At 39.2% G+C, this 262,999-nt stretch overlaps 31 protein-coding genes and 1 long non-coding RNA gene across 51 annotated transcripts; 11 read left to right on the top strand and 21 right to left on the bottom strand.

Annotated features, from left to right (window-relative positions):
• Window positions 1-1,475: 1,475 nt before the first annotated feature.
• On the bottom strand, window positions 1,476-6,433 carry boss (bride of sevenless). Its single transcript, XM_064698452.1, has 6 exons — window positions 6,323-6,433; window positions 5,252-5,429; window positions 4,000-4,503; window positions 3,487-3,936; window positions 1,982-3,432; window positions 1,476-1,926 (listed from the first exon to the last, which is right to left on the bottom strand). The coding sequence occupies exons 2-6, from the start codon at window positions 5,292-5,294 to the stop codon at window positions 1,669-1,671; spliced, it is 2,706 nt and encodes a 901-aa protein (XP_064554522.1). The 5' UTR covers window positions 5,295-5,429; window positions 6,323-6,433; the 3' UTR covers window positions 1,476-1,668.
• A 1,950-nt stretch (window positions 6,434-8,383) lies between these two features.
• Window positions 8,384-10,895, bottom strand: LOC135439671 (PAX-interacting protein 1). Its single transcript, XM_064698431.1, has 3 exons — window positions 9,732-10,895; window positions 9,553-9,676; window positions 8,384-9,499 (listed from the first exon to the last, which is right to left on the bottom strand). The coding sequence occupies exons 1-3, from the start codon at window positions 10,677-10,679 to the stop codon at window positions 8,676-8,678; spliced, it is 1,896 nt and encodes a 631-aa protein (XP_064554501.1). The 5' UTR covers window positions 10,680-10,895; the 3' UTR covers window positions 8,384-8,675.
• A 750-nt stretch (window positions 10,896-11,645) lies between these two features.
• LOC135439673 (uncharacterized) lies at window positions 11,646-12,815 on the bottom strand. The gene is made up of 5 exons (XR_010438152.1): window positions 12,727-12,815; window positions 12,548-12,671; window positions 12,166-12,494; window positions 11,733-11,854; window positions 11,646-11,666 (listed from the first exon to the last, which is right to left on the bottom strand). It is a non-coding gene; the product is annotated as an uncharacterized LOC135439673 (long non-coding RNA).
• A 4,330-nt stretch (window positions 12,816-17,145) lies between these two features.
• CCAP-R (Crustacean cardioactive peptide receptor) lies at window positions 17,146-60,357 on the top strand. Of its 2 annotated transcripts, none has more exons than XM_064698434.1 (7): window positions 17,146-17,300; window positions 36,011-36,457; window positions 58,771-58,906; window positions 58,976-59,173; window positions 59,265-59,525; window positions 59,588-59,873; window positions 59,929-60,357. In XM_064698434.1, exons 2-7 carry the CDS (start codon window positions 36,065-36,067, stop codon window positions 60,161-60,163), a joined length of 1,509 nt encoding a protein of 502 aa, XP_064554504.1. In that variant the 5' UTR covers window positions 17,146-17,300; window positions 36,011-36,064; the 3' UTR covers window positions 60,164-60,357. The 2 variants fall into 2 exon arrangements, with proteins under 2 accessions (XP_064554504.1, XP_064554505.1); XM_064698435.1 differs by having other exon boundaries at window positions 59,597-59,873.
• A 2,853-nt stretch (window positions 60,358-63,210) lies between these two features.
• Window positions 63,211-64,809, top strand: LOC135439661 (putative mediator of RNA polymerase II transcription subunit 26). Its single transcript, XM_064698420.1, has 2 exons — window positions 63,211-63,850; window positions 63,911-64,809. The coding sequence occupies exons 1-2, from the start codon at window positions 63,211-63,213 to the stop codon at window positions 64,624-64,626; spliced, it is 1,356 nt and encodes a 451-aa protein (XP_064554490.1). The 3' UTR covers window positions 64,627-64,809.
• Window positions 64,792-81,508, bottom strand: LOC135439659 (sodium-coupled monocarboxylate transporter 1-like). 5 transcript variants are annotated; one of them, XM_064698413.1, is made up of 11 exons: window positions 81,423-81,508; window positions 80,334-81,102; window positions 78,162-78,321; window positions 73,835-73,900; window positions 73,718-73,769; window positions 73,599-73,666; window positions 73,379-73,533; window positions 73,070-73,319; window positions 72,639-73,019; window positions 72,409-72,581; window positions 72,057-72,342 (listed from the first exon to the last, which is right to left on the bottom strand). In XM_064698413.1, the coding sequence occupies exons 2-11, from the start codon at window positions 80,852-80,854 to the stop codon at window positions 72,072-72,074; spliced, it is 2,097 nt and encodes a 698-aa protein (XP_064554483.1). In that variant the 5' UTR covers window positions 80,855-81,102; window positions 81,423-81,508; the 3' UTR covers window positions 72,057-72,071. The 5 variants fall into 5 exon arrangements, with proteins under 5 accessions (XP_064554485.1, XP_064554483.1, XP_064554484.1 ...); XM_064698414.1 differs by lacking the exons at window positions 72,057-72,342; window positions 72,409-72,581; window positions 72,639-73,019; ... (3 more) ...; window positions 73,718-73,769; window positions 73,835-73,900 and adding exons at window positions 74,123-74,412; window positions 74,475-74,662; window positions 74,728-75,111; ... (2 more) ...; window positions 76,237-76,288; window positions 76,349-76,414; XM_064698415.1 differs by lacking the exons at window positions 72,057-72,342; window positions 72,409-72,581; window positions 72,639-73,019; ... (3 more) ...; window positions 73,718-73,769; window positions 73,835-73,900 and adding exons at window positions 64,792-65,301; window positions 65,356-65,525; window positions 65,584-65,967; ... (1 more) ...; window positions 66,345-66,619; window positions 66,682-66,747.
• Window positions 66,776-68,883, bottom strand: LOC135439660 (sodium-coupled monocarboxylate transporter 2-like). The gene is made up of 8 exons (XM_064698419.1): window positions 68,819-68,883; window positions 68,704-68,755; window positions 68,557-68,624; window positions 68,331-68,485; window positions 68,023-68,272; window positions 67,583-67,963; window positions 67,346-67,515; window positions 66,776-67,278 (listed from the first exon to the last, which is right to left on the bottom strand). Exons 1-8 carry the CDS (start codon window positions 68,822-68,824, stop codon window positions 66,978-66,980), a joined length of 1,383 nt encoding a protein of 460 aa, XP_064554489.1. The 5' UTR covers window positions 68,825-68,883; the 3' UTR covers window positions 66,776-66,977.
• On the bottom strand, window positions 69,233-70,626 carry LOC135439662 (sodium-coupled monocarboxylate transporter 2-like). Its single transcript, XM_064698421.1, has 4 exons — window positions 70,377-70,626; window positions 69,926-70,306; window positions 69,690-69,859; window positions 69,233-69,595 (listed from the first exon to the last, which is right to left on the bottom strand). Exons 1-4 carry the CDS (start codon window positions 70,623-70,625, stop codon window positions 69,286-69,288), a joined length of 1,110 nt encoding a protein of 369 aa, XP_064554491.1. The 5' UTR covers window position 70,626; the 3' UTR covers window positions 69,233-69,285.
• Window positions 81,509-85,639: 4,131 nt separating the features above from the next.
• Window positions 85,640-87,274, bottom strand: LOC135439664 (lipase 3). The gene is made up of 3 exons (XM_064698423.1): window positions 87,086-87,274; window positions 86,304-87,026; window positions 85,640-86,246 (listed from the first exon to the last, which is right to left on the bottom strand). The coding sequence occupies exons 1-3, from the start codon at window positions 87,239-87,241 to the stop codon at window positions 85,851-85,853; spliced, it is 1,275 nt and encodes a 424-aa protein (XP_064554493.1). The 5' UTR covers window positions 87,242-87,274; the 3' UTR covers window positions 85,640-85,850.
• A 1,089-nt stretch (window positions 87,275-88,363) lies between these two features.
• LOC135439715 (lipase 3-like) lies at window positions 88,364-90,222 on the bottom strand. Its single transcript, XM_064698475.1, has 4 exons — window positions 90,070-90,222; window positions 89,639-89,898; window positions 88,857-89,579; window positions 88,364-88,802 (listed from the first exon to the last, which is right to left on the bottom strand). Exons 2-4 carry the CDS (start codon window positions 89,789-89,791, stop codon window positions 88,413-88,415), a joined length of 1,266 nt encoding a protein of 421 aa, XP_064554545.1. The 5' UTR covers window positions 89,792-89,898; window positions 90,070-90,222; the 3' UTR covers window positions 88,364-88,412.
• A 593-nt stretch (window positions 90,223-90,815) lies between these two features.
• Window positions 90,816-94,821, bottom strand: Sym (symplekin). The gene is made up of 5 exons (XM_064698488.1): window positions 94,622-94,821; window positions 94,362-94,555; window positions 92,127-94,261; window positions 91,158-92,074; window positions 90,816-91,096 (listed from the first exon to the last, which is right to left on the bottom strand). Exons 1-5 carry the CDS (start codon window positions 94,706-94,708, stop codon window positions 90,893-90,895), a joined length of 3,537 nt encoding a protein of 1,178 aa, XP_064554558.1. The 5' UTR covers window positions 94,709-94,821; the 3' UTR covers window positions 90,816-90,892.
• A 272-nt stretch (window positions 94,822-95,093) lies between these two features.
• Window positions 95,094-98,819, top strand: Madm (MLF1-adaptor molecule). Its single transcript, XM_064698490.1, has 2 exons — window positions 95,094-96,820; window positions 97,466-98,819. Exons 1-2 carry the CDS (start codon window positions 95,618-95,620, stop codon window positions 98,279-98,281), a joined length of 2,019 nt encoding a protein of 672 aa, XP_064554560.1. The 5' UTR covers window positions 95,094-95,617; the 3' UTR covers window positions 98,282-98,819.
• Window positions 98,820-99,097: 278 nt separating this feature from the next.
• On the bottom strand, window positions 99,098-100,520 carry Dcps (Decapping enzyme, scavenger). The gene is made up of 3 exons (XM_064698503.1): window positions 100,266-100,520; window positions 100,053-100,211; window positions 99,098-99,985 (listed from the first exon to the last, which is right to left on the bottom strand). The coding sequence occupies exons 1-3, from the start codon at window positions 100,456-100,458 to the stop codon at window positions 99,177-99,179; spliced, it is 1,161 nt and encodes a 386-aa protein (XP_064554573.1). The 5' UTR covers window positions 100,459-100,520; the 3' UTR covers window positions 99,098-99,176.
• A 237-nt stretch (window positions 100,521-100,757) lies between these two features.
• On the bottom strand, window positions 100,758-128,200 carry LOC135439719 (exocyst complex component 4). Of its 6 annotated transcripts, none has more exons than XM_064698484.1 (18): window positions 127,978-128,200; window positions 125,003-125,159; window positions 107,831-107,881; window positions 107,697-107,760; window positions 107,299-107,627; window positions 107,169-107,240; window positions 106,430-106,542; window positions 106,207-106,369; window positions 105,944-106,139; window positions 104,574-104,674; window positions 103,945-104,285; window positions 103,131-103,890; window positions 102,943-103,067; window positions 102,560-102,877; window positions 102,090-102,491; window positions 101,421-102,024; window positions 101,149-101,355; window positions 100,758-101,096 (listed from the first exon to the last, which is right to left on the bottom strand). In XM_064698484.1, the coding sequence occupies exons 2-18, from the start codon at window positions 125,066-125,068 to the stop codon at window positions 100,920-100,922; spliced, it is 4,089 nt and encodes a 1,362-aa protein (XP_064554554.1). In that variant the 5' UTR covers window positions 125,069-125,159; window positions 127,978-128,200; the 3' UTR covers window positions 100,758-100,919. The 6 variants fall into 6 exon arrangements, with proteins under 6 accessions (XP_064554554.1, XP_064554552.1, XP_064554553.1 ...); XM_064698482.1 differs by having other exon boundaries at window positions 124,976-125,159; XM_064698483.1 differs by lacking the exon at window positions 127,978-128,200 and adding an exon at window positions 125,647-125,828 and having other exon boundaries at window positions 124,976-125,159.
• On the top strand, window positions 126,418-127,737 carry jagn (jagunal). Its single transcript, XM_064698511.1, has 3 exons — window positions 126,418-126,619; window positions 126,998-127,370; window positions 127,438-127,737. Exons 1-3 carry the CDS (start codon window positions 126,531-126,533, stop codon window positions 127,567-127,569), a joined length of 594 nt encoding a protein of 197 aa, XP_064554581.1. The 5' UTR covers window positions 126,418-126,530; the 3' UTR covers window positions 127,570-127,737.
• A 940-nt stretch (window positions 128,201-129,140) lies between the features above and the next one.
• On the top strand, window positions 129,141-133,978 carry kat-60L1 (katanin p60-like 1). Of its 5 annotated transcripts, none has more exons than XM_064698493.1 (5): window positions 129,141-129,352; window positions 131,947-132,239; window positions 132,290-132,915; window positions 132,973-133,447; window positions 133,506-133,978. In XM_064698493.1, exons 1-5 carry the CDS (start codon window positions 129,237-129,239, stop codon window positions 133,829-133,831), a joined length of 1,836 nt encoding a protein of 611 aa, XP_064554563.1. In that variant the 5' UTR covers window positions 129,141-129,236; the 3' UTR covers window positions 133,832-133,978. The 5 variants fall into 5 exon arrangements, with proteins under 5 accessions (XP_064554563.1, XP_064554564.1, XP_064554561.1 ...); XM_064698494.1 differs by having other exon boundaries at window positions 129,148-129,352; window positions 132,302-132,915; XM_064698491.1 differs by lacking the exon at window positions 129,141-129,352 and adding an exon at window positions 130,068-130,449.
• Window positions 133,979-134,053: 75 nt separating this feature from the next.
• On the bottom strand, window positions 134,054-136,008 carry Hat1 (histone acetyltransferase 1). Its single transcript, XM_064698501.1, has 4 exons — window positions 135,800-136,008; window positions 135,459-135,612; window positions 134,895-135,396; window positions 134,054-134,840 (listed from the first exon to the last, which is right to left on the bottom strand). The coding sequence occupies exons 1-4, from the start codon at window positions 135,866-135,868 to the stop codon at window positions 134,195-134,197; spliced, it is 1,371 nt and encodes a 456-aa protein (XP_064554571.1). The 5' UTR covers window positions 135,869-136,008; the 3' UTR covers window positions 134,054-134,194.
• A 13-nt stretch (window positions 136,009-136,021) lies between these two features.
• Rpn5 (regulatory particle non-ATPase 5) lies at window positions 136,022-138,053 on the top strand. Its single transcript, XM_064698500.1, has 4 exons — window positions 136,022-136,182; window positions 136,286-137,325; window positions 137,386-137,542; window positions 137,601-138,053. Exons 2-4 carry the CDS (start codon window positions 136,292-136,294, stop codon window positions 137,901-137,903), a joined length of 1,494 nt encoding a protein of 497 aa, XP_064554570.1. The 5' UTR covers window positions 136,022-136,182; window positions 136,286-136,291; the 3' UTR covers window positions 137,904-138,053.
• A 170-nt stretch (window positions 138,054-138,223) lies between these two features.
• On the top strand, window positions 138,224-139,674 carry LOC135439728 (histone PARylation factor 1-like). The gene has a single exon (XM_064698502.1). It carries the CDS (start codon window positions 138,299-138,301, stop codon window positions 139,592-139,594), a length of 1,296 nt encoding a protein of 431 aa, XP_064554572.1. The 5' UTR covers window positions 138,224-138,298; the 3' UTR covers window positions 139,595-139,674.
• Window positions 139,616-140,759, bottom strand: PSMG1 (Proteasome assembly chaperone 1). 2 transcript variants are annotated; one of them, XM_064698508.1, is made up of 4 exons: window positions 140,635-140,759; window positions 140,435-140,559; window positions 139,946-140,373; window positions 139,616-139,870 (listed from the first exon to the last, which is right to left on the bottom strand). In XM_064698508.1, exons 2-4 carry the CDS (start codon window positions 140,533-140,535, stop codon window positions 139,692-139,694), a joined length of 708 nt encoding a protein of 235 aa, XP_064554578.1. In that variant the 5' UTR covers window positions 140,536-140,559; window positions 140,635-140,759; the 3' UTR covers window positions 139,616-139,691. The 2 variants fall into 2 exon arrangements, with proteins under 2 accessions (XP_064554578.1, XP_064554575.1); XM_064698505.1 differs by lacking the exon at window positions 140,635-140,759 and having other exon boundaries at window positions 140,435-140,611.
• A 148-nt stretch (window positions 140,760-140,907) lies between these two features.
• On the top strand, window positions 140,908-142,286 carry Arl6IP1 (ADP-ribosylation factor-like 6 interacting protein 1). Of its 2 annotated transcripts, XM_064698510.1 has the most exons (4): window positions 140,908-140,926; window positions 141,026-141,125; window positions 141,214-141,579; window positions 141,646-142,286. In XM_064698510.1, the coding sequence occupies exons 2-4, from the start codon at window positions 141,102-141,104 to the stop codon at window positions 141,847-141,849; spliced, it is 594 nt and encodes a 197-aa protein (XP_064554580.1). In that variant the 5' UTR covers window positions 140,908-140,926; window positions 141,026-141,101; the 3' UTR covers window positions 141,850-142,286. The 2 variants fall into 2 exon arrangements, with proteins under 2 accessions (XP_064554580.1, XP_064554579.1); XM_064698509.1 differs by lacking the exon at window positions 140,908-140,926 and having other exon boundaries at window positions 140,949-141,125.
• LOC135439725 (G-patch domain and KOW motifs-containing protein) lies at window positions 141,841-144,093 on the bottom strand. Of its 2 annotated transcripts, none has more exons than XM_064698497.1 (3): window positions 143,866-144,088; window positions 143,086-143,807; window positions 141,841-143,014 (listed from the first exon to the last, which is right to left on the bottom strand). In XM_064698497.1, the coding sequence occupies exons 1-3, from the start codon at window positions 144,000-144,002 to the stop codon at window positions 142,314-142,316; spliced, it is 1,560 nt and encodes a 519-aa protein (XP_064554567.1). In that variant the 5' UTR covers window positions 144,003-144,088; the 3' UTR covers window positions 141,841-142,313. The 2 variants fall into 2 exon arrangements, with proteins under 2 accessions (XP_064554567.1, XP_064554569.1); XM_064698499.1 differs by having other exon boundaries at window positions 142,851-143,030; window positions 143,866-144,093.
• Window positions 144,094-144,286: 193 nt separating this feature from the next.
• CCT3 (chaperonin containing TCP1 subunit 3) lies at window positions 144,287-146,503 on the top strand. The gene is made up of 4 exons (XM_064698496.1): window positions 144,287-144,442; window positions 144,501-144,562; window positions 144,695-145,194; window positions 145,256-146,503. Exons 1-4 carry the CDS (start codon window positions 144,409-144,411, stop codon window positions 146,292-146,294), a joined length of 1,635 nt encoding a protein of 544 aa, XP_064554566.1. The 5' UTR covers window positions 144,287-144,408; the 3' UTR covers window positions 146,295-146,503.
• Window positions 146,473-148,008, bottom strand: Mettl4 (Methyltransferase like 4). The gene has a single exon (XM_064698504.1). It carries the CDS (start codon window positions 147,958-147,960, stop codon window positions 146,902-146,904), a length of 1,059 nt encoding a protein of 352 aa, XP_064554574.1. The 5' UTR covers window positions 147,961-148,008; the 3' UTR covers window positions 146,473-146,901.
• Window positions 148,009-148,224: 216 nt separating this feature from the next.
• Window positions 148,225-149,181, bottom strand: LOC135439678 (uncharacterized). Its single transcript, XM_064698439.1, has one exon. The coding sequence runs from the start codon at window positions 149,179-149,181 to the stop codon at window positions 148,225-148,227; it is 957 nt and encodes a 318-aa protein (XP_064554509.1).
• A 353-nt stretch (window positions 149,182-149,534) lies between these two features.
• Window positions 149,535-150,025, bottom strand: LOC135439680 (uncharacterized). The gene is made up of 2 exons (XM_064698440.1): window positions 149,877-150,025; window positions 149,535-149,724 (listed from the first exon to the last, which is right to left on the bottom strand). The coding sequence occupies exons 1-2, from the start codon at window positions 150,023-150,025 to the stop codon at window positions 149,535-149,537; spliced, it is 339 nt and encodes a 112-aa protein (XP_064554510.1).
• A 3,528-nt stretch (window positions 150,026-153,553) lies between these two features.
• On the bottom strand, window positions 153,554-155,852 carry Tpc1 (Thiamine pyrophosphate carrier protein 1). The gene is made up of 4 exons (XM_064698430.1): window positions 155,507-155,852; window positions 155,212-155,444; window positions 154,319-155,005; window positions 153,554-154,254 (listed from the first exon to the last, which is right to left on the bottom strand). Exons 3-4 carry the CDS (start codon window positions 154,882-154,884, stop codon window positions 153,780-153,782), a joined length of 1,041 nt encoding a protein of 346 aa, XP_064554500.1. The 5' UTR covers window positions 154,885-155,005; window positions 155,212-155,444; window positions 155,507-155,852; the 3' UTR covers window positions 153,554-153,779.
• Window positions 155,853-155,988: 136 nt separating this feature from the next.
• On the bottom strand, window positions 155,989-158,481 carry LOC135439669 (arrestin domain-containing protein 1). Its single transcript, XM_064698429.1, has 4 exons — window positions 158,157-158,481; window positions 157,034-157,401; window positions 156,430-156,967; window positions 155,989-156,370 (listed from the first exon to the last, which is right to left on the bottom strand). Exons 1-4 carry the CDS (start codon window positions 158,266-158,268, stop codon window positions 155,994-155,996), a joined length of 1,395 nt encoding a protein of 464 aa, XP_064554499.1. The 5' UTR covers window positions 158,269-158,481; the 3' UTR covers window positions 155,989-155,993.
• A 295-nt stretch (window positions 158,482-158,776) lies between these two features.
• On the top strand, window positions 158,777-171,900 carry Leash (leash). The gene is made up of 4 exons (XM_064698408.1): window positions 158,777-159,178; window positions 167,969-168,500; window positions 169,679-170,517; window positions 170,577-171,900. Exons 1-4 carry the CDS (start codon window positions 159,064-159,066, stop codon window positions 170,633-170,635), a joined length of 1,545 nt encoding a protein of 514 aa, XP_064554478.1. The 5' UTR covers window positions 158,777-159,063; the 3' UTR covers window positions 170,636-171,900.
• On the bottom strand, window positions 160,489-166,392 carry Ak3 (Adenylate kinase 3). Of its 3 annotated transcripts, none has more exons than XM_064698409.1 (2): window positions 166,252-166,392; window positions 160,489-161,512 (listed from the first exon to the last, which is right to left on the bottom strand). In XM_064698409.1, exons 1-2 carry the CDS (start codon window positions 166,295-166,297, stop codon window positions 160,827-160,829), a joined length of 732 nt encoding a protein of 243 aa, XP_064554479.1. In that variant the 5' UTR covers window positions 166,298-166,392; the 3' UTR covers window positions 160,489-160,826. The 3 variants fall into 3 exon arrangements, with proteins under 3 accessions (XP_064554479.1, XP_064554481.1, XP_064554480.1); XM_064698411.1 differs by lacking the exon at window positions 166,252-166,392 and adding an exon at window positions 162,461-162,578; XM_064698410.1 differs by lacking the exon at window positions 166,252-166,392 and adding an exon at window positions 162,255-162,517.
• Window positions 163,518-167,595, bottom strand: LOC135439655 (tetratricopeptide repeat protein 14 homolog). The gene is made up of 7 exons (XM_064698406.1): window positions 167,486-167,595; window positions 166,807-167,345; window positions 166,528-166,739; window positions 166,252-166,470; window positions 165,509-166,029; window positions 165,146-165,449; window positions 163,518-164,776 (listed from the first exon to the last, which is right to left on the bottom strand). The coding sequence occupies exons 2-7, from the start codon at window positions 167,287-167,289 to the stop codon at window positions 163,696-163,698; spliced, it is 2,820 nt and encodes a 939-aa protein (XP_064554476.1). The 5' UTR covers window positions 167,290-167,345; window positions 167,486-167,595; the 3' UTR covers window positions 163,518-163,695.
• A 76,581-nt stretch (window positions 171,901-248,481) lies between the features above and the next one.
• LOC135439674 (uncharacterized) lies at window positions 248,482-250,161 on the top strand. The gene is made up of 4 exons (XM_064698436.1): window positions 248,482-248,583; window positions 248,653-249,318; window positions 249,369-249,711; window positions 249,767-250,161. Exons 1-4 carry the CDS (start codon window positions 248,490-248,492, stop codon window positions 250,098-250,100), a joined length of 1,437 nt encoding a protein of 478 aa, XP_064554506.1. The 5' UTR covers window positions 248,482-248,489; the 3' UTR covers window positions 250,101-250,161.
• The last annotated feature ends 12,838 nt before the right edge of the window (window positions 250,162-262,999 follow it).

Below are 262,999 nucleotides of genomic sequence, written 5' to 3' on the forward strand. Positions count from 1 at the left end.
ATCACTGGCAATTATAATAGGAACCCAGTCAGCTCTTGAGATTTGCAGAGCTTTAAATATATAATAAATAAGTTGTTAAACATTCAGATATCTTAAAACCAATTTAATAATCTAAGCATATTATTTATATTTTGTATCAAATTTAATTAAAAGCTTATGCTAAAAACCAATACAAGACATTTTGTTTATTATCTTATTTAAGGTGAAGCAAATCTGTGCAACTACAAGAAAAACGGCTCAAGGAGCAAAGCGCGAATGTCCTTGCACTGCCGTTAGCGAATATGTTTTCTTCTCTCTCTCTCTCTCTCTCTCTCTCTCTCTGTGTGTGTGTGGGTGTTGTTGGGCAAATGGAGTGCAAATTATGCCGGAAATATGCGAGAAACAAGGCGCAAACACACAGTCGCTTGTGTTATTGTTGTTGCTGCTTCTTCTGCCTTTGCTGCTGCTCGCCGTGGCGCCCCAAAAACTATGCAACGAAAATTTGCCGACCAAATACTACTCGCTGTTACCAGATAAAACTTGTCGGCATAACTTAACTGCCTCGTGCGCCCACCAACGAGCCCCTCTGCCGTCCGTTAAAAATCTCATTTTTAGCGCGTGGCGATGGCGGCTAAAATCGACGCCTTTTTGGACGGTCGCGTGTTCTTGAGGGACCTTGCAATGTTGCCTGTTTTTTTGTTGTTGTGGCGGACTCTGGTAGCCTCTTTGGCTAAACGAATAGCTCATATCTTGTTGCGCATTCTCTCATGTGGCACGGTCAATGTTCGGGTTGGACACTGGCGGCCTGACGTCAGCAGCCCACACAAAAATAAAAAAAAACTCCGCCTCGTTTCAAGGCCAAACAATGGGCGCCAGCGCTGGTGTCGCGTGACGCAAAAAGAATATTGAGTTTGTTGTTATTTTTTTTCTTGCTGGGCGTCTTTAACGAATTTCTTTAACAATCACGTGTGTGAAAAGCCAATTAGAGTTACCGGTAGAGAGCTTTTCAAGGCAAGCTTTCGGTTAGCAAATGCACAAACCAAACAAGTCAAAAGTTATCAAAGGGTCGGTTTAAAACTAATGGAAGGTGTCCCAATATGGAGTGCAAAATTGTACTTGTAGTGCTGTAAAGTGTTATATTGGCCTATTCAGTACGTCATTAGGTATGTAAAACAATTCAGTAGATGATGGAACTTGGATAACATAATAGTTTACCAAGCGTTAAAGCCCTATTCTATTTAAATCATTTGACTTGTAACACAACTCTCAAAATTGTTTATGGGGTGATAGAAATATGAATACTTTGCCAATTGAAACCAAAGCGTTCTAATTGTAATGCTTAATCAGAAATCCCACTAGGCTTTCCCAGTCTGCGTTGCTATCATTTACAAATACTTTGATTACAGCAATTTCCACATTGTGGTCATACTAGTAATTAAAAAGTTTCGCGAATAATCAACTGAAATAAATCTATGGGTCAAAATTACTCACTAGAATGTTGTTATTTTTCCATTTATTTATATTTAAGTCTTAAAAGGACTTTGATTATTGGTTCGTCAATCAATAAAATGTTATATTAACAAATAGACTACATCAATTTATTTAATGCACGTTCTTGGCGCTTTGACTAGAGTTGGAACGGAAGTTGCGGTGTGCTGTCAGAGATACAGATCCATCCGCAGATCTTTTTCAGAAACGCGTTATCTTGCTGTGGTCCGGGGAGGGTGGCAAGGAGCAGACTGATGAGCGCGAAGGACTTTGCTGTGGATGCGGCGGTGGACGTTGTGGATTGATGTTGGCATTGGCCTGGCGAAGATTGGCAAAGAATTGCTGGCGTCGTGGACCGCCACCGCGCAAAGGCAACGTGGGTATCTCGCTGGGCGATTGATGATTCATTTCTTCCTGCGAGCAGTGGCGCATAGCGGGATTCACGCACTCATAGACGCTCTGAAAGATGGAAAGATGAGAGAGGGCTGATGAATTTCAAAGAAAATAAACCTACCTGCTCGGAGGAATACTGATTGTTTTGGGCAAAGGCCAGCGAGGTGAGCGATGGCAGGGCCTGCGCAATATCCGAGCGTTCAATGCCGCGCACAATGAGAAACGTGCGTGGAATAAGTATGCCCACCAAAACTGCCCAGCCGCTGGCCTGCATTCCCAGCGGTATGGCCGCATCCCGCCACTCATCGCCAAACAGTGACAGGGCAATCCACACACTCCAGATGATCAGAATGAGCACTGCGCCAATCACAATTAAGATGCCCTCGCGATAATTTCGTTGTGAACGATAGATGAACGGTACCAGGCTGACCAATGAGCAGAGAAGCAGGAAATCGTAGGCCAGCAGGCCCCAGAGCCATCGGCCGTAGTAGATGTTCTCGCAGGAGACGCTCTCCGAGGCCATGTGCATGACGACCAGCAGCTGCACGGACATGCCCACTTGGACAAAGACGCTGAAAATGCAGATTATTGCCTGAATATAGCCATTGACGTGGGACAAGAAGCCGCCCTCAGATCCAATGGAAGCCAGCATAACAGCGCGACAGAGCAGCAGCGAGAATACAAAGCAATAGACGAGCGTCATGATGAACACACGCACGCCACAAAGGGTATTCAGAGTGTTGACATCCTCGAAGGTTACATGCGAGTTGCGCTGCTCGCCCACATACTCCATGGAGAAGGGCACAAAGGAGCAGAATACGAGTATAAGCGATAGCAGCAGCAATATGGAGGTGACTGGATTTCCCTCAAAGACATCGCCCAGCGAGATGCGCACCACAATAAACACAAGGATGGCCAACGTGGCGATCAGGCCGAGTATGGCTGCCGTCAGACCCGTTGCCACCCAGGTGTCTAGTTTGATGCGCCAGAACATTACGCTCTCGCCATCAAACAGGAAGGGATATCGGCGATTGTCACCCGCCGTGAACTGGCAGTTAAAGACTAGTCCGAATTTGGTCTTCAACTCGAGGCTGGTGTGATTGTCCCGATTGTAGTGGTAATAGGTGGTCACATTTGTCACAAAGTTCTGCGACGCAATCTCGCGCAGCTCCATGCGCGATTCGCCCGTTATGACATCGACAGTTTCCTGCTTCTTCTGGTACATCTGGAAGAGCATTGAGCTGGACAGCTTGCGCATGCGCAGCAGCGACAGCAGCTCTGCAGTGTCATGCGTACGACGATACTCCGGGGTGCGCCAGTCCTCAATGAAATTGAGAAAGTTGAAACAGCTCTCCAACATATACAGATCCTCGTCACGCTTGCAGTGCTTGGCTAGTGAGCCGCGCAGCCAGTTCATCAGATCCACAATGGGGCTGGCGAAGACTAGGATGCGCGAGGGCAACACGCTCTTGCCAATGAGCACCTCATCCAGCGTTGTGGGCATGGGATCCAAGTCAGCGGTGCGCAGTTCTATTCCATTTTCCATAAGTATAAACGACTTATTGGGCAGCTCTGTAAGCAAATGGATAATAAAACAATTCCAGCTGAGTTCCAACTGGAACTTACCCTCCAAAAATATATGTTCCGTGCGCTCCGTGGGCACAGCAAAGACTGTGCCGTTCTCCTTAAAGTGATTGGCCATCTTATTGCCAAATAGTATGTAAACATTATCGTCACTCTTGAAGTGCATCAAACACATGTGCTCCTGTCTGGCGGCATCCATGAATTCATTATATATATCCAAAGTTTCGGTCATAATTTCGACAGACGCAATCTTCTCGCCCCAGGGCATTTGATGCAGCAGGTGCGCCACTTTGGGAAAGAGATGAGCACGCGCCGAGGGTATAGGCCATACATTATACTCCAAGTCCCTGATAATCGACTCGAGACGCTTATATAGATCAAAGTCTATGAATATACCCATGGAATACTGTGTGCACTGCTGCAAATATTGCACCTCCTGTATGAGCAGATTCTCCGCCAGACTTGCATTGTCCACATTTATAGCACGAATGCCTGTTTGGGGGAATATTCAAATATATATCCCAATTTTCAATAGCTTTCGCTTTTATCGCTTACCAATTTCAAAGTCTGCAGATATAAGATTTGCCTGATTCACGCGATTGATGACAAACAGCGCCGAGACGGGATCGCTTGTTATTACACTCAGCATGACATCACCCTCAATGACCTGCACAAGCTCCTGCTGCTTGCGCACGACCTGCTCTCCATCCGCATTGGTAAAGCTTAACTGCAGTCCAGTAATGCATATCTCCGGCACCAAGCTGCCGGCAGCAGTCGTGCTGCTGCTGTCGTCGCTGCCGCCATTGCTGCTGCTGCTGGCGCTGCTGCTGGCGCTGCTGCTGGCACTGCTGGCTGTGCCCTCTGTTGTGGAGGATACCAGTAGTGCCAGCTGCTCACCAGTGGTGCTACCCTCTCTGGTCGTTGGTATTGCAGTGGTGGTGCTGCTGACTGGTTGTGGTTTCGTTATACGTACCGGTGCTGACTTTTTGGTGGGAGGGGCAGCACCAGTCGCATGGCAATGAGCTATGCAGCTTACTGTGATGAGCAGAACAAATAGCACTGCAAAGATTCGATTCGGTATTTCTTGTGTTTAATGGTAAGAATATTAATTAATGCATTATGCATTCAAAATGGAAACAAATGCAGGCCGATACTTTCTCAGACAGTTGGCAATATAAAAACGAGCCTGGGAAAATTATTGAATTCTTGCACATGTTTCATTTACCAGAGCGAGGCACTATAGACTCTCGCGGTCGCATTGCACGTGAATCTACCAATCAATAATAATAATAATAATAAAAAAATAATAATAATATGAATAATAAAAGTAATAATTATAATGATAATACTCTATTAATAAACAACATTATCGTTTATTGAACTATGTTGAAATAATGTAGTCGGCGCATTGAGCACGAATCTTGGGGCTCGAACTCCCGAAAAGAGGAAAATCCGAATAAATTATAGGTACTCTTTCAATCCCAAGATCATTTACATGTTTTGAGTTATGTAATGCATATTGCTCTTTAGAAACATTCACCTAAAAGTTACAATTTTACAGAAAAGCTGAACTCCTGCTAAGAAAAAATATGCAAAAAGAAATTAAACTGATAAGATTTGCAACACTATAAACATTTTATGGACCAGTAAAGGACATATGTATATGCCCACTTTTCGATAGATCGCCAAGTTTAAGTATAAATGGATATAATAGATAAATTTGGTATAGTTATTTATTTTACTGGACCTCAATTATGTGCTCTTTCTCGTTTTTTTCTCCTCCCCATGGACTTCATTAAAAACTTACCCAATTGTGTTGGCGATTTCCAAATGCGCTGCAAGCCACTCATGACCTTTTCACTTATTTTGCCTTTGTTTAATTAAATCCTTTTTTTATTTATTTAATTCTTGTTCTCGATTTTCTGCGCCATTCAACTTTTATGGACAATTAGCAGCATTTTATTGTCGCAATTAAAGCAAGTTCCCTACGGAAGAACAAAAATTGATAATTCTCGAAATTAGTGCCGGAAAAACGATCATCGCTGGTTCGAAATACTCGTGAATGTGCTGTGAGAATTGTTATGCATTGCTCTTATTGTGTACAATTTTAGCATTGCCATTTCGCTTTGCTTTCGGACTCTTTGGGAGAGTGTTGCACTTTAATCGCATTAAAAATGGTCACACTAACACAGAGGCGCAGACACACGCACACACATATACACAGGTGGGTAAGCTTTAGTTTGGCTTGGCACAGTTCCTTTCCTGCTTTTCACGCTTTCCATTCGTATCAGTGCAAAGTAATACGGTAGCAAATATTTTAGTTTTTCATATTTTTATTTCATTTGAAAAACGTCCAGCAGAAAATGTGCCAAGAGAGCAAAAGAAAAATCAATAGGTACCTCTCATAATAACAGGAAAACTAAAATAAAGCTAAGAAAATTTGAAAAAAAAAAATAGGTATTTTCTACGGAAATATTATGACCAGCTACTTGTTAATAGGGTCACGTTTTATTTTATATATATGTTTATTTATTTTTATATTTTTGATCGATTTTTGTTTCTTTTATTTATATGTTCGTTCACTAGAATTGACAAGTTTTAATAGCAGAATATATAGTACACTATTTGCGGGGCTATGATCCGCAGCTGTTCTGAGCTTTGGCTCGACTATCAAAACACCGAACGAGCCGAGAGCAAAAATTTAAATTGAATGCTTCAGTGATTTTAGGGTCAATTAAACGTTTGTCGTTTTATGTTTGTCCACGCAAACGTAGCACAGCACAATAACAATTCGATTTAAATATATGTATTTTAATTATATTTGTTTTCTTTGGTTTCTGTTGTTTGCGAGTTGACAATCAATTTGCGTTGCGCCTACCAACGGGTGCAGCTGCAGTGCAATTGCAACCTGTGTGTGGCACGGTAGAAAACTGTTAACAAACCGAGTCGCGTTGCAATTATGTTGTATTGGTTTTTCAGTTTGTATTTTTTTGTATTTTTCTGTTTTTCTTCTAGGTTCCCTGGGTTCTTCTGTCAGCCACCCCCGGAACAGCGATGTCGCGTAATGTTTTGCACCTGTTTTGGTTGTTTTGTTTTGGCCAACTTGGCTTAGGCCGAAGTGTTCCGTCCGTTGTTATGGTTATGCACTCAACGCTGCGGACTCACTCGTTTCGATAGTTGAGTGAAAATTTTCCATAATTACAAAAATCAACATTTTGTGACGTGTTTGAGTAGTGTAACCCCTTCTTGGACTTGCGGCAGCCGGCTGAAGTTGAAGTTCAAATATTGGTCATTACAATTAGGCGGCTGATTGAAGTTGGTTTTAAGTTACACACACACGCACACACATAGGGGGTGTTGGGGTTTGGCGGGGGCTGGATGTTATTGGTGGTGAGTCAAAAGGGCTGGAAATTCTATACATTGAAATTGTTTTTAGAAGCGCTCATTTAACGAGTTCCTAAAGTATTTGTAATAAAATATTTTTAGCACTATTTTTTAAGTATTTTTTCACGATTATGGGCTGACATTGTACATATTTATCTAGACAATTTTTCTGTAGGAAATTGCTTTTATTTTTGCTCTTAACATAAAAGCTGTTTTTAAAAAATAACTGACCTACGACTTGCCATTTTCAATAATTCGAACGTTTTATTTTCAATAAAATAATTTCACAAATATTTGTTTATTGTTACTTGTATATTTCTATATATTTTATATGTCGTTGTATAGTCTTTTGCATAGCTAAATCCCTGACAGTGTCCATGGCAAAGTGGGTAGCAAATCGGGCTAAAATCCCCAATGGGCATTGACATTGCAAGCAGCTGTTGGGTGCGGAAATGCTTAGATTGTTTTGCATAACACTTTTAATTAATGTCAACACGGTCAACAGCCAAAACTGCTGCAGTTGCAGCTCGTCGAGTCACTTGGACCCAAAGCCAATGTCATTACATAAGTTTAATTTAGCTGCTGTCGGTCCGACTTTCCTACTGTCCTACTGTCGTGCTGTCTGCTTGTCAAAATGTGACTTTGGGCGCTTTAATTACAGTTGGCCAAGCGCAATGCCAGTTGACAGTATTTCGTAGAATTTTGGCCATGCGAAATGTTCAATTTGTTTATGCAATTTTTAGTGGAGACTTGCGATATGTAACCAATTCAAACTTAGTAGGGGAGCAGCAAACGGCACTTCAGTTAGTCATTCACTTTACAGTTAGTCATTCATTCACGCGACCACGTCCACGTCCATATCCCAACTGTTTTGGTCGTAGCGCTCGCAGCTCTGGCACAGCCGTAAGCCCATAAAAATGCAAGAGCTCAGCAAATGGGGGTGAGAGGGTTGCTGGTTTGCATTTATGCATCCATGCACTCACTCCCTCACCCACTCACTCACTCACTCACTCATTCGGTCACTCACTCACTCATTCATTCATTGGGATTGTAATTATGCCTAGCTTTTGGTGTCAGCTCTCAGTGGCATGTTTTGTGCTTAACGTTGTAAGCGTTTCCATATTTTGCAGTCAATATAATATGCAGTTATTAGTGACACCGATGGGCATTACGTACCAGGTGGCCTGGTATTATATGGGTCAGCAGTAAGTAGCAACTAAGCAGACATCGGATGTGCTCTTTGAAGATGATTGTCAAAAGCAAAAACACACGTCAAATAAGTTTTTTATTTTGGGGCTTAAAATGCGATACCAATTTTATCTTTTTTAGTTAGTTTTTAGTTGAATTTAAAAATATGTCGAAGAACTCAACATAACTTATTAACATAAATTAGTAAATCATTATGGATTTCTGAGAACCATTCGATTTTCGATCAATTACTTAAACCCTTGCAATTTTTTTTTTAATTTTCTTTTCCTGCCATTCTGGCCTGATTAAAAGTCGGTATGCCTACTGCTATTCACTTTTAATTGTTGTTAAATAGAAAACGAGACGATAGAGCTTTATATATTATATTTTTAACAAATTTATTTTAATTGTTATGTTTATTTTCCTGAGGCAATAAAACAAAGTCACGCATTGAACAAATTTCATTCAATAAAAAATTCCCAAAGGTTTTTGGTGTACCTAGGCAACTTTGCTCCTTGGCATATGACATTTAAAATTTAGCGCGATCGAAATAAAACTAAAAAATAACGCAAGTTTTTCTCAGGAAAATTCAGTTGGAGTGTTGCCTTGGCTCGTGTTTGATAATTGTTCTCTGTTATCGAATGGAGCATTCATCTAGATTACTGACCATCGCCGGCGCCTTTGTTTGAGTGCTGAATTGGGAGCTTTACCCTGGACGATTGGAGCGGAGCACGTGCTGTGGTGCTGCCGCTGAACTTAACCTCGCTATCATCGCTGTAAGAGGACAGTTCGTCGGAGCTGTATTGGAAATTATCAATCTCAATCTCGTCCATGCTATCAACTGGCGTCTCCAGCTCCATGTCGCGAGCACCAGCTGGAGGAGCACCAATCGGTATGTGTGCTTTTGGCTTGCCATTGTTGTATGACGGATTGACAGCCAAGTTGGTGGAGCCAGAGCTTGTCTTTCCGTTTAACTCCATGCTAGAGAGTCCAGGTTGTGGATTATATTTCTGCTGCTCCTCCTTCATATCGCTTAACTGCATCTGTGTGCAAAAGCGTTGTATTTGCCCCAACACTTCGCGTACACCCAGTTCCGAGGACTTAACAACGACGCTATGCTCCGATGAAGATTGGTGTTCCTCCGTCGGCTGCTGGTGTGATGATTTCGAAGTGCTGCGGCATGCACAAGGATTCTGCACTTTGACACATTCGTTTGGTGCTTTCTTCTGGTTGCCATGGCCCATTTTTCTGGCTGTCAGCTGTTTGGCGGCCTTTAAATTAAAAGCAGCTGCCTGCTTGGCAACTCGTGTGGGCAACGCTGATGGCGTCGGATTTGGGTTAACTGATGGACCTGGGGCCACTTTCGGAGGCTGCCGCTTGCCGGTAGTTAATGCTTGCTGTTGATAAAACATCTTATCGTATTCAGATTTCATGCATAAATATCGAAAGTGGCGTGTGTTCTCCTCCCCATAGTGGGTCACCTCTGCAAAAGGCTAAGTGTGAGAAGGCGTTTTCAAGAAACATGCATTTACCTACTGTTGGTAACTTCACTTTGCAGCTTGCCCAAATTTTCATTGGTCATCCTCAGTTCATTCGAAAAGCGTTCCATTTTGCCAGCCAAGTCGCGAAAATTTCGTGTAACCACTTCGGAAATGGTTGTCTAGGAGAAAGATAACTGTAAGATTAGTTTATTCGCCTAGGACGCATATACTTACTCCAACGGCCTTCCTCACGGTCTGGCGTATCAGCTCAAAGAACTCCTCAGGATCCTCATCCTTATCATCGTCATCAGTCTCAACGGGCACCTGCATACCACCACGCTGTCGCGGATGGGCCGGGCCGCGTTGATGCTGCTGCTGCTGCTGATGTTGATGTTGATGCTGATGCTGAAGCTGTAGCTGATGTTGCTGCTGAAGCTGATGCTGCTGCTGCTGATGTTTCACATTCGGATGCATATGATGCATTTGATGATTATTGTTTATACTGTTGATGCTCGGATGAGCCAACTGCTGCTGCTGATGCAGCTGGTGCTGCAGCGGATGTGAATGCGGCTGGTTCTGGCTCACATGCAAATGCCCACGTGTTCGACGGGCACTCAAACTGTTCGTGTTCTGCAGCTGTTCCTTGTCCGAGAGCTCCGTTAGATTCGGCTCCAGTTCTGGATTCTGCCCGTAGACTGTGCGCTGAGTTATTTGCATGGGCATCGACTTGGCATATGGATGGGTATGTGGATGTGGACGTGTGTGGCAGTTGGCCTTGCTGTCCTGTGGCACAAAATGAACCTTCGCCTGCTGGCCGGGCAACGCTTGGCGGGCGCTAGGTTTGACTCGGCGGTTCGAAACTGAGCCATAGTTCAATACCTGTGCGGATGCCGGTTGCACCTGCATTTGGATCTGAGTCGCCTTCGAAGGATGCGTTCCGACACTGGGTGCAGGACGCATATTGGTAGAGTTCAATGGTACATTTGTAGTAATATAATAATCGTTGGCAGTTACATAACTGCGCTGGGTGCGAGTATCCCCTTGGCGGGACGAGTTAACACGCATTGTTGCTGTCTTGGTCATGCCCGGCTGAGGGACAGCCTGCATTCGGGCCGGTTGCATGGCCTCTAGTTTGGTGCCATATACCTCTTCAATGCCCTTACGTCGATTTGCGCGTACCATGTCTGTCAGTTTTCCTATAGGTCCTTTAAATGGAACTCAAACTTACCGCCAACAAAAAAACACAATTTCAAATGTAAAACAAGATTTTCTTGTGGTATTCTCATCAATAAACCTCTCTAAAGGCCTTTTTAATGCACAATGTTGTTGTTACTTGTAAACTAAAATATTGATAAATGTATAAATTTTTTATTGTCTTACATTTGTATATATCCAACTGACTGATAAGGTAAAATGACTTGATAATTGAAAACATTGTATTTTTATGCTATTTTCACCGCTAACTGAGATTTTAATATTGAGACTCCTTAAACAAATTACTTCATTCATGTCAAAATCCTTGTTAATTTTGTATGTTTTGTGTTCGAATCTATTTTCAAATAAAATTAATTTTTACTTGTTTATATTATTTGAATGTGCTTAAATAAAGTTCAGAGAGTGTTGTACAGTGGTCGCTCATATATAACGAGTTTTGGAATAAAAATGGTATTTAATCCTAATTTTGAGAAATTACTCTTTAAGAAATATTAAATTATATATTTTTCATTTTTCCTTTTTGAAGTTAATAATGTGGGCATTGAACAACTAGTATTTATGTATTTTATGGCACATAAGAACTCTTGAACCAATGTAACCGACTATTATAAAAGCCTGTAATTATTTTGTAATAATAAGCTAAAGGCTTCCTTATAACTTTTTCAATAATCTAGATGAAGTTAGTTCCACTTCTAAATATCAGATATTGCAATTATATGGAATATATCAATTTTTTAAAATCACTTAAGACAAATCAACAAGGATTCACAATGCTATCCATTTTTAGAGCTACGATTGAAAGGCCAATGACATGCGACCAGGTTCAATGTTTGTTGCCATTAATTTTGCCGGAAATATTTGTTTGATTTTACCAAATCAAAATGCTAATGAGCTCTTCTGCTTTGGTGCAGTGCGCTGATTGCGATGTTTAAGGCGGTTGCTTGCTTGGGTGGGCTGCATCGATTTGCGTAGATAAATGAGTGTGTACAAATATGTACAATATTTTATCAGATTATTTACCTTTGAACCTTTATGGGTGGATGTATCAGCAGTGTGACTTCTCAGATTTTGTACGCCTCTGGAATTTTTAATGCCAGTCTAAGTGCCACACTCCCGACGTGATGGCTTTAAGGCAGGCAAATCTGAAAAAAATAACACAAAATGCCTTAGGTTACAGACGCCTAAGACTTGAAGTCAGGCTGCAACATTAGATGGAGACGCCTTAATTGGGTCAGTTGGCTGCAGCCTTGAGTTGAAATCAAAACCATGCCACATGCGTCACCATTTTGATTCTTTACTCATTATGCAAATTGCGCATACGACGTGTTCGCTGCTGGGCAACAGAAGGGCACCGCACTATCACGCATACTTGTCTGTGGAGATAATGTAGTTGGCAAGCTGTTGCATGCGATAGGCAAGGACAAGACACACGCACTTGCACATTCAGACGTACAGTGACTACGATAAATATTTATTTATAATATATATAATTTTGATTATATAGTCAGTCATTATGACTTTAATGTGAATTGCCTATCATTAATATTCTGGCTGTCACCTGTTTAGCGGCCTTCAAATTAAAAGCAGCTGCCTGCTTGGCAACTCGTGTGGGCAACGCTGATGGCGTCGGATTTGGGTTAACTGATGGACCTGGGGCCACTTTCGGAGGCTGCCGCTTGCCGGCAGTTAATGCTTGCTGTTGATAAAACATCTTATCGTATTCAGATTTCATGCATAAATATCGAAAGTGGCGTGTGTTCTCCTCCCCATAGTGGGTCACCTCTGCAAAAGGCTAAGTGTGAGAAGGCGTTTTCAAGAAACATGCATTTACCTACTGTTGGTAACTTCACTTTGCAGCTTGCCCAAATTTTCATTGGTCATCCTCAGTTCATTCGAAAAGCGTTCCGTTTTGCCAGCCAAGTCGCGAAAATTTCGTGTAACCACTTCGGAAATGGTTGTCTAGGAGAAAGATAACTGTAAGATTAGTTTATTCGCCTAGGAGGCATATACTTACTCTAACGGCCTTCCTCACGGTCTGGCGTATCAGCTCAAAGAACTCCTCAGGATCCTCATCCTTATCATCGTCATCAGTCTAAACGGGCATGCTGCTGCTGCTGATGTTGATGTTGATGCTGAAGCTGTAGCTGATGTTGCTGCTGAAGCTGATGCTGCTGCTGCTGATGCTTCACATTCGGATGCATATGATGCATTTGATGATTATTGTTTATACTGTTGATGCTCGGATGAGCCAACTGCTGCTGCTGATGCAGCTGGTGCTGCAGCGGATGTGAATGCGGCTGGTTCTGGCTCACATGCAAATGCCCACGTGTTCGACGGGCACTCAAACTGTTCGTGTTCTGCAGCTGTTCCTTGTCCGAGAGCTCCGTTAGATTCGGCTCCAGTTCTGGATTCTGCCCGTAGACTGTGCGCTGAGTTATTTGCATGGGCATCGACTTGGCAAATGGATGGGTATGTGGATGTGGACGTGTGTGGCAGTTGGCCTTGCTGTCCTGTGGCACAAAATGTAATATATATAATTTTGATTATATAGTCAGTCATTATGACTTTAAGCCTTCTCTTCGTTAATGTGAATTGCCTGTCATTAATATTTCAATAGTTTTTATTTGTACCGCAAATTAATTTAATTTCTAACTCTCACTTGCTTTATCTTTTAATCTTTCTTTTTCTCTAACTTTGCCTACAATCCCTCTGCTCAGTTACTTTTTTTATTTACTCTGCCTGCCTTTCTCACTCCATTTCTCTATCTTACTCTCAGTGTAATAGATCGCCTTTCTATGCGATATTCATTAATTCAAAATTCAGAAATTTGCATGCCTTGATTAATTATGATATTTAAAAGAACTTGATTATAAATTGGTCATTTTCGACAACTCTTTTCTACTGGTTCACATACTTATTGTATATACTGTAACTTATGCACCCTCACACACAGAAACAAGTCATGCATTGCTAACGTCTGTCAACATTTTGATGACTTATGATTTTCTATAGCAGTCTGGGCTGCCGCTGAGGCTGGGAATTGGTTGAAAGTTGAATGGGTTTCATGCTGCAGTTGGCCACAATTCCCGATGTGTGGTTAGATGCGTGTCTTTGTTTGTGTGCTTGGTCCTGTTGCCTTGATAAGAATGCGTCCACACAATTGTTCATTTCTATTGCAACGTTTTGTACATCATCATCCTCGTCAGCCTGTCCATAATGCGCTCAGAGCGGTCTTTATTTGCATATTTGCATGTCAGATGCAGTTCTGTTGTGTTTAAGTATGTGTGCAGATATTGTCCTTGACAAGCGAATTGCTCTCACTTATTATAATCAGCTTGAGTCCTTCAAATGAATTGTTGATTTGCTTGGCTTGTGGGCAAATTAGCTGTTGATTCCAATAGCTTCAAAAATATCATTACTGGCATTTAAATAGATATTACACATAAGCAGTCTTAAATAATGGTATACTTAATTTTATGTGACCAAACGCGCATTATACATGCTTAAGGCGCAAAGACACTTCTGATACATATTTAGCATCCCAAGTTGATATCATAAATCTAACAAAATGCGTACAAAATTCCCAAGCAGTAAATTGTCGCGTGTTAGGTCTTAGCCAAAGAAAATAAACAAGTACATGGCTAAGTAGGTACATATATTCGCATTATTAGCAGGCCAATTAGCAGCTAGATACGCATGTAGGTATCTCACAGATGCATAAATTTGTCAGCTGTCGTCGAGATCAACATATTTATCTTCATAAAACACCTACGCGCCTTGACGTCTTAAATTATATTTTACAAAATGTTTCAATCATTTTCTATTTATTTTTATTGAAAAGAAAACTTGTTGCGGGGTCTTCTATTCATAACAGAATTATCACCGTGAACTAATATTATTTAATAAAGTATTAAAAAGAAACAAAAACAGTAAATAATTCAAAGAAATTAATACTTTTTTAAAATAATAAAAACTAAAAAAACAAAATAACATCTAGGGTATTGCAAACACGACCCTAGGCACATATACTTTACAATTCACATTATCTCATATTTATAAATATATATATATATAGATATTCCTTTTTCATGTGTGGCCAGCAAGTAAATAAATTCACGCGTTTATATTTGTTTAATTTAAGCGCTTTTTATTGTTGTTCGTCTGTTGTTTAAAACATTCCCACTTGACAGGCGAACATGACGAGTGTCGGCATTCATCGTAGTCGCTGAAATTGTTGTCTCATTTCTCTGTGCGCTGTGCTTTATGACTAAATGTGCGAAATAAATAAATACAACAATAATAAATTTGCCTGCAGATATTGGAAAAAAAATAAATAAATAAGGCGCTTCGTTTATTTATGCGATGCTGCCAAAGTTTTTGAATTGAGTTTAAATGCGATATTCATAAACGCAGCTGTTGCCATTTTGTATGCAATAACAAATTGATCTGTTTGGCTTTGATTGTTGACGATTATTTGTATTTTGATAGCTTTTGCTCATGCATTCATAATTTAAACCAAAAACAGTAAAAATAACAACAACTTAAACTCAACTACTGGTATATCACCCACTTAATGGGCTTATGTTTTGACGTTTGATATTTCTTGAAGATCTGTCGCCATTTATGCATGGCTCTTCTGTCGTGAGACACCAAAGTAGAATGAAATTAAATGCATTGGTATTTGGGTCAACATTTTTGCGTCACTCAAATCAATTATAGTCATAAACATCAAAAATATGTTTGGATAAAATAAAAAAACAAAACGCGGAAGTATGGACGAAATGAAATGTTTACTTTAGATTTTTATGTTCGTATGTTTTAAGAGCATCATAATACCTATTTCTGGATATTTAAAGAGGTGTTTTATAGTCAACAAATGAGCAAATAGTAAAAGAGAACTTAAACACTTTAGGCATATACTACATATATATAAATATGCTCAAATGTATTCATAATACAATATTTATTGTACTCATAATAGAATTTATATTGTCTTTCATCTAGCATATGTCGGCATATGATCTAAATATTTAATTTAAATTTTAGTTGTTGTTTTAATTGTGCTTAGCAACAATTTGATAAGAAAGCTTTTAATGTTGCACAGTAAGTTGCTATGCAAAAAGCTTAATGCTGAGCAACATTTTGTTGCACAGCAAATGTTGCTGACAACGCAGACAACTCAATTAAATGCCAGAATTATTACAAATATTAACTCAACACTTGAAGCACTTATCTTGGCAATGTACATCCCTATCATCAAGTGCAGTGGCAGCAACTGACGTGCAACATTCAAGTGCAGCAACAACATATTAACAAGCAACATGTGCGCAAACCAGTTGGGCAACATAAACAAAAAACAGCTGTTTATGTTTCTGCTTCAGTTTCTGGCGCCGGCAAAGCTTTCTGAAGTGAAATCAAGCAGCGACGACGCCGACGCTGCACAGTGGGTCCTTTGGGATATTCTTTGTTGAAAATATATACAATGATGAACAAATTATGCGCTCTAGCATTTGAAATCTTTTAAGTTTGTCAGCTTTTAAATAATGAAAAATGTATATTGAAATTTTAATTTTTTAACTTAGAAGCTGGATCGGAATAGGCACTTGTACAATAATCATTTAAAAAAAAAAGTTCGATATATTGACTACAACATATCTTAAAGTACTCAAACAATATTATCTTAAATAAATGGTTGTAAAGTATTTAAATATTGTTGATAGCAACAACGAACCCATTTGAACACATTTTGTTAACAACCCCACTGTGCGTTGACGGCGGCAGCAGCAGCAGCAGCAGCAACACCAGCAGCAAACAGGAAAATCCGCACGACGATGCCACACACAAATTCAGTTCAATGCGAAATTGTGAATGAGCCAGACGGCGAATTTCTTGCGACGAAATGAGGCAAAACTCTCGTAACGGAATATCGCGAAATACTATTCGTAATAAGTGCAAATGAAATGTGGTTGTGTTTTATGTTGCACAGTTGAGCTGCGCCACGACCTTCGGCAGTGAAAGACACAAGCCAAGTGCGACTGCCAAGCGGAAGGACAGTTGCCAAGAGCTAATTGACTGCAACAAGATCAAGATTTATGCACGCGTGCAACTTGGCTACCAACTACTGAAACGTGGCTAAAAACAGTGTCAATTGCAGATTGATTTGCGGTGTTTGAGTGTCGGGCTAAACGGTTTGCAACAAGCCTTTAACAATTAATTGGCCAAATCGCGTGTGCATCTCTGAGATACAAAACGTGCTGCCGCAGACATACGACGATAGTGAAGTGTGCGCGCAGCTGCAACGGCTGCAGCTTTTGCAACTGCCGCAACCGCCGCAACTGGCAGAAACCAAAACTCATCGTCTCCCAAGTGGCAACGGGTGAAATTTTTCGTGACAAATTTGCGAAATTTGGAAAATTTGCAAAACTGAAGTGCAAATCACAGCTTGTTCGCGCAAATTGCCGGCGCTTGTTTAACACTCTTAACAGCAAGCCGAAACTCAAGCCCAAATTCAATTGCAATTTCAATTGCAAACTAAACGCAAACTCAATCTGAATTGCAATTGCAATTCATGCCACGGCAAATAGTTGAGTGAGTATCGCGCGCATTGCCATTGCGCAATTTATAAGCGCCATGCCTTGGACTCAGATTTAGCTCTTAAGTATCTGTTCATTTTACATTTAGTTGACAGTGATTAATCTTAACATTTGCATTTGAAATGCAAATGCCGTGCGAAAAATCAAGCAATTAATTCAAATGATTGCCACATATTTGTGTATCTATTTCACTGGCTAATACAGTTTATTTAACTATTGTGTCTTAAATGTTGTCGAAAGTTCAAAGTTGTTTACCAAATTAATTTACAGCACACAGCTAACACTTTTGAACTCAGAATGCAATTTGAAATGCGTCTAAATCATTTTGAATTGTTCATTGAAATTTCCATATGCATTTCGAGCTTCTGAAAACTTTCATTTGTAATTTATGTGCGTGTTTTGGATCGAGGCGGCAAAAGTGGAAGCATATTGGTTTTTTGATCAAATACGCATGTTGGCATATATATAAAAATTGTTGGTGCAAAGGAGAATTTGTGAAATTTGCAATCAAGTATGTGGCGAAGCAAAAGAAAATACTTTGTTATATATGCTAATATACATTAATATTTTAGAAAATTGAGGCTGATTAAAAAACTTATCAAACAGCCAAATCAAACAAGGCTTTTGGTTTAAATCCGATGCAAGTGATGGATAAAGTGTTGTCTTAGTTTGGGGGGTAACTATATCCTATACTTACAAAACCGAGACCTTAAGACTATTTACATATAATAGCGTAATTTCCATGGTTTAAATATTTAGTTAGCTGGCTCGAGCTCTGGGCTTTGATGTATATTCTAAAAAAACCAATACTGTTTTAAAATAGCTCAGGTTGCCAAATAACAATATAGGTTTGTTTTATTATAATATAAGCGGGTATTGCCCGGCCTTGCCCGTGGAACGTTGCGTGCTAAAATTTTTAGATATTACCTTTCCACTATTAACTTCTATTTAAAAATATGTTCTAAGTACATCGAATAAAGAACCAAGTGTTGGAATTAATAGTTTCCACACATGTAAGACTTGCGGTGAGAATCTTGAAGTTGAAGAATAAACTTTCATTAATTAAGCCTTTGGCCCGCATTTGCAACCCAAGAGCGTATCAAATAAATTCTCACAAACATCTTTGAAAATGATTTTGAAGCCGATTGGATGGTAAGCAAAAAACTTTCATACAACCATTTTCCGCCAATTTACCAATGTTGCGGGTGGCATTTCCCAAATCTCTGAAACACATAAGTTCTTATGTAGAGCTTTGAAAATAAGTTTCATGCAAATCGGAAAAAACTTAAAACTTCACCAAAAAAATCTTTGAAATGCCTTTTCAATCGAGGAAGCTCTGAGTCTGCGAAAAATGTGAAACACGTCTCAAATGATTTTTTATGTGGATCGTTGGAAATGAATTTGAGGGCGAAACGTCACCCACCAAATCTTTGACCCCCATTTCCACCAAGGAGGGATGGATATTCAAAAAGTGCAAAACACCCCTCAAATGAATTTGAACAAAGATCTTTGAAATTGAGTTCGCGATTTTTCCACACATGCGGGTGGAGTTTCCCGAAACCTCGTCTTAACGTGCACCTTCATCACATAAGGTAACTACAGTGTGAATTTCAGCTTCCTAGCTCTTACGTTTTGGGCTGTGCATTGATCACCAATTAGTCAGTCAATAAGGCAGTGAGTCAGTCAGTCAGGACAAACAGTTTTATATATAGAGATACATCGAACACTGCACTGGATGGTGCTGGCCTCAGAAATATTTGTAAATATTAATTTTATATGATTTATTTAACATGATAGGAAAATTTTAACAAAGGACTAATATTATTTGTAGAAGTCATTTATTTTTTTTTTTACTGTAAAGAGAGAAAAACATTTTATAGGAATATATATTTATGTATCAAATAAAATAAAATAACAAGAGCTTGCTAAATAATTAAAGCACATACAATTTTCTTACTTTGATTTAAACATATTCAAACTAAAATATTCAATAGAGAAAACCGGCAAATGTCCTTTACTTAAAGCATGCAAATGATAAAGTTTCCCCAACTTGGTCAATATTTTCAGTTCATTTGGTCAGACAGAAGCAAATAGTTTATAATCTGTGACCAGAACTGTGTAAAACTGTGGCTTTGAAACAGTAACAAACTCTCAGCTAAAAATAGACTGAAGTTTTATAATTTGTTGGCAATTAATTAAAAATAATGGATGAGGGCAATGCTGCTAAATATCCAAAAAGTTCAATGAGAGTGATGAGGGATCTATAAATTTCTAGTTCTTGCTCCACATAAAGCCAGCTCAAGGCAAAGACAAATTAAGGAAACTGCACACTTTCCAGCCAAATGCAGAAAAAGCCAGCAAATAGAAAAACTTTTTAACCCAAAAAATCCAAGTGCGGGCGCCGAAGTTCAAATGTCAGTTATGGATAGACTAAAACTTTAAGCCCTACCCCTGTCACTGTCACTGCCCCCAATATCATGTGTCTATGTGGGTCAGTTTGCTGTCTAGATTGTGATTGATCTGCGTTTAATGCCGTTTTGTTGCTGAACGGAAGCGTAAAAATGGTTCGCTTTGAGCGATGACACGCACAAATCTCTGCCCAGAGGTTTTTGAGAGTTGGAGGTCTTGAAAGCTAGCCAGGAGCTCTGAGTATTGGCGGGGTTGTTATGCGATACACATGCTCGACATATTTATGAAGTTGTTAGCTGGACAGCGATACCCACATGCAATACGAACCCGGCAGCATATGCGAAGTTGTTCTTTCAATTTTTAACAGGCGCCTCTTGTACGCAGAACAACACACACACACACTCACACACACACACACACACACACACACACACACACACACACACACACACACACACACACACACACACACATACACACACATACACACGCACTCACATACTCACACGCACACGCAGGCCAAGCTAATCATGTGGTTTTTTATGCAACACAAGGGTCTAAAGCGGCAGCTTGTTGTGTGTGCGTGTGTTAAAGTGTGTAAGCGTGGTCGTGTGTGGTAATGTTGATAGGCCGAGCACTGATTTACGGCAGCTGTAAAATGCGCATAAATGTGGCATCAAGCATGAAAAACGGGCATTCCCAAAAACGTTTTCTCCTTAATTACACTATGCAGCATTTACTTAGGGTCACTTTTGGAATCTAATGGAGCATATCTTAACAGATTATAAAGATGCGTAAAAAAGAAAAACTGTTCAATAAGCTTTGGCATAAAAATATAACGTTCGGTTAACATTTTCCGAATGCCTCAAGGAATCAGATTAGTTTGCTTTTTATTTACCATTTTCCGGAATAAGCCACACTATAAAAAGACATAACATAAGCTTGATAAGCAGCCACTCAAGTTGAAAAATTAAAGCCGAGCAGTGAGCATTGAGCAGAGTCAATTCTCAGCAGCTATGGCAGTTGCTTAGATGAATGCAGCAGAAATACCAGCCAGGATAACGTATGAATGAGCATACCCATACTTATAATCATAACCACACGCATATACACAGTAATATACGCATAAAGAAATATAAATGCGTATGTGTAAAATTGCAAATGGCATTTGTATCTAAGTATTTTCCATTTGCTTTGGCATTTTTCATTTTTGTGATTTTCAATTTCCAATGCTTGGCCCTGGCATATTTCATGCATATTTGCTCGGCATGCTGATTATGTTATTGTGACATAGCCTTCGCTAACAGATTTAGCAGCTACTTACGAGACCCTTCCACCCATTCTTCTCTTGGCGGAACTTGGTTTGCTATTCGTGCGACAAATTCGTTTTCAATAAATTGAAGCACAATAAAAACTGTTTTAAAGCCTCAACTGATTTGTATTCTTACTTTTTTGCCATTTTCTGTTTCTGTTAGGCAATTACTTGACAAATTTTACATGTCATTGACTTCACAGCTGACTGACAATAACAGAAAATAGTCTATTATGCAACCCACATCACGCACACACATAAGAATGTATACAGTATATACAAACATCTACTATTAAATCGGGCCAATTCTGTCCGCCAGTCTGTCTATCAGCTCGTATTGCTCGCAACTTCCGCCAAATTTTATCACAGACCATAGAAATGCGCTCAACTTGAATCTGTCAGTGATTTGTGACACCTAATTGAATTTTTCGTACAATCTATTTGCTGCCTTAGTGCCGTCGAGGCGCTCTTTTAAATTAAGTGTAGTCAATTTATTTATTCAAGTTAAATCGTTGAAAAAAGAATGAATTAAGCGAACTTGGCCCTATATATCTCTATCAAAAAATACTTTATTTTATTTACTTAATTCAATTTTAAATATTTAAAAAATTAGTTTTTCGTTTACACCGAATTTTGCTTTTGTATTTTATTCGGACAATTTTGTTTTATTAATTTTATCAGCCACTTTGGCAGCAACGCCACAATATTCAAGGCAGCTGGCCAAAAAAAATTAAAACAATTTCAATTAAGGTTTTGTAATGTATATGCATATAGAAGCTTTTCAATCTATGCTAATTGCTCTGTGTCAGCAAGCACGAAAATACAAATTTGCAGAGGCAAAAAATAAATGCAACACGTCAAATAGTTGTTAGTGTGCTGGAGCATCCATTTGGCAAAAGTGTGAAACAAAAGATGGGAGGATTATATTTCAATATTCTAACAAAAAATTGGTATGAGAAGAAAAGCAAAAAAGAAATTGTTTTTAAATTAATATCAAAGCAGTTGAAATATGTTCTAAACATTGATGATATTTGAGATACATTTAAGCAAGTATTATTTTGTTCGTACGTTTAGTTAATATATTATTGAAACTTAAAACAAATTGTAATCAAATTATCTTGCACAATTATTTATATTAGGATTCTTCCAGATCTCTAAGATATTCACATAGTTATATGAACGTGCTCTTAATTATATTAATAAGACCAACTTAAAGACTTAATCATCCTTGAATAGTGCTAAAACAAAACGCGTCATTGATAAATTCCATAAAACAATATCTTCGAAAAATTTTTTTGGGGTTTTGGTTACAAAGATTTCACAAGAGATTTTTTATATAAAATTTTGTTGTTATCAAATGAAAAGCGTAAAACAGACTATTCATAATACTCAGAAAATCAACACACTTCGTTCATTCCATTCATTGGTTTGATTTATTAAATTCTCTCAATGGTGTTTTTCAGAAAACCAAAAAAACATTCCTGTGTCATCGAGAATTGGAATTAGGCTGGAGTCTAGTTGGAACAGCATTCTGTGTCGAACGCGTGTAAATTTAAATAAAAATTGTTAACAGTCTTAAATTTGGCTTATGCAGTAGCCTTACAAGGATTCCTATGCTTTACTTTTCAAGCTTGGAAAATTTATTTATAGTGGGAAAAGTCTCGTTAAACAGTAAAAAACTGACAAAATACTAAAGAAAGGCAATAGAAGTGCATAAAAAAAAGTGTAAGAAAATCACAAGTCGAAGAGAAGACAACATTTCATTGTAGACCACCGCAAATGTGCGTGTGGATGTTGCTGTTGGAGCAGCTCTGCGGCAGCTGTCAATGATTTGTTTCAACAATTTTGCCTGTCGTGTCGTTAAACGCACATAAATATTGTGATTACCAATAATGTGCCGACTGTCTGGCCGTCCAATTGTCTGGCTGTCTAACTGTCTGCTCGGGGTTTTTTTTTGGCCTTTTTTTGTGCTGTGTACGGCACTTTTTTAATGATGCCACCGCAACATTAATGGGCGGTTGTCCCAGTGGGCGTTCGCCTGAGACGAAAGTCTTTACTTTGCTGTGGTTTGCACTTTCAGACTAACGGCGAGAACATGTCTTCAAGAGATATTTTTGTACGAATTATTTAATTTTGCTCATTACATTTAATTAATGCGCTTTTAACGCGTTCGGCTTAATTATCGACTGTATTTGAGGCCAATAATCGCCGACTGACAGCTCAATGAGTATTTAAATTTTATTGGCCATGCAATTATGCAAGTTCGTAAATCGGCCGGCGCTTGACATTTCAATAATTTAATTTTTTATTATTATTGTTTCGCCATTGTTAATGGTAATATCATGTCATTTAATACGCTGAATGCATCCCAGACCCCCATGCCACCCCAGTCCGCAGACCGTGTGGGAAATGCACAAGTAATATAAATTATTTAAAAATATCACAGTTTCATGAAAAGCCACAGACGTTCAGTTGCCACTCACACTTGGCGCACACGTTAATCATACGTCGTGTGTGCCCACCCACTGGGAAAAAAACACTTGGTTTGCATATTTAACTCGTTTATTTTCGCTTTGCACAACGTCGCGTATTCGTAATTTCACATGGTAAGCACTTACTTAAGCGCAAGTCTGAGCTATGCATGTGTGAGATAAATACATTAAAAGAAGCAAGCATTTTTATGGGAATTCGCTTACATTTTCAAAAACTGTGCCTAACGTATTACCCATTACAAATTTGGCAAGCAGTCAGGTTATAGTCATAGTTGATAGCCTTTTTAAAAGACTTCTTAAAATATAACCTACATCAAGTACATAGTTTATGAGTGAATTACATTTTTAAAACTCTTATGGACAGGGATAGAAGAGTGCCAAATGCAAGATTCTGTTCCTAGAATTTTTCTTGAGCAAATTTTTAACAGGAAATAGTTATACCCCTTTTTACTTGGAAGCCCGCAGCTACCGTAGGATAAAAGTCATTTGCTGAGGCTATAAAGTCTTTAGCAAAGTATTGCTGCCCGCATGACCAAAGCCACAAATTCAAGTTTAAATGTCTCATAAATCTTGGCTTTCCAGCCAGTTTAACAGATAGCCATTGCTATAAGCCACAACATATTTCACAATTTTATCGCTGCTGTGATTAAAACACTTTTGCTTTGCCTAATTGGGCCGTGTGTGGGACAGGCCGTTCAGATAAGCGTGATGTATGTTAGCTGGCTGGTTGACTGCGTAGCCTGTGTTGCCCGTGTCAACTGAGTTTGGGTTCCATTGCTTACCAGGCTGGCGTTGTCAATAATAAACAGTGGCAGCAGAAACACCAACATTGCTATCAAAACATGGGTTGGCCAGCTGCTTCTTCAAAAATAAAACGCAAGCCACCGAACCGATGACAAAATTGCTGCCATGGAGCTCCAATGCGGACGAAAATAAGAACAATGCATCGCGACTGCAGCACAGTTTTGATAATTTTCCTGATATATGCATAAATGACGTCAGCTGCAGTGCAAAAAGAAAAGCCCCAAACGGCAACCGCTAATGGAACGACAGCTCATTAACATGTTGCACGCGTTGCAAGTGTGGCAGTCAGGCATTCAGGCAATCAACCAGTCAACAAGTCAGTCAAACCTGCTATGTAGATGGCCGCTCCCTCAGCGGCAATGCATTAAGCGAACAATTTATTTCAAAATTTATTTTTACTTGCAGCTAAAATTAAATGCATTTCATTCGCAAAATGCTTATGTTAAATACCTTTTCACTGTGCTCGTCGAATTAACTACAAATTATTGCACTTGTTTGAAATAAATATAATTATAAATAATGACAAGGCGCTCGTAACCAATATGTAGATTTCTTCATATTTTTTCATAATACCTATTTAATAAAATTTTTTTATCGATTAGTGACAACTTATCTATATAAGCTTTAAAAATAAACCCAATCTTCATATACATTTACTTTTCTATACATATTCAATATTCTCAAAAGTACCATTTGATTTTTTTATAAAGCGTCTTCCTATTAACTTTTCTCAATTTGATTTACTTTCCCATATCGCTTGCCAACTATTATGAAACCGTATGAAAAACATGAAGCTTAAGAAATATTAGAAAGAAGTATTAGAAAATGCACATTGTCAGAAGTATTGCCGTTAAGCCTTTTGTTTTTCTGATTGCCACTCGATTGCGGATCGGATAGCATCTGTTGTCTTTGGTTTACTCAATAAACTCACCTTACCATTCGTATCACTTGACTGACAGTCCGATTCGAATACAATGTTGCCGATTTATCAGCTGTTCTTCTCGCACACAAACTAAAACGAATGAATGAACTCTTTGCACAACTTATTTAAATGCAAAAATGTTAAGCAATGCGTCCTTGTTCAGTGCATCCTGGGTCTTGGTGGGTGGGTTTGTTGCGGGAGGTCGTTCTCTTTGTGAGTTTTCAAGTAACTCTTCAGATTCAGATTCAGGCAATTCCCAGAGCGTCGTCTAACATGATCTAAAGGACAATTTGATTGCATAATTCCTGGATATTGTGACTTGGCTTATTAATATTCAGAGAAAACGTTCGGATCGGTTATGAATTGGTAGCACTCGACAGGAAATTAAATTGCTTGGCTATGTCTTTTGAATGTACCTTGCTCTTCTATGGCATTTTATATGACTTCCAAGATGCATCAACAAAATCTAAGAAAAATAATTTTCTTTTTCTGTCTTGCACTTTTTGTGCTTGCAGTTATACTCTACGTATCAAACACAGTTTAAATTGAAATTAACTTTGCGATTTTATAATTGTCTGACTATGTACTTCCGTTTGTAGAAACGAAATATTGATTATTGACAATCTTTTATGTTGTCATAGATAGTACAAATTTATCATCCAGACGAATTGTACCTGCAAAAGATACTTGAATGCGTACGCAAAGACTTAAGTGCACGTGCGACACTCAATTCTATTTACATCTTTTTGATTTTGTCTATGAATAAAGTGGGGCAATCAAGGATTAGACAAGCACATCGCACATGCTCATGCTCGTATACATCGACAAACCCACAATGACACATGTGAAGGTATGCAAACAGATGCGAGAAAATGCGCTAAGCCCATATGAAAGGAGTAAAATCCTCTGAACTCCTGTCGTCGCGTACGTGTGGGGCATAGGCAACAGCACGAGTGGAAGACGAGTCAAAGACAATTCAAAGGAGCACCGCAGGAGGCAAAAGACAGTGCAATTAAGGGGCATTAGCATTAGGTGTAATGTGCTGCCGCATTAAATGACAAGATTTTTGGTTTTTGTTTTTATCACTTTTTTTTCTAACGATAATGGTTGAATGGCATTTGCAGCATTCACGTCGTTTATTGATTCGATTGCTTGGCAAAAACGAGACAAATTATTTTATACCTGAATGATTTGTGACATGTCTGGAACTTGGTTGAGTTAAAAACACGCTGTTTGCCTGAATAACTCACTGAATGACTGACAGACTGTGATTGACAACAATGTTAAGTCACACGAAAAAGGTAACGACTAGACAATACCCTGCGTTTTACTTTGTGTAAGGCAATGTAGGCAAAAGTAACACAGCTGAAAAGTATGCTATATTAACTAGTTGCAGTTAGGTGAGTCTTTTGTAGAATAATGAAGGGATAAAGTTATATAAATAATAATTGTAATGCTTAAGGTTACAAAACATTGATGTAAATTGCAGTAAATGGATGTATTTGCTTGTTTAAAAACAACTCTAAAATCTATTCTGGACAAGGGCCGAACTCAAACTCTCTTCTTCGTCTTTTTCGGTACGCTGCTCTTCTTTGGATCTAATACGTTTTTATTTTCATATATACATAATTCATAATATTTGTAGTATAGGGTATTAATGTACGCTACTTTGTGTAAGCGTTGACGCCCTCTAATTTACATTTTGGTCGTTGTCCGCACCACAGATCCGCCCTCGCACGCCCTCCTCTAATTACAGGCCTGCCAAAAAAGAAGCCAACTCACAATTGATCTGCCGTGCATCGTGTGGCAAATATATATATATATATATATATATATTTTTGATTTACCCATTGTCGATTTTTTTGGCTGCTGCTGTAGGTGTTGAGATCCATTTATCTCTTGTTTGTAGTCCCTCTATAGACATATCTGGCTCTTTCTTGGACTGTTGACTCTGTCTGCCAGTTGGTTTGTTTGGTCTTCTGTTGGCTTTGTGGCATCGCCCACGTTTCGTTCATTTCCTTTCGTGAGTTTTCAATTTCGAAGTTTTTTTTTTCCTATTCTTTGACTTGCCGGCCTGCAATCGCAACTTTTGTTTGCGTTTACTAAAATTGCTTTTCTGAAATTTGCATGTGGACTGCGAGTGGCGGTCAGACGGCGATAGTGTCGGTGTTGGTAACGGTGCTGGGTACGCTGACTGAGACACTTCCTGGCGCAACACGTGCTACATTATTCAGCATTTAATTGAATGCCTGGCTTATTTCGAATCAAGCCAATCCAATGCACTTTGATTAGGCTGCTCTGCTCTTAATTTCTGGCATACAGCGACAAATACGTCGCCAGGTTCGTTGACCAGCCACAGCAAAAGGCAGGAGCAGCAGCAACAGCACCAACTCAACCTCCACCAGCACCGCGAAAATCAACAGCAGCAGCAGCGGCAGCCGCTTCACCAGCCACTGGCAGCAGCCTCAACAGTTTTTTGATTAATTAACGCGCGACGGCCCTTTAGGCACGGCCGCAGGGGTGAGTAAGGTTCTTGGTCTGGGCTTGGCAGAACCACAAACGCATGAACTGAACGTTCGTCAAGTGATGCTCTTTTAGCTATTTTGTAGGTGAACTTTATATCATTTTATCAAATTTAATCTAACTGATACGATTGACAAAAGTGCACAATGCTTATATAATAGACAATAACAAATGCAGTGTTTTTAATGTTGTACTGGAAATCGAATAGGCCCCTAAAACGAACAAATTTAAGCAGGTTATCTTGAAAATAAAATGAATATTTGTTAATATAAGAATTATAACATAAAAATGATGAGTTTATTTTTAATGAAAATCTTAAGACAATATTTTGGGGAAGCTAACTCAATATAGGATTAAAATTTTATCATAATAATTTTTTTTTGTTAATATTAAGAATGAAACTTTTTAAACAGATATATCAGATTCTTGTGTTTTTTTTTTTAAATGAATAATAATTTAAAATGATGTTTTATTTCTTTTAGCTTTTTTCGCTGAATTTTATCTACGTTGGTTCACAGCTCCCAATTCAACTCGACTGAGTTGCGGTTGGGGCGTTTGCTATTTGCTGTATTTGTGTCTAATTAAGTCAAGTTCAAAATTCTACTTAAGATGAAAACGCGTCGCGGGCAAACTGTGTGCACCGCATAAATTATATATGCGAGGAAATTTAGTATTGTCTGTCTAACAGTCCATTTGCGTCTGTCTGCCCAACTGTCTATCTGTCAACTCATTCATCTGTCTGTCTATCTGCCTGAATTAAGGTTGGGTTGGCTTCTGGCATCTTTAAACAGGGGTTTAACTCGCGGCATAAGTTTCATGAACACCAAACGCTGCTTAGCAGCTAATCAAACAAATTATAGAATTATTGCATATTTTATAATGCTGAATAATTTTAGGGAAATGGAATAAAAATAGGTGAATAGGTAACACTAAGATGGCTTCAACTCTCGCTTGTCAGAGGAGTAGAGTTTATTATAACACAACTCATTCGCACAGAGTAACAATTAGGTGCAGTACACACCATGAATATACATAAATAATATTAATAACTTTTCGCCTGGCTAATTAATGCCCCTGGCCGATTACTTTTGTGCCAGGCTCGTACAGTCAAGTATTTGCTGAAAGCAGCATAATTTATTTATAATTGACTTAATAGTCTTGGGGGAATTGGGCGTGGTCAGACAGCATCCGGTTACGTTCAACATTAATTCAGTCATTCATTCCCATGAATTTAATTATTTCGCTTAATTTATGCCTTTGTTTTTGCTTCATCGTTCAGGTGCGAATCGTTTTAATGTAAACATTCAATAAAAGGCGCTTAAGTGCCACACCAACGCACTTGAGTGCCAGCAATGCATAACAGTTTTCCGGTTCCCAGTTTGCACTGTTTTTTGATCCTTATTTTAGTCCGCATCCATTGGCATTGGGTCTGTGGGTGGCCGCTTGACGGGCGCTTCTGCCGGCATTTAAAGTGCTCAAGTAAAGTCCATTTAATGCGCAAATAAAGCAGGCATGTCTGTGCATAGCTCAAGGCATTATTTAAGTATCAATTTACACGAGCTTGTCATTCAAATTTCAACACATATCGCTCATACGCACTGTGTGCCACTTGGCCTCGAGCCACACACATGTTGCTTTGGTAAAAAATAGCATTAGCTGTTGACATTTTGACAGACAGACGCCGATAAGCACGTAAATATAAAAAGGGCAAGTGTATTATGTGGGGGCGTGTGTGTGTGTGTGCATAGGTCGAAAATTAATAATAAATCAGCTAGGCACTCGCATGGCTTTATCAATTGCTTACTGTTATTTTGTTTTTGGTTTTGGTTTTGTCGAGCAAGCTTTAAATACAGCTAAGCATGTGGAATTGGGCAGCAGCGCCCATTTAAATGCCGCCCACACGTCTGTCTAGGCAACACGTCGTATACGCATTTTTCTTTTCTTTTATTTTGTTGCGCTTACTTTTGGTCTTTGGTTAAGTTGCTAAATAAAGTGCTGTCAGCTTATAGAGCAAAATCGTGTATTTTGCTGTTACCAAGCTGCCTAAATGTGATCCAGCTCAGACACGAGTAAGCCAAACTTTTTCTGGCACAGTCATAATCATAATGTCTGGCAATTGATAAGAGCGCAAACTTTAAATTTACCGCAGGTTGCGAATGTAAACCTAATCTCGAGTGGCATATGTTTCGATGCTATTTGGCTTACATATAATATTTAAGTATATTTGTCTAACTTTTGGCAAATGGTCACAGCCACAGCTACACACACGCATTCCAGGTGTGTGTGTGGGTGTGGGTGCCAGACAAGGACGTACCCTTGCCGGCGTCTGCTGCGGCTTCATTGTTTCTCAAACTGTTTTACAGGTGCTACAAATTTGAATATAAATGCACAAGCAACTGTGTGTAATAATAAAATAAAATGCCATTCAATGCCGCTCGTCGACAGACGCGTCGGCATTTTGGTCACTGGGGACACCAAACGAAGCACAGACCAGGACGAAGATGCTGCAAAAGTTTCCAAGGAGCGGGAAACCTGCAAGTTTTAAATTTCGTTGCGCCGCCTACTTGGTATGTAAATAGCTGAGAATAGGAAAAATTGTTCGACAGGCAGATACTTAAACTATTTGGAGCCAGTTAACAATAGTATAAACTCAAACGACTTCAAGTGTGCTATACAAAATTAATCCAAGTAAGCTAAAAATTTTGTTGTTAGCTCCTTTACTTCTCAGTTTCAATATACCCTTTTGTGTGTTGGCTTACAGCGTATAAATACATTTCATTTGCTGTTACCATCGAGACAGCAAAATGGGCTGCCTTTGGCCATAGGCAAGGCATTTAAGTAAATACATACCAAAATTTTACAAAAGGCTTTGTTTCGAATTACGTGCGACTATTTCTGTCTGTCATTTAGATTTAAAATTAGTGGCTACTTAAGATGCGCGACAGACCCATTAACAGGCTGTAGGCCAGACTAATTTTGTCTGGCATTTTCCATGAGACTATTTTGATATTAAGTAATTGAAAATCAGCTATAAAATAAGACGATTGATTAGACTCAATTTGAGCTGTTTGGAATAAATGAAAGCAGCATCTCGGAAAATTGTCGAATTTGAAAACCATTTTCGATTTTATTGGTAAGGTGATAAAAAGACTATTGTTTAACAAAGTCTCCTTTCCACAACCTATGGTGCCATCAAGTGTGGCTCAAGCATTTCATCCGATTTGGATTCCCAGGAGAGTTGTTATGTAGTTTTATGAAATATGATGTTGTGATTGCATTGAATTTTCTTAAACCATTAAAATCTATTTGAGGCATTAAAAGGCAACGTAAGCGAAGTTATATTTTTAAAGCAATTATGATTTGTTTCTTACTATTATAAATGTTCTACCATTATCCAACAGTTGATATCCATTTGTATCCTTACTTAAATCTGTTGCCTGATTTGGCCTTAAAAGCTTTTAAGTGACTAAACATTTTTGTCTACCAGATTGAATGCAAGCATAAAGTTTTGAAGAGCTCTGCACGTCTGATGAAAAAAACAAAGTCAAGTTAGAAATGTCATCTTATCCGCAGATACGGTTTTTTCTTTTGTTTGACTGTCAGCTAGTTCAAATATGAGAGAAAAACAAAGAACTGTTGCAGTTAATATGTTCATTTTTGTGGAATCACTTGCAAGTCTCCATGGCTTACTCGACTGCCAATTATCCTTTATGTGGCAAGCACACGTCACGCTCCATAAAATTGAAATGAAATACTAAATTTGTGTCGTTACTGTGCTGATTGCCATGAACTGCAATTGCACATATGACGCAAAAGTCTAAGGGGGCAAAAAGGAGATCTTGCAATGGCCCCAACCATAAACATAACGCAAACAGCACAAAACAGCGCATAAGTTAAAACAAATAGGGAAACAATACAACAACAGATACAACGTGGACAAATAAAAGCTGACCCAATAAAGTTTCTGCCGCTGCTAGTATTTTTGCAGTAAAATCAATTTTTCATTTCGTGGCAGCCTGGCGACGCCACGCCGTGTCCTGCGACTGCTCGACAATTGTGACTGGGTGCGTTAAAGCCAAGCGCTGCAGCAGACAACGTAATGGCTTATATGTAATAGCGGTCACAATCAACAGCGAAAACAAAACAAAACATAAATATGCTGCAAGTGGCAGTAAAGTCATGTGTAAGTGGCAGCAGCAGATGCTGCACTCGGATTTTATGACGCATCGCAACGTTGCACAAACTTTCAGCCAAAGTTGTCGCAACCAACAAAGGCGAAATTGTCTGCTCTTAAAACTGTGAGATAGTCAGATTGCCAAATTGTCGGATCTGTGTGGCAAACGCCTGCATTGTTGACACACTCAACCATTTGTCTCCCCTTGTCTATTTTTTTTTTCTTTTTAAAGCTGTTCATTTGCTAAAGGCAACAAAACAGCTGGAAAAAAGGCTCCTGGATGTATTTAAGCGCTTTTTGCACTGATTTATCCCATCAAAGAAAATGCTGCTAGCGCCAGTTGTGGCAACAACACTCGACAAGAAATAAGCCAAAGTCTGTGCCAGGAAATATAAACTAAGCAAAAAAAAAAGTGTCACAGCACAAAAATTTGGCATCTTATAGTCTGAAGCTGTCTGCATTTTGGCTGACAGCTTAGTCAAAATATGCCAATCAAATTGAGCCAAAGCGCATAGCAAAACAACAAAAAAATCAAATGCTCAATGGCGGCTTGGCACCAACTCGTGTCGAGGCCATGAATAGCAGCTTTGACTGATATTTCATATATTTTGCATGCAAATTAAAGGCGCATTAACACAAACAGCAGCAGCAACAATAGCCTTAAACTTAAATGCCAAACTGATTATGCAAAGTCCAAATGGGTTGAGACGATTATGTCTTTGAAGGGATTTCCCAGATTTACATATGCATATAGCAACTACTTATAAAGAAATATATAGTCTGCGGATTTGCATAGGCAATTTTGAAAAAAGAAACAAAAAAATTTACTTCCAAATACTAAAAAAAAGATATAAAGTTTTTTATAAAAATGGAAATAACCCAAGAGAAACGAGGCATCTATAAATCTAGGCAGTCTGCCATTCAGTATCTGATTGGATCTTTGCATCAGAGCATTTATTTCAGTAAGCATATGGCATCATATTTGTATTTAGGATCAAATCAATAAAAAGGTTACGGTATTTTAGACCTAGGTAGTGAGTTTTAGTATGATTATTTTTATATCTTTACTTTTATTATACTCTTATATTCTTCTTAAATTATTTTTAAAATTAAAAATAAAGTTCCAAAATAACGCAAGCAGTAAGATAAAAATAAAAAGGCATATTTTATTTAATAAATTAAATAAATACGCATTGTAAAAACAAAATAAACAAAAATCCAAACTGTGGTATTAAAATAACCCTTTAACATTCTTGGATTGTGCCTGCTTGCCCAATTAAAAAATATTTACCCTTGCGTGGTTTTTACTATTTTAATTAGAAATATAAAAATTTAAAACTAAGCAAACAAGAATTTGTATATTTACCTAATTGTGTGATTTTTTTAGTTTAAGTTGCCACATTCTATTTTTAGTTGATATAACTCGTCAAAGAACGAGAAATAGAATGTACTTCCAAATAACTGAAAATGCACAAGGGCAATTGCACAAACAGTTTTCGAAAAATGAAAAGAAAATAAAACATTCTCCGCTCGAAGCCGCTTAAGTATACAAAAGCATAAAGTTAAACTTGCAATAATAAAATATTTTCTCTTTCAGGCAGAAAAAACTGCGCAATGTCGCATTTTTCATAAATAAACCCAAATATATCATATATAAAGAGCTGCACTTCAAAGCGTTAGCACTTAAGTGACATTTCAGTAGCACATTTCTAGTAATTATTTTATGCAATGCACTACCCGCCAGCTGTATTGTCAGCACCCACAAAGGCGCCACGTTACGGGGAGCGGGTTTGCGGAGCAAAAAACGAGTTGGTTGACATGTATGAAACATAAAACAGACGCTGCAATGCATTTGTTGGCCATGGGCCAAATGATGTTATGCGCATGTAAAATGCAATAAAAAATGATACATTTATAAGCATCGAAAGTGGCGACATGTGGCCACGCCTTAAACGCCTCTAGGCGGCATCCACTCGACTAAATTGAATGTGTCCAAATGAAAGCAGGCAAGCCAGACGCCCACACAAGCACAAACACTTGAGCTATACGTGTGCTAATAAATCATTGCCAAAATAGTTGCGTGCCCGCATTAGTGGACCGCTTACCTGGCCACAAACTTTGTTTGCGTTTTTAATATAATTTATTTGGCAAATTCATGCACGTTTCGACAGCCTGTGGCCAATAAGTTAACATCTCGTAGCGATTTTAATTTTAAGTCGCTGTCAAAGGTCACACCAGCCCGTTAAGAACACAGACACGAGCCAGAGGGAGACAGACAGCCAGACAGACGCTGAGTCACATACGCATGCACATTAGTTTTAAGGCCTCACTAAAAGTTCAGAGGTCCTTTTGTTGGCCTGCACAGACGTGCGTGCTGCCAGGACATTGCCATTGTTGGCAACAATCTAATTGTTAAAGTTATTGTTACCAGCTATGAACAATCTAACAATCAGTTGCATGTCCGCTGGGGCCAAGACTTGCATATGTTAAATTCAATTAGTAGCATGCTGATAATCTCTCTGGATACGTGATAGTTTAACTCATTGAGCAGGCACAGTTCAAGATCACACCAACAGTATTTATGCGTTCTTATGGTATGTAAGAAAAGTGTCGCTAATGCGGCTATAATACCTCTCGTTTTCAAGTTAACTTTGTTATACAACTATTAATATTTTGTGTTAATACGTTTCTAAATAATTGAACTAGTAGCATTAAATACAACAGCAGCTTTATGACTGGGTGAATACAATACTCAAATTGAAATAAGCATGCATTATACAACACTGTGTGCAACACTGATTTCGATAAGTAACGATAACGAGTAGTGGTAATTTATTTAGTTATATTTTTATCTTTTAGAAGTGGAATAAGTAGATGTGCTTTGAGGTATATATATAAATAGATTACACAATCATAAAAATAACTTGGTTCTGGATCTTTTAGACAGTAGTATGGACATACGACGATAAAAAAGATTACACGTACAAGATCTTCAACACATAATTATGGTTAACAAACTAATGTTATATATGTATGTATGTATATTGTTTGAACTCATTGGAGCTAAAACAATCCTGTCTTTATACCTTTACTTGCTAAACAATTTGTTTATTGTCAGATTGACAGATTACAAATAAAATACGAGATAAAAAAAATAAAAGAAAATTAATCTAACAGTTAATTTTATTCTTTACTTTTAGTTTCATTACAATATAATGACAAAATACTATACGCATTCAGCATTATAAGTAGAGTAGGTCCAGCCGTGCGGTACACTCTCAAAACATTAGATTAATTCACAATGTTATATTTATTAAATAAAATTCAGAGGATATATTAACAATCAGTATAGTTATCACATTACTGTGCCAAATAATTATCATAAAACAAATTTTACTAAATTACATAAAGTTTGCAAGAACTTAAGGGACGCATGCATATATTTATGGTTAATATTTATTTATCTTTGACTATTAATAATATTTTTGTTCATTTATTTCTGACGTTATAATAGAAAAAAATAAGTCAAATTGAAATGACAAAAAATATATTTCATACATTAAAAAGTTTGCCTTCCAAATTTTTGCGCTCTCCCCAGTTTTAAATGAATTAGGGAGGGACTTTTTTTTTTAAATCCTTACCCTTATCATTCTTTAGCGCCAAAGTTTGGCACCTACAAAAGTCGCATACGGCGCCACATTTATAACAAGCTTCAGTACACGACCTGAGCTGAAATTAATCCAGCTAAACAGCCAAATATACAAAATTCGTATACACGCTTGCACACACACACACACACACACACATATGACATGCAGCGGCTGGTGCGAAAACCCAAATCCAAACAATAAACCAATCCCAGTCCCCAGACAAGCGCCTTGTCTGCCGTGGGGCAAGTGCTTGGCATTATGCCAGCAAGTGCTTAAAGCATTTAATATGCAGCTGTGGGCTTATGAATGCTTTTAAATACCAGAGCTTAACAGGTCTTATGGCAGAGCAATTGTCATTGAATTTAACATGTTTTATGTGCAATGTGATTATATAAATGTATTTTCAATTTTCATTGCAGCTACAATCTGTTTGATATGGCTCACACCTAAGGTAAGACACAAACACGGGCGGCATGTTGCATCTGAGGCTTTTCGATAGCTCGCTCTATTACACGCTGGCCTCCGTGTCGTCGGGCATGCTGCCACCACCCCAGGCGTCCAATGGCAGCCAGTTGACGTTGACTGGCACAGTAGCCGGCACAGAGCCAGCGGAGGCTGCAGTAAATCTGACATATTTTACACCTGCGATCTCACACGTGATGCTGGCGCCGACGCCAACGACCGCCAGTGCAGCCCAGACGACAGCAGCAGCAACAACAACAGCAACACCAACAACAGAAACAACAACAACGCCAGGCAGCGATTTCCAGGCGGCGGCAGCGGCAGCGGCTGCGGCATCAGGCGACAACTCAACGTTGCCATATGCGGGTGAATTGGACAACTTGAATTCTTTCTACTTTTATGAGGTGGGTACCCAAAGATTAAAAAGAAAACTCCTGCTTGTCATTGTCTTCGCAGGCAGCATATCTGCGCGGAGCGTATTCAACTAATTTATGCATTGAAATCGAAGCCAAGTTGCAATACAGCTGCTCAAATTCATTTTATATAAACTTTTTCATTGAGTTCAATTGATTTTATAAAATAACATTTCGCGGGTAGATCGCAACAGTTGTCTGAGTGAGGTTAAGTTAAGTTGCTAAACTTTTTGAAACTGCATTCTTTTTAGTATTTATATAAGTATTCGAAGTATTTAAAAATATTTTTTATTAATTTAATTTTGACACGAAAAGAGTGCATCTCAAAATATATTTTGTTGAAATATAATAAATTGTCTATATAAACTTTTACATTTCCTATTGTACATTGGAAAGATAAATACATATAGAAAATACTTGACAATTCTTGTATTTAATGCCTCTAATAACAGAAATGTATTTTCAAAAATGTTTCGTAGAAAATTTCTTTACAAATTTTTTTGTTGGTTTTAGGGGCTTTTAAAATTGTTTGAGATTTTGATAGCTTTTCTCTAAAATTGTGTTTTAAGTGAAGCTTACTTTCCATACGACCCTCGCGTACACAATGCATGTGAACGACTTGCGTTAGAAACTGCAAAGTTTACTTTTTTTATTCGCTTGCCGCAGAATCAAACAGAAGACGACAATGGCAGACAAAATTCCTGACGCTGGGGTCACAGTCGCCAGCTGTTGCCATGTTTTTTGGTGGAAATTTGAATTTTGCGCAAGCTGAAAATGAACGACATGATTCTCACTTTGGCCCAAAATGACAACGAACAATAATAAGGCAAATGTTTGGCAAATGTCATTTGTTTCGCAGCTGCAAATTAGAATCGAAATTGGGGTAGAAAGTTGTGCGACGTACTCTAAGTTAATTTGCATGCCAGGCGCCTGGCTTATCAATTGGGCAATCAATCAGCGGTCGCAAGTCGTGACAACAACTTCGATTAAACTAAACTTCCGTTTTTTTGATCAAGGCGGCCATAAAAATGGAGCCAGCCTCTCCAAGTGTGGCACGCATCCAAAGTGTAATGAAATCTCTACACGCTCCATCGTATAAATCACGCCAACGAACAGCCATTGTTAAAACGGAAATAACCTTAAACCCAAGGCAGCCCCTCCCGTTGACCCGGCACTGTACAGTCGCGCAGATGCCGCTGTAAGCCAAGCTAAGGCGCGCCAATCGCTCAAAGTGCTTCTGCGTGTGTGTGTTTCGCTGTTTGCCATAAATTTGGATCTATTTAAATGAGCACCACGCAAAGAAAGCAGTCAAATTCACACACAGACCCACTGACAACATATGGCCAACAAAGAGTAAAGTTAGACCCTCTCCAATGCCCCGTGGCCGTCTGGCCAACAATGACAGAGTTATAAAAAAAATCAAAGAAGGCCCAGACTACAAATGCCAACAGCTTATTGATTTGAGTGATAGTTTTTATGGGCCACCAATAAGAGTATTCTTGAAAAAGGACCGCAAGGGTAAGCATATAATTTATCTTCTTCTCAATTCAACGCGCATCGAACGAACTTCAAGTTGGCTTTTTGCAATAGATTTTTCATATTTATGACATATTGCGTACATCTGACTCTAAAACTGATTTTTAGGCCATATTTACTTATAGCCTTTTATTGGTTTAGGCAGCACAAGCACACAAGGTTATTTGGCTATGATTCCTAATATTTGATATATATTTGCTTAAATTTGACGAAGAATTTTCTTTGATTTCTACTCAGTAGAATAAAAAACAGAAGCTAAAAATAACAATCTGAAAATAAGTATGTCCTTCATCATTGATCCAGACTAAACAAAAAACAAACACAAAAAAAATGAATGCTCATAATAATATTATATTCGTAGACATCCAAGCGACAGCAAATTAGCTGCTTGGCAATTCTGAGCTGCAGAACAAAAGGATAAGAAAATTGTTGTCAAAAAGGGTTTAGTGAACGGGTAGTATTACTTGGCCCGGTTCAGCTTAAGAGTTACACTTATTTGTAATTTAAAAGGCTTAAGTGTGCCTCCTGCTTGACCCATGCACCCATATACATAGTTGCACCGATCCCCAATACAGTTACTGACTGACTAAACTAAATAGAGATACGTGGCAACATTAGAGATGTGTTGCTTAATATGCCTACATACTATAAGAACATAAAATATGGGTTCTATTATTCTCTAATTTTTTTTGTATCCTATTATATTAAATTCTATTCTATTCTAATCTATTCTATTATATTCTAATACTAGCAGGTATAACCCGGCCTTGCCCGTGGCACGTATGTTATAAAATCAATGTTTTCAAAAAGCTTTGAAAATGATTTTGAAACTGATCGGACGGGAATCAAACAAACTTAAAATTCACCAAAAAAAAACTTTGATATGCATTTTCCACCGAAGGAGTTTAGATTTTGCGAAAAATGTGAAACACGTCTCAAATGATTTTTCTTATAGATCTTTGGAAATAAATTTGAACACAAAACGTTATCCACCAAATCTTCGGCCCACATTTGCATCGAGGAGGGATGGATTTTTCAAAAAGTGTGAAACACCCCTCAAATGAATTTGAACATAGATCTTTGGAAATGAGTTTGGGGCCGATCGGATGGTAAACAAAAAACTTTCATACAACCGCTTTCCTCCAATTTACCACTGTTGCGGGTGGAATTTCCCAATTCGATGAAATACGTATTCATTAAGTTTTTATGGAGAGCTTTGAAAATAAGCTTAAAGCAAATCAGACACAACTTAAAACTTCGCAAAAAAATCTTTGAGTCGCATTCCACCCGAAAAAGTTTGGATTCTGCGAAAAGTGTGAAACACGTCTCAAATGATTTTTTTTATAGATCTTTGGAAACGAATTTGAGCGCGAAACGTCACCCACCAAATCTTTCACCTCCATTTCCACCAAGAGGGAACGGATTTTTCGAAAAGTGTGAAACACCCCTCAAATTAATTTGAACAAAGATCTTTGAAAATAAGTTTGAGGCCGATCGGATCGTTAACAAAAAACTTTCATACAACCGTTTTCCGCCAATTTACCACTCTTGCGGGTGGAATTTCCCAAATCGCTGAAATACGTATTTATTAAGTTCTTATGTAGAGCTTTGAAAATAAGTTTGAAGCAAATCGAACACAACTTAAAACTTCGCCCAAAAATCTTTGAATCGCATTCCCCCCGAAGAAGTTTAAATTCTGCGAAAAGTGAAAAACACGTCTCAAATGAATTTTCATATAGATACTTGGAAATAAATTTGAGGGCGAAACGTCACCCACCAAATTTTTGACAAAGACCTTTGAAAATAAATTTGAGGCCGATCGGATGGTAAGCAAAAAAGTTACATACAAACGTTTTTCGCGATTTTTCCACACTTGCGGGTGGAATTTCCCGAAACCCCGTCTTAACGTGCACCTACATTACATAAGGTAACTACAGTGAAAATTTCAGCTTCCTAGCTCTTACGGTTTGGGCTGTGCGTTGATCACCAATCAGTCAGTCAGTCAGTCAGTCAGTCAGGACAAACAGTTATGTTATGTTTTGTATGTTTGTCATAAATGATCCAAAGTAAATTAAATGTTGATTAAATCAACCCAATAATCTGAGTATAATCATAGTATATAGATTCCATTAAAGCTCGTCAACAAGTCCATTCTAACACGCAAGCATACACACATTGGCAAGGCCATACCCTGGGGGCTAATCTTGGCACATTGAGCTGTTGATGGCTCTGACACAGATATGCCAATTACAACTGCATCACACTCTCCACACGGCGCCCAAAAGGTTAGACAAAGTCAAATGTGGCAGCTCAAGCCAAATCTGCGAGCAACTACTGACCATGGCCAGCTTGAATGGACTGCAATGCTGTCCATATAAAAGTATCTGTTTGTATCCAAAAGCAACCCAGGAGCTTTAACCATGCTTGGCTATTATTCTGGATGCTGGTGTGGGCAACAATTTCATTGGATGTGCATGAAGCTTTTCCCTGCTAGCTTCTGGATTTTTCCACTCGCTTCCTAAGTTTCCATCACAAACACACACACACACACGCACACACACCCGATTAGCCGGGAGCAAAAAGAAAACATTGCGCAATTTTATATGTGTTTGCAGGCAAAATCGAAGCATATTATGCAGCCGCACACGCAGCTACTCGTATTGTTTGAGAGCTGAGCACTTGGCCAGTACATGTCCAGGCTATTTGCTTGGCATGTGTGCGAGCCCGTCTCGTGCCCACTGTGAACACACACACTTGCTTATTAGATACTGGAATGAGGATGTTGTCGAACTTGGCTTTAAAATTTAATTTTGCCAAATGGGCCTTTGCTTCGGGCGGCTCCTATCTATTAAATCAGCAGACAAAAGTTGCCGCTGGCCAAGAGTTTTGGCCAGATAATCACACGTGCGAGTCGCGCTAATGACCCTGCCAGTCGTTACTCAATGTTCCATGGGCCTGCTGAGCCTTCTGCGTTGCCTGGCGTCTCAAGGACTCGAAGCACTTGTTTTTCATATTCCACATTTATTTTTAGCCTAGCCATCTACGACGTCATGTTGTGCTATATGTACTTATAATATACAAACACATAATAGCTACAACAATAGCGGCCTTTGGCCAATGTGACCATCAAAAGCCAACATTAATTGAGCCTTTGTCGGGCATCGCGTAAGGAATATCTAAAAATTCAGCACGTGTTTACCTGATAATATTCCAATAGCGGGCATTGTGACGTCGTCTTTGAGCTGTTCATAGGAAATTGAAGCTAGCTTGAAAATGGGCATCTACAAAGCTCTTGTTAAGTAAATTAGTTTTTACACTTCTATGACTTTATATAAATGAAAACACTTTTTATTTAAAATTTATTTTTGTCAAAGTTTTTTCCAAGTTTAAAACTTTGAATTGGTTTATTTAACTTAGATGACTTTTATGAGAGATCGAATTTTTGGATTTTTGGCATTTTTGTAGTGAAAGTTTTGAAAACCATTGCCAATACATCAATATTTGTATTTAGTTTATGTCTTAAATATCTGATCCTATATAGACCTTTTGCTTTGATATTCCCTAGTGTGGGCTGCTCTCAGAGCTCTGTTAATCTAGCATCAAAAATTGTCTTAAGCATATTTGCCAAGCAAAATTAAGCATGTGTGAAAAGCAGAACAGCAAAAGCAAGTGTAAAATATATATGTATAAGAATTAAATATGTTTGTGTACATGTACCTACTCGATGTATATATGCATCTTCAACATTTATCACGTGTCTCGACGACGTCGCTGCGTCTGAAGGTTAAACGCTTAGCGGTCACAAAGCGGCATCATTAACCGAGGGCTGCGAGTTGTCGGCTTGTTGCGGGGATGTTGACTCCCCTTTTAACAATTTAATTTGCCACAAGTCGGCAATGTGGTGGCAGTGGGCAGCGGTAATTGCGATTACAACGCTAAGCGGCATGCGAGCTTACATTTTGCGCAAGGACAGCAGACAGGCAGGCGTCCTAGACGAGAGACGAGAGAAGAGAGAGTTGGCTGCCATTCGAGTTGTTTATTGTGCTGGGCTTGAAGTATTTGTCCGGCACTGGGACCAGTAAATAAGCATATGTTAGCGAGTTGGGCAAGGGCGTGGCAATAATTACACTTGCAGTGCTTTAACACAAATTAAAGCATATTCCAAGTAAGAGCAACAGACGTGCATAGTTGGACTTAATTGCATTCAGGCCAACGCCATTGTTGACAAAACAAAATTGCCACAAGGACGAGTTCTCGAGTGGCCCAGGCTTAGCGCTGAGAAGTGAGAATGTGGCCCATGGGATGAACTGGTGAGCGGAAAGATGAGCTAACAACATTATTTTCTCTTAGCCATGTTAAGAAATGGACGCAGCAGCAATTTTATTAAGAATGCCCCACAACGTGCAACGTCCCAACGTCTTCGAAACGTCGCAACGTCACAGGCCGCAGGGTTTAGTCCGCCATAAAATACATTTTGACAAGAGTTTTATCTGGCACGTCGCCTGCGCCGAGCTCTCCGTGTGTGTGGGAGGGCGATTTATAAGGCTTAGGATTTGTTGCCATCAAGATCTAGTCGTGTCCAGCTCAGCTCGTCAATTGAGCTGCCGCAGTGCGTGCTCTCGATTATTCCGCTATGATTGTTATTGTCGGCCGGGACCTTTTGAAATATTATTATTATTTACTTTCTCTATGTCACTGCACTTCCGTGTCAGTTACGTCTCTTGCCTGAGGTGTGCTTTAATGTTGCCTTTTGATGGGACATCAATGTTTATAGACTTTTCAGCTTCGCTGACTTCTGGCAGCTCATTAACTGTGCATCAAGGCCGACATTCTCTAGTTCAATGCTCATACGCCATGTTTCCTTTGGTTCAATGTTCTAAGTCGCAAGACGCCTGCCTCTATCATTTCTATTTGACACTTTTTCATGGCATTCTCATTCTTCAAATTGCAAGTGTCATTTGGATAAGAAAATCAATAAACCAGTTCTTTGGCTAATTGCAATAATTTGCCCCTTGAGCTTGGCATCTATCAGCCTGCTATGTCCCCTTCACACCTAAACGATATATTGTCAAACTTTACGACAGACAAACAACAACAATAACTTCAAGAATGAGCGAAAGTGTTAATTTCACAAATATATTCTCATGGCTTTAGTCTTGACTGCTTGGATTGGGGGAAAATGGCTATTAAAGTTAATTGTTGGTTTATTTGTCACGCTTGAACTTTGAACCCTATGTTTTCTTATGGCTAATGTGCTCAATTAAAAGGGGTCGCAAACTTTGCCAACAACCCCCGAGGTTTGATTAAAGCTCCAATTCATTGTGTGTAACAAGCTGTGACACGGCTAGAAACATAATAAATACTTCGGGCGGACCAAATAAATTTTGGGGCAGCTGTAAATTAAAATAACTAGATTAATTATATTTACAGGCTATTTTAGTGGTGTTCACTTAAAGAGCAATAAATTTACTCTAGATATCATTAGACAGCACGCCTATAATCGTAGCCTGTAAGAACGTACTTTAATTTATGACAATTGCATGGTAGGGCTATATTTAAAAATACGGTAATTTAACTCCCTTCGCAGTGCAGCGAGTTATCAAAAAACTAAAGTACATTTCGAAGGCGTTTGGCTTGGGAGAGCATATACAAAATTAAATATTCTTGGTGCGAATAATACCGGACGTTTGTTTCTTTTAAAATTACTTTGATCACCTTTCCAACCATTTTTGATGACGGAAAAATTTAATTCCATTCCTACAACCTTGAATACATACTGTAAATTTAAGGCATTTGTGGGTAAAATGGTTTTAAGCCCTGGTCACATCGAAAAAAGAAATGCTGGAGTTTGGGATACTAGAAGAACTAATGAGACTAGAAAAAACTAATAGCCCAAAAGCCTTTTTTCCATATAAATGCTGACGACACTTTGACGTTTGTTTTACTAGGAAATTTACTGATATTTATGAACGCATATGACTTGGCTTGAATGTTTCCAAAGAAATTTCCCATTGAATTGGGTTGAGTTATACTGAATGCTTGAAAGAAGAGAATGCTTGATATCTTAATCTCAAACATTCACAGCCAATTTATTTCACTTCAAGCATCATGTAAATTCAGAATAATATTTCGTTGAAATTCTAGTTTAAATTCTAGTTTTGAATTTAAATTCAAATTCTTAAAGGTGCAGTATTCAAATGGCACACCCATCGCATATGCAAACATTTTTTTTGCATTCCCATTAAAAACCAATCAATATCTCTTTCACACTCCAAATACTAGAAATTTTAAGCGTCATATCAAACCACTAGAATTGTTGTTACAGCTCTACGCATACTTTTACGAGAGTGTATTATGTTTCTTCAGCCAGAGCTAAGAACGTGGCAAGAAGTGTAGCATACACAAAGGTTTAACTTTATACATTGAGAGTCAAAAGTTCCTATACTTTATATGTGCACACACATATATATATATTTTATATACAAACGCGCACAAAACTTGTAGTTTATATAAGTTGGAAAAATTCAATTGTAGCTCAAAGGAATTTCAAGCTGTCAGAAAATGGTAGAGACGCTTGTTGAGCACTTGATTGAGGATTAAAAGGAAAGCAAATGGAAATCAGTTGCTCAATCAGTTTGAGCAATTTGGCAAGCAAGCTGGCGCTTAATAGCGCTAAGTAGCGTTAAAGGCAACCTATAAAAAATCACATAAAAGGCAAACAAGTAAACAAATTAAAGAAAAATACAAAATACGAAAATCCATTGCCTTTTTATTGTCTAGCAATAAAAACGTTGTGCAATCCGCAAAGAAACTTTCCGGGCAACTTTTCAGTTTGAAGTAAATCATGTGGCCCAGCGCTATAAATAATCAGGGGTCTGTCTACGCCTACGCAGCTAAGCGCCGACCACGCCCCAGTCGTGTCTGCACATAATTTGTGGAATAAAATAATCGAACATGGCCAAATTGAAACAAAATTAAATTGCAATAAATCAACTTGGCGTTAATAGCGTTTCACTGATAACCATTAAGTAGGCGTCGTCATGGGCTTCCAAGAAGCTACAGAGCGGCAAATAAACAAAAGGGCGAACGCACACACACGCACACTCAGAAACAAGCATATGTGTGTACATGTCAGGATGTTCGTTTGCCTTGAGATTGGGATGTTTTCTTTTTGTTTTCTGGCCCACGCTATTCGTATTTTCTTTTTAACGCCTAATTGATTTGTATTTTGCATGCTTGCCTGGGAGCCACTGCAGGGCCAATACTGACGGAGAGTATGGTAGCTGCCACACGCATTGAATTCGCAATTGTTTTGACATCGGCTCCGTGTTGTTATTGTTATCATTTTGGAGTGTTCAATGAAGCGCAAGCTATGCCTGAAGGCGTTTCTGATGTCCTGTGTGTTGACATATGTACTCGTATCGTATGATTATTGATATTTGTATTTAGAAAAGGGAACTGTTGTAAGAATAACAAGAACGAAATAAATTGGATCAGGGACAGTACTTAAATACGCTTACATAATGCTAGAAATTAAAGATATTGTGCATTTAACGTTTGTATTATGCTTTACACTAATAGAAACCTTGGTGTGTAGCAACTGTGTAGCAATATAAATTGTATTTACTGGATGCAAAGGCTTAATCATTCTAGTATTATCGGGCACCTTAAGCTATTTTTAAATAGCAGTTGATTTCCCATTTTATCTTTTATTGATTGATAATTTTAGTTTGTTGTTTGAGTCACAATTCAAAAGTTCCCATTTCTGCATTCTTCGATTTTTCCTTGTTTTAATAAACCACATAAGACGAAGATGTTTCATTTAATTTATATATTAAGCCATATGAATAATATCTAATAACGTATGTTAAAATTTTTGTTTTAACATTTTATTCCTTATATGTTAACATTTCACAATAATTGAATGCATCCACATACAAAAAGAGTACAAACCAATTGAGCCAAAGGCGGTATCGCAAATAATAAGTGTACATTTGTCTTTTGTGATATTTTCATTATTTGTAATCATTGCGGAAGTTGTCCTAATAAATGATGACACAGGGCGACATTTGCGCATTGTGCTTTAAGCGGACCCAACAATAAGCCGTGACGATAAGAGCTCACATAGAACAATGAAACTGAATGTGCTTCAACATCCTGCCACACACTACACACATACACAAATACATATAACACATATATATATATATATATAATTTCAACTCACTAAACAGTGGTAAAAGAAGAAATTAAATAAAGCTCAAAATTAATTTCATTTCATAAGCACAAAATGTCACTCACATCATTTGGCAGGAAGCAAAAACAAAACAAATATGTTGCACAAAAAATGTGAGGAAATAGGAGAAAAAACTAAGCAACAATTGCACGTGGTAGCATTGACAATTTGCATGCATAAGCAGCGGCAGCGTCGAATGAGCTGGCAGGTAATAAATTTTGCATAGCCCGAGTCAATTACAGTTTTACAGCCCCATTCGGTGCGACTATGCTGCGTATGAGCAGCATGTACAGGCAGAAATAGAACCCAACAAAACTGTACAACAAGTTTTGCCGGAAACGGAAATGCGCGCACCAACGCACACCCCCAGCGCAGTCGCCTGCTGTTTTGTCTAGGTGCATGCAGCTGTAAGAAACTTACGAACCGACGACAGACGGTCGCTGAAAAGCAAACGAAACCAAAAACAAAAACAAAAATAAATATGTTTGACGCTTAGGATAGAAAAAACTTCAGAAGCGACCCAGGGGCACTTAAAAAATCGTAAAAAAAGAAAAAGGAAAATGGCAGTAGAAACGCGAGCGCAAGTTGTAAATTATGTAAATGGCAAAAGCGTTGAAATCCGCGCCTAAGGACCACCAGACCAGATAATTGCAGCAGGATGTGGAGTGCACTAAAAATAAGTAATACCAAATTGCAGGCAAAGTGGCAAGAAAAAATTGTATATAAAAGAGAGCAGCCAGAACGTGGCCAAAACATTCATCCCACTTGGGCAGCCTCTGTGCTTGCGCGTAATGCGCTTAATGAGAATATGCAAAGGCGACAACGGACAACCAAGGCAAGCAACTTCAACCCGGCTATGAACTTCAAGTGCGAGCCGAGCAAAAAACTGTCAACAGCGGACAGCCCGAGGAGCAGTTCGAGTGCCTCGGAACTAGGTCAGCGTCAGTGGGTTGACGACGCACCAAAGTATGCAACGAATTGCGGGCGCTTTAAATTAAATTAAATTAAATGACTTGGACCATTTTCGTGATGATGAATTGTGTTTTTATTTGCGACAGTTAATGAAGCTTTTAAGAAAATTTAAATATTCTTAGAATATTCTTGTCAAGCATAATAATATTTAATAAATATTAAAGCAATTCGGCAAAAATAACAAAGGATTCTCATATTAACTCTAATTGCAATATTTTTGAAAATATTTATTTAATTTAAGAATTTCAGGCTTAGATCTTTGATTATTTGTTAGCTACCAAGTAATTATTAATCTGTTCAGCTCAGTATAATTAAATCTGTAAAACGTAACTTTGCATAAAACAACATCGTAGCAAAAGAAAAATTTCTTCTGCTTCTGAACTTATTACTTTCAAAGTTTTTAGTTGAACTTCGCAATATTATCGCCTGCATCCATCACAGCAGACAACTTAATCTGCGAGTGTTTTCAATTTATTTCCAGCATCTTAATTACAGCCTCTCCGTCCAGAAGCATTTTGCATTCTTTATAGTTTATCATAAAAGTGTTGTTTACTGAACACCAACAACGTTTTCAGGCACGCCAAGCTCGCAATCAAGTGGCTAGAAAAATTCATTACGAAATTCGCAGAATATTTAGCTGGCCGTGAGTTGCATGCCGCGTGATGGTTTTTTTGTTCCCGACACCTACTCAAGTGCCACCTCCCACGCCAGCAGCAAACATGAAAGTGACGGAAGCACATGCACAAAAAAAAATGGAACAATCAAACCAAAATGCAATAAATGGGGCAAGTAGTAGGTTATTGTGAGGAGTGGGAGAGTCGGTGACGTTAGCATCATTTATACGATTCCAATAAAAGTGGCACAAACATCCCCTTTAGCCAAACCGAGAGCTCATTGCCATTGTCAGCTATATTGGCCCTGAGGTGGGTGTTTATTAGACAGATGATGAGTGGCGGAAGAATCTGTCAGCCAATTTCTTCGCTGTGTGCTCATGTTGAACTTTATTAATGCCGAAACGTACATGGGCAACTTTTGATGCATCAGTGTTACGTTTGTGGTTTTCCTCTATTTTCTGTTTTTAGTTCTTCCTTTCTCAATTTCTATTTTCAGCTGCTTTCAACGTTGCATTTGTCATTTGCCACATAGTTTACTTTAATGGCATGCTGCTAGTTGCGCAAAGAAATAGAAACTTAAAAGCAGAATGCTGCTAGCGCGTGTAAAAGTCGCGTACGCCTCGACTCAGTGTACGTGAGCAATGTCAACTATACCCGATGCACACACACACAACTAGACACAATGTCGCTCTGTGTATATGTATGTGTGTGTGAGTGCATAAATGATTAAGTGCGTGCTTACATTTGGCTTGCACTGCACGTACAGTCCATGCATTTTTGCCTTTGACACAAAGCCCTTTATAATGCCCGCCCATACAACCAAACACTCACACACACACATATACAGACAGAACTGCACATTAAGACATTTACCATTGCATTTGATTTCCATTTGACATTTTATACAATACTGTGTTTCAATCAAGCGTATGCATTGTAATTAGAGGACTTGCGGCTTCATTTTCAATTTACAGCATTCAATGATGCGTATACGTAATATTTTCTTGCAAAGGATATGCACATTTGTAATTTGATTAAGTGCTTTGATTTATCATCGAACCAGTCACTTTAAGAGCTTTCAATAATAAATGATTTCGGTGTTTATAAATAGGGAATGTTTTATGCTCTTTGGAAACGTTTGTAAGTGGAATAAATAAATTTTATTATTCATTTCTGTACTTCGTTTAGATATTTATTCTTCACTAGCGGGTATAACCCGGCCTTGTCCGTGGCACGTATGTTATAAAATCAAAATTCTCAAAAAAATTTGAAATGATTTTGAAACTGATCGGACGGTAAACAAATAACTTTCATACAAACGTTTTCCGCCAATTTACCACTGTTGCGAGTGGAATTTCCCAAATCGCTGAAAGACGTATTCATTACATTCTTATGTAGAGCTTTGAAAATAAGTTTGAAGCAAATCGGACACAACTTCGCACAAAAAATCTTTGAGTCGCATTCCACCCGAAAAAGTTTGGATTCTGCGAAAAGTGTGAAACACGTCTCAATGATTTTTTTTATAGATCTCTGCAAATGAATTTGAGCGTGAAACGTCACCCACCAAATCTTTGACCTCCATTTCCACCAAGGAGGAACGTATTTTTCGAAAAGTGTGAAACACCCCTTAAATGAATTTGAACAAAGATCTTTGAAAATAAGTTTGGGGCCGATCGGATGGTAAACAAAAATCTTTCATACAACCGTTTTCCGCCAATTTACCACTGTTGCGAGTGGAATTTCCCAAATCGCTGAAATACGTATTTATTAAGTTCTTATGTAGAGCTTTGAAAATAAGTTTGAAGCAAATCGGACACAACTTAAAACTTCGCCCAAAAAATCTTTAAGTCGCATTCCCCCCGAAGAAGTTTGAATTCTCCGAAAAGTGTGAAACACGTATCAAATGATTTTTCTTATAGAGCTCTGGAAATGAATTTGAGCGCGAAACGTCACCCACCAAATCTTTGACCTCCATTTCCACCAAGGAGGAACGTATTTTTCGAAAAGTGTGAAACATCCCTCAAATGAATTTGAACAAAGATCTTTGAAAATAAGTTTGAGGCCGATCGGATGGTAAACAAAAAAGTTACATACAAACGTTTTTCGCGATTTTGCCACACTTGCGGGTGGAATTTCCCAAAACCCCGTCTTAACGTGCACCTACATCACATAAGGTAGCTACAGTGAATATTTCAGCTTCTTAGCTCTTACGGTTTGGGCTGTGCGTTGATCACCAATCAGTCAGTCAGTCAGCCAGTCAGTAAGTCAGTCAGTCAGTCAGTCAGTCAGTCAGTCAGTCAGTCAGTCAGGACAAACAGTTTTTTATAGATATTAAGTGCTTGTATTATTTTAAGTACAGATAGATTAATCAGTATGTCAGACTGTCTTTCAGTAAAGCACAAGCATATAACCCCATTTTAATTTGTATAATTAAGATCCGGTAAAAACTCTTTCAATACCCATTACAGAATCACAGTTTGATTAAAGCATTTAATTTATTCTCGTGCATATCTGCGTCAGGTAAAGTTGTAATGCTGTTCTAGAGTTGGGTCAAACACTTGGCCCCTCTTGGGGATCGAGATAAAAATATTCGGCCCACGTCCACTTCCGTCCCCAAAAGCTACAGACCACAAATCACAAAAATCATATTTTCTTCGTGCTTGATTCGACTGATTAGTTTGAAAGTGCCTGCCATAGTGCCCACTAACCCCACTACGAATAAAGTTCTTTTCTACTTGATTTCAAATTTTGTTACTTTGTTTTGTGTAGTTTAATAACTCTACAAAAAATTTCAGCGAACATACTTTACACAAGACAAGAAAGAAACTGATATTTATACTTTATGCAGAATGTTCAAACTTAAGCAAAAGTTTTTTCTCAGCTGTACAAATTTAATTATAGTTTGAATAGTAAAGTTCTTAACAAAGTCATTAGTAGGCAGCCCAACAAAGTGCCAGCACTAAAAATATATTTTAAGCACCTAAATTCCAGGAAGTCAACTCTTTAGGTAAAACTATCAGGGCCAAGGGTCAACACGTAGCCAATCCCTCAGCGTCTACAAAACAGCAACAATTTGCATAACAAGAACAGGCAATACACTTTTCATTTACACACCAGATTACTTGTACTGACAGACAGCCAGGGCAAGCTGGGCACCATTTGCGCGTGGTTTCCTTTAAATAGAATCAAAGTCAGCCGCCAAGTGGCGCACATTGCAGCAATACGGAGCTTGGCGCAGCTGAGCACCCGTAAACAGTAAAACCAACAAAATCAGAAATAACAACTCGGGCGTCTAGTTTCAGTTGCGACCAGGGCCACTTGACTGCCTCCGCTGGCTGAGAAGTGCATTGCCTGCAGCCTGCCGTCTGCCTTCCGCCGTCTGCCCGTTCGTCCGCCTATCCGACTATCTGTTTTTCTAACTTTCCAACTTGTCCGAGCTGTTTCCTTATAAAGCTGCTGCATTTCCGCTAGCGTTCGTAGTTTCCGTTTTTGTTGCTTTGTGTACGTGTGCGTATGCGTGTGTGTGCGTGCGAATCTCTGTCTCTTTTACTGTGTATATTCTGTGCATTTACAGGCTTCTTGTTGTTCTCTATACTGTTCATCCTTTGACAACTGCCAGTTGAGGAATTTCAAATTAAGAAAGAGTTTATTTTCCTGCGGACAGCCGTACAATTTTTCTTCGCATAGCTCTGACTCTACGCCTTCTGGCTAGCTCAACTAAAGTCTTTGGTGGCATTCGCGTTCGATGTCTGGTTAATCACAAGGTGCTGCTGTGGCGCCAGACAGTAATTAAATTTGCTAGTTTGCCAAGCTAAAATGCGAGTGACAGCCTTAAAGGAATGCGAGTACTCCAATACATTTTGTTATTTTTGCTTCTGGCAGCTTTAAGCAAAATGTTGTACACTTAAAACTGCTTACGCTCAACTTTTTGCTTAGTTGCCGAAAGTTCTCTAATAGTTTTCTGCAGGAAGTTTCCAGTCAGTAAGATAAGATACTGGTGTTGGCGTCTAATGATATTTGGGTTATCAAGCCACAAAAGTTTCAGTTTTAAAGGAAAAACCTAGCATGAGGCTATATTAGAATAAGGCAAGAACTGACATATGCATTGACTAACACGTGGTGGTAAAAATATAGTTAAAATAGTTTTAAAACAAATTATTTCACTAAGCGCCATTATAAAACTCATGTGTCACACATCTTGAAAATGGGTGAAAAGAGTATAATGTTTTATGTGCAAATTTATCTAAACGTCAGACGGAAACATCTCCGACCCTATGAAATCTATATAGTCTTGGGCAGCACGACAAGCTAAGTCGATCTAGCCATGTCCGTCTATGTGAATGCGTCGATCTCGAAAATTATTATTATTATTGTCCTGTTGTCAGCGAAATGTTTAAATTGATGCATTGGCAAACAATTTGCCTTAATTATCCATTCGTTCGTTATTCAGTTTTGACAGACAAATTGACTGTAACCAAAGTAATTAAAGTAGCTGCTAATTTTAACACCATTAGCTTATTAACCCATATAACATAAGCTTAGTTGTTTGAATTAATTTTAAAGAATCATGGGCTTCTATTAGCCGGCAAATACTTAATTTAATTTGGAAATCTTTCGCCTTCAACATATTGCCTGCCGTCTTAGTATCTACATTGGCGTAGAAATATAATTCAATTGTCCTTACGTACTCTCATAGTCATCAACTTGTTTTGCCATCATCCATTTGAGTCACATGTCTGCTCAGCCTGCAGGCAACTTAAGTAACTGCTGACCACACACAAATACACATCAAGCAAGCGGCAACTAAATCTGATGTCATGCTCAGTTCATTTGGCAGAGATATACTCTATATTTATGTAGCATTAGTAGGGTGTCTGCTGCTTATGTGTTAATTAGCACTGGGTAGCCGCAGCTAACCTAACTCAAAGTCAAATGGCAAGAAAAAAATATTTAAATTTATGCCTGACTTGACTTGTGCCCACAGGATGCCTGCACATGGCCATGACTACCAGGATCAGGCTCCAACTATCCTACATGCTGTTGTTATTTATGCAAATTACTGGGGCAAACTTTGAAAAACATATATGAGCAACCACACACCCAAATGCTTGGCCATAACTTTGGCAAAAACCGTACACCATGCAAGCGCCCCCAGATTTGGGTGTAATTTGTTTTGCATAGTTCTAGGCGCGTGTCCCTATTTATTGTTTACTCGATGTCTGCTATGCGAATACAGCAAAAACATAGAAACTGCGCCTTTGTTTTAGCATTGTCTGGTCAATCCGGTGTTTTGCCTGTGTGTAAGTTATGTTTATTCTGCAGCTATTTTTGGCAAATTTAATTTGGCCTTTTCATGTTATTTAAGGCGCAGCTCTGCCTTTTGGGCCTCTCAATTTATTTATGCCCATTTCAGCACAGCGACAACATAAAGCACTGATGTCTGATGTCCTTCACTTCTTTTACAGCCATACAATGCCGTTTCTTGTAAATTTTTATTCTTGCATGGCACTTAGATTTATGCTCGGCTCATTTGATTAATGCTTTGCGGTTGGGCTGGGGAATTTACGAGTCGCTGCCATAAAATTCTAATTTTTGCTTATAAATTTATTGATGTGTTTTTGCGGTCAGTTGGCAAAGCTGGTCAGGGCTATTTGGTAAATAAATTTTAAAAATGTATTTCTTATTTAAATGCTAGAAAAGGCAATGAAAATTAATTTTGTCTGCGAACCAAAATATATAAAAATATAAATGAATATAAAATACCTTAAACAGGCCTGAAAACTCATTTCCATATCCGCCCAGGTTTCTATTTGACGCTGGGCTTAAATTCCCATTTCACATAAAAATATGGCAAAAAAATATGGTATGATAAATGCAATGCTTGGAGCTACTTCTGTTTAAAGTCTGGGTCTCTCTCAAATGTTTCTTATTTTGAACCAAAATAATTTTTGAAAATAATTTCGATTTGTTTATGGTCTGTCATTTTTGAGGCTTAGATTAAGGTTTGGTTCATAGAAAAAATAAAATGCAAATCTGGCTTGGCGCGAAAAATGCAAACATGGCTTTACATAATATATTTTTTATTTATTTTTTATAGTTTATTAAATATAATTTGCGCGTGTTCTAGAGACTTATTATTATCCACTTTATTTTGCACATTTAAGAAGTTTTTCCGCAGCATTGACGGCACATAATCCGATTTCTGCAGCATTTTATAAGTCAATAATTTACAAACCAGCCATATAATAGGCTAATATGCTATTTTGCCGGCACTTGGCCTTCTTTGGCTTTATCATTGGCCACAAGCCCATAGAGCCAACCGTCACAGCAGCCGCAGCATCTGTGACCAGCAAACTAACCAAAATTATGTTAGCCAAAATGATGGTCATTTTTCACATTTCGCTACCCGCTCCATCCTCTCTAGTCATTTGCTCGCTCGTGCCAGTTACGCACTCAGCTGTCAAAAGTGCCGCTCAACAGTTTGTCAAGTAAACAAACACAACACAACATTCAAGCAAGCACAGTTCGCATCTCGCTCGCACCCACGGCTAATGTTCGTGGAAAATGGAGGGAGGGGGCCGCTTTATTAATTTCAATTTGTGTCAACATCAACGCCAAATATGCGCAGCCAGTGAGCCAAGCGAAATGATTTAAGCCAGCTGATGACAAAATGTTCGCCATTAGGCGAATTAAAGCGCACTTTTTCGGGTGCTGCGGCAAACATCAGTCATGTGGCCAGCCACCGGCAGCCCCCGAGCCAGTCGACAAATACGGTCCTGGAGCTGGCTTTTGTGGATTTGGTTCAAGCGTAGTTCATAAAACTCAACGACTGGCCATTTCTGTCCGAATAACAACCATTAAAACAATGATTGATGCGCACGGCTTGACCCAAATGCATGTTTTTATACCTACTTAACAGATACGCTGCCATTTCTATGTCATCTCGTATTTGTCAGTAAGTGTGTGTGTATATATGTAGATGTGTGTGTGCGGACAATATTGCTTAAATACTAAACAGAATTCAACACCAAACACGCGTTGAGTTCATTGAACTTTGCTGTAAGCCAAGAAGCTGCCATTTTGCGACATCATTTTGCTTATTATCTGACCGTTCTCGCTAGCTTGGCACGCTTCGTATACGTTATATTTCATTTAATTTCACTTTATACTACGTTTTTCCCGCTTTTAGCACTTTGGTTTCGAGCACAATGTAATCGGTATTAATGAAAAGTGCAATAAAAGTAAACACACAAAACAGACGGGCCAAAGTAGAGGGAAATTAGTTGTAAAAGTTGAAGTAGATCCTCATAGATATCAATGAAGAAAAGAGAAAAATTTAGTAAAAACTCTGTAGAAATAGAAGTTAGGAGCTTATTTCATTAATTTAAGACCAGCTTAAAGCATATTACTTTCAAGTAAGAAAATGTACAAATTATACTTAAAATTAGACTGTAAATCAACGATTACTTTTCATTTAAAACACATTTAATTAAAAATTGCATACAATGTGCACATTATTGTCTTTGCTTTTAAATTAATTGATTTACCAAAAATATTTCGATTCTGTTGAATTTCAAGCAAGCATTGTTATAAAAAATACTTGGAATTTAAAAAATTTGCTTATTAATTGTGATATATGATTTAAAAAAAAATAATTGAAGTGAGTTCCTGGAAATTGATTATCTTTAGCCAACAATGTAAATGAAATTTTTAAAAAGCATTAAAAAAATAAACGTAAATGATTTTAATAAAATGCGTCTGCCCAGCTGCGTCGCAGAGCATATGCCACAACCTTGCTTAACCACTTGTGTGTCCACTGCAAATATTCCGTTTCATCGCTATTTGCAATCCTTGCGGACTTGGCTACAGCTGCTGATTTATAAGCACAGCAGCTGCAGCAGTTTCAGAATTTTGCCTTTTATTGTTGTTATTGTATTGCCGTAAAATTAAATCATCTTGCCATTCCCTGTATTTTGTGGCCACACATTTGTCTTGCTAATGCAGTTGGCGATATACAGCTGCTAAAATTTGTCAGGGCTACTTTAAGCTCAAAGCCGCAGCCAAAAGCCGCATAAAGCGCACTTAAAGTCACACCACTGAAAGCCTTAGGCAGGAGACTGCCACCATTTTGCTTTCCTATGCGGCACTTAAGAGCGCTACAATGCCACAACAGCCGCGGGCTCAAGTGCCTGCCTTTGTTATTGCTGGCACACTTAATAATCAGACATAATAGTTGCGGCGCCAGACAAAGTTGTGCAACAGGTGGCAGCTTTTCTTGGCATTGCAGCTTGCAACTTGGTCCATTACCCTTTTGGCGAAATTGCCTTTTAATAAGGACTTACGGTTGCCCAAGCGGACGTTGCTGTGGCCTTATCAGCCGCCTGTTAAGCAGTTAGCCTTTGGGCTACTTCCTCAATTCCTTTGGCTGTAAATTAAATTTCGCACTTTTATTGCTGCCAACAAAAAGGCAATTTCCTTAAGGTGCAAAGCGAAATTGAAAAAGGCATAATGACTTGCTGCCAAAAAAGGCCAAAGCAAAAAATAAAAAAAATAAACAAATAAAAAGGGCAATACACACAAACACACATAACCAGAAATGGCTGATCATTAAAAAGGGCTTACAACGTGCCATTTATTACATTTTTATGGCACACAAAAAAAAGAGCTTGAGTAAAATATTACTTATATATAATTTTACAAATGAGTTCCGGAAATCCATTTCAACATAAATTTCAAAGGAAATCATATTCTGAATAAGTATATGTTCATTACCTATTGACTATTTAATGGATTTCCTTTAGACATAAAACTATTATTATAATACACAATGATTTATACAAGACGTTTATCTACTCCAACATTTTACGAAGAATAATTTTCTTTATTTATAAGAGATAGTCAGAACTGGTCTTACATTTGGAAAGTATTTACTTTTCCACCCAGCGAAATTAAGAAAAAAGAATTTTCTGGAACATGTATATATTTACTATATATGTATGTATATTATTATATTTACAAGCTCGCCGCAAAATCCCGAAGCTCTTAACACTTCAAAAATATTTCGCCAACATTTGCTGGCACAAAAAAAATGTAAATAAAATGTGGGTAAAATTCCCCAAAAAAATGGTCTATAATAAAAAGCACAAGCGCTGAACGAACGTCAAACGGCCAAAGTTCCAAACAAATTTTTTCCTGAGTTTTCTTTTTATTTTGTGCCGCGGCTTAAGTATAAAAATTGTCAAAGTCATGCAAGAAAACTTGCAGCAAAAGGCGCAAACACTTCAGGACACAAAGCCAAAGGCTTTAAAAAATGCTAAACTCAAAAGAAAACGGAAGGATAGTCAAACCACTTGGTTAGAGCACTTGCTTCAGTGGCTTGAAAGCCAAAAGCCAAAAATTGCAAGATAAATTTAAAGTTTAAAGAAATGTTGGCCACATTTAAAAATAAACACTGAGCAGTCAACTTATGAAAAACAAAGCAGACAGCACTTCCATATACCTTTATAAATATCGTAAATATAAAGAAAAAAATGAGTAAAAAAAGCCGAGCTGTCTGGCCGTTTTTGCTCATTTCGCGTTTTGGCTGATTTATACGGCAATTTGCGCAACATGATCAACTGCCAGCCAGCCAAAAGGCGACTTGTCTTAGAATCTCGGTGTGCCAAACGGTTGCCCAAATTTCTATATTTTACACGGCGGCCGCACAAAAAAAATCAAGGAACAATAACATTTGCAGCAAAAACATGTGGCATAAGCTCAGGCGCCTTCAGTCTGCAGGCAGTAAAAACCAACTGTCAAGACTGTCAAGTTGCTGGTGGCAAGTTCTCATTTAGTGCGTGCTGCTTGCCAGTCTGAAGCCATAATACAAATTAACTACCTGAATATAGGGTTATCTGCTATAGAAATTTTTGTGCAGCGTTACGTGGGTGTAAAGAAGCAAGAATGACATGTAGCTTACTTTTAACATTTAATGCTAACCCATATTTAAGTCAGACATAAGACCAGATTGAGGCAGGTTTCTTAATTAAACAACATTTAATCACTTGTCAATTGCATGCAGTATTGTTTGGTGTTGAAAGTCTAATTTCATGTCACATATTTACCATGTACCTGGTAAAGATTGCAAGACAAATTCAACATAAATTAACATGGGAGAACGCTAAAGAGCTTCAAGATATATTTCAGGCGCATGTTATGTTTAACGTGAACTTAAAACAGGGCTTAAATCTTTAAAGGGATTTTAATTTTTGGCTTTTAATTGTAAACTTGCATGCGAACATAAAGAAAAATGCTGTTTACTTTGTTACTGCGGCAACCCTGCATTATAACAAAGTCCTCTTTTATTAGATCAAGTTAGACTGGCTTTCCGTATTTCTAAGCTTAATTCAGGCACATCTGGCACTTGGCTTCGGCTGCAAATTTCTAACGAGAAGCACACAGCAAACCTAATTACCTCATCGAAAACCGTACACTGGAGCGCAGCACCATACACAACCAATTGATAGCAACAACTTTTGGTGTTTGCCGTCTATCGTTACCACGGGCAATGTGGATTGCGCTTGGTTGTTGTTGTTGTTGTTGTTGACGTGTCTTGTTGGCTCAGAGAGTAAACTTCCGCTGGCACATCCTGCCGCTGAGGCCCAGACGCCTACGTTGGCCCTGACTCGGCCTCGGTTCGCATCGCACTGCTGCGCCACGCCTCAGTTAGTGTCTATCATATTTATGGCTATTTAAAGAGCCATAAACAAAGGCGCGTGTGTGGTTTTATGTTAGTCTGTATGTCCGTGTGGTTGTGTGTGTGTGGAATTGCTATGATATTAAATTGAGTTTTATGCGTGATTTCCCTCTTAACACTTTGTTGACATGTACTTTATGGTCGGTTAGTGAACTGTTTTAAAACTAAAAATTATATCTTTCTCACTTCTTTTTCTATCTCGAACCGACAGACGGAACAATTTGCTGTACTGTGGATACTTTTTACCGTCATTGTGCTGGGCAATTCGGCGGTTTTATTTGTGATGTTCATCAACAAGAATCGCAAGTCGCGAATGAACTATTTCATTAGACAGCTGGCGCTGGCAGGTGAGTGAGGGGTTTGGCGGCATAGATTGGACTAAAGTTCCTATATTTATATGTGTTTACTTTTGATAGATCTGTGTGTGGGACTGCTCAATGTGCTGACGGATATCATTTGGCGCATCACAATCTCGTGGCGGGCCGGAAATGTGGCCTGTAAGGTCATACGCTTCTCCCAGGTGTGCGTCACATACTCCTCCACCTATGTGCTGGTGGCCATGAGCATTGACAGATACGATGCAATAACGCACCCAATGAACTTCTCAAAGTCGTGTAAGTCCACGCTCGTAAACTTTTTTAATTGGAAAATGTTTGGCACTTTACGTAACAAGCCAAATGTTTATGTGTGTTTGTCTCCATACAGGGAAACGCGCTCGTCATTTGGTGGCTGGCGCTTGGCTGCTCTCCGCTCTCTTTTCGTTGCCCATACTAGTGCTGTATGAGGAGAAACTCATACAGGGCCATCCGCAGTGCTGGATTGAGCTGGGCTCGCCAATGGCCTGGCAGATTTATATGTGTCTCGTCTCGGCCACATTGTTTTTGGTGCCCGCATTGATAATATCCGCCTGCTATGCGATTATTGTAAAGACCATATGGGCTAAGGGCTCCATATTTGTGCCCACAGGTAGGTGGACTATACCAATATAATCTACCCAATAGCTCTTGCTCATGTGTTACTTTGCCTAGAACGTGTAGGATTCGGCGGTGCAGCAACAAGGCGCGCCAGCTCGAGGGGCATCATACCACGCGCCAAGGTCAAGACTGTGAAGATGACGCTAACGATTGTATTTGTGTTTATTCTATGCTGGTCGCCATACATTATATTCGATTTGCTACAAGTCTTTGGCCAGATACCGCACTCACAGACCAACATTGCCATAGCCACATTTATACAGAGCCTGGCACCACTCAACTCGGCAGCGAATCCTCTAATATACTGCCTGTTCTCCTCACAAGTGTTTCGCACGCTCAGGTAAGCAACGGATTCGAGAACATCAACCATACCACTAATCACGACCCTACTTTAGTCGTTTCCCGCCCTTCAAGTGGTTGACCTGCTGCTGCAAATCCTATCGCAACAACTCGCAGCAGAATCGCTGCCACACAGTGGGTCGTCGTCTGCACAACAGCTGCGATTCCATGCGCACTCTGACCACCTCTTTGACGGTTTCAAGACGCTCCACCAATAAGACAAACGCCCGGGTCGTCATCTGCGAGCGGCCCAACAAGGTAATCACCGTGCCGGCCATGTCAGAGGTATGATAGCTGGCGCATTCAACCCGCAAGCGTTCAACGTTCGCGGTCCATGGACCGACGTCCTTCAGCGATGCGGAGTTTCTATAAGTAAATTGCCAGCGCCCACAGCAGGCTATATGAGGCTTAGACAATAAGTGCGATAGTTGTGTGTGCATAGCGAATGCCCAAATCGAATATATATACATATACATATATACATACATATATGCATAATGTGCGTGTGTTTAGGTGTGCTACGAATTTCAATGCATGTATTTTCCATTGCAATTTATTCTTAGTATTTATGCAATTAGCTCGTAACTATCATAAAGGATCTACTATAAAACAAAACTTATTCAACTGAATGAGAACTTAACATCACAATGCATTGGGCATCGATTTGTTTCCTAATTTGTCTTAAATCCTTTTGCATTTTAGCCTAATACCAAGTGATGTTATTTTATAAACACTCCTACTCGTATTCTATTTACCAGACTGATGTTATTTATTTACACGAAATTCAAATAATTGCATTTCTTTTATGCCCAACTAGTTGTTAGCATTAGTTATTTACAATATACATACATATATATACTCCCTATATAATCGTATTTTTATTCTGCCAACTACATATATATACCAATCTTCGGCTGTACATACATACATATTTGGTAGAATCTAAGTGTGTAGAACTTGTTCAAGCATCAAAAACCAAAATCTATATACAATTAATGAAAACATAAGAATTAATAGAGCATAATGTTTTAGTCAATTTGGTCTAAGCTAATATTTATTTCATAATTATATGTATCAAGTGAGAAAGCGCAAAGAATAAAGGCCAAAAGTAAAAAGAAGAAATCTTTTGGCTCATATTTTAATTCATTTTGGCATGCGCCACAAATTTCATTATTAGGTCTCTATGCTACAGCGCACAATGGGCCCAAGGACGAAACAGCAAGGACCAACGTCGAGTACGCTGAGCAGCAGGGGTCAAGCCGGGACAGCTCATTTTCAATCTCACTTCATATATAATTGTTGTAATATTTGCGACTTTTAACATCAATGGCCAAAAAGTCAACACAAAAAAATGATCAAATGCCTGACTATATGAAATCATATTTCAATATTGGTCTTGGGTTTTGTTAATAGCAAAAAGTTTATTTTACTTTCGGGATATTATAACCACATATTATTATGTAATCGCTGAATACGACTGATTCAATGCGGACAAAACTTTCACTTCCTGCCTGACTGAACAGCTAAGCTCATGGAAACTATTAATAAATGCTGAGAACATAATCAGCCACAAAGTCGCTTGCATTCCTTTTTATTCATTTTTACATTAATGCGCTTCATTAGAAATCAGCGAGTGCGACTGCCCGTAAATATTTGCAATTAGACTTTCATAATTTACTTGTCAACTTTTAATTGAAATTCCATTAGTGGGACAGTCAACTGGCACGATTACAAAACAAAAAGAAACGCAAACTTTATGTCTTATATACATATAGACTATTTGAGACACAAAAAGAAACTTTAAGTGTTGGCAAACTGAATAAATTAATGTCTTTTAAAAAAAAGGAAAAATACGTTTTTTTTAGAAATAACAATTTAAACTCGTTTCTCCAATTGCAAAATGGAAGATCCCTCGTGCACATATACTGAGTACTTTGTTGAGTACCACTCGAAACAATTATTTTTTTAACACTTTCACTCACCGGTGCTCACAGGCAGCTAATGCATTTTTTTATGACAGATCATATTAAAAACAATAATGTTGACTCAGCTTGGCAGTAATATATATACTAAATATAATAAATATACAAGCATCGACTTCTCAATGATCACTAAGGCCTTTTCCAGAAAAAGGAATTTTGACGTATTTGCCGAAAGTTACAATAAATAACACTATTTAAGTAAGTTTTATTTGTTATATTATTAGTGCATTTGTTCGTACTGTATTAATTTGCACTGTCTCTTAGCTGCTGGGAACGGCACAATGAAATTTCTCAACAAACAAAGCCTGCTGAGACTAATCATACAGTTACAGAAATAATAAAAATGTCTCTTGCTGCTCATGGAACAAAAGACAAGAAAGTTATTCCCTTTTATATCATGTTGCTGAATAATATCTGGTAGTGCTTGACAGTCGAAAGGCAGGCAACATTTTAAACATTTTAACACCGTAGCTGATAAAGTAAAAATAACGAAAACAAAAAACCGGTTTTTAATAACATTTGACATGCTTTAATAGCTTAGAAATATTTTTACAATTCGCCAGTTTGCAGTTTAAACATTCCAATACATCGAAACATCGATTTTTCCATGGAAATTTCCTTATACGCTGTTAAAAATCAAAGTTCCTTTCGGACTTACATCAGTACAGCGCATCAAAAATTTAAATTATACTAAGAAATAAGAAATATCTGAACGAATTTAAGGGAAAAAAAATATATGCCCACCAGCTGAATCCTTTGCCTTAAATATTTTACGTTCGTTTCAGTTAGAGCACTCTAAATTAAACCAAACCCAGATATTTAATAGAATTGGTGGGACACGCTGTTGTTTTTCAACTTAAACACATCTAGCCAGAATGCCAAAAACGTTTTCAATTGGTTTTAGGTCGGATAAGCTCATTGCCCAGACGATTAAAGCAAATGAAACACATTACCCAGAACGACCAAGTTTTCCGGATTCTGTGAATAAGTGTGTTCTCCAGCATAAAGATATGCGGCCCCTCCCTATTTTTGTCTAAAAATTGACAAGAGGCTGCTTTCTAGTACATTTGCAAACTATGTGCTGTCAAAAAGCTCGTTATGCGTAGGGCAATTGCTTATCCATTGAACACCTTTAATAAATACCCTTTCTATGACACATTTTGGCTTTTCCTTCAAAATCATCGAATTCTCATAAACAGGCTCGAAAATTAATTCGAAATTATAAAAGTAGTGCAATTGATCCCAAATACGCCCACATAAGACGCTTGTGTCACACTCAAAATCAAAGTACAGAACCTTATATTTAGAACCTAACTCTTAAATTTTTGTGCAGCTCGAACTTTCATCTCCAAAACTATGTTTCCCAACTATTGCTTTCGAAAGCCTCCCAATGATTTCGGCTATGATTTATTGTACATGCCAAAAAATAGCTACAACAGCAGCTCCCAAGAATCCAACCGTCCTGAGCATCAGTCCCATTCACGTTCCCGGTCACGGTCATCGCGGCAAAGCACAAAACTGTGCTGCGATGATCTTATTTCGCTGCAGGCTCTCCAGGAGCACAATGAGAGACTGCGTCATTCGCACGGCCTGAAATCTCGGTCACGAACGCCCGCACGCACTGTGGAGTTTCGCCTGCCTCCGATTGAGAAGCACCGATACAGGGAGGCGACTATGCCACTAAGGGAAAGTGCAGGCATGGAGTCAGCTGAGCGGGAATACCATCAGAAGCAGCAACAACTACAACAGCAACAGGAACCCTCTCCATCCAGCGACTTGCCATCCAGTGCCTCCGATTCCAATCGTGGAATGCAAGAGTCCTGCACAGACTTTTTCAACATCATCTACGAGAATGTCTTGGAGGCAGTGCATGGTGCCGTCGAGCACATGGTGAATAAGCACTTTGAGGAGATCATTACCAGGATGGATCAGCTATCCTCGGACATCACGCATCAGGAGGCGGTCTTGAAGCAATTCAATGCCGATCTGATGGGCAGTAAGTGAAAAAAATTGTTTTAATTGTTGTTAAGATTTCTATTCGTCAACCGAACCTCAGAAATTGGCGAACAAAATGAGACAAGTCTCAATCAGTTCAAGTTCGTTGCCCAGATGCTCATCGACAATCAGACGATTTTCTATCGGGCACTGAGCCACCAGCGGCGATCAAAACAGCATTGCAAAGAGGAGCGGGAGGAACGGGAAGACCGGATGGAGGAAAAGAGTAGTGCCAGTTCGGATCGTGCACAGCGGTTAATGGAAAGCTATAATAGGAGACAAGACTCTCAACCGCAAAAGGTATCGGAGGGTACGTCGCAACAAAGACCGCAGCATCAGCTCTGGCAGCAGCAAGATTCCCGCATTTTTCCCCAGCAGTCAGCCTGCAAGAGTTGCAATCACCACAAGTCGTCGAGATCTGCAAATTCGGCATCCGCCAAGCCAACAATCGTACGTCGTACGGCCAAGGGAATCTCTACTGTAAGCATGCCTGATTTGCATCGCTCCTCTATGTTCCCAAATTCAAGAAGTCCCAGCAACAAGTGCAGTGGCCACCACACCCAGCGTTCACCTACGCCCACTCCGTGGACTCAGTTGGGCACTGGGCGACTTGGCAGCCAAGCGACACAGTCGGGAGCAGTCGGATCTAATCGGAAATGCCGCTGTCTGTTTCCCTCACCCATGACCACACAGGGACAACCGGTTAGTCCAAGACGAAAGTTACGTAGCTTAAGCAAGACGTTGCAAAGTTTGGATGATATAAGATCCCACAGATAAGCCAATGTTAAACTCTGATTTATGCATGGGCACCAACGTACTGTAGCTGCCAATTGTGTTCCATAGAACAGGAGAAGATTCCATTTAATTTGATGTTTCTATGTACACAATTGGCATCTATAGTTGGTTGACTTTATGCCTAAATTGTTTTCAATTCCCGCAAAATTATACATATTACACAAATTTATTGTTGTACAAGATTTTACATTATTACTGAATTATTTAAGTTTCTCAAGAATTTCAGTGAAATTTTGCTAAAGAGTAAAATAAATAATATGTGGATTAACATGAGAAACAAAGGGTGGCATTTTTACATTAAAGTATTGACTTTTATAGTCAAGTCCCGGAAGATGAGCCAAAACGATTTGGAAAAGAAAAAGTATAAACTTAAAAAATAATTAGCTCCTGAATAAGGCATTAAGTATTAAAAACATGGATCTACCTAATTCAGATCAACCGAATTAGAACTGTCTGAGCTCTACGGTCTGATAACGACTATTTTTCAGCATAAGCCGTTGAACAAACGGAGCTAAGAGCTGCGGGTCTACAGAATTCACATCCTGACGCCCAAATATAAAGGTAGCCAAGTTTGAAAGAACAATATTTAAGGAAGCGCCAGTCAAGGTGTACAATAGGAAAGACATATGGTATACAGATGAGCCGCTGTGTGGTTCACTGTAAAAAAAAATATGACTATATTAAGAAAAAATATTTTTGTTCGCTACTTACTATTCCGCTGTTGAGTTTAGATAGCGACTCATATCGAACTCGTAGTCACAATGCTCCACAGAAACTGGCAGCTTGGTATGACGAAATGAGCCGCTCACATTGGCAATTTGTGCATTGACCGTAATCCAAGCCATAACAGCAAATGATAGAACGCTGCTTAAAAACATGCTCTGAAAATATAAAAAGCATTTGTATATAATCGAGGGTGGTTGGTGTAGAATGACCCACCTTCTCACCAACCCAGGGCATTAACATGCCCACGGTAAAGATGCCTAGCATGGGACCGTACAAGCTGGACTGTAGTGTGGCCGACAGCTGCAGCACCATGCCCAGATGCTCGACTACATATACCATAAATATAGAACAAATGCCAAATATAATCACCACCAGACGCATGGTCACTGCTACTGTTTGCTCCGTCATGGGCTTATTGCGCATATGTGGCTTTGCAAAGTCCTCCAGTATGACGGCCGCCAACGAGTTGAGCAGCGTTGAGAGCGAGCTTAGAGCAGCGCTGAATACGGCGGAGACGAACATACCCGGCAGTCCAGGCACAACGCCCAGCACGCGCATAACCATCAGCGGCACCAGCTGATCCCGACGTCCAGCCAGCTGTACAAAATGATGAAAAAATAGCAAAAACCTTTATGATTCAGGAAGATATCATACTCACTCCCGTGGTCATGGGATCGCAGTCATAATACGTGGCATAGCACACCAGACCCACATAGACACAGCTCATATAGAGTAGAATCAACCCAATGCTAAAGGTGAAAAGGGTTTGCTTGATATGCTTTAAGGAGGGTAAACTCATAAAACGCTGTATGGTGGCCTGATTGATCGAGGTGTTCTGCAGCTTGAAAAAAGTACCGCCTACAAACACCGAAAGGACGCTCATGCGCACTGTGGGGTCCAGGCTCCAGCTTCGGAAAAAATGCGGCGCAGTTTGCAATTGTCTTTAGACTTAAGCCCAGTTTAAGACTACTCACTCAGGCACATTGAGCCGACCGCCCTCCAAATTACGCTGCCAGACTACACCAAACCCGCCGAGATCCAGGGTGCCCTTGATCATAATGATCACCAGTGAGCCATACATAATAACACTTTGCACCACATCCGTCCAGACGACGCCTTTAATGCCTCCGACAGTGGTATAGAAGGTGCAAATGACGATCACAATTGGTGTTATGGTATGTACTCCAATGCCACTGACTTGATTGAAGGTTAGCGCGGGCACGTACACCGCAATGGGCAGCCAAATGATCTGAAAGGGGAAAAGTCCTATAGTAATCCTTAGTTACAAATTTTTAAGAGGTTTTCACTTACCGCCTTGAGCACAAAGAGTGAGGCGCCAAATATACGCATGCGTCGGCTGAAACGTCTCTCAAAGTACTGAAAGAGTGAGTGTGTGTAAGCATTTTTGTATTGACAAACAAGTGGAAAATTTGTGTATTGATAACCCCGTGGAAATGCTCTGGGCATTAAACGGAACCAGCTGTAAGTTATTAAGTTAACGTAGTCAGCGTTAAATATGGGACAGTACAAGTGTTAAGGCTTATATAAAACTTCAAGGGCTGCGTTTGTAATTATGATATTTATTGATCAATGAGGGTATAAATTCCTTAGGAAGTTTGAGGATAGTAAGGGGTTTGCTTCATCTCATCCAATTCCGGTTGGGTTAACGATTCGTGCAGCTTCAGTTCCTTCTTCTCTTCATCATCGCTGGCAACGCTCTCATACTCCCCATACCAATATTTGTGCAGGACTGGCGAAACCAGTTCCTTATCCACCAGACGTACATCCTGCTTTCCAAAGTAAATCGTAGCCAACAACGAACAGAGAACCGTTCCTAAAGAACCAATCAAAGTGTACCACAAAAACGAGATCTGATGTAAGCTGTGACATTTGTCCTCGTGAGTATTCCTATATAAAGAAATTACATATAAAATGGAGGTCTTCCTGAGCGCTAGAACGCTGGGCAATAACATACGCGCCGCTGGGGGTATTCGAGTTAGCATGCACCTCAAAGCTGTAGTCACAATCTTCCACGGAAACAGGTTTCATAGGAAAGTTCATTTGGCCGGTAGCCATTGCAATTTGTGCGCGAACAACAATGTAGCATGTAAAGGTGGTGGCTACCGAAATGCCGGTAAGCAAGCTCTGCAATAGGAAAGATGCTTATGCGTAGTTGCTTAGTTGCGTCGCGTAGATGCTTGCCAAATCAAACCTCTGTTCGAACAAATGGCAATAGCATGCCAACTGAGAATGCGCCAAGCAATGGACCACAGGTGATTGCACCCACGGTGGAGGAGAGCTGCATGAGCATACCCAATTTCTGCACTACTGAGACACTTGCTATTGAGATGAGCCCAAAGACAACGACCACGCCTCGGAGGACATAGGCAGTCTGCCGCTCTGTCAATGGGCAGTTGCGATACGGCTCGACAAAGTCCTTGAGCACCACCGCTGAGAGACAATTGAGTTCCGTGGACAGTGAGCTAAGTGCAGCACTAAACACCCCTGCGACAAACAGACCAACGATTCCGGGCACTACGCCAGCACTTTGCATAACATACAACGGTATTACCTGATCCTTGGCGCGTGCCAGCTGTGAAGGACATAAAAGTAATATACATTTTATCATGCGACGACAATTGTCCTACTCACGCCCGTGGTTATGGGATCACAATGATAATATGCGGCAAAGGCGAGCATTCCAATATAAATACACATGGCCATGACGAGTAAAAAGCCTATGAGGGAAATCAAAAGTGCCTGCTTGACTGCCTTCAGGTTGGGCAAGGTCAGAAAACGCTGGACTGCGGCCTGATTTATGCTATTAGCCTGCAGCTTAAAGAAAGTGCCTCCAACAAACAAGGCAAAAACGCTCATGCGAACCGTGGGATCAAATGTCATGCTGGAATTTAAAGACAAGCTTAAAAAAACAGATTCTAAGGTACTTAAAAATGACTTACTCAGGGGCCACCAAACGGTCAAATTGACGATTACGTTCAAGAACCACAGCCAACCCACCCAAATCGTAAGTGCCTTTTATAATCACAAAACCCAAGGCGCCGACCATGACAGCTCCTTGTATAACATCTGTCCAAACAACACCCTTAATGCCACCCTATATGAAAGTAGTACAGCATCAGATTAAGGAAAGTCTCTGAGATAACTGCGAGCAACCGCATTACTTACAATGCTGGTATAGATGATGCAAATGAGACTGGTCAGTGGAACGATCGTGTGAACACTGATGCCGGAAACTACAAATAACCACAAGAAAGTAAGACAATTTAAAGATATATAGATTTTAAATGCTTGGTATTATTTTACAAAACTCACCTTGATTCAATGTAAGTGCCGGCACATAAATGCAAATAGGTTGCCAAAGTATCTATACAAGAGCCAATATATGAACACTTAATATTTAAAATAAAGAGGCCATTTAGATACTCACGTTCATAAGCACGAATAGACATGATCCAAAGATGCGAATGCGTCGATCAAAGCGTCTCTCAAAGTACTACACGGCAAAGAAAAAATAAATAAAATTTAAAGTCACGTAGTGTCTTAAATATGTAATGGAATATCATGTTAAATGCCGGACAGTTACAGGATGAATATTTCCCCTGAAAATAACAAAACAAGAATTTATTTGTGAATAGTTGAGTTTTTTTTTTTCGAGTTCTTCTTTATCAAGACATGCAGTCTTTGTCTTGACATCAGCTTGAGCCTTACTCCTTATAAACCACTCCTGATAATGGAAATTATCTAGGCATTAAACGGAACTAGCTGTAAGTTTTTAGGTTAACGTAGTCAGGATTAAATATGGGACAGTACAAATCTTACGACTAACATAAAACTACAAAGGTTGTTGTTGTATTCATGATCTTTATTGTATTCATGATATTTATAAATAAGGGTTTATAGCCCCTCGGAAGTTTTTGGATAGTAAGGGGTTTGCTCCATCTCATCCAATTTCGGTTGCGTTAACGATTCGTGCAGCTTCAGTTCCTTCTTCTCTTCATCATCGCTGGCAACGCTCTCATACTCCCCATACCAATACTTGTGCAGGACTGGCGAAACCAGCTCCTTGTCCACCAGACGTACATCCTGCTTTCCAAAGTAAATCGTTGCCAACAACGAACAGAGAACCGTTCCTAAAGAACCAATCAAAGTGTACCACAAAAACGAGATCTCATGTAAGCTGTGACTTTTGTCCTCGTGAGTATTCCTATATAAAGAAATTACATATTAAATAATAAATGTATTAAATTATTGGATTTGTTATGTCTTCTTCAGCGCCAGAGCTAGGAGCAATAACATACGCGCTGCTGGGGCCAGTCCAGTTAGTATGCAGCTCGAAGCTGTAGTCACAATCCTCCACGGAAACAGGTTTCATGGGAAAGGTCATTTGGCCGGTAGCCATTGCAATTTGTGCGCGAACAACAATGTAGGATATGAAAGTGGTGGCCACCGAAATGCCAGTTAACAAACTCTGAAAAAGGAAAAGAAGAAAAGCCGTTATTCCTTAGGTAATTTAATACGAAGACCCCAATCAAACCTCTGTTCGAACGAATGGCAACAGCATGCCAACTGAGAATGCGCCAAGCAATGGACCACAGGTGATTGCACCCACGGTGGAGGAGAGCTGCATAAGCATACCCAATTTCTGCACTATTGGGACACTTGCTATTGAAATGAGCCCAAAGACAACAACCACGCCTCGGAGGACATAGGCAGTCTGACGCTCGGTCAGTGGACGACTGCGATACGGCTCGACAAAGTCCTTGAGCACCACCGCTGAAAGAGAGTTGAGTGCGGTGGAAAGAGAGCTAAGTGCAGCGCTAAACACCCCTGCGACAAACAGACCCACAATTCCAGGCACGACGCCAGCACTTTGCATAACATACAACGGTATTACCTGATCCTTGGCGCGTGCCAGCTGTGAAGGAAATAAAAGAAAAATAAAAATTAGATACGTTTCTTCATGCAGTAGAAATTGAGCTACTCACGCCCGTGGTTATGGGATCACAATGATAATATGCGGCAAAGGCGAGCATTCCAATATAAATACACATGGCCATGACGAGAATAAAGCCTATGAGGGATAGCAGAAGTGCCTGCTTGACCGCCTTGAAGTTGGGCAAGGTCAGAAAACGCTGGACTGCGGTCTGATTTATGCAATTGGCCTGCAGCTTAAAGAAGGCGCCACCAACAAACAAGGCAAAAACGCCCATCCGAGCCGTTGGATCGAATGTCATTCTGTAAATTAAAGGACAAGCATTAATGGAGATACCGCGATATTTAACAAGTTAGATTTATATAGCCTGAAGTGCTCTACTAGGAGATACACTGAACCCAGTGCCGAGTTGCCGCTTCACACATTTTCGATTCCTTCCTTACATACATACGCACTCATAAAATCAGGCCCGTCCGCCGCCTGGTACGCAGATAAGGCAGCAGCTTCTTCTTCTCTTAGCCCGAGGCTACGCAAATGGTTTGTGAATGGCATCGATGAATATTATCATCTTTATGAAATTTTCTGACCATTCAAATATATGTAAATATTACCGAAAATGCGAAAAGATCAAATATTTTGATTCTATATATACAATACGAGAGTCAAATTTTAGGTCTCCAGCTCTGAAAAGCTCCGAAATATGCTAAAAAATAGAATACCAAATTCGATTATTCGATTTATCAAGATCTGCAGATCTTAACGTTTTGGGATAGAAGCATCGATACATGCGGACGGACGGACGGACAGACGAAAGGACGGACAGGCAGACGGACATGGCTAAATCGAATTGACTATTAATGCTGACCAAGAATAATTATACTTTATGGGGTTGGAGATGCTTCCCCTCCTGCCATTTGTACAAAACCATAATACGCTTTTACATATTTTCAAATAATTCAGGCGTATAAAAATTACTTACTCGGGGCCCACCAATCGATCAAATTGACGATTACGTTCAAGAACCACAGCCAAGCCACCCAAATCGTAAGTGCCTTTTATAATGACAAAACCCATGGCTCCAACCATGACAGCTCCTTGTATAACATCTGTCCAAACAACGCCCTTAATGCCACCCTATATGAAAGTAATACAGCATCAGATTAAAGAAAGACCTTGAGATAACTGCCAGCAATCGTATAACTTACAATGCTGGTATAGATGATGCAAATGAGACTGGTCAGTGGAACGATCGTGTGAACACTGATGCCGGAAACTAAAAATAACCACAAGAAAGTAAGACAATTTAAAGATATATGTATATATTTTATATGCATGGTATTATTTTGCATATTTATTTATTTACATTAATTATTATTAGTTTTGCAAAACTCACCTTGATTCAATGTAAGTGCCGGCACATAAATGCAAATGGGCTGCCAAAGTATCTATACAAGAGCCAATATATTGACACTTAATATTAAAAAAAAAGGAGACAATTTAAATACTCACGTTCATAAGCACAAATAGACATGATCCAAAGATGCGAATGCGTCGATCAAAGCGTCTCTCAAAGTACTGCATGTTAAGCACGGTAAAGAAAAAAAAATTAAATTAAAAAAATAACGTCATGTCATGAAGAATCTAATGTAGTGTCATAAGTATTAAACGCCGGACAGTTACAAAATAAAAAACTTCTATGGAAAAACAAAACAAGAATTTATTTTTGACTATTTAAGTGTTTTTTTTTTTAATTGATTTCTTTATCAAGACATGCTGTCTCTGCCTCGACATCAGCTTGCGCCTTACGCCTAAACAGCTCTTCCAAGTCTATAACCTCATATTGTTTTTTAGGCAAAAAGCGGCGCATGCACGGCGTAATTAAAGCTGGATCCATTTGAGATACATCCTGCCAGCCAAACACTAAGCTGGCCAGAAGGGCAACCACAGTACAAATAAAGCCGCCTGCGGCTGTGTACCAGAGAAATGACAAATTATATATATTACGATCTGTTGAAGGACTGCAAATAGAAATGGAAAGATAAAAAGTATTTTTGTATTCCTGTTTGTTAGCATATGTTGCTCACCTGTACTCATGGAGAGTGCGCCAGACAGTATTGTTATCGTAAGAATATTCACAGCCCGACACAGAGACAGGCATCTTTGGGTACCGAATCTCGCCGTTCATTAGCGCTAGCTGTGCCTTCACGCAGATCCAAGCCAAGGCAACAAAGGAAACCAAGCTGCCCGTTAAAACACTCTAAAAAATGCAATCCATTAGGCGGGTCTTAAAGATCGCAGATTGAGAGAAGCTAACTTTAGCATTCACCCAGGGCAGGCACACGCCCATCACATAAATTCCTAGCAGCGGTCCCATAGATACAGCCGAAGTGGTGGTAGCCAACTGCACAACCATGCCCAGCTTCTCCACAACATTGACCAGGCCCATGCAGCACGTGCCAAAGAAAACCACAATGGCGCGCAGTAGAAATGCGGTTTGGCGTTCCGTTAGGGGCTTCTTAAGCAACGGACGTACCATATCCTGTGAGATCACGCATGCCATTGAGTTAAGTCCTGTGGAAAGCGAGCTCAAAGCGGCGCTAAACACGCCAGCTACAAAGAGTCCTGGCAGACCAGGCCACGAGCCCAAGATGCGCATCATAAGCAGCGAAGGCAACTGATCGCTGGCCTTGGCAAGCTGAATGAAGCGTATAAGAGAAAGTATATAGCAGTTGGATTTGAGCCCACCTTGGTGCTAATGGGATCACAGTCGTGATAAACAGCATAAGTCACCAGGCCCATGTAGCTGCAGCAGCTCAAAAGGAATATGAGGAGAAGGGTAAATAGAAGCATGGATTGCTTGGCATGTTTATAGCTGGGCAGCGATAGAAAGCGTTGTATGGACACTTGATTGACATCGGAGGATTGTATTTTGTGCAACGTGCCGCCCACAATAACAGACAGCATTGAGAGGCGAACGGTGGGATCCCAGGTCCATCTGTAAATAGTTGAGGTAATATATAGGTTTTGCCAAATAAATTTAAACAAAACGCTTACTCCGGTGCATTGAGACGTCCGCTCTCCCCATTCCGCTGCAACACCACGTTTAAGCCGCCCACATCGTAGGTGCCCTTTATGCACACTGCCAAAATGGAACCAAACATGACAAAGCTCTGGATGACATCTGTCCAAATGACCGCCTTTAAGCCGCCCTGAAATACCGATAATTTGCATGTGAGCTATTTCCTAAACAGGCCATAATTTAATTAAAGCTTACCACACACGTGTAGAAAGTGCAGATTATGCACACAATGGGCGTAATAACATGGATGCTCGTGCCAGTCACTGCAATCGTTGAACTATAGCTTCATAGCCAGAAACTAAGACGAAACTCACCTTGATTATAGGTGATGGCAGGCACATAGAGGGCCACAGGTAGCCAAAGCATCTGTATTTAACATTTAAATTATGTTGTAGCGCTATTTGTTATATTTGATATGTTTAAATACTTGCCATGCCCACAATAAACAGCACAGAGCCGAAGTTTCGAATGCTGCCACCATAGCGCAGCTCAAAGTACTAGGTAAAATTATATTATAATTAAGTTAGAGGAACTCTAAATACTTATTTACAATTAATGCCTTACAAACCAATTATTTACGAGGTATATATTTAGTAACAATGTGCAAGTGGCGTATGTTAGTGACAGTCCTAAATCAAGAAAATAATACAAAACTAAATAAAAATGATATTAACAGATAAGTCTGGCGTTTAGGCAAAGCTACAGTCAAACACGGCATATACTTAATCAAAACTTTTATTATAACTCTTAAGTCGTCAGCACATGCTATGTTATGTAAGAATTCTATTTGCCAGACTTTACTACGGACTCATTAGTCTCCACACTGGCATATTTGCGTCTATAGAAACGTCGCATGCAAGGCGCCAGCAGCTCAACATCCACATCCTCAAGCGCAACACGTCCAAAAATAAAGCTCGAAAGATGGCCAAAAATAATACCGACGACAGCCGCAAAGAGTGTGTAGTTCATAAAGGATATATGATAGATTTGCTGGAAAAAGCTAAGCGAACTTTGAAAGCAAGATATCTGTCAGTAATAACTAATTCAGTTAAGCTCATGCCTGCTACTTACGCCGGCTCAGTGGCAGTCACAGTGGCATTTCTGGGCGTCATTAACGGCAAATCGTACTGGTAATCGCAGCCCTCGATGCTGACGGGCTTGCTTTCATGGTGCAGCTCACCAGAATTGCTAGCCAGTTGGGCATTAATGCACAGCCAGGTCATAAAGGTAAAGGAGCAAAGGGCACCGGATAGAGCGCTCTGTAAAGCAAGGAAAAATATATTTTTATACAAAAGTGATTTCAATAACAAAATCCAATACAAACTTTTGCATTTAGCCGCGGGCACAGCATGCCCATCACAAAGAGCGCCAACGATGGACCCTGTGTCACCGAACTCAGCATCATAAACAACTGAACCATATGTGTGCCCATACGCTCCACCACGAAAACCAGGGCAACGCTCACGATGCCAATGATAACTGTGCAGAGGCGCATAGTGATGCCCGTTTGACGTTCGGTTAAGGGCTTTCTGCAAAGCGGCTTGATATAATCCTCGAGAGAGACGGCGGCCAGGGAATTGAGCGCCGTGGACAACGAACTAAGCGCTGCGCTAAACACACCAGCTATAAACATACCGCACACACCTGGAAATGAGCTCAGCGTATCCATGACAAGCAATGGCACCAGCTGATCCTTGGCTTTGGCCAGCTGCAAAACAGTCAATTAACTTGTGCGGTGCGACTCATACAGATAAAAATCACAAACCTTGGTAGTCAATGGATCGCAGTCGTAGTAGGTGGCATACAGCAGCACGCCATTGTATAGGGTAAGTGAGGTTAAAAGGACTATACCACTAATAAATAGCAGCGACGCTCTTCCCATAGCCTTCACATTGGGCAGTGACATATAGCGCTGTGTTATGATCTGATTGCAACCTAAATTTAACGTGGAATGTGCTGTATAGCCCACAAACAAGGCGAATATAGACATGCGAGCCTTGGGATCGAATGTTAATCTATTTGAATATATTAAAAGTCGTTAGATAAAAACAGTTTTTAAATATTAGTGCTGCAAAACTATTGATTGTACTATCGTTTTTATGGATTATAGCACTATAATTCTGAAATTAAAATGGTTTTCCACAACGATTTTAATCCTTGTAGAAATATTAATTTGAAACTGTCGACAGGGGACCTGTTAAACTATCAATGAGACTATCGGTATATCTAAATGATTCAGTTGTGTCTCACTATCGTTGATATTCCATACACTATCCAACAATTCGAACTTTTTCTCCAACTGGATATTTTAGATATTGTGACTTTAGCACCGTCAAAACCCATTGGAAGTGCACAACCATCAAGATATTTTAACACTAGCTTAAGACGATGCATTAGTTATGATGAACCACTTTATCAACAGTTTTACAGGGCTAGTACATATAATAAATCATTCAACAGTTTTTAATAACAACGTATAACTCTTATCAATAGCTTTGCAGTATAAGAAAAGTACTATTTGAAATCTGAGCTAAATTGACTATCACCTACTCGGGCCACTCGAGGCGTCCACTGTCCAGATTACGCTGTATGACCACACCCAGTCCGCCCACATCGCTGGTGCCCTTAATTACGACAAAGATTACGGCGCCAACCATAATTATGGTTTGAATAACATCCGTCCAGACAACAGCCTTCAAACCGCCCACAGTGGTGTAAAATATGCAAACAATGCACACCGCAGGCGTAATGATATGAACATTTATGCCAGTCACTGTAAGGGGTTCAAATCAAGAACTGGCACAAATTTAGCTTGATCTGATCTAAAACCTACCCTGATTAAAGGCCAACGCCGGAATATAGATGACTATTGGCAGCCAAATAAACTAGAATAAATAGTAATTGGTTATCATTTTTTATGGAGGGTCAATTTTTTTTTAACTTACTGTGGTTACGGTGAAGAGCGCCGAGGCAACAAGACGAGTGGTTTTACTGAAGCGCAGCTCAAAGTACTGTAAATATTTTTTGACTTTGTTTTCTCTCTTTGTTGCCGCTCTTTATTTCGACAATGCAAACGCACACAAATACAAACACATAAAAGAGCGCACGCACACACATCAAGTGAATGTAGGTAACGGGGCACATACATAATCGAATATTACGCATACGCCATGTAGTCGATATGGCAGATAGCTTATGAGCCACCACAACGTTCGCGTCTGCTGTCCAATACAAAAATTGGATTTTGTACATGAAAACAGCTCTTTGTTCTCCCATTTGGAATTTGCTGGCACAACGCACGCATATATTTCGCTTGACACAACAACAACAATGTCTAAAACAATGCTCGGACTTTTCCTGGAAATTCTGCTACATGATAGGCAAATAACTTGTACACATATTTGTCTGGCAATGGTCTGTGGTTTGTTTTGAAAAATGGAATTGGTGGTCCCTGGTTTGATTTTAGCATTTGCTACATATACTAAATCAGCTTAAATTTCTGACTTGCCGAGCCTCTTAATTAAATACCTATTCTATTAATATTGCAGTGCAAGTTGAAACAGGATTTTTACTTACATATTAACATCGTCAATCTAAGCCCTGCCAAAAGCACCACCGTGTGCTTCACAATTAGAAGAGGAGTACCGCCAGCGCTGAGGTTAAACGGACTAACGCTTACCCAAGAAAGTTAATCAAAATACCTGTGCGTCACCCTTGACAAGCGCCTCACTTTCGCCAGCCACATTAAAGGAGCTGTGCAACGCTGTCGAAATAAGGTGACCAAGTTAAATTGGCTCCTCAACCCCCGCAGCGAACTTTCCCTTGGAAGTAAACGGCTCGTTTATTTACAAACTGTGGCACCCATCTGGCGATATGCCATACAGATCTGGGGTTTGGCTGCTCCATCCAATAGAAAAAGAGTTCAATCTCTCCAAAACAAAACTCTGCGCAGGATGGCAGGAGCCCCATTTTACGTGCTCAACAGCGTTCTACACAGAGACCCTGGGTTGAAGAGCAAATAAGGACCCACTGCGCCCTCTACAACAACCGGCTAGATACGCACGCCAATAGGCTCGCCAGCAACCTTCAAGGTGCCCATCCCATCAGGAGGTTAAGGAGGAGAACATTTGCCCACATACTACCCACCCAACTCCACCAACAACGCCCACCCATCCGCAGGGCTACGCGGCAATAATATAGACAGGATAGATATTAGATACAGAAAATAGAATAACGAAACAAGTTTTTAAATTGTAAAAACATGGCGAATTAACAAAAGACATCAAATGGTGCATAAGGCAAAAGAGTCCTTACAAACCACTTATTAAATAAAAAAAAAAAACATATTAACATGCAACATAAATCACAATTAAATTTCTCTGACAACAGAAAAGGCCTAAATCGGCTTAGTATGAAACAAATATTATGTAAAATGCTAATAGAAATTAAAAAAAAAAATATAAAAATGTCTTCAGTATTCCGAAGTTGTCATACCCTTGCAGATAGCTGATAGCAATTTAAACTTGTTTTTCTTATTACATTTGGCCATTATGTGTATAACACCTTAAAATGGCATGCAAAAATTATTTTGTAAATAATTTGTTATATAATATAATAATTGAATCAGACAAAACAAATATATATTTTTAATGGAATTCGAGTTTGGAAATTACTTAATAATTCCAACACTCTTTCTTCAAGGGTGTAAAAAAATAAATAGACTGCGACTTAACACAAATCAGACAACGTTCAACTCACCTCATAAGTGGAAGTCAATTGAAGATTGCAGAAAACAGGCAAAAAGATATACCACGATATAAGTCCCGATATGGCCAGTGTAATGAGTATGAAGGCATATTGGGTACCATAAACATAGATCTCCGTTGAGGTGCCCAGCAATGAAATGCCCGAAACAAAACTATATAAAGGTTATTAATAAATATTATATTAAAATATATAAGCAAAATTTTTAACATCAAATAAATATAATTAAAATCATCTAACAATTATGAATAGAGTATTGTATTAAATTGTGCTATTAAATTATCAATTATTAAAGTATTTTATTTTCCTTTAATCTTGTTGCCGAGAAAATTGAAATCGTTCAGGTTCCCAACAACATTGCCTGTTTGAGCAGCGACATGCGAGCAACTTTTCAAATCTTTTGCCATATATTTCATAATCATAATTTCAATCTGATGGTTAATGTCCACAATAACAATCATCATTTCAATTCAGCCCCAAAACATATGCACTGCCCCAAGCCTTAGCCGTGCCAACAGAAAAGTTTTTGGCAGCCAAAATACCATTAAAAGTTGATAAGAAGTGGCGTTGAAGTATGCAGATGCAGGCACAAAATCTACTATATAATGAATTGAAAGAGAGATGAAATAAAAATAAAAATAAACCATAATGGAACAGCTCAAACGAATCGGCGAGAAAAAGCTGGCGTGTAATTGTAATTCAAAGCACGTCGCCAAAATTTGTTGCAGAAGGCAAACGACTACAGAACAAAATGAACGATAACAATAAAAGGCGTACAAAACAATTGTTGGTGAGGCAAATGATCAAATCTGGACAGAAGGAACAGGAGAAACCGAAGCATTCCTTCATTCCTTTTATTTTTTTTCATTCAGTCATTAATGCGCTAACAATACGCCCAGGACAAAGGCTATGTGCCGCCGAAAGGTGCTTGACCAAACGTGTCAAATAGAATGCTCCAAAAGCGTGACACCACCAAGGTCGCCACAAAACAAAAAAGTAATTTAACAAATTTTTTGAGTTTGCGGCTGCCGTAAGTTTAAACAACTTCAATCAGGCTTAGTTCTTGGGTGCCCTGCCTAAGAGCGAAATGAGCTGCTAAATTGTATTCATGCGCCAGATATTTATCAACAAAGTTCCGCAAGTTCCCAGAGTGATATCAAAGAGCATTATCTGCATAATCATCAGCCATAATAAACTTGACCCTGACACTCTATATTGTATTATACATTATTTATATGGATACATTCTCGCCCAGCTCCCTATCTCTTTGGGGCCATTTACTTAAAGTTTAAATAAAATTCGATTGTTTGCGCAGACAAACATTGCGCCAGACGCCGCTGGGGCTGGCAGTTTTATGTGATTTTTCTTAGATTACGCACGGTTAGTCGTGGCCACCTTATGGCAAATCAAGTGAAATTAGGCGCATATTTTTGATTGATTTCTAAGAAAATTATGTATTTCGATTGGCTAAGCATTTAAATGTGCAAAGACCAATCTGTATAATGAATAGCAAACGATTTTCAATTTTCTTCTCTTATGGAATGTGTGATTCATGGACAGAGATAGTATTGTATATATATTTAGTTATACACAATATAGTATAAGTATTTACACAATAATATTTAAAGTAATTTTTATATTGCAGGAAATTTATTGTCATAATAATTTGATTTATTTTTCGAGTAGTTTTTATATGAATCATCAGGTGAAAGGTGGCTACTTAAATATAAAATAGTAATTAATAATTATTAACCTGACATGGGAAAGTTTAGAAAGGATAAGGCTAAAGATTATATTTTATTTATTTATTAAACTAATGTTATATATTTTTTTCATATTTGAACCAAAAGAATTTTACTCAACTTGTAAATATGGCTTGAACCTCTTATTTAACTTGTTCTTCAAACAAGTTAAAGTACCTTGCTTGTGGGAACGATATCAAAGCAATCTGTGGCATGGACTGACACAAAAATAATGGTCTGTATTCGTGTCCTATTCAATTTAAAACAGAATTACAAAACTGCTTGACCATACCAATGCAGAGAGCAATCCCATTAGGCACTGCACGCTCCAGTCTAAGCAATTAAATAGGCCTCGTCTATCCTGTTGCCCCAGAGGAGCCGACCCCACCCGCATTTACATATAGTTAATGTTGCTGTAACTCACCTAGCCACCAGTGACAGCGAGACCGGAAACACTTTCATTTTGCGTCCACCCACCAAGTAATCCAATGCTTCCGAGCCGCGCCGTTCCTCGATGCCAGCAGCGCCGGGGCCATCTTTTTCATCGGCGGATACTTGGCCCTTTTGCTTTTTCTTCTTCTTCTTCTCGATGAAGCCGAAATAGAAGCCAATTACGGCACAGACCACCAGCATGGCTATGAAAACCAAATAATCAACAATTCCAAAATGTTGCAGTGCGCTGCTTAAATCGCTCACGCTGAGCTTCTCCGTCATGCTGGACGATGATGGCGTTGATAATGTGGTTGTTCCTGTTGCTGGAGCGGCTGTGCTGGCGGTGGTGGTGCTGGCTAAAGCTGCGGCACTTGTTGTTGTTGCTTTTGATGTAGTGCTGCTGCTAATTATGGATTGGACTGTCTGAACAAACGCATTGGCCACTGTCGACGGCGTATTAAGAGTCTCTGCCGCCGCCATTGTCGTGCCCTCCTCCTCAATAGTCGTTGACATAATTCTTTAGACCGCAAGTTGCTTTTATGTGTTTATTTTTATTGACTTCCTGCCGTGTTGCCTCTTTTTTTTTCTTGCCTAAATGCGCTTAGCTTTGATTACTTTTGTATTAGTTTAGTGGCGCACACATACACACGCACAGATAGTGCTACAATGGCTGTAGCCCTCTTCGATTTTTCATTAAGTTTTTGCCACTTGCTTGTGTATCCTAATCACCAGCACTTGCAACTTTGCCACAAGACAAACCTCTTTTGTTATAAAGTATTCTGAGTGAGTTGTGACGAAAATAAATTTGTTATAAATATTTTTTTTTGATTGTAGTAGATACTTCTAAATTCTTATAAAACAGCTTTAGTTTCAAGTACAAATAATTTTTAATTTCAAATCGCTTGTTTCGTAAGATATATATTTAATATTTAAATGTAAAAATTATAAATAGCAGTCAACACAAAGAACGAATCATTTTGCTGTGGTTTAGGAAATACACAGAAAATATTTGCTAGAACTTCAGTTAGTCGCCAGACATAAGCATATAAAACTATATTCTCTATTAATTGGTTGACTTTACAAGACACGCACTGCCGATCCTTTCGAATCAGGATAACAATCACAATTAATCAAGCGATGACACAAGTAACACACACAAGTCGCAGCGATAAACTGAACTTAAAGCCTACACGAACCGAGCATCTTCTACGGTTTTGAGATCAGCAATGCTTATCACAGACGATCTCATATTTCATGTAAATCTTATAAGTGCGCATGTCTGTATGTGAGTGGACTTTAATAACAGATTAGGCGGTCGTCTATATTGAATAAATAAATACACACCCCCACTTTCTTGTAGTCTGACGTGTTATATGGAAGTCTTTGTCTGCCATTAGCTTCTAAATTATACGGGCGCCGGGCTAAGATAAAAGTGTAAGTCCGCATATCTCATCCCAGTTTTTTTCCTATCATCATACGTCTTTCACGTCAGTCAGGTGTTATGTTTACATTTAAGATAACACGTTGATAACTCCGATTCAGGTGCTTGATTTGTATATAGTTAGATTAGTGTATGGTTTGAACTGGCTGTTGGCAAGATGCTACTGGTTATGTTTACATTAAACAACGTGTATCTATGAACAATTCTCACCTTGAAATCCTTACAGAGTTTAAACATTTTTATATAGTATATTTCAATTATTTTATTTTATAAACCTAATACATTCTTTGATATATGCTTGTCAAATTCATCTGATTAAAGTTAGGCGCCGTTTATTTTTTTTATGCGCTCGTAAAGGCCATTCTATGCATGCATGGCGTATGCGTGATATTTGACCAAATTTGTGGTCACATATTGGAGTGAAGCGCTAACTGAGCATTTTAAATATACACAATGTATAATAAAAGATAACAATTTGCTTACAACCCGAAGCTGTCACCAAAAACAAATTATTTATATATAAATATAAATACAGACGGAGAACGCTAAAAAACACTCAAATGCAATCTTCAATAGGTAAACTATTTTCACTATAAACCAGACTTTGTTGTACAATTGTTGCCTTGTTATCGCTCTCACTGCATTAAGTGTGATTTTTATTGGGTTCAACTAATAAACTAATGCACATTAATGGCCATACAAAGGCACAATGCACATGGATTGTGCGTCAATTTATGCTAGATGTAGAGTGTATAAATATATAATTTAATATGCAACGAGACCTTTATGCAATTAATCAATTGAAAATTTTCAAATACAACACGTCTATGAGAACTAATTGTTTTTTGATTGCTCGTGCCAAACGGAAAGCAGAGCATTTTGTATACATATGTGACCTCAAAACTGTAACTGAGCTAAGTCAGTCGCGAATGTGTGAGGCTTATGTAAATACATGTGCAAATTCAATTTGCGAACCCTCAAGTGCGCACCGAGGCGTATGTGTATTATATGTAACTGACTTGGCAAAAGTGCGTAAAGTGCATAACAAAAAAAAAATTGCGGATTTTTTTGAGTATGTTAGTAATTTTAATTTAAATATTTAAGCGAATAGATGCTAGTTTGCGGTTGACATCTGCCACAGCAAACACAGACACAGAATAAGTTATAATTAAATGTAATTAAATAAATTTCAATATGCATGGTGTTATTATTTGGAACGAGCTCAACGCGAACCGGAGGTGCCAAGCCATAATGAAATAAAACAAAAATGTATTTGGCCAGGAACCAAGAGGACGCCAACTGCTACAAGAAGGGAAAATTATTATTTTTTACTAAAAAATATAATATTAAAAGCGGCAGGCAGCATGGAGATTAAAAGGAAAATAAAAACAGCTTGCAAAGTAATGAACAGAAACGAAAGCTAAATACGTACCCCTTTTTTAGAGAGTTGTGCATATAAAATATATATATATACTTTTTTTGTCTTGCTTTATGGTTTTTAATTTGTCTGGGAGTCGCACCTAGTTTGACTTTATGGCCCGCGCCGAAAACAATCAACGCCTCCAGAACATCAACAAATGCGCGTGCAAAATTCTTTTGGACCGTGAACGGGAATTTATTCTTGTATTGAAATAAGATATAAAGTAACAGTATTTTTTTATTATAAATATTATATGGGAACATCTGATTCTCTTGTCTTGTTTTTGTCACTGATGCCTATTTGCCGTTGGCAACAGTTTGATTTTTTTTCCTTCTTTTTATACCATGTACCTTTACATTTACGAAAAGGGATATACTTGAAAGTTTTTGAATTTGTCGATTGTGTAGTCAGTCCAAAGCAATCGGGGAAAATCGCTTGCTTTAAACTTTTTTACCATTCCGGTCGACCGAGATTTAACTCCCTGTTTAAATTCAATTGCAAGCTTCTACGTAACACAATTATGACGACCTGCTACACGATTTTGGACATTTACGTATTTTCCAAGCAAAGCTGGGTAATACGTGCTAGTTTCTTATTACCGAATTTATAAATGGGACTACACAATACTTTCATATCTGTCCGATAATCTCTATTTACTCTACAAACTCGACTACTTTGCACAGGGTGCCAGTTAGTCCTGTATACTCTATTAAATCACTTGAACGGGTTCTTTTTGTATTGTGCACACTTGAGCCAATTTAACGCTTCCGTGTGTTTTTTGCTCGCCACGCCTTGCTGGCTGCACGCTTCTCTTACTGTTGCAAAATGCTGCAATATGCTCTGGTACACTTTGATTTACTTTTAGCTAACAACTACAAGTAAAGGCGAATTGTGTAAAAAAAGCTCTTGAAACTTGTTAAAGGCGAAATTGTTGCAGAGAACTCGCATCTTCACGTGAAAATTGTGAAATCTTACAGCTGTGATCGCAGCTGCGAAATGAAATGGAAACTTGAACTTATTAGATTCTGAAATCCAAATGTCAATTAAATGAGTGACACTTGTTTCCGACAACCAATTTGATAGCAGTCAAGCATTAGATCTTGATATGTCAAATAAAGCGTATAAAAAACTTGTAACGATTTAAGTTTGAAATAATTAAATAAATTTAAAAAGTAAATCAAATTAATATTAATTTATTAAGAGCTATTATAAAATAAATTAATTTCAATCATGTGTAATATGGTAAAATGCTGCACAAATAATGGCCTATAAACTTTTACATTTAAGTTTATTAATTACATCAAAATCAGGTTTTGTGTATTTTCTGGCCCATTTGGCGTCCTTGAACTTTCCGACTAAGGCCAAGGCCAAAGGAGTTTCAGTATGTTCACATTTTTCAGATATGTCCGCCAGGACTTGATTTGAATTTGGCTGCTGCTTTTAACACACATGTATTCAAGTGTATAAGCATAAAGTTGGCTTTTCCCTTTGAGAATTGAAGACCAGAATAGCCTGTCGAGCCCCAAATGATTTAATATGTACGGGGCAAAACTTTATTAGAATTTTCGATGATATGTGGTCAGAACTTGCTTGCCTGGGTCCTCATATGCATTTGGAAAGTTATTCAATTGAAAAATATTTTGGCAACCAGACGTACAATAAATGAGATACAAATTTGCAAACTTTTACACAATTGCTATGCGCTTGTAATGTGTGCGTCCAAAGAGCTCAAAAGGCTAAATACTTCCCTTATTTAAAAAGTATTTTGTTATATCTTCTATGTGTGCATGACATCTTTAGGGAACGCATTCTTAATTCTATTTTGAGTAAAGTACAGAAAGATTTGTAATCAATTATTAACAATTACATTTAGCTGCATTATTTTTACGACAGATTCATTGGTATATTTTCGTAAGCCGAAACTCAAAATAATTCATGATTCCATATGACAGAGCTATATGATATATTAGTCCGATATAAACAGCATGGTAAAGCTCGTAATAATAAATTTGGTCAAGCTATCTTAAAGAAAAAAAAATGTTTTTGGCTATAATCAACTACGCAGTTGATAATGCTCAAGAACAAACGAAATTGTAAGCAGGACGGCTCGAGCTCAATGGTTGTCTCACCAACTCACGACGATAAGATATAAACACCAAACGTGAGCATGACAGCCTGCCTCTAGATATTTCAAGAATCTTCCGGTTCTATCTTGAGAAGACTTTGTGAAACCTCCAGACTTGCAAGCTCTTGTCCCCAGCTATAACCACTTGAGACTAGGCAAAAAAAAAACGTCGACAAAGCTAGCAAATCCAAAGCCTACTTTTGTATGTTTACCTCTGGTTCGGAAATGGCTGCTATGCTTTACAAATGTCATACCACAATAAGAATACTCTCTACAAGCAGCTTTTGTTTTCTTTATCGACACCGACAATAATATTGATTAAAATATTTTAATAGCTTTTACTTATCTTAGACCCCCTGAACTGTGCCAATCGTTCCAATCTTTTCGAACAGCTAAGATTATAGCCATCAAAAAGAACAACAAAACAATGTTATCAATAAAAACAATTATTTTGTTTTTAGTTAAAAATAGTCTTAAACAAAGATTAAATAACTTTCTAAACCATAAACCTTAATCTATATAATCACATTCCTTTATTGGCCTCTTCAAATTTCTTCATAATCTCAATAACTGGCTCGTTCAAATATTTACGGACCTCCATGTTGAGGGCAAAGTCCCCGTGATCCCACATAGGATCTTCCATGCGGTGCAGCTCCCTATTGGGCAGGCGGTCAGCCAGAGCCCTGACATCCTCCACCGCAGCCATATTATCATTGTCAGAATACCATAAGTGTAGCCTAGAGCTTATATTCTCGACAGGATAATCTGGTGGCTGCTCCGATTTATATATTTCCAGATTCTTTTTGGGCCCGTGATCGTACTGCCGAAAATGTCCTGACTGCTGCTCCTGCAGATAGTGCAGCATTTGGTTGGCGGAACAGCCGGACGGATGCGTAGCCATGCCCTCCGGCATAGCACTCTACATAATAAATATGGTTAAGATTTGCATAATATTAGGCAGATTCCTATCTCTTACCATATTTACACGACCACCAGAGTAAAGCCTTCCCAAAGCGTTGTCGCAAACTGGCCTCAGCATCTGATCCGGCTCGCATACATTGGAGAACATACTTAAAAGAATATTGTTGTATGGTATTATTTCTTGGTCAGAAAATATTAGCGAGTAGCTATTCTGATGTCCCAGATAGGGTCCCACTTTTCGCACTAATTTGTTTTCCATATTAGTCATGATCGCAATGGGAGCAAACATGTGAGCTGTTTTGATCTTCTCATTGTATTCGGGACGTAAGGACATCAATGTGAAAAATACAGTAGTGCCCTGGGAGTGGCCCACGTAGTGAATGGACTTCTGTCCCTGCCCATTGATCTCCAGAGCGTAATCGATCATGGCTGCAATATCATAGTATCCGATCTCGTGCCAGCTGAAGCGCCAGAAATACGGATGTTCTGTGGAGCGTGAAGTATGATTCCTTGAGTAGGTATTTCCACGACCATTTCCCAGCCAGACATCGAAGCCCGCGTCAGCAAGCAGATAGGGCAGACCATCATTTGGACCATTGAGTATCCAAGCATCCGAGCAGCTAGTCAGACCGTGCTGGATAAGCACAATTGGCCGATTCTCGTTTTGATTCTGCAGTTTTTGGGAGTAAGGTATGCGAAAGACGCCCACAATGTAGCCATCCTCAGTTACAATTTGGTGGTGCTCCGCCGGATACCCATGCGCAGCAATACGTTCACGCTTATTGACGATTTAGTTTATTAAAAAAACACCAGAAGCTATACATTTCTCAGACTTACTGTTGTGCGCCGGGGTCTTACACTTATATGCGCCTCTGGATTGTCGTATAGCTTATAGAAGTCAATGTTGGCTGGTGGTGCATTGACAGCGACTGACAGTATGCCAACCACTGAGGTAGCTAATAAAGTAATTAACGAAAGAAATTGACTCTGCATTGCTTAATGTCTGAACTATGACTGCGGCTAGTCAAATGTTTGACTTGCAGTTTTAAGCAGCCATTTCGCGGTATATCATCAAGTGGTTTTAGATTATCAAATGTGTCAATTAGTAAAGAAACTTAAGATAGGAAAAATTAAAAAAAATTATAAAAGTATACACTTCTTAAGAAAGAATTGCTACTTATATAACTTTACAACAGAGCTATATAAGAGAATCAAACGTTTAACATATATAATAATATATATATATATATATATATATATATATATATATATATATATATATATATAATATAACTTATTGTAAAATATTAAGCAACTTATTCAACAATTCCCAGACTTTCAGGCCTTTATTGCAATTATACAATTAAATGATAACACTGGGAAAATACTCCATTATTGATAATTTAAGCACTTATAAGTACTTTGCAACGCCACAAATTACTGGCAAATAAAGTGTAATTATCATTAATTGTCCTCTCCAAAAAGAATAAGTATAATTCGTAGAATGCGACAAATGCTTATCTAATTGGCATGGCTTAGCTTATCATTAATCCCGCAAACGGTTGCCTGCGATGGTTACACATCGCAGTTGTTCTAAATCACCAAATTTTACCTAAGAAAAAAATATATGTACATTTTAAATCCAGGAATGGAAGAAAAACATAATCAGGTTTGATATTAAAAGAGGAGAAAAACGAACGATCTAGAGTAAGACCAGGAGAATGATATAGGAACACGAGAAAGAAAAAGAAAGAAAGAGAGGGAGAAAGATAATTAAAAAGCAAAAATAAAATTAAAGTTAGAGAATAAGTTAATTAATATAAAACTTCTGATCAAAGCTTAAAAGCCTGTGAAGCTTCCTAGAATACATGAGAATCGCATAGTAGGGAGATGTTTAAAATCTAGCATACCGGAAAATTAACATTTCCCATTACCCACCTGTGGAAAAATTTAAATATGTCCTAACAACTTTAGATCTTTAGAAAACAACCGAGTTTCGCTATTTGTAGCGAGCTACTAATTATTTTTAATTTTAAGTTAAAAAAAAAAGAACTTGAAGCCGATAGCGACAGTCCTCAATTTTCCACCTAGAGTAGAAAATAAATGTAGACTTAGTTTCAATTCACAGAGTCTACCATAAAGATTTAATGACATTTAATCACATTCAATTTAAAGACTTTTCAAAATTACTTATTATCCTAATGACTGGCTCATTTAGGTATGTACGAAGCTTCATATTCAACGCAAAGTCATCGTGGTCCCACTTGGGATCATCTATGTGATGTAGTTCCTTATTGGGCAGGCGCTTAGCGAAAGCCAAGACATCCTCCACCGAGGTCATAACATCGTTGTCTGAATACCACAAGTGTACCTTACAGATTATTTTCTCGACTGGATAGTCTGGTGGGTGGTCCAATCTATACACTTCCTGATTCTTTTTGGGCCCGTGATCAAACTGTCGAAAATGACCCGACTGCTGTTCCTGTAAATAATGCAGTATTTGATTTGTGGAACAGCCGGCCGGCAGCACACCAATACCTTCTGACAGAGCAGTCTACTTAATGGGATTTGATAAGATTTCTGAATTATATCACCTGATTTAGCTTACCTTATTCCAACGGCGACTATTGTAAAATTTTTGAACAATATAGATACAGACTGGTCGTAACAGCCGATCGTGCCCACAAATATTATAGATCATCGCTAAAAAATAGCGATTGTATGGTAAAAACTCCTTGTTAGAAAATAAAAGTGAGAATATATTCGCATGTCCCAGAAAGAATGATAATAAACGAACTAATTTGTTTTTCATATGGGTCATAATCGCTACGGGAGCAAACATGTGAGCCGTTTTGATCTTCTCATTGTATTCGGGACGCAAGGACATCAGTGTGAAAAATGCAGTAGTGCCCTGGGAGTGGCCCACATAGTGGATGGATTTTTGTTCTTGTCCATTTATCTTCAAAGTAAAATCTATTGTAGCAGCTATGTCATAGTACCCAATCTCGTGCCAGCTAAAGCACCAAAAGTCGCTCTTTTCTGCGGAGCGCGAAGTATGATTTCTTGAGTAGGTATTGCCACGGCCATTTCCCAGCCATACATCGAAGCCCGAATCGACAAGCATGTAGGGCAGAGCATCGTTTGGACCAACGGAGACCCAAGCATCCGAGCCACCCATTAGACCATGCTGAATAAGCACAATGGGGCGGTATTCTTCTTGATTATGCAAATTGTGCGAGTAGGGTATACGAAAGACGCCTAAAATGTAGCCATCCTCGGTAACGATGTGGTGATGCTCCACCGGATAACCATGATCAGCAATGCGTTCCCGCTTAGTAAATATGTTGTTCAGAACTTCGATCAAATAAACCACAAAAATCAGAGACTTACCGTTGTGGGCTGCTTGATCCCCAATTTTGACTCTTCTGGATTGTAGAACTTATAAAACGGGATGTTGAATGGTGTAATAAATATAGAAGCAGACTTTACACCAACCGCAATGACTACCAACAAAACGATAGCCGAAAGAAAGTAGTCATGCATTGTGTAAAGCCTAAACTACAACTACGGTTGGCCAAACATTTGACTTCAAGTGTTTCAATTGCCTCTTTAAGGTTTATCATCAAGTGATCATGGTCTACCCCAAATGTCTATTAATGAGATATATTAATATAGGTGTCAAAAATGGTATACAAAATAAGACAGAATATAACATATAACCTTCACAAATGTTACATGTGTGAACACAAATTAAGTGAATAATCACTATTAGGAAACTACATCAATCAACTAAATTATATAATTGATTTATTTATACTTGCCCACATGACGACAGTCCATAAATCATGGATTGCGAAGCTTGCGCTTGTGTTGATTTCGCACAGAAAGTGTCTCAATTTATTAACCTCAAATCCAAAATGACATTTATTTATACGTACGATTTATGAAAGTTTAAACGTAAACTGTTTGATCATTTTTTTATTTTGATTCAAATATATTAAAGCAATTTTTAAAAGACCCTTAATAATTAGATATTGGCGGTTAATTTAATTTGCAGCCTAGTTCACAATTGGACCGCATATCTGCAAAACATCAAAATTACCACATTCGAAATTTCATGAAAAATACTGAATGCCTTGTTATATTGCTTGTTTGAAAAGAATACGTACTTTCCTACAGAAATTGGGAAATCGCCAAAAATCGTTAACTAAAATCAAGCCAAACTTTTCCGCTAGAATGACTACTAGGATAATATTTCAATTGGTGTGGGTTTTAAACTGTCTATATGATCGGATGGTGGACCCTACTTTACACACCCTTAAACCTAGATTCTGGATCAAGCCTTAGTTTTTCAATATTTTTAGTCTAAATATGCCGCGCTACTGAAATTATTGCAAGCCATAGATATTTTCATATAGAAGATGCAGTCTTTAGTTGATCTCTACCGAAATTTCGCATATTTATTTTGAACCGAATCCCTAAAAATGATTCGGTTCAGCTGTTTTTGGTGCTAAATAGAAATTCCAGGTTCAAACAGGTTCGAATAAAATCCGATTTGCAGCCTTGATTTAAATTGTAATTTAAGCGGGCTTACTAAAACACCGAATGTATAAGTTATACAAAACAAACTAAACTAAACTAGGGCTAATCCTCTCCAGGTGGCAACGGTTGGTTTAAGTCGCTAAGCACGGGCGCGGGCACTGGCAGTGGCAGTGGTGCGGGTACGGGCATTGGTGCGGCCACTGGTAGTGTAGTCAAAACGGGCACTGTGGAAATAACGCTGATATCTGAGGGATCCACTAACTCCTTCTTGATGTTGTCAGGATTGATGTAACCGCCGCTTTCATCCTGCAAAACATACGAAAATAGTTAAAATTTATGCTTGCTCATGCTGATCGATTAGATTTACCGTAACAAATACATCCACCGATTTGCCGGTAATGATGTCCAGTATTTGCTGAGTGATGCCGCTCATGGGCTCGTCCTGTATGCTCTCCGCGTATTCAAGTAGTTGCGGTCTAAGATCTGGGCACTGTTGCAGTGCATCTGCCAATTGTGGGGGTGGTAGCTGCAGCAGCACGGACAGCGATTGCGGCTTGAGCCGTTGTACCGTCTTCAGGAAGCCTTCCCAGATAACCTTTTGACGCCACACCTGCTTCAGTATCAGGCGCTGCAGAAGGTTAAGCACAAAGTTTGCGAGACGTGGACACAGCGTTAAGCTCTGTATGGTAGTGCGCATCATCAGAGTTGGCACAGGCATTATCTCCACCAGTTGCTGCAGCACTGCCATAAGCACTTCCTGCGTGTACACATCACGCTCGGACAGACACAGCGACGTGGCTTTCACAATGGCCTTCAAATCGCACACATTCGTATCGATGGTGTGAAGAGCAACAAGCAAGTCTGTAGGCGATAGCGCCATCTGCTGATGCGCAAACTCGGCGCCAATGCCAAGCAAGCGATTAAATACCTCCTTGACCACGGCCTGATTAAGTTTTATCAATTTCGGCAGCACGGCGATTAGCTCAGAGCGGGACAGGCCACTCAGAATGGGTATGAGCACGCGCACATCTTTGACTTTGTTTTGATAAAGATCACGCACCCGATGCACCAGATCCGGATGGGGTGTGGGCACGCGTTCAGTCAATATGTAAATGATGCGTATAACCAGAGTTTCCAAGCCTTTAGGACAGTCTCCCAGCAGCTTAAGCAACGCTGGAGACTCCACGCCCAGTTTCTTTATGGGTGCGTCCAAACTACGTAATATAGTACGTTTCAGTTCTGCCGAGGTCTCGGTAAACACCTGACAGATCTTCTCCAGATAAACTGAAAACGGTCAAGATTAGTTTTTATTAAGATTGTGCAGCCGACAACTTACCTTCGGGCTTATAGGGCAACAGTGTGAGGGCCAGAAGCAGACACACCTTAGCGGTGTCTTCCTTCCATGCCGTCTCCGGCGTGGGCCTGCCGTAATCTGCCGAGAATATGGCATTTGGCGGCGTTTCAGCCACCACATATTCTAACCACTCTATGGCAAACTCATCAATGCGCGCTGGAACAATCTTATGCACATGATAGATGGTAATCAAATGCGCCAACGCACGCTCTCGCAGATCGGCACGTTCGTGCACGGAATAGTTGAGAAGCACGCGGACAAAACGATTTTTACGTGGCGGTCGCAGCACCGCCAGATCCTTGACAATCTCCAAGCCATGCGCCATGAACTCTTCCACCAGGCACAGCTTCACAAGCTGCACTATGGCCTCCTCGGTTAGAATAGGCGCTTCTAGATAAAGACGACGCAGCAAAATGATTCTATCCTTATACTCACAGCGGTCATTGATGCCAGAAATAAGCTGATTCAGTAATTCGTTGTAGGCGTGATCTGGACGGTTCTCTGTCTTTACATAGGTGTGGCGTGTAAAGCCCTGCAGCAGAGAGTACTCCTCAAAGAGCCAGGAGAAGGCAAGATCTATACGCTGCTTGATATCGCTCAGTATGAACTCCATTATGCCATAACGCACATTATCCGGAAATGTGGCGGCAATAACAGTAACCAATTTGCGTCGCTTGGCTGCCACGCCGCCCATGATGCACTGCCGCTCGGAGTTAAGGATGCGCATGATGGCATCCAGCAGAAACTTCTCTTTAATGTTGCGTGCCAGAGGTTTGGTAATCTCCTGCAACTTTAGCGTCTTGGCGCGCTCCTTCATGCGCTCAATGACCGTCTGTTCGCCCTTAGAGCGCTCCATGGTCTCACGCAACTTTTTGGTAGCTTCTTCCTTGCGTTGCAGCTCCTGTTCGCTTAGCTTATCTGGCGCCTCGTCTACATCCATAGCCACAGCTGCTGCATCTGATATGGCAGGCGTCGCCTGACTCTTTGGTCTCATTGGCGGCTCTTTACTAAACGCAGCCGATCCGGGTCCAAGTCGCAGCTCCGTCAGTTGCTGCCCAAACTGATGGGAAATATTGCTTACTTGTTGCGGCAAGGACAGCTGTTTGATTGGTGTGTACTCCGCCAAGAATTTAGCTGGTGCGGCCTCCGGCAATGTGGGCAAAAACTCAACAACAAGATTGACCACAGTTTCAGTGGCACGCAAATGCTCCGCAAGAAACTTTTCATTGACACGCGTACTTTTCTGGCGCTGTCGTTCCAGCTCCTCCTCATCCAGTTCCATCTCTCGCGGCTGCTGCTGTTTCTCCCGCTGCTGCTCAACTAGTCGCGCTTTTTTAGCTAAGCTCTGTGCCGCGTTCTCCAGAATACGCTTCTGTCGGCGGGCCATCTCTTGCTTGTCCATTTTGGGAAGCAGCTTTTGTATTTCATTGGCGCTGGCACCAAGATCCATTAGTATATTGCGTATGGTGCCAGCAAACTCAAAGGAGCCGCGCAGTTTGAGCAGCATTTGCAGCTGCAAGCGCAAGCTCTTGCGCACTGAGCTCACCTGCGAGTCGGTCAGTGTGGGCGGCAAGTTATTGTTGAGCTGACGGAAGGCCTCCACGACGGAACCCATGAAAATGGGACGCATTTTGGCCACCGTGCAAAGACTACTTGTGCAGGCTATCAGATTCACTGATGAGATGTGTGTAGTGCCATGGAACTGCAGCATAATGTCAAATATGTTGGTGCCCTCGTCCTGTAGCTTCTGGCGCCTGATAAGTTTGCACTGCTCCGGCACATCAGATAGCGAAAAGTCGCCCTCGCGTTTCATGCTATCCTCATCCGCATAGCTTTGCAATATTATGATGCCTTCCAGAAACTTTATGGCATTTGTGCGTATACCATCGTTCTCATTGTCAATCAGGTCCAGGATTTGTGCTTTTATTAAACTCAAGACACTCCATGCTTGTTCGGCACTATCGCTGGCATCAGTCAGGCTACACAAATATTGCAGCCCGTTTTTGTAGATACTGCCACAAGCCTGTATAACACGTTTGATGACCTGTGCCGAGGAATCCCGCAACATCATCGATATCACATTAATTACATAGGGCAGCAGCTCGACTTTGACCTTGCTGTGAGTGAAATAGATAACAATTGCACGTGTTTACAGTATATGCATGCAAGTGCTCTTAAACCAGATTTATAGATCTATAGATCTTCGTTATTAGTTACCATATTTGCTCTATGAATGAGACCACTTGCTTGCGCACCTCCTGATTCTGATCGTGCGCCAGCGACAGCACCGGCTCTAAAAATTCCTCGGCAAGCTCAACACATGAGCTGAGGACAATTTCCTGCACTTTAACTAGCAGCTCACATTTCAACGTAGCATTTGCTGTGCCAAGCTCATTGCACCATTCCACAACCTAAGAGGAAAACGAGCAGTTTCAAATAGCAGCCGCATCAGATTGGGCACGATAATGATTACTAACCTTTGCACGGGCTGTGGCCGTCTTCTCATCTGTAAAGAGATTCGCTGTTTCTGAGACGAACTGGTTGCGCCCAATTATGCTGTCCATGTTTGCATAAATTATATTAAGTAAAATTTATACTAAAATAGAATTTATAAAAGCCGCGAGTGCAAGCTGACAGTGAGCCCTGTTTTCGATATCTCTAGTGGTGGGTGACGGAGTGACCGATAATTGTTTCAACCAGTCAATTATCATTAGATTTTTTTCACACATCATTGAAGATTATTAAATTTTGAGTGTCAGCATTTTAATGACCCAATAATAATATTACTCCCAACATACATTTATTTTCAACTAATAATAAAAAACATTTGCAAAGACGACTTGCTGTATGTGTGACGTCAGACATACATTCAGACAATGCTATCTTCTAAGTGTATGATACTCGTGCTCAAAATTGCACACAAAACATCGGATAGCGATACATCGGCTGGTAATTATCGATAGCATCGATGCATCGATTTACTCACATTTTTTGGGTGTTTTAAAAGCGTGAAAAAAACGCCTAAACAAGCCAAAACGGCCGCACATCAGGACCAATAAGCGCAGTTAGTTAACTCACTCAGCTACTGCACTAGAAGGCATAAAGAGTCGAGGACGCAAACGGCAACAACATCAGGTTCAGCAATACACAGTGTGTTATTGAACAACGGTTGAAGAGTCATAGGCAGTGAACGAGAAGGGTGGTAGCGGAGAATACGTGCTTGTGTGTATGTGTGTGTGTGAGTGTGTGGGCAGAAGTTGCGGCTGTGGAGCAGCGGCGGCGGCGTCGGCGACGACGACAGCGGCAGGTTTAGTTGGAGCAGAGCAAACACGGAGCAAAGATTTCAAGCAAATAGTGAAGAAACGTTGAAATAAACAATTGAGCAAACACAACAACAACAGCAAGACGCATTAGTAGTAGCAGCAACAGCGGTTCAACTGCTTTTGTGAGCAACAAACGACGACCGCGCCCTAATGTCAAATAGCCAAGCAAATGCCGGCAGCAGCGGTAGCGTCGTGGATGAAACGAATCCCAATCCGAATCCAAATGCAATTAACCTGGCAACGGGCACCTCAATTGCCACTGCCAACAATCTGACGACCGCATCCACAACAGCTCAAAGCTCCACGGTACAACCGGCGTCTACAGCTGCAACTAGTGCCGCATCGCACCTAGTAGGCGCCTCCAGCACAACTACAACAACAACAGCAGCAGCATCAACAACTGCTGGCGATGGAGGCGTTAGCAGTTTGGCTGTAGACTCATCGCCGCGCGAGTCTGGCGATGATTCGGAGGATGAGAGTGAAATATTGGAGGAGTCACCATGTGGTCGGTGGCTAAAGCGACGCGAGGAGGTCGATCAGCGAGATGTACCTGGCATTGATTGTGTGCATCTGGCCATGGACACCGAGGAGGGTGTTGAGGTCGTCTGGAATGAGGTGCAATATGCGCAGCTGCAGGAGCTCAAAACTCAGGAGGACAAAATGCGTCAGGTGTTTGACAACCTGCTACAGCTGGACCATCAGAATATTGTCAAGTTTCATCGCTACTGGACGGACACGTTGCAAGCGGAGCGACCACGCGTCATCTTCATCACAGAGTACATGTCGTCCGGTTCATTAAAACAGTTCCTCAAGCGCACCAAGCGCAATGCCAAGCGATTGCCGCTTGAATCGTGGCGCCGCTGGTGCACTCAGATCCTTTCCGCGCTCAGTTATTTGCATTCCTGCTCGCCGCCCATCATTCATGGCAATCTAACCTGTGATAGCATTTTCATACAGCACAATGGTCTGGTAAAAATAGGCTCTGTGGTCCCGGATGCGGTGCATTATAGCGTGCGCCGTCAGCATCTTGACCAACTGGAGCAGTTGCCGGAACGTGAACGGGAGCGTGGTGCGCACTATTTCCATGCACCAGAATATGGTGCTGCCGAGCAACTAACCGCCGCCGTCGACATCTACGCTTTTGGCATGTGTGCCCTGGAAATGGCCGCGCTGGAGATACAGCCGCAGTCTAGCAACAGCGAATCGACTGCCATCAACGAGGAGACCATACTGCGCACAATTAATAGCTTAGACAATGATCTGCAACGTGATCTGATACTGAAATGTCTAAATCCACAACCCCAAGATCGACCAAGTGCTAGCGACTTGCTTTTTCATCCACTGCTCTTTGAGGTGAGTTGACCCAAAGACAAATAATAACAAAAAAAACACCTAGATATATGAAATATATTTCGAGTAATCATATGTAAGTATCCTGTGATTAGTCTCTTAAGCAATATATGTTTAAAATCTGCTTATCGATTCCCATTTAGCTACAGCTGTTCCTTGGTGCTGCTGATATGAATTCAAATATATTAAGTTTTTAAAATAAATCAAAAGTGGATTTGAAAACAGATGCATACATCACAAAAGTTCTTAAGCTTTGAAGCCGCGTATTAATTAATATACCTATTTCTTATACCCTGTAACAAAAAAGAGAATGGACGAATAGGATATACAAAATTTGTGCACATGTATTTAAAAGGTGTATCAATTGAAGCTCTTCAAATAGACTGTTCCGTTTGACGGATTCCCTTTTGGATTTTTGGTGTACAAAAATTGCTTTGATCAATATAAACACGGATTTGAGCATCAAATAAGTTAGCGGAGAATAAATTTTTTACCTTGTGGTCCTTTGTGAGTTATGCGATAGGTAAAGGGTATTTCACAGTCGGGAACTTTCTTTTAAAGAACTTATTTGTTTTTATACCCTCGTTTTATCAATAGCTTGTATACAATTTTAAGTATATAGTGATAAAATTTGGATAATCCTTACAGGTGCATGCACTAAAACTACTGGCCGCCCACTGTCTGGTCTTCTCGCCCGCCAATCGAACTATGTTCTCGGAGACAGCCTTCGATGGGCTAATGCAGCGCTATAATCACCCTGATGTGATAATGGCGCAGCTCAAATTGTCTGGCGGTAATGAGCGTCAATTTCGACTATCGGATGTGCCCGGCGCCGATAAGCTGGAAAAATTCGTGGAGGATGTTAAATATGGTGTCTATCCGCTGATCACGTACAGTGGCAAGAAGCCGCCACATTTTCGCTCGCGCGCTGCCTCACCCGAACGTGCCGACTCGGTCAAGTCGGCAACGCCGGAGCCGGTGGACACTGAGTCGCGTCGCATTGTGAACATGATGTGCAGTGTGAAGAAACTGAAGGAGGACAGCAACGATATACTGATGACCATACTGTTGCGAATGGATGACAAAATGAATCGACAGCTAACGTGTCAGGTGAACGAGGAGGATACAGCGGCGGACTTGACTTGTGAGCTGGTGCGATTGGGCTTTGTGCATCTAGATGATCAGGACAAGATTCAGGCCCTACTCGAGGAGACGCTGCGAGCGGGCGTCCTCAGTGATGGCTCTGGCGCGGAAAGTTCCGGCGCTGGAGTGACCACAACAGCAACGATGGCCGCGCTGGAGCAATTGGAGCGTAACTGGTCTATCTCCGATGCGGACAAAACGATGACGTCCAGCATGTCGGTCAACACTTCGCCAAGCACTGCTGTCATGTATGTGCCAGAGGACCAGGCGGACGCGGAGGGCGCGACGGTCCACAACAGTAGCAACAGTCACAGCAATTGAAGACGATGAAAGTATTCGGGCAAAGCCGGCGGGGTGCGCATTGTTTTTATTATTGGAATGAAAATATTACATACTACGATTTTATTGCTACTATTATTTTTGTTATTTTTATATACCTATATATGTATGGCATATGTATACATATATATGTATATATACGTATATGTGTGTATGTACTTGAAATAATATTTATGTATATGTATATTTAAAACATGTTGTACAAGGCTTCCATGCAAGAGATTTCAGACGTGTATCCCACACTCACTCGAACACACACATACATACATATACACATACACACGCAGCTGCTGTAACTCGTAAGCCAGAGACGAGCTTATAAAATCGAAGCATTCGCTAAGCACGACTTTCGAAAATACCGAATCGAATTCGGCATTCTCGAATATAACGTTAGAAAATAATCTAATCTAAACAACCGAGAAAATTTTAAACTCTATAAACATTTCAAAGGCGGCTGCCACATATATCCACAAACAAAAAAAATGTAATAAAAAACACTCGACCTATTTCAAAAATAGCATTTAGGCGCCCACAATTATTTTCATTGATACATAAATCATTTTGTAATAACTAACGAGAAAGACATACGAACAAAAAAAATCCCCAAAGGCAGTGAATGTATTTCAACGTATTACAAATATTAGAATATGCAAAAAAGGCCACAAAAGCAAAATACTGACAGATCGTAGCATAAAGCAGCCACAAACTACAACAGAAATACACAACAAACATAGCGACACTATTATTAAATAAATAAATAAATAAAGCAAAAACTGACAAAAAAAAAAAAAGAACAGATTTAATGCATGACTACTTTTATTCTTGCTACTATATCAAATCACATTGATAATATAGATCATACTACTTGGTGTCAAACTTAAGCACACGGCGTTACAACAAGCTCGGCTTCATTGGAATCCCTCTCTGGGGTGCTTAGCTTAATGCGCTTGCACTGACGCGCCTCTTCAGGTTCCTCGTCGGTGAATGCCTCGGGTGCTTCCTCTGGTCCAACATCGTCTGCTTCGTTTGCCTGCTGGGTTGATATTGTACGTACCTCCAACTGTTCGTCGTATAAATCCAACAACTTGTTGCCCTCATATAAAACAAATGGCATACTGGCGCGCAGATAGTAATCCGGCACCAGCTCCAAATTGTTAATGACTGTGTCGAGCATATGCGATTTTTCGCACCAAATGCCAGGCGCATCATTTCTGATCGGATTAATGTGAACATGCAGATGATAGAACGACGGCTGATAATGGAAGTACATGCGCAGCTGGGTGGGATTTAAGCCGTAGCGCTGAAGTATAGCCTGCTTTGCGGACTGCCGCAAATTTCGAAGCAACGGCAAGTGGCTCGCATTGAGATCACGCAATGATTTAATATCACGCTTGCGCACAATACCCAGCAAATAAAGGTTCTCCACATTGCGTCCGTCCCACTTGAGATCCGGGAGTAGTATAAAGCCATTTTCAGGATGCGTATCTTCGAAAACAATTCGGTCAGTTTCCTGCTTATGCTCAAGTATATTGTACACCCAGTCGAGTGAGAATTGGCTTGAGCTAATATAAGGCAACGTGACGGATTTATAGAGATCTGGTGTTTCATTTATTATGTACTTCTGGCATATGGAATATTTCTCAATGTGCTTGTCGGTGGCCGGATAAATCACCGTGCCCTTCACGGCTGTAAGCGATGGAAAAATAATTTACATCTGGTCATACAATTGCAAGGTCACTATTACTGTACATACCACACAGCTGTTGGGTGGGCACACATTGAAAACTCGCGTATATGTTGTTTATAAAATCGGTGCGAACTTGTAAGTCGGTGGTAAAGTAACTCGGCTTAGGCTCCGACTCCGACTCTTTATTCGCCGACACTTCAGTTGCCACGTCGCTCTCCCGATAAGCTGCATGAATAAAAAAAAAATTAATTTTCAATATGACACACCCGAATTACTTACCATTTTTCTCGAAAACAACAATAGCGGCGTCAGTTTCCGATAAATCCGGGAATGTGCCGAGTAATGTTATACTCTTGCATTTGCTATTGTTGTTGAGTATGCGTTTGAGACGGAACTTGGTTAAATCATAAGACGGAGGCTTAATCTCGCTGCTTACATTCAGTTTTGAACTCGATTCAACTTGTTCAGGCATTATTTTATGTTTATTTATGAGATGTTTTTTTTTCAGGCGGCAACTATTCTTTAGTGTTGGCAAACGACAGCTAGCTGAAATTTAGACATCGGCCCCACATGACTTTATGCTGAATTAACAGAACCACTCCACACTTAACAGAAGGCAACTGCTCCTCACTTAACCGGCTTGCGTTTTATTAAAATTTCTCATTTATTTTTCGTTGTTACATTTTCATTTTATTGTGTATAAGCCATATTACAATATTGTTCACGAACTTTAGAATACAAGTATATAAAGGACTATATCGCAACACCAAGTGCATGCCAACATGTTCAAAACATTTATAATCAATTTGGGCTTAACACTAGCAAACTCTTTGCACTTACACATTAAAAACTATTGTTGATGTCTGTTTGAGTGGGCATACAAGGCGCAATTATTTAAAAAATATATATTGCTATTCCGCTTGCTTGTATAAATTATACAACAACACCCTTGGAGGGCTTGGCGCCCAGTATATCGGAAAGTTTTTGCTGATAGGAAGCCAATAAATTGACATCGGTTATGCCGCAGGCCTTGCAAGACAACTGCAATGCATTTAGCAATTGCATCTCTGAGAATTGTGTGCCGCGTTCCAGCAACGCATTTAGTATTTCCTGCAAGAGTGGACGTTAAAAGCTTGACTTCCAGATACCTTCAAACACTTACATCTGGTTCCATGCAGAGCAGCTCATAGAAATGTTTCGCCTGGTCTAGTGCAATCTCCCTAGACGCCGTAATATTGCTCAGCGTTTGCTGCAGGGCAATAGAATTGCGACACATGCGTTGCACGGTGATCTGATCAATGTGCTCCAGGTAATTGGATGCCTGTATAAGTATGCGTGCTGCCAGATGTGCCAAGCCCTCGAATATATACTAAAAAGGAAACTTAGAAAAGTTAGAGAACAGTTTTGAGCGTTCTGCAGAGAGGTAATATTAACCCTTGTCTTGCGCGGATGCAGGGTGGCACTGAATGCTTCATCCATTTCCGATAGCCGTTTCGTTAGCACCAGTACCTGACGATCTGGCTCCAATATATCATCCTTGGAGCCTACATAGCTGTTGGTTTTAACGCTCGACTTGGATCGCAAATAATGGAAGCATTGTACGCGCACCTCCAGATGCAGCACTAGCAGGCACGTGTTGGCCAATTCATCGAATTCCAATGCCAGATTAGTCATTACTTTGATGGTGCCATCCTTGATCGCCACGTTTGCCGCACAGTCTGCCGCTGCTGAATTCAAACCGTTGACCAATGGACGCCTTAGCTCGTTGGCAAACTCTGAGACGCGACACGAGAACCATTCCATGCTCTCCTGCAGTATAGCCAACTCCTTGAGCACGCTTATGTCAGCCAGTATCTCCTGCTGTGTTATGCCACCCTCACCCAAATTGCTAGTTAACATTTCGGCTTCGCGTATATTACGTTGCTGCACTTGCAGCGGACTCTCCTCCTCGGACGGCTCAAAGTTTCCACGTTGCAGCTTGCGCGTGTGGCGTGCACGCTGGCTGGAGGTCTTAAGATCCGTCCAATTGGGCAGCGTTCTGCAACAGGAAACAAATATCAAGTTAGTTAATTGTCAAGGCGAACTCAATTGCAAGATGGCTACTTTAAAAATCGACTTATATCCTCGTCCTTTAACCAGGCCACGCTGTAGATGCGTTTATCTTCCGAATCCGGCTGCACAATACCCCTGTAGGCCGTCTGGCATATCTCACGATAGGCCTTGAGAAGCGCACACACCATCTTGAGCAGCTCTTCCGAATAGCAGGGCAAATCTTCAATTAGATTTTTGGTCTCCACCAGCCGACGCTCTACCATGACAGTGGACTGCAGCAATGGCCGGCTCAAATTTAAACTTTTCATTTCCTCGGGCGTTATAATGGCACGCCAGGCATCCTGATTCTTTGATAGCGACTCAATGGTCAACTGCAAATTGCGATTGTGACCCTTAGATAGGAATGTATCCTTTATATAATTATCCACAAAGTCATGCAGGCTGCACGGTTGACTAATGAATGTATAGATAGAGAGATATGTGAGATAATGACGTTGATGATATGTGAATTGTAAGCTAACCCTGGCTTGCACTTCATAAAGTTCTCAATTTCCTGTATGTAGCCCATTATTGGAAGATACACCTTGGTGATCACATTCTGATCGGGCGTGCATATTAACAATTTCTCTCGCTGTTTCTTCTCATGAGGCAATAGGCCAGTCAAAGAGCCCTTGCCGCTGCCAAGCAGATTGGCACCCAAATTGTCATCAACAGAGGCATCTGAAGCATTGCGTCGATGCTCCTTGAAAGGCTCATGTTTGCTGTTGGTGTTGCTGCTACTGCTTACATTACCGGCTATGTGCGAGGACTTGTCAAACTTGAACATGGCCTTTTTCGTGCTAGCCGTTGAGAATTGAAAAAGTTTAAAGTATAATTAGATATTCTGTAAGAGCACATAACAAACCTTGGAACTTTGCGCCTTAGAAAATAAGAATTAATATTGTTTATAGGTTCCACAAAGCCCGTCTGCGAGCTCTCATCCGCCGATGCATTTTGTATGTCCAAATAATCCGTAAGCAGCAATTGCAACTGTGATAAAAAATAAAATCATTTAAAAATATAGAAGTTGCTAATTTATATAGTTACACTTACTACTGACTGAGCCTGAGCCCAAAAGTCGGTGAGATCGTAGGATTGTGGTCCCACAACGGCATACTTTTGACCCACAGCCAGATAGTTCTTTAGCAGGAGCGTATGCGTTTTGGCAATAGCTTTGAACTGCTTGAATATGATCTCCAGGAGGGTTAGCAGCGGATTGCTGGCACCTGCACCTGCACCAGCTTGCAGCGTACCACCCGACGCCAGCTGATGCGTGGTCTGTCGCACAACATTTAGAAGCTCTGTTTGAATTTGGACGCGCAGCGTTTCTAATGAATCTGGCACCTTCTGCAGCATGCCAAAACATTCTACAATGATGGCAATAAAGTAATTCATGCTTAGTTCCGGATCAATAAGATCCGCATCTTCAATTATCTCCGCTTTGTCCAGCTCAAAGCCTTGCGCCATGTCACTCAATGCCTTACGCACGCGAGCATTTGCCTCGATGCGATCCGTGGAGCGTCGTGCGCCAATGCCACGCGTGAAACTAGAATTAAGGCGACTCGAATTGCTACGTTGAAAGGCTTCATTGGCAGAGTTCTTGTACACCTGCGTGACAAGTTCCTCGTGTAAGCGATGATATAGCTGTTGCCGGCGCGTTTGCAAATCGGTGCGCAAATCGGCCAAGCCCTCGACGCCTGCCAATGGTCCGTTGAGCGTGGCCAGGGCATCCGTCAGTGCCTTGCTGGCATGCAAGTACTGACGTTTCGCCGTGTAGCTGACCACACGTTGAGGCACTTTCCGGAGCTCTTGGCTGCAAAGCGAAGCGTTGTGAATTTGTTTTCCGTTCCGAGCATTTTTTACTTACATTTGCTCCAGCATTTCCAGCACATACTTGTGCTGTACAGCGTCCGTCCACATTTTCTTAAGCTCATCGCGACGACACTGCAGAAGGCGCTTGCAGGCGCCCAGATTCTCTTTGACCGCGTGTATACGCTCGCGACTAGCCGTCACCTCTGTGGACACCTGGCTAAATAGTGGCAGTACTTGAGTCAGCTGCTGGTCATGTCGTGAGACCAGCTCGTTTAGACGCAGATCCGAACGTTTGAATTCCTGTTCGATTTTCTGCTTCTCCTTTTGACGCTCCTCGGTGGTCTCGCTGAAACCCAGAGACTTGATGACGTTGACGAGAAAGCCACAGCTGGCAGACTGCAAAACAAAAACAATAGCAAAGCGCAAGAGTACACGCCCAGCATAATTAATATTCGCGACTTCTTATTATCAAATAGCAAAGAGGGCGTGCAACAACAAAAACAACAACTACAACATGAGACCGCATCAGCGTTGGTGTCGTCATCAGCAAGCGGCTTTTTCGCCAAAGAAAGTTACACTGCGTATTTTGTACGACTTTAGGTTATTGTGCACTTTATTATATTAAATTATAATAACAATTTAGGGTTTATAAAGTATTTTTAGTTTGGTCTTAAACAAATGTACCTCATCTTTTCCATATTTAACGCCTCTGGGTGGCTTTGTTGGCGGCGGCGCGTCCATGCAAATGCGTTTGAAGTCAAAGTTATCCGAGAACGTCCTCTTTACTATAAACGTATTTATTTTAATTTAATTTATTTTTATAACATTTTGTGTTGCAAGTGTTTTATTCTTTATTAAATGAGTTGCAAAAACACTGATCTGGCAGCCCTGACTGCCAGTGTGACCGTAAAAGCTTAAAATAATGAAATGTTGCTTGACCTTAAGGCACATGTTGCTTAACGAGTAACACGGTAATAGCAACATGCAGCTTAGTGAGCAAATTCGCTTACACGCGTAACTAATCAGTAAAAAGCATCAAAATATAAAAATCTTAAGCATGTTACGCAAAAAGAGTCTGTTAGCGCAGTATGCAGCTCCTGTTCAAAAACGATAACAAGCGATTGTATTAAAATACAAATCGAGACCGCTAGTCATTTTAAAACATTCCGTTCAGATATTTGATTTCAAATTTAAACTTTATTGTTGAATGGTGGCTACATCTATTGTTGAGTGCTTGGATTATTTTTGTAATTGATGACTTAAGCATTTGCTTCACACTAAAAAGCCAATATCGCAACCGTTGTACTACGAAAAACTCTTAAGCGCTTAGCTACTACATTTTTTTGGTGCTTTTCTTTATTGCTTTAATAATTTGATTAAACACATTATATTTATATTTTGTGTGCCTGATTGGTTTCATAAATACTTTAAATAGTCAGCTAAATGCTGTGGTGCTTTCAACTTACTCTATTTAACAATTGTATATAATTTTAGTTATTAAAAACAGCATTTCTCGACTGTTTGAAAATACATGTGTAGCAAATATTCTGAAAACAAGGTTAAAATGGGAGTGATACGGTATTTTTTTCACTTGAGTTTTCAATTGCTTAGGTACAGTACTAATCGGAGGTATTACATAGATGATTGCTTGTACATGTCATGTGTATAAGAATTAGTTAATGACAAGTTTGTCGATAAGTTCGAGCTTTTGAAGGTTGAGATATGATCGTATTTCTTTTGGATTCACAGGTGGGTCGTTGGAAATTACATATAAGTTTTTGTAATTCGATATTCAAAACAATAACTAATTAAAAATTTCCTTTAAAATTCATATTGTTCATTTGGCTAAAAAATAATACGATTGCATCATGAATGATTGTTTGGCCTCTAGTTTTACAAAATTTAACATTTTCATCGCGTTTCTCACGACTTGTTACTAATTTAAATATGCGTTGTGTTTAGCTTAGTTACACTACTCGAAGCTGAACATTTTGCGCCTGCCCTCGCGTGTAACGGTGTGTAGTTTGTCGATTACTCCTTTTTAGGGGACTCACTGTTCATAATGCTGAGCCGACGTATATTGGGCTTGTCGTAGTCCTCCATGGAAATGCCTCGCGATAAGCGGCGCTCAAAGGAACCGGAGCTGGCAGTAGAAAATGAGCGTCCGCGGTCTACTCCGGGCATTACGATCGAAGTAAGCAAACCTTGCCCCTTGCAAAATAGTAGTATGGATTGAGCTACCTTCGAGGGCTAACCATGAAAAGTAAAGTGTTCGAATTTTATGTCCATATGAGGTGCTTATCCAAATTAAACTTACAGCATCAGCCAATACATCGCCAGCACGTTCAATTTTTAAGATGGTCACGCGTTCCTTTTCCACATCGCGATGCAATTTCTCCACCATAGAGGCATACGGGCTGAGCATGCCTGTAATTAATATAACATCAACTTTGCAGCCTTTGAGCGTAAGATCCTTGCGACTAAAAATGAAAAAATTATTCTACATTGCGAAATCATTTTCCATTATTTTGTTTACATACTTCATAAACGCCTTGACATAGAGGCCGACGTTCTTGCTATTTAGGGAGCGATGCAAACGTTTTTGATATTCGGCCACTATTTTGTCCTTATCTGGATTCTCGCCAACAATTTGCTATGTGTATAATTTGATATGGTTGTGTTGTTTGTTGTGCAGTGTAAGTAAGCAGAACGTTTGCATTAGAAAATATTTTATTTTACTTATAGCTGACAGCTACGAAACTTAAGCCATGCAAACTACAAAGCATGCAAACAAATATAAAAATGGACTAAATTTAAGTCAATTTTGTAATTTCTTTTTGGCCGATTTCTTGCTGGAGGTTCTACGTACCGAGGTCTAAAAGAAAAATTATTAAAAATAAATAATAATGAAATAAATATGAATATACATGCTTTTCGAAGGACCTAAATCTGTTCGAGTTTGTTAAAATTTGTGAATTGAAATATTAGGAGACTATAAAAAAGAGCGTTGCTTCAAATGGAGAGCTAAATAGAGCTGAAGAGACTTGTTTATTAGACTGTAAAACTGTTTACCTCCATGACCTGTAGTGCCAAGTAAAACAGTTCACAACATAAAATAGACAAAAAATAAGATAAAGTGAATACAACATAACACTGAGATTAACCAACCATACAGACACAGTCGGACACACACACGCAAACACACACACACACACGCATTCACACTTACAGGGTCACACCTATTAGAAGAGGGTGGCAACTCGAGCTGCGACTACTTACATGTCCAAATTTGTGATACATCAGAAAGCTCTCAGCCGAATGGGCAACCTCATCGCTTTTCCAGCTAATGAACTGCAAATGCGAAAGGGCGTTACATGTATTATTTGCATACCAAAGGCGATATCCGCACCTTGTTCCTAAAGGACTGCAAAACACTTGCAGCACTGCCCGTGGCATTGATCAGGATAAGACCCAGCGCACGACTGGGATGGGCGAGCCCGAAACGGGCCAGCACATTTGCCCCAGCCCCCTCGCCCAAACCAATTACGTATTTCACGTGCAGATAATCCAGAACCGTAACCAAATCTTCGCCCAGTGCCTGCAGCGAAGGAAACGGAAAGCCATCGGATAGTGCTTCGGCATTGTCCGCATGGCCGGGCACATCAACGTGTATGAAACACGAGCGCTCCTTAATTTCCGTCATGCATGGGCTGCTTACAAATTCCTGAAACGAATTATCTGCCAAAAAGAAGTCGTTTGAGTTATGTCGAAATGCTTCTAATTACGATAAAACTTTGCTCTACATACGATTGCATCCCAAATCATGCACAGTAATAAATACAGCGCGTTTCTCCTGCTGCGACAAGTCGCCCTGAAAATTTAAGTTTTTAAATAATTGAATTAAATTAAATAGATTATTCTAGATATTTGAATTTTTGTACCTGCACAATAACAGTCAAGTCGCCGCATTTTTCCGTGCTAATATTGTATTTCTGCGAAGCCCAAAAAAAAACAATTAAAAATTATTTAAATATGCGCTGCGTTATTAACGCCGTTAAGGCCATTTTCAGAGCAGAAATTTAAATATACATATAAGCGGGAAACTAAAAGGCAAAATCATTTTCACGTTGCCATTTAAACAAACTCAAGCGTGAAAAATGACGGGCATGAAATGACCAAAAACTAGGAAGATTAGGTGTCTGCGAGCTGCTGAAGATTAAATACCCTAAATACGAATTAGATTGTAATAATAGGAATCGCTCATCCGATCTTAACCCAAATCTTACAAACATTTTTTTCTCCCGTTTTTCAATTCATAGAATCTATAATAAAATAAAGGCTGTGCTCGTAATACAAATTATGTTGCTTACGGTGACGAGATTCTCTACTGAAATGCGATACCTTTTCGGTAGGGTATTTAAAGCGCCGAGGATTTATGCACAATACTTTGTACAGGCGAAATGGCGCTGTGTGTTTGCCTCCTGGGGTAAAAGCGAGTTTCCTGCTTAACGACGATGCCAAGTGCTAAATGTATGCGTAAAATTTCAATTCAATTTAGAGCTACGCGTTTTAAACTGACTTTTAAACAATTGCAAAAGTTGAACGCAAAAATACTGCGCATTGAAGTAGGCTATGAAAGCTGTGCAGCTAGGCAAAATAAAAAATAAACGAGCAAAATGTGAGTTAGTTTAGGAAACTAACCTTTAACTGCGTTCAAATTAGTTCTCTACTAATTAAAAAGTTTGAAATGAAATGTAATCGCAATGCAAATATGTTGCCGCCATAACTTTGCAATTTAATCTAGCACTAATGGCTTTTAAATTCTTTATATAAGTAACTTAAGCTAAAGTCAAATAAATCCACAATGCCTCCATAGAATATCAGACCGAGAATCCTTTACACACACGCACACACACAAACCACTTATTGAGATTGATCGAAACTATAAAAGTGTCAAAAGACCTGACCTAACACCCGTTTCTAGGGGCTCTCGGCGCACAATTTGCCTAAGCTCCCTAATGTGATCTAAAGTGTTTTTTTGAAAAGAAAATAAATATATCTAGATGCTAGGTAAAAAAACGAGTAGTATGTAAATGTGGCAGCGACATCTAATAGCATTTCTATGCCGAACTATCACGGGTCATCGTATAAAAATATATACAAAAACTATACAAATAAAGGGTAGAGGTATGCAAAGAGCTGCAGTTCATCCTGTTTGCCACATGCTAATAAAAAGTTGCGTTTTGCAAATTAAAAACATAAATAAAACATGTACATAGATGCTGTCGCTTGGGGCTAGCGCCGTAAATTTATATAACTTTTTTACCTCGTAGCCACTGACCGCCGAACATAAAGCTTGTCTCAGATGCAGGTTAATGCAACTAGACGTTGACGAGCACTGTGTGTTGTACATATTTCCACTGCCACGCCCTTAAGGCGCACAGCCTTGCACGGCGGGGGGAAGCTGTATAGCAGAGAGCTATGCAGACAAACAAAACAACGCAAATAATGGCGTTGACAATGGCGCTGGCTATGGCGGTGGAAAAGGGAATGGAATTGGACCTGGGAGTGACGTTGTTGAGGCCCGCAATGCTAACCGGGAATTATTGCTGAATAAACAACATGGAACTGCGCGCATTGTCGTCACAAATCAATTGCAGTTAATTTAGCGTTTGAAATATGAGAAACAATCGCTCAAGTACATTAGTAAATAGAAGAGCTGATTGCTATGACAGCTTATTAACGCATTTTGCTATAAAACTGCGCACACAGGGTTGCATTTGTAGCAAATGTGCAAATTAATTGACTAGCACTAAAGCTTTTAGCTATGAACAGTGTAATCATCAACAGTATAATCACCACACACACATATATAATAAACATATATACAATTAAAAGTTTGGTGCATTTAATCTTTTGCACGACTAAGGATGGCAGATAATTGAACTAAAAACTAAAAATACCTAGCTGCACTTGGTGGCAAAATGAAGGATCATTGCTATGGCAACTATTCAACTATGCTGCTGTTATAAAGCAAAAACTTTTTTGTCCTAGGCAATTTCCAATTACTAAGTAATGTTCAGTCAACCGATCAAGAACAACAAACAATCTTGCTATAGAACATTAAGTTCACATAGCAGACAGCAGACAAAACAAAACCATTCACCGGGAAATGCCATAAAAAGTGTTTATCAATAATGAAATTGGCAATAAATTGCGCTGCAGAGCTGATGTACGAGCACCTGCCGCCTGACTGACTGCACTTCACGACATGTCAATGCTCAACCGCTTCATCCTTTTACCTCCCCTAACCACCTTAACTTGACGCAGTCAAGATGACGTCACGTTTTATTGTTCAGGTTGACGCATTGGATGATGGATGTTGCGGTTGCCGAGAGACTGTCGCACACAGAAACAACGGAGAACTACGCACCTTCGACCGCACATGTCGTATACGTAATCCGAAAAACTTTTGTGACCATACAACACTTGATGAGGTGTCTGTCGACTTTTTGTTTTCGTGTGGTTTTCTCTGTTAAGCTGCGATTGTAAATTGCAATTGTTCACTTGTAGTTTTGTATTTTGCCTTGGCTCAATCGTTTGATTTATACTTCTTTTAGCTTGAAAAGTTTTGGTTTGTTTGCTGTGTTTAAAGAAAATTTCAAATGCTTGTTAGCGTTTTTTTTATTGCTGTAGGGGGCGCATTTTAATTGACTTCTCAATGGTTCAATTTTAAAGGAATTGTTCTCGTTGCAGTTGTGCATCTTTCAATTGAGATACACAAGTTTTTTACAATTTGCTTTGACGTGAAATCGCTTAATTGACATACGCTTCATTAAATGCTGAAGGAATTGCTAATTGGGGCATGCCGCGTAGGTGTGGGAAAGCCTTGAGCCCGAAACACGCGCAAAAATGTAATTTGTAATCAGATATTAGTTTTCACAATTACAGTTGCGTTCAAAGGACATTGAAATATTAGAGGTAATTATTATTTACTGAACACTGTGATACAGAAATTGAAAACAAATTAACAAATGAAAAGAATAGTTGGCAATACCTTTGCAAACTGCACACAAATTGTCTTTGCATAAAAAAATTTGAATTAAAAATTTCGAAATTTCGCTGGAATCTTAATTTTCCCAAATAAATATAGAATAAGCGGTCCGATCCGGCCGAATTCGTCATAGGAAAATCAATTTTAACAGTTATCGAATCCCTCTTAATGCAACGCTTGCCACAAATCTCAGCCCATAAATTGGCTGCTGTCTAATCAAGGATGAAAAACCTGACCACGTTGTCGGCTCCAATGTCATGAGCACTAAGCTCGAGCTATTCGATTATGACATTTAAATGACATGGTGGGCGCTTGTAAGGATGCAGAATCACGGCATGAGTTGTTGGCCTTTGGTCCTGCAATATGAGTAAAACCGCAGACAGGCAGGAAACGGGCTATGGGAAAGTAAAAGAAAAACTGGCAACGATTTCAGAAAACCGAAAAAAAAAAAAACATAAATATGCCAGTCAGGGACCGAGCAGCATTGGCAGTCGCTACCAAGAGGCGAGGCAGCAGCAGCAACAGCAACAGGAACGAGGTCAATGAGTTGGCACGTACACACAACATATATACAACTGGAACGAACTTTCAGCTGGTGCTGTAGGGCAATGGCTCAACTATGGGCGAAGCCCCTCCCACAATGCCCACAGCAATATCGCATAAGCAAGTGATACAGTTTTATACATGTTTGCCAGGCATTCGAGCATCGTAACAGCAACAAAAGGCGACGTTTAGTAGTCCAACATTACATATACCTTTGTGTGTGTGAGGCTATAGAATATGTATGAATTTACAGCTACGGCTGTTGCAACTGCAGCAGCAACTGTTGTTGTGTGTTGAGAGCTAGCCAAAAAAAGAAATGCCCATGAAAACAAGCGAACCGAAAACCAAACTCAAAACTTTTTGAACATGAAAATGCAATAGGTATTACATATAAAGAAATATATATAGAGAGAGATATGTATGTTAATGTAGACACTTAAAACCTCTATATTTTGTTATTTTGCATGCTGCATAACCAACTTGTTTACCTTGACCAAAAAGTATGCAACGAAATTTTACTTTTACGTTCTTGACATGCAAATGTATAAGCTCGGAAACTTTATGCTGGCTATGAAAAGTGACAGTAAAATTTGTTGATTTCCTGATAGACTTGATAGCAAATCGATGTTGTTAGGCAAACAGCTTGAGTGCTTTTATATAACAAAAGAAAGAAGGTTTGGAAATCGAAAAAGCAACAGTGGCTAGTTAGTAGCTGCTCTAGTGTCTTTCTTCTGCAGTTCTTGTTTCTGCCAAGAGCACTTCTTGCAACTGCTGCAACTCAACTCAAAGCTAAGCTAAGTTATTCTGAAGTGTTCTACAAAGCATGGTCGCTGACAGCGAGCGGAAAACTTAAACGCAAAAGTTTATCTAACAAAGTGCTTGTTACTCAGTTTCAACCGCTTCTTCGGGATCTCTTTACAAATCCAGGCCAATCAGCGTTTTCTTTGCCTAACTCAATCGCCGGGCTTACAGTGAGTTACATTTGTTGCATTCATAATTTACACATCGATTCGCTCTTTCTCTCTCTTTCTTACATGCTCTTTCTCTTTCTCCAACTCGCTCCTCGCTAAGCAAACAAATGCTGTTTGTTTATGGCTAACACCAAAGTTTGTTCGCTTTTGTCCACTTCATCATGACCAAAATGTATTCAGGCGTAAATGGATTTTCGGTTCATAACCACATTCACAGACACTTGCACACACACACACACACACACACACACACACACACACACATGTACACACACACGCACACAACTGTACACTTGTACACGGAGATACACTTCAGCGTTCGTTGATATCCCAAAGCGCTTGCCACATCCGGCTTAATAAAACAAGTTATAATACTCCAGACCTGCTGACCGAATAGAAAATACCCTGTAGCCCATTATCAGGCAGGCAAAAGTTGATAATGAGCAGATAGTTGATAATACTGCTCGAAAGCTTCTGAAACATGTAAAGACCAATGACAAGGAAGGCGATTAAAAGGCAAAAATTGATACCAAATGAAAGCATTCGTATTCTTATCTTCCGACGAAGCCCAGCTTTATGAAATCCTTATCTATCCCGGTGTAGGGTATCATAAAGAGCAGTTCGACCTTTCACATCAGCAATAGTACATTCTTTTATAGTATGTGTGGTTAAGTGCTGTCATGTGTCGCCTGCCAATTCACCCATATCCAACCGGATGTATATGTTTGCCATCAAATTGATGTTACAATTTTGATATGGCTGAGAGCATTGCGTAAATACCTACACGCCTCTAAGGCATATAAAATCCAAATTGAATAATTGGCATATCTATATTCGCTTTTCTTTTTGTGGGGGTTTCAATTTGTGAAATATGCATGACGTTTTATTGATTATATATATGCAAAATGTACAGCCGTTTTGCGTTTATATTTTTTTTCCATTTGAATTTCAATTTGTTAGCTGGCAACAAACTTATTTGGCAACCATTTCGCGTACTTTAATTTTAATTAATATTTAAGTAGCTCACATTGCGTAGCATATTTAAAATGCAGATATTGCTAATGGACCTGCAAAAATTTAATAGGAGTTCAGTAGGCGTTAAATAAACAATGTGGAATATTAAATAGTTAAAGATTAATCGACATTAATTTTCATATTACATAATTACTCACAGGCGTGTGCTGTGTGACCATCAGCTTCTAGTATAGACAAAAGGGTGCACTTTATCAACTGGTAAATAATAGTTAACATGTACGGAAATGAGATACTCTTTATTGCCATGCACAAGTAACTTCATAAATAAGCAGAACTGCCAAGGGATAAAAGAACTACAAGACAGCAATCAATTTAGGCTTGAACAAATTTAGTCAACTACGTGACTTACAAGAGAGCCCGTAAAATACAAAGCGATGTCCTTTTATGCCCTGGAGAGCATTTGATTTTTAACTTTGCAATATTCCTTTTAATGTGGCGCATTTCAATAATTTGGTATGGGAATATGCCTACATCTGTCAAAGGTTAAGTATGCTAGGTTTCGATAACAAGAGAGTGCGTTTAGGCCATCTTTCCATTACATATCTAAAGATGATATTTAATTTTGTTGCTTGTTTTATTTATAAACCATTAAATCTGACCGCAAAGAGAATATACATACTGGAGTGGTATCAAGAGTCGATAGGGTTATCTCCGTCATTGCTTCTGTCTAATATTTTTATCTTATCAACATCGGACTAATACATCGATTAGCTCTTATTTGAAGGATTCATAAATTGAAAATAACTTTTTTACTACTCTGCTCTTTAATTACTTACTACATATCCTGATTGCCGAAATTTTACTTTTATATAAAAGTACCTTTGCTTAGCTTATTATTTATTTCTATTGCTTTCAAATATTTCATCCCAGATGTTAAAGGTATGTTTTCAATATTTCAAAACAGTTACAGACCACAAATATTTTTAAATTCTCTAACCATTTGTATTGGCTTTTGGCGCTGGACAAATTGGGTTTCTACTTAGTTAAGCACAACTTGAATAATCAAACATTAACATTCCCAGCTTGTAAATCACTTCCAGATCACTTAACCGCCATTTGGTAGAACGAATAAGCATCACTTTGTTTCTGAAAGTCATTTATTTTAACCTAAAAGTCTACGCTATAATTTCCATTAACTGTCGCTGCTTAGCTGCCCATTATGAGAAGCGCATAAACTGCGCGAAAATTTGCTGCTAATTGGAAATTATCCTTCTCCTGCCATCCCGTGGAGATGTTAAATCCTATTAGAAATTATGGCGAATTCTATTAAAGGCGGCACGCAAAGTTGAATCCCTCGTCAATGCCTTATATATTTATATGCTTCGACACGCGCATTGGGCAGTTGAGAGTACGAATCTTTGCAATGATTTCGTGCACTGCGTAATAAAAGTCTAAAGGAAAAGTTCGTGAGATTTACGGACAAAATGAAATGCGGACTCCGAAAGTCTTGGCCCAACAAATTGAGGCAAAGTTTAGAGGCTGCATTAAGTAAGTTCTTTTTTTTTTATTTTTAACAAACGTAGGTCTGCCGTAAACCCGCCAATTAAAGGTCATTTAAGTTTTGTAAGCAGGCACAGGCCGTCAGGCTGTAGGCAGTCGGGAATTGATGAAAAGCGGTTTGCTTTATGCGGCGTATGCGCAACGTTACCTTGCAAACTTTGACACTTTGCCAATGGCAAAGTTATGCGAGCTTAAAAAGAAAATATTCACGAAGTTGTTGCAAATGCCGCACTGAAATATGTGGAAGTGTGCGTGCGGCAGCTATTAAGGAACAGCTGGGTCACGAAACAGTCGTATGCCACGCGGCGTATGTGTAATGTTTATTGGAAGGACAACTCAATTGCTGCTAAGTGAAATGAAAAATGTATTAAAAATGCAATTAAAGAGCAGTTTAGAGCAAAAAAAAAGAGCAATTTTAGATGAAAAAACAAACAATACAATCTAAAAATAAAACAACAACAAAACAAAAAACTATAGGGTTGGAGGCGAACAAATAAGGGCTAAGAAATTGTTTTATGTTCATTTCTTTGCGCATTCTTGGCAAAGAAAAGTATTTGTACAAGTATATATAAAGAAAATGCTATTAAGCTAAGGTCTTATATAACACACAAACACACACACAGACACCCGCTAGAAAGGCGTGTCATTTTTTACTCTGTTTGCCAATTTGATGTAATGAAAGTTTATTCAATGCACAGGGCCATCAACTTGCCCAACCGATGCTCCACAAACAATATAAAAGCCAGTCGAATAAGTGAAAGGGCTGAACGGTGGATGTGAACTCATCTGCGGAAAGAAGGGGTTTTGCTCTCTGATCTCTCAAACATTTTGGTTTCCGTGTAAGTCAACATATTACACGCAAAATTGGACATTTTTTCGTTTTTTTTCCTGCAATAACGATACGCATATAAATGGAAGATATTTCATTATGAATGTGTGTGTGAGTGTGTGTTTGCATGTGTATATGTATGTATTTTTGCGTGTGCATATGTATGTATGTATATGCGTGGCCCCATTTAGTAACCCGCGGCGCTGTGCACATGTTCTATGAATTGCATAAAAAACAAATGAAAATTGCTTTAACTGCAAATAAATGACCCTATAGATGCCCTGTAATATTACAAAAAATGTGTAAAAAACAGAGGCTAGTTAGAATCAACTTATTGTTTATTCAAACAATGTGTTTTGCAATTACACTTTATTTTCAAATCTGTTACATTCTTTTATAAGTAGAAGGGATATAAATATATCTGGCGATTGCTATAATCTTTGGCAATAGTTTTTGGTGTTTTACGCCAAACAAAACTCATAACTGTATTCATTCATTTTGAAATTCAATTAAATTAAGCATTAAATTCCAAAGAATTATCATAGTTTCAATTAAATAATCTTCAACACAAGTAAGCTTAACCCAAAAGAGCAAATAAAAAATACTTAAGGGTCAAAGCGGATTTTTTCTTAATTAAATTTTGCATTCTTCGTTGTTGGCTAAGAACAAAAGAGTCAAAGTCAGCATTAAAATAAAACAACAGCTCGATGAAATGAGAAGACAAACAAAACAAACAAAAAATAAACGAAATCTCACGAAATTGGAGATTTCCGAGGAAAATTCGTAGCATGTTATTGTCTGACGCAAACGGATATAAGTTGGGTTGTCAGCATATTCGGAATTGAAATTGAATGCGAGCGCAGAAGCCACGGGGCATGCAACATTTGCGCTTGGTTAAACCAACGGAGAAAAACCTTGCATACTTTCTCTGTGCTGATTCAGTTAAACGCAAGCCAAGCCACACAATAGGATGCGACATGTAAGAGTAAGATTTCCATTTAAGTGAACATACTTTGTTTGAATACGGTTTGCGTTATATGTGAAAGATTTAAGATAAAGATAACACTAAAGCTGGAAATCAACTAGAACAAGTTTGAGGCATCAACGATAAAATTAACTAAAATTAATTTAATTATTCTCTGCATATAAATATATACAACTGTTTTATTGGTGATCAACACAAGGCCCAAAGCGTAAGAGCTAGAAAGCAGAAATTTTTACTTCCGGTATTTTATGTGAAGGAGGTGCACGCCAAGGCGGGGTTTTGGGAAATTCAAGCCGCAAGTTTGAAAAAAACTGCGGAAAACATTTGTATGAAACTTTTTGCTTACTATCCGACTATTTCGGAAAATGCATTCCTCGTTGGAATAAATGGGGATCAAAGATTTGATGAGTTTCGCATTCGAGTTCGTTTTCAAAGTCGTATTTCAGACTTTTTACAGAATACAAGCTTACTCTGTGAAAAATGCGATTCAACGATTTTTTGGATTTTTGTAAGTTTTCTTTGATTTGCTTCAAACCTTTTTTGAAATTTTGTTTCAGCGATTTCGAAAATTCGATCAGAAACTATAGAAATTGCCGGAAAACGATTGTGTAAAATATTTGTTTACCATCCGATCGGCTTCTAAATAGTTTTCAAAGACGTGAAGGTCAAGACTTAAAATTTTCCCGGGCGTGAGCTGGATGAAAAAGACATAACTAAAATTTTAAGTAAAAAAAAAAACATGGGATGGGCAAGGCGGGGTAATACCCGCTAGTCCTATATAAAGGAGAACAAGGACTACGCACTTTGATAAAAATGATTAGATGATGATTATTTAAAGATTAGCATGAAGACATCATCCTCCTGACATCCAAAGACTTAAGATAAAATGGAAACCAATACAAACGAGTGTGACAGAGAAATCTTTTCCAAGCAAATTCGAATTATTGATGACACAGGAATAGTTTTTAGTCGACTTGAAACCTCTGGTATTTTGTTAAGAGATTTGTCCAAAAACACCTCCAAGAAAATGTAATAAATAAAAACAAGGAATGGAATAAATAGTTTATAATTAAAGATAATACGGATTTTGTTAATATTGTATACAAAAAAAACTCCGATAAAATTTCGGGGACCAAAACCCCTGAAAACAAACCGACCATTATAAAGCCGACTGGCTATAAATTAAACTAAATTAAATTAATTAAATCTCTCGAATGTTTGTTCAACTAATGAATTTGTGAGGAAAAAAACTATAGAGAATTCCGGGTCCGAAAATTTGAGAACCAGCCGAACGAGATAAATTAGAATGGCATTAGAAAAATATGACAATGAAACAAATGAAACAACATAAATTTGTGTTTTGCTTAATTACCCAGTACAGTGTAGCTTACTTGCAACAATTATGGCAGAACGTTAATAAGAAACTTAATAAACGACTAGCAACGGTCGTTGGCAATTTAAGGACCTCAATTTATTTGGCCTGCCAGATGCCAACGCAAATGGCACGTAAAATGACTGCGTTAACGGTAATGGTCGCACAATATACACAATCACACACACTTACACAACACATATACATAACAGTTACAGTTATAAGCCCACATGCACACACACACACAAACACACACCTACACAGCGACAAATATGCAATTTTTATAAGTCACACGGAAAAAAGTATGCTGTGCCCTTTGAGGCTAACCTGACAGCAACCAAACAACAAATTCCAAGCGCCAACATACACACAGCGTCCAAGGTCATATGACTTGAGCGGACTTATGCCTGCTTTTGTGTGACGCTGCAGTTGATACGCCTGCCTAAGGCCTTTGCTTAGAGTTGGGCAACACAAATACGCGTCAGGACGTGTCAGGTGCACCCAAAGTCACGATGCTTTTGCGAAATGCACTGCATGACGGCTGAGAAATTGCTTAGTATGGCAGTGGAGACGGAATCGCTAACACATAATTTAACACACACACACTCAACCAGCTCAAGCAGCTCAAGCGGCTCAAGAATTGCGCATTTAAGCAAGTGTGGCAAGTGGTTGTGCGTCATCAACCATGCAATTCGAGCTCGGGCGGAGCATATCAGCACACTGGCTAAACTTACGCTAATCTTCTCCGCCGAACCAGATGCGGCGCCACGATGCTGCGGTGTAACCGGCTTAGACATGGCCAAGCTAAATTCACAACGCAATTTTCGAACACGAACTAAACGGTTAACACACAAACGTTTTCGATTTTGCGAGTATCAGGCGCACAGACGCAATTGGCAGAGTATTTGCAAATGGGCACACTTTTGTAGTTGGTTCTCTGGTTGCAGCTTCTCTTGCTGGCAGCTTATTTCGTATTTCGATTTCGACGTTTCTAGCGTTCGACGACGACTGCTGCTGCTGTTGCCGCCTGGTCTTATCAAAGCTGCGTAGATGCGATGTCGCCGCCGGAAATGGCACGAAGCGACGACGCAGACACGAAGCATCAAAACGATGGCGACGAAGCGACTAGCAAAACAAAATGCCGAAAAGTGTTATTGTAATGGTAGTTATCGTTATAGTGGTGGGTTTGGAACTGTGTGTGTGTGTGTGAGTGTGTGGTAATGGCGCTGCGTCCCTTGTGCCTGAGCAAGATGTTGCGACGCAAAAAGAAGCATTAAATTTTTTTGTGCGGGGTCGTCAGAATGTTGCCGTAGGGCACTCAGTTGGGCAGGTGCTGGGCTATGCAAAGTTGCCAGATCGTTAATGGAATTTCTTAGTTAAAAATGTAAAAAGAAATGCACTAGAAAACTTCAACGCATAAGTTCTCAATGGTTATAAGTATTTTTTGTGTGAACAAGGTCGGGAAAACCTTAAATAATATCCCGATCCAATAGCAAAGGGTACGCCTAAAGCATGCATTTGAAAATCGATTTTTTTTGTTACCATAGTAAAACCAAACACAAAAAAAATCAATTTGTTGTAATACTGTCATTTATATTTGATTGTGATAAATAATCACAGTTAAATAATTGGAACATATAAACTAAAGAAACTTCTCACTGTATATAGAAAATCTAATCAAAAAGATAATGCATTGGAACTTAGTACAATCCATTACTATTCAATTTTCGCTTCAGAATCATCAATTTTCATTTTCAATTGCTTATTTCAGTTTAGCTGCCTGGCAACGCTGTGCCACCCACGCGAAATGCCACAGCACAGTGCAAAATTTCGTTGCCTACTTGTGAGCGCCCAGCTTTTTGCACCCACGCATTGTCTTTTACTGTAGCATGTGTGCGTGTGTGTGTGAACTTGTGGCGGTTTTTTACAAAATATTCCTTTTGTTTTAGTTTTCGCGCTTATATGCATTGTTTTTGCCGATTCTTCCTGGCGACTGCCGCTATTGTTTTTGTTCTTGTGCCTTCTAAGCGTCTTTTTGTTTTGATGCGCTAATTTGCCAGCTCGCAGAAAATAAAATGCGCGACTGCCATTGCCATTCATTTATCCAGCAAGCAGCTAAAACCACCCTTATGCCACTTCCCCCGAAAGTCGTATACAATATGCGCATTTCGAATTTACGTGGCGTAGGTCAAGCCGGCAACTGGCAGCTCCTAACCCAAATCGCTGCCTGTCACATCAGACAACAAAGCCCGTCGAATTCAAGAGTGCATTTCAATAAAAATGCATAGGATAAAAAATAAAACTGAACAACTATTATCATATGCATTTTAAATACATAGAAATGAAAAAAAACAGGAAAAGAAACAATGCACGGCAAACAATGATGATGTTGATAATGATGAACTGAATACGAATGTGTGCGTGAATATGAATGCTGCTCACGTTCAACTACGAATATCACGGTTGTCAATGAGCATGGCCATAAGTCTGATGAGTTTCTTTTTTTTTAGGTTTTTTATTTTGCACTGCCACAGCACAAAAATTCGTTGTCAACGCTGGAAAATTCAAGGCTGAATACTAAATGCGACACACTCGTATATCCAGGGGTTGTGTAATACAAAAATTCAAATTACGACAGAAAACTTTAATATAGCTTAAGAATTTAAAACATAGCTGATTAACATGGCCTATACGACTTTACAGATTATTGCAATTAACTTAAGGCAAGTGGAAAATTGATGTGGTCCTTGAATAAACTCAAGTATGCTGAAATTGAACACGTTCTACTTTCATCTTGTTGTCCGACAAACACGGGGCACAAGCTACGTTAAATAAATGTTCGCTTTCTGTAGTTTAAGATAATAATGTGAAAGTGTTTTTGATATTTAACCAGTTTATTTTATTAATGGTTGCTTACTATGCCCCGAATTTCGGAAATGGCCTTCTTGTTTAAAAACCCAATTGGGGATCATTGTCCTACCTTTACCCGCAAGTAGTCGAATTGCTTAACCGAGACTCGGAATACTGCTTTAGCTGATGCTAATTGTCTATGTATCAATAAATCAATAGTACGAACATCTTTAAGAATTTTAATTCGAGCTGAATTAGGACACCCAGGTGATCAAATTTATAATATTATTGCTACAGACCATGCTCTTATGATTTTTTTTTAGTTATACCAATTTGAATTACAGGTTTTGGTAATTGACTTGTACCTTTAATACTAGGGCCCCCTGATATATCATTACCACGTATAAATAACATATGATTTCAATGTGATCCCCATCTGTTCGACATATTACCTGTCAGATTTTATTATCGCAATCAACCGAGAATCACAATCTCATTTAACTTAACCAGTTTATTTTTGTTCTGTTGATTGTTTGGCTTAGCACTTCTGTATTATCTTGCACTTATTTTTATAGCTATTCAAAAAGTACAGATAATGCCACGCCCCCGTTAACTCAGCTGGTGCCCTTTGGCAAGTGGCTTACGGGCTTTCAATTGTCTTTCGGCTTTTGCGCCTTAAAGTATGCTCAGCACAGCACTTGGAAACTTTTTGCCATTGTTGCTTTGACTTATTGTCACGCCCCCGACAAGCCCCACACCCAACGCTTAAGTAACGCGTCTTTTCTCTATGTATTTTGTTTTCCAGCCTGTGCATATAAGTCGTCTTTTGCTCGTTGTTATTGTTGTTTTTGCTGTAGTTCTGCTTGTTTATTTGCATTGCGCACCTGCCTAGGTAATTGTAGCTGACATTGTTGCTTTTGTTGCTGTTAATGTTTTCTTAACGTTTGTGCAGCAACTGTTGTTGTGGCTGAGCTTTCACTTTTTATACGCCATAACAAACTTGTGCAGTTGTAAAACGTTTGACATATATAGTGTATCCTTGATCTGACCGCCTGTCTAATTTAATGAATGGCTCGAACTCAAAAGCTACGACACTGTCGTATAAGTATCAAACTTGTTTCTCCACTTTCCAGAGAAAAATTTCTGATTTTTGGAGTATATAAAAATTGGCATATTACTTATAATGTTAAAAATTATATAAGGATCAAACTTAACCGAAATTAATAATGAACGCGTTTCCCATTGGAAAAAGCAACTGTGAATGTATGTAGAGAAGAAACTAGAAAAGGCGTGAAAAGTCAGCTTGCTGCTGGGCTCAGTGTATCTCATAGTCGAGCACGTTTTTATTTCTTCGCTTTCAGCCACCCTCTCCTATTAACCACTTTCGTTTATTCCTCCAATTAAATTGAAATTAAAACATATCATTTGCGCTTTAACTGTTACCTGCTTTTTTTTTCTATATTTCATATAATTGTTGTGCAATTAATTCGAAAAAAACGCGGCCTATACGCAATGAGCTCTTTAATCCGCTTCCTCATTCACACATTTTGATATGACTTAAATTCTGTCAGCAACATAAGCTGAACGGCAACAAATCCAGAAAAAAAACGTTTGTTTGAACATGATTTAAAAAAAATCAATAAATGAATAGATTAAATGTAATTCTAAACAACAAATATTGTGTAACATGTAAAATGTAGATTGCACAATATGTCAATAATTTAATTATGTACTTTTAGAGAATTAATTAACGGTAATCGAATAACGTTATCAGCGCGTATAGACAGAACGGTTAGTCGTTATATATTTTGTTTCATAAATTTGCACATCTTATTGAAATATATATCTGAGCTTATTTTCAATCATAGCACAAACTGCTCGGGGCTCTGCTTAAGTACCTCTAAGTTAATTCTTGATATTAATCAACCTCAATAATCTATCTATTAAATAACGGCAGACACTTTAAAATTGAGACGCTCGATATGTTGGGCGAAAATTTAATGCGTTTTAAATGTGAGCCCGGGAGAAATTCAAGTGCTTGGCTTTCAAAGCGGTATTACTTATAAACAAACACACAAATTCTCATACACACACTAAGACACACAGACAAAGCACACAGCATAAGAAAAGAGGACACTTTAAGCCCCAATGGCAATACAAACACACGTGCCAGGACAACGAAGGATATCAGCAAAAAGAGCAGGAAAATTCAAGTACAAACTCTGGCACTTTGCTGAAAATATTTTCGGCAGGCCATCAAGTTACGAGCCTTGTGTATCGCCCCACCCTTATCTACTCTCTCTCACTCCCTGTTTTCCGCTATCTCCCTCTCTCTGTGTCTTTTTGGTCCGCTGCCAAATTCATTGGGACGATGAATTCACGCGATGTTTACGCACGCATTTATTTATGTTGCACTTTATTAGCTTTTTATCGTACATTTATTTTGCTTTGTATTTTTTGTTTTTTCCTTCTCTTTGTTTTGCTTGCGTGCCGCACTGTCACACTCTACGCAATTGCCTTTATTTGCGTTGCTATTTTCGATAAGACAAATATGCCAGTCCGATAAAGACATTCACGTCGTTCCATGCTAAGAGGGGAAGCCCCGTTCGTATAAATCTGAGCCGTGCTAATGCGAACTGATTGATACATTATACTTTATCATTATACAGCTCTTCTCTCGACGATGGCTGAGTTTTTTTTTTATTAAATTCCAATTAATTTGCTTTCTAAATTGTTTTTGTTTTCTATTATGATCTGCAACCTTAACTGATAAAAATATATTATATCTATAACTATATATCAAAACACCACTTGCTTTTCGTACGGAGTTTATGAGCTGCCCTCGTGTATCTAAATATTACACACACCATTTGGCGTTGAATTAAATATTCGAATGCAACAAAACAAATGAACTGCTCGGTCGTTGGCCAACGATATGTTTTTCTGTGTGTAAGTTTCAGTGCTGTGTTGCTTCACCCGCTTAATTAATTCTGCGGCTTTGTACGTTAATAGTTATATACATATGTACATCGATGTAACTATTTATTACCCAGTCCTCATTCAATTGATGTCACTGCAAAAGCGTCTGAGTCTGATAAAGACGCATTCGCTTTGCACAATTACCAAGCCAATTTGGCGAGCTTCTTAATTTGAAAGATTTATTTATAGCTCGAACGCTAAAGGCGTACATCGACACAAACAGAGAGCATTATCAAGATCTCAGGCTTTCGAATAGCTATAGATAAAGTGGTCACTGCCCACAGAGCTATGACCGTTTCGCCAAAAATTAAAGCGCTCTGGAATAATTGAGAAACAAAGGGTCAATTAAATAGACAACAACGTTCCATTAAATTGTTAATAGCACTCACAATCATTAACAACAACAACGACAACAACAGTTTTCCTGTCAATAACCACGTCGTGTCCTTGATCTTTGCACATTTAATACGCCTCACTAATTGTTGTAATAAATCGCAAGCATAATACATATGCATTTATATACATACATATGTTTGTTTGGGGAACTATTCATTTTCAAAGATTAATTGACAGAGCATACCAAAGTCAGGGCAGCGAGTGTCTAAATTCGTAATGACTTGCACCCACGCCCATTACGTCTAATCAAATAAATGTTGATATCGAATATACATATATGTATGTGTGTATGGGTATTCATGTTTATAGCATTTTTATCGATAGGGGATTGCATGACTTTAAAGTTCCGGTTCATGCTTCCACTAGCCTAAATTAGGTATGCAGAAACGGACTTTTGTGGTAATAGTTTGGGTACTGGTCCAAGCAATGATTTTACAACTCGTGTTTAATTAATTGCACATTAATTCCAATTGGGTGGCAAACAATCATGCAGGTAAGCCTAAAAGACAACTTGATCGAAAAGCAAACAAATTGTTATATCTCACGCATTTTGGTCACTTGATACCGATTACCTCGTAAATGGTTTTCAAAACTCTCACCCGCTCCACCAGACTTTCGGCCCGGCGCGCAAACGATGCGCGTTTGTCAGCGGCAATCGCGGACATGATTTGTTCTTGGATACGAATGCACTTGAGTTTCGTTGCGCTCGGTTGGTCTTATGTTATTTAACTGAATGCACAGCCGGCAAAAGAGCAGCTGCAAAGAGACAAGGAGAAAGCAGACATTTACTAATTAATCACATTTGATAATATTATTAATTGTTATCTAAATCATATGATCGATTGTATCTATACGACTTTTTTAAAGCACAACAAATATCACAAGGTTGTAAAAGTCACGCACACACACGGAATCACATACAGCTTGATTGTCTAATGTTTAATATGTAAACAATCGTTGATAATTGTTGCCAAAAATCAAAACAATGAAAAACCAAAACATATTGGCAAGCGGATGTCGACACAGCTGCAGATACCGAAAATTTTGAAAAATATTTACAAAAATAATTTCAAATTTGGCCACGATATTAGCAAAACCAACTGACAGCCAACAAGGTCAGTCGCGAAAGGCAAATAAGAACGGCACAAACACAACTATATTAAAATATGCACACATTAATTTTCAAAATGCAAAATATGCAAAGGGCATAATACAAATAATGCAAATAAAGTACAAATATTACCGTTAAGCGAAGCACACACGAACACACAACTACATATGAGTGAAGTGAACTCAGCTGCCTATCTCTGCATAAAAACTTAGACGATAGTTATCAATAACTGGCATTAAATGTTTGCGTAAATTGCTAATTCTAATTAAAAACTCCGTTGCCGATCGCATGCACTTCGCACCAAGACGTTCTGCGAAAGAATACCGCCGTAGAACTGATGGCACTTAGCGGCTGTTTCCACTTTTGTAGCCCAGCGAGCATAAGGCGCTCAAAGAGCTATGGCAAAGAGCGTATAGAACAGAACCGTTTGCAAAGAGCTGCAGCAAAAAAGTAAAAATAGATATGTATGTATTTTATGTATAATTTATTTTTAAATATGCGCTTTTTGCACTCTTTATTGTTCGCCTTTTCGTGAATTGATTTATGGATTGAAATGCAAATAAGCAACAGGTGGCAGTGACGCAGTTGTCCGACCAATGAGCTTCACGGTGCCTTCGCGTCCACTTACCAAATTTAAGTTCAGCAAATCACACATTTGCATATAAATGTGTACTTAATTATGCTAATATTACAGATAAATTGCGGAAAAGTAATGTGGTAAATAAAAAGTTGGCGTATTTTTTTTTTAAAACTTATGGTGATTTACAGCACTCACGACGCCTATTGCCCGACCTCCACAATTTAGTGTAAACTGTTGATAACGAGTATTTGGTACTGTAGAGTTAATTTCACTGTTAGCCAACACTCATTTTATGCCATCTGCACCGCTGTAATCGACCGACCACCACAATGTATCGTCCGAGCAAATGTTGTGAGAAGTACTTTGAAGACAGTTAAATTGTATTTAAAATTGTTAAAAAGCTTTGGTAAAAACGGCATCGAATTGACGCACCAAAATGGCATCTCGCGGCGGTCCAATGGTCGCGGGCACCGATGGCAATGATTTCGAGTTTAGGCAGAAAGTGGCAAACACATATCAAATTAGGTTAATAACACTTTCTAAACCTCCACAAAATTATCTAATTACTTACAAGTAGCTGCGCCTGCACTACCAAAAGCCAAAAAGTCATGACATCGTAATCGACTGCAATCAAGTTGCAACTCCTGCTACAGAAGGTGCACGGGCCAGACAAACAGTCAGTCAGCCAGCCAGCCAGCCAGGCAGGCAGCGCCAGCAGAGTGGGTGGGCAAAGTGCCAGCTAGACACTCAGCATGTGTGCCTGTTTACAGTAGCAACAACAACAACATTATTGTTTGTGTACATATTTTGGATAGCTAAAGGCCGAGGGCTACCAAACAAACGGAAACCTAACTAACGAGACAAGTTACTACAAATGCAACATAAATTTTCCTCTATTTGCAGCTTGTTGAACAAATCGCGTCTGAAGTACTGCATTTTCTTTCATGCCCTGCTATTCTTTGTCATGCTGGCCAAGCTGACGTCTGACATATTGGATCGCTTGGATATATTTGTGCTCGAAATCGAAGAGTTGGAGGTGCCGCAGCCACTGTGGTGGGAATACGTTTGGGCTGCCTCGCTGCTCACATCGTTTCTGGGCCTCTCAGCGGCACGTGGCAACAAGGTCCGCGATATGCAAAAGTATATGATTGCCATTTTGATAATGGCTGTGCTCCCGCTGCTTTACTGTTTCGCCTATTACTTTGCCGACGTTTGGGAGTTTTTGACCATGGACAAGGCCGTGGAGCTGGACGAAACAGACATTTTCGTATGGCGCGTAAGTCAAATATAAAATGAAAAAAACAAAACGTATCAAATAAACAATTTGGTTGCTTCTCTTTCAGGGATTTCCGTATGGTGTATTTTGGTATGCCTTTTGTTTTGTGGGCTTTCAGATTCATGGGTTCACACTTTACTTTGCGTACAATCTAGTCAAGGCCTGGAAGGCGCGATCATCCACACGTAAATTTCAATAAATCAATAGAGTCGTGGAAATACTACTAAATACTCGCCAAATTAGTGAAACGTCAAAGCAAGATGCTGTAGGGCTAGTTGTAAATAATTTGAAGAAACAAAACTTAAAACTATCTCTCTAGTGCACAAAAGCAAAACAAAAATAATAATAAATCACACATTTTTAGTAATCAGACATAATATTTTCAGAATGAAAAAATTACCAACGTTATAGTTATTGTTAAAGCGTTACATACATAAAAAACAGGAAATCTATAAACAACTATCTATATACATACGATACACATGCAACCTTATAAAGTCGAGTCGACAACAAAGCAACTGAAGCCACCAAATTTCCCAAGTCAAAAAGGAAACAAAACGATAATAACAAGATGTAAACTTAATATTCTCTTTTGTGGTCTACTTACATTTCGACGTGCCTCGTGTTTGTTAGAAACGGCTAATATATTTATTAAATACTTATTAATGTATGTCTATATTGATATATATATGATGAATGAGTACATTTGAAACTATTAGTTTTAAAAGAATTTTCAAATGGTTTTTATTGCGTTTTGTTTTTCATTATTTTAACGACATAATTTGAAATGCACAATCATTCAATATATTTGTGTGTTTGTGTAGAATTTGTTTGTAAACTGCCCAAAATATTTTACGATTACAGTTATTTAATTTCAATTTTGAGTGTTTAAGCAAAGTTCAAGTTTTGATTATAAAAAATTTGTATAAGATAAAATGTGAAATATTTATAAAAAGTTTCACCAATTACAAACTGGTTTTTGAATGGTCATTTACTATCAGAATTTATAAGTAGCTTTTTAAAAATCGATCAATAAAAATCAAATATATTTGTTCTTCTGAGTGGGTTAAAAAAAAAATATAAAACCTTATTTAAATGGTGAGGGGAAGCAAATAATCTATATACGTAATGAGCGATAGAGCAAGTGTGAATGAAATATTGGCAATATATATAAAAATAAAGGACAAGTCCAAGCACATCGGAATATAGATATTTTCAAAATACATCAAGTGCAAATAAAAAATGTAATTCACTTAAAGTATGCAACACAACATTTTAAAATGTAAATTCAATGCAGCACTCTTCTGCATTTTAAGCAAAATAAGAGAACAAGCAACATTGTTGCTTATATATATATATATCAAAGAGCATTTAAACAAAATTTAGTATTGTCTCTTAAAACACGCCAGCTGTAAAAGGCATAGAATGCATACCATAATGCACATACAAACATCCCCCAGTTTTCACCAGCTGACTTTGGGCCAAATATTCAATGCGGCTGACCACCAACATTGCGACCAGTTAGTGACCATTTGTGCAGCGTGTCGTGAAGAGGGCCGCCAAAGGGCAACAGCGTCGCAACGCTGCACTTTGAAAGTTGCGCAATTCGACCAGCTGAGAGAAGAGAGCCACGAAGAGAGAGTTTAGCGCGTGAGAGCAATGGCTGCTGTCATACAGCATCACCATCTACCGTCTCAGTTGGCTCACAGCTCATTTTGACAATGCCTGTGGGAAGAGCAGACGCAAAATTTGTTCAACACTCATATTTTGGCAAAAATAAACAAGAGAATATCTAAAAAATAAATAAAAATTAATAGTGAAAATTTGAATATTTGTTTTGGTAATACGTGAAATTGAAGTACAAGGATGCGCGGCGAGGAGACCTACAGACGCACCACACGCGAAAAGATTGTGCTGCGTGGCAATACAGCCATACGCACCGTGGACTCCACATCCACCTTTTTGCCTATGATGAACGCAGGGTAAGTAAGGTAGCAGCAGAATTAGGCATACATTTTTCCATGAAGCGCCTTCTGTAGGCGTGCTAGGCCACTTCAACGTGCCTTGACTGGTAAAAACCAAGTGCATATTTTTTCCCTCAATGCGTATCGATTTTTATCTCGGGCGGCTGATTTGTCTATAAGTATATATACTAAATAAAAATGTCCTTCGTTTGTTGACAAGACACTCTAAGCCGTATATACTATTTAAATTTACATACATAAATAACATTTTTTTTTTGATATGTTGAGGTTTGGCTCGCAATTTAAGCCGCATGCAAGCGCGCCATTAAAGCCGGCAAAAACAAACGCCTAATTATTAAGAATGTATTGTAATACGTTAAAATACGTGTGTATATATGTGTGTTCATTTATGTATGTGCCTTAGCTAGTCGCAGAAATCGATGGCATCTTTTGCTTGAGTTTGAGTCAACTTGGGCTAGCGTGCATTGACCACTGGACTCAGGTGTAGGCAATAAGTGAACAACAAAAACTCAAAGCAATACTTCCTTTAACCTCATTTCACATGCACACACACAAAGAACACATACAAAAATACCCAGAAACTACCCGCCATGCAAATAATGAGCTTGCTTTCTGTTGTGGACGCGTCCGTCGTCCAGTTATGTGGTCAGTTGGCGGACAACCCTTGAGTCGCTAGGTATATGCCGACTCGCGACGCATCGTATTGTTTCCGAATATTCCGTCAAGCAGTAGTACATTTTGAGTAAATTTTAGTGTGATTTTAAATTGTTAGTGAATATTGCCAAGTCTTTGTTGCTGCAGCCGGCAACAATGTTTAACACAAATGCTCAAAACTGGTTTGGCATGGGCCAATCGGTTGCTGGACCTCCTCCAACTGGCGCCAACGTTGCCCAAATGCTGAACAACAACAATGGAACACAATCGTTTATGCGTCAACGTACGCTGACCAGCTCCAATCCAGCGCTGGAGCGCACCGCGCTAGCAGTGCGTCCGCAATCTCCGCCCAATGTTCAGGTGGAATATGAAGTGGCCGTGCCCTTTATGTCTGGCTATAGACACACGCCATATCATTCGCTATGGGATCTGCATCAGTGGTAATTATGCGTAAAAAAAGGGGCCATGCCCTTTACGTCTTTCATTATGGGATCTGCACAAAAAGTCTATTATATCGCAGGCCTTAACTTTCAAATCAAAGAGACTTTTAATATCAGTTCGATCCATTTGAAGTTTATTTTAAAAATAGACTCGTTTATTAAATACAAGTTAAAAACAAATTTTTAGAGAAGTGTATGCTATCCAACAAGTTGAATTATTTACCTATTTATTCACTATTCGTATTTCATAAAACCCATAGTTCACGAAATTTACCATCTTTTGAAATTTAGAGTAATTTAAATATACGTTAAATTTTCATAAGGTTGATTCGGAGTAAGACGTAAGTTTCCCAGTCCTTAGCCTACTATCAGACGACTTCCGACCACTTGACGTTTTTGCTAGTCATATTTTCTATTAGTTGTTATTTGCATAAATTGACGGCTCTTTGGGTTGGCTTTCTTTGTAACAAGAAATTAACATAAACACCTTTTTCAGTGACACGCATTTGCACCGACAAGCGTTTTAAAACAAAGAATAAACAAGGAGAAAGACAGAGAGAGAGAAAAAGGGGGAGCTGACTGAGCTATCCATTCATCTAGATTCCTATTTCTATCAGTTATTTTCCTCGGCAGCCTTGTGCCAGTTTGTCCATCAATCAAGCGTGCTATTTATATGGCTTTGTACTCACTTTCGAAGCGCGCCAATAAACAAACCCTAGATATAAAGCCAGAGTCAATAAATATATAGGCCAAATAGGCGGATCAGACGTTTTTAATGACTCTGCTAGCGCAAAAGTTGGCCCAGTTAGCCGCTAATCACAGAAATCTCTGGCTCCGGAAAGTGGGTGCCTGTTAGCTACCATATCAGAAACATTAACCCAATTGTTTATGTGCGCGCAATGAGACCACATCCGGTTTGTAGCTGCCCAAGAAATATGGCCGACTGCGGACAACTTAATTAGCTAAGACGAAAAACTTAATAGAAAATAATGTAGCATACTTTTGAGCGTGTGGACATTTTTTGATGCAGGCAGCAATCGAATAAAATGGCAATTGCACTATTATAGCAAAATGTTCAGGTAAATGAATTACCGTTAATCACGATGACGCATGTGAATGTTAACAATAACAATAGTCGCCGGCACGTCAATAACCTGGGCGGCATTTCAGCGCCCAAGTTTATTGAACCCACAACTGTTTTGCATATGTATGTATGGGTATGACAGGTGCGCGCTTTAGCCACACGAGCTTTGGCTTCCTAGAATTACCTGGGCACTATCTGTGCATGTGTTTGTGCCTACTCTGGCACACACTTAAATGTTGTGGAACTAGACAAACATTGGCCAGACTAGAAACGGCGCACGCAAGGGACTTGTTGTCGCCAGCTGATAAGCCTGGCAAATTGACCTTTGCTGGGCGTTGGGCCAAGTTGAATGTGCAGGGCCAATGGCAAGCAGCATTATTCATGGGTCAATATTTTCCTTACCTTGTTTGCAGCTCATCAACGCCACCCGCAAGCTTATCGCATATGGCGCGCATGATGGACTCATTAATCTTGGATTCGCTGTCACCGTTTGCCTTTACCAAAATCACCACCACCAGCCGGCCCACGCGTAATAGCAATGCCGTGAAGAAGCCGCCGGCAGAAATCGTGCATCCACATCAGCATCCACAGGCCGCCCCCGTAAATCCACATCGGCCCATCAACAATCTAGGACCCAATGCACCCAATGGCTTGGGCATTGGCGGCGCGCTGCCATTGCGCAATAAGCAGCGTTTGCCCACACAAGGTTTGTGCCTCAAATGTTTATTTGATCGCTCACCCAACAATTAAACGCAGTCTACGATACAGAGGTAGCCCCGCAGCCACGTACCAGTCAGACTGCAATGTCGTTTCCCTCACAGCAACAGCAGGACAGTCGATGGGTGTCCTCGTTGCGGCGACGCGATCCCGAGCTGCAGCCAACGCTGCCCTCCATTAGCAGCAATTTGAATAGCAACAGTCTGAGCCAGAGCCATCATGGCAGCGCTGGCAATGTGGGCATAACAGCGAGCAGCACGGCCAGCAATGCCGGGGTCGGTTTGCGTCTGAGTCGCCCAGGCAGAGCCTCCGCGCTGACAGCAGCAGTGCGCAAGAGTCGATCCGTGGAACGTTTGCGGGCCCGCAAGCTGAGTACCAATACACAGCTGACACTCAAACAAAGGGCGGTAAAGAAGAATTCATTGGATGAAAACTCGAATTCGGATGATCAGGATGCGACCACATCGCTGGAGGATAATTCGCATACACAATCTACCACGCACACTACACCAAGATGTTCGCCCAAGATAAAAGTCAAGCATTTCTCACCGTTGGGCTATGAGGGACACCTGGTTGATACACTGGAGAAGGACATACTGCAACGACATCCATGCATCAAATGGACCGAGGTAGCTGGTCTCAATGAGGCTAAGACCATATTGCAGGTAATATTATTGAAACCATAAACCATTTTCAGTTTATTTTGAATTTTTTTACTCCAGGAAGCTGTGGTGCTGCCCAATATAATGCCCGAATTCTTTAAGGGCATACGTCGACCGTGGCGCGGCGTGCTTATGGTGGGTCCACCAGGCACGGGCAAAACCTTGCTGGCCAAGGCCGTGGCTACTGAATGCGGCACAACATTCTTCAATGTTTCCTCATCCACGCTGACATCCAAATATCGCGGCGAGAGCGAGAAGCTGGTACGTCTGCTCTTTGAGATGGCGCGCTTCTATGCGCCCAGCACCATTTTCATTGATGAAATCGACGCTCTGTGCGCCTCACGCGGCAGCGACTCCGAGCACGAGGCTAGCCGGCGTTTCAAAGCGGAGCTGCTTATCCAAATGGATGGTCTTAATGCTAGTTTGCAGGATGACAAGGTCATCATGGTGCTGGCAGCCACAAATCATCCCTGGGACATTGACGAGGCTTTTCGCCGGCGCTTCGAGAAACGCATCTATATACCGCTGCCCAATGGTCCGTGGCCTAAACTAACCTCAGCCAGACCTATTCTAATGATATTTTCATTTAACAGAGGAAACACGTGCAGCACTGCTAAAGCTCTGCCTTAAGGATGTATCGCTGTCGTCTGATCTCAACACGAGCATGATTGGTGATGAGTTGCAAGGGTATTCCGGCTCGGACATAAGCAATGTTTGCCGTGATGCCTCCATGATGGCAATGCGACGTCTCATCTCTGGCCGCACGCCGCAGCAAATCAAGCAAATACGCCGCGAAGATGTGGACCAGCCCATCACACTACAGGATTTTCAGGATGCTCAGCAGCGCACCAAAAAATCCGTTTCGGCTGACGATGTGGCACGTTTCGAGAAATGGATGGAGGAGTACGGGTCCTGCTAGTTATACGAACTTTGTGCTAGTGCAGCACAAAATCTATAAAGTCCCCGAATATTTACACCCATACGTATGTACTTCCAATACGCAACCTTTTTTTAATTCTTGTAAAAACAATACATATATGTATCGATATATAATTATAAAAAATGTTTTCTATGTGTTTAATTGCTCAAGAGCGCGCACACGCTTCGAATTTGGCCCTACACAGACATAAACACACGAAGGTATTTTTTAATACACATTTATTCGACAGAATCCTACTGTAGGCTTATAGCAACAAATTGTATTTTGTAATCAACATATTTAGAACGGAAAATGTAATAAATTAATCAACACCCAGCGGTCTTCTTTTTATATATTATAGATCTAGGCTCGTAGCTTATCAATAGTATTCTTGTAATCCTGTTCAATGAGCACATACTCCTCCTGCAGCTGCTCCATGCGCTGTTTCGTATTTGGCAAACGTGCACGCAGCATTTCTGTGTCCATTTTATAGCGTTCCATCTTTTGAAGATCTTTTATCTGTTTATAGTAAACGGCGTTGAGGCGTTTCTTAACCTCTAGACGATACATTTTATACTCCTTTTCGTCAAGCACGTTGGTGTAGTAAAGCCGCAGCAATTCATAAACTTTCCGCACCTGACGCGGATTAAGCTTCAAGGCCTCACGTGCCTCCCGTACCATCTCCTTGTTGAACCCCTTTTTGATTTCGTCGCGTGCAAAGCATTTAAGCTCCAGACACAAACGTGCGTCAACGAAATTTCGCAATCTCTGAAACTCCTCCGATGGATCCTCAACGGTTATGTCCACCACATTTTTCTGGCTCTGGTAGAACTTGTAGATGGTTTCCACTAGTTGGGTGGCCAGACCCAGTTTCTGGAATGGTGGCAAAATGATCATTTGGCTGATACGCGGCCTCTTGTTTTGCGGATACGCGTAATATTCATAAACGGTAGTGTACCCTGCAGTTGCATACTGGTACTGTCCATCCTTATTCTTGTATTTCTCATAGCTAAAATAAACTAGGCTTAAAAGAAGCGTAAATTATATATAAAAGTCGACTTACCAGATGAAGTAACACCACTGGGCGTCGTCGGTGTCTATGTAGGAGGCAGCGTCGACAAACCACAATATAAACGTTTGCAGACGCGCAAAGAACTTTAAAAATGAGGACATCTTGTAGTCGCACTGATATATCTCAAAAAGCCGCTCACTGCCATCATCAGCGGTCCGAGTGTATTCGCTGAGCTTCTCGCCAAATGGCTGGAACTTGTCCGCCTTGTCCAGCGTTTTAAGAAACTCATCTAGGTTAATGAAATAGCAGCCGTCAGGCAGGCTTTGCGCAATGGTGGCCACCACATCGTCGGCTTTAATTTCACCACCAGAGATTTCATTTACACGCTTCTCGTACTCAATGCCCAGATAGATGTGCAGCGGACCGGCCGTGTACAGCACGCGCACGTGTAAGCCCTGATACCCAAATATGGTCTCCGACTCACCAAATATTTGGTGCGCCATGGCGGGATGAAATATAATGGCTTCATTGTTGATGTCCGCCTTGTCGCGTACTGCAAGCAGGCAAACGAAAGTTAATACTATAATTGAAGACTGACACAACAGTTGCACTTACTCAGCTTGAACTCGACCGTATCGAGTGCGTCTAGCACCAGATCCTGATATTCCTGTATTTGTGCCATTTTGGTGCTTGTCTTTCGGCTGCCCCTCGAATTGGCGCGCAAAATGTGATTGTAGTTGTAGCGTTGAAACAGCAAACGCTTGCGACACTGTGCAAGGAGTTAATTACGAATAGCGCAACGCAGTTTCTTGGCATAAAAACAATTTACACACGTTTTTCATAAAACAATTGCCTAATTTATTGTATTTTAGCGAATTTTTCGCGGCTTAACAAAGGCTAAATCGCGAGTGTTGTGCAGTGTAGCTAAAATGCAGCACCAGGGATGCACAACTTACCGTACGTTTGCGCGATTTGCGATTTTTGTTCTTTTTTCGTCGTAGCCTTGTTCTTTTACCAGTTGTCATTCTATAAGCCCAAATTGCAAATTTTGTACTTTTTAGATGTTTAACAAATTTTTTTAATCAATCTAGTTTTGATGTTAGTTTCAATTTGAAAATGCATTGTTTGTCAGACACTGCTCAACACTGATATCTCGCGCAGCCAACTTAACATCATTTGTAAGCAAATTTCTGCAGAGTTTTAATCGAAATTCACCGCATTTATTTGCTAGTGCCCGAAAAAATAGTATATCATAACAGCAACCGCAAATAGGGCGGCAAATAGTTTACTTCATTGACCATCCAAAAATACGCTTCGAGACAGTTCAACGTAACAAAATGTGAGTAGCGGCGCTGCCAAAAGTTGCCTTGTCATACTACCGAATTACAACAACAACAACACCAACAAAAATTCTATAACTAACATATTTTTCAATTTTGAAGCTAATCATGGATAACTATTTGTTCGATGGCGGTCGCATTACAAAAATGGAGGTGGATTATGAGCCCGCCTGTGATGAGAAAATTCCCCTAGCCAAGGAGCTGGCCAAAAAGAATCCTGATGCCTTTCATGAAGCCATCGAAATTATGCTTCAGCTAGAGAAACAAACACGTCTGGGCGCTGATATGGTTTCCTGTTCACGTGTGCTCGTGGCCATCTGCCAGATATGCCTCCAGACAGGCAACTGGAATGCATTGAACGAGTACGTCTCACTGCTTGTGCGTCGCCGCTCGCAACTCAAGCAGGCCGTGGTCAAGATGATTCAGGAATGCTGCACATATGTGGACAAAACGCCCGATAAGGAGAGCAAGCTGAAGCTGATAGATACACTGCGTTCCGTTACCGAAGGCAAAATCTATGTAGAAATTGAACGTGCACGCTTAACTAAAATCTTAGCGGACATTAAGGAAGCCGATGGCGATGTGGTGGGAGCTGCAGCGGTCATGGAAGAGCTGCAAGTGGAGACCTATGGCTCCATGGACAAGCGTGAGAAGGTCGAGCTCATATTGGAGCAAATGCGTCTGTGTCTGTTGAAGGAGGACTATGTGTCCACTCAGATCATTTCCAAGAAAATTAGCATAAAATTTTTTGATGATCCGGCACAACATGATCTCAAGTTAAAATTCTACAACCTGATGATACAACTGAATCGAGATACATCCTTCCTGAATACATCGCGTCATTATCAAGCTATTGCAGAGCCGCCGCGAAAAAAGGCCCCAGAAACCGATGAGTCATCCACTGGAGATGAAAAGAAAAAGAGTGAGGATAAAAAAACAAAAGATGAGGATGATAAGAAGTCGGAACCCGCTACTGCACTAGAGCCTGAGATTGAACTGACAGATGCGCAGAAAAAGGAGCTGACTGATAAGCTGGTCTGCGCTGTGATTTACTGCGTATTGGCTCCCTATGACAACGAGCAGAGCGATATGATGGCACATCTATCAAAGAACAAGAAACTGGAGGATGTTCCAGCCTATAAGTAAAACATTCATGCCATATGCGTAATTCATATGACTTAGTTATTTTCTTATTTTAACAGGGAAATACTGCGTCTGTTCATGTCAAAGGAGCTTATAAACTTCGATACGTTTAATGCAGATTTTGGCATGGTTTTGGCCGAAAACGATATGTTCAAGGATAACACCAAGCATGGCAAGAAGTGCATCACTGAGCTGAAAGACCGCTTGATAGAACACGTAAGTTTTAGAAAAAGTACTTGAATAAATTAATTCTAATTTCAATATTTTTGTTAAGAATATACGTATCATAGCGATGTATTACTCACGATTGCACTTGACGCGTATGAGTGAGCTGCTAAATTTGCCCACAAATCGCTGTGAGGAGTATCTGTCCAAGTTGGCTAACAGTGATACAATACGTGTTAAGATCGATAGACCTGCTGGCATTATATATTTTACAACAAAGAAGAGTGCTTCAGATATATTGAACAACTGGGCAACCGATGTGAACCAGCTGATGTCCCTGGTCAACAAAACCTGTCATTTGATCAACAAGGAGGAATGCGTCTACTCAGTTATGTGTGCTGTCGAGGATTAGTAGCATTTTAGGTTTATTGTGTTTTCTTATTGAAACGTCTGCCCATATACATACACTTATTGTAATACTAACCAACTACAAATTTATTATTTTGCAAAAGTTTGTATTCATTGAATGAACTACAATAATTAAAACCAAACTCAACATACACATTGCAAGGTGTTTTGATAATTCAAATTCTTGCAACGATGATTTTCCACATTTAGTATCGATTTGTTGGCAATAAACTCATTTTAAATATGACTATCGACATATCGATCAATCAAAACAAATGCAACTGCTACAACCCTAGTTAAACTTTTGGTAGCTAGCAAGAAGAAGAAAAAGCTTTCAGTATCGATTTTTATTTTGCATGCATATTAAAATAAATAAATAAATTTCTTGAAATTGTAAGAATGCCAAAGGCTGACTGTAAATACTGGGACAAGTGCTATCAGCGGAATGACGCCCATCTAGAAAAATATAATCATCCAGCAAAGCAAACTGAAGCGCCAAAAATGGCGCCAAAACGCAAAGCAACTGCCAAGGAAGACAAAGATAGTCCCAACTCAATCGGCAGCATGGAAACACCGGAGGTTGATGTGGAAGAGGCTGTTGGCAACTATGAGTCGGAGACGGAGAAGCTGCAGAGGGAGGCAATGAACAATATTGCCGGCAAAAATTTTATGGAAATACTGGAAAAGCGCATACGTTTGTCGGTGCAACAGGAGTATGATAATCTTTGTGAGAGCAATGAATTTATAAGACACAAATTTCTAGTGGAAATGCCAGAAGACTTCTATGAATTCTGGAAATTCATTAACACGCTTAAGAAGGACACCACCAAAGCTGCTGCACTACAGCACATAGAAACGGTGTTCCAGCTAGAGCTTGTGGGTCCATTTGAATTTCTGGCTGGTAAATTCCATAAGGCAAAAATCGGTGAACCGGGCGATTATCTGCGGCACTGGCGCTTCTATTACGATCCGCCCGAATTCCAAACTGTTTTTGTGCGTCAAGGCACGGGCATACACTACGGCTACTGGCGCGATGTGCCACAGGACAAGGAGCGGCTGATGTTGGCGCGCAATGACGCCTCACGCAGCTGTGAGTTTGAATTTGTGGCTGGCAACATATTTGATGCATTTCTCCACTATTTGCAACATGATTATGTGGGTACACCATTTACGGCAGCCCAAGTAGCTGCCACCAAGAAAGCGGTGAAGCAGTACATCAGTGATAACTCGCTGGAATTGGCCCGGCTCGACAGCTTGAAAAATGAGCGCGATAAGCGGGTGCTGGCCAAAACGTTTCATCGGGCTGGCATTGTGGTGCCCTACGAGCGCAAGTCGCAGCAGGGGTATCGGCCGCTAATGGTTAGCGATGCAGAGCTAAAGAAAATCTTGGCTCTATTTGAACGCAAAGATCTCAATGATGGCAGCGATAATGTCAAGCAGGCTGTGTTAGAGAAATTACAGCCGGTCGCCAATGCAGCCAATATAGCTGTGGATGAATGCGATTTTGGCACGGCTTTAGAGTTGGGCCTCGATTTGTTTAGCAGTGGTCACAAGGAGCTGCATATGCTGATCTCTTCGCTGCTCGTGCCCGCATATTCACTGCTCTCGCGGCCACAATTCATAGCCATTGCCAAGGCGCACATGGATCAGCGCAGCAAGGAGATCAATTTGAGCATATTTGAAGTATTAAAATAAGTTAAATTTCTTTACAAATAATTGTGAGGTATTTTTTCTTGCAACCGCAACCTTTAATTAAAATATAAACAGCAACCTTAGCTCATGTTAACTATTTTTACATATACAAGTAGGAGGTATCCTTGGCTGGTGGGATATAACGTTCGGTGCACGGTACGCCAAGCTTTTGCATCAGCTTGAGCACTGGCTGAGCAGCAATTACATCCAATGGCAACTTGTCTGTGTAAATAACATAAGAGCTGACCGGCAACTCCATCTGATTGCGCCAGCTCGCAACTAAAGAAAGCAAAGTAATATATATATTAATGTACAAGCTGATATAGGCGGGCGAATATGCGCATGAAAACTTACTGCCTGCTGCTACGCCAGCTATAAAGTTGGGTGCCTCTAGCTCGGTCACAGCTTTATCGTCCGTTTTGCCCCCTACGCTATGCACTATGGCCACGTGCCCACTGTATTTGCCAATCACCTCACTTTTGTAGTCCACCTTGGGCTTAATGGTGATGGTCAGCACGCGTTTTGCCAACTTTGCGTAGGGTATGAGCAGCTCAGTAACTTCGCCACTGCTAGTCAGATCCTCGTCCAGTGCGGCCAGCAATTGTCCCTTCGAAGCGTTCCAATGCAAAGTTGAATTTTTTGCTGGTATATCGCAAATGGGTTTTGCATCCTGGAGGAGCGCACCACTGCAAAATTCTTTAATGTACGGTCCTTCGACGAGTACGAAAAGCTCGCTGGCGAATGGTGCTTCGTCCGCACCAACAGTAAATTTCAGCTGCGACCTGTTGAAATAATATATTCTATTGGAGAAATCACGTTACAAACCAAAAACTGCACTCTCACTTTGTGGCCGGCTCAATGCTCTCAAATTCGTCTTCCTCGCAATCATCCCAGAAGGCACGGGAGGAGGGTATGTTAACTTCACCAAAGCCCGGACAACTCATTGTGTGTTGTATAGAAAAGGGTTTCTATTGAAAAACAAGAAAGCGTAGCCGCTTGTGTTATTTTTTTCAAGTCATTTTCAAAAGTATCGAATGGAATACCTTGATGTTGCTCTGAAAAAGTATTTTAAAGTAGCAAGTCACAGTACTGTTAAAACAGACACCCCTTTTGTTTTACTATATTAGCTTTATTTATTATTATAACAATAAACGAGTGCTCTTTATTTTTAGTACAAAGACTTATTAAATTTTAATTTTACCAACACATGTTAGGTACAATTTTGATAATCACGCACAAACTTCTGATATTTAAAAGTGTTTGTCACTGTCACATTAAAACTACAGTATCGTTCGTAACTTGAATCGATTATAATCGGTGCTGCCATACCAACACGTAAGGCGATAATTTACGTTAGCAATCGTTGTTATCGATGCTTTTTACGTCCTTACTGGAAGTTCGCACAAATTGATTTTTCTCCTAAAATAACAATAGCGCCACTGTAGTGAGAACAACTACATATACGACAAACTAAACCAAGCGAGCAGTTTAAGAAAGACGACTAACGAAAATGACAACAATGCAGGTTGACCAGGTAATTGTGATTCCTTTGAATTTTTGTAACTACACATACGCAACAAATTCCGCCATCATGAAAAACCGAAAACTGCATTAAATTACAGAAACGTGCCCTAATCAAGCTAAAGCACGAGCTGGAACCATTCCGCAATGCCATTGTGGGTGCCTACGGCGTTCTTACATGGGAAAAGCAATACTATGCCGGCGTCGTCTTTGGCGCCATCAGTATCATGTATCTGTTGCTATGGTACATGGATCTATCTTTTATAACTCTATTCTCTTTGCTGGCTTTACTGGCGTTCTTTATGGACTTTGTTATTCCAATGTTGTCGCGTTTGGTTTCCAGCGGGGACAAATGGGATGGAGAACAGGAGGCCAAGTTTGAGGAGGTTTGCGGACAGCTATATAGCATTAAGTCAAGTATTGCCGAATGGTATGATTACCTGTTCAAGGAGCGCAAGCCAACAATGGTAAGTCGTATAAACATATAAAACAATGACATCTAAATGAATACAACCTCTTTATGATTTCAATAGGTTGTGATCATAATAAGCATGGGCTTGTTGGCTCTGGCCTGGATTGGTGCTATTATAAACAATCTACTGCTCATGTATTGTGCCACTGTGCTAGTGGCCATGTGGCCGGGATTGAATGAAAAGGATGTGTTCAAGGGCCTCACCCAGAAAGTCTCTAAAATAATCAATGAAAAAATTCAATATGGCAAAAAGAAGCTGCAGTAGATGGATAATTATTTATTAAATTATATTATGGAATACTAAATAAAACTCATCAGGCACACACACACAACCCATCACATTCGACCAAAAACGCATATATATTTATAACTAAGTCATTTACTTGCCATCTCGTACACCCTTATCAATAAATTTAGTCTATCATAAAAGCTAAGAATACTTTGCGCATAATGAAAGTATTATCATTTACATAAATAGCTAAAAACAATGATTTATACATAAGATATTATGGAATCCTATATATAGCGGCATTTCTAACTTTAAGTTTGTATGGGGCCCCGAAGATTCTCAAAGAAAAGACATTTTTGTGATTATTTTTGAGTTAATTGAAATTTAATGATAATCCTGCATAGGTATGCACGCTTAGGCGTCTACTGATGATACATAAATGTTTAAAATAAAGTTTTGAAGTGAATCAACAACAGAGTCACCTTACTTCTTTCTTTGTACTACCTGGCACGCCCCTCGCGTGATCGGGAGCGTGTGCGGGAACGCGCATGTTTACTTTTCTTCGTCTTCTTTTTGTGCTTGCTTTGATGACGACGTCGCGCACGTTCATCTGCGCTGTTGTCGCTGTCTTCACTGCTGATCGAGGAGCGATGTTGGCGATGCGATTTACCTTTTGTTTTCTTTGACTTCCTTTTCTTGGATTTGTTGCGGCTGCTGCCACTTTTGGACTTTTTGTTTTTTCGCTCGTAGGCGGAATCGGAATCACTTTCTGTTGATTCACCCGTATCCTCGGCTTCGTCTGAGCTGCTTTGCTGTCGCCGCCGACTACTCGATTTTGATGTACTGCTGCTGGGGAGTGAATCTTGACCATGTTCATGGTAACGACTACTGCTGCTGCTTTCATCTTTGCCACGCTCTTCTGCCTTGTAAGGTTTGTGCTCCCCTCGCCTATAGGATGTGCTGCACTCTTCTTTGTAGTCCCTGCTCTCGGTTCGTCGTTCTTCAGGCTTGACACTCCGGTGCTCTTTTTTATATGGCTTCCGTTCTTCGTCCTTTGTTGCATGCAATCTGCGCTCCTCCTCACGTTGTCTTTCCCGACGTTCCGTTTTAACACTAGTTCGCTCCGTTGACTTCTCCCGCTTGATAATTATTTGGCCATGCTCGTTTTCCAGCTTCTTAAACTCCTCGTACTTGGCCGTATCTGTAAGCAATTGCAACTATTATTTACCTTTCACTTAGTCTGTTCTTTAAATATTTCTGGTTGCCACTTACTTATGCACTTGCCATACTGCGAGTACTCCTTGCGCGAGACGGGTTGGCAGAGAAACTCATTGAATGCCTCCTTGGCACCTCCAATGGCCATTTTAACAATCACACGGCCCGCATGATCGTCAAAGCCCTCGATTTGTCCATACTGATCTTTCTGCTTGCCACCCAATATACGTACAAAGGCTTGCTTCTTGATTTCCAACACTTCATTTTTATCCGGCTGCACCAACAGTGCCTTTGGCTTCAAGGCCTTGTCAGCGCCCAGGCCCATGCCTTTGGGTCGCAAAAATGGCGCCTCGTCCACTGGAGCAGCTCCCTTTTTTTTGGGCGGCGGATCCACCCATCCCATGCCACGCAGCATTGCAAGACCAAACTTATCTATAGGTATTGAGTCATAGTCATCCAAGGTTGCCTCCTTGGCACCGTCCAGCGGAAGCTCATCAGCTTTCAGCGCCGGCAACACAAGCATTTCACCATCCACAATTTCATTGCCGTTGGCGAGTGCGGCGGCGATTAGCTCACGTGCGGCGCGTTGTTCTAAGTTTGCTCTTTCACTATTAACTGTTACTTCTGCTATGGATTGGGGCTCGATTGTGGATTCCTCGGGCTCTACATCATCTTCGCCCAGCAGCACAGCGCGTCTTTTCATTAGACTTGCCAGCGCTGTGGATGTTTTCTGACTAGTTGGCAGTTGTATGACCAGTGGCGCAGTTTCTTGTTTTTCACTAGTAGCATAGAAAATAGAATTAGCTTGTCATTGTTTTAGGGAAAGTGTTAACTTACGTGACCAGTCTTATTTCCTTGCCTTCGAGGCATTTTATAAGCTCAACTTTGTTTTCTTCTTTTTGCACTTTGCTGGGCAATATATTTGGCTTCTTGGCCACCTTGCTAAAGCCAAAAGATATCTTTTTGGTATCCATTGGGCTGTTTTTGACAAAAATGCCGCTAGAAAACGTTTATAAACAAAACCGCAACAGCTGTGATCAGGGTGTTGCCAGAGCGCGTAAGGTTATCGGTTCATTACCGATATCGAGTTTGATCATTTTCGAATGCGTTGCCAAATTAAATAAATTATAATTTATAGCATTTATTATTTATAATATACAGTATTTGCGTGGGTAATTTCAATAACAACAATTATAAAGTAAGCGCTCAAATTAATTGGCAATAATAATTTATGTTATCGAATCTTCTCGAATCGTGTGTCAGCGTTTCTAACCTCAAAAACAAACGTCACTCATTCTCTTTCAAACAGCGGCAACTGCGGAACGCGAGGCACGAGTTCTTTTATTTTCGCATAGAAATTAATTAAAAACAGCTATAAATATGTTTGGTGGACAACAACCAATACTCGTGTTGAGTAAGTACTAAATTTTCATTGATGTGAGACAATTTATCAACTTATTCTTATCGTGTAGGTCAAAACACAAAAAGAGAATCGGGCCGCAAAGTGCAGTTGGAAAACATCCAAGCCGGAAAGGTATGTGTGTGTGTGCGTGTGAATGCGCTAGTGTGTGCGTGTGTGTAACGCTTGTGACTCACATGTCTCTTGCGTCTTTCGTGCGATTGTGACCATCTGTTTACAAGATTGTAAAATTATTGTCCCTTTCAGGCTATTGCTGATGTGATACGCACATGCTTGGGCCCCCAGGCCATGCTGAAAATGCTTATGGATCCAATGGGCGGCATTGTGATGACCAACGATGGCAATGCGATTTTGCGAGAGATTACTGTGCAGCATCCGGCGGCCAAGAGCATGATTGAGATTGCACGCACACAGGACGAGGAAGTTGGCGATGGCACCACCTCTGTCATTGTACTGGCCGGCGAGATGCTTGCTGCTGCCGAGCCATTCTTGCAACAGCAAATACATCCGACAGTGATCATTCGGGCTTATCGGGAAGCCCTCGAGGATACTGTTAATCATTTGCAGACCGATTTGAGTGTGCAGCTGGATGTTAATGATAAGGCTAAAATGGCTGACGTGGTAAAGGCCTGCGTCGGCACCAAATTCATTGGCAAGTGGTCTGACATGGCTGTCAAGATTGCTTTGGATGCTGTTGAGACTGTTACGTTGAATGAGAATGGACGCTTGGAGGTGGATATTAAGCGGTAGGTGTTTGATAAATGGGGATCCGGTCTGATTATTAACTTTATATTATAATATATATAGCTATGCTAAGGTAGAGAAGATTCCCGGTGGCGCTATTGAAGAATCATGTGTGCTGAAGGGCGTTATGCTTAACAAGGATGTGACGCATCCGAAAATGCGTCGCTATATTGAGAATCCACGCATTGTGCTGTTGGATTGCTCTTTGGAGTACAAAAAGGGCGAGAGCCAGACAAATGTTGAGATCATTGGCGAGCAGGACTTTACGCGCATGCTGCAAATTGAAGAGGAGTTTGTGCAGCGCGTTTGCGCTGATATAATTGCAGTCAAGCCGGATCTAGTGTTTACCGAGAAGGGTGTCTCTGATCTAGCACAGCATTATTTGCTTAAGGCGGGCATCACCGCTATCCGACGCTTGCGCAAAACGGACAATTTGCGTATTGCACGCGCCTGCGGTGCTACCATTGTGAATCGTACTGAGGAGCTGACAGAAAAGGATGTGGGCACTGGTGCCGGACTATTCGAGATCAAGAAAATAGGCGACGAGTATTTCACGTTTGTCACACAGTGCAAGGATCCCAAGGCCTGCACCATACTGCTGCGTGGCGCCAGTAAGGACATACTAAATGAAACGGAGCGCAATCTCCAGGATGCCCTGCATGTGGCACGGAATCTTGTGCTGGAGCCACGTCTTGTGGCCGGCGGCGGCGCTATCGAAATGGCTGCCTCCCAGCTGCTGACACGCAAGCAGGTCAAAGGACCCTACACCGCCGTGGCTCACGCGCTGGAGATCATACCACGCACACTGGCTCAGAACTGCGGCGCGAATACCATACGCGCCTTGACCGCTCTACGTGCCAAGCACGCTTCACACACTGGCGCAGGCGTCTGTGCCTGGGGCATTGATGGTGAATCTGGCGAAATTGTCGACATGAATGTAAAGAACATTTGGGAGCCGCTTGCCGTCAAGCTGCAAACCTACAAAACTGCTGTGGAGACAGCTATTCTGCTGCTGCGCATCGATGATATTGTGTCTGGATCGAAGAAGCGCGGCGGCAACGAACCAACCAACCCGGCAGCCATGGCTCAGGGCCAAGAGTAGGCAAACAACAACAAATACATGTGTATTAATAATGCTTAATATCTTAATACTTAATTTAACACACAAACCACCAAAACAAAACACACACACACCACACTACAAATGTCTAACATTTCGCCAGCTCCCTCACATACAAAATTCTTGTTGCATTTGCTCTCATTAACAGTACACAAATATATACGAAAATAAAACACGATTTATTCATGTAATACCTTAATTCTCTAAGCATTCGCAACAAATTCGCGGGAACTATTATTAAAAAAGCTGGGTATTGCTTATTTTGTTTAGTATATCTTGAAAAACATAAAAAGTTTATATAAAAATATACCCTTTTTGCCCATTATCAGGGTATAAGAACTATGACCAATGTTGCTACGGTAGTTCCATGTACGATAAAACGGTCATGTTCGGGTGACCCCGGCATATGTACAGCAGATACGGAGTAAGCAGTATATTTAAAATGGAAAGCTTAAAATAAAACTCGCTGCAAAGACCCTACTTGAAAAATAACTCATGGGTATGAGAATGTTTACATGTTAAAGGGTTGTCTACAATTTAAACCTTCTAGAGTATATAGTTACAGATCAACAGGCAAAAATTATCCTTGTTAGTTTATCTTTATTTTTTTATCGTATAAGCGGTCATCCATTAGCTTCAATACTTCCAAGCCAATGGATGTGAATTGTGGTTGCAAATAACGTGCAAACAGTTCTAAGCAGTTGGGCTCCACTTGATCTCTCTCCAGCTTCAAATATTGACGCAGCCAGTGCAGCAGTGGCGGTTTGTGGGAGTGCACAATGCTAGGCACGCTGAGCAGCAGTTCTGTTTGTTTCAAGTCTGTGGCATATGCCCCATTGCTCTGGACATGGCATGCCAAATAGAGCACCTCATAGGGCTGCTTTTGTGTGGCATCCACTTGGCTCAAGTCGCTGATGAGTTTATGCGCCGTATTCAGCTTGTACCACCGCAGTTTATGTAGCAAACGTAGTTGCCAACGGGGCAGAAGCTGTGTTTCCAGCGTCTGTTGATGCAGGTTTGAGTTCGTGCACCAAATCGCAACCAAGGTGCGTTCATGCGTGAGATTTCCAAGCGGCAGCAATGCTAGCTGGTCGTTATCCATCATGGTATAGCCCAACTCCTGCTTGACGCGCTTCAGGCGGCGTATATATTTGTTACGCCAAGGTGGGTCAACCACGATTAAATCATAGCTTGGCCGAAGCTGCGGCAGCAACGTCCTTAACTGATCCACATTGTGGTTGTAAAAGCTGGCTGCGTGTGGTATGATGAAAGTGCTCGTCGGAGTTTGGAACGTTCGAAATTTACCACTCGTATTGCCTCCATGCAGCTGGGGAAGTTTGTAGTCCTCTTCCCAGAAGCGCGGGAGAGTTGACACTGTGCCCACATCTGCTCTTGGCAACAGCTCAAGGTACTCATTAATGTTATCCACTGCTGCATTCTTCGGTGCTTCGCTCAATTTGCGTTTGCGTTTTCTTTGGTTTTGTTGTGGCTGCTGCGTTGTTTTTGGTTGAAATTGAAACAACTGCGACTTTAGTTCATATGTATCACTGTTAGGCACTGCAGAGCTGTAGGCTTTATTTATAAGTTGCCTATGATCAAGTAAAAGCGCGTGTTTTTCTTTTTGTTTTGATTGCTGCAATTTTTGCATGTTGGCCGTCTTAACATAACGATGTATCGATATTGTGTTATCGAATATTTACTGTTAAAGTTACATTGATGCATTGATGCCGCCACAAACATTTATCTTCTATACGTACATCCGGCTTATCCTCAAAATCTCAACCTTTAGCTCTTTAAATTTTTTAAAAAAAACGTGATAATTCAGATTGACCTGGTTAAATCGGTTTGACTATTGCTTCTGACCAAGAAAATGTAATACTTTTTGTCAGGGCGTTGGTAACTACCGCTAATATTAATAATAATAACGATATAACTTCATGCTTTCTTCATTGAAATAGTTTTTCATTTTCTTAAGTAAATCTGCGTGCAGCCTGCGTATTGCGCGTCGATCATAGAAATTAAGTTCTTCCCCGGCATGCTCTGCAACATGTAGGAGCATTTTCCCAATGCCTAAACTTGTATGGTAGCAGCGTATGGGATTATGTTTATCATATCGTGGTAGGAGAAACAATGCAGGAGTGGTTTCGAAATTAAACTTTTTGGGGACCTTGTTTGTATCTATATTCATTTTGAATATATTTACTTGTTCCTGTTGCATTCTGGCAGCCAGTCGCGCTAGATTATCTAGAAAATTTTCGGTTTCAGCCGTTCCAAGTTTATATGAGCTGTAAAACCCAAGAAGAATGTCCGCCTGCTGTTCCCCGTAGATAAGATCATTGAAGTTTGCCAACTCCATATCAGGCACTCGTCGCTTATCCTCAAATCTAAACTGTTGGACTAGTGAATCTGCCAATAATTGAGTGCAGAATACATGAAGGCTTTCCAGACTAGGCGTGCTCGGTCCATGGGCGCTACCAAAAAAGTGCACTTCACCAGCTGCACTTACCCCAAATATCAATGGAGGCGATTGCGTAGAAAAGCTACTATCATCTCGCCGAAAAGGGTATTTGTTGAACAGATCAAAGACGTATGCTGCCCAAATATCATCCACAAGAAATTCTATTTGCTTGCCAAATGAATCTAGAGCTGCCACTTCATAGATCATATCTAGCCAATGCTTCAGTCCATCCAAGTCATCGGCAAACATATGCAGCGCTATAACCATTGGACGCTTCTCCAATCTCAGCGTGAATGTTAATTTTTTCTTACCAAGACGTTTTAATCGCTCTGCATGTCGTGGTGACAACCAGCTGTTGTAATTTGGCGGCGGGCGATTATACTCATCAACATAATACAACGTGTTCGACATGATAGCTGCGAAACACAAACTCTAACTGGGGCCAAGTAGAGGAGGCTAAATAAAATATATACGGTTTGACTCATTCTAAAGCTTTTACATAATCTGATGCAATATACCGAAGCTTTGCTATTCGATAAAGAGTGCCTACCACCAATCTCTACTTAATATAAAGAGACCACATATGTTTATGTGTATTTTCTCGTTATCTCTATGGTATAAAGCCGATATTCTATTCGTAACTCTTGTATAGTAAAAGAGTTAATATTAAAAAGACAATAAGTTAAATGGTTGATTATAAATGCTTAAAAGAAATCCGCTGTGGAACATATTTATATTTATTGCATTTATATCAGCGGTTCGTATTAATAGCGTATTTCGTCGAGCGTCTTTTCCGGAACACTTCGCTCGCCCAACGCATCGTATTCCCTTAATTCCGGTTTTCTGCCCTGGGCAATGTGTCGCAGGTAATCCTGCATGTTTTTCGGTCTGTCCATAAACTTAGCCTCCCAGCCATCTGGGTGATTCGTCGCAAACGCAAAAGCCCCTTCAAAACTGTCCAGGGGCAGTTGTGTCTTTGCCATCTATGCCCAAATAGTTGTGAGCTTTATTAACGATCACTACGAGTACATCCTAGCTCGTAGCTAGCCCAGTTGCAAAGTCCAGTTATAGCAGGCGGGATCGTAGAACATTATAAAAAAAAATACTCGCTACTCTGTTCTTTTAGGTGATAAAAATTCTGTTGTGGCCAATCTAAAACAGAACTGGGGCTTAATACAACAGCCTGATATAGTTTGCCCTGAATCAGCATCTCACAGAAATGCTTAAGATATTGGTAGCTTAATAGCATTTGCATAGTATATGGTATATGTGATTATCTTGATCTATGCCTTAGAGTCGGGGTGGAACATCCGCGCGATAGAAACCAAAATCCTCCACTCTTAGTGACTAATAAAGGGCACTTATAGATTTTATATATTTTACATTAATACTCATAAGTATGTGTGCTTGGCAGGCTCAAAAAGTTATTATGCACACATGCCAACGTTCAGGTACCCTTACCCTTACAACAAGCATGGAAAATAGGAGTTTTGCACATGAACACAGGCCAAACCCTTTAATAATGTCACCCAACTGCTTACTCGAAAGAGTGTGCGTGTGCACAAGTAGCAAGTCGAAAAAATTGAACATTTTCAATGTTTGGTCTTTTCTTAAATTATTCGACAAGCCGACAAAGAATTACCCTTGCAGAAATACGATTTAGTTTTTTTTTTAATTTTAAGCAAAATTGGTCCCCACAGTTAACAAAAAAATTAAAATATAATATATAAATATATCATTTAGGTCATTTAAGTTTTTAATGAATATAAATATATCAGATTCTTCTCATTATGCCTGACTGGACGAAGAAATACATGATAGAGCATTTGAATGTGTGTGCCTTTTGCCTCCACAGGCACAAAGGGCACACAATTGAAGAAAAAATCTCTGGCTCGCGACAAACGCCGCGATCTACTTGTGCGCACATCCACACAACACAAACATATGTATGTTTGTAGATCTCGGGGTTTTTGAGAAGCTATGCAGGGAGAAGGAGATGCACACAAGTGCGCAAATCAATAAGTGAGAGCGAGGCACACTCTGCACATGCATACATACATGTATGTTTTTGGGATGTAAGGAATTAAAAACTAACATACATATATTATGAAAAGGCATCAGCCGCAGCGACGATATGCGCTGAGTGAGATGCGGCTTCATACTGAACGCTCGGCTTTCGAGGCCGGCGTTCGGCTGCCACTCTCAGCAGTCTTACTTTGTCTGGGCACACTAAAATGGTCGTGGACACCCATGGGGCTCAGTCGTTGACGATTTATCGGTATCCGATTATTTTGACGTTTGACAAGTCTATGCATTGTATGGTTAGTGGTAACAGGCAGAAGGAAGCATCTCCGACCCCATAAATTATATATATTCTTGATCAGCATCAATAGCCGAGTCGATCTAGTCCGTCTGTCTGTCTGTCCGTCCGTATGTATGAACGCAAGGATATCAGAACCTATAAGAGCTAGAGACTTGAAATTTTAGATGTAGGTCCTCTTAATGCCCGCGCAGATCGAGTGTCCGATATTCGATAACTTGCCCCGTTTCCAAGTAATCGATCAAAATCGATATCGAAATCCTGTTTTTTGAGCAATTTCGGCAAATTATTTGAGCCAGAGTCACCAAACTTGACATGTAGTTTCTAGAATAGTATTTACATATCAAGTATCTTTCATTTTATACCTATCGCCACCTCCCCGCTACCCCCGAAAAGCTATAAATCAAATTTATTATCCAACTTGTATTGCCCATCAATTAAAGCCACAATTTATATGTAATTGAATTTTTGAGAATACAAAAATATTCTTTATTCTATTCTACAATAAGATGTACTGTCGAAAATTTCATTAAGATCGGTTAAGAAACACAAAAGTTATGTGCGCACGTGTTAGCAGCATAGCTGCTGCGCAAATTCCAAAAATTTCTGTATACATGTACACACACACATTCATGCGTGTTCGCTTTAAATTCTATCAACAGCATTGCAATTGCGATTGTATTGTTTTCTGTGCTGCTATTTTAATTGGTTTTTTCGCATCAAAGCTCAATTGTTGGTGTGGCCCTTGAGTAGAGGCAGCGGTAAGTGCGGCTAGTTGCGAGTTCGAACCCTGCCAACGGAAACTTTTTTTTTTAATTTTCATTTTTCTTTATTACTACTAAATCAAACGAGCGCGTAGCGCGAGCTGCATTTGGTGTTGGAAGAAGAGGGTTCAGGGTACCCCCTAGTCGGGAGCTCCCGACTAGAACCTGTTACTTGTTCTCTTTGCTAAGTTAACAAAAGAAGAAAGAAGGCTCTTCGGCACTCCAAAGATTTAATACCCTTTCATAATGCTCATAGTGCTTTGCCCGTATCTAACAAGCACAGGGAAAATAGTTAATGCCAAGTATGGTGAAGATATCTTGAAAAACAAAAAAGTTTTCCATCCAACAACTTAATTTTCGAGCAATCGTTCCTATGGCAGCTATATAATATAGTGGTCCGATGTTGATAGGATTTTGCATGATTGATGAGGAGTATAGTAAAACTATTAAATCCTGAGTTTGGTCAAGATATCTAAATAAAAAAAAAGTTTTTCATACAAGAACCTAATTTTCGACTGATTGTTCCTATGGCAGCTATATGATATAGTGGTCCGATCCATCTGGCTCCGACATATGTACTGCGTGCAACAGAATGAGGCACTTCTGCAAAGTTTCATAAAGATAGATTTAAAACTGAGAGACTAGAGACTAGAGACTAGTTCGCATAGAAACAGACAGACGGAGATGGCTATATCGACTCGGCTGTTGATACTGATCAAGAATGTATATACTTTAAGGGGTCGGATATGTCTCCTTCTATGCGTTACACATTTCACGACAAAATTATAATACTCTCTGCAAGGGTATAAAAAACTGAATGAAGTGAAGCTGTTAAAAAATACGAATCTTTCAATTTCACAACAATCGGTAGTAAAAGCTCACTAAACAGTGGGACCAAGTTAAAACATAAATACCATGCTTAGTGAGGCATGCCAAATAATAAATACCCTATACAATTCATGTTTCTTTGATGTTTGTATAAAAAATGGCTGAAAACGCAAAATAATTAAGAATTCAACCCAATTGCTCGCTTTTCACATCAGTAAAACCACTTGTTTACTTGTGCACAATTAAAGTTTATTAATAATAACATATTGAAAAAGGTTAGTTTTCATATATTTATATCCATTTGCACAATGCAACTATGCGTTCACCTTTTTTGTTTTGCTTATATAATAGTTTAAAAATACCCTGGTATTGAACCGGCGACCTCTCGCTTGTTATTCCGACGCTCAGACCCTTGACCAGACACCTTAGTTGCACAGGCTCATGCCTTCACCTTTGAAAAGCTCAATTTATGTGGCTGCGTTGCTTCAGATGTTTTGCATACACAAAGAGAAACTTCTGTACAAATTTCGGCTTCCCAGCTTTTTCCGCTTGATCAGCAATTAGATTAGACATACCTTTTTATATGTACAGATAACTTAAAATATCGGTAGAATATAAAATATAAAAAAATATACCTAACATTATGCTAGTTTTATTTTGGGCTAAGCCGATTGTCAACATTTGTACACAAACCACTTTGAAATTAGTCAGATATCATGATACCGTCGGCCGCTCATTCATATATTCCATACATTAAACATTTTTAATAATAATGTGTGGAATGTATATAGCGAAAAAAAATAAGTAAAAATTGCGGCATTTATATGTCCACAGCCCAGAACTGGATAAATAAAACTTAACAACAGTGGCATTTCTGTATCGTCTATGCATTTGTGCATATAGTTTATAGGTTGGCGCATGGTTTAATCAGATACTTCTTAACATAAAACAACCCCGTACTAAAAACGATAACTAATTAACAGAGAAACTATGGTTGGTATCATTTACAGAGTAAATTGTAAATTGCATACAAAAATAGATTCTGTGCTGTGAACTTTTTCACTACTTAAGTGCTAAATAGAAAACTGTTGCGGCGCCTACCAGAAGCGCACCTGCTTAAGCTTGTCGTAAATGCTAAAATACAAGGCCGTTGTCAGGCTTGACTTGAGCAGCGTGGGAGCAACGCCCTTGTACAGACCCCATACGCCCTCCTGCCGCACCGTTAACTGAAGACAATCCCAAACACCATTGCATTGAAGGGTACGTCCGAATGTTTGGCGATTTTGCTCAAAGCCCTGGATTTGCAGACGCTTCTTGATTAAATCAAACGGATACACAATTGTCTTGGACAACATGCCCGACGAGGCGCCTAGCACCAAAAGCGTCCAAGTAGGCAGATTGCTACGGTCGTCCACCTCAAAGAAAGTGCATGCCGATTCGCTGAACAAACGATAGGCCATAAAGTTGGTGCCCATCAAGGGCGCAATTTGCAACAGGGCCGAGGACAAGCCGCGGTACATTCCACGTGGTCCCTCCTGCCGCATAATATCCGTGATGGCACGTGTTGCATTGCTGTAAACGAATTGATGATTTATTAGAAATGTAGGTTTAGATTAATTAATGTGCTGTATGTTACCGATATCCTTTGCTAGTGTCTTGGGCAATCAGGCGTGTGCGTATAACATCTAAAGGTGTGGAAATGATCACTGCTGCAGCGCCCGCTGCAGCGCCGCACATGAAATTTGAAAGATGTGGGTGATCCTTGAGGTAGTTGGTTTGTTTGGCTACCAAGCTAAGCTGCTCGTATGTCCAGAACTGACAGATGCCGTACATAATGCTCAACACCTGGGCAGGATTGTGACCTTTCCAGAAGGCCAACAGGCCCTCCTCGCGATAAATGGTGCGCACAGCTTGAATAATAGACGTGTATTTAGAAGACTGTAATCGCATATCGGATTGGTTGCTTGGTAGGACTAAGTTATGTTCTGTTGTCCTGAATGGTTCCACCTGCAGCTGAAAGCGTATCTTGAGCACATCCAGGGGCTGACAGGTGGAACGTGTAATAGCGGCCGCCATGCCACCGGCAACAATTTGCTGCAGTTGCTCACGTGCGCTGTGTTTGCGACGTTGACTGACCGGTGTGGATGTGGGCGAGGCACACGCTGATACGGTCCCATTACTGCTAGTTACCGCCGGCGTCATATTGCTTGCTGTCTTTTCAACTAACTGTATCGATGTCAATGGCTCTTTTGGTGTGGCTGTGCGTGCGGGTTTTCGTGCTGATTTCACTTTTATTGCTGCGGCTGCGTCTTCAATGGCATTTCTGTAAATCATATAAACAACAACAGCGGCATTAATTTGCTGTTAGACAAACAAAATAGTTTTCAACTCTTCCGTTGTCGCTCTACTGAAATACTATTCAAGGTGCGCCCTGGTCTCGCATCAAATTGTTTGCATAGTCATCAAGTGATTGCCAAATTAATGTGTGAAAAAACGATGCGATGAGATGAAGATCGCAGCCGAACTTACAAGGTGTCATGCCCAGTGGAGCGCGTGTCAGTCGTTTGTTTCACTAGGCACCTCGTATGCCTGGTGTTGTGGTTTCTTTTTTCCTTTTGGTTTCGCTATGGTCGCATGCGCGCCAATTTTGACATAGTCTTCAATCAGACTTAATTCACAAATTCATTCATTCAGGGATGGGGGCGTCTTATCGGCGATTTCACTTTTGTTGTTGTTTTGTTGTCTGGTTGGCAGGGCTGATGCTGCTGGCAAAACATAGATAAAGCCGTTGCATTTGGTATGCATAACAAACGGAATGCCTCACCTTAAAAATATGCCAAATATCCACAAAAGTCGTTCGTCAATAAATTCGACTGTTCGCTGCCAGAGTGCAGTGCTAACTGTTTAGCTGCGCGGCCGCACGACCACGACGCTTCTTCATTACAAATTACAAGTAACGGCCATGCGATTGCGTCAAAACTTTCTTTTGCCCAGCGACTGTGTGTGTGTGTGTGTAATAACTGTATGTTGCTGCAGTTTATGCGAAAGACTTTAAAAACCGGTTTTGAAACTATTTTCGGCTATAACAAAACAAATTGAAAACAAAACTTGGCCTTAAGTTACGTCAAGTGCATTCCCGAAACAGCTGTTGCTGTGCGCACCAGCTGAAAAACTTATACAGTCTGTGCTTTTTTAACGATATATCGATATATTTATATTGGCGTTGCCACCGGGCGTGCGCGCGACAATATTAATTCGAACTCTATCAAAAGTGCTTAAACAAAATAATATAGAATACAAAATATATATAACTATTTCCAGCCTATATTGCCAGAGGCATCAGAAGGTGCACTCGGCGAGGGCTGATAGCCCGGGGGTATGCTAAAGCCGAGCACTTCAAAACTGTTTCCACCAGCAGGTACAGCTGCGTGCGTTTGCACAGGATACGGTGGCGTCTTGTGAGCTGGAACAGTCGTCGGTTTTGCTACTGGCGAAATTGGATTTGGTGTGTAATGCACTGGAGCTGCTGGCGATGTGTCCTCGGCTTTCGGATAAAGACTGGGTACAGGTGATTTGGCACCATTGGCGCTTACAGGCTGGCCATTAAACAAGTAAACCGGATAACGTGGCTTAAACGTGTTGGACTCAAAGTGTTCAGTGCACACATCCTCTTGAAAATTCGGTGGAGCTGCGGGGATAGAAAAATTCCCTAAACACAGGCTAATATATAAGTTAGATGCCGCTTACGCAAAGCTTGATAGCTGCCATTTGTGCTCGGTGCCTGCAGCTTCTGCCCGGGACCCTTATCGTCAGCGCTGCCCAGCAATGGCACTGTGCCAATGACCAGTGGAAACTCTACCACCAAATCCCCGCCGCCATGCAAACGGAATGTTTTGGCTATGAAACGAAGCGTGTAGCTAACCCGAATAGGATCTCGGTCGCTCAGTGTTGTTGGTGTTGTGGGTGGGACCAGTAGGTAGTCATCAAATTGCGCCTTATTATGTTTGTCCACCTCACCACAGTGTTTATCGGCTATGCGCGCCTCTGTAGCTTTAAGCTGCTCCTTATCACCAGCTTTGCCGCGATAGGTGACATTCTTGAACAGACGCACTTTCACATCCTGGCACTGCACATCTGACTGATTGTCTAGCACAATGTGAAACTGTATTTTCTGGCCAGGCACATAGGCGCCGTAGGAGGTGCTCACATCCATGACCATTGGCTTATTACCGCCGAATATTGAGCCCCACCAAAAGGTTTTCTCCTCAATACGCTTCAGGGGTTGCTGAGCATAACAGAAGGTAATGATTAGTATATTCAAATATTGTTTTTAATCCGACGTTGGACGTACCAAATGCTCCCGCTTCACATTCAAATCGTTCGGCAGTATAACCGTAAAGCATTGTTTGAATGTATTATTATATCGCACGGCTCGATCTATAGTCAAGGTCACCTCGTGCTTTACCTGTCCATGCGTGCCGTTAAAAGATGTGGGCGCCTGGGGCGGTATGGTGGTTTGAAAGGGGAACACATACTTGCCCTGGGGCAGCTCAAGCTGCGACCCACCGCTCTGTCCATACACATACTTATCGCTGCTATAGTAAATCTCAGTGGCGGTGTGCGTTTCTAGAGTTTTAACTAGTTTGCCATCGGCACCGGGTTTTTCGACGCTTTCCTGCCAGCGCGTCTCCACAAAACCATTCACGGTTATATATATAGCTGTATGGGAACAGGAAGAGAGAGCAGAAGGGGGCTTGAGAGTAATTGGCTTAATTTAATTGTAATATTATTAAGCTGCATGCCATGTGGGCAGTCTACGGATCAAGCTGCGTTTCAGCCAAGTTCAATTGTTCTTAATTCGAATTTATTTGACATGGCCCTGACTTTTTATAGAATCATATTCTATTTGCGGCCCATTATAAAACCAGTTTGAAGCATAATTTTGTGTCTTTTCAAGTTAATTTAAGCTTGCCACAAAAAAAAACTAGAACCTAAAACTAAGCATTTGGTTGTTGTTCTCAAGCTTTAGGCTGATGTTATTTATTTTAAAATTTAAAATGAAAAGTAAATTGTTCGTTTACAAATCAAAGTACAGCACAAGCTTAACTTTAATGCCTAATATTCATAACAAATAGCAACCGTATAATTCGAAGAAAAACTAGTTTTTTACTCTCGCTACAATATCATATAGCCGACAGCGAATATATGTATGTGTGTATAGGCATATTAACATACATATATATATATGAGCATTAGCCACCGGCACAATAACAAAAGAAATACATAACAGCAGCAGCAACAATGACAACAACAACAACAACAACAACAATGACGGCTTGAATACTAATAAGCGTCTGCCCCAAGCCAAGAGAATTTGTATGCGCAATGGAATTGGATGAGGAAGGGAGCACAATGACGTCATGCCATCCACAAGCACAACGAAATATTATTTACGTCTTGGGCTACACACTTACAGCGTATGGTTTTTGGGCGCTCTGTGATAAGCTCTGCTGTGCCGGATACTACCTGGCCAGCATAGTAGACGCCCAAGATACTATCGAAGCTAAAATTCACCTTGCTGCTCATCCTTTGGGACGTTATTGGGCTGTGTAGATATACGTATATAGATATATGGACCTTGGTGACAGGCAGTGTCAGGATATGTGCTTAAAATGGTGGTATGTTTGTTTGTATTGACTGTGGCAAGCAACGCGGAACACACACGAGGTGAGGACACAACGACCAACTCATGCGGCCACAACCACTGAACGCGACAAGCTACAAATTAATACTGAAGCAGAATCCGATTAATAAATTATCATATGCTCTTCGGCAATGCGCTCTGTTTCTGTGCGTGGATTCTTCTTCTTGTCGAATAATCGGGGAAGAACCTGCTTACAAAAATACAGCCCTGCAAACAATTGATATTTTTATTTGGTATTGTGGAAAATATAGCAACAAAATATTTCTTCTGAATACTGTGCTGCTTATCGCATTTTTAAATGTAAACTTTCAGCGCGTCAACTGCAAGCAAGGTGGCAACACCGTTTTATGTTTAGCGCCAGCTGATTTGTAAAAGTTATCGTTTATCGTTATCGTGTGGCAAGCTAAAACAAAAGCAACAACGTTTCTAGTTACTTTTCATTAATTATTAAAAATATTTGCCGTAGTTAATGTAATTTAAAAAGACCTGAGTGCGCGCAAATGTAATTAACATCCCGCTACATATTATCAGTTATAGTGTACGGCTCAATTCATGCTCTAGTTGATTAAAAGTGTGCGAAGTTGTAGTTGTATTTCTGCACAGTGATACCAAAGCGGCCGCTCAAATGTGGCGTTTTATATGTTATTTTTGGATGAGTATTTAATGAGAGCAGCAGCATGGAAAGCGAACGACTATGCATTCGACTGGACAATCCAGAACGCATTTTCTATGCCGGGCAGGTCATACGCGGCGAGATTTGGATGAATCTCAACAAGCGTACCAAAATAAGAGGTAAATTTTTAATTATTATTGTTATTATTTGTTATTTCACAACCGGAGCTTGCATCATGAGTGAGTCAGGCCCTGCCAGACCACAATTTGCGGTCAGTAGTGAAGTTTTCTGATTTTGTTGTACCCATTGTCATCGTGGTTTCGTTATGGCCGCATTGGCATAAACAAAGGAGATGTTTAACAACAACAACAGTACAAACAAAGCTCTGCAGCCGTAGCCATTTTTTTACGTTTAGTTTCTCTTGGCTTGTGCGAGATTCCGATTCTGCATTCTTTAAATTTGGTATTGTTCATCGATAAGTGCTCAATTGCCTGCATTCGGTAATTGCTCTTCTTTTTTGTGGGGTCATTTGATTCAGGAAATACTACGCGCGGGTTCAGTTAGATAGCGGCGAGCAGGGTGCAGGTGTAGTGTGCGAGTGCGAGTACGAGTATTCCCTCGGTATGTGCGTGTGTATGTACTAAAAATGCCGTAATAATGGCTGAAGCACAAAGAGAGCTTCGCTCTCAATACAGTAGTGGCTAGAAAATAGTGAACACGTACTGCATCGCTCTCGCTATTAATGTCAATTGACAATGTCAATAGAATATATTTTAATAATTTGAAAGACTCGATCATCATTCTTTTTAACACGCGATATACAACAATAAATATTAAAATAAACTATTGTTGTTACAATTCATATAAGTCATAACTTATATTAAAATAAATAGGTTTATTATCAATGCACAATATTTAGCAGCTGTTTTATACTACAGCTGAAAAAGCAGTCGGTTATTAAATAAGTATAAATTTCGTATTTATTGTCATCAGTTTTATTAGTTGCTACACTGCATTCCTTTGCTTACACTTACAAAGTTTCAAAATCAAAATAAACACGTGCATATCGTAGTTGCTGTAAGTTAAAACGCATACAGAAAGAGAATGAAAGAAAGAACAATGTGGCGTCCTTCTGTTTACTAAACTTCATTATCATTAATTCTATTTGACTAGACGATTTTTTGTTAGTGTGCGTGAGAGAGAACTTCGGGAGCGCCACACTGCACAGCTGTCGTGCCCTACACACCAACAAGCAGGGCATATGAGGTTGCCGCATATGGGAAGCCATAAAGCGTACAAGCTGGTGTTCTACATCAAGTGTTTGTGTTACGTAGCCCTAATATGGTTTTCGCCATATCTCTTACGGCTCCATGTTAAAATCAGCAAGTTCGTTATCAATAAGCAATATAAAACATAAAAAAAACTATTTATTATCTAAGCACCTATTTGGAAGCTTTATACAAGTACATATATATATATATATATAATATTCATATCAAAATAAAACATTTTTATTAGGGGAATGTTTTTGATGGTTGTAGCACATTATCAGTGTATAGACATGTATGGCAAAAGACAAATACATTTGGACACTTTTTACTCTTTTGATTCGTTTGTAGTTTATAAGGCTTCGCAATTACGATTAATTAGTTACAATGAACCCCCCTTTTAGACCCACCCCACTGCGCATAATATATATCTAATATATATGTAGGCCTTAATTGAACACATCTTACTCCTCGTTAGCAACAGCTGCCTATAAATAAGAAACAAAAATTTGTGCACAAAATTGAACTGTTTTTCTCTGTTTGCCACAATACCACCCTCTTAACCCTTGTTGACTTTGTCCTTAAGAAAGCGCTCGACACGAGGCCAAATTTCTTTGGTTTCGCGACCTTTGAAACTGGTTACCAGACCACGTTTCGCATACCAGGCCAACACTGGGCCCATCAGCTCATCGTAGAGCTGCAAACGTTTGGAGACCACCTCAGGCTTGTCATCCTCGCGTTGGGTCAGCTGCTCGCCCGTCACATCATCTTTGCCGGCCACCTGAGGATCATTGAAGCCGATATTGTACACACGTCCGGATGGTGCGTGTATCCAGCGATGTTTAACACGCTCGATGATCACATCATGTGGAATGTCTAAATTGATAACAGCATCGATTTGCTCACGCGCCGACAAAATGTCCGCTTGGGCACTGTTGCGCGGAAAACCATCCAGAATGTAGGACTTGTTGCCAACCTCTGTGATGCGGGCAAGCATTGTCTTAGTCACTATCTCATCGGGCACCAGTTGGCCGGAGGCAATATACCGTTGTGCCTTTTTGCCCAAATCCGTGTTGTTGATAATATTTTGGCGGAGAATATCGCCCGAGGAGATGTGCAGAAAGCCAAAGGTCTTGACAATGCGATCCGATATGGTGCCTTTTCCTGAGCCAGGAGCTCCGATTATCACAGCACGAAAGATTTTCGTATACATTTTGATTATATGGTATTTTTGTTGAATTTGCGCTGCAAGAGATATGAAAAGAAATACGAGTTAAGTTTTGTGATTATTTGTCTATTTTGATAACAGGCTAAGAGTCTCAAATTATTTTCTTTTCTGTTGCTAAGGCATTTATTGAAAATGTAGTTATAACCGATATGTACAAAGAATATCAACACATGCTTAATGCTAGCTGAAACTCCCTTTCAAAAACGTAAAAATGTCTCAAAAGTGATACATAAGGAAAATATTTATGTATAAAGTTTTTCGTTAATTTTTCAGGTTAATTGTTCTGCTAAATTAGCTGCCTCCAATATTTAATGTAAATATACTTTTAGCTTCTAGATAACGCTTAATTATTTTTGACTAACAAGCGATTATAAATCGTAACTGTGGTAATCTTTATTTTCATTCACGCCTGTTAAGACACATGGCCTTTGAATGGACATAAACTCAACATGGCAACAACAATGTAGCGCAGCCAAAACAACAACCACAAGCATGGTTTTTTTCAAGTTCTTTGTCTTTGTGTAGTTATTGCTGTGTTTATTGTTGTGTTTAGTTGTTGTTGTGGTGGGTGCGCTATTATCGTTCAAAGTCCAAACAAAAGCCAATGTCGCCGCGTGTTGTTTTTTTCTGCACTTTTCTTTTGCATTCGCAATTTTCTTGCATTGCGTAGTTTACTGCTCCCGTTGTTCGTATTGAACGAATGCAGCGCTTATGTAAATTTGCAGTGCCAACATAACGATGCTTTCGTATCTTACTTACCCAATTATTCTTTTTATATTTATTGTGATATAATAATCGCTAAATATATTTTGCTACCTGTGACGCGTGTTTATTCGATTATAATTTAAGCTCACGTACTAATTACAATAACTTGTCGCGTTTATTATTCTAAATCAAAGTCTTGTGCGCGAACAAATACATGCAAATACACACACACAGAAACGTAGGCACACAATCAGACGCACATATTCCCCCCTGATGTGGGCTCCAAAAGCTGCTTCTGCTGCTGCCGGCAGGCAAATATCAACTGAATGTGGACGGGGGTAACACGCTTTATCTCGGACTCAGTTTGAACTTCGTTTAGCGTCCAGACTCGTACGATTTTCAGCACCAACTGTGCCGCACAAATACAGCTGTAAGCACTCTCCCGCTCTCTTTGTTTTGTGTGGGCGCTGTGTGTATGGGTAAGAGAGCTTCCACTATTGTGAATAGCCGGTTTGCGCAATCTCGATTTGTTTGTTGTGTTTGTAACTATTCGTGAGAGGAACGTAGCACGCGTTTCGGAATAAATAGAAATATATACATCTGTACATGCAGTACGGAAGCAACTGGCTAGGAAAAACGAATCAACTGTTGATATCGGTAGCGATTCTGGGATATACCCTGAAAACCAATGCCGAAAGGGGTATATATAGGTGTACTTTGTAATTACATGCGAACTGTTTTACGTTCGATACCAAAATGATCGATTATATTAAGGATTTCAATACAATGGACGCTCGCAAATTGGAAATCGTCTGTTCCAGTGTTAATTTCAATTTCTCGTCCCCCGTTTTTGTACATATAAAAAAAAAAACAGCGTACAGTTAAAAAAAAATTTAATTATATTAATTGAAAAAAAGTGTTTAATAACAAAATAAATAACAACGAAAATGCTGTCAAAAATAAAATTGTAATTTTAAGGCATTGAAAATTCAGTTTTTAATTTCTGGACAAGTCTAAATTCTGGCAATTTTAATGTCCGAGCGTCCAGTGCTGTATGTATTCTGAAAAATATCTTATTTTATTATTTGGTTTAGAGAAAACTTAGATGGCTGTGCATTCAATAAAAACTTTTAAATTAAAATTGTTTTTTTTCGTTTATATAATGTTGCTTACCTTTGCTGATATAAAGATTATCACTTGAAACCCGTTAAAAGTTGCAAACAATTATTTTTTGTTTTTATATCTGGCGTAAGATATATATTCTCAAGAATTTTCAAAAAGTTTATTTACATTTATTGGAGATTATGAAAAGATTTCTTCTTTATCTGTAATGCATGCAGATCATGCAAATTGCTTCTTAAGCATCTTTATTTTGGTGTCCATGTTTGTGTTAATGGGGGCTATCAGATATTAATTACATTTTGAGTGGTTATCAAGTATACATAGAACTACGTATAAAGGGAAACTTAACACTGTATGTGCCTATACTTAAATTCTAACCGCTGTCACTGGTAGCGTTTGTTGCTTTCTTTTTAAGTATATCCTTGTCGCTCTCAATGATGCCTTGCTTGCGCTCCTTTTGTGCCTCTTTGATCATTTCGTCCACCTCTTCGATGGTGGGTCCATCACCAGGAGGGCTCACGCTCCGCTCGGGACCCGAACGCCTGCCATTATGACGGCTGTCAAAGTTCCAACGATTCTGAAACCGTCCACGACCGCGTCCACGTCCGCGCGGCGTGAATCGTTTCGTATGATGTCGCCCAGGACTAAAGCTGCGTGAACGTGAGCGAGTGCGTCGATAGCGAGTGGCCGGCGAGGGGGTCCGTCGAGGCACAAACGGGGAGGGTGTGCGTCGGGCTACAAATGGCGAGGGTGTGCGTCGAGGCACAAACGGCGACGGCGTGCGACGCCCTCGGCCAAAGGAACGTGAGCGGGTACGGCGATTTCCAAAGTGTTGCTTATACCCACGCCCCCCTCTAAAGCGTGATCTGCCTCCTCCATAACGTGAAGGCGAGTAACTACGACTGCGACTGCTTCTACGACTACGGCTACGGCTAGGTGTGCGTCGTCTTCTAGATCTTGAGTAACGTGAACGGCTGCGACCGCTCCTGCTCCTGCTGCGAGAACGCGAGCTGCCACCGCGCCGTCGCAATGAGCGTCTGTCGCGGGAGCGGCTTCGACTGCGTCGTCTAGGCGAGCGACTGCGGCTGCGACTATGCGAATGCGAGCTGAGTGGCGTGGCTAAGCGCAGCAATCCAAATTTATCCATTTGCAGCGGACGCTTCTTAATTTGAAATGAGAGCTTCTGCTGTTGTTGCTCCAGTTGCTGATGCTGATGAATATGAAACTTGGGCGCCGGCGGCGGCTGCTCATCATCCACATTTGCCGCAGCGGCGGCATATTTCGAAGTGCTTGGTCCCATCATTAAACTGTAATCAACTGCCGATGGATGCTTCCGCATTGTGGTGGGTGCAGGCGGTGGTGGCGGCGGGGGTGTTTCCGAGCGTTCCCTACTCTTAAAATAGTTTTGCAGCTGGGCTTTCAGCTGGGCATCACTGCTGCTGCTGCTCATGAGCCTGCAAAGGTTTTAGCAAAAAAGAAACGTGTAAAATATGCACAAAAAAGACAAGCACTCACTTAGCATACTTATTATTCCGGCTAATACTTCATGCATAGATGAGCGCAAGGATAAAATCAATTCGATTGCGGGCACTTAAAGCGGGTCAATGGGCCCAGATCATAACTAGGAAAATTGCAATGTTAGGTGACTAACTGTGACGCTCCAAAATATATATATATGCATATCCAAAGGAGAAAGCCGTTCAGATTAATGAACGATGCAGGAATCCAATATACAATATATGAAGGTAGTAGTCAACAGGTTTGCCAGTCATCTTTTTATGATCAAGGTTTTGACCCGCTTAACATGAGATACACGCAGTTACCTGAACGCCTCCGCATAGTCAATTTTCTTGAGCATTTCCAGTGCAGCCTCTGTTGTTGTCATTGCATCAACTTCATCCGCCGACTTTGATTTGGATTTCTTGAGATCCTTGCGATCCTTGTCCTTCTTCTTTTTGCCTCGCTTTTTGGATTTTTTGTGCTTGCTGGCCTCGCGCAACAGCCGGCGGACACTGCTCATCGTCTCATCATCGTCCAGCTTGAACTCATTAGCTGATAGGGCATCGCTAACGGCGTGCTTGTTCCGCTCTATGGGCAAATGAACGTCCCTGGAGCGCGATTTTCCGGCTAAAATATACAATAGGTTGGTTGTGGTAAATTCAGTCATGCCTTTGGCTGACACTTACGCTGCTCCTCGCTGTCATTGTCGTTGTCACTGGCACTTGATGAGCTGGACTCGTCCGAGGAGCCAATGGTGATGGCAGTGCCAGCCGCGTTGGGCAAATTGAGCAGCTCAGCGCCATGCTGTATGGGCCTGAGATTGGAACTGGAGCCAAGTGCAGTTGATCGCTGTTGCTGCAGTGCATCCAGCGAGATGCGTGCCTGTTCATGCTGTGGCAATAGGTTCAAGCAATCGCTGTAGGCCTTGATAGCATCCGGAATGCGATTCTCCTCCTCATAGCTGCGTCCGAGTGCCACCAGGGTTTCGCCCATATATTTACGCGCATTCACATGGTACTTATTCAACATTAGCGCCTTTTCAAAGTCTTTCAGACCCTTCAAGAAACTGCCCCGATTCGCGTATAGCGCACCGCGCGCCACCAAACCCTCGACATTGCGCGGATCAATGTTTAGGGCCTTGTTTAGGCATTGAAAGGCCTCAACTTGTTGGCCATTCTTAAAGTGCTCAATGCCATCAGCTACGGAGCTGATTTAAGAATTATTTTGCGTACGTGTGTGGGTGTATGCAATGGATATATGGACAATTATACATACATATTTTGATGCATGTTTTAGCAACTAAAATGCTTCAACTCACGGCTGTTCGCTGCTGCTCGCATTATCAGTGAACTACTCAAAATAGTGTCTGTATAACCTTGCTTATCAGCGCGCTTTGCGACCAGCCGTGATTTGAAATTATAACACTTACCGAAATGCCCATTGTGAGGCCTGTTTCTGGCGCAGCTCCAGAGCATATTCAGCCTCGGGAAAGCCCACTTTGATGCTGCTCATCAATGTTAGATTCTCGTTGGGCTGCAGTCCATTGAGCTGAAATAGCACATCATAGTTGGGATTCTCAAATTCCAGCGCTGCATTCAACTGATCCTCATAATGTGGCGCACTCGATGGCTCCTGGTTATGTATTTGACTAAGCGCATATTTGATTTAATGGAAATATTCTTTTGCTCGTGACCAATCCACATACCGATAGTAATTAGGAAGAGCCGAGAGATCGCATAGGCCCAGTTTCAGATCGGCCGTTTTATTGTACACACCCAACATGCCCAAAGTCAAACGCTCCACATCCGCAGATACGTTGCACACTTCACAGCGTATGAAATCATTTATTGCAAATGACCGGGGATTGCCCTGTTTGTCCAGCGGTAGTGGACCCCAATGGTCCTGCATAACGATGGCCTGAAAAAATATATAATATTAATAATTAATTTAAGTTGTAGAAGGGACCGAGATATTGATAACCAACCTTAATGGGCATATCGGCCAGATAGAAGTGCAAAGGTTCTCCTGTGCACAAGGGCTTGACCATTATACGGTTCGCATTGGCCATAACCTTTTGCACAGAGGCAAACACGATGTCGCCTTGCTTGAGTGCACCTATGCGATATGCCCAGGCCTTGCGTTTGTCCTTTACATTTAAATAAAACTCAAGCGGTGGCTGCTGTGCGATGCAGTTGCTCATTTGTGTTAGCCACGATTCCTCCATCACATTGCCCACCAACTGCCGGTCATACAAATCCAATGCTTTACGTGCCAGAAACTGATGAATCTTCAAGCGTTTGGCCCGCTCCTGAAATGTAAAATACTTCTGCCGCTCCTGGTACACACTGTAGTTGGGCTGCGTCAGATTTAGGCGGCGCAGGTCTTCAATGCCGCGCTCATCGTCCCAGATTTTCTGCAATGGCTGGCCATGATAGCAGAGTGCGCGTGATATATAATTGGCATTCATATTTTCAGCGGACAGACGCAATTTCTACTCCATTACAATTTTCCCTGGCTGGCGTCCTGAAGTGCGAAAAAAAGAAAGAAAAAGAGAAACGCATGACAATATTTGCGGCTCGCCCATAACACAATAATATACATTTGCCTGTGTTGCAGTAAAATGACCGAAGTAGTTTATAGATTAGTTTATTAGATTTACTTGCCTGTCTAAGTTCAGATAATAAAATTAAATGCCTTTATATATTTTTTCCAATGCCCGAAGAAAATCGTGTTTTCTGTTCAGCAATCACGTGGCAACTCTGGTATTTTGAAAGACATACAGAAGGTTATCGATATTTTGTGGACAGCTACGCCTTAGCGATTACAGTTGCAGAAATTAAAATTCTATAACTAAAAGCACTACCAATTGTTGCATTGAATAAACATCGATTTTAGAATATACAATTTTAATTAAAAATATAAAACTTCAAACTAAATATTATGTTTATAGTTTAAAATAACTACTGGTAGCAGCGAAGCACTTTATTTTGTATGAATTAAGTCAAGACGCGAACCATGAGGCTGAGTTCATTGTCAGTAGTTGGCAACTCCGTCTGATATCTAGTTTCCGAATAATACGCTAGACGGCGCTTTTTAAACTATTTAAAATTTAAAAAACGGTTAGTAATTTTTTTTCCCCCCTACAGCCATAAAAATTCAGGTAACTGGCAAAGGCAAATGCAAATGGATGGAAATCTTGCGCAAAAATTCCAACAACAATGAATACACGCGCAGCTTATTTTACACCAGCAAAGAGATTTACGAGCATAGCGAAACTCCGCTTCCCGAATTCGAACCGCGCGGCCTAGAACTGTCGCCCGGCGAGCACACTTTCAACTTCAATGTGGCACTGGGCCGTCAGCTGCCTTCGAGCTTCCGGGGCAGCTATGGCAGCATCAAGTACAAGATGCGTATACTCATACAAAGACCCTGGACCTTCGACGAACGCCACACCATACCATTTACGGTCGTAAAGAATATGCCCCTGCCATCGACATATCGCAGCAATCCCACTCCGCTGGAGAAGCAAATCACCAAGACAATTAGCCTGTTCGGTACACGACCCATTACCATGTTGGCTCTGCTGCCCGAGGACTTTGCCGTGCGAGGTGAACCGTTGCGCATTTGTGTTACCGTCATGAACAACAGCACAACGAATGTGGAGAAGCTGCGCTTCAAGTAAGTGTTGGGCATGTGCCTGTCTGAGTTAACGTTCAGTTAAATATGTTGTTAAACTAGGTTTGTATTTTCAAACATACATACATACATCCACAAAAAGACACATGCACACTGTGGGAAATGGATTCTCGATGTCTTCTGTCCGATCACAATATAAAATTTTCAGGTCCCAGTTTTGTGGGGTTTGTGGGGAGGTATTTAATATTGGAATATTCTCGCTTTTATAGTGTCCAATTTAAGGACAAAAAACTTTATTTAAAAATCGATCTGCGGTAAATAAAAAGATTTATGTTTAAATATCTAGTTTTAATGATATCTACGACCGACCCATGCAGACGGAAGGATGGATACTCATGGACGACTTAGATCGCCGTCCTGATCAAGGGATAGGTATTTACTTTATGGGGTCGCAGACATTTCGGCCTTTTTAATATATTTGCACAAAGTCAGTTAACTCTGCTTCAAAACTTTTTTCAATGGGATAAATATATATCATTTTAGCAAATTGTTTAAGTCGGGATCACCCGACTGGAAGATATACATCCAAATTTCCTTTCCCGGGTGAGAAACTGAAAATCCCCTTCGGGTGGAAAGAGCTGGCGCCTTTTCGTAGAAATTGGCAACTAAAAAAAATCTCAACGTTTATTCGACTGGTGCAGTGTGATCTGCATCCTGGGAGTGACCCAACGACTAATCAGATGTGCCCGGTAGGGATATGGCGGATGAGTGCGCCAACATGGGCATCGCTCATTGTGACATCTGAAAGCAGCACGATCGTAGAGGGGAAGTGGGTCTCTAAGCTTAATTGTCAAATCTCGCGGGAACTTTGGGCAAACACACAATTCAAGTAGGCATTCAACCTTCCACACTTTAACAAGAACAGGATAAGGGCGGTGACAGGAGTTATAAGTATTACTTCTGGCGCATCTGCGGGAACTTAGAGAAGACAGAAAACATCCAATAGCTCCTGTGTGATTGTTCTGCTCTTGTGAGAAAATGGATGCGAAAATAGATGAGAAATCGTTATTCAAAGATCTTCGCCACTGGGGGATCTGGCTCGATTTGTCTAGAGACGCCAACTGGCCTAGGACAACTCGAACCCCAACACCCAATCACTCACAGTACATACTAGCTACTCACTCCAGGCTAATAACGACATTTGAATTCTCTCATTGCAGTATTTTGCAGTACGTCACCTATTACAGCCATGTGCCATTGCGCGTGCAAAAGGTCGAGTGCATCGCGATTGCCAACAAGGAGACGGGCGCGGTCGCCAAGAAAAGTGAGCGCAGCTTTGCCCACGAGCTGCTCATGCCGGATACGGCACAGCCTACGGATGAGCAGTACAGTGGCGTCATAACCATTGCCTATGAGCTGCGTGTTGAGGCTGTGCTGCGCGGCTTCTTTAAAAATTTGGTGCTTAACTTGCCTTTCAAGGTGTATTCGCAGGATGTTTCTGCCAGACTGAGCTCCGTGCGTCCATCGCTGCCGCCGCGTCCCGACGACGGGCCACCAGGTCCGGATGACGCTGCCGCCACACCAGGCAATCCCTTTGAGCCGACCGCTGCTTTGTCTGTGTATCCAACGCTAGATTCTTCCATTGGCTCGCCATCGCATTCATCGGTATACAGCGAATGCAGTTCCCTGAACTCCACCACATCGGACTCAACGCTGAGTCCGGCGGTTGGTGGCGTCGAGTTGTCCTACACATCTGGCTCGCAATCTTCGCAGTTCGGCAGCCCCTCGGCTCGAGCTAGCTTGCGCAGCAGCTCGAATGTGCCCTACATGCCTTATTCATCCAGCCCACTGATGGTGCAGTCCTATCCACCGCCACACTTACCACCGTATCCATTGCCCGAATCGCCGCAGTACACGCTGCTCGCTCTGACGCCTCCGCCAGCGACGCCAGGTGGACCACAGCCGCAGGCTGGCGGCGGCTATAGCCAATTGCCATCCACCTCGGCGGCGTCCGGATCTTTCCTGCAGTCACGCCAAACCGGCGGCGCGCAGGCTTTGCGTAAGTTTTTACTAAAAGTTTATTTTGGATTTTATTTGAAACTTTGTAATCTATTGCAGCTCCCTCCTACGAGGAGCTCTTTGGCAGCGTCCATGCCCCGCCGGAGTCGCCCAAGTGAGATGCAATCATTGCCGAGCCCCTATGTAGTTCATTGCCGCCCAGTTATATCTAAGCTTTGCCCAGAAATGCTTCAGGTTTACTTTAGAGTGCTTACAAGCATAACTATTAACTATATTCTGGAGTTGTGTATCTCAAACAAATGTTACAAAGCGTATCTCGAATGAGCAAATCGTAACAAAACGAACAATGCCATCAAATTTTCACACAAAAACAAACATATATTTACAATACGCGTCATTGTAAATCAGCGCAGGAAATATATGTGTAAAATAGTTTCATTAATTAACTTATTGATAAGTTTCGCATTAGACCGTAAGATATCCAAATGTAAGTTTGCATCAATTGATCAGCAAAAACCTTGCCTTTGTGTGGCTGATTAGACTCGTTTATACTAACGCCAATTTTGTGTTCGCACCTTTTTAAAAGGCGTGGTAGCAACAGACTTTCAATATCTACCGAATAGTTAGCTTATTGGCTTATTCATATTCTAAATCGTGACTAGATTTAAACCATTTTAATCGAATATTTTAAATTAGTTAAACGAAATTTACCCAAATATCGTTAACGCAATTTGCCTGAAGAATCATAAAGAATTTTATTTATTTTTTATATTATTATACTATAAAGAACAAACTTTAATTTTTTTCCATGCAGTATCTTTCAACTTACCCAATTACAATTTTTCCCAAAAAAATGTTGAGACAGCTTTAAAAAAATCGTTTAATTATTAATCCTATATTATTTATGACAGCCAACTGTGTGTGCATTTCATTAAATTAAAATAATCCTTTTATTCAAAGTCCTCATTTTCTTTAATATTTGTTGAAAGATCGACAAAACAATCAACAATTAACACTTATCGATGACTCAATGTTTGTTTTTATCCATTCACTCTCCCATTTTCAGCAAATATTTGTTGTTATTTATTATTTGCACCACATTTAAATAATTATATTTATATATTTTACTCGAATACGCACAGCTAAAGTGAACAAATGCAAAATGTTTTGATCAAAAAGCAAAAATGTGAACTGATCGATAATCGGTATGCAAAACCAATGTATCGATCGATATTTGTCCTATGCAAAGAAAACAATTGAGTTGTAAGTTGCACAAACCAAATCGTAACATAAATTATTTCGCTAAGGTGCTTTATTAAATTTTCAGCGAATATTTTTGGAATATTTTTATTGCTGTATTTTTTTGACATTTGATTTATAAACGCAAGGGCGCCAATAAAATGTTTACATACATGAAATATAATTATGGCACTTGAAGCTCTGGTCTTTTTATTGGGCTGAGGAATATGGAGGTTCCAGTCTCTAAGTATCTTGTTTAGCAGTTATACACTTATTGGGAATAACATTTTTCTTAAATAGTTCAGTCTACTATGGCTTTCAGCTTATACTCGGCAGCATCTAGCCTGGAATCCGAGCCGGCATTTTCGTTGTTTTGTTGCCTGCAACGAGGACTCTTGTTAAATTTTTACTATGCAACATTTTTAACGACAACTTTAAATAGGGTCTTTGATTTTACCAACCTTTTTTTAATTTGACACGGATTGTCTTTTCCTAAATTTTTAACTTGATAAAAACTTATAAACCTGCCGCAATTTTTATTTATATATCCCGAGCAATCCGGTTAGGATTAAAATTTTTATAAAATTTCTTGGTGCAGAGCAAGCCCCAAATCAAAATTCGTAATCTTATTGTGCCCCATCGCAAACGGGTCAACAAGTCAGTGGGGCGTTTTGCCGTGTGGGTCGCCCGGCCCAGAACTGACCACCTACGCAAGTAGTTACCTGAAATACAAACGGTGTATTGTTACGTGTACGTGTTAAATTACAATTTCAAGTGCTTGAAGGAGCAGTGCGTTTACGCCCCACTCTGCCTATCCCGGCGCCGGAGTGTAGGATAAACGTGTGCGGTTTTCTTCAACAAGCAACGGAAGTGTTAAGTCAGCTGTAATTGTTTTCCCACTTTTTGTTTCGAGGAACAACGACGACGAAACAACGACAATTTAGTTTTTTCTCCCTTCCCCCCTACACTTTTGGCATAGTCTTAGTAACCATAAATTATATTTCATATAGGGTATGTTTGCGGATGGAGTCGAGGGTGCAGAGCTTTAGCAGAAGCGGGTGTCTGCATGGGTAGCATACATAAACAAAATTGTTAAATAATAGCAACATTTAACGGAAGTGTAATGCCTCTTATTCAGGGACCAACAACACGCGCGACAAACGATCGAGCTCTCGGCTCTGGTATTTATGTCAAATTATACAGGTGTTAAGGGGCGACTCTTGACGCACGTGAACTGGCCCCTTTGCGGCTTGGGGCTCCCCCAGCAACCCAGCTGCCCAACTGCCTAGGATTTTAATGTCTTAATCCTTGTTGCTTCATGCCTAACATTTAAGGTAAGAAACAGTTGGATTTGTGACTTATGCCACGTAACATTCGACCAATTTAATGATTTGATTTTTACATTAAAAACGTGCCACTAGCTGATATTAAGTATACGCCATGTGTGACCAACAGATAAAAGATTACAAACACGCACATGACGCAAAGTCTTGTATTAAAATAAAATTAGAACTTATGTTAATTTGACTGAACAGTAAGCCAGTAAAAAGGTAATCATGAATTAAATAGAATTGAAATAAGAGAATTAATAATAATAAAAATATAGCTTTTTGTAGATTTGAGTTATTTTTCTGTTGAAATATCAGTTCTGTTGTCAAATATCAGGGAAATTGTTGATTTACTTTCGTTATATAACCGCCTCTGATATTTATATTAAAATATATATAATTACATATTGTCCTCTATCTAAAGTTTCTACTCTTTTCAGAGGAGAAATTTGTCGAGTCAAATAAAATTATAAAGATACTAGCGGGTATAACCCGGCCTTGCCCGTGGCACGTATGTTATAAAATCAATGTTCTCAAAAAAATTTGAAATGATTTTGAAACTGATGGGACAGTAAACAAATAACTTTCATACAAACGTTTTCCGCCAATTTACCACTGCGAGCTGAATTTACCACATCGATGAAACACGTATTCATTACATTCTTATGTAGAGTTTGAAGCATATCGGACACAATTTAAAACTTCGCACAAAAATATTTGAGTCGCATTCCACCCGAAAAAGTTTGGATTCTGCGAAAAGTGTGAAACACGTCTCAAATGATTTTTCTTATAGATCTTTGGAAACGAATTTGAGCGCGAAACGTCACCCACCAAATCTTTGACCTCCTTTTCCACCAAGGAGGAATGGATTTTCCTAAAAGTGTGAAACACGCCTCAAATGAATTTGAACAAAGATCTTTGAATATAAGTTTGAAGCCGATCGGATGGTAAACAAAAAAGTTACATACAAACGTTTTTCGCGATTTTTCCACACTTGCGGGTGGAATTTCCCGAAACCCCGTCTTAACGTGCACCTACATCACATAAGGTAGCTACAGTAAAAATTTCAGCTTCCTAGCTCTTACGGTTTCGGCTGTGCGTTGATCACCAATCAGTCAGTCAGTCAGTCAGTCAGTCAGTCAGGACAAACAGTTTTATATATAGAGATTACATATTGTCCTCTGTCTAAAGTTTCTCCTCTTTTCAGAGGAGAAATTTGTCGAGTCAAATAAAATTATAAAGATATTGAATAGCTTTTGCTTTAATCCTTTACCAAAGACAACATAAACATAAATAGTCTTTGCATGTAATATTGTTTAGGCAGAAGGCCAGAGTTCAAATTCAACTATTTTTTGTATGACGTCAGCATTGTCTTTACGAGCACAAACTAAAATTGGTCATAGCAAAATTTGATTGTCTAAAAGAACTATTTTTTGCTATAAATCTAAATTTTTTTCCTGTTTAAAGTATATTGAGTTTATCATGAAATGTGTAACGCATAATATGAGAATATGTATTCTTGATCAGTATCAATAACCGAGTCGATATAACCATGGTCGCCTGTCTGTTTCCAGGCAAGCTAGTCTCTCGGTCTTAAAGACATCGTCATGGATTTCTCTTTGGCTGTTTTAGATCGAAGCACTATATCATATAGTTGCCATAAGAGGAATTGATCAATTTAATTCTGGAAATTAGAAAAACCTTTCTTATTTTCAAGATTTATTGATGAAACCCGGCATTTGCTGTGTTTAACTCTGCTCTTCGATATTTATAGCTCAATGGCAATGACAATGATATCCACATGCTCTCGATGTAGAAAAGTTAATATAAACTGTGGACCAGTGAGGCTGAGCAAGTTTTGTTTGGTATTTCCGTGGCATGTGGAAAACATACCATGAGCAACTTTGTATACGAATTGGCGGCACATGCCCCAGCTGCCGGCAGAAGCAGCAGAAGCAGGGGGAGGTCGCCGAAAATTAGTCTATTTGCCTGGGCCTAGTCCTGGGCCTGAGCCGAGGGGAAGTCAACAATGGGGAAAAATGAAAGAAATTGAGCAAAGTAAAAAGCATATTGCCTAATGCCGAATAACCAAATCAAAACTAATCGAGCAGAAGTTACTGCAACTGTTTCAGCTGCCTGCCGCAGCAGGTGGTGGCGGCTGCCTGGCTGCCTGGTGGCTTGCTGGCCAGTGGCTGGTTGCCCGCAGTGAAAATGGTTTTAAATTGGCGCCTGATTGTCTTTCAACTTGGCTTACACTTGTGGCCTTGCCTTTGGTCACGGACTCGCCTTTTGGCTTTCAACCATTTTGCGACTCCAAATTTAATCAAGCGCACAAATTTTAGCACGTACGTTTTTCTATTTCTATCTCTATGATATTCAATGGGAGGTAGCACATTTTTGGAGCTGCTGCTGGCACAGCTGTTGGTCACATGTGGTGACTCCCCACTCCCCACGCCCCCACAGCCCAGTCTGTCAGTGTGAATGGGCGTGAAACGAGCTCAGTCCAGGATTTGGACGGGCAACAGTTGCCAAAGACTGCGACCCTTTTGTCATTGTTGTTGCTCGCTCTCAGGCAGTCGCTTCATTAAACATATTCTTCGATATTGTTGTTGTTGCTGTTGTTGCCGTTAAGGAACTCCAGCTGTTCGGCATTGTGTAAAAGTTGCATTTGAAGTTTTTGTCTGTGGATTACACTGACAGAAAATAACAAATAGAATGAGCATAATTAATAGTCATATGTGTGTAAGGTCAGCATTTGTTACTCAGTTTATAATTTTATTATAAATATTCACAATTAATGTGTTATTTATACAAGCCTAGGCAGCCCATCATAATAATCACTGCTAGCCGAAATCTGAATAGTTCTATGAAAATCAATAATATCGTTAACTCTTTCAAAAACTTTAATAAGTAATTATAATTTTTTAAATATATAAATTTAAAATTAATTATAGTTAATTGTGTGCTTATAATTAAAGTTTTGTGCTTTTCTCAACTCAAATAGTAATTTTAAAAAGCTTAAGATCTATATAGCTTTGTATTAGGATGAAGATGCTGAGTCTAAAAAGTGAAAAGAGCCTTGAGCTTCGATTATTTTCATTGATTTCAATTGAAAATCTGAATCGAAACAGCGTGAAAAGAATTCCAAATTTTTCTTCATTTAAAACGTTTACATTTTTGAACGAAATATGGTTTTATTATGTTATAAGAACTGCAATTTTAATGCACACATTGTTGCTATTGGCAGTTGGCAAAAAAGTTTTTGACACAAATGCTGACCGTCACGTTGATTTCTCTAGCAATTTGTTGTGGTGCAGACCACATACGCACGTGCCGTCCACCTTCTGGAACCGCACGCAGACAAGCTGCCCGTGCTGCTGCCCCTAATTCGACCACATGCAACAATATGTTGCAATTTCTGTTAATTTTGTTATTGAGACACGTTCGCACGAATTGCGTCACAGCTTGTGAAGAATTTGACCATGGCGCAAATGCAGCAGCAGCAGCTGCTTACATGTGAATTGGCTATGGGATCGGGGGAATGGCCTGATTGATGCGCCTTGTGCTATGGTCGTATTGGCAAACGGGCCACAGCAAAAGCTTGCGGTTAGCATATAATTTTATAACTAAAGCCAATAGGTCTTTCAAGAAATGCCAAAGCACTGACCGGTCCTCAATAGGCCACAACAAAGCACATGCCATGCTCAACTGCCAGACCAACTTAAGCAAAAGACCACATAATTTATGCATAGTTGAGGAAATATTTTATATAATCCTCGCTTTGAAATGCTGCTTGTTTATTTTTCTTTGCCAGCAAGCGCCACGCTGCGTATGCGTAATTTTTAATTACCGAAAGCTTGAGTTTTATTTTCTACCCTACTTAGCAGGTAACATTGCTTTACATCATTTTTGTGGAATTGATTTATTAGAGAAAATCGGAAAATGGGTAAATAAATCTAGCTGGTAACTTTTGGTCGATGAACTAGGAAGATTCAGTGTACTCTCAGAGACACAATTAACAGTTAAATTGATATCTGAAGGGTATTTAAATTCGATGTTACAAACATTTGCTCGCTTTCTTATGGTTTTATTGAGAAATGTTTGCAGCTAGCATAGTTTTGCATAAAAACTTTGGCAATGGAGTATATTCGCACTGGTTGTTCAATCAATAAACAAACTCTGATAAATGTTAAAAAAAAGCTTTCAGCATTTAGCGTGCAATTGTTTGCATTTCGCATCGTTTGAATAAAAATAAATACTTTTTTTTTTGGTAAATAAATCAGCATTTAATGTACAAAAATCAACATAATTAAATTATGTTGCAGCAAACCAATAAATGCTTAAAATGTTGTCTGATAATTATTTTTATTGGCTGCTTATCGCGGTATACCAAAAATGTATAGGACATTAAAAAAAATAGCTAACAAACACATTTATATAAATTAACACCTCTAATGTGGACATATGTGAATGTTCCTAGTAAATTTAATTAAGGTGTTTTACGAATGATTTGCATACGTTTAAGGGTAATTGTAGATTGTACTTTAGTTGTGGTGGGAATGTTGTTAATATAAAAAACTCGCAGTTTTTTACATTCTCAACAAAATCCATTATTTAATTAGATAGTGAACATATTAAAATTTTAACCGAAAACAAGTCATGTTAGTCCAAAATGAACATCGAATTTTAATATCGAATAAAATCGCTGTGGAAAAAATCAATGTCTCGATGTATTCGAATATTCGACATCAATGTATTGAACTCATTAAAGTTCATTTGAAAGGAAACCAATAATCGCATTTTAACAATTAAAAAATTTTTTTTTAATTATTCCAATCACTTTAATGAAAAAAATGTAAAAATATTAGTTAAGAAAGCCTTACCTAATATATATTCATTTATAGTTTTGCCGGGCGCTGAAAAATCTTTCGACTGACCTAGTTTGTGTTAGGAATACGGGAAAGACCGATGTGTATATTATATTATTATAGAAATATCGAAAATAAAATAATCGTTCAAAATCAAGAGTATAATATTATATCACATAAGTACAGGGTTTTATTAATACCTTGTGTGTTTTTGTGAAAATAATAAATCATGTTAAAATTGACTTTAATTTATGAATGTAATCGTGTCAAAATTGTTTACATTAACTAAATGAAAATATGTTGAACCTGAAACTTTTTGCAATAAAAGAACATTTGATATTTGATTTAACATTGATAAAAATGTCCAAAATTTGATTAAAACTTGGCTTACATAAAGTAAAAAGGCTAAATTTAATTATATGCAAATAACATAATTACTTCGCAGGCAATACTAAAATTTGATTTGCCCTGATCGAAATTGCTGGGAAATGAATTTCAAATTTAATAAACTGCAAACATGACACACAACATAAAAAAGTTCCACATAGAAGTAAAAGAAATTCGAGTAAGGAAAAAGATGGCGACTAGGCATATACACTTTAATTTTATGTGATCAATAGCACTTACACTCGAGTTCAATTTTAGTAAAAGCTAAGATACTCGGAAACTCATAGCTTAATATATTTATGCTGAATAAATGTGGCACATAACCTGATTAATGAATGCAATGCATACATTCTCACCTAGCTAATGGGCCAGAAACATATGAAAATGTTCAATTATTCGATGTATGTGCATGCGGACGATAAAGTGCGCAAATTAAATTGAAATGCGAGCTCGATTAATTTGTCAGGTTAACTGGCTCAAAAAAGAAAACTGAATAAGGATATTAAATTCAATTTACAAATATGCGGCAAACAAATCGTTCGCTCCAATTTCACTCTGTCAAAATGCCAAAGAGACTGCTAAATACATTGCACAGTAAAGGAAAATAAGTAAGAAAACAGTTGTTGAGGGTGTTCGACTATGCGATATCCAGTGCGAGAAATTATAGGATTAAAAGTTATAGTATTAACATTTATTAAGAATTTTTAGAGAAGTGTGGATTGGGAAAATCAAATCTTAACTGAGTGCTTAAAATATATTTGCTGGTTCTGGTCTTTTAAAAAGGCCGAATGGACATTGGTACGGATAGGTTGACAGAGACTGTTGAGCAAAAATATATCTATGGTTTTCGTTCAATAGATATTTGTGAATTTTTCTCTTCCATATACCCACAAAATGTTATATTATCCATTAAATGACTACAGGGTATACTTAATGCCATTTAAGTCTAAGTAATGTTGACAATGACAAAACCAAAACGAAATCAAAATTAACAAGAGATGTTGACAGGACCAAAGTGAAATGCTTGGCATAGTTTGTCATGAGTCATGGTCAGCTCGTGTACCAGGTACTTGGATCGCATTCTTCTGTCGCAGCACTTGGGTAAATAAGATTGCCAGTGACCAAGTTAATAGAATACAAATATGCAGAGTCAACGAAGAAATGTTAACTATGAGTTGATTAGTCGCCATGCCGCACATTTTTCACATTGAATGCAAATTGATTCAAATATTGGCGTTTAATTAAATGCAAACAGACGTTACCTGGCCTCCAAAATTATGTGGACTGGCATTTGGGCACTCCCCCGCTTTCGCCAGCCATGCCATAGCCTCCCTGAAGAACTTCATTTAGATGCCAACAGGCGTCGCATGAAACCAAAGCCCAAAAATTCCTTTTACATTTGCATTTTGTAAAATTTAAATGGCAGTTGAAAAAGCTACAGCCAGAGTTGACACCCCATCGCAGTCCACTTGAATGCCATGTAATTGTTGTCCGGCTCGGTACGGCCCGGCCGTCTGGAGCAGCCCTGCAGTTATTTGCATTCAAATCGCAATTTTTGTATCATTAAGAAGGTAGGGGCCGTGAACATCCGTGGCCCTGAAGCAAGCCCGGCCCCCAGCAGCAGCCATGTAGCCCAGACATAGTAGAGTACGTTGTCGCTTAAGTGTACCAAAGTTGCGTTGTCGGCCGCACAGCCAAAATGAATGCCAACAAGTCAGACAGTCATTCAGCCGGACAGCCTGTCCTCCACACCCAGTTGTACTGTGGCTCCTCATCCTCAGCCAGTCAATGGCAATGTTATCGCCGGCGGGTTTTAGTTTAATTTCACTCCGATTTTCGTTGTACAATTTTCACATTTCTCCCGATATGGGTGCTCGCTGTACGAGTATGGAGCTAAGGGTTGCTGCTTCTGCCACTGCTTTGCAAACTGATATTGCCTTTTAAGTAAATCAATATCAAATGCCTTGGATTAAAGTTTGCCAAGCCAAACGATGAAAAAAGGAAAAAAGATATTGTACGAAATTTGTAAATGCAAGTAAGGGAATTTCGTTAAGGCACATCGACAATTGAAAGCGTTTAATAAGAACTGCTCGATTTTCTTTTTTTATTAGAATTTTCAACTTCTAAAATTGTATTATTTGATTTGATTCTTATATAAATAGAATTGGGCGAGAGTTCGGCTCCTGTCGTATTTTCTTATGTGACACGAAAGTAATAAGATTAAAAATTTAAATTATAATATACTTAGCTTTGCCCGATCCAAGTTTAGTTGGGTCAAAATTACCTATTTTCCGCCTATCGAAGGTTAGTTTTTACATAGTTATTTGAAAACTGTTTTGAATTCCATTGTGTCCCATGCCAACAAGTTTCTTTCTTTCATTAAACCATATTTACCATTAAAATGGTGGATTTGTGGATTTTGTGAAATGTGCGAAAAAGTAATTAAATTAATTTTCACAAATGAATTTGAGCAAAGATATTTAAATATGAGTTGTAGGCCGATCGGATAATAAACAAAAATAGTTTCATGGAATTTCAACCTTCATCTCAATAAGGTAACTACTGATTGATGCATACTCAGTCCGTCAGGACAACCCGTTTTTTACATATAGATGTTTAGTATTATTTCATTTAGATTATTCTATTTAAAAAAAAATATCAATAAAACAAAGAAGTTATATAAGTTATATTGTTTTTTAACGTTTGAGACAGCGTCACATGAGAGGGCTTAAAAAAATAAAAAAATATTTGTATTATTTTTATCCACGTACTTAATATTAAAGTCAGAATACTCCGACTTGGGTAGAGCATCTTTTGGTGGACGCATAATGCGAAATTTTGTGATGATGAATGAAAATTTTGTTCTGTGTGTATATTTTATGTGCGCGTTTTTAATTTTCCAAAGTGAAAAGCAAATTTGTCACAATTTCATTCTCTGTGTTATTGGATTGAGCCGCATTTGATGAAGCTCTGCTTTCATTATATGCGTTTTTTCGTTTTATATTTTTCAGTTCTAAAATGTTGTTTTTTTTTTGTTGCCTGGTTGGTGGGTGGGCTCAAGTCGTTGTGCGGCTAATGCTAATAAATTATTTGGCAGCTTTCAAATTGAAATCCGCGACGACAACTCAAACGAATTTAATTGAAAAACTGCTCTTGTCGCGTTTTGCATATAAATCAGTCAGTCAGGCCAGCAAGCAGGCGGGCGGGGGCAAGGGGCGCAGCAAGCGGCAGCCTTGGGCTCGACAAACAGCATTTGCATCCATTGGCAGAGCCGTTGATACAGCCATAGACTCATAGCGCTAACTATTCACATAGCCAAGCGTTGGTCGTTCGATTCAACTCACATGCACATCGTGCATTTGGGCAAACAAACGTGGACCGTACGGGTCACTGCGTATTGGGAGCATAGCGGGGCGTGCAACTGGCCACGCCCACCTGCCTACCACACATGCACAGTTGCCCGCGCGCTCGCTTTCAATTAGTAATTTGTCAGCGGATTTCAGCGCTTGGTTTTTGCAAATTACCGACCTCCCCAAAAAAAAATATATTTATATATAAGCTAGAGGGTATTCCCCGGCATTGCCCATCGCTAGTTTATTTTTCCTTTCCTTTATAGTCCTTTGAATTAAGAACACAACTTTTTCCGCCAAGTCTTGAGAGTCTTGAAGCCGAAAAATAAACTTTCGTTAGTTCAATAGTTGATACACATTTTCCGTCCGAGAGCGGTGAATTTAGGGAAAACGTAGCAAATAAACTTTAAAAGATCTTTGAAAATACGGTTTAAGCCGATCCAATGGTAAACAATAATACACTGAAACACTTATTCATTAGGTATTTATGATGTACTTGGACGAAACCCCATTTCCACTAAGGAAGAGTGGATGAAGAGACACCCCACAAATAAATTGGAACAAATATGTTTGAAAATGAGTTTGGAGCCGATCGGATGGTAAACAAGAACTTTTGTACAAGAGTTTAAAGTATTTTTTCCACCTTAGCTCTTCTTAGCTCTTACGTTTTGGGCCGTGCGTTGATCACCAATCAGTCAGTCAGTCAGTCAGTCAGTCAGTCAGTCAGTCAGTCAGTCAATCAGTCAGTCTATCGGTCAGTCAGTTAATCAGTCACATAAAGATGTATATACTCCGTATAGTTACTAACAAATGGAATTCAAATTTACGAGTTGGCAAGGTAAAAATATGTCCAACCATATTTTTCCATTTTATTTTATAAATCAAATGTCCTTTACAGGGCATGTTGTCATGTGCTTTTTATTCTTTGCTATTGCGAAAACATATAAACGATAAGTTTCGCGATTTAATTAAAATTTTCCCAACAAATGTGATTTTAGCCTAGGGTTTTGTCATATATTTTTTATTTGAGAATTTTGGTTTGATTGCGTTGACTGCAAAGTGTGGTCAAATTTGGTTATGAAGTGTCCAGATTTGTGTACATATGATGGCTATTAGTTAGTTGACTTCCGGCTGTAAGTTAGTTGATTTATTTACCATATTGAAAACATCGATTATATTAAATGGCAAATGCTTTTGAACGAAATAAATGCTTTGAATAGTACAGGACAAATGATGGCAAATTTTAAAACCTATATGACCTAGCTATGAACATATCAATGAAAAATATAGTATGTAAATATAAATTTTTGATTCTCACAAAGATACTATGATTTGTATGTCTGAAAGAGTTTTACCTACTTAGGTATGCTCGACAATCAACATTTTACTTTAAAAAGACACTAATTTAATTATTTATTATCTTTAGAATCTGTCCAGTTTCGGCCACTGCCTCGTTTACTTGTTGTTTGAACAATAAGTGAATAAAATCTTAATGCATAAGAACAATCTTTTCATAAGCTGAAGTTAAGAAGTGAGAAAGGAGGTAGAAACATTTGGAAATTGGTTTGAAATAGGTTCTAACCTGCAACAGGAAAATCGCGATGAATAACACAACGTGTTGGATTAATTAAATGAACATTTTGACTTGTAGGCTTTATTTATGCATCATTTCAATGTTTACATGTTTTAATTTGTAGCGTTATTTACTTTTCTTGTATTATAAAAATGGTGTTCTGTTAAAATGTATACAAGCGCACTCGTTTACACTTTTAGATTAAAATCAACAAACAAAAATGTATTCCTATTGTTTATATAAGCAGCTTCTTATACATAAATTTGTACATACATATCTACATTTTAATGTACACAGCTAATGTTCTGTAGCCACTTTTTGTAACCCCAAATTTCGTCCCGTTGGGCCCATGGGCTTTTTTTTTGCCCGCTGGATGTGCGGCGCTTAGCGTGTAAACATTATCACGGTCAACGGTTTTTAATTAGTGATTTAGCTGCAGGAAATGACGCAAGTCAAAGTGAATTTAAAAGCAGAACGTTTCGCCATTTGCTTGCCTACTTTTAGGCGCATAATTTGTTAAAAAATATTTTGCGTTGTTCGCTTAGTATAAGGGAGGGCCAGCAGGTACTCCAACAAAATGAAATGCAATTTGCATCTGCACATTTACAGCGCAAATTTAATTCGATAGCAGAACTTTGCATAACTCAATGTATGTACTGTTAGATGATAAAAACTTACCTAAGGTGGCTTATTGAGTATAGGTATAGATGTGTACTTGCACAAAGACTATTTCTGTTAGTATTCACTGTAATCGCTTTTGTATTAATGTATAAGTTATGCTGCCTTGGCCATGTTATACGAACAATTTTAAGTCTCTTTACGGGCGTAACTAATGTTAAACAGGTATATAAAAATATACAGCAAAAAACTATTAATAAGTATAAAAATAAAGTGAATAAATTATTTTGAAAAAACATCTATTAATAATTATAATTATATAATAATTTAATAATAAATTTCTCTCCATATTTCTTAAATATTCTTTTCTGATTGTAGAGCAACAATAGAGCAACAAACAAACTGCACATTATTCCATTTATCTATGGGTTTTAAAAATAAAAATAAATGTCTTTTTTTTTTCTTTAATTAAATTAAATACAAGTTGTAGGAGTAGGTATCTGTAAGATACATATTAAAGTCATCGCTAATCAGGTTAAATACATCATAAATACTTATATGCTCTTTCCCCGCTTCACTGCCACAACATTAGTCTACATCCTTAGAGTTATGTGTTTTCTTGGAGCAATGAAAAGTGTCGAGCACAAGTACTACTACTTGCGTTTGTATTGTGTAAGGTGTTGGGAAAGATACCTTGAGTTCTATACCATATTGTGGCACATTAGCTGCATGACGTATTTATAAGTTTTTAGTTGGTGCATGGCAAAAGCAAAGCGCCTCAGGGCTAACGGTAATACTCGTATGCAACTTCATCAGCCTCATGGATGCACACTCACACACACACTCAAACACACATGCACAGTTGCACCTACGAGAACTCAAACAATATAACGACGGAAGTAGCAAATAAAATTCAAATTTGTGCCAAAGTGTTTCATGGCCGAAGTGAGGAGCTTCCTGCCAAATGCTCTGCAGTTGATAGCATAACGCTAATGTGAGCCCATGTTACTGTGAATGTGTGCGTGTATGTGTATATATGCTCGAGTACTCTATGCGACTGCTGTGTGTGTGTGTGTGTCGGCTGTAATAAATTTTACTCGCTGCGCTATTTTCAAGTTCCATATTGCCTTTTATTATTTTTACTGGCTTTGGGCGCCTGCATTTCCCTGACTGGCGTGTGTGTGTGTGTGAGTGGGCTTTTGCGTTGGCATGCAATATTATTATGTTAATTATCTTTTGATATTTCAATTGCAATAACAATGCTCCTGCCTACTCTTCGGAATCAAGCATAAGCTGATTAAATTTTAAAGGTGCATTTATTGAAATTTTTAACTTGTTTGATATTACCAAATATTTGCAAATTGAATTTGATGAATGTTATTGGCGATGATGATGTTATTGGGTAAATGTTAAAAATTAATACGATATCGAAGCAAAATATTGTATATACTCATAATGTGTAACGTGTTGAATAAAAGATTTTATGCCGTATGGCATATAAAATATAGACCGCATAGTGAAAGATTACGTTGTAATGTGGAAACATTTTTGTTTTTATCTACATATATATATCTTGACCAATTTGCAAATTGTTCAACAGTAATATGGCTTGCAATTTTATTTTATGTGTTAAAATTAAAAGATAGCGTATTACATATCAAATGATGCTATAAATCAGACTCTATATTATTTAAATTGATGATTTCATTGAATTTTAAGAATTTAATTAACTTAATTTTGTGGTTCACACTCGTATTTCAACTTATTTGATGTTAAGTCTCAAAATGTTTAGGCCTCAAAGTGCGCAGATTCATTAATTGTGGTTGATTCGAAACCACTTTAAAAATTATTAAATGCCAGGTGGCAGGGCATCAAAATAGTGACATGCATGGCAGGAGCGACGGTTGCTCGCGGCTGAATATGGTTTGAAAATTGGCTGTATATTAAGGCAGGTACGCAGCTGCATATTAACAATAATTTCCCCAAACGTGTGGTTACGTTTAAGCCAACAAACGCCAAAAATGCGGCGCAATAATAATTGCCATTGCTTGTGTGCGCGCGTGGGCGTGCGTGTGCATGTGCGTGTGTGGGCGTGCGTGTGTGGGTGTGTGTGTGTGTGAGTACAATCATTAACATGTATGCTACACTCAAACATGAAATGTCTGGCCAATATACAAAGGGGCTATGTACTACATAAACATATATCCCGTACAAGAGCAACAATAACAACGACAAATGTGCGAAACAATAATAATGTCAATGTGTGTGTGTTTGTTATGGTGCGCACGTGAATAATGACTAACAACTACAAGTGTGTGTGTGTGTGTGTAGGTGTCTGCCCTGTGCCTTGGGCCACATTGTTGCGCCCTTTGTGTGGCAATTAAATTAAACTTAACATTTCCCCAGCTCAACGCAAAATATATTAAAAATAAGTAATATGACATACGCGTTTTTCCACGGACAATGCACTTCGGGGCGTGTGCACAGCTGTGTTAAATGGGCGTGGCATTGAAATTAATATGTAGACTACAATAATGTCACTTCAGAGATTTCTGCTTCTCTATAACTATAAGCATTCGAAAGAAGGAGGACAGGTTGAGAGGGTGGAAATATTTATTTATTTGTATTTGTAAAGGTTACAAATTATTTATAAATACTAAAACTAAATTATTAATTACCCATTATTCTTTCTGTTTGTACTCTAACTTCTCGCTCCCATCAAGTGTATTTTGGCGATAAGTCGTTTAAATTCAAAAATATTTGACGAAGAAAACCAATGTGCCCCATTTCAGGGTATAAAAATCTTCTTAAGTAACGCTCTTTGGTACTTATGACTAGTTTGGTAGTAACGGCCAGCAACTGGTAACTTTCGGACAAATTAAGACTATTTGTTATTATTCCTGTTTTTGTTTCTGTTATTTATGGGAATACTTATATTTCGATGCAGCTCTGAATCAAATGAATTTAAGCAAAATTTATTTCACTGCAATATATTGAATTGCATTCAATTTCCATTAACGCTAAAACTAAGCAAGTATTTTTGTTTTCATACATTTAACTTATATATAAAGTTCAGCTGCTGGTCTTGTTGCTGTTATGTGCTTTTGTGGCCAGGTCCATCGGCTGTCTGGACTGCACCGCTATTGTTAATAGAACAACAGCAACGACAACAATACGAGCTTGCAAAATTCAGGCAGGTAAATAAAATTTAACAATGCACAAAAGCTCCAAAGCAGCCGGCCCTTGAATAGCAAACGAATTTCAAGTAATTGTACAGAGAATTGAGTGACATAGAATCGTTTGAGTTGCCGTATCTGACAAATATTGAAAGTGACTAAAATGTTGGCTAACCGAATGCCTTACAAAACGTGTGTAAGAGCGGCGTGTTAGCCAGCTTATTGTTAATGTCTGTGAAGTAAATTTAAATTGAGAAATTCTATACAAAACAAAATTTGTTTTTTTAGGAAAGCTGGATAATAGACTTTGAAAATTAAATTTTAAACAATTTGATGTAGTTTGGTTCAGCTTTCGTTGTACATTGTGTTGGTATAAGCCCAAGTTTGTCATGCAAGTTGAGCTCCTTAAGTATTGTTTAGTTGAATTAACTGAAATTCGTAAAACAATAGAAAGTTTTTGTCAGGTATTTTATCAATTTACTAGCGGGTATTGTCCGGCCTTGCCTGTGGAACGTTTTGTGCTAAAAATTGTAAATATTACCTTTCCCTTACTACGCCCGTCGAAAATTGAAATCTACCCATATTGATCTCCAATTCTATTTAAGAATATATTTTAAGAGAATAAAGAACCTATTGCTGGAATCAATGATTTCCGTCTATGTTAGTCTTGCGGTGAGAATCTTGAAGCTAAAGAATAAACTTTCGTTATTCAAACCTTTGATCTCACAAAGATCTTTAAACATGTTTTTGAAGCCGATCGGATGATAAGCAAAAAACTTTCGTACAACTATTGTAGGTGGAATAGATCTTTTGAAATAAATTTGAACACGTTACGTCACCCACCAAATCTTTGTCCCCCACTTACACCAAGGAGGAATGCATTTTTCAAAAAAGTGTGAAACAACCCTCAAATGAATTTGAACAAAAATCTTTGAAAATGAGTTTGAGACCGATCGGATGGTAAACAAAAAACTTTCATACCAACCTTTTTCGCGATTTTTTCACACATGCGGATGTAATTTCCTTCATCACATAAGATAACTACAGTGAAAATTTCAGCTTCCTATCTCTTACGGTTTGGGCTGTGGGTTGATCACCAATCAGTCAGTCAGTCAGTCAATCATTCAGTCAGTCAGTCAGGACAAACAGTTTTATATATTGTGATAGATTTATTCATAAATTCGTATCTATGTATAAAAATATGTGCTTACCGAAGATTCACAGACAAACGCATGATTATATTAGAAATACACGAAGGGTCAGGGTCAGAGCAGGCGTAAGAGAGGCGAATAATACTAGGAAAAGCGTAAGTGCAAGACACTAAATTAGTACTAGAGTACAAACAGAGATAAAGTTTATTAAATTGCCAACAACAATGAGCAATGCATGAAAACCTTTGGGCTCTACTTGAATTCATGAGAATCACAAACGATATTTATAAGTGGGTTTTTGTTTTTTCATCGTAGCAGGAGATAAAAAAGCTTAAGTAAATTTGGACTGCATATGGTTTAAGAAAAGAGTCACATACACAGCTAAAAATGTATCTGCGTTTGGTATAAGAGAAAATACCAAGGGGTGTTGTCGTGCTAAGCCGAACCTTCTTATTTTAAAATTTTGGCACAGTGGATCTAAAAAGATTAACATGATTAACATAATACGTTGAACAAAGTTTTTTAAGTGTATTCATTATGTTTGCTAACGTATAAATCTGTGTTTCCCTTAGGAGTTTTTTAAGCTGCTCATATTTAAGGCCATGTATTTCAATAATAAACATTGTGTTTGTCATTCTACTAATGCATGCATTGTCATTTTATGGTTTAATTGTGTTTGTTGTGGCCATGTTTTTCTCTAGTAATTTATTTTGCCAATATTTGTATAATAAATTGCCAAGCAAATCTTTTGGCATTGCAATATCAAACGTTGCACTAATTGAAAAAACATATCAAATGCAAAGCCAAACGACTGCATGCTAATAATAAAGTCCATTCGGTTCTCAAATTTATATTTATTTCTAATTGGCTCTTTAAACGGTTTTTAAATGCACGGGAAAGCAATAAAATTGCTTTAATAAATGTTGTTATTAATTTTATACCATGCAATAAACTTCTGTTCTCAGCTACACTTTGTACTTGGTCTCCTTAAAAGATGGAGCTATAAATAATATGGCCATGGCCATTAATTGCAAAACCTTTGTATACCTGAATCCATTAAAATGGCTAAAAGGAATATCGGTCTTGTGTAACAGCTAGAAGGAAGCGTCTCCGATCCCATAAAGTATATATAACCTTGGTCAGCATCAATAGTTGAGTTGATCTAGCTGTGTTTGTCGGTCTGACCGTCTATACGTCTGTCGCTATGAATGAGCGCGTCGATCTCAGAACCTATTAGAGTTAGAGACTTGAAATTTGTAGTCGATAAAAATCGAAATGGAAATCCTGTTTTTTTTTAAAACAAATCTCTGGAAAAGTAGCTAGAATAGTGAATACAGATCAATTATCTTTCATTTTATGGCTAAAGTAATTTTTATTAATGCAAGAATATGCCTTTACATAGGTAAAATACTTGTAAAGCTAAGATGAACGAGCGATTAGCGTGAGCTGAATTTGTTAATAGTGGAAGAATGTTCAGGGTATCCCCTATTCGGGCACTTTCAACTAAATCACTTTTACTTGTTAGTTTTTAAAGTCACCTCCTTGGTGTTACAGTCTTACTGCTTTTAACTAGCTGGAATTAAGAAAATAAAACAAACTTAAGCTTTGCATCAATTTTGTAGGCTATTTAATAGAATAAAAATACAAAATAAATATTTTATGCTAAATAATAAACGAAACATTGTGCAATCTTTAAACAACAATAAATGGGTGCATCAAAATATTTTGCAATTGTAACAGAATAACATTAAAATTAATTAATGAACAACAAATGTGAGGCTAGACAAAACATAATGCGACCAGATACAGGCACAATAATATTTATGAGCCCCACAGTGTAATTTTAAATGAGTATGTGTTTAAGTGTGTGTGTAAAACAACGGGCTGCCTTGCCGGAAAACAATTATAATTACAATAGCCATAAATGTAAATTACAATAAACAACCAGTGCTTGTGTGTGTGTGTGAGTGCAACATACATGCTCAAACTGCTTGGAGCTAGAGTCAAAAGTCATTTCCATTCATGTGCAACACACTTGACCAGGAAAACAGCCAGCACCATAACACGATTCAGGTTTACTACCGCTGCCAAAAAGTCGGCTATAAAATTTTGCACTTTGCAATGCGCTCAAGAGGAGCGAGCGAGATGGATGAAGATGCGGTGCCAAAACTAGAGCTCAACAATGCTATAACTGTGAATTTAGATTACTTATGATGATTATGAGCCGGTGCCTTGGTAACAAAAAAAATATATATAGAATGGAAAACCTGAAGAGCAATTCAATGCACAACAATGCGCATTTCTTGATGGTCCTTTAACGATCTCAAGTTTAGCATATGGCAAGCAACTCTTCTCTTCTTCTTGCTGCACACTATGTTGTAGGCGCGCTCTCATAAAACTCGAGTGAAAACAATAACAAAACAAGAGCCCACAGTTTTTATGGTTCATATAAAGCATAAGCTATGGCGCATATTACAAAAACTGATGTGCACACACAAGCAAAGTTTTTCGTAAAATTTTAGTGGCTTGCATTTAGTTCTAATTGGCTGAAAGCATAAAAAGCTTTTGGCAATTCAAACTATGAAAACAAACAAGCATTAGCATTCACCTTTCAAAGAATTGTTATGTAAGTTAGTAAGTTTAAAAAGTGGACATTTCTTTTTGGTTCCATATTAATTAGAATGTTAAAGCTATTACATTTAGACATGCTATTTTTATTTTCGACAAATCGTGTACATATAGCCAAAAAAAAAACCACAACTGAGACAGTAAGATGCTACAAGAGTACTATCCTGCTTGTCAATTGAAGCTCACGTCAGCTCTGATTTCTTCAGCTTCAACCTATCCATTAGCGGGCCTTCAGGAGCCATGTAAATGCTAATGCCAGCAAATAATCCGATTGACAGCGACACCTATGCTCACGTAAGTTGTGAGAAAAAAACTTAATTTTATGCAAAGTTAAGCGCATTTGCGACTCTTAGTTAAATAGCCAACTGCTTGCCATGCATTTAATATTGAGCCTTGAGATTACGTATACGCATAGGTTGACCACAAATGGTAAAGTGGGGGCGTTGGCGGCTGCCATTACGGCAGTTGGCTATTTCACTGCTTTGGGTGCTGAAACTGCTGCTGCTGCTGCTGGCTCTGACTTACCAACATAATTAAAATTGTGGCTGAATTATAAATGGCACCTGTGGCGGTTGACCACAGGTATGCAGCGAGCTGTGTGCACATTGCCGGCGTGTGAAGTCCTGTGGCTTCTGCTGAGCACTTAAGGCGACCCTCACAAAAAGTCCACCACACCACAGCAACAACAACAACAGCAACAACAACAACAACAACGGCAGCAAATAAACCAAAAAACAAGTAACAACAACAAGTTAAAGTTGTCTGCTCTACCATTTCATGGTATAAATTTTAAGTGCAGCACATTAACGGGTTACAGCCCTAGCACAAAAAGCAAAACATAAGGGGAACTCGAGTCAGAGTGGCAAATGCACCTGCAGCTGCCACTGGCTCTTAGCCGTGGCTGCAACATATGGTCGTGTCATAATTGCCAGAGCGCGACTTTTTCGCCAACTCGGTTCAACATCGAAATGACTTTCCATAAAGCGACTACTGACCCAAATTTTGAGGTTACATTATTAAAGCGCTGGCTTTCCGCATGCAAAAAACTTTTACCATTAAGCGGATGTTAAAGCCACGCCCACTTTGTGCACCTGGCTGCCTGCCTACCAACCTTGCCAACCTGGCTAAGTCCAAGCCCCATGCTTGACTTGCACTTATTGTTGAAGGCTGTTTAGCGGCATTTGCTGTACTTGGTATACCCTGTACACAAAGGAAAAAACCAAAAGTGGGGTGTAATAGCAATGGAGAGAAGAATGATTAATTTAAGTTTCTATATAATAATTGTTGGTTGGAGATGTGATGTGTAAAATCTCTTAAGGTTTGTAGATTTTAGTTTACCGTAGATTAGCTTATTTTTTTTAAGTTATTGATATCATCCCAAAATTATAAGAAGATATCAGGCGTTTTTTTGAAGAATTGGAATAGTTTAAATTCTCGGTATGATACTCTTTTTCTTAAATCCTCATCATCAACAAGAAGAAATGCTCTTTTAAAAACATATAAAACATTTGGTTAACTATCGCAGTTTTGATGAGCTTAACATCGATTATTTTTGGCATTATAAATATTCATGTCTATCGATAGTATTGGCATCGGCTATCGACTATTTGAAGTGAGACAACCATCGCTATTTTGGAGTATTGGATATGGATGTGTTTATTTGAGCCCGAATGATACAACAGGGTATCTCGCAATCGGGTCACTTTCGAGTAGAGCATTCTTACAAGTTGCTGTTGACTTGTAATTTTTCTACTCGAACGCTCGACTGGGCCACGATGAAGCTTTTGTCGCTTGTTCTGCCATTTTTATGCCATTTTTACAGTCCTAATAATAGCCAGCTCTCTCGACAGCATAATCACTTGTTTTATGCATATAATTTTCTGCATGAACAGCCTCTAGTTCTAGACCACAACTCTATAGGTGGGTACCTATAGCGCCAGCCATTTGGCATATTCGAGTGTATCCCTGGTAAACTGTTCATAATCATTAGTTGGCTGGCAGGCCATGAATAATGACTTGCCACTTGATATTGGTAAGCAAATAGCTGGCCAAAAATTATTAATGTGCCTTTTTGCTAAGAGGTGGGATGGCGGTGACTGTGGCAATTGCTGTGCTGTGGCCAGTAGCCAGCCGTAGGTCCGTGCGCAAATGCTTATGGCTAGTCCGTCCGTCTGGGGTGCTGTCAAGCAGCATTTAGTGGGGCGCGGCTGTGGCTAAACGATGGCTTACATTGATATCTATAATATTCAGCTATATAAAACTCATTTCAAAAAAATGGAATTAAATACGTTTTTGCTCAACATAATATTTACACAGTTTTTTCATGATTTTATTTAATTGAAATGTCTGTTTTTTATAAAATTGTATCTACATTTATTTAATATATTGATTTTCAGGTTTATTATTGAAATGTTAAGGTAAAAGTATACGGATCTTTGTTTAAATAATATTACGATTATTTTTAACTGAATAAATAGTTTTACCTGCACTTTTTCGTTAAAATATGTAAAATTATTTCCTTAAACGTAATCAATTTTAATATGGAAATTAAACACGTTATAAGCGTCATTATTTTTCATTGGCTCTGAGAAAATGGGGAATATAATGTTATTTAATCCGCTTTACATTACACCACTGAAAAAATTTTTTTGAACAATATAAAATCGTTCGAAATTGATATATTTACACTTAACCACTTAACATAAGTAAACGGAACTCAGAAAAAGCTGCTTCAATTGGTAAAAAATCGAAAATCAGTCATAAATCGAAATAGCTTGCAATAATAATATTATTTACAATTGTTTTTGTAGTTTTTCTTTTCGATACGGCTTTGTCAGCCGTGTATATTACACGACTCAATGGGGCCAACTGATTGTTTATAAATAAATACACATGGAAATAAAAGGGCAAATCGACAACATAAAATGAAATGAATTTTAAAATAAGTGAAAGGTGAAATTCCGAAAATAAAAATGACAATCTGTGTGGGCTATATTAAAAATGCATTATGAAAAACACCGTGTGTTTATTGTGAACGTTCAAAAGAAAAGTAGCGCAAAAAAGCGACATATTTTATGACCTGTATTCATCGCATAAGGGTATATATGTTAAGACATATACATATACATGTATGCGATGCTGCATTCAACGGCGGCAATCGAAAATAAACATGCATCAACGTGCTGCACGCACCGCCGTAAACATGCTGGGCACGGCCCGTGCAACGATTCTGGAGTAGCCATGGCCATGGCACGCTACCCAAAACCGACACGACATGCCACTCATTTCAAGTAGCCGCCCCATTGCCATTGCCCCCTTTTGCCACCTGGGTAGGTAACAGCAGTGGTGCACACATCACTTCATTCAGCAGCAAATTGAATAACAACATTTTCCATTTGCTACATATTTTATATGGTGATTAAATTAAAGTTGCAACGTGTTCTAGAGTACAGCCAGGTTGGGAAATCGTCAGGAAATTTCTACAAATACGTAACCCCAGCCTTAATGCAGCAAATTGTCAACTCACGACCCGTTCCCCATATTAAATACCAGTTTACGTCTTTGGTGTGTAGATTTACATAATTTATATGAGTGAGAATCTTAAAAGCTAACTTAAGACTTCTTACTGTGCTCCTTTGTACAAAGTAGCATTTAGATTGTTTAGCGTATTTTAAAATTGATCTGTATTATTCTACTTATGTTGTTTAGCGCACCGCAAGATCAAATTTGCACCTTTTAGAAATGATTTGTGTAAGGAAATTAACATCAAGCTTCGTTCAAATCGGTTAGAGCACGCGTACGTATATCAGCTATCGAAAGTATAGTTCGAAAAAAGACGAGTTGATTTAATGGATTTCAGGCATTGACATAACCCTCTTACAGATATCGCTCATAGCAAAAAGTTGTATGGAATCAAGCCATATAACGGGCATATGAAAGATATAAAATGCCAAATTCCTTTTGTTTGCTAGCAACAAATAAATAAATAAATATGCAGCTTACAGCGCCCAGCGATATGCAACGCATATTTTTTATGTCCCCATAACGCTGCCACATACGATTGTAAATACAATTTATGCACATGTGTGTGACACATGGGTGCGTATGTGTTTGTTTGTGTGTGTGTGTGTGCGTGGCAGCATTATAATGCCACTACAGACGCACAGCATTCGGTTCATGATTTACAATATCACGGTCAATAATAAAAAATGACGACGTAAAAGTTTAATAATCACAAATGTTGTATAACAATATGGTTGTTTGCCTATTCAATTTTCAATGTCAAACTGGATTGAAAATAGAGAGAAAAAATGCTGAAAAATCATATTTCAAGCTTAGCAATGTTTTGTAATTGTTCAGAGTCAATAAAATGAAAATTGTTTAAGAGGATTTTGTACAAAGCCCTTGCAGTACGTGCACGCTAAACAATACCCATATTTAATAGGCATATTTATGCTTATAGAATATTTCACAATTATACGCCTGCTCTAGTAAAATTCATTAAACTGATTTTAACATTCAATTATGCAAACGCATGTAACTCGAAACGAAATAAAATTAATTATCTGCGACAATGCCGAGCGGTCTGCAAAACAGACAATTCACATAGAGATTGTAATGAAATCAAATTAATATTACAAAATTCGCACATAGTCACATACTTAGCATAGATCTATGTATGTGTATTTATATTCATACATATCTAGATATCTGTGCCTATAGCTTTTTACAAGTTGGTTGAGTTACGCAAACAGTTTTAATTTGTAAATTTAAATTCAATAAGCTGCAAGCTACATTTTTAATACCCAATTATTCTACTAAACTGATATTTATAAAATGTGTGGATTTTAATACCCTGAACCGAAGTTGGGGAATAGTGTATGCTTCAACTGTTATAGCCCCAAGGTAAACACAAGCACAGAGTAGTGTCTAACGATTTACGTAAATAGGGAACCGAATCTTATCTCGATTCTGACAATTAAATTCGAGGTGCTGGAGAGTTGTTCTAAATAATCGTTCAGGTTTCAGATTCAGGTTTATTTACAATTTTAAAGCATTGCAAGCCCGCCGATTCAAAAAAAAAAAAAAAACATATTCTACCATACAGAATATAGATCCATACAGCTAGGGCACTTAGCTAGTTTTAATATAATCGAATTTAAAGCTAAGAAATTTTTGTAAAAAAATATTTTTAATTTGCATACCCTGAAACCCATTAACAATTGGTAAAAAAGGAATAATGGCTTTGTGCAAATTTATGTAAAAGGTAGAAAGAAGCGTATATATATTCTTGGTCGGTATCGATAGTCGAGTCGATCTAACCATGTCTGTCTGTCCCTCTGTCCGTATGTACGAACGCGTCGATCTCAGAACCTATACGAGCTAGAGGCGTGATATTTTGAAAGTAGGTCCTCGCAGCCTACCATATTTGACATGTAGCTTCCAAAATAGTATATACAGGTCGAGTATTTTGTATTTTATAACTAAATTGTATTTTATACAAAGTCGACTATTCTTACTAGCATTTTTATAAAACTTCAATTTATGTTTGCATTCGCTTAGTTCTATGCACTTCAACCGATCAGCCAATAAATTGTGGGAATATTTTATCGCTTCCGCTGCGGTGTGGCCACTCTTAATATATAAAAAAAAAAGCAGATATATATGAGTTAAAATACAGAAAACATTTACATGGACTGCTGCATACTGAATTTGCCGAAAATAAAAGTAGAGGTGGAGTAGCTGAAAGTTAAATTAAATATGTAACAAGAATGTAAAAGTGAAACAAAATTTAAAAAGTTTATTTTTTCGGTTTAGTCCTTAGTACTTAGATAAACTAGTATGCTTTGTGGCATTACTCATTAATTTTTCCAGTTCAAAAATATTTGCCGGCTTGTCAACTTTTATAGTTATTCTAAAATAGGGTATTTCATATTTTAGTTAGTCAATATCAAAATACAGTTTGTTGTTGTTTGTTATTTACTTAGATTGTGCATAATTTACGCATAATTATTGATGGCAAACAAATCGGTGGGTTCAATTGTTTTGCCCACACCAATTGCAGCGCGTGTATCGAGTGTGTGTAGTTTTTAGTGAACAAACAAATTGACTTGCCATTAAATATTAGTCTTATTATCAATTTGCCGCACATTTGCTAATATTATTTAATTGCATATTAATTTTATGTGCTGGCCGGGCCATATATTTTGTGGTATGCTTTTAGGCTGCTAGCGAGCACATGACAGTACAGAAAGCAGACACTAAAACACTCTTGCTTTCAGCGGATGGCAGGCTGGGGCGAGTGGTGCACCGCTGGCAGCTTCCTGTCCGTGATTAATGTGCCGCAATAATGCTAGAGCTGCTTTAAAGCAAAGCGAAACGAACAAGGGAAGTGGCTTAAAAGTGAAACACACATACATATACTCAAGTACGCACACATGTGCAACTCCATTTTCTTAGCCTGCAAATATTTTTGTCTGCTTGCAAAATATTTAACACAATGACCATTAATGGCTGTGGCCACTGGCAAAATCTCTTTTTAAATAATTTTTGTTGTACTTTTTCTGTAATTTTGTGGTATTTTTTTCGTTTACATTTTAAAAATAACAAACGATAAATTAGCAGCTGTCCTACAGCTCCGAGTACTTGCCTGCCGCACTAATTGTAAGTGCAGGTCATATAAATAACTTCTGCTGCCGCCTTGCGATGTCCGCCTTGCGATATTAAAGAAGCCCTCTTAAAGTACTCACACGCTTCAGTTGTATTTTCTTTCCGTACATTAATTAATTATGTTATTATACTTGAAAAAGTTGCTGCAAACTTTGCTACAAAATATTGAAAATTAAGACCCGGCCATGCCTTTCTTTCTGAAAGTGTTAGTCTATTAAGTGGCCGTTTTACACACACACGCACGCACACACATGCGAAAGACAACAACTTTTATGGTCGAAAGTTCTGTCCCACGGCACTCTCAAGTTGGGGTTCACACATTTTAAGCGTTTTTATAGATATTTTATGCGCACAGCAACAACAAGGCGTATGCGTAATGTGGCAAGTTTTCAAAATTTATGAGCAAGGTATATGCATATATGATATACACATAATAAAGGTTGATAATAATATATAAGAATGGAAAGGCGAGTGAACACTGAGATTGTATAGAAAAGTTCATATTTATATATGTGTGTAATATATTTGCAAAGTAGTTTTATAATAGAAATATCCATATCTTAACTTGCCTTAGTTAATTCTTACTTAAATTCAACAAGATCAGGGACAATTATGCCAAGCTTTATACGTTTAGCCATTGAAACTAAATTGCAGTATGGGCTGTTGTTGTGTGACGGCGCTTGTTAAGTGCGTTTACCTTCAGCGGGACAAACAAATTGAGGGCTAAGTGTTTGGCGAACGCGCGATGCCAACAAATGTCGATAAATCATTACATGCCAAATGCTGCGCCAGTCAGTGTGTGCGTGTGTGTGTACGTAAATAGGTAGTGTTTGTACACATACGTAGACATTGGCAGGCTAACACTTGAATAAATATAAATGCATGGCGCTTATGTAAAAAGCACCCAACGGGGCACTTATCAAGTGTCGGGCCCATGTCTGCTCCTTGCTGTGGGCCCCCTGCAGGCTGACGACATGAGTGATTGCTCTGCATGTGTGTCAGTAAGTGCACTAAATTTGTGTGTGTGTGTCTTGTGAGTGTGTGTCTGTGTGGCTGCTGTCATGAGATACTTTGACAGCTTTTGTTTGGCTTGCCAGCCAGCAGAGAGAGCCGCCTCGCCTGGCCATATAAGATGACAATGGAAGCTTGGAGCGCAGCCGTGCTTCAGGCGTTATGTAAATTTGTGGCGAGTGTTGAGTGTTTTCTTTACTTTCATGTGGGTGCATGTGTGTCTGTGTGTGATTTGCTGTTTGTGACTTGGCAGTGTCAAGTCGTCAAACAGGTGTGCGCACTATAACACAAGATGCAGCAGCAGCAGCTTCAAATCAGCCTTTAAATCAAATGAATATTTATTAAAGCGTTGCAACACACACAGCTCAACTATGTGCGAGTGTGTATAAGAATTGAGAATGCACACCCTGGGCGCCAAATGCCAAAGACGTGGGCGGTGTGGCTCAACGCGTTTATGCTTCAATAAGCTCATGATTAATAGCCCGTCTCTACGGCGTTATAATGAGCAAAGGCAGCGACGAAAGTAAGACTGAGCAAAACAAAGCTGAAAAGGGCAGAGTGCAGAGGAAGAGAGAGCAAAAGAAAGAGCGAGTGAAATACAGAGAGAGAGGCATAGAGAGCAAGCTTGGTTAGCTTCATAAGCTGCTGTCATGGCAGCCAGAGCCAGAAATTGAACTTGGAACTAATATGGTTCAAAAGAGAATTCGGTTCAATGAACGAAACGCATGTCAACAAGTTTTGATATTTAAACGAAGCTTAATATTTAATAACAACAAATTGAATCACTAATACAAATTAATACGCATTCCTTGATATTAGCCACCAATTTCTATAAAAATAAAACCAATTTCTTGTTTGCTTAAGAACGTAGCATATAAAAAAGCCATGCAGCTTATATTCAAAATTCTGAACAAATATTATATATTCTGTTTGTCCTGACTGACTGACTGACTGACTGACTGACTGATTGGTGATCAACGCACAGCCCAAACCGTAAGAGCTAGGAAGCTGAAATTTTCACTGTAGCTACCTTATGTGATGTAGGTGCACGTTAAGACGGGGTTTCGGGAAATTCCACCCGCAAGTGTGGAAAAATCGCGAAAAATGTTTGTATGTAACTTTTTTGTTTACCATCCGATCGGCCTCAAACTTATTTTCAAAGATCTTTGTTCAAATTCATTTGAGGGGTGTTTCACACTTTTCGAAAAATCCGTTCCTCCTTGGTGGAAATGGAGGTCAAAGATTTGGTGGGTGACGTTTCGCTCTCAAATTCATTTCCAGAGATCTATTAGAAAAATCATTTGAGACGTGTTTCCCACTTTTCGCAGAATTCAAACTTCTTCGTGGGGAATGCGATTTAAAGATATTTTGGGCGGCGTTTTAAGTTGTGTCCGATTTGCTTCAAACTTATTTTCAAAAAACGGTGGAAAATGCATTTTTTAGATTTTTTGGTGAATTTTAAGAGTTTTCCGATTTGCATAAAAGTTGTTTGATTCCCGTCCGATCAGTTTCAAAATCATTTTCAAAGCTTTTTTGATTTTATAACATACGTGCCACGGGCAAGGCCGGGTTATACCCGCTAGTCCTTCATAAACGTAATCGGAAGCAAATGTCGTCTGCAATGCGCTTTCGATATGTTCACTGTGTGAACCAGTTCACGAACACCATCAAATGAACGACAGCTTAGGATTTGAGTGCTTTTCGAAGTTGATTTTCGAGGAGCATTGCTCACATTACGCATACGCCGCATTAGACATTAGACGAAAACGATGTAACGCCCGCACTCGTTGCCGCTTGAATATTTTTTTTGAAGTATTGACGGTGCTTTGAAGGATTTATGCAAATATTGAAGATGCTATCGTCATTGTTGGCATCGCTTAGCGCATAACTTCACACACGGCTAAATCATTGGGAGTTTGGGATATGGGTACACCTTAATGCTTTTACCATTACCATATGGTATGTCAGCTGGAGCCAGCTAGCGAGAAGGGGTGCGAAGGGGAAGGGGCCGAATACCGGCTGCTTGTTTTGTTTGATTTTCCGTTTTTCGGTTTTCTGGTTTTTGTTTGCTTTGCTGTGGGTTTCTGGCCGAGCCACTGGCAGCAGTTAATGTTACGTGTAAATGCGCATTTCCGTTTCCTGCGGCAGCCTCAGACCACATCATACAACGCTCCGCTTTTTAACACGCTCGCCCTGGGCACTCACCCGCCGCCCCGCTTTCCCACACATATGCCACTCAGGCGGTTTGTCAAAAAGCCAACTGTTTGACAGGAAGTTGCGCCAAGAATTTTACAGCCTATTTGCATACGCCTCAAGAATATTACAAGCTTTAAAAGGTGCCTCTGTTACCTCTCCCTTCTCTTGTGTGAGTAATTATGGTAAATAGTTTTAAGCAAGTCAGTCAAAGTGACTTTTCAGATGGAAAAATCAAAGGTGTATTAGAAACATATCATGGCAACAGCGTAAATGTCAGCTATAGTGTGAGGTCTATCTTATTTGCAGCTGAGCTTTTGTTGTATGTTTCAAAATTAAAAAAGTTTGTCGTCTAGACTGAGAAAAATTTTGTCAAATATCAGGGTTTGACTGAATAGCGAGTGCTCATCAGGGTTAAGTAATAAAAGGAATACCGCGGTGAAAATGTTTTGTTCTATAATTCCCCACATGAGAAAACATTTTTGCTTAACCAAAAAAAAATATATAATTTGCAAAAAAAATTTCTATATTTTAAGGAGTCAAAAAATTAAATAACGTGCTCAGGGTCAAACTAAATTAAATGCTTGAGATACAATCAAAAATATGGAAGGGCTTTGATGGTAACTAACTATAGCTATAGAATCTTATTATAATTTTAAGCGCTTTTAGAAAAAATATCTATTTTGCTTTGGATTAGGCTAAAGTAATTTTTCGATCGCTCTCAATTTATTCTTCTTCTCATTAGTAAGTCTTTCAGCCTTTATAAATTACCTGTTTTTAATATGCTGTTCGTTTTTTGTCGTCATTTCCAATCGTCTATTTCGCAAATCACAAAGTTGAAAGAGTTCATTAGTTTTGAGAAATTCGTTCCGCCCGTATGAGAAAACTGTTATTATGATTATACCTGCGTCACATATAAGATTCTATAGCAAGTCGAAAGAAACTGTAGCCTAAGAGCGAAAGTGAAAAAACACTAGAATCAAGACTAATGATGAGCTCTTTTAAAGATCGATCATTGGGAACGTGGAAAACTGGACAAATCGTTATATGTATATCGTACAGTTATTTTACTCAGAGCGTGTATAAGCCAGTCGGCAGCACCCGCCTGCAACACAATTACTTTTTTTTTGTTATTTTAGTTGTTGACGCTGCCTGGGTGCACTTCCTGTGCCTGGAATTGAATTACAATGTTGTCGCTGCAGTTTCTGCTTTTGTAGCCGTCCAGCTTTTTATGCGTAATCAAATTATAGCGTAATATTTTTTTTTTGGCTGTGCAGGATTGTACCTCTTGGCCCCTACGGCTGTCATTTAACTTGCTTTTTATAAAAGTTCGCATGGCAAATTATGTGCGCCTACCGCTACAGCCAGCATTTTACAGGCATGGTTAGGAGCCGTAATCTGTGATTTTTTATATCCTTAACCCATCGAAAATGGGTACAAAGGGTATATTAGTTTTGCAGAAAATGTATGTTATAGATAGAACGATCGCCGACCACAAAGGTGTATATATTCTTGATCTCGGCGAAGATCGGAATAGATATAGCCATTGCCTTTCGCCATCCTGAATGTATCGATACGGGAAAAGCGGGAAAATATATCAAAAAATGATTAAGTTGCTCTGCGCAAAATATACAAGAAATTAAATTCATAATTTGAGTCATAGACTTGAGTCATGGACTCCAAAATTTAAAAATGTATCCTCGTATATTTTACGCAGAACAAGTAAATAATTTGTTCGATATATTTCCCCGCATCCCAAAAATAAATATATATCGATTATGCGATCTGGGTACTTGCACGATCTCAATAAAAATTGGACAAACATTTGTTAAGGCAGCTTGGTGCTGGGTTTGAGGTATCTCCTAGTCGGTCACTGCTTACTAGTTACTTGTTACTTGTAAATTACATTTGATGGGCTACTACTGAAGTTTCACTTGTGCATGGCCAAAATGAGTTATTAATTGAGTTATTAGTTCAAATAGCGTTACACCATTTTTTGCCAACAATTTTTTCATGTGCTGCTGTAAAATGTAATTTTGCAAACGTTTATTAAAAACAAGTATATTTTTTTTTTTACAAATTTTAATAAATGTACTGAACTTTTATTTACCATGATACTTCATTTGTGTAAAATAATTATCATTCAAGAGTTTTGCCTGTATATAATTTTATATAACTTTTTTTAAAGAATTACCAAACTGGTTAAGATTAAAAAATGTAAAACACTTATTTTTCTTTTTTTTTCGTGCATTGATCCGAGGGAAAATATCTGGAATTATTAAGTATAATTTATTCATACCGTCAGTAGGGTCAGATATTAAATGGAAAAGCAATGCTTGGTATAGAATGAATAAATCCGAAAATTGAATGCATTTATATATTTAAAAGAGAATTCCTGCTGCATCGCATAATATAACATAAAAGTTAAAACCAAATTATTTTCAAAAGTTTTAATTGATAATTGGTAATGGATATTAATGATTCCATTCAAATCTCATACACTTTGAAATGCATACTCTACTGCTCGATATCTGCACTTAATTAATTTGACGTCGCACAGAACTCTCTGTATTTGTATGCACGGGTGCATTTACACATATACCCATAACAGTAAAAAACATATAAAGAGAAAATAAAAATTGATTAAAAAATAGAAAACCGTTGTAGTTTTCAAGCTGCGCTCATAAGATAAATCTTTGTGCTGACTGCGTCAGTCGTGCACTTTTCATTTGTTATTGGCGCAATATGCGCGTAAATCGCGATTTCAACGGCTAAATATTGATTGAATGAATGAACTCAATATGCAAGGCTACGTATGAGCCATACGGCCGATCGGGTGGGTGGCCCTGCCTATCAAACTATCAACTAGATATATAAACGTATATACTATCTATTCAACTAACTATATATATATATATGTATGCATATATGTATGTATGTGTGCGTGTGTGTGTGAACTGGCAGTTAGTTGGCAATTGAAATAGGTGAGTTGTGTATTGGCCCGCTGCAGGCGGAACATATAGAAACAAAGTTGCTTCTCGGGTCAGGTTATTGCAATGAAAATCTCTTTAAGCCGGAAAATGCAAACTGCATTTGGGCCGGGCTGCTGGTGGTTCGGGCGGTGCTGGTGCTGGACCGAGCCGATCAGGCCGAGCAGGTTGCGGCTGGCCACTTGAAACGCGCTCAAAATCATGTTACCTGCACGTTTCGCCCATCTATTTTAGCCATATATAGTGCACACCCAGCGCACGTTGCCTATTTTCGGGCTCCGCAGAGCAGTGCAGCTCGTGTTATTGTAGCACTGAACGATTTATTGAAAAGTGTGCACACACACAGACAGCGTAATACAAACATAGAGCTACATGAATATGTGTAGATACATTGAAAAGGTGTGCGAGTGTGCGTGCGTGTGTGTGCGCCTGTGTGAGTCTATGTGTTGGGCTTTTTGTACAACGTTTGGCAGTCGCTGGACGCTTGAGTTTCAATTGATGCTGTGGTAACGCTTTATTTTCATTGCAGTCCCAGTTCATGTCTATGTTTTGGTTGCCTGCGGCTGTTGAACGGCAGTGTACAGCATTTCAGCATTTCAGTATTTCAGCATTTTAGCATTTTGGCATTTATTAACTGCCTTTAGACACAGCTAAATATCAATTACTTAAGCTATGTCCGATTGCTGCCTATGAGTTTAGTATTTGAAATTGCATTTTGTTTGTTCCTATATATGTGTGTATACGCCAGTGGGTAAACATGAAAGTGCCATCAATCATGATGTATGGCCTATAGTGGCAGATTTAACTGATTGAATTTTCATAAAAATATTTTTGCTACATATTTCTAGCAAATAGGCATGTATGGTTATTTTCATATGTACTCTTCTTTTGACAAGTTTTGTAAATATTTAATTTCATTCGAAATATATTTCATAAAATTCGCATCAGCAAATATTTGAGTACAACAGAAAGTGTTCATTTACTATTTTTTAATAATCTTGGCATATTCTCTGGTCCAAGGTTTTTAAGCAAATATGCGGATTCGCTTTGTCTGTTAGGAACGACTACAAATATATGTATATATATATATTTAAGAAGACAAATGTCGCTTGCAAATTTAACCACAAAATAGTTTGGATGATTCTTTTTTATTCTGATGTACGATCGCGACTGACTCCGCGTTCGCTTTGTGTTGGCAGACTAAGAAAGAGTGACAAAGTGTTTGTGCATGAGCGAGACAAGAAGTTATCTGATTTGTCGTGCTCTTCTTCTTTCAGGAATTAAAGTTAAACAGGAATAGTATAACTGAGCGAACTTGGGTTAAAAAGGCATTTATGTGCATTTATCCCACTTCAATATATATGTTGTTTCAAATACACTATTTATAATGGAATGTACCCTTATTATATATATTTTTTTCACAATCAACATGAAATGAGCAAAGAATAGAATGAGACATCTTCAACCCTATTAGGTATATACATATACTCGATCAGTGACAAAAGTTGAGTGGATATAGCCATATTTGTCTTTTTAGACATCTTGATCACACTCAACATTCATTAGTTTCAGCTCTATACATATATTTAAAATGTTATTTAGTTCGTACCCCTATATCTATAGAAAGAACAGGTGAAAAATGAGAATTGGAAGGGAATAATTTTCTGCTTTTCAACATATCAATTTATAGCCACTCCTTCCTGTTCGTTAATTATTTGGGCATTTTAAATTTTAATTTGCCTTTAATAATTTGTAGATATTTATCTGTCACACAAAAACATATTTTAAGGCCTCTAAACAGGCGCTTACTTTGGTTGGTGAAATAAATTTGCAGATTTAGTTAGAATCTAAATAATACTTAAGCGACAGCTGGATAAGCCCCACCAAGGCGACAGGCCAAAGCCAATGTAGCATATGAATATTGTCAGGGCTATGGCAAAGCAACAACAGCAATATAAAATAAACAATAAAAAATGTACAAATATGCTAAAAAATCGAGAAAATAAAAACATGCAAAACACTTAGTAAAAAAGAGTATAAGAATAAGCGAAAAACAAACAAACAAGTTCTAGATATACCAGTAGTATTTTTTGTCAATAAAGCAAACAAAACGGCAGGAAAGCAAACACATGCATAGTGTCTCTCTCACACACACACACACACACTTACATACAATACGTATTACACGTATACAGGCAAACAAAGGATCTGCGCCCTTATGTCTTTGTGACTTTTAGAATTTTTTTTTTATTTTGGTGCCCTTGCGCACTTGACATTGTTTGTACGTGCTTTGTTGTTGTATTTTTAAGTTTCGAATTTGCTTACTTTTTTTCTCTCTCCTCCGTGCAAAATAAATGCAAATATCACGCAACGTTATGTTTTACAACCTGTCATATAGATATATACGAATTTATTTTTTATCGTTAAATGTGTGCATATATTTATATTTGCAGTTTTTTTTTGTGGTTTTAGAATTTTATAGCAGCTACTCGCAGGGTTCTATCAGACATTTACAGGGCATCCAATTTCATGCGCAACTTAAATATTTACATTTGACTTAAATATGCGTATTTTCACATAAATTACAAAATATTTCGCATACACATTCTGTTCGTGTTCCACGCGATATGTTTGCCATATACATATTTATAAATTATATACTATACAACAAAAATATTATGACATTGCTGTAATAAAATTTATTAGATTTTGCTTGTGGCGTCTGTTAAGCTCATTTGTGCACTCCTTTTCAGTTTTTTTTTTGTTTTGCTGTAATTTTCTTTTTATATGGGGCAGCTTTCTGGTCATAAACTATAATAGGAAATGCCTTTGGGGATAAAGCAGTCCAAAAAGGGTTGAAACTTAATATTTGAACACACAATTTGCCAAATGTTGGAAAATATTGCCCAGTTCAGGTTTGATGGTGCGTGCGGAGTGAGAAATAAAGGTTATTTTGCATTTAATATTGCATTTAAATTTTAAAACGATGTCTTTCTGTTACTTATTTTGATTAGAATTATTTTAAAATATTTTCTCTTTTAGGTTAGCTTTGCTAGACAATTTTAGTTGACTAGATTTGGTTGAATTTGTTTTTCATATTTAGTTTTTTTTTTTCTTTTGGGTGTTTATTGTATTGAATCAAAAATAGCATACATTTTTATTACAACACAGTTGGCTTAGGTGATATGGTTGGGTCCTCAGGCTTTATCGTGGACAAACGTCAAAGGCGGCTTTTTGAGTAAGGCTGCATCGTCACGTAGGTAGTCGGGGGACTCCGGGGCGTCTCCTATGTCGTGGTTGGAGGAGGTCCTTGAACGATCTTCTCTTGAGCCTCCTGACTACACACCTCCCAGCGAGGTCTCTTGCTACCCGGCTGCAGTGTCGCTGCAAGCGTTCGCTGTACCGGTTGGCGAATGCTCCGACTTGGCTGTCTATGGTCTCCATTTTGAGGTCTCTGTGCAAGGTAGAATTTCTGACGTACCAGTCAGCACCCGTAATTCGGCGCAAGGCCAAGTTTTGGAGTGTCTGAATCCGTCTTCGATTTGTCCGAGATGCAATGCCCCAAACCTGAATACCGTATCTCCAAGTTGGTGCCACCACGACGTTGTAAACTGCCCGTTTGCAGCGAAGTGGCAATGGGCTGTTGGGGTTTAGTAGTCAGTTGGCCTTGGCCATCTTATAGCGGCACTGCTTAAGAAGGCCGTCGATCATATTTAGTAATTACCTTAATTGCCATTTAAATGAAGGACACATAAATGAGCGCAGATTGAATGCAAGATATTATTAAGACAATAAGAGTGACCACAACGTAAAGCATATTAAATTAAGTTCACTTTTATAAAATCAATCAAACATTTTTGGATAAAATTTCCAAAAATGCTTGATTGCTTTATTGTTAAAAAATTCGAAAATCAAAAACCAAAATCGCGGCATTAATAAAATTTTCAAATTTGCTCCTGAAGTGTGGACAAACGCGGAGCGGGAACGGATGTGGGAGTGTACCAACAGAGCACGCAGTTGGACTCTAAGCCAAATAAAGCTGCGGACAAAACCAAACGAAACAAAAAACTGCATGTGGGCAAAGCGAAAAACCCGAAAATTGAAACGTTTGTGCAATGCAAATGGATGTCCACAGGTGCCTTTAGAATCCCGGTGGGGTTGGTCAGCAAAAAATTTGTGCGGTTCAGATTAAAGTTTGGAGATCCAGTTTTAGATAGACTGGAGTTGGCTTTAATACAAACACCGTCAATAGGTTGGCGATAAATGATGTTATGCAATTGCTTTTGGCAATTAACTTTCCATTGCCTACTCTTGAGTGCAAACACAATTAGCCGAACAATTGGGAAAAAAGAGAACAGCCCGATATAAAACTGAAACTTTAACAATTGAGCATTGCAGTTGTCGTGCTGCAAGAAACTGAATGCAAAAACAAAAATCGGCCAAAGTTAATATTTGCACAACTGGACAATTGTGAAGGCAGAATGTGTTAGTTCAGCTAGTGGTGCCCCGCCCACCTAAACGATGAGCTACAGTCTCAGTCCCAGTCGTACATTACGCAGCAGCTAAACCCCAGGATACACGAGACTTGACTCAACTCGAATCAACTCGACACGGCAGGACACGACTCTGGGTTTCCTTGAGAGCGAACTAGAGTAATGTCGTGGGAGTCAAAGATAAATAACACTTAAGGAAACCAGAGGACGGGAGGATGTGCGAAGGAAGAGAGAGAGAGAGGGAGAGAAACAATTTGCCGTTTGAGCTTTGAAAAATGCATGAGCCAAAGTAAATGGAAAAAGTTGCCGAATAACGAAACACACAAAACAACGTGGCGGCGAGAGCATGAGAGTGATAGAGAGGGCCGTTCGAGCAGAATAGGAGGCTAGGAGAATAGGAATAGTTTGACTCGGTTCTTTTTTGTTTTCGAGGACGACTACAAAATATTGCGGTCTGCTTTTAGGCGCAATTTGACATTTTTAGCATGGCTCGTGCCGTTGGGCGCCCGTCGCTGAAGAACAGCCGTTGATTTTTCATTCGTCCAACTTTTTAGCAGCTTTATTTATTTGTCGCTTTATTTGCTGACAAGAAATATAGACAATATATTGCAGCACACAATACACACACTCGCACACACATGACAGTGGCATGTCGCCGCTGACACTTAACATGCCCGTAGACAGTTATTAGGGTCATTGCAGGCAGGCAGCGTCGGCGTTGAGTAGTCCTCCCCCCCAAAAGAGCACAGAGATAAGTTTCAGCTGGCTTTTTCGCCTCTCGCTCGCTCGGTTTTTTGGATATGGTTGTGTGTGTGTTTTAGAGTTTTGCTGCTGGCCGAAAGTATGCTACAATTTATAGCGCTGTGTGCCTAAATGTATACACTGAGTTTATAGTGCGCCTGTTCCGGGTTGTGTGTTTTTTGTTTATTTTTGTCATGCAAGTGTTTTTGTCAATGGCGTCGGGGGAGAATTTACATATGACACTCCCAGGGTGTGCCCTTGTGTGTGTGTGTGTGCGTGTATGCCACAAGCTGTTTAGTGCTATTTTGGGCACTTGGGGCTCGTCTACTATTTTTAGTAAATTGTATTATAGTTTTAGTGCCTCTGTTCAACTTTGCTGTTTTTTTTTTGCATTTTGGGATTTTTGGGTTTTTTGATGTTGCAATTTCATGCTTGGCAGCTTTGCTGACTCCTGTGTATTCCGAAGCTCTTCAACTCGGTCTTCGGTCAGTGGCTTATGCTGAAAAATTAGTTAATTTAGTTGCACTGTGATAGGGGGAACAAAAAGTCAACTAGTTCCCAGAAACCATTTGAAACAGGCCAACATCGTTAATAGTCTGGGAAATTGATGGAGCCTTGGTAAATTTTTGTGTGGGGAGCATTCACTTAGCGCTGATTTATTCCCGTCTAAATGTGACTTATAAATGCAAGAGAGGATTTCCTGCATTTTATAATTATTATTATGTTAATGGTAAGAAAATGTTTTGCAAATTTTCAAGGCTGTTCAAAGTAAGTACAATATTTAACCGAGTCTTTACCTATCATCTGCTTAAATTTTCTAAATAGAAGCCAAGAAGTTTTGTGTCAATTAAATTTGATACCACGTGCGCCTGTCGCCCTTTGATTTTCATTAAATCTTAAACTACATATGCAATTAAAAGTATTATGTTACTTTTAATTTGTGCAATAAGTACAAAATTGTGTTAATAAAAAGATAAACATGGATATAGAGTGAATTTACCTTGATTAGCTCTCTATTCGACAATATTTCGATAAGTGGTAAAATAGAAATCCGACTAGGGTAATTGAAATTCAATACCATTTCTCACTTCAATTCATAATTTAATCAACAGCATTGAGAAGCAGTTTATATAACTATAAGCATACACAAAACTGTTTGCAACTCTCAGTTACATGTGGCGTATGAGTAATGCATACAAAATAGCTTATACGATACACGTTTTATACGCCATAAGTACTTGCGACTTAGCCAAGCTCAGACTAGCTGTCTGCATATTGGATGATAGCACAAATTTCACTTTTGGTCAGCAATCTGAACACAGAGCACTCCAGAGAGTTCACACGCAAAACACACTTGCAGCAACTTTTGTGGGTGGCTAACAAAATAAAAAAATGTAAGCAAATTGACTACCAACACGTTGTATTTTGTTGCTGTTTTTGTAGGTATAAATGCTGGCGTTAGCGTTGGTGCAGGCTCAATTGCTGTAGTTGGCTGCAGTTGCAAGTTGACGGTCGGCACAATAGCAAACAACTTGCAAAACACAGCACTATAGTACAGAAAATTCATTTGCGAACGAAAATAAAACTTTTACATTTAACTGTGTACATTTTAAAACATTTTTTGAGCGCATTTTTACGCTACCATTGACATTCAAACTCTGTGTTGTTCTTGTTTCTGTTGTCCTGGTCGTGACTTTATTTATTTATTTGGCGTAGTTTTTGTTGCAATTTCCAACTGTCAAACACAACATCAATTTGTACAAAAAATAAGTAGCGACAACTTTTTCTTGTTGCCGCTTGCATTGCTTTCTCTAAACTGTTTTTGTTTTTTTTGCGTCCTTGCTTCCATTTGCGTGAGTGGGAGCGTATTCGTGTGTGTTAGAAGAACAATGCAACATTAAAAAGTCACATTGCTGCTGATTTATTTTGTAATTCAAAGTTAACTTTTTGGCTCCGACATTTGCAAGTGCAAAACGTGCGAGACAATTGCCGACATTTATGAGCCGAGACATTTCATGGCTTAAACATTGTCTTCGCTCATTCACGAAGGTAGATACTGCCTTTTGTATTTAAATACTTATACGTAAAAACAAAAGATGGAAAACAATTTTTTAAAGAACACATCAGACTTAAAACTATTCTTTATAGTTTTGAAATTAAATAAAAAATTTCTAAATTAAAGACCCCACCGACCTTCTTGGCCTATACTGACGCACCTCGTACTGAGAAAATTACCTACTAATATCTGCTCGTTTCTCTTCTTTAAATGTACTTCATGTATCGTTACAAGCAATGTACCGACTTTTCACATAAAATAGCTAGAAACTAAAAAAAAGCAAAAGAAATCTAAAATAATAAAAGAAATTAAACATTTTGCAGGAATTCAAGTCTAGTCGCGAATACAAATATTGAAATTCCGCAACAAGATAGTTTAAAGCACTTAAAAGAAAATTTATTTAAAATAGTTTGTTTACATTTGATTTCACTATATTTTTTGGCAGCATCAGTTGTGATCTTTGTTGCAAACCAAACACGGCGAAATGCTATGGTAGAAATTAAGAAAACTACTCGTACTCAAAGCGGTTATTATTATTTCTTGCTGGCTCGGAAAGTCAAGGCGGTAAATGGGCGGGTGTGCAAAGTTTTTGGCCACAAGCAGCAAGTTACAAGTTGCTCAACTTGCGGCCGCGAAGAAGCGCAAAATTTTCTAATTAAATTCATTTGAGACCCTCACGCACTCAAGGCTTCTGCGTGCTGTGCATCCGAATTCCGGCTTCGCCGCCCTGCTGTTTAAAAAGTGACCGAATGACGTTGCCACCGAAAGTTGCCGTTGAAATGTTGCACAATTCGCAATCACAAACGGAAAGAAATCGCATGGGCTGTGCAGACTGTTTGCCTCTCCCTCTATATTTTCTCTCTGTCTCTCCTTAAATCTGCCTATCTGTGCTCGGGCGCTGCTTATGCGGCATCGATGACATTGTGTGTAGCATAAAGTAATTTCCGTCTTGCACAAGCGTCGCTTCCGGTGCGGCAAACGTGCGCCGAGCCCTGACACTTGCTGCAGATGTCATGTGTGTGTGTGTGTGTGTGTCAGTGTCATCGCATTCTTTTTTTTCTGGTTTTCTCACACGCTAACATGGAAATAATCAAAATGTCGCATTGAGATTGAAAATCACTGCATTTGCCAACACTTCCGCTCAAGTGATGAGCAAGTTGTTGCCCCGCGTGTGTGTGAGAGTACGTTGTTAGTGTGCGTGTGTGTGCTTGGATTTAACAGACTGTTATCAACAAAATTGACAATAAGTTGCTGTTAAAGACAGCCGCAAGAGAAATTTGCCATGTAAGCAATTTTTTAAGATCGGTTTTGGGTTGGTCTCTTCGCCTTGCCCCGTGCTTCGTGGCGTATGCGCAATATTTCAACTTAAAGGCGTTTGCGAGCAGAAAAAGTAAGTACGAGTGAACATAAAAGAGCAGTTGATAAGTTGGTAGAGAAAACAAAAGCAGTAGAAACAGATATATGAGTGAAGTACATTTTTCATGAGAAGAATTTGCATTTATTTACACATACTTTGAACTTGTTAGCACGATGAAGTACGCTTCAGCTGAAAAAAAATTTCCAAAATATATCAATATATCCCAAAATTCTATATAAGAACAATAAATTCTAGTTTTAATAAAATCTCTAAAATACTTACTAGAATATTAAAGAAAAGAATTGATTTTGATAGTTAATAAAATGAAAGACTCTTGTGGATTGTAAAGAAAGTAACTGGGCCTTTGATATTTCTGACACGGTCTATTGAATGTTGAAGCGGAAGTGTATTCAATAAGCAAAACACAACCTTTAAGAGTGACGCCTTTGGGGTGTAACTTATGCACTTGAGGCTTATCCTTAGTCGAATGGCTGCCGACCAGTCGACTGCTGGGCAAACTGGTCGTAGGACGGCCATAGTATTAAGTATACGAATAGGCAGCAAAAACTAATGCGGCAAAGTGAAAGCTAAACAGCCGAGAGCAGCCGCAAAGAGCAACAGCACGAGGCAACACCAAACAGCAACAACTAACAAGTGGTACAACAAGCAGCTACTTACTTAAAAAGCATTGAGCCTAAGTAAACTTTTACGCTTGGCTTTCGTCTTTCCATCCAGATGACGACCTCGACTGCACTTAAAGATGAGTCGGGACCACAGGCAGTATGGAGGGAAAGGCAGCATGACAGCAAGGACGACGGCTTAATGCAAGGCAAATGAAGTACAAACAGTTGGGCTGGCACTTGGCATTAAAGTTATGCCACTGCAAGTGAGTTACGCGTAAAAATAAGATGTGGGCGGAGCAAAAATATTGACAAGGCCGAAAGGCCCAGAGAGTTGACTGTAGTTCAAGAGTCGTTGCCAGAGTTGCCAGAGACTGAGACGCCTTGGCCTGTCAGGCGCAAGCGGCTTATGAGTTAATGCAAAACAGATTGCCGTTCGCTTAAGGCGACACTTTGCACCTTTTTTCTGTTGCTCTTCTTTTTGCGGCAGAGTCCTTTAAATATTTACAAACTGCAGGGCAAAAGAATACAGCTAAAAACTACCTGCCTGCTATTTAAATTGCGTGGCCAGGCTCAAGGCAAAATTTATAGCACCTGACTGAAGATGGGACTGTGGAACGGACAGTGGCACTCGATGCTGCCTTCCAGGCAGCTGACTCTGATGAGGGTCTACGTGGTATTTGGAACTGGGTCCTGTTATCTGGTCGCTGTGATCTGTGTGACTTCTCTCGGTTCCTACATTTTCATTTTCAATTTGAATTTTTATGCCTGTACCAGGTAGCTTGTAAAAAGTAAATATCCTGACGGTGGCGTCCTCGCAATGTTTGTCGCTTTATTAGTTTATCGCAATTTAAGCATCTCGGGCATTTTGCTGGCCAAACGGATGTGAAAGTGAAGCGGAAGCAGCTGCTGCTGTTTTTCTGCACCTTATTTCTGCTCTTCAACCATTGTCCTACACCCTAAGTCCTGCGTCAACGATGTTTGTCTTATACTCTGTTCTATGTTTTTTTTGTTTTTTGTTTTTTTTCTGCGCGTGTATTCGCGTCGCACGTCGTTTTCAATAAATTAATCAGTCGAAGTGCTTTAGTTTTGCGCCTGCAGAATGTCAGGAGCAGCACAACTCAATCGCGATAAAGCCCTCCAGGTAAATTATAGTTATTTGATTTTGTTGGGTGATTTGTTTGCCCCATCGTTTTTTAACGCTGACATCAAATTGAATTGCATTCAAGTTTGGCTCTAAGACTGTTTCTTTCTTTTTTCTCTCGCCACTGCCCAACCGAAAAGTAATAGAGCCCAAAATTATGTACCATGCATAAATTTTGGTTGCCAGGAAGCCGCCGTCTCGTTTTCTGCCTCTTATCGTCACGAAAACCCAAACTTTCCATGTGTGGGGCTGTGTATGTCTGTGTGTGCTTTCGAGAGAGGAAACTCCATTAGAAGCGAACACAAGAAGCAAAGCTTTGATTGAAGGCTTATGGCGAATAACTGATACTCTTTAATTAACTGAACAAAATTGAAAAGGAAGGCTATAGCATCTTGAATAAATGGTATTTTTTCGTAACAATATTAACAGAGCAGTAAAAATATAAAGAAAAATATTAAAAAAACATAAATACTTGACTTAAATTTTAAAGTTAAACTAAATATGTATCAAAAGTTTAATTATCATTATTATTTATTATGAGTACATATTTCATTAGTTGCCTAATATGAATGTAATGCAAAAAATATATTATTTGTAGCTTAATTAACTTTTTGTCATTTTTAAAAGTGGAAATCATATGTATATAAAATAGTATGTATATAATTGTTTTTTTTTTTTAGATTTTATTTAGTTACTTGGCTCTAACTTCTTTACCTTTTAATATTCACATCATTTGGAATTCCATTTGTTGTTAAATAAATTGTCAATGATAAGCAATGGAAGTGTGTAGCTCAGTGCTTGGCTAAGACAACGAGCTAGCAAAGGCTCAGAGCCAGAGTGAAGACGGTGCCATGGCAGTTAAATCTGTGCATACAAGTTGGGAGGATTGAAAGTGCATAAAGTTGAGTTTATTGTTGGCTAAAGTATATGGTTTATGCTTCATGCTTTATGGTGGTAATGGAGGCATTTTTGTACGCGCGCGCTCACACCCACATTGAGGCACACACACATGTGCACCAATCTTTATCAGGCAGGCAAAGAAATTATGACGGAAATCTAAAAAGTTGTGCATTAAAACTTGTTTGCGGTCGGGTTGTGCTGGCTCCGAGTTGGTTTTTAGATGTCGTGCGCCACTCATAAATATCAAAAGCAACAAAGCCAAAGGCAGGCGTTGCTTAAATGGATAGCAATTATGTGAGGCCTTTGCAACCAGCTTGTGCCCGTTCTGCGTACTGCAACAATTTCAGGCTTTACCCATTAAAACAAAAAACTGTATACAAAAAACTCTGCATGCCTCTCTTGAGGCGGTAAAATTGTTTTTGTAATTCTTCCTGCAAAGTAGTTTTTATTATTTCAAGCTCGAAAAAAATTGGTATTCAGATCTTCCAGATATAATAATTGAAGAATGATTTTTAATTTGTATGTTCTTGTAGAGCGTGTAATACTTATGTTAATAGATGGGGAACCCATATCCGATTCCATAAAGTTTTTATGTGAATGATAAGGACATGAGACTAAAGTAAATAAAAAAAGAGATGTCTCAGCCTTAAAGGTACTCAGAAATTATTGATAGGAAAATGAGTAATAAGGAACGTTTTCGGTTCTTAATATTACTAGAAGCTTAAAAACTGTTTTATTTTTAGTTAATGGTTGAAAAAACGAATGTTAACTCAAGTATTTGAATAGAAAAATGAAATGCTAAAAGCCTAATCAGAGTACAACATTTTTAAATAACATCATCGACACAATCTACAGCTAGGAAGGAAGGTGTTAGTACAGAAAAAGTATTCTTGAGTGAATCCTAAGAAGGTTCTTAGTTAAATATATTCATTTAGAAAATATAGTCACTTAGAAAAGAAGGAGAGAAAGGTTATTAAAAAAGTAAATAAGTTTGTTATAGAATGGAGACAGATGGGAACAACAATATTAATAAGTTATATAAAATTATATTAAATTGAGAGATAGAGATGGAAAATTTCAAAAGCTTTTTATTTTGTATTAAATTCTTTCTCCTATTCTCCTATTCTTTCTCCGTAAATAATAAACGAAAGTAAAATTTTGTATTTGTCATTTTTGCAATTTAATTAAATTCTATTCAATTCAATGCATTTCATTTTGGCCAAATCTCTTTGAAATCAAAAATATTCAGTGCCCATCTCACAGAAGTCCCTCACTTTAAGTTGCGGCGGCCAATGCGCAATCGCATGGTGTATAGTTGAAAGGCGCACGACATTGGCCTGGCCAGCAAGATTCTTATGTTCATTGGCCATACAATAGAATTGCCTGGTGACAGCTTCGAGCTTAGGGTTTAGGTACTGGCTCGTCCTCGAATGGCCGTAGCCACAGAATTTAGCACAAAAATATTTTCAATTATGATGCCAAAGTGAGGAACTCTAGAATTTTTCAATTAAGTTCTGTGGGCGTTGGGCGTTGCCTTGTCTTACGTCGATTTGCCAACACAAAATGGAATTTCTTTGCAAAAAAAAAAACAAAAACTGCACTTGCTGCTGTAGTTGAATTTGTGGGGGGTAGTAAAAGTGCCAGACATAAAGGTAAAAGCATTAAAGTTATATGCGCTTTAAACTAGCTATTGTTGTTGTTTTTGTTGTTGTAGCCGCTGCTGCTGCTGCTAGTCTTGTGCTACTTTTATGTGCCAAGGCAAAAGTTGTCGTAGTTTTAGTGACCGTGGCCGCCCCTCAACGCCCACAACGTGTCCGCGCGACATAAAAATTTGCAACAGCTGCACAGCCTGGGACTAAGTCCACAACTAGAACTGAGTAAGAGACTGAGCTACCTTGACAGTAGTCAGCCAAAAGGATTTTATTTTTTGGCTTCCGATACTCTGCCCAAATGCTGTGCTTGCTAAATTGACCAAAACACCTATTAGAGACAGGCTCATTGACGGTACAAATAATATATTGGGTTGAAACCAGTGTACAAAATGCCTTAAGCTCGACTTAAAATGATGCTTGCTTGAAAACTTTTTCTAATTTTAAGTCCTCCAAAGCTCTTGACTTATTTTTTTATTAATGTACATTTGTCAATATTAATCTGTTCTATGCTATTACATAATTTTAAAAAGGTTATGCTATTTCTACAAATATTTGAGTTGTAAGCTTTAAAGTCAATTTATCTTCAGAATGAACAATCAGGCATTCAAAAAATATTATAAGTGTTTGAAAGCATCTATAATGACGATAAGCGACTATCGATTAGGGACCTATCGATATCTTAACAGTTTTATGGCAGTAGCAGATTTGTTTGACTAACGAATGTATCGATTTTGACCGAGAACGATAGTTTTCAGTAATATTTAATAATTTCTTGCTTTATTCAACCAGTTTCCTTCTCAGCCAGATAGTGCATTTGAAATTCGTTAATACCTAGTCGCTTGCTTGGGGGGTCTTTTGTTTTTGCGGTTTGCTTTCGTCCAATAATTTGGTCTATCTAATGGCAGCACAAAATGCATTATTTTGCAACGTATCTGTAGCTTGGCAAATGGCCTTAGTCGCTTAGTTTGCTCTCTGCGCCAGTTAGCCCCAAGTCCCCCGCTGCCGCTCTCTTCGCCCCTGCTGGCAAAGTCTGTGCATAAAATAACAATATACTGCTATGACCCGAGTGCCAGAGAGTTCTTCCATTTTTTTTTGGCAAAGCCAGAAGAAAAGCGACTAGAATGCGACTTATTATGCATTACCAGATGTCAAATTTGTTGTCATTTTGTGCCACTGAGAGTATAAATATATATATATATATGTGTATATATAGTGGTAGTTTTTGTTGTTGATAAAGCTTAAGAACTTTTGGATAGCTTTGATGTTGTCTATTTTTCTTGCTGGACAGATGTCAGACGGCTGATATGTGTCTAATATAATATGATATCAAAGTTATAAATCGTTGGGCGTTTTGTTCGCTTAGCTGCTTTGCATTTAGTTAATTAGTTTTCTAGGGCTTTAAAACACTTAATTCATAAACCTTCTGGAAGAGATGACAATTCTGTTATCCAACAACCAGGCCCAAGCGCATGCTACCGCCAGCCTGGTTGTTCCAATTACGATAATTGTCGCGTTCATTTTTCATTTGACAACGTGAGACAGCAGCACTTGCAGTTACAGTCTTGACAACTGGCGCGTTATGGACAGTTGCCAAAATAAAAATATATATAATAACTCGAAGAGAAGAGAACACCCCCGCACGCACACATATAAATATATGTATATATACTTACTGCTGCTTTTGTAATAATTCAATAAGGATTGGCTATGTGTCACATTGCTCATACGCCATGTGCAACGGAAGCGGAAACAGGGGCGAGTAAGTGAAAGGACTCATTACACATACATTGCCTCACTTATACTGACTCACCCATTATAATAAATATTTGATTATATTATATACTTCGCCAGGCTCAAGTTAAAAGCTTCGGTAAGATTGGTACAGCTGCAGTTACTGTTACAGTTGACCCAGTTGCCCAGTAACTGAGCTCAACTCAGCTCAACTGAACTGAACTAAAGGTAGAGAAAAGCAAATTGAATGGCTCTGCCCTGAACTCCAGATGAGCAGTTGCAGTTCAATGTACCTTTGGTTGCATATATGTCGACAACCAGAGGGTTTCTTAATGAGTTTCAGATTCATTTGCATGATAACAAAAAAATGAAGTCTGGTGTGATTTAATATTAAGTTATAGAATTTTAAAATTAGCTATGCCTATTTATAAAAAAATTTCTTCTAGTTTAATAGTTTAGTGTATTTGATAGTTTCGAACTCTCGTTCTAATTAATTATAAAGTTAATTTTAATATTAACATGATGTATATTTGAGGTAAATTCAATAAGCATTAACATTGCTCTGTTAAGCAACAGATGTTTCTTTTAAAGCAGTATGCTTTTCTACAATTTACTTACTGTTGTTAAAGTTTTGCATATCTGAATTCATAAATCTAACCGTGTGACATTTTTGACCACCCATGCATATCGGTTACCTCTCGCTTTTCGGCTCATGCCGCAAACAAGTACGTTCCTTGTCAATGCATAAATAAGACAACATGAGAATAGACGGTAGCCTGCTTCAAATGCAGTTGCAGTTGGATGCAGCTGCTGTCTGTCTGGCTAGCTGGCTGACAAGTGGCAAGCAGCTTCTCGAATTGTACAAAATGTGCAAAAGTGCAACACTCAGCTTGGACTTTGTTGCATGTGCAGTGCGTTGGTCCGAGGCTCGCGCCTAATCTCAATGCAATCACTCACAGCAACAAGCTTGCAAGCCAAAAAAAAAGGAGAAGATAGAAACAAGAGCTTGGTTCAATCCGGGCCAAACAACAAAGTGGCCGCTTGAGTTGAACTGAGTTGAGTTGAAGTGTAACACGCTTTTAGGCTGCCTTGTGGAGGGCGTAGACGTTGCTGTTGTTTTCAATCACTTTGCAATTTGGAAAATGCACTTTTAACACCACAAAAATGTAGAGTAGTAGAAAACCAGAGAATAGCTTGGCATTTCCCAACAGAAAGCTGGGCATATAATAAATGTGGAGTTGCAGATATTCTGCTGGCTCCATTTCTGGTAGCTCTGGGTTAGGGCTACAAGACGCACTTCATTTCACTATCGTTGACAAGCAACGAGTGTCGAGCTATCGTGTCGTGTTCTATGGCATTCGAAGAGAGGGCTGGCTGGGCTGTTGCTTTTTTCAAACAATTGTCACTGGCTGGGCGGGAGTGTCTGCCAAAGTCTAGACAAGCCTGGCTGCCTGCTGGTTTTATTGTGGTGTTTAGACAAAGCCAGACACCTTTGTATCAGTCAAGTGGTTTTCGTTAGACGGAAGTGCTGTCAAAGCAAGCGCAGATCCCAGATTAGTTCAAGCGAGTGTTTATATGTAAGGCTGTGGTATTGGTGTGTGGGTGGTTGGGGAAGGGTTGGTGGGTGTGGGGCGGCAAATGAATGTGCTGACAGCACGCCCAACTAAAATTTCCCCATCTACTCTATTCGTATAGTTGGACTTAAAGTGAACTACAATTCATTTGGGGCGTTGGCGTGTAGTTTAAAGTTTGACGCGTCGCTTGACACTTAGACAGCAACAACTCATCAACGTCATGAGCAGGAAAAAATGCTGTAAAAACAAAACTAAAGTGAAAACTGTGAAACAATATTAGTCGTTACACAGTTGGGAGACGGCGCCTTTTTGGATGGGTTACTCCTGCATCCACGCACAAGTGTGTGAAATGCCTGTCAGTTACAATGATACCAAAAGCAACAACAGTGACGCTTTCGAGGGGCATGCAAAAAGCAAGAGAAAATAGCTAGAAACACAGCTGCCGACTTTTAGGCGCTCTAACAAAGAGCAAAAACTATTCAACAAGCTTGGCGTCTCGGCTTATTAATGCGGCTGTGCAATGATCTGGGAATGTTGTTGATAGTTATAGGGGTTTAGGAACTTGTAATTGAATACGGTTAAGGGAATGGGCTCTATAAGCAATTGTGGAAAACTGTGACAAGCTTCAAAAAATTATTAAGTCTTTAGGAAAACAAAAGCTACATTTAAATTAAAACACTTTTGGGGTAACAGAGTCTGTTGAAGTATTCAAACTTTAAGGGTTCAGAAAAAAGCTGAATTAACTTCTCATTTTAATGCTGTAAATTGTTTTAAATGTGGATCTTTCAGGTTGCAGTACCGTTGCTACCTTCCCACAAAATAAAATACTGTAAATTGACTATGTCTTGGGACCTATAAAATATGTACAATACACCCTGCCATTTACATCCACTAAGTCATGTTATGCTGGCAAAAAAAAATCACTTGACGTTTTTGGGAACACCCCTCAAATAGTTGTTGGTGAGGTCTTGTCAGGGAGCATGCCCACTGTTGACTGTTGCGCCTCTGCTGGGTTGTCAGCTTATTTGCCCTGGTCTTGGGGTAGGCTGGTCATATGGAGCGCATAGCTAAGTCAGTGCATGTCAAGGGTGAGCAATTGTAGGGAGGGCGGCTGCTTGCTCGGGTCGCTTAGCCTGCAATTTGAGCTGTGCCTTTTGACATCCACTGGGAATTACCCGGCTGTTGCCTCAGTTGCTGTGCCTGCAACAAGGACTAATTTTTTTCTTTCTTGCTGTTGCTGCTTTTGTTGTCGTCTTTGCTTGCGCGCTGTCATTAAGTTTTATTTAATTCTGACTTTCGTTTGACTGTTTTTTTCACTGCGCTGGTAGTTCCTTTTTATTGTTGCGACAGTTTTTGCTAACAAATTGCTTAGCGTCAAGTGTCATGTAATTACGCTCATACACACACACACACATACCAGCATATTCACACGCATGTGCTCATGTGAGGTCGCCGTGGGCGGGACAACATGTGGTTATTAGATTGCTGCCAGCAAGTCGCTCGGGAAAGTTGCTTTTAATTTTCTTTAGCTTTTGCAATTGTTGCTTGTCATGTTGTTGCCATTGTTTTTGTTGTAGTTGTTTGTGTTGTTGTTGCTGCCTTAGATGTGGTTAGTGTATCCGTTTTGTGGCTCACAAATTAATGCACAAATAATAGTTGGCCCTATTACTGTTGCCTAATGATGCTGAACTTGAATCCAGCTGTGCCACGCTGCCAGCTGCTAATTATGCGTAGATTTCTGCTTTAACCTCAACTGGGGATTGGCTAAGTCAACACAAATTCATAACCACACAGCAAATATGCTCTTCTCCTGCCAGTACATTAAGTCAAATACTAGTGTTTCATTTGGTTTCTGTATTATCTTTTTTCCTTGTATAATCACATGTTTCGTAGTAAATTAAAACGAGCAATAATTTAATAACATATATTTTTCATTCATTGAAATTAAAAAAACTGTTTTAAAAAAGAAAACGAAAAATTATAAAAAATTATTAATTATGCTTGATAGACGGCATCAAAATAAGTAATTGAATTCGAATCATTTTATTGAATTAGTTCAACTTGGCATTTAAAGTTTTAGTTTTTTATAAATGAATAAAATACTTTCTTTGCAAGGATGTTCCATGATATATGATGGATGGATGCTCGAATTGCATCCAAAGGCTATACAAAACAAATGATAGTACAATTTAAAAAATTGTATACAAAAAATATTATAAATCTGAGTTTCAAAAATTATAAAAATATTTTAAAGCTCGAGCACATACATTATACATTTTAAATTAATGAAAGCTATCGCAAGACTCCCAAAAGTTGTAAGCCTCAAGCCCTCAGTATTAATTTCTGTGAAATTGTCGTGAAATACTCCGTGTATAAATTTGGCCAGATGTTAAAAAATGCAGTCAACTAGCGCCTGTTATACTAAACAGAAAATGTATACGTAAATGCCGACGCCCACTTCTGACTGCTGCGCAAAAATGTTGTGTGGTTGGGCGCGGCGGGCTGGGACGCCAAAAGAGCGCTCTCGTCTAAACTGTTTGCGCGTCCCTGGCCACATAATTAGAGTTTCGCTGTTGCCGTGGCGCCATTTTAAAATTGGCGCATAAAATGTCAATTTGATGTCATTGGATCAACTTAAATGCGCTGCCCAGAATGAGGCTGCTGCTCTGTTGCTCGGTTTTTCCGGCCCTGATGTCCTGCCTGGCAATTTACAATGCCCAGAAATGATTTCCCGGCTGCTGTTGCTGTTGCGGCTGCTGCACTTGCGGGTTAATTTTGGCATCACGTTACGCGGTGACCTCGCAACTTTTCAATATAAGGCAACGGTCACGCCCACGCCCAAGTCCACGTCCACAACTGACTCGCTGTGTTTTGGCGGTCCGTGTGTGTCTATGACTATGTGATGTTGGTGCTTCATTTTGGAAAGTTTCCCTGCCTGTGTAGTGGCTGTGTGTTGACATTCATGTTGTCGTTGTGCTACTGCTCTGTCATGTGTTGGGCGTGGCCCGCTGGCTCCTGTGCAAATAGGTGTTTATGTTATGCCTGCCGCAGCAGCAACACATCAGCAACAGCAGCGCAAGCGGCAGCTGGCAGCTGGCAGGTGACAGTAGGCAGCAGCCGGCCTCGTCAGCAGATTAGTTTGCTTAAATTGATGGCAACTTAGCGCTAATAACAACGACGCGACATGTTGCGTGTTGCGCCTGTGGCTGTTAAAATGTTTGGACTGCATACCTTAAGGCGCCAAGTAGGTCAGCGAATTAATGATGATGCCCCCCGCCAGCCCACTCACACGCCCTTTCAAAATCAGACCGATTGAATGGCCCAGTGTGCGCTGCGGCTTTATTTAATGATATGGCCAGTGCATTAATCAATTTTCTTTTTGTGCTTTGCGTCCTCTTGCTTCCATATAAACTTTGCTTATTTCCCCGGTGTACTGCTTGCGAGTACAGTGTGTGTATGCCACGCCCATCAAACCAACTCACCTATACAATGTCTGTACATGCATAATTTACCATTCTTATAGCGTTTTTGGCATAACTTTTGCTTACTTTAAATAAATCAACGTTGGCCATGTGAGCGTCAGTGCGCAGCGTGGCTTTGAATAACTTTTTTGATATATGAACAGCACTCTAGCGATAGAGTTTTGGGGGCAATACTAGCTGGCAGCAACAGCAGCAGCAGTGGCCGCATCAGCAGTGGCAGAACCTGTTGGGAGTCTCGTAAAACAGTTAATAAAAAATGGGGATCAAGGTATACATGTACACACATGGGCAAGGTGATTTGCCCTTCAAACAACAACGAAATTGATTCTTTTAAATGTGACAGAAGAAAAGTTCAAGGCATTGCTTCACAAGTCTGGTCCAAAAACATTTATTAATACCCTGCAATCTCTGAACCAAGAAAAAAAATGTTTTTTACGCATGAGTAATAAAATTGTAACTGTAATTTTTTGTCTGCAGGTACGCAAGTAAAATAAAACGGGTTGGCATGTATTTGATCGGCTTGCAGAAGAACACACTGCTTTATAATATGCGGAAATATGTCGCCTTTAAAAAAATGTCAGAATTTTGATTTAATAAGGGCAGTCCATTTGCATATATAGACTTCATTTATTTCTTAAGCCATATTTAAATAAAATATCTAACAGGTCTCATGTAAGCTTTATGGCCATTGTCCTTTAAAACAGCACATACATTATATTAGTTGGATCAATTATTTCCCGATATTTTTTTATTTAGCTGACACGAGGAGTTTAATAAATATGACCAATATATTTCGGATGCGCATCGGCAATTATTTTACAACTCTGCGCTCTTTAATGAGGAGATTCCAAATATTTACGTTAACATAATTTTTATATATTTATTGACATAATTTTTACGTAATCTTTATTTATAGATGTGCTTTAAAAAATCATTCCAGTTAAACAAAACCTTTTCATCTTATACCTTAAGATGCTTTCAGGATATGAACAGTTTAATTATTTGGTGTAAAATTTATAGAACATTGTAAAAGCTGTGGAAAATTATTCATTAGGCACCTTTTGCTCATCAGAAATTTACAGCTTGTGCAATTTCTTGTCCAAAAATAAACCCAGAGCACCCAGTAACTACGGCTATTTATAAAATGTAATATTCGGAGTGTACAACCGGGCAACTTTGAACGGCACAAACTTTGGCACTGACCCAAAACATTGCCGTTGGCCAGGCTACTACTTATCAGGGCTCATCGGCACGTTGATGGGTAGCAGCTTCGGGTGTGTGCTGCCTGTTGGCGTGCTTAATATAAGTTTCACCTTTTACACCTTTGGCGAGGCTCTCTGCGAGCATCTGCCTCTTCCGCCTGATGGGGCGGGTAACTTTTCATTTGTGTCTCCGGCGTACAGGATGACACTCAGTGTCAAATGATGTGTCAAAATGTGCACAATTTACCGTATGCTCGGACTCTGCTCGTATACAATGTACGGCCCGGGCCCGGTCATGGATTCAAGCCTGGTGTTAAATGTGTACGGGATTAATAGCCGCCACACTCTGTTGAATGGAAGGTGTGGCAACCAGCTGCACTGTGGTACGTGGCAATCAAATTCTTTAAAAGGTGGGCGGCGATCATTTCCTGAATACAACAGAATTTTGAATTCTGTAATAGAATTAGTAACAAGTAAGAGGCTCTAGTCGGGAGTTCGCGCCTGAGGGATCCCCTGAACCCCCTTTTACCTTTACACCAACAATTGAATCCTAATGAGAAAAAACTGATTAAAATAGCAGCACAGAAAACAATACAGTCGCAATTGTAATGCTGTTGATAAAATTCAATCAAGACGCGTATGAATGTCTGTGTGTACATGTATACAGAAATTCTTGCAATTTGTGATAGCTGCCCCAACCACGTGGGCAGCCAAAACACGTATTCTTTAATAGCTTTTGTGTTTCCGAATAGATCTTATTACACTATAGAATATTTGTATATTCTCCAGTCAATTGCAATTAAATTGTGACTTAAATTGGTGGCCAATACAAATTGGTTTATTTACTTGATTTATAGCTATGTGGTGGTAGCGGGGAGGTGACGATACCTTTATAATGAAAGATACTTGGTATATATATACTATTCTAGAAGCTACATGTCAAGTTTGGTGTCTCTAGCTCTTATAACTTACGAGATTTGCTCAAAAAACAGGATTTCGATTTCGATTTTTAGCCATTTATTGGACACGGGGCAGGTTATTGATGATCGAAAGCAAACTCGTACTGCGCGGGTCCTTGGAGGATCTACGTTCTAAAGTTCAAGCCCCTAGCTGTCTACAGTATAATATGAGTTTTAAATTATGATATTACAATTCCGTATACACGTTTAGAAATTTATTTACCATAAATATTTTATTATGATCAGATAATCAACATAAATACAGGCACAATATAAGAAAACATTTTTTTTTACAAGTAAAGAGAAAAGTATTTGTGTCCTTATATTGAATTTAAAGCACTAGCAGCAAACCGCACCCAAAGGTCTCACATAGTCTGGTGTCTTCATGACATCCCAAGGTCATAAATGTTTTGTTAGCCTAAATGGGGCATAATTTCTGGCAAGGGCATTTTACACGGCACGTGTAATTGCCCCCAACACCTTTTCTTTTATGCCCCACTCTAGCTATATCCCTATCTCCATACTTTGCTTTCTGCTTTTGACTGACAGAAGTATGTTTTATAAATTATGTTTAGCTATTTGGGGAAAATTAAAACGCACACGGCACATGGCACATTTTTAAATGCATGCACGTGCATGTAGTCGTCACCTTTTTACCCTCGGCCTGCAACCTTTTGCAACCCCTTTCCATACATTCATCTGCTGCTGCTTCTGCTTCGTTGACGTCGTCAATTTTTCACATAAACTTTGGCAAACGCTCGACTTGCATATAAATGACTTGGCCGTATTTTTGAGCTGCTTTGGGGGTCTGATGAGGCCTGGGAGCTCTGGAGCTTGGGGAGCAGCATTCGAGTTGTCAACTCTTTCAACGTGTTTTACATTTTAAGCGGCAGCAAGAAAAATGCGAAGGTGAAGGAAAAAAAAATAATTTCCTCTGCGTAATGTGTGTGCTGTAAGCATATGCCGAGCTGTTGAGTGCTTGTTGTTGTTGTTCAGTGTCGTGAAAAGCGCAGAGGTAGGCGCCCTGCCAGGGATTGAGTCGGAGTTTATGTTAGCGTTTCGGTCAGCTAGAAGTGCGCTATGCTTTGGGCATAAGAAAATGTTTGTATGAATATCTGGATTGATATAGATGTAGTGAGAAATGACTAAGGAAAATCGAAATAAAACAGAAGCAATATGTTTGCCTGTTGAAGGTGCATGAGAAGTGAATAAGAGCTTAAGCCATATCTTTATATGAGTGAGCTACACTTAGTAAATAAATGATTCGAAATAATGCTTAGCCTTTGTAAGACATAATCATCAATTTAAATTGATTTGCTTTTATAAAGTCATCATATTTAAAACTTTTTAATTCTTATTTTATTGTGACTGCATGTTTTTTATATTCTTCATTCTAGCTTCCTAAGGAATGAACGAAATTTTGTTGGTGTAGCGCAGCGCAAAGTGCGTTAAAAGCTGCGTCTAGAGTGAATAATACTCTTACGACGTGCTGCTACTTGCAACTAAAATAAATAGATATATATATATATGTATAAATATATATATACATAAACATATATGTTTAAATTTCCAGTACATTATTCATAAATAGTATGCTTATAAGGTGAGTATGTGGCGGTTATATATATTATTTGACATTTGTAAGCGATCAAGTTTGACATGTACTTATAAACGGATTGACTTTCGTATAGGTAACGCTGTCTACGTGAAGCTATTTATACATAAATATGTTTTTCACATCTATTAAATTACATTTGCACATATTACGCATACGTCACGTCGTACGCAGCACAGATATTAAGCAAATGTGAGGGGAAGGGATGGGTAGTTCAAGTAACGACAGAACTCAATCAAACAAAAATTTCATTAAATGCAATGAATAAACGTTTTCGCATCTTTTTTTCCTGCGTAATTTTCTTTGATAGACAAATTTTCGGTTTTGTGTGGTGGGTGTGGGTGCGTAGGGGATGGGCGTGTCAGCTTCGGGACCGGCATCTGCCTGTGTCAGCATTATCAGCCTGATCAAAAGGCAGCATTTGTCATCCATCAAAGTTAAATCACACTTTTTATTATTTCTGCCACTCGATGGCATAAAATATGCCAATCGACCAACATTGAATCCGCAGACGAAACCCCAAAGCGCCTAAATACGCGTAAAAATTGTTTGTGGTGCTGTTTGTATATATATAAAATTTGTTCAATTTCGACGTGAATATGTCTGTGTGTGTGTGTGTGTGGGTATGTCAGTGCGTTTGACAGAGCTGCAAATTATCAATAAATAAATAAAATTAGGCGCACTAAGTGTTTGGATTCCATTTTGATGTCTGGCATATGATTGCTTTTCGGTGTATTTATATATATCTTTCCAGGCATCTAACGATTAGCTTTGAGACTGGGTAGAAAGTTAAAAGTTAGACGAACGAAAATTAGCACTATGATTAAATTTTGTATTTATTTATTTTTTAAATATAGTTTGCTTTTTAATTACATTTTTAACATGGAGAGTATTGTTTATTAATAATATTGTTATTAAATTACCTGCTATTGATCACATTAAAAATATAACAAGATTACGAATTTATTTGTTTTTAATATTCTAAACAAAACAAATAAAGCTGTGCAATAAAATATATTTTTGTATAATCATTGGCAAAAAGTTTGATGTCGCAATTTTAAAATTTATAGGGAAGAGTAAGAGTAGGAGTACGAGTAAGAGCAAACACATAATCCATTGTAACAGAGTTTCGGTTAAACTTGATTGTTATCGCTGTTATCGGCAACACACTTTCTCATCTCTCATTAAAAACATTTTATTATTCGACCAGATTGCTAAAAACAATATTTGAAATACTGAATTTATTAAAAGAAGTAATGTTTTACAAGTAAAGAAACTTTTTATTATATATATGCCTAACCTTCCCAAGACATGTAGTTTGCTTTCAGTGCCTTTAATGGTAATCGTATTAATTATGCAGAAAAGCCCTTGATAATTATGCTTGGGAAATTGCATTCATCCCGGATGAACTATCATTAGGCCATAATTAATGACAGTGTACTAATCTGATGCTAAACCGCGTTGACCAACACTGGCTGCATTCCATAGCCTGACGCTCATTATGCTTGGCATTGGCTTGGCAAGCATATTAATTACTCATAAACAACACATCACGTCTGCCCGCCTGCCTGTAAGTAAGTTTTGGCTGACTTGTTTATTATTCAACGGCATTTGCCACTACGCAATTACGCTTTGTTTTGCGCCATAAACACCTAAAGGCTTAGAGTACAAATCAAACCAGACACACACTGACACACTCAGTTGAGCTGAACTGTCAGCAACTTTATTTTTGGGTGAATCTTTGTTTTGGGTTTTTATGTGAATTGTGCCTGTTGTGGGGGTTTGTGTGTCAGCGGGCGACTGTGATTCCTGTTTTTTCCCGTGCCTTTTCCAATTCTTGATGCTGCCGACTCTTTTAGCGGCGTTATCAAAATTTATTGAGCGCTGTCATGAAGCTGTCAAAGTCGATATCAAAAACATTTGATTTTTGACTTTATTTTGGCAGCCAGCAGCAACAATCTCCCACTTGGAGTCCCAACCCTAACCACAGCCCATCCCCGTTGAATTTGCCCAGAAGCCAATACAACCCAACTCAGTTAGGTCCCAGGGCGGGTGCGATCCACGCACATTATAACCACCGTCGTATGTGATTTTTGTTTTTGCCCGTAAGCGAAAGAAAGAAATAATCATAATAAAAAAGCACATAAAAAAGTCGTGAGCTGGCAGCTGAAAATTTTCATGCGCTCCCAAAGCGCTCGAAGATTGATAAATTAATGATTGCCAAGTCGAGGACAAAGTCGTCAAAAGGCGAAACAGCGAAGCGTGCAAGGCTTCAAAGGTGCTGTGGGTAACTGAAATATGTGGGGAGCTGGGAGTGGCAGCACCCACTCTCCATTCAACCGGCTTATGTGAAATCAATTTATGCGAACAGGCTGCTAAAACCCATTTCTCAACAATTTCGACATGTTTTCTTTTTAAAATTTCGTTTGGAAGTGTGCTAAAAATAAGTTTCTGATATCCTTTAATAAGCCAAATAACTCAACATATATTTAATTTGCAATTTTCTATTTATATAATCCTAAAAATTTTAAATAATGGTAATATTTTTTCACTTCCTTCGAATTTGAATTATTTATTAACCGTTCACTGAGTGTTAAGTGTATTTGTTTATTCGGTTTTGCTTATATACTTAATTAATAATTTTTTAATAATTTAAATTCAATTAATTTGCCAATTAATCCGTTCATTTAACTGCCAAACGTTTTAACAATTTATCGAATTAGTGGCGAAATTGTATTTCAGAACTCAGGCAACACACATGATATGCAGCTATTGTGAGCTTTTAGGGGCATATGAATTTCCGTCCAGCGCCCCTAATGAATATTAATGGCCAAATGGCCGAGAGACTGACTGCTCGGCATACCTGTGCCTATATATTAAAGCGCCAAAGCCACTTGTCTTATCAGTTGTGCAGACTTTGAGTTGGACTATTAACAAAACAAATACAGTTTGCGCATGAAAGGCTGCGAGCCGGGCAACGACAGGATAATAGGCCTCCGGCTAGCGGGCAGTCTTAGTGGGCGAGGGTCTTTGCCCACTTGAATCGCTGAACATGGCGGATTAATGTCATTTATCACGCGCGTGTGGCGGCCGCATTTGAAATGTGCAAAATAAATAAAGGACTCCCTTCCTTAGCTCCCACGTACCCAACGCACCCCACATCCAGGCATTGCGAGTGGCATGCTCAACCTTAATGCGGAGATTAGGACACAGTTGTTGCTGCGGCTTGTACACAAAAAGGATAATGACAAATAATCAAGGATAAACGCTTTTGATTGATCTTTAATGGCAGTTGTTATTCGAGGTCGTTTGACAGCACAACCAATTGTAAATGTAAATCATATTAACTTCAATGTACCATATAAAATTGTTCCTTGCCACTGACTAGCGCTTGGTTGGCCTGGTACATGCTCACAGATACATAGTCACATACTTATCAACGATAAGCCCATACACACGCATGAGATGTGTTTGTTGCCACATTCTTTCACAATTGTGCTGCGTGGCGGCAAATGCTGTTAAATATATCAAAGGCGGGTAGCATATTAACAACAAGAGAGTAGAAATCAAACAAAGATTGTTACGACTAGGGATTGCTCTAGTAAATATGATAGATTCGAAATTAAATATTATATATATAAATATTGAATATTAAATACTTTATAATGTATATTTCCAATAGGGCTAGTTGAATAGAGTAACAGGTTGGGGCAATGACTCTAATATAGCGAGTCAGTCTAGTCAAATGTCAATCATCTTAGCTATTTATTCAACACTAGCTTCACAGTGTTGAGCAATGGGAGAATATACTAATTAAGAGTGTTGGATCGAGACGGATGCGTGTGTATGTTGTCTGATGATATTGAATTAAATTGCGGATTATAGAAATATATACATATATATATGTATATATAAAATTAAGAAGACTATAACAACAATGATTTAAGAAGTTTTTCATAAAATATTTTTCAAGGCGGATTAAACATTTCTATATATATTTTAATTAGTTAATGTTGGTAAACGTTTGAAGAAAAGTTTAACTAAAAGCTGTTATATCTGTGATGTCAATAAAATGAATATTTAATTCTTAAATAGGCGAAATTACGTAAAGGAAATAAAAATAAAAATAAAATACGATAAGGTTCTGAAATTCTTCAAGTACTGCAAGTCAAATCAAATATTGAAAATACCTATTTACCCAATTCTACTGCATATAAAATGGCATTGGCTATACGCTCGCACAGTTCTCTAGCCTCTTGCCAAAATAGCGTTTGAACTGAATTTCGTGGAAAAGGCAATTGAGTCGATTTTCTAAGGAGCATCCGTCAGGCCGCAGCAGGAGAAAGATCTGCGGAGCATTTGCAATGCTCTATGGCAGTCAAAGGCATCAGCGAAATAAAGCAATTAAGCGGCTTACAAATGTCGGCAACTGACAATGAGATGAGAGAACGTCACAGCATCGGCCCAAATAAGCCTGACAAGCAAAAATAAATTAAGAAAACGGCAGCAAATTAATTTACATGTGCGATTCATCAATCAACAGCGACATAAGAGAGGGGTTGAAGGGGAGGCATAAAAGAGTACAGTATAGAGTCCAGCTTCAAGATATTCAAGTCTGAAGATGCGCAGCCGTTCAACGTCAGCAAAAGTCATAAATGGCCCCGTGTGCATGTGTGTGTGTGCTTTGTATCTGAATGTGTACCATTTCTATATGAGTAGCAGGCCGTGTGTTGATTGATGATAAATACTCGATGCCCTTACAATGGCTGCTTGAGATAAGGCGTTTAAATGCGCCGCATATGAAATGATGCTATATGAAAAGTGAAAAGGATGTCGTCAGAGGCATAGCAACCCCTGCCTGAGGTTTTTTTTTCTTCCCCTTTTTGATTATTATATAACGCTCGGTCAAAGTCTACGGACAATAGTTATAAATGGCCCTTGGCACGGGTTCCCTTTGCCTAGTTGCGTCGCTCCCGTTGCCCTTGTCAGCTTTCCTGCATTGTTTGCCAGCGATAACATTTATGCTACTACATAAACATATAAATAAATCAGTATTAGTTGAACCTCACATGCTTGTTATGTGTTAAAATGTTAAATATTTCATTTATATAAGTAAAATAACATTTTGTTGTTGGGCTATAGGTACGGGTAAGTTTCAATTTGATATATAAAAAAAAAAATGGATTGAATTAACCTGGATATTGAAATTTTATTTTTTATATCAAATAAAAATAAGTTGCTCAGTAAAAATGTGTGTAACTTAAGTAATATTTGGAAGATTATATTTTAAATTAATTAATTAATTAATATTAATAAAATTGATTTGGATAAATAAAATGAATCTAGTTGATTAACTGTCTGATTGGTGTTGAACGAAAATCTCAAACAGCAGTTTATTTATCTGTTATATGATGTATAAAATAAATAACGCTCTTCTGTGTGAGATTCTCATAAAGACAAGTAAGAGATAATCCCGTAGTTGCCATTCGTGTACGACACTCAGCACCTATAAGAACGTCCTACTGGCCTTGCGATCGAGCTCGCTTCAAATCATCGACAAATTGCCACATTTCCATCAAATCGATAAAAATCGGCTGTGAATATAAGTAATTAAAGAAAACGTATGATCGTATTGGCAATATGTGGCAGTTAGCGCCGAGCGCAGGCATTTTCTGCATATTTATAGTGCACGCAAACGTTGAGTATTGCGATGGGGTGAGAGGCGATGGCTCGTAGCTTGTTCAGTTAATGAGGGCAAGTTCAAGCTTCGCATAAGGTATTAATTTACTTTCGAATATAGCTAGTCTTATCCCTTTACTCATTAAATAGGTAAAAGCTCTAAAACGTGTATTTCCTTGGCCTGAACGCGTAACGCGACCTGTTTCTGGCTTGTTTTAAGGTGTATTTATTAACATATGTGTGTGTGCATGTATTAATGTAATTAACGTAAGCATTTTTAAATTAGATCACCTAAATGCGTACTTATGGGAAACATCAGTTAACGTAATCCATGTAGAAGGGAGCTATAATATGTGCTTCTTTGATACATGCAGATCAGATTTGTTTTAAATCAATGATTGATTGCCCTGGCGTGCGATCTCTCCGAACAGAACAGTTAATTGTTTTATACTATTACTTTTTAGGTCTATTTATACAATAAAAAAAATTATGCGAGAATATGTGATAAAAACTATAATTTTTACCAAATTTTACAAACGAAGCTCGTGTAATATTGAATTATTGGGCAACAAAAATTGTTTAAGTACAAAAAAAAAAAGTTTTTTAATAATTTTAAATTAATACTCGACGACAACTTAAAATTGCTTTATTAGATTCTGCTTACTGACAGTATACGCTTCCTGTCATTATGTTCGCACTTTGCATTTATCAAGTTGGGGACAAATGAATGACATATTAAGTCAGTGACATACGAATGGCTTTTATTTAATACATATTGTTCATTTGTATAATGCGTCTGGCTGGAAATAATTGGAGCCGAAATTCCCGGGGGAGTCTACGCGGCGACAAGAGTGCAAGCAATAGGAACCGGGGTTACGCCTTTGAAGCTAAGCATGTAATGAGTCCAAAAGGCAAGGAGTCACCCTCTCAAAGACCTAAGGAAAGGTCACAGACATTTCAAGCATTTCATTGTCGCTTAATTTTGTTGTTTTCGTTTTTGTTATGCTTTGCTCACGTGCATGCGACTGCACCCACGTTGGTCGCGGGGCAAGCACTCGGCTCAACGCCGTGTCAGACCTTGTTAGACCCGTCGGTGTGCGCCAGACGATGCCTTTTGACGTCGCTTTGTCAACGGCTTTTAACAAATTTCATTCACATTCATATTCACATGATTTTCACAATTCTGCCAATGGGCGCTGGTATTCACAGTGCGCAAATTAAAAATGACCTCCGCTCGGGAGCTGGCAACATTTCTGTCCCGTTGCTTGTATTTGCATAACATTGCTGGGCTCCCATGTGTTCCATTCATAAATTAAAGTGGGAAATTTGTGCAGTGCACAGTGCTTGGGGCCAGCATTAGCCGAGAGCTGGCAGCTTCAATAAAAATCCCGCCTGCTGCTAAATACCTGCTCGGCTTGTATTCACCTGTATATGGCAGGCGAGGAGCACAACAAGTTAATTATGGATGCATGCGGCTTGTAGTCGCGGGGCCGGTTTGCCATAAATTCTGTGGGCTTCTGCGGGGGCCCCTACGCCATTTAATGAGTGTGCAAATATTTGTGTATGTGCGCGTGTGTGCGTGTGTGAGAGTGCAGTTTGAAGTTTTGCAGGTAAGTGCTGGGCAACTATTTGAGTAAGAAACTTTCATCAACTTTTTTTTGAAGTTGTCGGTTAACTTCTATTTTAACTCGCTTTTGAAAGGAAATTGTAAGGAGCTGTAAATCAATAAGGAAGCTATCGACTGCAGAGCTCCAAACACTTGATTTGGTTAAGTATCGATGTGAAAGTCAATTTCTTAAAGCGGACTCTTTATATTTTAGTTTGATCGGCCCAGAAGATTTCTCACTATATATCTTTTATATTCAATGGTCCATCTTGGCTTGGTTAATTTTATTTATAAAGCAATATTAAGAGCATGAAAACCATAATATAAAAGAAGTCGACTTCACACAAATGCAGCATTTTATTTTCTCTGCCTGCTCAAGCGCCCATCGTCAAACCAGTCGCTGCCTGTGAAGTGAAACGATAGGGTTGAATAGTTGTCGGATAGATGATGGATGTTGGCGTTCAAAGCTTAACGGGTTGCCCGGGCAGCGCCGAGAGTTTATACAAAACTAGGACGAGGCAAGCATTTTATTTGGCTGCAGCAGAGGAATTTTACATTTTCAGTGGAATGCTTGACAATAATGCGAACTTTCGTTTTAGTTTAATTTTTATCTACTAATTTGATGTGAATTTGTAAACTGTAAATTGAGTTAATATCTCTTAAATTCAAAATTTTGCAGCTGTAAATGCGAACAATGCAGCTGAACAAGAAATTAGCATATATTAAAACAAAATCAGATACACGGCAAAAACATTAAGAAAAACAAAAACAAGTCAAAGAAGTTGAAATGTGGTACATTCATTGCGCTCGCCCGCATGTTGTAGTTACAACTAGTACAACGAGGGGCACAAAAACTTGTGAGTGTTTGTCATGTGCCAACACTTTGAGCGCAGCAAAGTATGCTACACTTTTTGCAGCCCTCTTTTTTGCGTGTGCGTGTGCGTGGATGTGTTTGTGTGTGTGCGACTAATTTGCGCATAATTAAATATAAATTGTATACGGCAACTGTTTGTTTTTGCCGAGTCGTGTTCTGCAAGTTGCTGGCAACAAGCAATGGGCGTAAATATATTAAACAAATTGCAGGGCAACCCGCGTTACGTATGCGCCATGTATGCCGCTATTGCAGTTGCTGCTGCTGTTGCTGTTGTTGTTGAGCTTTGGCAACTGACACAACGGCGACAAGTTGTTGAGAGGGTGCAACCGAGAATGAGAAAGGGAGCGAAAAGCAAGCCAAGAGCAATTGCAACTGTTTTGGCAACAGCACAAAGAAAAAGTAATTATTTACGTTTTCAACAGACGGCGATGGCGGCGGCGACAACAACTTCCGGTCTTGTTGGTCTAGTTGTTGTTGTTGTTGGTATTGTTGTTGTTGTTGTCAGCGATGGCGTCGCGTCAACAGCAATTTATTTGAGTGTGAAAAAGATGAATTAATTTTACAGCATTGTGCAGCACAATTAAAAATTATTTGCTCTGCTCTACTCGTCCGCCCGCCCAATGGCCGACCATAGCTTAATTGCTGCAAAGTTGCTGCGGCTTAGCGAGGTCCTTGTATCACAGGATTGCCTATGCTGCCACCGTTGCTACTGCTGCTGCTGTTGCTGCTGCTACTGCTGCTGTTGTCGCTGTTGCTGCGGCTGCTGCTGTTGCCCTGCAGCAATTTATGCTTGCCAACTGGCCCGAGGGGCGCTTTCGGACACCACTTGGAGGCATGGTTTTCGGTGTTTTTTTTTCATTGCTGGCCGGCTGCTGTTGATGCTGTCCCTTCGCCTGCTATTGTTGGCTTTTGTTTGTGGTTGATGATGAGAAAAGTTTTTGCCTGCTGGCAGCTGAAGTGTTGGCGACGTTGACGTCGACGTCGGCATGTTTTATGCATTTTCTTATGACTTTACTTTTGTCGTAGATTTGTGCGTTTTCTCCCCTAAATAAAAACCCCAAAACCCCACTCACTTTTGTGGCGAGCAAGGGAGCGGAAGAGCGTGTGAATTATTATGTACATTTGAAATGTGTGCAACTCGCCAACAACAACAACAACAACAACAATAATAGCTAAGGCAATAACAACAATAACGAGAACAACCAAAAGCAACGCCGTAAATTTGTTTTGCTGCCAAGTGTACAAAAAGAGGGGCACACAAGAGTGTCTAGGGACAACCGCAGAGTACGGTGGTACGGTGGTGCGTTAAGCAAAGTGAATCCCAAATAAAAACTATGACCTGTTCGCCATGTTGTGAACTTTTTTGGGTAGGCGGTTGCCGGCACATTTGTAATTTTGGAGGGGGGCGGTCACATAACTTAATTAAAGTAAATGTGTTCGTGAACATAAGAAGTTGTAATTAGTTGGGCGTTGCCAGAGTGTTTATTAAAAACTCGAGTTCAAATTGTCAAAAGAAGCCCGTCTTTGATTCTTATTGCATTGAAAGCACAATAACAAATTATTGTAATAAAAGGAAAAGAGGCTTAGCCTGAGCAGCTAATTAGTTGAAGATGTACAAAGAATGCCGCAAGATAGCTCGCCCACTTACTACATTAGCAGATTGTACAAGTTTGGATCATATTGTTAAGTGTTTAAAATTGTTTCTGGCATTCCTTGCGATACGGTACTTCATTTGCTTTAGCACTTATATAATTAAACATCATATTTACAAATGATTCCGTTAATAATTGGATCTCAATATTCACAAAAATTGTACAGCTGTGTGGATAGTTGCTATGTATGTCGTTGAACACATTTTTGGATATAAAAAATAATAAGTATAATTGTCGTTTTTTTATTATTTTTGTTTAAAACACATGGCTTAGCTTAATATATATGAGAGTCTGCTACAATTTTTTGTCTGATTTTCTGGTTGATATAAAGTGTTGTACTTGGATAAAATTATATTTCAATGGAGGAAGATCAGAGTTGGTTTATTTATCGATCGATAGAAAAAAACAATCGTGACAAGGTCAACCTCTCAGCTCTATAACCATAATCAGCTGAATTTGACATTGACCTGAGTGCTACTAAGTAATATAAATGAAGTTATTTCACAGAAGTTACTAAGTAATATAAATGAAGTTATTTCACAGAATTCATAACACTTTTATTATGAAAATTCTTCGAATAATACATATGCCTTTTTAATTTAAAATGCAGCTAGCGAAAAATTTAAAACATAAATAAATAAAAATCCTGCCCATATCATTTCGTTGGCTATATGATATAAATACTAGCCTACAATTAAGTTGAAAGCTTCTTCCCAAATGGAAGCATATTTAGCGAGTACTTTTTTAGATAGTTGTCTGCCCGCTGGTTGATTGGTTCATTAACTTCATTGTCGCCGCATCCTTAATAACTTATGCGTTATGTCTGGTTCTCTTTCGTGGGGGGACGACTTCATAAGAAATGCTGCACACTTCCGCTTCCAGGGCAAGACTCAGAGCTCCAGCGGGGACTCGCCGGTCAGCACATAGTTGTTGCTGTCTGGCGTGCTTTTGTTTGCCAGTTTACAGATTAAATTCTGTAGCAGAAGAAACTAACGTTAAGATGTTGAGCTGCAAATTTTGAGCGAGACAGGTCGCCCACTGAATGTCCTACTGCTGCTCAGTGCTCATTTCCTTTAAGGAAGCGGCTACAATGTGACGAAAGCCAAAGTTATTTATTTCATTTCAGTCAGTTTAATTTTTCGAAGTTACTTTCGTTTATTCGTTTTTTTTTCTCTGCAGCTGTGTTTTTTTTTTCTTGCTTGTTGCGTTCAAGTTGACTTCCTTTGCACTTTGGAAACAAGTTTTGAAAAACAGGATTTAACAACGGAAAATTACATTTAGCAGCAGACTTGCTGCGTAGGGCCAACGACGCGAAGAAGCGCCGCCCAAAAGCAAAAGCGAAGAGCAAAAGGACGACGGACAGGACCTGGCCGACAGGATGGTCCAAGAAAACATGAATAAATGAAATGCGCTAACTTTACGGGCCTCAACAAAGGAGAACTAAATGCGGGTGTAAATGCTCAGTTGCAGTGGGAAAAACTTTGCCCAGGCTCAAAACTGGCGAGAGGGTTGAGAAATAAAAGAAAGAGAGACGGAGTGAGTGAGGTAGAGAGAGAGAGAGAGATATAGGGTAAAAAGGAACTTCAGTTCGCTTCCGCTTCGGGTATGCGTTGATTGAGCTCTTTAATAATGCATTCAAGTCGCGTGGCAAATGTTAATTGAAAGCAAGCAAATGCGTTGAGCTCTGACAGCTTCAAGAACACAAGCCACAACAACACACAGCACCAACACACACACACACACACACACACACACACCAAAATCTGGGAACCGCAATAAGAGATTGTTGCGTGGAATAGTTTTTAAAACTACTTAAAATTAATGAATGAACCGTGACACATTAAAAACGTTTAGCTGACAGCATAAAAACATCGCGCGGCCAAGCAAAACCCGCTGAGCATGTGTGAGTGAGAGTTTATATTTATGTGTGTGCGTGTGTGTAAGTCCGCGTGCTATAGGGACTCACATTGAGCGCATTAAAAAATTACAGCATTGTAAAACATGAAAATGTTATCATTATAAAGTAGACAAAGGGCGCAACGACGCATTGACTAGAGTCAAGGGAGCCAAAGGGTCGGGGGCTGCTTTCGGCTTGCCAGGGTTGTCATGAATTAGCAGAAATTCTGTGATGCCAGACAATCTACTTCGTAGCACAATGAAGTTGTTAACATCTGTTTGTTTGTGCGTGTACGCCGTATAAATGCTGTGAATATTATTTTTATATATTAAGTCCAAAGTTGCAGACACACATCGCATATAAATTGAGTGCACAGGCAGGCAAAGACACACACACACACACACACACCCAAAAAAGTGTCAAGTCATTAAGTTTATATTATTCATAATATTTATATATATATTTATATATGTATATATAGTTAAAGTACAAATAAGCGCAACCCACATGAATGCTGGTGCCCAACCACATGTTAAAATTCCGTTGTGCAAAAATGTTGCTAAAGGGCCAATGGCAAATTTAGTGAGTGGCTATAAAGGGGGGAGAGAGACACAGAGACACAGATAAAACTGATTAATGGTATTTTTAAGTGATTTATGATATTTTTTTTTACTTGTTTTTGTTTGGTTGACAGCTAAGTTAAAGTGAGGACATAAATGTTTGCCTCATTTTACTTTTGAATTGATTTATAAATGTTGCTGGTATTTTTTATTTATTTTAAATATATTTTCTTCAGTTAGTTTTGTTGCTATATCATTCAGACAATATTGCCTAAGAAGTGAATGCTTTTTAAGAAATCGACCTTTTCACTTAATACATTTTTTTTTTCTTTCGAATTTGACTTTTTAAATTTAACAAATGTAATCAAATTACTATCATCTTTCTCTTTGGTATTTCCTCTCCCGCACTTTATTTATATACATTATTTTACTTAATTCAATTTTTATATATTTTGTATTAATTCTAAAGAATACGAACAGACAAAATCTTGATATGCTTTATTTCCCTTTGCGTTCACTTGACTTCCACATGTCCACAATTCACGTGACTTTGAAATGTTGCAGCCAATTTGCTAGCGGGTCTCACGCAGACACTCATTGTACATTATGGCGCAAGTGTGTGTTTGTGGGAACCAGCACGTCAAGCTAAACGTTATTTCACACGCCTCTTGTTTTAAAGCACCAACACGGTGCCCAGAACCCTTTCCCAAGTCAGGCAGGAACACCCCTTTCCTGTCTAGCGAGACGCTCGCCTTGCCTTTGGCAGCTGCTTGGTGCTTGTTGCTTCCCGCTACCCGCTATTCGCTGCTGCTATATTAAGCAAAACAAATGAGTTAAAGGGTTTTTACTTGCTGTGTGTTGGCAGCTAACTGGTTACGCCCCCGTGGCCTACAACTGACTCATTGTGCACGGTCTGGTGGGCAACAGCCCCTTCCCAACACAAATACCCCAATCCTTTGCTTACTCTGCCTTTGGCTTCAGTAACGGCAGCTCACATAATGTGCCTCAACATAATGTGTACATTAGTGTTCACACATTTATAGACGTGTGGCTATGTGTCTGTGAGACTGTTCTTGTGCAGGAGTATGTGGTGTTTTGTGTACATGTGTGTGTACGAGTTGCATGTTTATGGGCGTCTCCTTGTGAGCGTACAGAGCAGCAGCGGAGCCGAATGGAAAAAAATCACATACAAAATATGTGGCAGAGAATCAGGGCATATGTGCAACAGCAACGACAACAACAACAACAACAACAGCCGTAGCAGCTTCCACAGCTTCCACAGCATCCGCCGCATTTGTGAGCTAATGACATTATAAACATGAAAACTCCATTAATATTTTTTGCTGATTATGATGTTACTGTTTGCCATTTGTTGTTGTTGCTGTTGCTATTTTTTATGCTGTTAGTACACGGCTGCTGCTGCTGCTGCTTCGGCTACTGCTTTTTTTCATATTTATTTTCTTTGCCTGGTTGGCAACAAAATTTTACTCTTTTTGAGCAGCGCATATGAATAGGCCAGCGGCAAGCGCTGGCTGCAACCAAGCGACAAATGTCATTTCTCTCACTTTACTCTACCCTTTCCTTTCCATAATTTATTTGATTTATTTGCACGCACAGCACGCGAATTCTGACGGCGGGGTTTGGCTACGATTTCTACTCCTTGAACGTCTTGCGAGTATGTCCTGCCCGCAGCGTGCAGAGCTCTAAAAGTATTTTGATGCTTGACAATTTTTTCAAATTAAAAAAACACTTTTTTTTTACGTCGTGAGCTTAATTTTTGTCGTAGGCTTCAGGTGTAAGTGCTCTGTAGTGTTCCATATATGCGCTGAAGCGTACCAAATACGCGCTTAAATACTTAAAATGTTTGTGTTTTTTAAGTATTCTATTTAAAAACAATTTTTTCGTGCCAGTTAAAAATATAATTTTGGCGAATATAGATTCAAGGATCAGGGACTCTTCTCGCAGCAACAAAGACTTGCAGCCAGACTTGATCCATATTAGCTTTTCTTGATAGCTGGAACCAGATTCTATTTTATCCACTTTAATTTTAGTCAGCAGATCAAAAACATGTTTGAAGTAATTAAAAAAATATTAAAATATCAGAGAAAGATCGATTCATAATTAGTGTGTGAAAAGAGGGGAGAAGGGTTTTTACTTGACCTATGGGTAAGAGCTAGGATATTTCATCTGCATGATGGGTGCGAAAAATGATTGTATACACCTTTTTTCCATCCTATCTGTCTCAAACTTTGTTTAAATTTATTTGAGAGATATTCTTTTTTTTTTTTTGTAAAATCCATTCGTCCTTGGAGGAAATAAGGTCAAATATTTTATTGTTGAAATTTTGGGTTATTCGCAAGGATCTTTATTTTTCCCCCTTTTGGGGAAAAATAGAGATCAAAGGTCTCATGGGCGAAGTTTGAAGTTCCGATTTTTCGCAAAATCCACCTTGCATGAATGGCAATAGCGGATCAAATGTTGAATGAGAACAAGTTTACTTTTTATCTTGAAGTTTGTCAACACAAGACTGAAAAGTACTTTGTAGTGGCCAGTTTTTTAGGTACTGCGCAAAAATCTAACACAAAGGTACTTTTAAACATATGGTTCTAAAACTGGAAGCTCTTTTATATTGCAGAGAGGAATTCAGTAGTTCTGATTAGGCTAATTGCGTATATTATGCTCTATAACGATAAGCACTTTGTGTAGTTAAATAGAGTAAGTCGAGCTTTATTCAAAGCTTTACTGAAAGCTTTATCTAATCGCTGACGTTCAGACTTCGCATTCTTCGATAATGTCGTGAGCGAGCTTTGGTGCTGTATCGTATGATGATGCAGTTATTCGACCGGAAAAGGCGTCCGTTAGGTCTGTTTAGTAGAAGAGGACAGCGATGGCGTCTAGCTTTGAGAGGAATTTACTGGAAGCGACATGCGCCGCTTAGTAACTAAATTTTGGCGGTATAGGTTATTGTTTCGAAGTGACTCAAGATCAGGCGACGTGTTACTTGTGTACTGGTTAAGAGAAAAAGTACAGTCTACACCTAAAGTTGGTTCACTATTGCTATACATCATTTTATGGCCTACATTGGGAAATAAAAGTGTTTTGGCTGGGGAGAAAAAGTATGATTATCATCCATAGTAGTGGCTCAATTATAATTAGTTCTGGTTCCATACGCTGTAAAGAAATTGGATTTTTATTAATTGCGGGTGCAGCGGGTACAAAGACCGGTAGTCATCCGGTTGGTGGTTGGAACAGATGGGATTTACACTACCCGAAGAAGAGTTACGGACTTCGGCGGGTGCACCGGGATGTTCTCCGGATATCCCAGTCCGGGATAAAGAGTTCGACTTATCCTTAACCTCACCAAGAAAAGAAAAGCAAAGGAACAGCCTCGTGTCAAATAAAACCCCACGATATTAATTTAATATAGTGAAAAGGAACCAACTCAACAAAATTTCATAATGTTTTAACGTGATGGATTCGCGTAGTGGTCCACTGGCTGTGTCGTTTAGAACTTTCATCAATGTTAATTAAATGTGGACCACTGAATCAAAGCCCAGTTTCGAAACTTTCCAATTAATTGAATTCCAATAATTGAGAAATAGAGATTTTTCGCAACTCCTACCTTACGGCATTTATCTAGAATTCAAAGACTTTCAAACTGTTGCTGTGTAAATCTAATTAAGTCCGTGCTTTATTGTCGAAGTTTATTTCTATGTTTCCCTAAAAACTATTAAATTAATATAGCAACAGATTGACATATAGTGGGTATCAGAAAAAAAGTAAAAACTAATGAATTTCAATTGAAATATACTCAGTCGGCATGGTGTATATTTAACGTCTCTGCATTTTCACAGATTTTTCAACAACAATATGAGTATCAACTTACCATCGCCATCCTTGAGCTCAACGATACGGAGCATTTTATTATATACAGTATAATTTGCTTAGCTGCCTCGATACTTAGCTGCATCGGTAAGATAGCTGCCTGAAATTTTCTTTTCGCTGCAATAAGAGCTTATTTTAATTACGTTAAGTGTATCTAACTTAACAGCATTTTGCACTTAAACTCCTCCTATAGGCAGCAACTTTTTGCCAATTTCTATGAATTTGAATGTAATTTAACTGCGCCATCTATGATCAGATGTGCTGATTGTTGATCTGTTTTTCTTATGTATACAATAAACTGTATTGACATTGAATTAAATGTAATTTAAATACATAAAGTTAATAAAAACTATCAAATTAATTTATTAATCTTAGTACTGTTAAATATAATTCAGTGCATCTTAAAAAAAGTCGAGGTTACTATGAACTCGGTTCACTTTTAGGAAAAAAAATAAATTAAGCTAGCTGCCTTTTTAGGATAGCTGCCTCTAATGTCTGTGCGAAGTACTCGAGGCAGCTATGCAAATTATACTGTACTAATACGCGTCTACACAACTATGGTAAAGTACTTTAAATATAAACAACGTAAATATATCCATGCTCACCGATGCGAATTTATAGAAAGACGGCAAGGCAAAAGAGTTCAATTTTAAGTGAGAATCTGGGACAAAAACAAGTGAAAGGCACGCAACTACAGACAGCGAGAATGACTTTAAGAGGGGACAAGAGAAAGAAAGATTTTATAAAATAGAGACCAAGCAAAAAACCCAAGCAAACACTTGTGAAAGGAAGATACCCATCTCAGTGTATTACCTAAATTTTAGATGGAAAGGAACTTTAAAGATATGATACCTATATGCACTTATGCTCAACAAAATTCAAATTTTAAAATTAATACACCCTAACTGAGCCATAAACTTGGCTAAAACAATTGAGAGAAGCTATTTAGTATTTTATGTAAAAGTAGTCATTTCTAACGACTATATAGTTCTTATGCACATTTAGAAAGTGCGGCTTACATTTAATGGCTAGCCATTGGCTCAGTTTCAAGAATTGAAAGCAAAGGACAGCAGACAACCAGGCAGGCAGTTAGGCAGTTAGGCGGCAGGCAGCTAAATTTGTGAAGTGCATTTCATTCGACTACAAATTGAAACTTCCACTCCCACTTGGCTGATGTGTTGGGCTGTGCCATTGGATTGCAAAATGAATGGGACTCGGGATCTGACTACCATTTGCTTCGGGCTCTAGTTGGTGGCTCTGACATGCGTCTGAGAGGGGAGTGGCAGTGGTAGCGGGGCCCCGGCAGCCTATTGATATTTGAGTTGAGGCCTTCAGTCGTTTGTTGCTTTTGAAATCAATGAACATTTCGTCAATGAGGGCTGCTCGAAAATTTCATTGGCGTTTTCATTACATTTTCATTGCATTTCCGCAAATTTGCACATACAAAGAGACGGGGCAGAAATGGATTTCACCCCGGGAAATCTCCAAAATCCACAGGCAATAAGCTGCACTCCATTACGCGGTTTTTAATATAAAAAGCACGAAAGAGCAAAGCAGAGATAGACGGAGAGAGATGGAGAGAGAGAGAGAGAGAGAGAGGGAAAGAAAGAAAAAGCGAGTGAGAAGAACGGGCTTACTTGGGGCTTTGCAGCATTTCCTTAAGGAAAAAGGCAATTTACTATTTTGAAAAGGCAGCAGCAATGCAGCAGCTGCAGTCGCTGCATTTGCTGTTGTCATTTTGTGCGTTCTCGATAATAGCAATTGAGTGTTGCATTCGCTTTGATTTGCATTTGTGTTGCTCGAATTTCGTATTTGCCATTTTATTTGTGTGTGAGTGTGCGTGTGTGTGTGTTTGTGTATGTATTTTTTCTTATTGTGCTGCTCCTGTTGCAAAGCTTTTGTTTGCTTTGCTTGGCTTGCCTTGGCTCGGCTTGGCTTGGCTTGGCTTGTGGCTGTTAGCGGCTTATGCGGCTTGGCCTCGCCTTGCAACGCATTGCCTCGCATCGCCTAGCTCTATGGCAGTGTTTGAGAAATGTTATAGCGACTTGGGGATTTGTGGTTTGTGCTGATGGCAGGGAGAGTGCTGCCTGTGCAGCTTTTGTCAATTTACTCCTCTGCGATTTGGCATTTGTCAAAGCCACATTAGGCATACGCACTATTGCCACGCCACAAAACGCTGGAATTCGAACTGTAACAATTTGCTTTTTGGGCTGATAGCTTTTTGCCCCACAATTCTAAACTGTTTGAGAAGTCAGCAACTGTTTTGTTTTTAAATTATTTGAAAATGACAGAAATTGTATTATTTGCTTTGCTATTGCAAATTCAAGTGCAGTTTAAACATAGTCTTGCAACATCTTCAACACCCAATTGATTGACTTAAAGCATAAATTAAATAATTATACATTAACTTAAGCTAAATAGGAAGTGTCTACATAAGGCAAAATATTTTTTAAAATTTATTTATTTATTTATTTGAATGAGTAAAGTTATATTTATTAATTTTGGCACACTCCACTGTCTTATGCCTGAGCAAGATTCTCTACCAATAGCTAATATAATTCGCACATAAGCCGCATACGCACTGTTGCCGCATTCCACATTTCGTACACGCATCTTGGCACAATGAACTGGCATCGACAGGAGCTGTCAGCGGTTGCTGCTACTTTTCACTCTTAATGCAACCCTTCATATTCGACAGCTACTTTGTCGCCTTGAGGTGCGCTGAAATCGGACCACAATCTCGCCTATAATAACTAAGACGCATTGCGTCAGCCACAAGCATTAATACACTTGGAGCTGTGGTAATTTTGCTTGTTGTTGCTGTTGCTGCTGCTGCTGCTGCATTTGTGTGTGCGGTCAGGGCGTGGCAACTGCAGCAGTCGCTGCAATAATTGTTATCGCTGCAGCAAGATGAAGTTATGTCTTGGCTTTAGTTTTTATGTGGCGCTCACTGCTCCAAAATGCTCAACTATTAGTTTGTGATTGTCTTTTTCGTTTTTATAGTATGTGTATATGTGTGTGTGTGTGTGTGGGTGCTCGTGCTTCGAGTTACTCACGCGTGCTCTACGTTGATGGGGCAGCTATTGGAATTCGCTTTTCTTACTGTTATGCGAGCTGCATGAAAGACTGTGGTTTTTACCACGCCGATTGCCTTGCAATTGGAATCGTAATGAATAAATAAAACGATTGCAATTTCAGTTCTTAAATCAACATGGATATTTCGTAATTTTTGTATTTATTTTTATTTTTAAAGGGCAAATATAAAATCAAAGCTCTGTTTTATTAAATAATATAAATTTGCATTGCTTCTAAGTTTGGTTATTATGATAAAATTGTTTTTAATTAGCTATATTCTGCAATAAAAATCTAGATGAAATCTCCTGACCATTTTGTTAAATTGTAAATACATAATTATTGTTGAATGCTTATGAAAACATAAATTTGTCAGCGAATTGAACAGCAATTAGCTTTCCATTGGCACCTTATTACAGCCTGCATGTACAACACGAATGGCTTTTATATTCTTTCCCCAGTAAAATGCATGAAAACTGAATCTAAATCAAAAGCATAAGAGGCCAAGTGACCAAGTTATCTGCACCTACAACTACACCCTGCAGCAGGTCAATTGAGCCTTTCCCACTTTCTATGCCCGTCCTCGACGCGAGCTGTGGGTGCACAGCAGGTCGCCTTTTTCTATATGTATATATATATATATATATTTATATGTATGTGTGACAGGACTAAATGCTGGACAACACATTTCATTGTGTGGCATGTCCCGCTGGTAGCTGGTGCCAGCCTTTATACAATGTCATGCCCATCCAACTCCACAGCCCCGCACCACCAACAACGAACATTTTTATTTTTGGTCATACAATTTTATTTATGTTTGTGTGAGTGTATGTGTGTGTGTGTAAATCTGTGTGTCTTTAATTTTTTTTGACCGCCCTTCTGGCTTTTGACCATTTTTGATCTGCTGCTTGAGCTGCGGCTCGCTTTGGTTTGCAGCCGTTTTGGTTTTATTGCGCGCTTTTATTTTTGTTTTTCTTTTTTTTATATATATATTTACAGAGCTTATCTTTGACCACACGTATGTTGGCAGAGCAAAATTGTTTTTGAAATTGAAAAATTGCAATACAAGCTGAGCTCTGGGGTCAGCTATAGAGTCGCTGTAATACAAAATAATGCGACTACCCTGGCCTGTGCAACACTATCCCGCGACGCCCTTTCTGTCGCTCTTTCCCTTTCTCATTCTCGCAAACTTAGCTGCGGCATTTTTCTTTTAGTATTTTGCCTTGCGCTCGTTTTTCGTGCCGGCTTCCACTTTTATTTTCTTTGTTTAGCATTTTCATTTTTTGGAAGCAAGCGCAGCGCTTATATTTTTATGGTAGCGTATAGTATGGCATATATAGTATATGTGAGATATGCAGTTGGTGGCTGGGTCGGTTGTTGGCCATAGAGAGGACTGTGCTGAGAATGCTTTGTGCGCTGTGCTGGCACTTTCAAGGATCTGCTGCAGGTGCTCAAAAAGCTGCCGCTGCCTTCCTTTCGTGCCGGCAAGTTATGCACATATTTAAATTAAGTGCACTGAAATATATACGTATATATATAAACACCTATGCAAATATATGTATATATATACATACAGATAAAGCTAGAAGCATAAATAAATAATAGCTCCAAGCGCAACACTAAAGTGTTATTAGCCGTTTAATGGAAATAAGCACCCTCTATACACATAAGCCTTACAATTGTTACCAGTATTGTGGTCTACATTGTGGCTCGGCCGTTTCTTGTTGTGGATTTTAGTAACGGTAAAGCCTTTTGTTAATTATAAAATAGGAATAAGAGAGTAAGTGCTAGGAAGCAGAAAATTTCATTTTGGATCGAAAGTGAGCTGAATTCTATTGAAAAATAAAAATAAGTAAACCCAGTTTCAAATATAATACATATTACAGATATTATGTTTTTTTTTTAAAAATTATAGTTTACATAATTAAATTTCTCTTCGGATATGGGTATTAATCAAAGGCAGAACAAGTATGAAAGTTTCTGTCGGATGCTACCGACTGCACAATAGTCGGTTTACAGTGTAGGTACATGCAATGAAGCCTTGAAGCATCGTTTTCGAAAAAATATGTATTTTAATCTTATGAATTTGATGCTGCTGTCAGCTGCCAAATTAAACATTTTTATAATTATATACCTCAAAGAAATCAAAAAAAAAACTAAACTATGCAACATGGGCAAGTTATACAGCAAGCTGCGATTTCAATTAGCTTTGTTATAACTATAAAATTTTACAAATTACCTAGATTCTCACAATCTCATCATCACACGAAGCGGTCGAGTAGTACGTTCACCTGCACAGATTGATCGCGAGGAAAGCAGGGAGCAATGTGTGGTAAATAAAGACGAGGGGACTCTTGATAACATGGGATCTGGAATTAGTCAAAAAGAGCAGTCGAGATTTCGTAAACTCATCTATCTGGATTTAAGTGAACCTGCGGCCATCGTATACCATGAACCAGCAGCTGCTGCTGTAGTTGATGAAGATGTTGAGCTGAAAAGATGCTTGGACAAGTTTTTGGGATTAGCCGATGCGCGCCGTCCACTATATAATTCGAGGGAATCTCTTGAGGCAATGGAAGAGTCTGCGCACACTGATCTATGGCCTACCAACGCAGTGCAGCCAGAGCCAGGGCCAGAGCCAGAGCCAAAGACATGGCGTCAGCAGCTGCCACGAGTGGAGCTGGTGCTATTTAAATTGCTGAAGCAGAAACTATTTGAAGACAATGTGCTGCGCATCAATGCCAACTACTTTGAGCAGCAAACGCCGCAGCAGCTCAAGGAGCCCATCGAATTGAGCGCCCTGCCCAGCGAGGCGGAACGGACCCGTATTTGCTGCTGGCACAAGAGACTGGTGCAACAAATCCTGGAGCAGCAGCTGCACTACTATAGCTTCCTGAGCTCGCTAAGTCGTGAGTAACTGGTTAATCTGCATTCGGCTTAGCTTAGATTATCTCTGTAGCGGACACGCCCCTTGCCCTGTGTCATCCATTTGCGCTCAGCTATCGCCAGGAGAGCTTTGACAGCTGTAAAGCGCGATTGGCCAAGTCTTTGTTTAGCCTGTTTAACCATGTGATTTTCTATTGTGGCCTGCGGCAGTGCATCGAGTGGCAGCAGAACAGGAAGCAGCCCAGCAGCTGTGTCCTTAGCCTTGCGGCTGATAGGCAGCGTCGCGCACGCTTTCAGCTCTCGGCAAATATTCGAGAGTCCAGCATGCTTATTGAGACGCTGCTGCATCAGATGTGCCACGCGGCTGCATATATATACAATGGTGAAACTGCACATGGCCACAACACGCAGAAGTGGTAAGTGCAACAGTTGCATCGAAACCCTGATCCGCTGCAGCCAACATTCACGCAGGGCCTATCGCGCCAAGTCCTTGCTGCCGCAGCTGCCTCTGCTAGCTGACTGCACGGCTTGCTATAAGTACAGCTGCGTCCTGTGCCGCCGCAGCTCCTATGGCAACATTCGGTTTCAGGGTAAGCGAAGGCTGCTGCGCTGCTACCACTGCCAATTCGAGCTGGTCGTGAGTGCCTGCAGCGTTAACAGTACACACGAGCTGCCGCTTGGCGTACAGCAGGAGACGTCCCACATGATCTTCATACGCGCCCACTACTTGAAGTGTGAACAGAGCGGGCACAGCTCCAAGATGCGCGCACTCAATGCGCAGTACATCCAAATGTATAAACTGTAAAGGGCATGGCCTTAACAATTTTTATAAACTTTTATTATTTATTTATTTTATTTATTTAAAAGCATAAGTGTATTATTTAAATTTATAAAGTAATCACAATATTTTTAAAGTAATCACAATAATCAGCGAAAAATAACTCAATTCGGATTAAATTTTCATTCAAGATATAATAATAATTCGTAAAGTTCGCACCAAAGTTCAAACTTCTGTTGATGAGCAAGGAAAATGAATTTCACGAATTTTTGGTATATATTTGGCTTTGCGTAAAATGCTAATTTTTATAAATGTATTAATTTTGGGAAAGTTATTTTTAGGCAAATGTCAACTGAAAATTTTAGTTCAAATATAATTGACTATTACCAGTTCAGCACAAAATTAATTCAATTTTTAAAACAGCAATTTGTGTAAAACTCGTTTTTGTATCGTCGAAATTGTAATGCTTAATGATTTAAAGTCGTTCTAATCGCATCACGTACCACTACACACATAAACACATACACACACACACACAGGTTTGTATGCAGCGAACTCATGTCCTCATCTCCCTTATCAAATATATACCAAATATAGGAAACCACACGCATTTTGGCTTTAGTGTAAACACGAATTCACAGCACGAATTTTGGGTTGGGAGGAAAAAACGAGGAAAATCAATTCAACAAATGAACGCAAACGCCGACAATTTGTTGATGGTTTTTCGGGTGTGCCGACCATAGCTAAAAATTAATTTCCAATGTTATGTCAATGCTTTTATGCCCGAACCAAATGTATCTGTAATTTGATGTGTATGTGTGTGCGTGTAAATTAAAATAATTTTAATTACGTTTGCGCAAAAAATCGCGAATTGCAGCATCGCGACATCACGACATTGCAACGCGAAACGCCCATAATTATGCAATGTTTATTCGATGCGCACATCCGCCAGGTTTGAGGAGCGACCTGAATTCGCATTATTTTCTAAGCTCCGACATTTTAGCAAATTGTAACACTGCCTGTGCGCTTGTGTGTATGTGTGTGTGTACGTGTGTCCGAGATAACCATTGACATGTCAAAGGCGACAAAGCATAACGAAATTAATTGTGCGCATTAAAAGGGATTGTGAAAACATTAAAAGGGATTGCACAAAAAAAAAATGTAACTGCCACATACAAACCAAATGTGATAATAAGCGTTTCTATTTTACACTGATTTTAAGCCGCTTTTTGTATTTTAGATCTCACTGCGGATTTGTAATATTATTAAATATGTAGTTAGAAAATTAAGCAATTAATTTTATTTGAATGTCAAAATCTGTTTTATGAACACATTCGATGCTAAAATCTTTTTTCTGCAAATCGAATGTTAAATATATTATCTTGGTGCCTAATTTTCTGTAGACAACGAGGTTGCCACCTTGTTGAAAATAAACTTACAGGTTGACGAAGTAAATGCTTCAAAGCAAGAAGTCATCACATTAAATTTTACTTTAGTCCAATAATTTATATTGACATTGATTTTGACATCCTTGTCAAGTGCTTGTTAAAGTTAACAGCAAAAACCTTTACATCACAATTTATAATCAAGCTTCATAATTATCAATTAATTGTATCTTTGTCTATGGCGGCGAATTGAGTATCAATTTAAGGAGCTGCCTAAATATTAATTATTGATCATAGTCCGAATTGGATTACCTTTACATTAACAGTTTTGAAACATAAAGGATTGTAAATGATATGCAACAAGGGTGCACAGTTATTGCTCGAATATCATAATTGCATGCTGCATTCGCCTGCGGCTATGCAACAGTTGCTTTTGTTTAAACAACAGTGAGACGATGTGAAAAGGATGCGCCCAGCCGTGGCATATCATGGCCATCGGGAAGGACATAGAGTGCCACTATAAATGTGAATGGCAGTTGAAACAATGTAAACGTCGGGATTGCAAGACAGCGTCCTGTGGCATAGCCTGCGCTATCCTGGCTTGTGCCCGGCAGGACGCCTTCTGCTGCGTGGTCTGACAATTGGGGCGTGGCCGCCAATTAACGCATTGCAATGCTTCCACTTGCAGTATAATGTGCGCTCACGTCTCAGTATCTCTCTGTGTGCGTTTGTGTGTGCGTATACTATCTGCATTTCTGTGTGCATGTCTCTCTGTGTATGCGTGTGTCTCTATATGCGTGTGTAGACGCCACGCATTGTGTTTTCACAAGAGAATGCAATTTAAATTGCGTTAAAATTGATTGAATTCATGGAACGCAGCTACCACGCGTCCTGTCAATGTGTATGTGTGTGTGCGTATATTATGTGTCTGTATGTGTGCGAGTGTGCGTGAGACGCATGTGTTCTCATGCGTGGCGCATGTTTGTTTTGTACACCGTTAAGTGGGTAAGCGGTTTTAAAAGGTTGCTCATACACGGACTTCTTCGTGAGCAAACTTCACTTATGCGTTGCCAACGAAAAAACCGGAAAGTAGAACCTATTAAAAGTAGTTGCCTTTAATTATAACCTGAACCCATTGAAAATGGGTAAAAAGGGTATAATGTATTTGTGCAAATGTATGTAACAGGCAGAAGGAAGCATCTCCGACCCCATAAATTATATATATTCTTGATCAGCATCAACAGCCGAGTCGATCTAGCCATGTCCGTCTGTTTGTCCGTCCATCCGTATGTATGATAGCAAGGATTTACGAACCTATTAGAGGTAGAGTCTTGAAATTTGGTATGTAGGTACCCCTAGTCCATGCGTAGTACGAGAATGTTTCCGATAATCGATATCTCCGTTTCTAAACAATCGAATAAAATCGATACCAACATCGTGCTTTTTTGAGCAAAATAAAAAGAGATAGAGTCACCAAACTTGATATGTAGCTTCTAGAATAGTATGAATATATCAAGTATCTTTCATTTTATAAATATCGCCACCTCCCCGCTTCCACCGCAAAGCTATAAATCAAGTTAATAAACCAACTTGTATTGCCCACCTATTTAAGCCACAATTTTAATGCAATTGACTTTTTGAGAACACATAAATATTCTATAGCACAATAAGATGTACTGTAGAAAATTTCATTTAGATCGGTTGAGAAACTCAAAAGTTATTAAAGAAACAGCAGAAAAACAGAATTTCTGTATACTTTCTTTGAATTCTATCAACAGCATTGCAATTGCGATTGTATTGTATTTTGTGCTATGTGTATGTTTTGCTAGTTTAATTTGTTTTTTTTTCTCAATGAAGATGAACTGTTGGTTTGCCTGTTGAGTAGGGGTGGTGGCAAGAAGTGTGGTCTGTCGCGTGCTCGAGTCCTGTTGAGGGATCTATTTTTTTATATCCTGAACCCATAAAAAATTGTGTAAATCAAATACATTTGAACTACCCACCAACTTAAACTTCAATTTTAAAGCATTTGTCATTTTAAGAATATAAGAATATTCTATAGCACAATAAGCTATATTGAAAATTTCATCAAGATCGGTTAAGAAACACAAAGAAAACGTGTTTTGGCTGGCCTCGTGTTTGCGGCAGCTAGCGCAAATTGCAAGATTTTTTGTATACATGTACCCACACATTCATAAGCGTCTTTTCTATCTACAGAATTGCAATTGCGATTTTATGGTTTTCTGTGCTGCTACTTTACTCTGTTTTTTCTCATGAAGACTCAATTCTTGGCCTGTCTGTTGAGTAGAGGCGTTTGAAAGTAGTGTGGTCTGTTACGAGTTCGAGACCAATAGATTTTTTTTTATTTTTTAATTTTTTAATTTTTATTAAAAATGTATATATATTTTATTGTTAACAAGATCACTACTACCTAATATGGCAGCTTCAGCATGTTATTTATGAGACCTTTCGAGGAAATATATTTTTTTAAATTTATTTTTATTACTGTTGAAGCAACGGAGCGCGTAGTGCGACCTGCATTTGGTGTTGGTTGATGAGGGTTCAGGGTATTCCCAATTGTAAATACTTAACGTAGCTTTTAAATATATAATATTTTGTTTTCAGGCTTAATGCTATAATGATCATGGCTTATCCTTTGATTTGATCATCTGCGTGCACCTAAAAAGGAAATAAATATTATATGTTAATCTTAAAAGATCTTACTCTTCTTGTTCAGCAAGAGCTGTCGAATCGATCTTGCAATTTTGGAGCTTTCTATCTATTTGACTATTTTTATGCCTGTCCGTCTGGAATGACAACAGATTTTAAAAACAGTTTTTTTTTTCAGTCAGAAATTCTTGACTCTTTTTTTTTATTAAAAAAATTTTTGTTACATAGAGTAGGAAACAGCAAATGCAGGCCAAATTAATGAGCTTAGCACATTATATATATATATATATACATCTCTATATATAAAACTGTTTGTCCTGACTGACTGACTGACTGACTGACTAACTGACTGACTGACTGACTGACTGACTGACTGACTGACTGATTGACTGATTGGTGATCAACGCACAGCCCAAACCGTAAGAGCTAGGAAGCTGAAATTTTACCTTATGTGATGTAGGTGCACGTTAAGGCGGGGTTTCGGGAAATTCCACCCGCAAGTGTGGCAAAATCGCGAAAAACGTTTCTATGCAACTTTTTTGTTTACCATCGGATTGGACTCAAACTTATTTTCAAAGATCTTTGTTCAAATTCATTTGAGGGGTGTTTCACACTTTTAGGAAAATCCATTCCTCCTTGGTGGAAATGGAGGTCAAAGATTTGGTGGGTGACGTTTCGCGCTCAAATTCATTTCCAGAGATCTATAAGAAAAATTATTTGAGACGTGTTTCACACTTTTCGCAGAATTCAAACTTTTTCGGGAGGAATGCGATTTAAAGATTTTTTGGGCGAAGTTTTAAGTTGCGTCCGATTTGCTTCAAACTTATTTTCAAAGCTCTACATAAGAACTCAATAAATACGTATGTTAGCGTTTTGGGGAATTCCACCCGTAACAGTGGTAAATTGGCGGAAAACGGTTGTATGAAAGTTTTTTGTTTACCATCTGATCGGCCCCAAACTTATTTTCAAAGATCTTTGTTCAAATTCATTTTAGGGGTGTTTCACATTTTTCGAAAAATCCATTCCTCCTTGGTGGAAATGGAGGTCAAAGATTTGGTGGATGACGTTTTGTGTTCAAATTCGTTTCCGAAGATCTACAAGAAAAATCATTTGAGACGTGTTTCACACTTTTCGCAGAATCCAAACTTTTTCGGGTGGAATGCGACTCAAAGATCTTTGTGCGAAGTTTTAAGTTGTGTCCGATTTGCTTCAAACTTATTTTCAAAGCTCTACATAAGAATATAATGAATACGTTTTTTAGCGATTTGGGAAATTCCACTCGCAACTTTGGTAAATTGGCGGAAAACGTTTCTATGAAAATTGTTTGATTCCCGTCCGGTCAGTTTCAAAATCATTTTCAAAGCTTTTAGAAAACTTTGATTTTATAACATACGTGCCACGGGCAAGGCCGGGTTATACCCGAAAGCTTTTTGAGAACGTTGATTTTTAACATACGTTCCACGGGCAAGGCCGGGTTATAACCGCTAGATATATATATATATATATATATATATATATATATATACATACAAATAGGATTGAAAGGCTGCAATAACAGTTTTTAAAATTTAATTTACATTGCCTTAACTTTGCTGACCCCTTACCGCCATACAGAGCTAGGTGTCGACTACTACATTTGTCATCTCTGGAAGATAGGAGAATGATTTCAGCACTGCTTTTTCCAAATAACTTAATTGTAGGAATAATTGACTGCCCTTCCCTTCTTGCTCGCGTTAATTTTAATGTGCCGAGCAGATCTTTGCGATACCATTTGCCGTTTTCTGTGGGGACTCATAGAACTGCTTATGCAAGTAACGAGCCTATGATCAGATCACTAAAGCTTTATAATAGTCTATCAACTGAAATGCGTTTTGATTTTTCTGCCAATAGCGCTCAAGTTGAAAATAAGCTTAAAGAATTCTTTCTTTAAAACTCATTAATTCCACATCTTCTTTAAGCTTCATATTTTCTGTTTAGTTAATTAGTTATTTAAGATAATATTTTGTAAATTATAATAACCTGAAAGCTACCAGCATTGGTTAATAAATAAATAAATATATATATTTATATATAGTATATACACATATATATATATTGAACTCATGCAATTACTTTCATGAGTACAAAAATTTCACGGCTGATGTATTATCTGAAAAAAGCTATTGCAATACATATAAACGGTTCTCTCATAAATTTGCTACTTTAGTAATATAATTTTTTTTTTGCCTCAACAAAAGCTGCAATTAATTTGCACTCGTTCGGCTGGATTGCAGGTTGGTTGGCAGAGGGGTTAATCGGTCATATGGTTTGCGAGGGGGAGAGGGGTCGTTGTCAGCTGTAGAGCCAATAAGCATAAAGCATTTATTTGCTGCTATTCGTTGTGGGTTTTTGATTTTGCTGCTGCAGCGCGACAATTAATGCGCATTAATGAATTATTAATTTGTATGTGGAATTGCAGCGGCGCCCGAAAGTATGCAATTAAATTCTATTTGTTAATTTATGGCTGCCGCCAAATATGCATTGATTATGCAAATGGAATTGGTTCTGATGACATCGATTGCCGCGTCCGTCCGGCAAATTTGCCATTCCGCACATCGGCTTCGGTCTTAACCAGGCCTTAATCAGCTCACACTTACACGTGAACACTCATGTATCTGCGTTTTGTCTGGCTTTATATTTTGTTTTAAGCTTTTTGGATAAACTGTTAATAGTTAATTGCACCTTTGATGTTTGTGCCATGCAGAGGCTGCACTTCACTTGCCTCAATGGCCAAAGTGACGTTGCATTTAATTCATTATAATTAGTGTTAATCTCGCGTTTAATTACATTTGATTGCCTTTGTTGCTTCTGCTGCTGCTGCACTTGGCCAGCAACAAGATAATTAAGCCTAATGAATAAATAGCCAGTTGATTGGGTGACAATTCGATAACACAAAGCATGACACCCCTAACCAGTAATCCAAATTGTTATTGATTTGGTGTTGGATGTACGATATAACAGCTTGCAACGGGAATTATGGAAATAAAACAGGATCCTAATCAGAAATTCGAAATATATAATTAATTGTATATAATTAATTATGTCCACACTATTATTTGTTTAGGTCCTTGGTGTCGAAAAATTGGGCTACCATTTATTTGACTCTTTTTATACCCCGCACCTTTTGCAGATAGGTAAAAGTGTATTTTGTTGTTGTACAGATATTTGTAATAAACTATATATTTTCTTGATCAGCACGACTAGCCGAATCAATCATGAAATTTAAAAAAAATTATATTCCCATAGACCATACGCAGAACATGTTTATCGTTTTATTTTATCGATGTCCTCTCTCTCTAATAATATTATTCAATATATATTTGAGACATGGCTAGCTAGATGCTAAATACTTGGCTTATAGATTCTCGTACAAAATACTGATAAGAATATTTTTTTTTTAAGCAGCTATGATTTTTTGATTCTCTTTTTGTTGTGTATCCCATTTTGGCAACATTTTTATGGTCCGAAACTATCAAAATATTTTAAAAAAGGTTGTGTTTGCATTCGTCAGCATAAAAATGTATTTAAATTGACAGCCAAGTTCATAATGCTCTGTTTTGTTGATGCATCTCCCTTCCAGTAGCATGGTCCTGGTTTAACCATTAGCGTTTAACGCTATTTCGTAATCTTTTTGGAAATAGAAGTAAGCGCAAGTTAGAAAGTTTTTCCGCTGACGTTGTGTCTTTGGGGTGGTTATAAGCTGGCACTCTTAAGTGCAACATCGATAACTTCTAGCCAGAGTTTTCAGCTCCTTTTGTCGTCAACGTGGCGACCATAAAACTCTGCCAGCTGCACTGGCCAACTAAAAAGTTCTTCGGTGCTAAAATATTTGTAGGTGTAGCCGGCGTGTCTAATGTTTCTTCTGCTGCTGCTGCTTCTTTCGGCTAAGTTACATGTGGTCCGATATATCTACGTATCTCTTATTCACATGGCCCCATTGAAATTGTAAATTCGTTGTTGCTGTTATTCAAGGGAAAACGAAAAACGAGCAGAAAAATCAACAAACATAAGGCAAATTGTTGTACATGTTGCTGTTGCATGTATGTTTGTATGTGTATGTGTGTGACTGTCTGTTTGATTTTTTTTTTGTTTTCGCTGCTGCTGCTTCTTGTTTTCATTGTTGGCTAAACAAAACGGTTACTTGTTTTTTTAGGCAACCGTTTTGCTTATTTTGGGCTTAGTATACACCTACACCTACAAACGTACGTAAGGCAAGAAAGAACAAGAAAGCAACAGCACAGCACAGATAGCATCATCCTTTCTCTCTCTTTCTCTGTTGCTCTGCCTCTCTGTTCCTTGTTTTATATCTGCCTGGATAATGGCAGCAGCGCGAAACGCCGACTCGTTCCACAAAATATATGCTATCCCTATTTGTTTATACAAATTTAATGAATACACATATTGAGATACGTGCATGTATTGCAGATAGATGGCCCTTATTTGTGTGCATGTGTATAAGTGCTGCCCGTTGCGGTGGCATCGTATTGAACAATGAGTATCAGTACGAATACTTCTGTTCGTTTGCATATTTACAATTCTTAAATGCGAATTGCTGCTGGTCATTTTCGAACAATTTTAGAGTTATATTTTACTCAAGTGTATATGTTGCAACTCTTGTGGCAGTTGCCTTCAAAATAAAACAGAAATACTGCAATTGGCTGAATTAGAAAGTTAAAAGATAAATGCGGGAAGCTGGGTTAATTTGATCAATAATGTAGATATTCCTGATCAGCACCATTAGAGCTAACCATACAACATTTGTTATGGTGATCTTATAAGCCTATAATATTGAAGATTTGTACTTCCGCTAGTTCTAGGCGATATTCATGATTTATATTTAGCTACTTATAATTAATTTAGTGATATTTTAATTTTTGTTCAAGGCTCAGTTCTTTCTCTCTCTCCTCTTTCACTCTCCACACCTTCTCTATATCTTACTACATTTCCCTCACTCTCTACTATTCTCACTTACTGCCTCTCACTTGCTGCCTTTCATATTAAACGGCGCCTTTCAACGCAATGCCCAATACTTAGTGCTTTTTAATTTTCATTATCATTTTGATTTTTTTGCTTGTTTTATTGTTTCATTGACTAGAATATATTTTTTTAAATGTATAAATTGCTTTGTGGGAAACACAATTCTTTTCAGACATGATTTAACTTTATTATTTATATTAAAGCCACTAATAATAGCTGAATCCCATATTTTTATATATATTTAACAGCATTTTATCGTTTTTCAATTAAAACATTTATTATTTGATTTACAAATTATCTTATTATATTTCAATGCAATCAACAAATGATTAATTGTTACTTCAAAAAATTTTTAAAGCTGAAAAAGTTCGCCGCAAACTAACCCTGAAAAGTAATGTAGCAGTTTTAGTTACCCGAAAGACGTGGCATGGCCAAATAATTTTTTGTTAATTTTCCAAACACGTTTTGCGGCAAGTAAAAAAAAACCAAAAATGTTGCAAGAAAAAAACAAATAAAAAGTCGTGGCAGGAAAAAAAGCATAGTAACAAAGAGCGTAGTTTGTTTATGGTAAATGCGCGTCACAGTTGAATGTGTGTGCTTGTGTGTGTGTGTGGGCGTGTGTTGGTCTGACAAAACTTTTGCTGAGCTTAACGCGTGTCCTTGCGCCATTGTTGCCTGTGTGCAGTTGTTGTTGCAGTTGCCTCGCTATGTTGCAGCTTTTCTTGCCTTAAACAAAGACCGCAGGCGAAGCGAGTTGACTGACAGCCAACTGCCAACTGCGCGCAGCGTGTTGCAAGTTGCGAGCAGCCAGTTGAAACTTTGCGTTTTGCTTAAGTGACGACGTGTGACAAGGGGCAAGCCAGGCCCTGCCAAGTATTTGTTTTTATTTTGTAATTTTTTTGGCTAACTGTTGTTGCTGCCTGGACTTTTAATATTTAAGCAAGCCAGTCAGCCAGCCCAGCGAACAGCGAATGAGTCTGGCCGACTAACTGCTTACAGCAATAGCAACACCAACAGCAGCAGAATACACACACGTGCCCCAAAAACTTTTTTTGTGGCACTGCAACAACTTGCTACACCTCGTGCATGGATGGATCGCCTGGCAGACTCGGTGTGCGAACAAGGAGTTGCTGGTTGCTGTTGCTTTTTTCAACAAAGTTGCCACCACCACAGCTGGCCCCAGGCGACAGAGTTGTCCTCTGCTGTTGCTGCTGCTCCTTTACGGTTCAGCTCACTTGTCCTGTCTATCGACCAATGTGTTGCATTGGTCAAGAATATAATTACAAAGCTATACAAATTGCACAATACCAATATATCTGGTATTTTGGCAACTGTGCACACATAAATATCTATGAGTGAAAAAAAATTTGTATTTGAGTAATTGTTGTTTAGTCCGATTGAACTTCATTATAAACAATTAAATATATTTGTTCTTGCTGAGACTTCATTGAACATTTTTTTTTACATATTTATCCTTTTTTTTGTTGTACAAATTCCAAAACATTTATCTAGAATTATAGGTTAAATTACAGGTGATTGCAAAACAATTTTATTACAATTAAAATAAAATACTTGTGACAGATTTTTTTGAATATATTTATATCAAAAAAAAAAAAAAAATAGAAAATAATAATTTGACCTATCTATAACTTCTAGCTGCTTACGGATATATTTCAAATTAATTAATAGATTTATATGTTGTACGCGAGTAGATGAGGGTCATATACGGTTTTAATTTGTCGAAATTATGAATACTTCAATTATTATATTAAATAAGTAATTGAAAGGGTATTTTGGGTTTTAAGCTTGAACTGGAAGTCTCAGGTGACTTAATTTTAATAAAATAAACGCAACATTTAGCATCAAAAATTTGTTCTTGTCTTGCGCTAAAAGTATCTTATTTTCAGCCACAAGAAAATAGCATCAGGACAAAAGAAAAGGATATGCTTCCGCTGTACTCACCAAAAGAATAACCTTTCCCCTACACACATACGTACCACCTTCTGTGCGTGTGTGTGTGTAGGTGTGCGTAAGTAAGTTATTTGCTAAGCTGCACATAAATAACTTTCAATAGATGCTTAATAATTAAATTATAACTTTTTAACAAAGAAGAGCTCAACTCCTTTGAGGCTGGCAGTGTTCTGGCTTTGCCCCAAAAAGTACGATTGGTGGGAGGGCGTGTTCAGTCCAGTGTCTTGGCCAGTTTGATGTGTTGCGGTTGCCATTTGTAGTTTGATTAATTAATGAATGCGGTCAGTGAAAAAAGGTTAGTTGAAAAGTGGCGTTATGGTCAAAGGGTTTGATTTTCAACATGTACTATATAACAAGGATATATACTGCTTGATGTAATAGCACTTCATCAATAAGACGATAGCATTTTGGTCGACTTAAGAGCCAATTGTCCAATTGAACGTTGGTTTAATTGAGTGTTTGATTTAATTATGGACCATTTAAATGCCGCGGTACGCTATGCTGTTGCTGTTGCATCATTAAGCATTGATTACGCAAGCTGATTAATTAGTTGCCAGCCCCACACTCACACACACGCACACAGGCACTTGTACACCTGGACAGCTGTACGCACGCACACATATGTCTCCTATGATAGTGCTGCAAAGTGCGTCTAATTATATAATTGTTTGTTTGGTATTTAAATTTTAGCAACAAGCAAGAGTGCGTGGGTGGGCCTTGCTCGGCTAGGAGATGCCATGTACTAAGCGTTAAGGAAGCCCGAGAAATAGATAAATAGTTATTTATCGAATGTTCCAGAATAGAAGAGTCGTGTTTTATGGGCGAATTTGATAAACGAATCGAATGCTTTTAATTGAGAAAAGCCCTGCATATACAGGCCGATATTTTCATCAATTTAAAGAAATAAGAAAGAACATTTGTATATCCCCTTCATGCTTTATATAATTTTCCTTTGAATGCACTCTAAATATCCACTTAGCTACTTATGGGGTATAATTTTTTACTTTTTTTTAACGGATCGCAAGATAACGGGGTATCCTCTTAATATTTGCTATTGAGCTATTGCTCACAAGAATTGTTCTACGACCTTATATGGCATTAACTATATCGTACTTTGCGCATTTAAAATGCAATTTGTAAGGCATACAGCATGTGAATCGAGTCAACTTTTAATGATAACACGCCTAACAGCGCTTAGCCATTAACTTTCTCCACTCGTCAGACAGTAAATCCTTCAGTCAGTTTGTCAGTCATTCATTTCATCAGTGTGTGCGTGCGTCAGTCGCTGGCCACGAAAACCGCCGCCTCATGATTTAAATTTAATGTAACTTTTGCTTTACAGCCAAACTGTCGCTGGCAATGGCAACAACAACATCCACAGCAGCAACAGCTAACGTAAAAGCTATAAAGTCATGTGCAACAGCAGCGCCACATCCGGCGGTTCGGGACTCAGGAGTCAGGACTTTTGCCAGCTATTTGGTCACTGCACTTAGTGCACTTCCTTTGCTCACACCAGCAACAACAACAGCAACAACAACAACAACAACTCATCACATTGCTGGTGTTTCAGCGGACTTTCGGTTGGGAGTGTCTGGAGGGGAGAGTAGGGGTTTTTTTGGGTTTTCTGATGAAATGCCATGCTTAGCGGTTGAGCGTTGAGATTTTCCAGCAGCTGAAGCCCCTGGACACATCAGTCGCCACACGACGTGGGATGTAACCATGGGTGCCATATGCTCTATATCCATTTGTGTGGGTCTATCCATGTGTGTGTGTGTTTGGAATTTTGGTTAGTTTTACTTAATGTTCAGGCATGAGCACATCTTTTTGTGCGAAGTATACCATATTAGAGCACAAAGTAAATTCTTATGGGGGCAGCAAGGGTGCTTA

The sequence above is a fragment of the Drosophila montana genome, unplaced genomic scaffold (assembly GCF_035044405.1).
Source record: "Drosophila montana isolate Dmon_TW-CO22-7 unplaced genomic scaffold, ASM3504440v1 contig_778_1, whole genome shotgun sequence".
NCBI classification, from domain to species: Eukaryota; Metazoa; Arthropoda; class Insecta; order Diptera; family Drosophilidae; genus Drosophila; species Drosophila montana.

Excerpts from the sequence above, each read along its gene's own strand:
- boss (XM_064698452.1), bottom strand. The coding sequence starts at position 5,294 with ATGAGTGGCTTGCAGCGCATTTGGAAATCGCCAACACAATTGG. Across the intron at positions 3,937-3,999 it reads ATCTGCAGACTTTGAAATTG|GCATTCGTGCTATAAATGTG; the intron begins GTAAGCGATAAA and ends TCCCCCAAACAG. Across the intron at positions 1,927-1,981 it reads ATCAGTATTCCTCCGAGCAG|AGCGTCTATGAGTGCGTGAA; the intron begins GTAGGTTTATTT and ends TCCATCTTTCAG.
- LOC135439671 (XM_064698431.1), bottom strand. The coding sequence starts at position 10,679 with ATGGTACGCGCAAATCGACGTAAGGGCATTGAAGAGGTATATGGCACC. Across the intron at positions 9,677-9,731 it reads CCGTGAGGAAGGCCGTTGGA|ACAACCATTTCCGAAGTGGT; the intron begins GTAAGTATATGC and ends TCTTTCTCCTAG. Across the intron at positions 9,500-9,552 it reads GCAAAGTGAAGTTACCAACA|AGGTGACCCACTATGGGGAG; the intron begins GTAGGTAAATGC and ends AGCCTTTTGCAG.
- CCAP-R (XM_064698434.1), top strand. The coding sequence starts at position 36,065 with ATGTTGCATCTGAGGCTTTTCGATAGCTCGCTCTATTACACGCTGGCC. Across the intron at positions 58,907-58,975 it reads TAGACAGCTGGCGCTGGCAG|ATCTGTGTGTGGGACTGCTC; the intron begins GTGAGTGAGGGG and ends TACTTTTGATAG. Across the intron at positions 59,526-59,587 it reads CTCCATATTTGTGCCCACAG|AACGTGTAGGATTCGGCGGT; the intron begins GTAGGTGGACTA and ends TACTTTGCCTAG.
- LOC135439661 (XM_064698420.1), top strand. The coding sequence starts at position 63,211 with ATGTTTCCCAACTATTGCTTTCGAAAGCCTCCCAATGATTTCGGCTAT. Across the intron at positions 63,851-63,910 it reads CAATGCCGATCTGATGGGCA|AAATTGGCGAACAAAATGAG; the intron begins GTAAGTGAAAAA and ends ACCGAACCTCAG.
- LOC135439660 (XM_064698419.1), bottom strand. Across the intron at positions 68,625-68,703 it reads GGCACTTACATTGAATCAAG|TTTCCGGCATCAGTGTTCAC; the intron begins GTGAGTTTTGTA and ends GGTTATTTGTAG. Across the intron at positions 67,964-68,022 it reads GTGATCCCATAACCACGGGC|CTGGCACGCGCCAAGGATCA; the intron begins GTGAGTAGGACA and ends TGTCCTTCACAG.
- LOC135439662 (XM_064698421.1), bottom strand. The coding sequence starts at position 70,625 with ATGACATTCGATCCAACGGCTCGGATGGGCGTTTTTGCCTTGTTTGTT. Across the intron at positions 70,307-70,376 it reads GTGATCCCATAACCACGGGC|CTGGCACGCGCCAAGGATCA; the intron begins GTGAGTAGCTCA and ends TTTCCTTCACAG. Across the intron at positions 69,860-69,925 it reads TGCCATTCGTTCGAACAGAG|AGTTTGTTAACTGGCATTTC; the intron begins GTTTGATTGGGG and ends TTCCTTTTTCAG.
- LOC135439659 (XM_064698413.1), bottom strand. The coding sequence starts at position 80,854 with ATGTCAACGACTATTGAGGAGGAGGGCACGACAATGGCGGCGGCAGAG. Across the intron at positions 73,901-78,161 it reads AATTGACTTCCACTTATGAG|TACTTTGAGCTGCGCTATGG; the intron begins GTGAGTTGAACG and ends AATTTTACCTAG. Across the intron at positions 73,667-73,717 it reads TGCCATCACCTATAATCAAG|TGACTGGCACGAGCATCCAT; the intron begins GTGAGTTTCGTC and ends CAACGATTGCAG.
- LOC135439664 (XM_064698423.1), bottom strand. The coding sequence starts at position 87,241 with ATGCAGAGTCAATTTCTTTCGTTAATTACTTTATTAGCTACCTCAGTG. Across the intron at positions 87,027-87,085 it reads TAAGACCCCGGCGCACAACA|CGTGAACGTATTGCTGCGCA; the intron begins GTAAGTCTGAGA and ends ATCGTCAATAAG. Across the intron at positions 86,247-86,303 it reads CTGGTGGTCGTGTAAATATG|AGTGCTATGCCGGAGGGCAT; the intron begins GTAAGAGATAGG and ends TTTATTATGTAG.
- LOC135439715 (XM_064698475.1), bottom strand. The coding sequence starts at position 89,791 with ATGCATGACTACTTTCTTTCGGCTATCGTTTTGTTGGTAGTCATTGCG. Across the intron at positions 89,580-89,638 it reads GGATCAAGCAGCCCACAACG|CGGGAACGCATTGCTGATCA; the intron begins GTAAGTCTCTGA and ends ATATTTACTAAG. Across the intron at positions 88,803-88,856 it reads ATAGTCGCCGTTGGAATAAG|ACTGCTCTGTCAGAAGGTAT; the intron begins GTAAGCTAAATC and ends CCCATTAAGTAG.
- Sym (XM_064698488.1), bottom strand. The coding sequence starts at position 94,708 with ATGGACAGCATAATTGGGCGCAACCAGTTCGTCTCAGAAACAGCGAAT. Across the intron at positions 92,075-92,126 it reads GTTGCCCTATAAGCCCGAAG|TTTATCTGGAGAAGATCTGT; the intron begins GTAAGTTGTCGG and ends GACCGTTTTCAG. Across the intron at positions 91,097-91,157 it reads CGGTGGATGTATTTGTTACG|GATGAAAGCGGCGGTTACAT; the intron begins GTAAATCTAATC and ends TATGTTTTGCAG.
- Madm (XM_064698490.1), top strand. The coding sequence starts at position 95,618 with ATGTCAAATAGCCAAGCAAATGCCGGCAGCAGCGGTAGCGTCGTGGAT. Across the intron at positions 96,821-97,465 it reads TTCATCCACTGCTCTTTGAG|GTGCATGCACTAAAACTACT; the intron begins GTGAGTTGACCC and ends TAATCCTTACAG.
- Dcps (XM_064698503.1), bottom strand. The coding sequence starts at position 100,458 with ATGCCTGAACAAGTTGAATCGAGTTCAAAACTGAATGTAAGCAGCGAG. Across the intron at positions 100,212-100,265 it reads TGTTGTTTTCGAGAAAAATG|CTTATCGGGAGAGCGACGTG; the intron begins GTAAGTAATTCG and ends TTATTCATGCAG. Across the intron at positions 99,986-100,052 it reads GCCCACCCAACAGCTGTGTG|CCGTGAAGGGCACGGTGATT; the intron begins GTATGTACAGTA and ends CATCGCTTACAG.
- LOC135439719 (XM_064698482.1), bottom strand. The coding sequence starts at position 125,068 with ATGTCCGCGATTGCCGCTGACAAACGCGCATCGTTTGCGCGCCGGGCC. Across the intron at positions 106,543-107,168 it reads TGTATCACAAATTTGGACAT|CAAATTGTTGGCGAGAATCC; the intron begins GTAAGTAGTCGC and ends TTATACACATAG. Across the intron at positions 104,675-105,943 it reads TCGGCTCAGCATTATGAACA|TAAAGAGGACGTTCTCGGAT; the intron begins GTGAGTCCCCTA and ends ATACGTTTATAG.
- jagn (XM_064698511.1), top strand. The coding sequence starts at position 126,531 with ATGGCATCTCGCGGCGGTCCAATGGTCGCGGGCACCGATGGCAATGAT. Across the intron at positions 126,620-126,997 it reads GCAAACACATATCAAATTAG|CTTGTTGAACAAATCGCGTC; the intron begins GTTAATAACACT and ends CTCTATTTGCAG. Across the intron at positions 127,371-127,437 it reads CAGACATTTTCGTATGGCGC|GGATTTCCGTATGGTGTATT; the intron begins GTAAGTCAAATA and ends CTTCTCTTTCAG.
- kat-60L1 (XM_064698491.1), top strand. The coding sequence starts at position 130,166 with ATGTTTAACACAAATGCTCAAAACTGGTTTGGCATGGGCCAATCGGTT. Across the intron at positions 132,240-132,289 it reads GCAGCGTTTGCCCACACAAG|TCTACGATACAGAGGTAGCC; the intron begins GTTTGTGCCTCA and ends AATTAAACGCAG. Across the intron at positions 133,448-133,505 it reads CTATATACCGCTGCCCAATG|AGGAAACACGTGCAGCACTG; the intron begins GTCCGTGGCCTA and ends TTCATTTAACAG.
- Hat1 (XM_064698501.1), bottom strand. The coding sequence starts at position 135,868 with ATGACAACTGGTAAAAGAACAAGGCTACGACGAAAAAAGAACAAAAAT. Across the intron at positions 135,613-135,799 it reads GCAAATCGCGCAAACGTACG|TGTCGCAAGCGTTTGCTGTT; the intron begins GTAAGTTGTGCA and ends CTCCTTGCACAG. Across the intron at positions 134,841-134,894 it reads CAGTGGTGTTACTTCATCTG|CTATGAGAAATACAAGAATA; the intron begins GTAAGTCGACTT and ends AGTTTATTTTAG.
- Rpn5 (XM_064698500.1), top strand. The coding sequence starts at position 136,292 with ATGGATAACTATTTGTTCGATGGCGGTCGCATTACAAAAATGGAGGTG. Across the intron at positions 137,326-137,385 it reads GAGGATGTTCCAGCCTATAA|GGAAATACTGCGTCTGTTCA; the intron begins GTAAAACATTCA and ends TTATTTTAACAG. Across the intron at positions 137,543-137,600 it reads AAGACCGCTTGATAGAACAC|AATATACGTATCATAGCGAT; the intron begins GTAAGTTTTAGA and ends ATTTTTGTTAAG.
- LOC135439728 (XM_064698502.1), top strand. The coding sequence starts at position 138,299 with ATGCCAAAGGCTGACTGTAAATACTGGGACAAGTGCTATCAGCGGAAT.
- PSMG1 (XM_064698508.1), bottom strand. The coding sequence starts at position 140,535 with ATGAGTTGTCCGGGCTTTGGTGAAGTTAACATACCCTCCTCCCGTGCC. Across the intron at positions 140,374-140,434 it reads AGCATTGAGCCGGCCACAAA|GTCGCAGCTGAAATTTACTG; the intron begins GTGAGAGTGCAG and ends TTATTTCAACAG. Across the intron at positions 139,871-139,945 it reads AGCTGGCGTAGCAGCAGGCA|TTGCGAGCTGGCGCAATCAG; the intron begins GTAAGTTTTCAT and ends TGCTTTCTTTAG.
- Arl6IP1 (XM_064698510.1), top strand. The coding sequence starts at position 141,102 with ATGACAACAATGCAGGTTGACCAG. Across the intron at positions 141,126-141,213 it reads CAACAATGCAGGTTGACCAG|AAACGTGCCCTAATCAAGCT; the intron begins GTAATTGTGATT and ends ATTAAATTACAG. Across the intron at positions 141,580-141,645 it reads AGGAGCGCAAGCCAACAATG|GTTGTGATCATAATAAGCAT; the intron begins GTAAGTCGTATA and ends TGATTTCAATAG.
- LOC135439725 (XM_064698497.1), bottom strand. The coding sequence starts at position 144,002 with ATGGATACCAAAAAGATATCTTTTGGCTTTAGCAAGGTGGCCAAGAAG. Across the intron at positions 143,808-143,865 it reads AAGGAAATAAGACTGGTCAC|TGAAAAACAAGAAACTGCGC; the intron begins GTAAGTTAACAC and ends CTATGCTACTAG. Across the intron at positions 143,015-143,085 it reads GCAGTATGGCAAGTGCATAA|ATACGGCCAAGTACGAGGAG; the intron begins GTAAGTGGCAAC and ends AATTGCTTACAG.
- CCT3 (XM_064698496.1), top strand. The coding sequence starts at position 144,409 with ATGTTTGGTGGACAACAACCAATACTCGTGTTGA. Across the intron at positions 144,563-144,694 it reads AAAACATCCAAGCCGGAAAG|GCTATTGCTGATGTGATACG; the intron begins GTATGTGTGTGT and ends TGTCCCTTTCAG. Across the intron at positions 145,195-145,255 it reads TTGGAGGTGGATATTAAGCG|CTATGCTAAGGTAGAGAAGA; the intron begins GTAGGTGTTTGA and ends TAATATATATAG.
- Mettl4 (XM_064698504.1), bottom strand. The coding sequence starts at position 147,960 with ATGCAAAAATTGCAGCAATCAAAACAAAAAGAAAAACACGCGCTTTTA.
- LOC135439678 (XM_064698439.1), bottom strand. The coding sequence starts at position 149,181 with ATGTCGAACACGTTGTATTATGTTGATGAGTATAATCGCCCGCCGCCA.
- LOC135439680 (XM_064698440.1), bottom strand. The coding sequence starts at position 150,025 with ATGCAAATGCTATTAAGCTACCAATATCTTAAGCATTTCTGTGAGATG. Across the intron at positions 149,725-149,876 it reads CTAAAAGAACAGAGTAGCGA|TTTTGAAGGGGCTTTTGCGT; the intron begins GTATTTTTTTTT and ends GCCCCTGGACAG.
- Tpc1 (XM_064698430.1), bottom strand. The coding sequence starts at position 154,884 with ATGACGCCGGCGGTAACTAGCAGTAATGGGACCGTATCAGCGTGTGCC. Across the intron at positions 154,255-154,318 it reads GACACTAGCAAAGGATATCG|CAATGCAACACGTGCCATCA; the intron begins GTAACATACAGC and ends ATTCGTTTACAG.
- LOC135439669 (XM_064698429.1), bottom strand. The coding sequence starts at position 158,268 with ATGAGCAGCAAGGTGAATTTTAGCTTCGATAGTATCTTGGGCGTCTAC. Across the intron at positions 157,402-158,156 it reads GCGCCCAAAAACCATACGCT|CTATATATATAACCGTGAAT; the intron begins GTAAGTGTGTAG and ends GTTCCCATACAG. Across the intron at positions 156,968-157,033 it reads ATGTGAAGCGGGAGCATTTG|CAACCCCTGAAGCGTATTGA; the intron begins GTACGTCCAACG and ends TGTTATGCTCAG.
- Leash (XM_064698408.1), top strand. The coding sequence starts at position 159,064 with ATGGAAAGCGAACGACTATGCATTCGACTGGACAATCCAGAACGCATT. Across the intron at positions 159,179-167,968 it reads CAAGCGTACCAAAATAAGAG|CCATAAAAATTCAGGTAACT; the intron begins GTAAATTTTTAA and ends TCCCCCCTACAG. Across the intron at positions 168,501-169,678 it reads GTGGAGAAGCTGCGCTTCAA|TATTTTGCAGTACGTCACCT; the intron begins GTAAGTGTTGGG and ends CTCTCATTGCAG.
- Ak3 (XM_064698409.1), bottom strand. The coding sequence starts at position 166,297 with ATGCTCTGGAGCTGCGCCAGAAACAGGCCTCACAATGGGCATTTCG. Across the intron at positions 161,513-166,251 it reads GCCTCACAATGGGCATTTCG|CGCAAATTCAACAAAAATAC; the intron begins GTAAGTGTTATA and ends TATCTCTTGCAG.
- LOC135439655 (XM_064698406.1), bottom strand. The coding sequence starts at position 167,289 with ATGAATGCCAATTATATATCACGCGCACTCTGCTATCATGGCCAGCCA. Across the intron at positions 166,740-166,806 it reads TGGCCGATATGCCCATTAAG|GCCATCGTTATGCAGGACCA; the intron begins GTTGGTTATCAA and ends ATATTTTTTCAG. Across the intron at positions 164,777-165,145 it reads GACTATGCGGAGGCGTTCAG|GCTCATGAGCAGCAGCAGCA; the intron begins GTAACTGCGTGT and ends AAACCTTTGCAG.
- LOC135439674 (XM_064698436.1), top strand. The coding sequence starts at position 248,490 with ATGAATTTGATGCTGCTGTCAGCTGCCAAATTAAACATTTTTATAATT. Across the intron at positions 249,319-249,368 it reads CTTCCTGAGCTCGCTAAGTC|CGGACACGCCCCTTGCCCTG; the intron begins GTGAGTAACTGG and ends TTATCTCTGTAG. Across the intron at positions 249,712-249,766 it reads GGCCACAACACGCAGAAGTG|GGCCTATCGCGCCAAGTCCT; the intron begins GTAAGTGCAACA and ends ACATTCACGCAG.